The sequence below is a fragment of the Mustela nivalis genome (assembly GCF_964662115.1).
Source record: "Mustela nivalis genome assembly, chromosome: 8".
NCBI lineage: Eukaryota > Metazoa > Chordata > Mammalia > Carnivora > Mustelidae > Mustela > Mustela nivalis.
Window position 1 is genome coordinate 140,774,143 of NC_139027.1, and position 284,933 is coordinate 141,059,075.

Genomic DNA, 284,933 nt, shown 5'->3' on the forward strand with positions numbered 1-284,933 from the left:
GAAATACATATTCTATTGGGTTGAGAAAGACCAGACCATGGTTGTTTAAAACCCTGGGGATATGGCTTATGCTTGTTAGCACTTAGCTGCCTCTGGTTCTTATACACCAAGCTCACTGTCAACTTCCGATAGAAATCAGCATGAAAATATTTACATAACTGTAAAGACCATTGTCTTAACATCTATGGCTGGTGCAGGGAAATCATTCATGTAATGGATCAGAAGACCTGGGCCAATTTAAAATTCTTTATATATGCCATTCTAATGAGCATTCCAACCGCAGTGGATGATAACAAATTAATGGAAACATGGTCTTCGGTCTTTTTATTTACTACCTTAAATCCCAGTGGGAGATTTTAGAATTGGTCCCTGTTGCTATCACATCGGGTGCACAGGTTTCTTTATGTGTGGGGTGGAGATGGGGGCCTGACACATGGGCATTTAAGCCCAGCTCGACTAATGCAAATTTCTAAATGTGTTTACCAAAACTAAGACAAACTGCACTACAGAAAGAGATTTTTCAAGCAAGCGGTTTCAGTAGTAATCAGTGGTTACATCAGTACCACAGAAAACTCTTGCGATTAACGAAGTCTGGGATCTTATTCAGTTTTCGAGCCTTCTAAAGTATTGAAAATTAAGAGAACCTTGATCCAAGATGATAAAAATTGGAATATATTTTAAATATATGCATTGAACAGTGCCTTTTTTCAAAGCAAAGTGCAGTGACTATACATGACCTTTCATGATGAAGATCTAGCCATTACTGGCTGGACATTTGTGAATGTGAGGTTGATACCATGAGAAGCAGGAGCAGAGAGAGGAGAGCTGGGTGCTGGACTCCTGAACTGAGCCACTGTGTCACACCTCCCCTGAAATCTGGTCAATGCCATGCTGCTGACTCTATATAGTTGAGCCAACAGATTATCTTCTAAATCAGGGCAAGTTGGGTGTTGGCTTGCAGCTGAAATTCTCCTCACCGATACAGACCTGGGTCTGCCTACTGCCCCTACCCTTTACCACTCAGCTCACCACAATGCTAAGATTGTCTTTATTTAATTGAGAAATTAATTACAGGTGGAGGTCTGTTGTATAATATGTGGTTATTTTGTTCTCTGTAATAGTAAACACATTTGACAAGTCCTCTTACTGACTTGACTAAAGGGATGGATTGCTGACATGACATGATTTCAGCTATTATCCGTCAATCCTCTCATCCTTAAAGAAACTGTTTTCTCTCTTCTTTACATTGATTTGACAATTTATACAGCTTGAAATGTTTTCACATGCATTATCTCATCTGATCACAAAACCATGCTTAGGGCTTATAGAATAGGCATTTCCTGCTTTTTCAGAGAAGGAAGCTGAGACAACCTGCCCTAGGCCGGTGTGAAAATAAGGTCCCAGGCTTTCCAAGAAGCCTGTGTGCTCTCCAGGGCTTCTCATGGGTTGACCAATCCAATAAGGATCCATGTATTGGGCCATAAATAACAGAAAACAGCGACTCAGGCCAATCTAAAGGACATTTATAAGGCTGTGCAACAGAAATCCAGAGGCAAAATGGGATCTAGGCATGGACATCAGGAGCCTTTATCTGCATTTCTCTGGGTTTTCTTCCTTTCTGGGCATAGACTTCATCCTCAACTTGGACAGTGGCATGGGTATAGCTGCTCAGGCATCACACATAAACACAAAAATGTCTGAAAGACAAGGAACCTTCTCTTCCCCCTTTACTTGGGAGCTTGGAAAGCTTTCCTACAAATCCTCCCAGCAAACATTTCCATTTTGTCCAGCACTGGGTCCGTGCCCACCCCTCAACCAGCCATTGGAAGGGGAAGCGGTATCTATGATCTGCTTCGAATAACCAGTGGACCACAACTGAATGTTAGACAGTGAGCCACAGTAACTACCACTGAATTGATTTAAAATATGATTTAGGAGCCCCTGGGTGGCTCAGTTGGTCAAGTGGCCAGCTCTTGATTTCCACTCAGGCCATGATCTCAGGGTGGTGAGATGGAGGCCCAAGTAGGGCTCTTGAGTCTGCTTGAGATTCTTTCCCTTGCCCTCTCCCATGCTGCACATGCTCACTCTTAAAAATAATAAAATGATTTAAATATGTAGTTCAAGAGAATTGACCTGGGGTCTGGTGGGTTGTTGCTATCATGGCTCCCCATTTGCTCATGCCTTCCTGTATCCATGCGTGTGTGTAGTCCGATCCCAAACTGACTCAGAACTTGGCAACAGGACTCATTTTGATCAAGGAAAAAATAGTGAATGCTACACAAGGTGCTTGGCTTCTGGTTGCTCTTGGGACCTGTGATGGACTAAACTTTTTTCTCCCCAAATTCATAGGCTAAATCCCTAATCCCCAGAGTGACTATATTTGGGGATGGGGCCTTTAAGAAGGTACTTTATGTTAAATGAGGTCATAAGGGTGTAGTCCTGATCCAATAAGGTTGGTGTGTTTAGAAGAGGAGATAGGAGAGAGAGAGAGAACACAGTAAGAATGCAGCTGTCTGCAAGCCAGGACTTGGGGTCTCACCAGAAAGCAACATTGCCAGAACCCTGACCTTGAGCTTCTGGCCTTCAAAACATGAGAGAATGTTTTTGTTGTTGAAGTCACCGGTTTACGGTATTTTGTTATAGCAAACGGAGAGGACTAACATAGGAACCCCACCAATAGTCATGACAGGAACAAGGTAGAGCTAGTCTTCTGGACAAAGAAAGACATTGAAGCTAGTGACTTTCATTTTCTTAACCTGTAGACAGCCAACCTGCAGGCATGAGTTAGGCCACTGACCACCAGTTGGCCACAGATGTGTGAAGAAGTCCAGCAGGCGTGAGTGATACAAGAGCTGTGCAGCTGAGTCTAACCCAATTGCTGACCCACAGAACCAAGATGGATGTTTTAAGCTACTGAGTTTTGGGAAGGTTTTGTTACAGAGCAACAGATAACTAGTCCATGTGGGAAATACGGAGTTTTGAGTCACACGTTTTGTGCTCCATGGGAAGACTTGATTGCACACCTCCTGCTAGTCTGATTTGGAAACAATTTATTTACCCACCTTACAGGTCAGAGCCTACCTGCAGGGATCAGGCAAAGCACATGAGCAAGGCAGACTGGATACAAAAATAATCACAAAGCTCGAGTTTTTTTTCATTTTTGGATAAAGACATAGATACAAAAATACTCTCCTTCCATAGAAAATAGTGTGTGGGAGGGGATGCTTAATCATAACCGCATGCACAGTCTCAGTGACCGGAACCCTGCAGGGAACGGTGGGGACTGGGGACTGGAGTAGGCATACCCCACTGAAAAGGATGGTTACTACCCAGCTCAGGCCTTGTTGCCATGTGGGCATGTAGGCTTGCTGTCTCGTTACCAGAACTTCCAAGTTTTCAAAAGAAACCAGAAATCTGGAATTTTATATATAATTTCCTAATTTTAAAACATTGATTGAATTAAAAAATAAAACATTCTACAAGTGAAACAAAGCTCAAGTTTGCCTGGATGGCCTCTTTAGACTGGTCTACACACACCAGCTAACACTGAAGTTAGAAATCGAAAAAACACAAGGATGTCAAGAGGCTGGTTTGCCGAAACTTATACTTCCCCATTGACTGGGACTTGCATGTGTGCAGCAGACACATGCAAGTGAAACAGTTTGCAGAAAAGGTGGTCCTGAATCCAAAATATAACAGAAAATGAAACAATGAAAAAATTAGTCTGTGATTGCAGGTCTTTCTGCCTCTGAGCTCAGTGAAGACAAACAAAACCCAAAAACCTAACACAGGCAAACCCAGTATAGAAAAAATCTCAAATTCAGAAAACAAATAAATGAGGGTTTGATCCTCTGCATTTCAAAATAATTCTCAGCCAGATGGTAATTTTTTTAGAATAAGAAGCGCGACTTTATCTTTGTTATTCTTGGAAGCTGGAAAAACCTAATCCAGGTTAGGTTAACAAATAAACTATTCCAAATGGGTTTATAGGTGATTAACGTAGGGATAAGTACCCGGCAGCAGGTAGCCCGGCTTACGAGCCTGCGGTTGGCAGACCTCACCTTTGCCCCACCGGCTCTTCCACTCTGAAGAGGCAGTTACCTAACACGTCTGCTCCTCTGCCCCCCATTTGTAAAACGAGGACAGTAAAACATATGTACCCGACGGTGTGACGAAGACATAAGGAGAAGCTGCTCGTAAACGGCGCAGCCTGGGATGCAGCATGGGTTCCTCCGCTGCTGTTCCTGAGCTTGCCCGCCTGGTTAGTTTCACACCGCGGATCACCGGGGGGCCGAGAAGAGGAAACTTTGTAGCGCATTTAACTCCTCAGGGATACAACTTTCGAACTAACCGGCATGAATTTGGACTAGATGACGAAAAAATGCGGGTTTTTTCTTTATGCAGGCTCTGGGAGAATCAGCCCGGGTCCCATCTTGGGCACAGGCCTAAGGGGTCAGAAAGGAAACCACGTGCTGTTTCCAAAGCCTCGTCCACAGCACGGAGACCCAGGTGCGTCCCTGGCGAAGTAGCTTCGCAGCAGGGCTCGCCGCGGCCCGCAGTGCCCAAGGATGCTGCAGGGAGGCGATAGCGCACGGGTCTGCCGCGACGGTGTGCGGGGTGTGCGGGGTCCGCGGTGTACTCCCGCTGTTCTGGACGAGCAGAGAGTAGCTCCGCTCCCCACGCGGGCAGAAGCTCGTGGCTCTTCATTTCCCGCCTCTTTTTGGGTGTTGCTGCTTTTCTTTTCGCTTCGCTCAACTACGGAAAGTTCTCTCTAGGGCAGACCCGGAGCCCGCCTGCGGCACCTCTGAAGGAAGAGCTGCCGGAGCTGAAACCACCGGGTCATTGTCCGAGCGCTGTTGTGCCACGGTCACGGGGCTTTTACTACTGCATGCGCGAGGCCGGCCGGGAGCTCGCGGGCCTCGGAGACGTGAGCAAGGTCGGTGCTGGCCCCCACCGTATGCTCCGCACGCACCAGGGGACGCCCTCCCCGCCCAGCGGGCGGAGCAGGGGTGCGCCGGTGGGTCAGTGGAGCGGGCCCGGGGCTGGCCGGCGCTTTGCCTCCGGGCGAGCAGATTGAGCAGACGCGGGCCCGTCTGCGCCACGCTGACCCCGGCGGAACAAGCGAAGCTCTAACGCAGCCCGTGCGGGGACCGCACTCGCAGTCGGCGCACGTGAGCACCGGAAACCGCCTAAAACCCGCGTATTCCACGCGAGTCAGGACCAGGGCGGGGGGAGACCCTGCCCGGGAACAGGCCAGAGAACGAAACCGAACCTCCGGGAGCGGACAGACAGCCGCCCCCCGGGTCACGGGGCCCCGATGCTCTCGGGGATCTCGCGGGGCCCAGACTTGCTCTGCAGACCCGCCCCTGAGAACACGCGCCTCTCGGCGGACCCCGTCCCAGACCCTGTCCCAGACCCCGCCCTGGACCCCGCCCCCAGACCCCTGCCCCGAGACCCCGCCTCTGGCTGCCCTGGCCGGGGGCAGGCACGCGGTCCTGCCCCTCCAGGCGGCGGAGGCTCGGGCCGCCGTCCGTTTCCGGGGAGGGCAGCGCCGCTCGGTGACACGTGTTGCCGGTGGGGAGCCCCCGCGCCGTGCGGCCGGCACCCCGCGTCCTCGTCAGTCCCGCCGGCACGCGCAAGCGGAAAAGCGAACGAACCCCCGACAGGACTCCGCGCCCAGCGTCGCCCCCGCACCTGGACGCGTCACCAGCGCAGAGAACCGCGAGCAACGACTCCCCGTCAGGCGCTCCTTGACACTCCTCCACAGGGCATCGGCCGGTCCCGGGCAGCACAGGCGTGGCCCGGCGCTGGGGCGCGACGCCCGAGGCTCCCTGCGCGCCCACCGCCAGCCCCGCGTCTCCGGGCCCTCCCGCTCGCACATCAGCGTGGCCGCCGGTGGCGCGCTTCTCAGCCTGCAGCGTCGTGCGCAGGCGCAGAGCCTGCCTGGGGCGGAGCCGGGGCATGTGCCCAGAAGTGGCTGAGCTCATTGGCTCCTCCGTGCCCCATCCTGGCAGCTGGGGCGGGGCTTGTGGTCATGAAGCTCTCACCGGAAACTGCGGGCAGGTGCGCGTGCTGGGCCGGGAGACCCCGACGCCGAGGCTGCTCGCGTGACGTCAGGGAGCTCTCACCGGAAACCGCGGGCAGGTGCGCGTGCTGGGCGGGGCGACCCCGACGCCGAGGCTGCTCGCGTGGGTAGGTGCCGGGTAATGAAGCAGCGGGGCTGCCTGGTGAGGCCCGGCGTGGGTGGCCGCGAGACGAGGGGGGCCTGCCCTGCCTGTGGAGCCTCGAGTTCGCAGAGAGGCCTGGACGGAGCTCGGCCACGGCTCGGCCCACGGGGCCTCAGGGCCACACGCCGCGCTCAGGCTGGGTCCGTGGGAAGCTCCGGGGTGGGAAGGCCGGGCGGAGCCGCTGCCGGGGGCAGCCGAGGGGTGAGGGGCCTCCGTTTCCTGGGCGGGCCTGGGGGTCAGCCGGCGGACGATGCCTCTAGGGAACCCCGGGACTGCGGGTGCGGGGCTGGGCCGCAGACGGACCTCGGGGTCCCCCCGAGGAAGGGGGTGGATGTGGCAGGCCGGCGCGGGAGCAGGCGGCAGGGCTCCGGCGAGCGCTCGTACCGGCGGACTTAGTCTGGGCCTGGCTGCGGCCGCCCGCCCTCCTCCCTCGGCGGCTGCGCGCTCTGACTGCCCTTACCCAGCTGCCGTGTCCACCCTGCCGGGGCCATGTCCGAGTTTTTCTGGTAAGCGTCTGCGCTGTCGCTGTTCTTGTCCACACTCCCTTTGGTGCCTGACTCGGCCGCGTCTGCCTGTGTGAGCGCTTCCCGATGAAGCGTTTGTGTTTTCCAAAACCGCGGTTGTCTGCTGTATAAACTCGTGCGTCATTTGCAATATTTTCACGTTTCCTTCAAAACCAGTTTGTCTTATCCTTTTAGATGCTGCCAACATCTGCCTCTCAAGAAGGAAATGGCTGATAAAGACTTGGTGCAGGGGGCGAGGGCCCGGGCTGGAAGGAAGTGGGCTGGGTTGCTTGAAAGGGGCTAATATTCTCCCCGTCGCCTGTAGGCGAATGTCTTTATGTTACACTTACTTTCCCCTGCGCAACCTTGTAACTGGGGATCGGGCTAATGTATACTCAGCTAACAAGACCCTCTTGTATTCAGTTTGAAGTCTATTGCTGTAGAGAATCCCTAAATTTGCCACTGGAGGATCATCTTCCTACCCTTTAGCCCCACGCTGTGTCTTTGATTAGTGGTGTACATATGTGTGAAGGGGACAGTTGTCACTGAAATTACAGACAGCTGAATGGCGATTTGAATTGCATGAGCATTAAGGTCTTCCTTGAGAGCAATATGCAAAACCTGTGGTTAGAATGATTTTATTCAAGCATCAGGAAGTATAGATAAATCCCCTTGACATCAACACAGCAGGGGACACTCTGAGAACATAATTCTAATGAATATACATTTTGGCTTTTCGACTACAAGGGAAGTAGGGCAGAGGATTTATTTAGATCTTCTTAATTAATAGCCTAGTATATTAGTCAGTACCATTTCAGGGTTATTCTGTTTCTTCAGAGAAAACGAACCAATAGGAGATATAGATGGATATATGTATTCATATACTCACAAGCCCATATGTACATAATATACCTAACATGTATCTTTTTATATGTGTTTTTGTCTATATCTGCATATGTAGGCATATACACACTTATACACACACACACACACACACACACACACACACACACACAGATCCACTGTAGGAATTCACTCATGTGATTACCACAATCTGCCATCCGCAAGGTGGAGAACCAGGGAAGTGGTGCAGTTTGGTCTGGGTCTGAAGGCCTGAGGACCCGGAGCCTGATGTCCAAAGGCAGGAGAGGATGGACGTCTCACTTCAAGCAGACAGACTGAAATTAACTTCCTTCTGCCTTTTTGATCCATTCTGGCCCTCGGTAGACTGGATGATGCCCTCCTAAACTGGCGAAGGTATCTTCTTAACTCAGCCTACGGATTCCCATACGGATCTCTTCATGCGCACAGAGACACATGCAGTTTTATAATCACAAAGAGGGAGCTAGAAATGGTGGCATCTTCTGCGCCACGATAAAAACACATTCTCATGGTAAACCAGGTGTAAAAGCACGTCATGGTGGGGGCACTGGGCTTGTCCGTGTTCTGGGTGGCGTCACACTAGTGGTCTTCATGTTCGACCAGAGCTTGTCTGTAATGAAATGGGACATTTCTCTTTACTTAGTTCATTAGCTTTGGGGAGGCTTTGACTCTGTGGAAGGTCACTCTCCTGAGGTATTGAGATCTGCCTGTAGGGAACACAGGGAAGGGATTGGGCCGGTCTCAGTCCTGCTGGCCCTGGAGAGGGCTTTGTGCAGGGAGCTGAGGTGTTTGCAACAGGAAGTCTTTGAAGGACTGACATGGCTGAGGTGGTTGCCTGAGGGGGTCCTGCCAAGCTCTCTGCCGACCATAAGAGAATGTGCTGAGTGAGACCAAATCGAATCGTATGAAGTCACCATTTATAGGTGGGTTTTAGGTCAAAAACAGGGTTGGACCAGCACTTTCCTCAGATTCGGCTAATTCTTTGTGGGCATGTGATGTGGCCACATTTATTCCCAGTGTCCTGTGTGTCAGCTGGTGAGGTGGCGGGACCCTCGTGTGTTCGTGCTTCCCGCACTGTGGTGTAGGCAGGATTTGTGTACACGAATCCAGCATGTGAGAAAGGGCGTCTTTTAAAATTCTCTTTAAACAGAATTAAGTGGGTCTGAGGCAGTGTTCTGGTGGGCTCAAGGGAAATTCAATCACAGACAGTTTGGTACCCCGTCACTCTCCTTTTGGGGCACAGAACTTGTGGGGGTTTAGGTGAAATCAGTGGCAGCCCTTTCTCTTTGGTTCCTGTGCTCCGTGGCTGATAACTCTCGTTCATGACCACTTGTTATCCCTGGAGAACAAACCCAGAAAGGCACAGGTTTTCAGAAGCTTCTGTTGTGTCTTTCACAAACTCTAGTCACCAGGGTGTGTGCTCTTAGAGTGACTTTGTGTGACCATGTCCCACTGTGTCCCCGCAGGCCTCGCTGGTGACCAGTGAATGCTTGTTTCCAGGCTGTGATCCTTGTCTGGGTTGTGAGCTCCTCAGAAGCGGGGGCCAGGTCTGTCCCGTTCACCGTCCCCCGAGCCCAGAACAAGGCCTCCCATGTAGCAGGTGTTTATGAGTATCTGCTGGGTGAAGGAGTCCGTGGGAAAAGCCCCAGGGGTGGCTCAGTCGGGAGGTCTGGGGTTTTAGGAATAACCTGGAAACAGGTCCTTCTGGCCTGGCTGGTAGCCAGCTTCAATGGAGAAAACATGTCTGAGACCCAATTACCCTTTTCAGTGGCAAGTGGCCTGAGGGCTAACAAAATACCAGAAACAAATCCTATGAAGGATTATCAGTAAACTTGCTGCATGCAGTACATTTGTATAAGTTATTACCTAACATAGAAGAATAAGATCTTTCTAAAAACGCATTTTCAGGGCACTTGTGTAGCTCGTTCTGGTAAGTGTCTGCCTTCGGCTCAGGTCATACTCCCAGGGTTCTGAGATAGAGCCCCATGTTGTGTTGTGCTCTCTGCTCAGCAGGGAGCCTGCCTCTCCTTTTCCCTCTGCTTGCTGCTCCCCCTGCTTGCGCTCTCTCTCTCTGTCAAATAAATAAAATCGTTAAAAAAAAAAGAAAATAAAAGACAGTTACTTTAAAAAAATAAAATGGCTTTTTATTGCAATATAACATATATCTATAGATGTCTATGAAGATACTTGTAGACTTAATGAACCCTCCCAGAGCACTTGGAAGCACCTCTCCCACACCCACCCCCCCATTACTACCTCAAATGCCAACTACTCTCGGAAGTGCTTTCATTAGGGTTCCTTCTGATTGTTTTGAGCTTTATGCAAATGTAATCAAGGAGGATGCTTTCTTTTGTGCCCACTCCTTTTACTCATCATTAGGTTTGGGGGGAGGCATGCTTGTTGTGTGTGGTTGTCGTGGGTGTTGGCACTGGGAGAAGAAACTGTGACTTCTCCATCACACTGTTGATGGGCAGCTGGGATGCCTGGCCTGATGGGTGCTGCTGGGAACATGCTGGTGTGTGTCTTTGGTGCACGAGGTCACAAACCTCTGTCGAGAGGATTCCACTGCGCTGTGTGCGTGTTGACCATCTTAGGTCGCAGTGTCCAAACGCGGAACCTGGGAGGCGTTTGCTGTGCAGGTGATTTATCGAAAGATTGTACTCTGGAGGAGCCTGGGAGGAAGTGAGGGAGGAGCGGGACCTGGGGTCGAAGCCAAGCCGGCCTGCAGGCCTGGTGAGCGTCCCCCTCAGCCTGACTCCGTGGGGAGCTGTCCAGTTGCTCCTGGAGGATTTTTGTAACTTGTCATCAGCCAGGCATTGGCTGTGGACCAGCCCCAAGGGGTGGGCTTGCAGAGGAGATGGCTCCCTCCACAAAGTCGTTCTCTGGAGCAGGTGTGAGCCTGCATCCGTCAACACAGAGGCCAGGCGATGGGTGTCCTGGCCTATAACGTGATCCACAGGAGTTACCAGTCACAGTGCCCATCCCAGACTGGGACAGGGTACGATCGATCAGTGTTCATGGACATTGTCAGTATTCACATCCACTGGCATCTTATGAGCATTTCAGTTCCAAATCCTCAGCAGCCCTAGTTCTCCTCCAACTTCTCTGTCTTAGCCATTTGAAGAGACCTGCAGAAGCATCTCACTGTAATTGTAATTTGCATTTCCCTACAAACTAAGGAGGCTGAACCCTTTTCTTACCTTTAGTGCCATGTGGATATTCTCTTTCAGGAAGTGTCTCGAGTCTTTGGCCAGTTTTTCTGTTGGATTGCCTGTGTTTTCTTACTGTGTGAATTCTTTATTCTGGCTAGCAGTTCTCGTCAGATATTTATAGAAATGTCTTCCCCAGCACAGTGGCTTTTTACTCCATCACGTGCCATGTGCTGAACAGAAGTTCTTATTTTTAATAAAGGCCAGTATGTCATGTTTGCCTTCCGTGGTTTGTGCTGTCGTGTGCCCTATTCAAGAAATCTTTGTCTGGCCCGAGGCTGTGAAGATATTCTCTTTTATTGTCATCCAGAAACTTCGTTTTAATTTCCACCTTTAACAGATCTATAAGTTATTCGGAATTGAGTTTTGTGTGTAGTGTGAGGTGTTGTTGCTTTTGTCATGAATCACAGAACCATATGTATGTGATCTGTTTCTGCTTTCCATGTAGTTTTATGGGCTCTGTTTGCTTATTCCAGTAGTTCCTCCCTGGGGATAATTTTGCCCGCCTCCAGGGGACATTTTGCAATTTCTGGAGACATTTTTGTTGCTGTTGTGACTCTCTGTGTGTGTGAGTGTGTGTGTGTGTGCACACGCGCGTATGTGTATGTACTCTGGCATCTAACACGTAGATACCAGTGATGGAGCTAAACAGCCTGCAGCACAGAGGCAGTCCCATGAGAGAGTCCCCTGGCTCCAGCGCCACCTGTCAATGTGGGGAGACCTGCACTGTGCCCACACTGGGGTCACGTCGTCTAAACTTCTTGGCATCACCATGTCACTACTTTGGTTTTGTAAACCTGTAATTTCCGGCATCTTTCCAAGTCCACCATGGCCCTTCTTTTGCTTCTGTTTTGCACATGCATTTTTGAGGTAGCTTGTCAGTTTCCAAAAAAAAAAAAAATCAGGGATTTTGATGAGATTGGATAGAATCTCTAACCCATTCGTCAGTTTGAGAAAGTTGACATCTGTCCAAAAACAAGTCTTATAATCCATGAACATGATATATCCTGCTGTTTATCTAGCTCTTTTAAATGTTTCGTATTTTCCTCAGTAGGCGTCTTTTGAAGCTTTTGCTAGATTTATTCTTAGACATTTGATATTCCTACTAATATTCTAAATTCTTTCTGTTTTAATTTCTAGTTACTCATCACCGGCATAAAAAATGCAATTACTTTTGTATATTGACATGCACACGGCAGTGATGCTGGATTCTCTTGGTGCTTCTTTTAGCTTGTGGATTCTTTTTTCCTATATATTAACGTTAAACACGAGAGCTTTACTTTTCCTCAGTTGTTTTATTATATTTATTTACTTACTTACTGTTGATTGTCTTGGTTAGGACCCTCCAGTACACTTTTGAATAGTGACTGCCACTGGCTTGTTTCCAATCTTGGCAGAAAGTTTTCAGTGTTTCACCATTAAATTCTCCCTGGTAGCTTCTCTTGCTTTAAAGTCTGCAATGTCTGAATTAGTATAGCTCCTCTTGCCTTCTTTTGATTCGTATTACCATGATCTGTTTTTCTCCATCCATTTACTTTTAACTGTAGTCTGTATGTGTCTTTATGTTTAAAGTGGGGTTCTGTAGACAGGATCGTTGAGTCTTGTTTGATCCACTCAGACAGTCTACCTCTTAACTGCTGTATTCAGGCCAGTGGTGTTGGAATTTGTTGGTGAAACAGTTGGATTCAGACCCACCATATTTGTTCCTGTTTTCTGTTTATTACTATATATCCTTTGTTCCCATTTTTTTCTTTCATAATTTTTCTGCTTTTTTTGGTTTTACCTGAGCATTTTACATGACTCCATTTTCTCTCTTTTCTTAAAATATTAGTTATACTTTCTTTTTTACCTTTGTCAGTGGTTGTACAAGAATTGGCAGTACACATTTACGCCCAATTCAAGCCCACTTCCCAGTAACCATACCTACTTCATGGATGGTGCAAACACCCTGCACTCACAGAATCATCTCTCCTGCTCCCTGTCCCCGTAGCTCTGCTCCCATTCATTTTGCTCGTGCGGCACAGCACATATGCCCGTGGAGAAGGAAGTGTGCATGTGTACGATAGCATACATGATCCAAGTACAGTGTTGCTATTGCTTTGAACAAACTGTTACCTGTTAGATCAATAAAAACAAGAAAAATAAAAGTCTTTATTTTACCTTCACTTATTTCTTCTTCATTGCTCTTCATTGATCTTCCTCACTTTCTGCACATCCTAGTTTCTGACCTATATTGTTTTCCATCTCTCTAAAGGACTTCTTTTCACATTTCTTGAATGCAGGTCTACTGGCGACAAGTTCTTTCAATTTCATTTGCCTTAGAGAGTCTTTATTTCTTCTTTCCTCTTGAAGGGTAATTTCAGAGAGTGCAGAATTCTAGATCGGTGGGTTTTTTTTTTCCCTCTCAACATTTGAAATATTTCATTCCATTCTCCTCTTTTTGCAGTTTCGGAGAAATAGGATGTAATTCTTTTTTTTAAAAAATCATGTTTTTAAAGATTTATTTATTTGAGAGAGAAAGAGAAGGGAAGAGCAGAGGGAGAGGGACATGCAGACTCCCTTCTGAACAGGGAGTCCAACATGGGGCTCAGTCCGAGGACTCCAAGATCACGACCTGAGCCAAAGTCAGATGCTTACCCACTGAGTCACACAGGTGCCCCCAGATGTAATTCTGATCTTTGCTTCTCTGTATGTGAGTGTCCCCCCACCCCCCCACCCCCCGTCCTTTGGCTGCTTCTTCTTCCTTTTTTTTTTTTTTTAAGATTTTATTTATTTATTTGAAGTTGGGGGAGAGAGAGCATGCAAGCGAGAGTGCATGAGCCGGGGGAGGGGCAGACGGAGAGAGAAAAGCAGATTCCCTACTGAGCAGGGAGCCCAACTCAAGCTCGACCCCAGGTCATGACCTGAGCCGAAGGTAGATAGATGCTTAATCAACTGAGCCACCCAGGCACTGTCCTTTGGTTTCTTTTAGAACTTTTTCTGTATCTGGGGCGCCTGGGTGGCTCAGTGGGTTAGGCCGCTGCCTTCGGCTCAGGTCATGATCTCAGGGTCCTGGGATCGAGTCCCGCATCGGGCTCTCTGCTCGGCAGGGAGCCTGCTTCCTCCTCTCTCTCTGCCTGCCTCTCTGCTTACTTGTGATCTCTGTCAAATAAATAAATAAATAAAATCTTTAAAAAAAAAAAAGAACTTTTTCTATATCTTTTATTTTCCTGTAGTTTGAAAATGACATGCTTAGGTATAGTTTTTTTTTTGCATTGTATGCTGCTTAGTGGTTTCTGAGCTGCTTGGATATGTGGTTTTGTGTCTGCCACAAACTTGGGGGAAATTCTCAGTCATTGCTCTTTCAAATATTTCTTCTGTTCCTTTCTTTCTTCTTTTGAAATTCCCATTACCAAAATATTGTACCTTTTATAGTTGTCCTTCAGTCCTTGGATATTCTGTTCTGGCCTCCCCCCTTCCCGGGTCTTTGTTCTCTTTGGTTTTCAGGTATGGAGGCTTCTTTTTCAGATGTTCTCAAGCTCAGAGTTCCTTAGCTGTGTCCACTCTAGTAATAAGCTCAACAAATGTATTCTTCATTTCCGTTACAGCGTTTTTTATCTCTAGCATCTCTTTGTGGCTCTTTCTTACGATTTCCATCTCGGCTCATGTTGTCCACCTGTCCTCGGGCGCTCTCTCCTTCATGCGCTAGAGCCCGCAGCATGCTAATCTGACTTGTTTTGATTCCCAGTCCGATGATTCCGACATCCCTGCTTCGCCTGGTTCTGTGCTTGCCTTGTTCTTCACATTGTGATTTTTCTTTCACATTGTAATCTTTTTCTTGGTAGCAGGGCATAACAGGAAAAGGGGGAAGGAACTGCTGTACACAGGCCTATAGTAACGTGGGGTGAGCTGTAGGGAGAAGGGAGCATCCCGCACTTCTCCGATCGCGCCCCCGTGTCTCTGTGAACCTGTGTGTTGGCACTGGGGATTCCACAGGAGTTTCTCAGACATTTCTCTCCCTTCTTGGGCTGGAGCTGGCAGAGTTGGGTATTTTCCTTCCCCAGGTCAGTTAGGCTCTGACAAAACCCGATACATGCTCTCGGGAACTGGGCTCCTCTGAGGACAGACGTTGCTGAAGAACACAGAGCCTGGAGGTGTTTCAGAATGTCAGAATGCTGCCTTCCCCTGCCCCTGCCGGAAACAGGAATGTGCTTTCCCCTCCAGTGTTTACCGTGAGAGCCTGGCTGGGCTCCTGCAGGGCCTGCCATGACTGCGGATCCTGATCGCTGAGCCTTCCGGGGCTTTGTGTCCTCACCAAACTCCTAGCAATCCCTTCCTTACAGTTGAGGTTTTCTGAGTCTAGGGCTGGTTCTCATGGAGCTCGTGATCTCTGCTCCTGAAGCTGTGACTCCCCGTAGTCACCTGTCTGTCTCCGGGCTTCGGGGCAGCAGCTTACCCTGTGTCCTCCTCTCTCTTTCCGATTCAAGAAGAGTTGTTAATGTTTCGATCTGGTCAGCCTTTTACTACTTGTTAGAATGGAGTGTGACTTCCAAGCTCTTTAAACATGGAATCAGAATCCTAGATTCCCCAGATCTTTTCTAAGTCATGAATGTTACTGAATTTTAGCAAGTGCACATTGAGATAAGCATATAATGTTTTCCCCCTTCATTCTACTAGTGGGGTTGAGAAGTCAAGAATTAACCTGACCCAAAGAGGGGTTTGCCCTCGGTTTTGGGGAGGTGACCTTGGACAACAGGAATATCCTTGTTTGCTGTGGGCTTTGGCTGTCGGACAGTCCAGCAGTGTGGCTTATGATGGGACCTTTAGGGCATCTCATCTCGGTTCAGATCTGGCGGGACCTGCAGGGGGATATGAGGCTAGATGCCGGCCGAGGAACCGGTGTGTGTTCCAGCCCCATGTGAGGACTCTGGGCACAAAAGCTGGGGTGAGCTTCCCAGATCGGCCGTACGCTGGACTGTTGTTGCACATGCGAGCTTGACGGCCTAACCCCGCCCAGGACTCCGCGGGGAGAAGATGAGAAGCTGCTCGTCGACCTTCCCCCGCTCCTCTGCTGTGTCCCTCCTCTCGGCGGCTTCTGACTTGTCTGCTTCTGCTGTAATGAGACTGTAATTGTGGAAGCAGCACTTCCTGGAGTCCCTAAGTCATTCCAGTGAATTACTGATTTAAGGTGTTGGTGAACCTGTAGCCTGCAGGGCAGAAGGGAGGAGGGCCCAGGGTGTGTTGGACTTGGAGTCCTCATCTGAGAGCCGCATCCATCTTCTCAAGATACTAACCTTTGGTTTCGTTGGTTTCCCCTTTTTTTACGTTATCCATTTATTTTCTGTTTGATTATGTTCTGCTTTGTTCTTTATATTTCTTTCCTTCTTCTCAGGATTTTCTGGTTTTTCAAATACAATTTCTTGAGATTGATGCCCAGAACATTGATGTTTCAGTGTTTTTCTTTCTCACATGTACATCTAAGACATTTTCTTTTAAACAGAGCTTAGCTGCATGGCACATGTTTTCATTTTTACATATGTACAAATAAAATGTCTCCTATATTTTTGAAAAATATGCAGATTCTGCAGTTGCTGGCTGCCGTGTTCATGTAAATTAGGTCGTTTGTTAATCACAGTGCAAAAAGTGTCTGTATCCTTTCTGGCATTTCGTCTGCTTGTTCTGTTATTTCCTGAGAGAGGCATGTTAAAACCTATCAAAGCAATTGTAGATTTTTCATTTCCTCCTTTATTTCTATCAATTTATGCTGTACATATTTTGAGTATATGTTAATTACATGCATGCGCATTTCTCATTGTCCTGTCTTTCCATAGAGTCTTTTACCACTACAGGAGCTCCCTGCGTGTTTCTAGGAATGCTTCTTTCTTTAGAACGACTTTGCACGGTATTTGTGTAGCGAACCATCATTCTTGTAATGAGTGTGTGCATGTGTGTCTTTCTCCATGCCTTGCTTGCAGCTTGCCTGCCTCCCTGTGCAGGAAGCCGGTCTCTTACAGCACAGACTGAAACAGCCCATCAGGCCTTGTTCTCTTTCACTGCAGTGTTTGGTGCATTTATGGATTATATAAGTACTGACATATTTGAGTTTATATTTATAGCTTTCCCATTTGTTTTCTTTACTGTGTTTTACCTATGTTCTATTTCTTTTCCTCTCTTGCTTTCTTTTATATTAGTGAACATAGTTTTATTATCCTATGTTCTCCCTTTTTAGCTTATTGCGTACTCTGTTGCTATTATTCTCATGGTCTGGCCGCATATTCTAACTGTATCCTTGGGTCCTTACAATGTATCTGCCCAACTTACTAGCACTTGCACCGCTTCCCGGATGATTTACTCACCGTACAGCGCCTCGCCTGCCCGGCCCCTCTCACTCTCTGTGCCGCTTGTGGACTGTATGTCTAAATGGATTTTCAATGCCGCAAAGCAGGATGATGACGGCCATGAGATAGAGGTAATCGAAGTAACTCTAGAGACCCGCGGAGTTACAGGTCTCTTTCTGCTTCTCATCTTATCCTGCATCTGCCCTTTTATATGGGATCACTTGGATCCTGCCGGTAGACACCTCCTTCAGATTGTCACGAGTCTGCCGATTTTCACTTGTTTGGCAAAGTTTTTATGTGGTCCTCACCTTCAAACGACGGTTGCACCGGGCATAGGGTCCTTGGTTGGATCTTGGTTTTTTATTCCCTTTGATGTTGTCATTCCTTATCCTGCTGGACTCTACGGTCTCTGATGTCAGCTGTCACCCTTTCTGTTTCTGTCTTTGCTTCCAGCAGCCTTGCTCTTTGTTTTAAGAACCCCAGCTTTCTTTTTATTTCTCCTGCTTGTCAGTCTTATTGTTACTTCTACGAAATAAGGTGGTTTATTTTGTCTGGTTGCTTTTAAGTTTTTCTCTTTGTCCTAGATTCCTCCCTCCCCACTCCCTTCTTCTGTTCCTTCCTTTTCTTTCTTTCTCATAGGCTCCGCGCCCAGCGTGGAGCCCAGTGCGGGGCTCGAACTCAAGACCGTGAGATCATGACCTGAGCCAAGATCAAGAGTCAGACACTTAAACAACTGAGCCACCCAGGTGCCCCTGTCCTAGATTTTCAATGCTGTCATCAAGATGTCCCTAGCTGTGGCTTTAAAAAAAAAATTTACATTCTTAGGGTTCATAAACTTTTTGATGAATAACTCTATATTTTGTTATCAGTTCTGGGATACTCTTGCCCTTACTTCTTCAAGCCAGAGTTTGTCTCTGATTCTCTGCCTCACCCCACTGACTCTGGTTAGACGTACGCTTAATTTCCCAGTTGCGTGAGTGGTTCCCATCTGTGTCCTGTTCTCACTTGGCTCTGGCGTGCTCCCCATCCCAGCTCTCACCCGTGACGAGTCTGCAGCCAGACTCATCGTTCAAAATGCAACTTCAGGTACTGCATTTTGGAGTTCAAGGATGTCCATTTTCAAGCATTTTCTAGGTTCTAATTCTCTGATAGATTCTTTATTTTGTTATTTTCCTGAATGTATTGTAGTTGTTTTCAAATCCGTCCGTGTGACTGCAGGGTGTAGATTACTGGGGGCTCCGTTTCCCTCGTCTATGTTTTCTGCATCTTACACATAGTGTGAATGCTGCTTTTAAAAAGTTTCTGATTGAATGATGGAGTAGAGCCTCTATGTGTTATTACATTATCCCAGAAAGGAATGTTACTTTTATTTTAGCTTGCAGCGGGCAGCTGTGTCGGGAAGAGCACCTCAAGCCAGCCAGAATTTCTTGCCGTCTCAGGACGGGGCCTCCACATCCCGTTTGTCCCTCTCCGGGACTAGCCAGTGCTCATCTCAGCTGCACGGGGGACTGAAGCCGTACTGTTTCTCTGACCTCGGGAACACTTTTCTGCTTGTCTTCTTAGGCATTTGTGATCCCTACTTACCGATCAACAGATGTTAGAAGAGAACAGAACGTCAGAGCAGAAAGTCAAACTGTGCTCCCTTCTCTCCGTGTGCCAAGAGCTTGGACGTCCTGCAACACCAGCTCTTGTCCGGCCCGGCGACTCTGTCCGGTTTTTGCCCTGCTGCAGTTCCTCCTCCTGCACAGGCTCCTGGCTTTCTGCCCGTGTTCTCAGCCTCCTGGCCACACTTCTGGCAGACTAGTGAGAACCTCAAGGTGAGAACATTGTAGAATATTGGCCTTCTCTAACTGTGTTTTACTTTTCTCTGAGAACTTGGGTCTTCCATCTTTGGTAGTTCTCTGGTCTTGAAAAACAAAGCTATTTATGTAAAACTCAGCTATTCTATACATGTATTTTATATAGTTTTTCTGTAAAAGATTTTTCTCGCTCCAGATTAGTCATTTATGCCTTTAACCAGATGACAAAGCTATTATCTTAGTCACGTGATTGCCTCATAAAATAGGATGCCGTGGATCCGTCAGAAAGTGTTTTTTTGCAGTAAGAAGGGGAAACTGACCATGGTTAACTTAAGGAAATCCAATCTTCCCTCTGGGTTAGGCCCTTCCATCACCTTCATCGTGGACCTGAAGGTCTGCGGCGCCTGAAGATCAGGTGACAGATGGCACGGGTGATACATCTCAGAGCGGGCATTCAGACTGGGCCTCTGGCTCTGAGGTCAGAAACGCCGCTGTGTGCTGCCATCCTGCACAAGTTCTGTGGAGTCCCGCGTGGTTGTTGGAGCAATACAGAGAGATCTTACCCTGCTTCATCTTTCAGGTAGCATCTGGAAAGGCCGTGTCATGCAGCATCAAGCCAGGGATACTGGCATTAACATAGTCGACCGCTTTACTCCTACTTAACAGTTGTGTGTGTGCACGTGTCACCCTGTGTGTCGGTTCCTGTGACCTCCCCCGTCCCCGTACAGTCAAGATGGACAGCTCCCAGCACAAGGTCCCTCCTGCTACTCTGTTAGAAGCTGGACACCGCTCACCCCCACCAGCCCCTGGCAACCACTAACCTGTGTTCTGTCTCTATAATCTCTATAATCTTGTCATCTCCAGAAGGTTCTGTAAATGGAATCATACAGTATGTAATCTTTTGTGATTGACTTGTATGACTCTGCGTAATTCCCCTGAATCCCCTGCAAGAGTTGGCATGCACTGTTTAGTGGTGTTGCACGTGGACTTAAGTTTAAGATTAAGTAGGATGTGGGGCCCCCGGGTGGCTCCGTCGGTTCAGCATCCAAGTCTTACTTTCGACTCAGGTGGTGATGTCAGGGTCATGGGACGGGGCCCTGGGTTGGGCTCCATGCCGGGAGCTGTCTGCTCAGGATTCTCTCTCTCCCTCTCCCTCTGCCCCTCCTCTCTGTCTCTCTTTCCCTCTCTTAGAAAAAAATAACAAAAAGCCCCCAAGATTGAATAAGGCATCTTGTGTGGACTGCTCCCTGCCCTGACTGCCGTGCGGCGGAACACGCTGTGGCTGGAGCTCGCGTTTCTCTCTAGGCAAGAACATGATGTAGTGTTTGAGGACAGAGCTCAGTTCCACAGCAGCTTTGGGAGTCGAAGCGATCCAGACGCGCTTACACCTTCCACGTGTTCAGGTGCGAACAGCGTTTGGAGGTGCGATTGAGACACTGTTCTCGGTCCCCAGAATTCAGCAACACCGGCCTGCGTTCGCCTCAGACACACCACCACGGCCGGCTGAGGAGGCGGTGCTGGGGCCTGACCGACTCTGTTAGCATATCTCAGGTAAGCTTGTGCCATTCGGAGGAGGTTTGCTGTCAGAGAAGCAGAGCTAAGGGGGAATCCTACCGGTAAAACCTGCGAGTTTCCTTCACAGCCTCTGTGAGGGGTGGAGAGAGCTTAGCCTTTGGAGCCGCTTCTGCCCAGAGTGACAAAGCCTGTCGTGTGAGGCTGACGCATCTTCCGAGCCTGATGACGTTGGCTGTTCGGTCCCCCGGCTTGTCCAGGACCCGCAGCTACTGCTGATGATTTCTGATGCCCACCCACACGGGTCGGTCTGCAGGGAGATAACGCCGAAGTCGTGGGCGCCGTGTGCCTTCTCTTCTCGGTCCGAGTTACTTGCTACTGTAAAATCGAACAAGTGATATTCTGAGTATGACTTGACTTATGTCTGTGGCGAGAGAAGGCTTGGTCATGCAGAGGCAAAATTTTCCGATTACCATGATAATTGCAGGCATTTTGGTGCCCTTTGTTGAGTACTTACTAGGTGCTGGTCTCCCTGTGAACCTTTTGTGTGCATTATCTCGTGCTGTCCCTTGCCTCAGCCCCACAGGGTCTGACTCTCCGGATTTGAGACTCCAGGACCCACTTAGAGAGGTCTTGTCACCCTTTCCATCCACAGCTGGCAAGTGGCAGAGCCGGGATTTGAACCCCAGGACGGTTGACTTCAAGTCTGGGTTCTTAGCCACAGAGCCGCAGAGCTGCAGTCCCATAGCGACCATGTTGGCACGCGGGTCTTGTCCTCCAGCCGTAAAAGCTTGGCCTCTCTGAGTCTGTCTCTGTGAGAGGGGTCAGCCTCAAGGAGCTGGAGAATCGGACTTTGATCTGGAAGCCAACGGCCCCAGCCTGATCCAGAGGGAATTTGCAGGTGGAAGGGGCAGCAGGAGTATTCGTAAAAGAAGAGGGAGAACGAAGCCCCACCTGCAGAGGGAGTGAGTGTTGGGCCAGTGCTGCCCTCTGTGCTTTCTGTGTGTTGTCACGAGTCCTTAGAACAAGCCTGTGAGAGGGGCACTGGAGGGGAGGGGTGTGGGGGGTCCTTTGGTTGAGTGTCCGGCTCTTGATTTCAGCTCAGGTCCTGGTCTCAGCGTCCGGAGATGGAGCCCGCCTCAGGCTTCAGCTCAGCAGGGATCTGCTTGGGACTCTCTCTCTTGTTCTCCCTCCCCACCAGATAAATCCAAGCCTTAGAGGGGCGCCTGGGTGGCTCAGATGGTTAAGCATCTGCCTTTGGCTCTGGTCATGATCCGGTATTGAGACCCATGTCGGGCTCCCTGCTCAGCAGGAAGCCTGCTTCTCCCTCTGCCTGCTGCTCCCCCTGCTTGTGCTCTCTCTGTCTCTGTCTCTCTCTCAATGAATGAATAAAATCTGAAAAAAAAAAAAAAAAGAAACACAAGGCTTAGAGATAATGAAGATCATCACCTGCATTTCACAGAGGAGGAAACCGAGGCACACAGGGTTGAGGTAGCCGCCCGAGGTCACACAGCGGTACCAGAGCTGGGGCTAAATTGGAATGCTCTTGCCCAGAGCGTGCACGCTTCCCGCCTGTGTGGTGCCAGGACAGCACTGGGGCAACTCTGCCTGCCCTGGGGTCGGGGCCCATCTGGGCATCCTGCGAGGCAGGCGTCTGCAGCCTCCGCTGGCAGTGGGCACAGATGAGATGCCCGGCGGTGGCTGAGAGGTTCAGGTCCCGTCTGCCGGAGAGGAGCTGCGGAGCACGTTCCGTGGGCTTCCGGACTCGGTGCGCCGGCTGGGGAAGCAGGCTGGGGAAGGGGCGCCGGCCAGGGCAGAGCTGTGGTCCGGGCCCAGAATCCCCCAGCTCAGCACACCTGGTGCGAATCAGGGCAAATTTGTGCCATCTTGTGTCCTTCTGGGAAACGGAATAAAATCTGGAGAGAGAGCGAGCGAGAGAGCGAGAGAGCGAGAGAGCGAGAGCGAGAGAGCGAGAGAGCGAGAGAGGGAGAGCGAGAGAGCGAGAGAGCGAGAGAGGGAGAGCGAGAGAGCGAGAGAGGGAGAGGGAGAGTGAGAGAGCGAGAGCGAGAGAGCGAGAGCGAGAGAGCGAGAGAGCGAGAGAGGGAGAGTGAGAGAGCGAGAGCGAGAGAGCGAGAGAGGGAGAGCGAGAGAGCGAGAGCGAGAGAGCGAGAGAGCGAGAGAGGGAGAGCGAGAGAGCGAGAGAGGGAGAGCGAGAGAGGGAGAGCGAGAGAGCGAGAGCGAGAGAGCGAGAGCGAGAGCGCGCTCACTGGGACTGTCCCCGCGGGAGTTCCAGGCTCCCCTCCTACACCCCACTGAGCAGCGGTCGGGCCCTGGACTTCGTGCCCATAGAGGGAGAGAGGTAATGGGCCCAGTCCTCAGAGAAGGGGAGTCGAGGGTGGGAGCCTCCGTCTTCTGGTTATCCGCGGCCTGCAGGATCGGCCGATATCCGGGCCGCTGGGGCGGCGTTGGGACCGCGGAAACAGCCCGCACAGCCCAGCCAGGTCCTCCGAGAAAGTTCAGTCTCCTTGGTGAATCTCGTGGGCCCCAAGAGAACTCAGCTTTCCAGAAATTACATGGAAATAGTGAATACATTTTAACCAAACTTTGGATATATTAATTTGGCTTTCTTTAAAGTGAAAAAAAAAATCCAGAATCGTTTATTTCCTCTTCCGCTACCTTTGCTTCCCATGCCACCGTTTGTTCTCGGACCGAGGAAGATCTTTCCAAGAAGTCTGCGAGGTGAGAGGGTCCTTACAGGTTGTGTCACATCGGATAGCGCCCCTTAAAATTGCCTCAGAAATTACCCAAGCGTTTACCCTAAAAACTGGGATGTCTCTGAAAGTTTAAGAAGGAACAGCTTTATCAAAAGGAAAGGCAAAAGGAGATGAAACGCTTCAAAGGTACTTCAAAAGGAAAGAGCATCAGATGAGAAGTATCCAGAGGACTCCTTTGAGCCTGAAGAAAGGCTGTTTGTGGGGAGCAGCCTGTGGGAGGCGCTGTCCCCGCCGCACTGTGTTGAGGTGAAGTGTCGTACCTGAGGAGAGCTGAGGTCATTGTGCGTATTTATACCCACCAAAGGCCAGACCAGGTATTTTACTGGGAGCAGCTGCTTTTAATTTGTATAAGCCTTTGAAATCTTCAAAAATGAGATTCTTTCTCTCAACATGAAATGTTGTAGGGAAATTTATAGGGAAGGTATTCTCAAAGGAAAGTTCCGAAGAGGTTGAGCTGGGCAGGCCCTGTCCACCAGCCTCCACACCCCGCCTCTGCAGGGAGTGCCGGCGGGCCCGGCTGGGGAGGCTGCGGCCGGCCTGCCCTGGTGAGACATCAGACGTCCACACAGTCCTGTGAAAAGAACTTTCGGTACACTGGTTTCCAGAAAAACAAAAATAGTCCTGCGTAATATTTTATTAAAAAATGAATTCTTCTGTGGTCAGATATGGGAACCCGTGTCACCCCCGTGTAGGGCTGCACGCTTCAGTACCTTGAGGTCCCTGGGAAATCCTGCACAAAAGACACTCGATCCAGCTTCTGAGACCTGGTGGGTTTTGAACTTGTTGGAAACACATTGCCTTATTCCAAGGAATAACCTTGGAACTAATTTCTGTGACTGGATGTGGGACAGGGGACCTGTTCCTGGAAACAGGGTAAGGGTCAGGTCTGAGAGTAGAGGAGAGGTAGGATCTTAAAACAAAATGACGGCACAGCCAGAAGGAGGAACACTTGCTTGGCCGTGAGCAGACATCTGTCCGTTACATTCACGCTGAGAAATGGAGGGTGAATATGGGTCCAAGTGGCGAGAGAAGCAGGGATCAAGGTTAAGTTCTCCCTACGGTGTCTGGTTGGGGTGTGTCTGGGCCGGTGCTTTGTCAGTCTTTGTGAAGCATGTCAGGCGTGAGAATGACTGTAGGAACAGCTGATGGCCAGCATGGTCTCTCCATGGTCTCTCCATGGTCTCTCCAGGACGGTGCTCCGCGGTGCTGCCTACCTTCCGCCGCACTGGTCTGCAAATCAGATGTTTTGACACCTGTGGTCCTTGGACAGACAAGGTGCCAGAGTCTGGACAGAGTGGGTGCAGTTCCCACAGGATCTGCCACAGTCCAGCACCAGAACCCAGAATGATCCAACCTTTGCCTTTGGACTGCTGTGACACTGCTGGTGTCAGAAGGGCCCCTGTGTCACCGAGGCTCCCTGGGCCATGCAGAGCCCCGGCAGAGAAGGAGATGGTACCATTCACAGGAGCCTGTCGCCAAGGCTCAAAGCTGTTCTGGGCAGATGACTGCCGTTCTGACAAGCCTGCCTTGCCCTAGAGCCTCTCCACAGCCCAGGCCCTGGCTGTTGCCGTGAGCTGACTGACTGTGGACAGACAAAGCATTTTTCTTAAGTGACCTGTGGACAAGCAGGTTCCGGGTCTCCCAAACTCTGCTTTTCACCTGCAGGTTACTGATTCCATAGGTCCTTCTGCCTCACGGTACTTCCACCTACATGACTCCAAGGACCTGAGTCCCCACTGAGTCCCCACTGAGTCCCCACCGAGTCCCCAGCTGGAATAACTCAGTGTCTAGCTTCTGCTCTTTCCGGGCTGTGCTTGGCGTAAAGCATGACTAGATGTAAAGAATGAATGGAGGTTAGGCCCCCAGATCACGGACAAGTGGGTCCAAACTATAGCTTTGTTTGATGCCAACCATGTGTCTTTGGGACAGAAAGACTTAATTTTTTTTTTCTATTTGTTTTTGGTTTTGGCAAACCCTTTATTTTAGAATAATTTTGATTTATAGACTGCTAAGATGGTATAAAGAGCTCTCATCCACCCCAAACCCAGTTTCCCCCCATTATGAAGCCCCTCCATCCGTGTAGTACATTGGCTACAGTTAATGAGTCAGTGCTGATGCGTTGTTGAAGTCTGTACTTCATTCAGACTTCACTAGTGTTTTCCTCAGGTCCCTTTTCTGGCCCGGGGTCCCACCCAGGACACCACATGACATTGAATCCATCACATGTCCTTAGGCTCCTGTGGGCTGTGCCAGTTCCTCAGACCTTCCTTGTTTTCCGTGAGTGTGACTGTCGGGGAGAGCTGGCCCGGGCTTCTGCAGACGGCTCCTCAGCTCAGCTGGGATTTGTCTTGTGTCTGTCTGTCTCATGATTATACTTTCATTTCTGAAGGCTGATTTCTTTCCTACTTGGCTGATGTTTAGGGAATACTTGCTATGAGCCAGCACACCACAAACCCAGCAAACCCAGATGGCCTGGATCATCTCATGTAATCCTCTCAACACCTAGCACCAGGTAGACACCACTGGTAAACCCCTTTTACAAATGTGGAAGGTGAAGCAGAGCAAGGACCAGCAACTTAGCCCAAGGTTGACCGTTGAAGTGTCAACTTGACTTGAGCAGCTGGGTGCCAAGTTCTCCAGAACCCCTGCGACGAGGGAGGTTGACCCTAACACCTGGAAACTGTTCTCTAGACCTGCAAGGTGTATGAGCTCTAGCTTGAGTTATGCCAGCTTCTGAGGTTCATGCAAGGTGGTTTCCTCCAGGTCTGGAGCTTCACCCAGTGGCCTGAGAACCTACAGCAAGTGGAAGGCCATCCTAGGCAAGGAAGCGAAGCATCCTGTTGGCAAGATGGTGCCCATACTGTGGGCCTGGAACAGGGCCGAGCTGGTGGGTCCCAGCTCTGGGTTGAAGAGCCGGGATGACAAGATGCGCCGTTAAGGAGCTGGGGTTCAGGCTGGAGCGGATGCGTGCGGTGGGCTGGAGGTGGGGGTGCGCAAGGACAGGAGGACAGCCCGAAGCCATTTTGTTCGAAGAGCAGTCAGTGCAAGCCAACCCATCTGGCCTCCTTGCCCACTGCCAGTACTGGGCACTGCCATGTGGCGGGCCCTGGGAGCTCCCTTCTCCTGCATCAGCTTCCTTGGGGTCCCAGCTACGGGAGACTGCAATACCGGAGGAGATGGGGCCACCCTCCTTCCCACTCCTGGTCCAGCCCCCACCACCGTGGCACCGTCTTCCCCCTTCCACACTCCAGAACCCGCCTCCCGCTGCCCCTGCCGAGGCCCCAGCACCAGCTGGGCCCCGCGCCCTCCTGACCCTCCCAGCTTTTCGGTTCTGATGGCGAACACGCAACATGTACTGGTTTACTGGGCCCTGAATCTAGTCATCTCTGAACCACCCTGTGGGTTTTCTCCAAATCCTATACCACCAGTCAATTATTGAGTTCCTTCAATGTAACCATTCTCAATTTCAATATATTTATTTATTTATTTTTAAAAGATTTTTATTTGTTTATCTGACAGAGATCACAAGTGGACAGAGAGGCAGGCAGAGAGAGAGAGAGGGAAGCAGGCTCCCTGCTGAGCAGATAGCCCAATGCGGGACTCGATCCCAGGACCCTGGGATCATGACCTGAGCCAAAGGCAGCGGTCTAACCCACTGAGCCACCCAGGTGCCCCAGTTTCAATATATTTATATTAAAAGAACATTTTATATCATTATCTGCAGTGGAAAATCTTGTCCTGATTCATTTTCAAAAATGTATCATAATTAAATGAGCCTTTGTCCTCATGACACCTGGAATCTCTCTTCTTCCGTGGATGGTCGGTGGCAGGCTTGGGGACCCCCCTGAGGTGTTCAGTCAAATAGACTTATTGTGTGCCTGTGGACACAAATGCTTTTGTAATTGCTCTGAGGAGGTTTTACAAAGGTGGCCTGCTCCCAAGGCAGCAGTAAATCAGGCTTTCAAACCTCCGTCCCCAGCCTCCTCTCCACCCACGATGACCACACACAGGTTTGGTGTCCTTTGAAATGCCCCCAGTGGGGGGCTTCTGGCCCTAATGAGCGTGGCTGGTTTGAAGAACCTGGAGCCCCCAGTGAGAGGAGAGAGCTGAACTTGAATTACTCACATCACACATTAGTCGAAAACCCCCCAGAAGTTTAAAAGGACATTATTTATTGTAATTTATGGAAATATATTAGAGAATTTCCTGATGTCGCTGGAAAGGTCTGAATTATATTCAAAGGAGAATATTTAACGACATGTTAGAAGGTGCTATATTGAAAGCTATTTGTTAAAGTGCTCCCAATTTTGACAAACATTTGTAGAAGTGATTTTATTTTTTATCTTGAGGGAACAGAAGTAATATATGGATAAAAACTTGGAGTAATATTCACAAATGACACAGGGAAAAATAATTCAGCATCTGACGTGTTTTGCTTGCATAATAAATCAGGCATCTCTGGCTTATGTACATAATTAGCAGAGCTCATTTTTATAAAACCAATAACTAATGTTAAATTAGGAGGTTTTTAAAGATTTTAAGTTAAGCAGATGGAATAGACTCTCCTTGTGCTGATTCATCTAATGAGAAACTCAGGGTAAATTCATCTAATTCGTAAGATCACGGCAAATAGAATAAGTGCTCTGTGTATGTACACGTATAAACCGGTTTCCTGCGTACACACGTGCAGCGAACTTCACATCGCGTGTGCTCACGACAGCGCACCGTCCCGCCTCCATCCCCAGAATTTTTCATGATCGCAAACAGAAATTCTGTGCCATGAACAGTAACCCCCACTCCCCCTCCCCAGCCCCTGGAAACCCTCCTGCTCCTTTCTGTGTGCGTGGAGCGGATCGCTGCCCAGCCTCGGGGAGGAGGGACCGCACTTTGCCTTTCTGTGCCTCACTCCACTGAGCATGTCTTCAGGGTCCATCGCTGTTGGAGCACGCTCCTAGTTTCGTTCTTTCTAGGGCTAAGCAGTCTGCCAGTGTGCGTACAGACGCGTTTTGCCCGTCCCTTCCTCTGCGGACATTTGAGCTGTTTCTACCTTCAGGCCCTTGTCACGCAGGCAGCCATGACCGTGATGTGCAGGTCTTTGAGCCCCTGTTTTCGGCTCTTCGGGTACGCGCCTGGGAGTGGACTTCCTGGGTCATACGGTAGTTCTGTGCGTAACTTTTTGAGGAATGCATTTGCCATATTTTCATGCCAAATGAATGACCTGGGAATGGAACCTGCCTGTCTGCTGTGAGAGTCCCCCGCAGACGCTGCATTAGGTAGCGGTGTTCCTTCCCTCCCGCACTTACTCGTCTTCGCGGAGACGAACCTGACCGCCAGCAGGTTCTAGACCTACAGCAGAGAGCAAGATGCCACCCTTGTTCCCCTGGAACATGCACGGTAACGTGCGGGCACGAAGCAGGCCGAGAGGTAGAAGCGATCAGGCGCGGGAAGGCTCTGTGAGGAGCAGCAGACCAGGAGGGGAGCCGCGAGCGCGCGGGGCTCCCGTGGCGGCTGTGGGGTGGGTGGGAGGCCCCCGCGGGGTAACGTGTGAGCGGACGCCAGCGGTCGTGGTGGGCGAAGCTGCAGGAAAAGGTGAAGAAGCCGCGAGTGCGGATGCTCGGACGCAGTCCTGGGAGGGCGGGGAAGGCCGGGGTGGCCGCAGCCACGAGAAGACAAGACGGGCTGGGTCACAGGGCCTTGTCAGCCGTGGTGAGAACGTTGGATGTCATCTTCAGAATGATGGGGCGCTCTCAACAGGTTTGGGGCTGGGATTGATGAGAGCTGGGTCGTGTTTTGAGAGGGTCTTCCTGCTCTTTGGGGGCGGGCCGCGGAAGGCCACAGGAGGACCAGGAGTGGAAACAAGGCGGCCGACTCCGTGTGTGCGAGTACCTGTGCCGGGGCACTTCTTCCAGCTTCTAGCGACGTCCTGAAACATGTGTTGGAAATGGAACTTTGATTTGACGTTGAGGTTGCTTTCAAAGAAATGGCGCTCTCTCCGCGTCTGTGCTAGAAGGGCTGTTGGCACTGCTCACCTCACACTTTCAGTTGCTTGTCAGGGTCATCGCCCAGCACACTCCCCAGATTATGCACGAACGACCGGATAAAGAGCCAACGGCATCAGCGGCTTCTGTATCACCTCAACAGCTGATGCCTGCTCCCTGACGGAAGACACGGACGACGGAAGGCTCGGTCAGGACGCTCCTTCCTGAGCTGTGACCCAGGAAAACGGCCTATTAAATAAATGCTTCCTTTTTCTTTTTCTTTCTTTCCTTCCTTTTTTTTTTTTTTTTTAAATAATGCTTTCTTTCTGTGAGCTTCTCTTGTGCTATCTGGAGAGATCATTGGATGTGAATGAGGAATTCAGTGAGAAATCTGAAAGACTCACCGTGCAGAACTCTGAGGCATCGCGACCAACGCCAGCCTTTAGGTCTAACGTGTAGATTACTGCGGGGTCTAATAAGAAAGGAGGGAACGTAGGCCTCTATGCACTTTGCTCACCCAGCAAGGCTTTCCAGACTTGGGGTGCAGATGTTCACTGCAGCGGACTGCTGAAGGAGGCAGGAGGAAAAGAGAAAGAAGATTAATTGGTTGGTTTTGAGAATATGTTTCTTTTGATGAGTGAAGAGTTATGGCCAAATTTGATATAAAATAAGTTGTTATGACCGGACACTTATCATTTGGATTTATTTAGAGTAACTTCTCCAAATCCAATAATGCCAGGAAGCAGAATTGCGCCGCGGGACCCCATGCAATGCCCTTTAACCCCGCTGAGAGATGCGGACCACAGACTCCACACCTGGAGGTCAGTGAGATGACCTTGTGCATTTTCTCGCCTTCTTCACATTGAGGAGGCTGTATAACCACAGGGGTGTTATTTTTTACATGTTAAATCCCATCCTGTATCAGATGGAAAGCCCAAAAAGGTATTTTAAAAATCCAAAGAAGACAAAGAGACAGCAGAGGGCCAGAAAGTCTTGGAAGATAGGAAGCAAACAGAATCAGAGTTTCAGAGCAACAAGACCAGAGCCGGCACAGAGCGGGGAGCTAAGGTAGTAAATGAGCGGAAGGTCTGGAGATGCAGGAGGATGGCTCCTGGGACCGGCTCAGGGTCTCAGTCCGGTGGGGCGGCTCTTCCCTTCCTCACGTGTCAGGCAGGAGTGGGCATTCCCCGAGGCCGGGGCAGGTGGTGAGGGCTCAAGGCCAGGGAGCTCCAGGCCTGGGGAGGGTCAGGGAGCCCCACACCCAGGCGACAAGATCTTCCGTGTGCCCGGCAGGAGCCGGGCATCGGTGGGCGGGAGAGACGGCAATCCAGGGACTGGCGGAAAGACGGGCAGATATTCACACATCGGCAAACACTTGAGGGAAATCAACAGTAGGCACGTGTGGCTCCAAAGGCACCAGGTAGAAAAGCTGAAACTAACAAAACAGGGGTCACAGGGCAGAGGAGAAGCCAGGATGAGCCTGACTAGACTCACGGAGGGGTTCCCGGAGATGCAGCGTCTCTGATGTGACGGCCAGCCCGGCTGCAGGTCTCACCGGTGAGGCTCTGAAGTAGGGAGCTCAGCTGTGGGCAGCAGAGGTGGAGGACGGGGTGGGGGGCGCCGTGTCCGCAGGGCGGCATCCAGCCAGAGAATTCTAGCAGGACCGACGAGGGCCCCTGTTGAGGATGAGATGGAAAAGGATGAGGAATCTGTGGAAATCCCCAAGGCAAGAGCCCTGCCTGGACGGCTCCCCACCAGGAGGACCCCCCCCAGGATGGCCTCCCCTAGGACGCTGCTCCCCGCCCGCCACAGGACGGCACTCCCCCAGGACAAGTATTGGAACTTCAGAAAGCCAAGGAGGCACAGAATGCCCAAAAGCCCAGCCCTGCTGAGGAGCAAAATTCAGACGGGCCTTCAGCCACTCACCACCTGTGCTGGGCAGAGACCCGAGGAGCACCCCCCGCCCTGGGGAAGGGGGACACACGTGCAGTCTTCAGCGGTGGGGGCGGGGGGGAGGGTAGCTCGGGCGTGTGGGTGCAACAAAGGCATTTCAGATACTCAAGGAACGTTTGCCTTCCAGAGATACTCCGGGGAGTGCTCGGGCCTGTCCTCCAGCAACACACAGAGTAAGTCCGGAATTAGCCCGTGTTCGCAGCGCAGTTCCGATAATGTTGGAGACATGTCAGGTGGGAATGTAGAACGTCTCGTTGTCCCGTTCTTCTAGGACATGGTCCCTGGGAAGAGCTCAGGCACCCACAGTTCACTCGGAGGTGTCACGTTCACGAACACGCATCTCTACAAAAAGACCGCGTTCCACGTGACATTGGCCAAACTGCGTCCGAAGCTCGACATGTGCTGTGGGACTCCGCCCTGCTTCTTCCCCACGAAGTTTCCTTGTTCTTTGTAGAGACTGTGGGGCTTCTGTGCGTCGGGGGCCTGCTCTGTTTGAGCGGGCCCTGTAGTACGAGTTGCGACCTGCTTCTGTCCTTCATCATGAACCGCATACTGCCGTGGGTTCCCTCGGACTTGGATCTCGGCACATGAGCTGATATCGCTGAGGGTGAACCCTCAGAGTCAGGGTGCTGGCTGGGCCACAGGGAGTGAGCGGCCCGCTCTGCTGGACCTCAGTGCACCGTCCTCACCATTTGCCCTCCAGGTGATGGAGCCCCGGGTCTGCCCTTAGGCAGGGAGGCGAAGTGGGGGAGGTCCTGCCGCGGGAGCTGCCCCGGGCTGTGAGGTTTCTCCTGCAGGTGGCGCTGCCGTCTGGCGCTCGACCCGCTGCTGCCCGCGGGAAGCAGCATAATTATAAAACAAAAAGAAATTAAACTGCGTGCAGAGGCGGACTGCGGCGTTTCTAATGTTTATGGCGTGACAGCCCAGATCTACGTGGCCTTACCTTCCTGGCTGTACAACTCAGATAACTTTGTGATCCACTGTTCTTCAGAAGAAAAAAGAAGAGATTGTATTTGACCATCTTTTTTTGAAATCTTTAGAGTTTCATCCTTTGAAAGTAAGTCTTTGAGAATTTCCAACAGTGTGCATCCAGTCAGTGTGTTTCAGGAGAGAGGAAATAATTTACGTTTTAACTTAGTTTTTTTTTTTTTTTTAATCTCTTCCTTAAAAAAAAAGAAAAAAAAAAGGGAAAAAGAAAAAAAAATGCTCTTGATCCAGAGAGAACAAATGGAGAACTATGTGATAATCTTGCAGAATTCAGCATTCCAGATGGCATTGGACTCTAAGGTCCTATGCACACGGGTGCTTGATCTCCTCCAGGTTTGGGAGGCAGGAGGTCAGCAAAGCAGGACGGAGGGTGGGTAGCCTGGTGACAGGCCCGGAGGAATGGCAGGGTCGGGTGATGCCACACCACCCCTCCCTGCTCCCGGGCCACATGACGTGGGGCATCCCTCAGCGTTTCACATGGTTTCCTTATTTACGGCCCCAGCACTGGCCCCATCTGAGCTCAGTACTGGGGAGTCAGGCATCCTTGATAAGGGTTCCCAGCCAGGCTAGAGTTGGAACCCGGGTGCCCCGACCCTGGAGCCTGTGCCCTTGAGTGGTACTAATTGTGTCCAAGGTCGTGCTGCCAGGAACTGGTGAGACTGGACTTCTGTCCAGGCGGCCAGACTCTGGGGTGCTCTTGCTCCTGGCCTTAGCCGGGCTGCTCTGCCTCTAAGGTTCTTGTCTCCCCTGCTCTGAGTTCCTAGTCCTGATGAGGGCTTTCCTGACTTCTTAATCTCTACCTGCAGTCACACGAGAACCTTCCCCTTCTTCCTCTGAAGTGTCTGCTGCCCTCAGCCTCTGTCCCCGAGGGTCTGACGGCTCCTGGGAGGATCTCGCTCGCGATCTGCTATCTGCCTGCCCTCCCTGCCCTCCCTCTCCCCTGCCTTCCCCTCCGCGTCTTGCTCTAATCCATTCTCTCCAGTGACCAGAGTTTCCAAAGCACTGGCAGAGGCTCCTCTGCTAAGCAGCAGCCACGACGCCCCCTTTGTCCCGGCTCCACGGTGTGGCCTGGATTCCTGTCCTCCCTGTTCCAGCTCTCGTGCGGGAGCTGCCGGGCGTCCCATCGGGAGGAATCCCAGGCTGCGCCAAGCTCTGTGGAGCCCGACCACGGCTGGCTGGGAGGGCCTGCCGGGGACCCAGGTGCAGTGGGCGGGGGTAGGTCAACCTGTCCCTGTCTCTCTCGGACTCCCGTGGCCCCTTGAGTGTGCTGCGTGCTGTTGTGAATGCGTGTTCTGCCAACGTTCCTTTCACGGGGTACTCCTCCTCTGCTGGATCGCCTTGTGGACTTTTAACTGCCCTTTGAGACTCTGTCCGGCAAGTTAGTCCTCGGAGACTCAGCTGAGCCCGCTAATGCTTTCTTTCAGTTGCCGCCGGGAGCCTCTGCACGTCCGTCTCTTCGCGGTCTGTTACCTGTCCCCGACCCCTCCGCGTCGCTTCTGTGAGTCTCAGAGAGCAGAGGATGCTTCAGAAATTACATGCCCCTAGGAGCTGGCACATAATCAGTTTTGAAAAGCAAGTGTTGAATTTCAGAAATCTTCATCCTTTTCATCTCCTTTAGAATCAGCACCGAATGGCTGGGTTCCCTGTATGATTGCTTCTTTCCCGGCTCGACTCTCAGGGAAGACTAAGGGGAAAGAGAGTAAGGTGAAAGTGGAGCGGGAAGGTGACCACGGGGCAGACGCGGGACAGCGGGAAGGTGACCGCGGGGCAGACGCGGGACAGCGGGAAGGTGACCGCGGGGCAGACGCGGGACAGCGGGAAGGTGACGACGGAGCAGACGCGGGACAGCGGGAAGGTGACCACGGGGCAGACGCGGGACAGCGGGAAGGTGACGACGGAGCAGACGCGGGACAGCGGGAAGGTGACCACGGGGCAGACGCGGGACAGCGGGAAGGTGACGACGGAGCAGACGCGGGACAGCGGGAAGGTGACCACGGAGCAGACGCGGGACAGCGGGAAGGTGACGACGGAGCAGACGCGGGACAGCGGGAAGGTGACCACGGGGCAGACGCGGGACAGCGGGAAGGTGACGACGGAGCAGACGCGGGACAGCGGGAAGGTGACGACGGAGCAGACGCGGGACAGCGGGAAGGTGACCACGGAGCAGACGCGGGACAGCGGGAAGGTGACGACGGAGCAGACGCGGGACAGCGGGAAGGTGACCACGGGGCAGACGCGGGACAGCGGGAAGGTGACGACGGAGCAGACGCGGGACAGCGGGAAGGTGACCACGGGGCAGACGCGGGACAGCGGGAAGGTGACCACGGGGCAGACGCGGGACAGCGGGAAGGTGACGACGGAGCAGACGCGGGACAGCGGGAAGGTGACGACGGAGCAGACGCGGGACAGCGGGAAGGTGACCACGGAGCAGACGCGGGACAGCGGGAAGGTGACGACGGAGCAGACGCGGGACAGCAGGAAGGTGACCACGGAGCAGACGCGGGACAGCAGGAAGGTGACGACAGAGCAGACGCGGGACAGCGGGAAGGTGACCACGGAGCAGACGCGGGACAGCGGGAAGGTGACCACGGGGCAGACGCGGGACAGCGGGAAGGTGACCACGGGGCAGACGCGGGACAGCGGGAAGGTGACGACGGAGCAGACGCGGGACAGCGGGAAGGTGACGACGGAGCAGACGCGGGACAGCGGGAAGGTGACCACGGAGCAGACGCGGGACAGCGGGAAGGTGACGACGGAGCAGACGCGGGACAGCAGGAAGGTGACCACGGAGCAGACGCGGGACAGCAGGAAGGTGACGACAGAGCAGACGCGGGACAGCGGGAAGGTGACCACGGGGCAGACGCGGGACAGCGGGAAGGTGACCACGGGGCAGACGCGGGACAGCGGGAAGGTGACGACGGAGCAGACGCGGGACAGCGGGAAGGTGACGACGGAGCAGACGCGGGACAGCGGGAAGGTGACCGCGGGGCAGACGCGGGACAGCGCGAAGGTGACTACGGGGCAGACACAGGTTTGCCCGGAGAGCCTGCTCAGGCCTGGGCCTCAGCTCGCCGACCCGCAGTTAGCAAGCAGCCGCTCTCCACCCCCGCGCCGGCTTCTGCTCTGCTGTGAGACGGTGCGTCTTGGGCGACGAGTGCTGGCGCCTCACCTAGTGCTGGCCGCAGGGTTCCGGGGACACGTGGCGCCGCGGCGCTGGTGCTGTGGGGACAGGACCGGGCTGGACCCCAGGTGCCGTGGGCGTGAGTGGCGGGCACCCCACACAGGTGTGGCTGGCTGCCGCCGGAGGAAGGAGCCACATGGGCTGTGTGTGTGTGTGTGCGCGCACGTGCGCACGTGTGTGCGTGTACGCGTGTGTATGTGTGCTTGTGTGTGTCCACAGACGGAGCGCTTGCTGTCTCCACTCCTTGCCGCACCCGTCCTGTGGCTCAGCCCGTGTAGTCCTCAGGTGCCACCAGGAAAGCCCATCTTTGTCCCTGTTTCACAGACGCAGACTGAGGCTCTGGCCGACCGCGCTGCTGTCCCCTTCCTGACGCGCGGCGTGTGGGATGGTTCTGGCCAATGCGCGGAGGCCGCACTCGTCCGTGCCGTGCAGTTCCCCGTCGGCTTTCCTTGCCTGCGGGTCGGGAGCACGGGCGCTCCGGACGTGGTCTCAGCCCTGGGCAGTCACTCCCGTCCGGGCCCTCACAGCCCCGCACACGCCCTCCCTGCGTTTGCTGCAGCCTCTTTCGCGTTCTGCCCCACCACACACCTGTGCACATCTGTCCTTCTCATGCGGGGCGAGTTCTCTGGAAACCAGGACCGTCTGCTTCTCGGGCGCGGTGCCTGGCGTGGTGCGCAGCAGACCACGTGCAGCTTCAGGATCCGATGACAGATTGAAGTCTGCCACTGCAGCCATGGTTTTGGGTGTGTTTGGGGGAATAGGATCTTGTGCAGGGAGTAAATCAATAGGGCATACATTTATTGAGCACCTTCTGTGGGCTGGACCCTGGGGCGTACCGGGGGGTGAATATCCCATCGTCTGCGCCCCTCGGAAGGTCACAGCTAGAAAGGAAAGCGAGTGCTTCTTTCTAGTCTGGGTTGAGAATGGCGGTTTCTGAGGCGTAGGGTGAATTTCCACACCAGGCATCTGGACAGAAGCTTCCACTGATTCTTCATGTAGTGAGAACCCATAGCTGGGTGCTGGTCAGTGGATTCTGTAGCTGCTGAGGGGAGACTGTCCGGGGGGGTTTGGAGGGCGTGGGCAGGCGAGGCGGGAAAGAAGGAGGAAGCTCGGATTATGATGGGAGCAGACCCTGATCCTGCTTCCCGTGCTCGGGAGACGCGGCCAGGCTGCGGGGCTGCGGGCGGGGCTGCACACCGTGCTGACCAAGATGCAGGTGTGACCCCGAGTCCAGACCGCAGGGGAGTCCTGCCTGTGCCACACTGGGTGAGTGACTGAATCTCTCTGTGCCACAGCGTCCTCATCTGTAAAATGGGGTTGGCCATGCTCCTCCCTTCGGGACTTATGGGGAGGGTCGTGTGCATGACCCCGTGGCTGGTGCAGGCTCAGAGGCTGGCCTGTGTCCAGACAGCTGTCCTCGCTGCTACGCTCCGGTGTGACTAGTGCCATGGCAGCGCCTGGCAGCCCATCATTCCCACAGCCAGCCGGTTCTCCGTTCCCTGGGGAGCTTGGACAAGGTGCGGACTGTCCGCTCGGCGGCCATGGAGAAGGTGGAAGTAGGTCTCTGTACGCTAGTGTGACGCGGTTCCAGGGTGTGTAACTGGTGAGGAAGCAAAGTGCCGCTGAGTGAGCAGAGGTTTCTACTTGTGAGAATAGTGGGCAGGTGCAGGTTCACGCTTATACAGGCTCAGGCTGTTTCCAGAAGGAGCCTCATGGGACTGTCACAAGGGGACCCACAGAAAGAGGCTAGGGGTTGGGATTGGGACTAGAGGGTCAGCTGTAACAGCTTTAATTTATAACCAGAGAGCTCATCTGGTACAGGTTCCTGGGCCCTGTTTCCAGAATTCTGACCCTCAGGTTTTCAAGTGGAATCTGGGTATGTGTTTTATACAAAGTTCCTTTCCTAAGTGGAGTGTCTGACCCACTGGACTCAGACCCTGCCTCAGAAGGGCTGCCCAGCAGTGGTTTGGGACCAGCGGCTACTCTTGCAGGTGGCCATTTGCAACCTTGTGTTTGTAGAAAGGAAACTGAGGCTGCTGCTTTAACAAGCCTGACGTCCTTCCCGAGCCCTTCTCCCTTCTCTGTGTCCACTTCAGAGGCTGGAAAGTGAATGTCCACCTTCTCAGAATCCTCAGAACCCTCCATTTAGAAGTTGCCGTATATAACAAACACAAGTGTTTTGGGCAATTGCTGCAAAACTTTGACTCTTGGGAGAGAAAGGACTTATTTAAATACTTCCCTTTCCTTTTTTCTCTGGCCTTGAACATCCATGTAATGTCTGGAGTGGTAGCAGCCATTTTGCACTCAGGAGGGAAGGCCAAGGGAGATGGTGGAGACCTCAGCCCTGATATCCTTAGACCTGGAGAATTATGTCAGCAGCACCTTTGAAGACTTTTTGTTGTACAGGTAAAATTGGCCACATTTTTATTGAAGTTGAATAGTTTTGCTGCTATTTCCAGTGGAGAGCGGCCAAAGATGTGAGCACTGAACTCAGGAAGCCATAGATTTGGGCTCTTGCTCTGGTTATTTTAGATTTGCTGAGTGGCTCCAGGCAGATTTCTTTCCCTTTCAACCTATAAAGTGTGGCACTGGGGACTTGAAGGCAGCACACATCCTTCATGACTTCTGCTGTTTATAAAAAAACTCGGGGATGCTGCTGCTCTTCCTCATTTGGGAAGCACCTTCTAGGCCTATTATGTCCACCTGGTTGCACACAAGAGAAGCTGCTCTGCCAGGTTAGGCAGGAAAAGAGTTTATTTGAAGACTAGCAGCGACTACATTGAATTAAGTGGAGCTGCCATTGGAGGACTGAGCTGGGGAAGGACAGACTCAGCACAGATGTGAAGGTCCAGGTCAGGGGTACAGGCACAGTGGTCTGCCGTCTGTCGTAAATAGGGTGTTACTGGACCATTCACTCGTTTGTGGCCGGCGGCTGCTGTCACGTGGGCAGAGTCTGACAGAGGCACACACACCCTGCAAAGCTGGAAATAATTACCATTTGACTCTTAACTGACAGAGGTTTGCAGGCCCTGACCTGGGGGGTTGAGCCCACCCTTGAGTCTCAACAAGAAATGCAAAGGAAGAGGGACGATCAGGCCCATGCCAGTGCCCCCTCCTTGGGGTGTGGGGAGGCGGGGGCGGGGGGTCCTTCCTGGTGCTCCCGAATGGTGCCTCTCCGTTCCTGCCCCTTCTTATATCTGCTGCTGCTGCTTTGTTGACACAAGCTGTTCCTCAAGGAGACATGGTGCGTCATTTTGTGTGTTTCCTGCTTCCCGCGTGGAAGTGGCAAGGTCCACCCCCGGCCCCTTCCCTGTGAACCTTCAGCCCCTGGAAGGGGTCTGGCACGGAGCAGGTGTCCGTGAATATTTGTGGAATGGAAAACTAAGTTCTGGCTGGGCTTTAGCTACACCGCCCCATTTCCCATGACCAAGAGAGCGTCTGTCTGGCCTCACTCGGGTCCTGTGTCTCCCCTGTCACCTGGGGACTGACAGGCACTTTGGTTTACAGAGATAAGCACCCAGGAGAGAGACAAGTGCCCCAAGGAAGGCAAGTTATAAAGGAGGGAGTGGTCGGTGATGGGTGCGCAAAGTCTGTAAAAACATCCTGGGACCGAGATTGACGAGAGGGATGCTTGGTCTTTGGAAACTGCGCACGGCTTCCCCGTGGTAGTTCCTTGCGCACGGCTTCCCCGTGGTAGTTCCTTGCGCACGGCTTCCCCGTGGTAGTTCCTTGTTGTTTTCTTAGGTAACCTGCTGCGAAGTGTGTCTTCCTTCCTGAGGGCAGGGAGCCTGGGTACCTACCTAACACTTCCTGTCTCCCATGGTCCTCCCTCTGAACCGTCCGTGCCCAGCACACTGCCTGGCGGGGATGAGGGGCTGAGCCAATAGTTTGGGCTTGGTGCACTTTTAAAAAATTTTTAAGATTTTATTTAATTATTTGACAGAGAGAGACAGAGTGAGAGAGGGAGCACAAGCAGGGAGAGCAGGAAAGGGAGAAGCAGGTTTTCAACAGAGCAGGGAGCCCGATATGGGCTTGATCCCAGGACCCTGGGATCATGACCTGAACCGAAAGCAGAAGCTTAATGACTGAGCCCCACCAGGCAACCCTCGGCGCATTTTAATAGCGATGGGATGGTGCAGGCACTCACGGGTCAGCCTTTCCAGGTGAGGAGGCAGAGGTCTGGGGGAAAAACAGGCTGGAAGTTCATTATGGTCCACGGCGCGTCGAGCTGGTGTGTGACTCCATCTGTGATGACTGGATGGCTCCGTTCCATCCTGGAGGCTCCGTTCTGTTGCACGCACAGATTAATCGATACCACGACTGCTGTTTCCAGAAAGCTTCTCGCTGAGATTTTGTACCGATGCGCGTAGGCTTCACAGCTGCGAACTGGGATCTTCTCGGTGAGAGAAGATGAACAGCTTCAGAGCAGGGTGTTTCCCCCTCCTGCCCCTGGAAAGCATGACCAGATATGAAGAGAAATCACCTGGGGCCCGTCTCTACCTCCCGTGGAATGTGCCACTGCTTGAGCATTTTGTCCCGCCGGCCTCGGCCTGGCACAGCCCGTTCGCTCTGCAAATGTCTCGTCATGTTTCGTGGCTGATCGTTTCCCTCCCAAGTTCTCTGTAAACACAAAAGTAATAACAAGGAACACGGGGCATTTCTTTGCTCCTAGGAGTGCTCGCACTGTCTGATTTCTGGAACGGGGCGGAATCTTCTTACTTTCCATGACCTCCAGGGAAGGGGAGGGATGGGGCATCTTAAGCTCATCCTTTGGACAGCTGGACTCAGAATGTTGGGTCAAGGGTACGGGCCCAGCAACAGGCCAGAAGTCGGGCACCCTGGCGCTGCCTGGTTTTTGTTCTCATGAGCCACAAGGCCTGTGATATCGGTGTCCCTTTGGTTTTCTTGCAGCGAAGCGCGGGTAGCACGTGGTTCCTTGTGCGTTGGGGAGCGGCGGCCCTGGCCCCTACCTGCTTGCCAGTAGCAACCCCTCAGATGGGGCCCCAGACGTCTGCAGGTGTCCCTGGAGCCGGAGGGCAGGGTTGGTCCGTCCACTGACCTTGCTGCACGTGAGGTGCTGTGGAGACACGTGCAGAAGAGGGAGTTCCAAGTCCCTCACACCCATGCATTCCATTTCCTGCCGCTCTGAGTTACTCCTCTCCACTGGGAAGCCAGTGTGTGCTCCTTCAGAGCGAGGCCACAGACTGCCCTTCCCCAGCCTTGTGGAGGCTTCCATTTCCACTGATGAGCCATGCACGGACGGAAAGCGCACACATCGGAAGTTCACAGCTTGGTGAAGTTTCATGGGGTGGACAAGCCCTGGGAGTGGATGCAGCGTCCCTGTCAAGCCGCAGGTTTGGAACAGGAGCAACACCTCTCCACGCCCCAAATTCACCGCTGTCCTGACTCAGACTTCAGAGATTCATTTTGCCTGGTGTGTTGGAGGTCACAGAGTGGGGAAGATTGTGTTGTGTTTGCACCTGGCTCCTTTCCCTCTATGGAGCAGGTGTCGTGTTCACCGGCCAGCAATCCAGCCCCCGAAGACACGGCAAGTTATTTATCGAGTCCATTGGGTGGGGGCCTTTGAGTATCTCCAGCTTGGGGATCCTAAGTCATGCTGTGAGCATTTTATATGTGTCTTTTGGTGAATATGTGTCATTATTTCTGTTGGACTAGAGTGACTGGCTAAACCAATGGTCGACTCACTGAGAGTGTGGTGAGTGAGGTTGTCTGAGGCATGATGCTTTGCAGTTGGTGGTTATGGAGGATGTTGTTCCTGAGAAGGCCAAAAGGGTGAGGGGCAGACAACCATTCCAAGATGGTGGATACATTGGAGCAATGCCAAGTAGAGGGAACAAGCTGTGCAAAGGCCCTGGGGCAGGCTGGGCTTACAATTTTACAGGAAGTAAAGGAAACTGACGGAAAGTGTCTGGGAGAAGTATGGGCAAGGGCCAGGTCATGCAGGGCTGTGAAGTGGGAGGGAGGAGCTTGGGAAGGACAGTGGGGAATTGTTGCTGGGTTTGGAACAAGGGAGGGAGGAATGTGGCATGCTGTTACAGGCTCCTTCCTCCTGCTGCAATGGCAAGACTCTATTGGAGGGACTGCAGTGGGAGCGAAGGGACCATTCAGCGAATGTTGATGAGGCCGGCAGTGATGGCGGCCCAGAGGAGGCTGCGGGCAGTGGAGAGGAAGTGTCTGAGTTTACGATTTCTTCTAGAAGTATGAATACAATAATCACAACAAGCGCTAGTATTGTTATCACTATAGCAACAGTGCTTGTTGGTTATCTGCTGTGTGCTGTGGCGGGGCAGTCTGCTAACTCCCGTGTATTTACTCCTCGGTACAAGCCCATGAGGTAGGTACCCACTATCGTCTACATTTTATGGATCAGAAAACAGAGGCTCGTAGAAATTACTGCCACAGCTGTCACTGATGCAAGTGTTACTGACTCTGAGAGAGTCGGGCTTGCCTGCCTGTGCCACCGACATGCTGGGGTCTGGACCCGTGGGGTCAGGAGAGGCCCCGTCCTGTCACTTAGCAGCAGCACAGCCCACAGGCTCACGGTCTCCCAGCTGCTCTCCACTCGGTGAGGCGGGATTAAAGGTGACGCTGTTCTCGGGTCAAATCTGCATTATCGGAGAAGGTAAACCGCTAGTCCCAACACACGTGGTGCAGTTTCCTTCTGGAAAAACAGGCTCCGGAGCACACATGGCTGTTTCACCAGACACTCTTGTACCCAGAGGGTCCCAGAGGGAGCACAGCCGGGAGTTCTTTTCTCCTTAAACGAGATGGAAAACTGCAGCTTGGGTTTGGGGTCTGCTCTGGCCCCAGAAACACCTCTCTGTCTATTCTCCGTCTGTTGTCTCCTCCAGTATATTGTGAGGCTTCCTTAGTCATGGGGTACCGGTGGTGCCCTTCCCACCTTCCTAGGGGGTCTTCCCACTGGAATGGCCACTCCTCACTCCTGCCTTCTCTGCAGATCTCGCCTTGACCAAAGTCATCTCTGATGTCTCCCCCACCCCCTCCAAATTTCTCTGCCTCTCCTCGTCTCCCTTTGTGCTTTCCGTGTGGATAATCTCCAGCATTTATGAAGTGCGTACTCGGAATACAGTTTGGAGAGCGTTGAAAGCGCTGTGTCACTGGGCCATCCCTAACAAGGCAAGTTGCCAGGATGCTCCATTGCCGGATGAGGAGACTGAGGTCCAGAGAGGTTTCAGGAATTGGCCAAGGCTACTGCTCTGGTGAAAGGCGGCCCTGGGACTTGAGCCCACATCTGTCCACCCTGCTGCTGCCAGTCTGTGAATTCACCTGCCTTCCCCTTCACGTTGGGGCTCCTTCATTTCTGATACTTGCCAGTGTGGCGCTGGCGTGTTGTGGGCACCCGGTGCACACTTGCTGAGTCGAACCGAGAGCTAGAGAATGCGTGCTTGCCGTGGGGTGCTTGGGCTGGGCCAGAAACGATGCTGTGAAATCCCATGACTGTGACCCGACGGCAGCTGCACACAGAGCTTAGAAAATTCTGCTCTGACAGGGACAGCGGCACACCATGGCCGAACATTTATGTTGTGCCAAACACTGCAGGGCGCATTAGGGCGTGTCCCGGTCTTCAGCATAGCTGTCCTGCGGCACCCTGGCTCGGGGAGCTGTAGTGAAGTGCATCGCCTTGGTGGGAGGGTGGAGGCTGACCCCCTCCCCGGCCTGTCATCTCTGCCGTCGCCCTCCGCAGTGTGGGATGCCTGCAGGAGGGTCACCACGGGGGCAGCTGGATGGACGGGGCGGACGGACCATGGGTGATGCCCATACTTGACCCTTACCTCTCACCTCCCCCGTTCTGTCATCCAAAGGGCAAGTGGCACTCTGGCCATTTGGTGTCACAAGTTCTGTTACCTTTCGTTGTTCTGTGTCCGAGTCTCAGGGAAGGAGGAGGAAGAGGAGCCGGAGGAAGCAGGGAAAGGTGCTCAGTGGTCTCGGGTCTCCGGATGTCCTCCCAGTTAGGTGGCTCGCCAGGCTGGCTGGTGTGGGGGCAGGTGCAATGTTTGGGGAGGTGGGGCCTACAGGCCGGGATCTGTAGGCGTGCCCTTGCATTGCAGTAGGGGCATTTTTAGGTCAGGTCCCGCGTCTGTCAAAGGACGGGGGTTTGTAACAGTGGCTTTGTGTGGGCCGGTGTGTGGGACACACCTGTGTGGTCACGAGTGTGTTTAGAAGTCCCCACTCCATGGGCCTGGAACACGGGTCTGCACCCCGCTGAGGGTCAAGGGAGTGGCCATGAAGCTCCACTTTCTTGCTGTCAGAGGTGGCTGGGAGCTGGAGGCCAAGGTGACCAAGAGGCCCATGCAGGGAGCCCGTGAGAGCTCGCCTCGCGCCCTCTGCAGGCCGGTCAGTTCATAAACAGGAAACAGTATGTCGGTAAAGCAGCTGGGAAGGGGCCGTGGCCTCTGAGCCCTGCCTTGGAGCCGCCTCGCGTGGCCTCTGTGTGTCGCCTGTGTCTGTTCTCCGGAGCATCCTGTGCCGGCACCTGCTGGTCAGGTCCGACGTGAGTCAGCAAAGCACCGCTGTGTCCCCTGGCTGGGATGAGCCCCGGACCCGAGGCCAGCGACGCCCTGAGCTGCACGTGGGGATCTCCCTGTTCAAAGCTGGCCTGCTCTGCCCACTGGGGCTCCCCGCCTGCTTTGCCGGGAGCTAGAGGTGGCTTCCTCCGGGAACGGACCTCTGAGAGCTGCGGACTGCGAGAGGTTGGCGTCAGACCCCACATTGTTCAGTACGAGGCTTGGGTGAATCACTCCTCCTCTCGGAACGCCGAGGCTTGTCCCTGCTGATTTGGGAGGAGCCAGCATTGCTGAGCTGGGCTCGGAGAACGTGAGGATGGTGGCGACTCTAATAAGGGACGTTCAGCTGAGACTCACTGTGTGCCGGGCTCTCTGATAAGCTCCTTTTACGTGTTTGTGTATATGTGCACGTACATCGTCTAAACAGATTCTCGGAGTAACCCAGGGGTTGTCGGCCCCATTTCCTAGATAAAGTGTTAATGCTCACGGGGTTAAATGCGGGGCCTCTGTCACTAAGTACTGCGGAGAGGCTCTGGTGAGTTAATGGTGAGCCTCCTAATGGTACTTCGACCGAGAACGTGGAAGTGTGACCTTCAGTGGGTTTTTGCAGTGCCATAAAGGGTGTTGAGAAGAGATCATCCTGAAATATCCAGGTGGGCCCTGAGCCCAGTGACGCCTGTCCTGATGACAGAAGAGGAGGCAGAGAGACTCACAGGTGAGGGTCTCATGTGGGCAGAGACAGGGCGGGAGAGATGTGGCCACCAGCCCGGGGCGCCTGGAGCTACCAGAAGCTGGGGGAGTAGCAAGACATTGTCCCTTGGAGTCCTCATCTCTGGCCACACCTCAATTTCAGACTTCTGGCCTCCAGAACTGGGAGAGAATACAATTCTGTTGTTTCAAACCACTCAGCGTACGGTCTTCTGTTGCGATGGCCTCGGAAGAGTATGACAGAGGCACAGCCAGGACTGGATCTCAGACCATCTCCTTCCTGGGACATGATGTACGTGTGTCAGACACACAGCTCGTGCTCAATTACGTCTCAGTCTCAGTGCATGGTCCCACGGGTGTGGCCTCTGCTGCTAATTCTCTAGGGAGACTGCTTCCCTTGATGTGCTCTCTGCTGCTCCAGGAGACTCTGGGACTCCTCCACAAGGAGGTGAATCCTAGCCACCATCCATTGCACCTGAGGTCACAACCTTCAGCTCTGGAGGAGACCCTGTGTGCAGAGCTGCGTCATGGGGGGATTGCCTCCAGGAGACCTGTTTCTGTCTCCAGTCGACCAACCCTGAGACTTGGGTTGGGGGTTTCATCTGGGTCTTTGGGCAGCCGTGGCAGAGGAAAGGTGTTGGAATCAGCCAGACCTGACTGCTCCTCCTGGCAAGTTCCAGGATGGTCTTTGGTTTTCGGGAGCAGGCTTTCAGGCTGTGCAGGTGAACACTGAGCACAGAGTCTGGAGGAGGAAAGACAGAAGTATTTAATATAATAATGATATATGATAAATGCATATTTGCATATTTCTGAGCATATAAAATATATGGGTATTCATAGCCCATAAACATATGGTATGTATGATAAATATGTAAAGTAGTAGAATATTAGAAACATGGATTTTGAAACTTTCTAATCACAAAAGTTACACTGTTAATAAAGAATATTTAAATTTTTGAAATAAGATGTACAACTAGGAAAGAGGTACATATAAAATCAGTTAGAAATCAACACAGAGAATATATAGTGTATAGTTTTTGCATATTTTCTCTTTCTTGTACTTTTACTTAAAATTTGGATCTTATTGTACATCATGTTTTGAACCCTCCTTTAACAATGTGCTGTGAATGTTTTCCCCTGTGGTTAAACATTTGTCTTCAAAGTCATGTTTAATGGCTCATTATGTTCTGTGTGGGAGTTTCCGTGGGGCTCTGATGGACTGAGTGATGCCTACAGCTGTAGGGAGAGGGAGGCTTTGGTAGCAGATTGTGCAGAAATTGTCTGCACGGAGATGGTGAGAGGAGGCGGGGTGCGGCGAGCTCCCAGGGGCTCCTCCAAAATGCGCAGCTGCCGGGGTCCCTCTGTCCTGCCAGAGGGCTGCTCCCGCTCACATCTCCACGTTCCCCTGGCGCGCCGGTGGACTGCCCTTGGCTCACGGCTTTTCCAGCAAGGTGTTGTCAGAGTACACGTTTTGCTGACCTGACTGTGGGGAAGTTATGTCTTATTACTTCATTTGCATTTCCCGTGTTGCTCAGAAATGTGAGTGTAGCTCTCCTGCTTCCCCTTGTCACCTGCTGCTGTTCCTCCTGGCCTGGGTGCATTTTACTCATTAATTTTTGGTTCTTTATGTAGTCCAGATGCTATGTCTTTGTCCGCTGTATTGCATTCCAAAGACTTTCTCTTTTTCTCTTTTCTTTTTTTTAGACTACGAGTTCTCTGTCATGTAGCTTATTGTGTCTCATGTCAAAGATTTTGAAGTTAACCTAGTCTCACTTACCCACCTTTTCTCTTATGGCTTGTGCTCTGGGTGTCTTCTTGAGGACGTGCGCACCTGCTCCTGGCCTGGGGAGAGTGCCCGGCATCATCAGAGCACGGGGCTCGTAGGCCGTGGTACCTAGCAGCTCTGTGACTCAGAGGAGACTTCTCTCTGGACCCCACTTTCTCCTTTATAATAGTGTTGGCTTTGTTGTTTTTCAGATTTAGTGTAATCTCCTTAAAAGAGTTCCCAGTGCCTGAAAAATCACGCAGGAAACGTTAGGTGATCACTGTCCTAGATGTTCTGATTTTCCTCTTAACATTCATGTGTTAAGTCCACCTGGAATTTAGTTCTGGTGCAGGGTGGACACGCATGTGGCTGGCTTGCTGTCCCCGCACCAGTAATCAACCGATCCGTCTTTTCACTGGGAGGTTGTCACATTGCTTCTGTTGCATAGCAGCTTCCCAGATAGCCGTCTCTGGGCTATCCCGTTCCAAGGTCTGTTTTTCTGTCCCTGGGACAATGATGTGTCTTTACTGTAGCCTTAACTGATGAGGATGAAGAGTCCAGTATTACATCTACATTCTTCTCCAAAGTCACCGTGGCCAGTTCCCTTGTTTATTTATTCATGTGGATTTCAGGATCCATTTATTAAGCTTCACAAGGACCCGGAGACTAACATGTGGCCACAGGACCTTTTCTCCCAGACACACCACAGCTCCCATTAGAACATTTACCTGACATTTTGTTTGTTTGTGTAAGAAGTTCTTGATTTTGAAGATGTTCCATTTAGTAACCTTTTTATGCATCTACCGATACTGAGGCTTTTGGCCAGTTCCTGAAGGTCACCTTTGCCAAGGAATTTTAACACTTCGGCTTCTCAGAGTTGCTCTCCAGTTTTGGGGCATGTTGGGGACTTCCTGCCAGGCCAGGCCATCTGTGGCTTTGCCAACATTAACGGGCGGTCAACAGGGTTCTTTTTCCACCTGGTCTCAGTTTGTCCACTGGACCTTTGTGTGGCTCAGCCGAATTTCTGACATCCTTCTTCTTTCTAACTTTTCACACTGGTCTTTTCTAATGTTATTTCAGCAACTTTAGGCAGCATGTAGGTGGATAAATCCTATCTCAAAATTTGTCTTTTAACTGTAGTATTTTATCCATTTATATTTACTGTGATGATTGATGAATTTAGACTGAGTTTCAATAATGGCATTTTGTACATTCTATTTATTGCAGTTTTCTTTGACATTTTTTCCCCCTTCTTTTCAGTCCGCTAGCACAGACTGAATAACTGATCAAAGTTCCTTTATTCCCTTTACTTCTGGTGCTGGTATGGAAGTCCCCCATTCAAAGGTAGTTCTTTTCATGGTCAACCATAAGCTTTGACGTGCACACTTGCTTCAGTGAACTCTGGACCTCAGGACTGTGCCTCTCCCCCTACCCCAACAGTGTGAAGACATTGAAACCTTCCAATTTGACCACTTACCCTATTTTCTAACATGCTGCTTTCAGTATTTTACTTTGGCCTTATCTTTTAACCTCCCTAAATTAAATCCTGGTTATTTTTATTACCAACACCTAGTTCTTCATATGTTTGCTGGTATTTTGATCCCTGCCTCTGGATTGTCTGCTTTTGCTACTTATTTCTTATTGGTCAACAGCTTCTTTTCAGAATTATTTCATGCTCTGAGTGGTAACTTTTTTTTTTTCAATCTTTATTTGTCTGAAGATGTCTTAGTTTTGTCTTTACTTTAACACAATAGTTTATTATAATGTAGAATTTTAGATTTTTTTTTCCCCTTATAGTCCCATACAGATACCATTCCATTCCTGTGGGCTTCTCTTACAGCTGAGGAGAAGTTGTTCAAAGAATCACTTGCCCCTCAACTGCTATTACAGTTTTCTCTTTTTCTTGGGCAATCTTCATTTCGCTATGTTGCATCTGAGAAAGGGTACAGTTTGCTTGTTTTCTGTGTTGAATTTGTGTATGTCCTGGTTGGTGCAGACTTGGGTTAGAATTTCTAGCAAGGCTTGCTTTCTTCACTCAGAGATAAGCCACACAAAGCTCTCTTGCTGCTCCCCTGACCTACCACAAGTGCAGGTGCTGGGGCAAGGCATCTGAGGAAGCTCAAGACACATTGTCAAGATGCATTGTCACATTGCTCTCCAGTTAAACACTACTCCCATCAATAGTTCCTAAACACAGTTTCCCAGTTTTCTTGTTAACCTGGACCAGTGGTTTTCAACTGGGGGCAATTGTGCTGCCCAGGAGACATTTTTGGCTCTCTCAGCTGGGGATGGGGTACTACTGGAATCTCGTGTGTGCAGGCTGGGGTGCTACTGAGCATACTTTGTGTTCAGGAGCTGCTTGCCCGAAACCAAGTGTGACCCTAACCCTAACGTCAGTCATGCAGAGGTTGAGAAACTCTGCTTTTAGACAAGGACTCCGTTGGACTAATCCAGGTCTGTATGTCCTTTCTGTCTCTCCCACTGCCTGGTGCTTAACAGTGACTCAGTAAGCTTTACAAAACACCAAACAAACATTAACTTTTACAGTAACTCTGGCCAATATGACAGATGACAAATTGTGTCTTGTTTTAGTTTGAATTTATTAGTTACCTGCATTTCTTCTTTTGCAAAGCAACCATTCATTTTCTTTGCTTAGGTGAACATACTAATACCTGTCTAATTATCTACAGTTGGGACCATGAAGCTTAATTGGATTAATTGAGCAGAGTATCTGCAGATTCACTTTGAATACTATGGAATGTTAGGCAAATGAAGATATTATTACCACCGCATCCTGTCCAAGCAGCCCCCACCCTTGGAAGGGGACTGAGGCTCTGTGACTGGGTGCTCACTGCACATGGGGGAGTGGGGTACTGGAGTCCAGCCATCAATCTGCAGCCAACAGAGTCACCCCAGGCATGCACCTTGGGGGAGTCCTCCACCTCTGTTCACACTGATTACTTGATATTTTCCTAGACGCTTTCACATGACTACAGGCCCTGGCAGCACCCTGTGACTGGTCCTTGGGGTGCTGTTGTTGTCAGGTGAGGATCTAAATCTGAGAGCACCAACACCAGTGATTTAGGAGGGGGATGAGTTCTCCCACCTGGCTGCAGCCTCTGTACTCCTGCACTTGGCTCTTCCCCTGGGCCCAGCATGAGAGGAAGCAAGGTTAGGGCTTCCTGTTAGCACCCAGAACTGAGAGCTGATGTGCAACACTGGAAAGGCATTTGTGCCTCCCACAAAGGCACCAGCCCCACCAGGGCACGGGCAGATCTTGGGAAACACTGTGGCTTCCTCTTTCTCCTGTGCTTCCATGAAACACCATCCAGCGAAGCAAGAGGTAGATATGTCACCTAATGAAAGGGAGACAAAAGCACAAATAAACTTTCGGACCCATCAAAATGAAAAACTTCTGCAAAGCAAAGGAAACATCAACAAAAAGAAAAGACAGCCTAGTGAATGGGAGGAGATATTTATAAATGACATATCAGATAAGGGATTAGTATCAAAAATATATAAAGAACACATACAACTCAACACCCCAAAACCCAAATAATCCAGTTAAAAATGGGCAGAAGACATGAACAGACATTTCTCCAAAAAAGATATATAGATGGCCAACAGACCCATGAAAATGTGGCTCAGTATCATTCATCATGGAGGAGATGCAGATCAAAACCACCATGAAGTATCACCTCACACCCATCAGAATGGCTAGAATCAACAACACAAGAAACAAGTGTTGGCGAGAATGTGGAGAAAAAGGAGCCCTTGTGCACTGCTGGTGGGAATGCAGACTGGGGCAGTCACTGTGGAAGACAGTACGGACCTTCCTCAAAAAATAAAAATAGACTTATCATGTGACCCGGTAATTACCCTACTGGGGATTCACCCAAAGAAAATGAAAACACTAATTTGGAAAGATATATGTCCCCCTATGTTTATTGCAGCATTATTTCTAATAACACACGTATGGAAGCAACCCAAGTGTCCATCAAAATATGAGTGGATAAAGAAGATGTGGTATATATACACAGATGTGGTGTTTATACACACACACACAGACACACACACAGTATTATCCAGCCATCAGAAAGAATGGATTCTTGCCATTTTCAACAACAGGGATGGACCTAGGGAGTATGATGCTAAGTGAAATAAGTCAATCAGAGAAAGATAAATGGCATATGATTTCACTTATATGTGGAATTTAAGAAAGAAAACAGGCAAATAAAGAAAAACCAAAAAACCCAGGCTCTTAACTACAGAGAACACACTGATGGTCACCAGAGGGGAGATGGGTGGGGCGTGGGTTAAACAGGTGATGGGGAGTAAGAATACACTTACTGTGGTGAGCTCTGAGTATTGTATAGAATTCTCAAATCACTATATTGTACACCTGAAACTGATATAAAACAATATGTTAGTCATACTGGAATTTAAAAAAAATAAAGACGAGCTAACCATACCTCCATGGCTCCTAGAGTCTTTGGGAGTGACGGCCCCGTAATCTGATGAAATCTGAGGGTTTGGAAAATACGTGATTTTATAGCTGATTTCAGGGGCTTCAGGGTCCCCTGTTGACAAACCCTGGGCTCCAGGAATCCTTGGTTAAAGGCAGCAGCCTGTACTAAGCTGGACATGAGTGTCCCTATCAAGGGGCACCAGAAATCCTGTAAAATCACCCAGGTGGTCAGAGGACATGCAGGTCCCAAGTTCCTTGCTTCTTCCCACATCTGCGTGTTTTACATGCTGTGTGTCTCGTGGGGGGAGGGTGTCGCCGCACTTGCTGAGAGCTCGTCCTGACAGCTGAGCTGTCTCTGTCTCTGCGGCCTGTGGCCCGTTTCCTCACCTCGCTGGGGGCAGTTGGAGCGTCAGGCTAGATCCCCAGACCACCACGCCCCTATCTTTGATGGCACTCACGGTAATAGTCTTTGAAAATTGTTGTGACTGCACATCTAGTCATCATCTAGATGGTCAGTTCTGTATTCTTGGTCACTTAAATTTTTTCTCAATATTCACCATTATAACTCCCACATCTTTGGCATATACCTCGATCTTGATTTCTTTTTCTTCATCTAAGGTTATTTCTTAGGATGTTTTCCTGAAGGTTTGAGAGCATCAGATGCTTTCCATGCCGGCCGCTACTCTTTCATACTCCCCAGCCTGCACATTGTCGGTCGCAGCTGTATTTGACCGCCAACAAGCGTTGAAGCTCTTAAAATATTTCCCAAGCCTCTAGGTGAGAAACCGATGTTGTTTTTGAATTCAGTCCGTGTCGCATGAGTTTGAGCCTTTGCCTTTCCTTTTGTGATTATCTGTTTATGTCTTTGGGCCACTTTTTACTGGGTGTTTTTCATTTTCTGATTTAAGAGAACTTTTTGTGTTTTAAGAATATTATATAATACGTGTATTTTCTATGTGTTATTACTTCCCTTATAACTCTGTGGTCATTAATCCACATGGAATTTATATCAGTGCAAGTCATGAAGTTGTTTCATCCCAGATGGTCGGCGGGTTGTCCCATCTGTTGCATTGTTCACTTCTGTACTGTTGATTTTAAACATCCCTCTTTTACCACACAGTACGCCTGGGTTCATTTCTAAATTTCTATGATAGTTTTTGGAGAGTAACCGTCCATTTTAGTTCAGTGTTCATGTTTTGTTGAGACAAGCCAAGCACGGGCCATCACCCTCCTCCCGTCTTCTTCCTTCCTTCTCTGCCTGCACCCTCCATCCTCTACCTGCCTCCACCCCCAACACCCCTCCTCCCCCTCCACCCCCTACACCCCCAACACCCCTCCTCCACCCCCTCCACCCCTCCTCCACCCCTCCTCCACCCCTCCATCCCTCCCCATCCCTCCCCCCATCCCCCATCCATCCCCCTCCATCTCTCTCCCTCTCCTCCATACCCTCTCTTCCCCTCCCTCCTCATCTCTCCCCTCCATTCCCCTCCTTCCCCCCCACTCTCCTCATCTCCCTCTCTCCCCCTGCATCTCCCCCCATCCCCACCCCTCCCCGCCCTCCCCCCGCACCCCTCCATCTCTCTCCACGCCCCTCCGTCCTCTTCTCCCTCTGTGCCCTCCGTCCCCTGCCCTCCCCCTCTCACTCCTTTTGTATCTCTTCGGCTGCTGATCTTATAATTTATTCTTCTTGATAAACTTTAGAATCATGTTGTCAAGCTTCGGAAAGCCTCATGTTAGCATTTCAATTGGAATTTCATTAAATTGATAGCTTAATCTACGTCAGACCTTCTCATACAAGAATGTGATGCATCTTTCAATTCTTCTATCACCTTTTCTATTCCTCAGCATATTTTTCACGAGGTCCTGTACGTTTCCCATCGAGATTATCCCGAGGTATGTGCTATTTTCGTGGCTCTCGTACGTGGACTCCTTCCCAGAGTCTCTGGCTTGTTATTGCGGATAAAAGATCTCGCTGATTTGTTAGCAGGTCATTCAGTACCTCAGTAGCCTTTTTGTTTCCCAGCTAGACATTGTTTTTGCATGAAAATAATAATCTTGTTTTTATTTTTCTAATAGGCCATTTAAAGATTTTTTATTATTTTTGGTAGAACAATGATAGAAACAAATAGGGTGCGGATTTTCACCTTTTGGCAGGCATTGATGGCTTACGTGTATTACTTTTCTGGGTGTTATTTCGTGAGGACAGTTACTTTTTATCATGACAATGAATTTTTCTCCGAATTGGTTTTACTGAGAAGTTTTGTTAGGAATGAGTGTCGTATTTCATCAGAGGCCTACCACGCCTATATCCCTGTGCTCGGTGGTGATGCGGCTTTGTGATCTCAGCTCTTCTGAAGGACGTCACGTGCTTGTGTACGTGATGTATGTACACAAGTACGTAAGTATGTAAGTGCTCGTGGGGGTGTCCTTCCGCCCTTAACTCTTCCTCCTTGCCTCCTGCTGCCGCGTCAATACGCTTGTGCCGATGTGAGATACATTCTCATTTCATAGAAAGTTTAACCCATTTACTTTTTTGTCATAATGGATAGAATACATTTGACCTTTGTTTTATAAACCTATTTTTTGTATTTACGCTTCCTTGTGATTTTCTTTGCTATATGGATTATGTTGTCTTTGATCGTTCTTCCTAGAAGACGTGTGTCCTGCTCTGTGTTGACATTAATAGTTACCTTTAAAGATGTAAACTTGTATTTCTGTAGTTACCAGTATCAAGAAGACTAAGTAGCCGTTGCATCCCCTTCACATAACAAGGGATATACCAGTTAGGAAAACTTCTGGCTGAGGGGCACTCGGGTGGCTCAGTCAGTTAAGTGTCTGCTTTCGGCTCAGGTCATGGTCCTGGGGTCCTGGGATCAAGCCCCACACTGGGCTTCCTGTTCAGCTGGGAGTCTGCTTCTCTGTCTGCCCCTCCTTACCTCCCCTGCTTGTGTTCTTTCTCTCTCTCAAATACATAAATAAAAATGTTTAAAAAATCTTCTTGGCTAAAAGAAACAGAAGCTTGTTTACTATGACTTATAGTGTGGATTATAACACCTCGCGTAAACCATCAGTTAAAACAGAAGATGATTTAAAATTTCCCCAGAACATAGTAGGTGGTTAAAAGCCATCAGCTGAACTATCTTTTCAGCCAATTCATGAATCACCTAGCTTTTGGTGGCTCTTAGCATTGGTTCTGTCGCTCCACGATATCAGAGTGAACATCTCCGCCTTTTTGTTCCTCACAGTAGCAAAACGGCTGCCACAGCTCCAGTCACCACACTGACACTCAAAGCAGTAAGAAGAAGGGAAGGTCTATGCCAACTGTTTCTATTGTGGGAGTCCCAGTTCCTAAGAGACTTTGACTAACATCTCATTGTCCGGTCTCTGGCACATGTCCCTTCCCCTGGAGCCCCTTCCCCACAGCATCAGAGGCTGCTGAGAGCTGAGCAGCTGTCCTGCTCAGGGACTGTTGGTGGCAGGGTGCCCCAGAGCAATTACCACACTTGTCTTTTCTCCCATTATAGTGCCAACTCTGGGGACTTTCCCCCAGAATGAATATTTTCTCGTGTGGATTATAACACCTCACGTAAACCATCAGTTAAAACGGAGGATGATTTAAAATTTCCCCAGAACATAGTAGGTGGTTAAAAGCCATCAGCTGAACTATCTTTTCAGCCAATTCATGAATCACCTACCTTTTGGTGGCCATGCTTCAGTTGCCAAATTTTATACCATTTATTCTCTGATCTTATTTTTTAATCTGGATTTCATTCCAACATTACTGCCTTTTCTTATTCCAAGTATAAGCAAAATATGCTTTCAAGTAAGTTGTCTTGAGTTATCTATGAAACAAGTTCCTCCAATAAAAAACGCATAAAGCCAGTACTGCCAGGAGTAAACCGACAGATGCCCACCTCTTTCTGCTGGTTTGCGCTCTAATCTTAACAGCGCTTTTGTGTTCAGACACACTGGTGTGTCTTCTGGTTAACTTGCTTGTGGCCGCGGAGCGTTTCTCATTTAACACAGAGATCCAAGGGGCCGCAAAGTGGCAGGGGGTCACTGGCTGAGACCACCCCTCTGCGTTTCCTAGAGCCTGTGCACAAGCAGCAAGCCTTGTCTGAGGCTCTGTGTCTGTCTGCGGAGTCTGAGGCTCTGTGTGTGTCTGCGCAGTCTGAGGCTCTGTGTGTGTCTGCAGAGTCTGGTATGTTTAGATTTATTCATGTCGCGAAGTTTGTGTAATTGTTCACCTCGCCATCTCTTCCCCTGACACTCAGGTGAGTTATGAGATGCGGGAGGGGTTGCTCTTCCCTGTGGTGCTTTGGAAAGAACTCAGAAGTCAGACGAGCGGGGCTCATACCCGGGGGCTTGTGCTGCAAGCTACGTGGCGTGACTTGGGTCTCAGGATTCTTTTTGTGCCTCAGTTCGTAGTTAGCACATTTTGAGAAATTGATTTATAACATCAGGTTGGTACATTATGGGAGTACCGTGAACTCTTGGGGTTGTACGGAAGGGTTCAGAGTATCGAATGGGAGCAGCTGTCTTCCCCTTGGCAAGCCTCGAGCTCTTCGGCAATCCCATCATGCTCCGCCCCACCTGCTCGGGCCCTGCGGCTGCCCTCTGTTGCTCTGTTCATGGGTGTTTGAACCAAACAGCTGGCCCCGGTGCCCGTCATCCTCGCTGTGCCCAGGCTGACAGAGCCCTACAGTGTGTGGGAGCAGCCCTGGGTGTCTCGGGTGCACAGGTGGGGTCGCCCAGGACATCGGCGTGCACACCTGCTTGAGGACAGTCTGACTCGCTAGGTGGTGTGTGGTGGGTTTTTCCCAGGGCGATGGGAACCTCCTCGTCAGATGTGTTGACCCTGCTTCTCTAGAAAGACAAGCCATCTGATGTGCTCCCCTGTGCTTCTGCCCACTCCCTGGGGTGCCACTTGATCCCTCCGCTCCCACCCGAGACCTTGGACCACCTGCGTATCAGTGGTCCCTCCACGGACGTGTGACAGAGTGTCGCCCGGCCCACTGTGCTCTCTCCCTCGCTCAGTTTGGTTTCTGGCTCTAGCGCGGTTACCACGTGGCGCGTGTTCCGGACGGGCTCCTGGAGCTGCTTGTCGCCTGTCTCCCGGGGAAGCCGCCTTCTCTTTGTTCGCAGCCGCACACCGCTGCGGTGGGGCCTGGCTCGTGGTCGGTGCTCACGGAACGCTCGCGGAGGGTCGGTCAGTGAGGGACCGGAGGTGCGGTGGGATGGTCCCGTCGGGACGGGGCGGCCGGCTATGGGGAGCCGCTGCCTCCCGTTGCGTTTGCCCAAGGCTGGGAGGTTTTCCAGGATGTGGGACTTTCAGTGCCAAAATGGAGAGAGTCGGACAGATGGGGACAAGCTGGTCACCCTAATGACAACCTCCCTGAATGTCCTCAGTCAGCGAAGTCGAGCCGCGGAGGGAGTGAGCGCGCAGGGTCTTGCGAGGACGTCAGAGGGCGGCTGTCCCCGTCCCGCACACTCACCCCGTGGAGGGGTCTGCCGATCGCTCGGCCCGAGGAGGCGGCAAGGAGGAGCAGAGGAGCTGGAAACACCGACTGTGTCAGCAGGGAGCAGTGGGCAGGGCGGGAGGGAGCGGCTGTGGGCCACGCGGTGGCAGCGGCGGTGGGACTGTAGTTAAGGCGGGGGGTAAGGAGAGCCGGGAACGTAAGGAGATTCCCCTTTGTGATATCTGTGTCCCGGTGTGAGGGACCCGTTGGTCAGCCTGGGCTTACGTGTATTTTGAGGCGGGTCACCTAGTGGGCCCGTCCGCACTCAGCCTGGGCACTGGGGGTCCCTGTGGGCCCTTCTTCTTTCCTCAGGCTTCGATGCTCAAGCTCGTGGTCTATAAGCAGCCTCCTCACGGGGCATCTGCATCCCGGCCACGGCACCCCATTCCTTAAGGGTGGACCCTGAGCCCCAATTCACAGCCTGACGGTGAAGGAGGCGGCTGCTGTCTGGATGCAGGGGACGCGGGACGCCGTTTCCGAGTGTTGGGAACTGCGCGGAGCCCAGGCTGCGTCACCACGTGGCTCAGACCTGCTGGTGGGCGTCCGCACGTCCGCCTCTCCCTGACCTCCCTTCTCCTCCCTGCCTCGGGGGTGCCTGAGCCTCGCTTTGCCGGGCACCGCGTGGATGCGAGCGACAAGGCTCCTGTGGCAGGCGCGGAGCAGCCTGACATGAGCTGCGGGTGGCGGCCCCCTGCCGTGGCTGGGCACCCGGCGTCGTCCCTGCGTTTGAAGCTGCCGGCAGACGCGTGTGGCCAGGAGGCACGCCTCCCTGTTCTGCTTGCGCCTGATCCGGGCCGGGAGGGGCCCTCGCGAGTCCTCTTGTCTGCTGAGCCGCGACGCGGGGCACAGGCCTGAGTAGACTTGAAGGGAAAGTAGGAAGCTGTAGAGGGAAGACGGGAGCAGGCACGTGCCTTGCAGATTGTGAGCAGGTGGGCGCCTGGTGCCTCTTTGAGGATGTGGCTGACAGACAGTGGCCTTGGCACCGCTTCTCCTGGAGCCGAGCGGACCCCTGTATCGCCTGCTGGATGCGTCGTCCGGGCCTGCAGCTGGCCCTTCCACCCCGGCAGTTTTGTGGCCACGCAGCCACACAGAGCGGCTCCGTCGGTGCCAGCCCAGAGTCTGCCTGAGCCGCAGGAGCAGTGCCCCTGCTGGGCCTCCTGTGGCTGCGGCTTTCTGCTGAGTGGCACTCATCTTCTGTCACCAGCCGGCTCCGGGGTGACAGTCAGTCACACTCCAGTGACTTCCTCCCATGTTCCCCAGAACATCTTCAGACTGAAATGGAGTCTCCAATTAGGTGCCTTTTTTTTTTTTTCTTTCCAAACCCAGACAATGTTCAGTAATTAACAGCGTGTTTTCGATACGCCGTAGAGATCGTGTTCTTCCACAAGGAAGAGCCAGGTGACAGCACACGTGCGCGCATGAGCTCATCCTCGGGTCGCTTCTGGGCTGGTGACCCGGGGACTTGCTGGGAGGGAGGGAGATGAGTCTGCTCTGCGAGAAAACTGCTTCTTGTTCGAGGGGGCAAGCTTGTGAGCATGTGCTGCTGCCTTTTTTAAAATGTCTTTCTCGTCTTTTATTAATGAGATTTGGTTCAGGGAGACTATCTTGTGGGAGAATTAAAACTCTGCCTTGGAAGGCAGTTTTAAGAACTGGCTGGGGTTTAGGAACAAGGGACTCAGCAGCTGGTATTGGGTGATCTGGCCATAGGGGCTAGGGGTTCCTGGGCAGTGGGTCTGCAGAGGGAAGTTGGCAAGAGACAAACATTGCTGGGGTCCGTGCGTACCCCTCACCCCCTGCTTTGCTCCAGGACCTTGATAGTGTCCTAGCTGAGAACCTGGTGTTTGGAGCCCCAAAAGCTTGGATTTGAGTCCTTGCTTGTGACCTTGGGCAAGCCTCAGTTTCCCCATCTGTAAATGAGGAAATGGTCACAGGTTGGGGAGGGGAATAGATGAGGCCATTGGCGCAAAGAGCTCCGTGTGCAGCAGCCGAAGGACGGCCGGCCTCGGCACAGCTTCCTTGCAGGGGCCTCACTTTGCTGGCAGGGCTCCTTCTACCCTGGGGCTGGTCTTTTGAAGGCTGTGGCATGTCCATGCTGCCCTTCTGTCTTGGTACCTTTTCCTGCAGGACACGCTTCTCTCCATGACGGATGAAGCTCAACCCACGGAATGTTCAGAGCAGCATGATTTGGAAGTGGAAACCACCCCAGGGCCCATCACCTGACGAATGGGTAATTCTAAGTAATATAAGAATATATAATACATACAATACTATATAATGATAGAGATCTCGAGTGTGAGGGAGTCCTTTCAGCAGAGCGGAAGTGCTGTTCCTGTAGGCCCTGCGGAGCCGACCTTCTGCTCGCTCCTTCCGCCTTTCTCTCTCTCTGACTTTCCCTGAGGTCCCTCAGTGCACTTGGCGATGGCTTTGCGAGTAAGGCTCACACTTACTGGCTGAAAACCTCGTCTGTCGCTTCATGTAGGAAACCCACATTCAGCATTCGCTTCCAAGGGTAAGTGTCCTTGGTCATCACTCCTGAAGCCCCCTTTGCTGGAGGCGTTAGACTGACAATTCGCGCTCTCTAAGCTGTTGAGACTGATTGCCCGAGGGGCCATTAAGTGGCCCAGTAAGGCCCGTCACAGGGTGACCGTGGAACTCGCCGGCTGTGCCCGCACGCGGAGCTGGGTGCTGGTTTCGGGCTCCCTGGGAAGCATTAGATATGAAATGACTCTGACGATGTGGCCCAGACATCACAAGCGCTGAGCTCGGGACAACATGATTCAGTGAGGAAATATAAATGGAAAATCACTGGTGCTGAAGTTTTATTGCAGAGTCATTTATCTTTGTTATCACTCTCCGAACCCTTCTGTGCTTTTTGTTCACGGCAATGGATAGAGGCGCTCTTACTCACACTTTAAGCAGAGATTAGGAGGGAAAAATATTCCTCACGGCACCACAAAATACCAGATTAAGTCTCAGCCAGGCCTGTGATTTCTCTCATTACAATGAAATATCTAGAAATTGAAGTAACAATAATAAAAAAAAAAAGTTTGCTGTCCTTTTACACAGGTAGTTCACAGGGTTTCCTAGTGATGCCACTTAGCATTTCTTATTAGGATAATAATGGTAAGAACAGGGCTCCCAGAAAGCTGTGGCCTGGGACTTGGTGGCTCCGGTCTGAGCGGGTGATGCGGGGATTGTGGGCGGCTTCCGAGTGGACAGCCGCTGGCCGCTGAGGGGAGCCAGACCACGCAGAGGCTGCCTGTGTCACTAACGATAACTACACCCATCTTTTACTTTTTCATACAGCTGATTACTTTTCAGAGACATAGTCTACATTCTTTGATTAAAAAAATTACATGCAATTTTTATTAAAAGGGAAACTAATTTTGTTTATGAACTAAAAATATACACTTAAAACATATGCGTGCGCAAACATATGTTTAAGTTTTAACAAAGGCTTAGGCTTCTTATATTCATTCCTCATGCAGTGATTTCCTGCTGTATTCAGAGGAAAAAGAAACACATTTTCCTTCTTGAATTCCCTGACTTGATTTTTTACAGTAATCGGTGATGCGGCAGCGTCCCCTGTTCAGATGCTGAGTGAACGGCTGTTCTCTGAGGCCTGTGGACCAGAGCACTGAGGCAGGCACCTGGGAGCTTGTTAGAAAAGAACATTCTTTGGGTGCCGGGCTGGCTCAGTGGGTAGAACATGCCACTCTTGATCTCGGGGCTGTAAGTTGAAGCCCCGTGTTGGGTATAGAAATTACTTAAAAATAAAATCTTAAATAAATACACAAGGCAGAAATGCACATTCCTATCCCCTCCCTGTCCCCAGGCCTCAGGGCCCAGCGACCTGTGTCAACAGTGCTCCCCTTCCAGGTGACTGACGAGGGCTTTGGAGATGCGGAGGCCGCCTCGCTGTGATGCTTACGTTGGATGTGGGTCATGCCTTGTTTGGGGTCAGATGCCTGGGTGCAAAGCCCAGAGTCACCGCTCTGTCTTCTAGCTCTGTGGCCTGAGGGTGTCAGGTTTTCATTGGCTCACCCAGGAGAAGATTTTGTCGGGAGGGTCAGCTGTGGGGGATGTTTTCGCTTGCTCTTGGGTGTGCGTCCCTGTCTTCACGGGCCCCAGAGGGCGCGCTTCCCACCGGGCCACCGAGCCCAGCCGTCGGACCGATCTTCCAGGAGGAAGAAACCCAAGTTCGCACTGTGGCCAACGACGCTCAAGCGCCGCTGGTCTAAGTGTAAGTCAGAGGCATGGGTGACTGCTTGGGGAGGGCGTTTACGGCCTCAGGAACGGGATAAAGTCTCGACCTGGAATAGAGGAAGGGATGGATCTCAAAATCGGGCAAGTGAGAGACGCCAGCCTCCACGGCACTGGGTTCGGTCGCTGCCTGCGAGCCCGATGAGGACAGACGGCTTGGTCCTCAGACGGCCCGAGGAGATTCCCCATCCCACAGGTCCTTACAGACTCCCGTCAGGGCTGGCAGGGGGTGCGGCTGTCCGGGACAAGGGCAAGTCTCCTTCCTCTCGGAGAGAGGGAATGCTCTGCGGCGTGCGCGTCCAATTCACAGGGCAGGGCTTGGTGCGTGGTAAGTGCTGAAAACAAGAAGCCAAGGTTGCTTATTGGTTCCGTACAGTAGCTCTGCTCGGGGCTGCCCTGGACCCCGGAGCGGCCGTGTGCTAACCCAGTGCTCGTCTCGAGGCGCCTGGGGAGGCTCTCCTGGAGGGCGGGGGATGATGGTGCTGATGATGACTGATGCGGGCCAGGAGCAGACCGCCAGGAAAGAACTCCTGAGACATTTTTGGTGTAAAAAATGGTGTTTTTATTAAAGCACAGGGGCAGGACCCGTGGGCAGAAAGAGCTGCCCTGGGATTGTGAGGAGCGACTGATCACACACTTTCAAGCTAGGGGCAGATAGAGAGAAAGGCCATTTCCGGAAGGTTGTTCCTGTGTCAGAGATTTCCAGGATCCTGCGCGTCGGGGTGTCGTCAAGCTAAGGTTGCTTTCTGCTTCTAGCCACGCTTCAGCAGGAAGAGAGCTGGGAGTTCTGGGGGAATGTCCTACTCTACCTGTCTCAGGTAAGTCATAAGGAAATTCAGTTTTATCTACTTTTTTTTTTTTTTTTTTTGCCTTTGTTCTCCACATCAGTGATGATGACGGCAGCTCATGCCTCCTGCTGTTCGTCGCGAGCCGGGGCTTGGCAAAGGGTCTGAGCCACCCCGTTCTCCTAGAAAACCCCGTGGGGCAGGTCCTGCTCTCGGTCCCTGGCTTCAGGTCGGGGACACGAGGCAATGAGAGGCTGTGTAACTTGTCCCTGCCATGCCGTCGCCAGCTGCCCTGGGGTCTCGGTGTTAACACAGCCAGGTCCCACATATCTCAAGGTCGTATGACGTATCTAATGTCATTCCACCTTTCAAACCACTCTATGAGGGAGCGGGGATTATCCCATTCTTTTCTAGTTTGGCACTTAGGTGATGGGCCCGCAGCGACGCGGGGCTGTGGCGGGAGGCACGAGAGCGCTGTTTGGGAGAGGATTTCAGCCCGTAAAGGAGAGGTCGGGTGAGAGGCCGTCCACGTGAGGCCCCATCCCTGAGCTGGGATTTCATTTGGAAGGACCACGCTGGAGGTGTGTTAATGAGATTCGTCTCTGGTGTGGAGGCAAGTTTGGGGTGAGCGAGGAGAGCAGAGGGCATGGGAGCCCAGCAGGGGTGAGGAGCCGGCCTGGCAGGGCCCAGGGGCTGAGGAAGCCTGTGCTGTGTGGAAGAGCAGGTGCCCTGGAGCTTCTCCAAGGCGTGTAGACTTGGAGGGAAGAAGCTGCACAGCCTGAGAGGGGGAGTGCGGGGGTGGGCGGTGGGGGGTCTCTCACCTGCTGGCAGTCACGCAGATGGGCCTGCGCTGCTGGGAGTGGCCAGTGGTGACACCGAGCCTCACCGTCCTGGGTCAGAGACGGGGGGCTGTGCCGTGGCCGCGCGAACAGTGGATGCGCCTGGTGAGCGGGACGCCAGGTGCCGCACCGGCTCAGGCCTGGGGAGGAGGCGCGGCGAGGCACCCGCTGGCAGCCCTGCCGTGAGGCTGGAGGCCACCGTGGGCTACTGGGGAGCTGGAAGAGTTGATTGTCTTCTCGGAGGGGAGACGGGGTTGCACAGAGTCCCCCGGGAGCCAGCCGTGAGCAGCGGCTGTCGTGCTGGTGGGGACACGCCGACAGGTCATGGCCCAGCGCGGAGTGTCCCCTCCGGCCAGCCCTGGCACCCCCGTGTTCGTCTCCTGCGCTTGTGGACGCCGCCAAGAGCTGGTGAAGGGTTGGGGCAAGCGTGCGAGCGGGAGCTGGCACCCTCGGTGTGACTCTCTTCCTGACTGTGCTACCAGCCAAAGGCACATAGGAGGCGCGTCTACGCAGCAAGGAACTCGCGCAGTAAGTCGGTTCTCCCAGAAGCAGACTGACTCGGTTATTGCCAGAATTCCTCGTAGGAAACTGGAAGTAGTTTCAAAGGAGGAACAGCGTCAGAAAAGCTCTCGAGTGGGAGAAGAGCTCTGTGACCATCAGGAGCACCATCGTGTCAGCCGTGCGAGCTGCTGGCCACCGAGCTCCTGGGACACCAGGGCCTCTCCGGGGAGGCGACCTGTGCCGCGGCCTCCTGCAGTCCATGTGCGCCCGCAGAACGTGCAGACTCATTTCTTTTACCCCAACCGTTTGCAATAAGCTTGGGGTTGACATCTGCCTCACTGAGGAAAATAGGACACTGAACCATAAAATGTTATTTTTTGACACTAATCTCCCCAGACTATTTTTCTACAGAAGTGATCTCAGTTTAAGGTACATTGATGAATTTTAAATCTTTTTTTTTTTTTTTTTTTTCCTCCCAGAGACAGTGTATGGGGAGGAGCAGACCCTGAGGCATGGGAACCCGGATTCTTAGAATTTTGAGTGATAACATTTGGGGACAGAAGGCCTTATTTTTTGCTACAAAATAACTAATACATGTGCAAACACACATGCACACACACACTCACACACCCCAGTGTCACAGGCACGTCGCCTTCTTCCAGGAGGAGGAAAGGAAAGGAAGCTCTTGTTGGGTGGTTCAGATCCTTTGGTTGATTCTCATTTACTGATTTTCAAAATTACTAAAAATGTCGTTGGCCTTCTCACTGTGTTTTGGCGTGGGTTTAACCGAGGGCCTTGGGAGAAGTCCCCGGGCTGTGTTGTTCTCTGCATCTGTGTCCAGTCCTTTGCTTTAGGCCTGAGCTTCCATTCATCAATGCGCCTTCACAGAAGACTCTTCTCCCTCTGTCCCTCCCAGAGACATTTCCCTCTCCGGAAACTCTAGAGACTCCTGGTTACGTTTTGTGATGAGGAGAATGGCTGTGACGGTCGCAGTAAAGTGGTAGTAATGGACTCATAGCCTGAAAATCGAATAGGTGCTCAGGGTGGTATTTTGGGCCACACATCATCCCCCTGCTTCTGTTGGAGAGTCATCTGTGGGTCTGAGATGCGACACACTGCCCCCTTCTCCTCGCCCCTGTCAGCCCGGCGGGGATGGGGCCCGGCCTGTTCCGTCAGCACACTCTCTCCTGGCTGCGGTGATTTGTTTCCGGGTGGGAAAGTGACCCTGAGCTGGCCGCGATCAGACTGCAGGACCTTCTCTGAGGTCAGCGGGGTGGGTGGGGACCAGGTCGCCTCCTCTGAGATCAGAACCAGAAGTCCATGTCGGGCCCTCATCCCCCAACACGGAGGAAGACAGTCTTCCTGTAAACTTTCAACACGCAGGGGCCGCTGGAGGTCCTGAGCGACCAGAAATGCTGGCGTGGGGCGAGGCGGGACTGGTTCCAGGGAGAAAGGAGAGAGCTGGGAAAGCATGCAGGAGAGCCAAGAAACAACCATTGCTTCAAAGAGGGAAGTATTTTTCTGGGAATTTCTGTTGTAAAATTAGTAAGGGGGACAAGGCAGGGCAGCAAGTTGGGGAACGGGTCAGCCTCAGAGCAGAGTGGATTTCAGGTCATCCCAACAGCTTTGCCTCCCGCTCTAACCCTTTGGATCCGGGGGTGTGACCTCCTGTGGCACAAGGAGCACTGAGGCTAGGACCGAACGAGGACCTGGGGGTGGGAGGCTGTCCTGGACTGTCCGGGCAGGCTCAGTGTCGTCCCATGAGCCCTCACCTGCAGAAGAGGGAGACACGAGAGAGGTCGGAGGGACGAGGCTGAAGGGCCTCCCCGCACCACCGCCCCTTGAAGATGAAGGATGCTGAGTCACCGAATGACTGGTCTCTAGTCCAGAGAGGGGCTCCCTGCAAATTCCGGCTCAGTGTCTCCATGGCACAGGGCCTGACCTCTCGAGGCTCTGCTCCTGCTTTTCCTGTAAAAGAACAGTGTACTGCAGCCCTGGGGCGTCTGCTCCTTGGTGAGGGCAGCTGGGGGGGTCTAGCAGGGACTCGTGCTCGGGGCGGCTGGCCTGACGCGGGCGAGCACAGAAGAGATGGAGAGTCCGCTCCGCGCTGTGGAATCCGTCCTCTTCTTTTTTTTAATAGATAAACTAGGTCAAAAAGAAATATCGCTTGAATATATGTTGCAGGCTAATTCAGTTTTGAGGTCTTCTGAGAGCTTTTATATTTTCATCTCTATAAAATTGTAGAGTACTGAAAATACCCCAAATACATTGAAATTTCATCCGAAGGTAACGCAGAAGGCCACACTTTAGTGTTCTGGACAGAAGAGGATGTGAGGGTGGAAACAAGGAGCACATCAGGGTAACGTTCCACCGGCAAATACCTCCAGTTTGTGACATTGAAAATAGCAGTCAGATCCATGTGCCTCGGTTATGGCGTTGCAGAAAGTGGAAAACCAAGCCCGTTAATCCTGGGTTATTTCTATATTAAAAGGCTTACCTTGAAGGAAGCTCGGATGTGCACGTTCCGCACTGCACAAGGCTGGATATGTCTTTCTCTTTTGCACCATTTTCCCCTCCCACACACCCCATCCTTTACACAACTCACGTATTCTCACCCTGTCTCTTTGGGAGGACATGGAAGCTAGGAGCCTGGGGTTTGAGTTCTGCCTTCAGCACCTGCAGGGCTTGACCACAGGCTGGTCACTGACCCTCCATGTGTCTCTGACCCTGACCTTTAGCCAGAGACTGGCAATTATAGCTCTTTGACTAGTGAGGTAGCTGCAGGGTGAACAGAAGATTCTAGAAATGCACTTAGCAGAGTCAGTCCCCTGAATCTGTAGGCTGAACCTATTCTTGCCCACACTGGCCCCTCTTCAGTCCTGAGGACCCTTTGTCTGACCCACGCTGGTGTTTTTCATTTCCAGCATCTCTCAGGTTAATGGAAATTCAAGGACTCAGGTTCTTACCAGCGTGTCCTTTACTTTCTGGCTCCTGGGTGTTTGGTCCTTGGTTTCTTGCTGCTGTTCTAGAAGTGTGTACCCTGAGAATAGTCCTCTTCCTCTGCCCTACCCGAGCCTCTTCCCCATGCCCTGAACAAGCCCTTGTCCTCAGATCACTCATCCAGGTCAGGTTCATGTGCACAGTGATGGGATCAGTCCTCGCTCATTGGTTTATTAACATAAAATCATTTTCTCACTCACTGTTGGAATAACAGTGATCATTGCAACTGAACGGCAGTTCAAGGTGCCTCACAGTGTTTCCATGATTATTTTGTCTCACCATCACCAGTGCTGTCAATGACTCACAAGGGCTGTGTTCGTCACCCTCTCCAATGAGCGCGAAGCCATCTGTGTCCAAAGTGGTCCAGCAGGAGTGCCTGGGGGGCCGTGGGGCCTCCAAGGCCCCTCCTCTGAGCCTGTCTGTGGCGTGGGTGTCCTTGACTCTCCTGTCAGCTTCTGTTCCACCCTGAGCTGCCCCCTCCCTCCTGTGCTGCCGCCGTGAGGAGTTCTCAGCCCTCTCAGACATGCCTGCAAGTTTTCTCTGACTTGACAACATCCTCCCTTCTGATAGGCCAAGGTCAGTTCCAAAGGTCAGTGTGCTGGAGGTGAGCTGGGTGCCTGTGGGTCTTGTTGCAAAAAAAACCCCAGGCCCCCAAATAGTGTCACTTAGCTGATGTTCCCTCTCTGGGGCTTCCTACCTAATTCAGGGACGGTTTCAGCACCTCTGAGACGCGGTCTTCAACAGCCAGGAGATTTCCTTCAGTGTCGGTGAGTCGTCCACAGGAGCCTCTCCATCCCCCAAAAAAGATGAGGCCATCTGGATGCTAAGACCACTTGCTGTCCCCCCAGGAAAGCATCCTCTTTTTTGCTAGTAACTTTCTTACCAGCCCTCGTTCTAGAAAAACCCTTCCATTCTGTACAACTCCGGGGAGCCCCTCTACTCATGAGGTGGAATGCTGCCTGATTCCTGAATTGCTTACTAAAGCCAATTCCATGTTTAAAGTCTGCGCAGTTGAATTTTGTGAGATACCAGTGTGCCCCAGGAGGCTGGGCCCGGCTCAGCTGGTGTCTCTCCGAGGCCGAGGCCACCCCAGGCCCGGCTGCAGAAGACCTTCCAGAACTTTCTTGGGGCACAGGGGCTCTGAGTCTGGGATTTCTCCTGAGACAAGGTTTGAGTGATGGGAGGAAATGCCAGTAGGGGAGCAGGGACATGGAGCAGGGGCGGGACCGCGGGGACAGCCCAGAAGACGGCTCAGCGTTGCCTGCGGGGGGCCGAGGACAGGGACATTGTCTGCTGCTTCCATCCCTGCTCCCCTGCTGGGGCGCGGAGGAGGGGATTGTGGGGGGCGGGGGAGCACGAAGGGCACCTGCCCTGAGACCTGGGGGCAGCTCTGCCCTTACCCGGCGACCTCCCGCTTCCTGCCTCACTTCTGGGTGCCCCCGGGTGCCCCCGGCACTTGGGGCCCAAAGTCCTGACTGTAGTGTTGGTCGCGACAGGCAGAGGGCTTGGTGGAATCGCTGTGCTCCTTAAAAGGAGCCCTGTATAATGAGTCTTAGAGTGGCCTACAAAGGCTGACTCTGTGTGTTTCTCTGCAGCCTGGGAGAGCAGGGGAGTGGGGAGTGGGGAGCAGGGCTCTGTCTGCGAGGAACTCCTGTAGGAGCAGCTGGTGGCATCAGTCCGGGGGAAGCCTACCCCTGGCCCCAGCCCAAGTGTGGGGGCTTCAGGCCCAGACACTGGCAAAGGGAAGATTTTCCCCTCACGCCCTCACCCCTTCCCCCCTCACCCTCTCAGGAGCCCAGGCCTCCCCTGCACAGGGCGCTGCATCCTCCCAGGGGCCATGGAAGCCCCTGGGGGATTCTTCAAATGGCTTCCCAGGCCACCGGCACAGTCAGGTGGGAGCCGAGACAGAGTACTGGCAGGTGGCAGGGGTGCGTGGTAGCCACAGGCTGGTTGGTGGCCACAAAAGAAGTGCTTTGAGACTCAGAAATTCCTGGGTGTTTTTGGGGGTTTTCCACTTTGTCAGGCCAGAGGAGGGGTGTCTGTGCCCATCGTGTGATCATGAAGAAACCACAGGGAGACCTGAATGGATGCACAGCCTGCAAAAGAACAGGGTTCTGTTCCTCAGAAATTCTGTGGCATGAACGACCAAGGACGAGGAATGTTCTGGAATAGAAGGCGAATAAAGAGACATGATCACAGACTATGGTGAGTGATCTTGGAGTGGATCCTGGGCAGGGCAGCGGTTTGATAGGACGTCACAGGGACCGTGGACAACACTGGAATGTGACCAGCGGTGTGGATGGTTGTGTGGTGTTGGGCTTAAATGCCCCGCAGTGCTCACTGTGCTGTGTAAGAGAATAGGCCAGTTCTTGGGGTGTAGACACTGGACGGAATGGAGAAATGGGCATGGGGTGTGCAGCCCGCTCTCCCGTGATTTAGAAATTCAGGCACACACATGTCCGTATGTTCATATATAAAACCCAAGTGAAATGTTCATGAAACGGATAAATGGGGTAAAAATCTTATGGAGAGTCTCCGTACTATCCTTACCGGCTTTTATAACTTTGAAAAAAAATTGCAAAAGAAAAGAAAAAATTTTGAACTTGGAGTTACAAGTCAGTGAGGTCTAGAAACACACACACACTCAGAGTGTTCCCCTGCACCCCTCAGGAGACCAGTCCCCGACCTGGTCCGCTCTCCCGACGCCCCCCCCCCCCACGAAGTCGGTGGATTGTCCCGGAAGCTCGGCTGCCAGCACCTGCCTCCTGGAGCACCCGCGTGAGACCCAGGCCCGAGTCCGCCCTCGCGTCTCCATCCCCGTGGCACCGTGCACGGCGGCTGCTCGGAAGCCTGCCCTCGGTGCGCCCCGGGGTCCCCACATCAGTCAGGCGTGTCCCACCCAGCCCTCTTTGAAGCCACATTCTCCCAGAATCCTCCCATTCTCTCCAAAACCAGTCTGCCCAGCCCTTTTGCACGAGGCCACAGCACATACTTCATTTTCTGGCTGCTGGAGCCGGCCAGGCAGGGGAGGGCGGAATGCCCCAGACTCTTGGGAAGGTACTTTGTGGCTGGACACGGGGACCTGGGCTGCTGCTTTCCTTGGAGCAGGGAGGGTGTGGACCAGCTGTTCACCCAGGGACCGTGGTGCTGCCCAGCAGATCTGTGTCAGAAATGACACGAGGTAGAAGCGGGCCGGGGAGCCAAGCGTTGCATCCTCTGTGATCCCGTGGCGCTGCGAGGATTCCTCCGTCAGTGTCCCTTTGAGGCTGCGGTGGCAGAGGGGCTGGGCCCTGTTGGAAGCAGCGTCTGCACGGGATGGAGTGTGTGCAGCGCCCGGGGACGGGGTGCTCCTGGGGTGCCGAGTGCTGTGGCTGCCGGAGATTGCACTGCGGGTGTGAGGCAACTACAGGGACAGAAATTAAAAGCAGAATGAGGACTCCTGGGAATCCATAAATACGCAGAGAGAGTGTCCTCCCCGTGGGTCTGCCGCTGCTGGGTCTGCAGGGATGCTGTTCACGGGGGAGGTCGGGAGGACATGGCCCTCCAGTGGGTCGATGTGAAATGATCTCAGGACGACTGGCGGGGGCCCAGCAGGGGACTGGCCGCTGTAAACTAGGGGTTTACATTTCTAATAATGTGCCTTTTGTTGTGAAGTCACTGCTGTCCTTTCTCCATGCTGGGAGAGGCTGGGCCCGGGGGCCTCTCCTTGCCTCCTCGGTCCCGTCCACTGGCTTCAGGCCAGCCGGTCCTGAGCCCACCCGCCGTGTGCAGAAACACGTCAAATCTGTGGGTATGTCGGGGTGGCCCACACTCCCTTTCCAGCCCCGGTGGACCTTGGCCAATCTCAGTCCTTGAGCTACGTTCAGCAAATATTTTTGAGCAGCTTTTTATGTGTTGGGCAGTCAGGCTGGAGCTGTGATGGAGCAGCAGAGTCCCTGCCCTCGTGGGGCTCCCATTCCGCCTCAGAGATGGACAGGAGACGAAAACAGAATCACGACACGTGTCCCGCAGGAGACAGGCTGTAAAATCAGAAAGCCCAGGCTGGAGAGAGGCTGTGGATTAGGTCAGAGGTCTTTCCAGAAAGGGGGCTGGCGAGCAGAGCCAAGAAGGAAGTGGGGACCAGCCCCGTGTCCTGAGGGCTCCCAGCAGAGGGCAGAGCTGGCGCCATGGTTCTGAGGCACCGTGGGGAGGCGAGGAGGGCCAGGCGTGGCAGGAATGACGCACCCAGGCCAGGACCGGGCAAGCAGCTGGGGCAGCTCAGTGCGGCGGCCTGGGGCAGGGGCTGGTCGTGGCCAGACTGACGTGAGGAGCGGCTGCTGGGGCCAGGGCCGAGCGGAGCAGCCGGCTGATGGGTACCAAGGTCATCCCGCGGCTAGAGTCATTCCTCCGGGCTTTGGCTTCTGTGTTATCCTCCGGATGGAGCTGTGGACGGTGTCCGTGTCCTTCATTTGTGCTCACGATTGGTCACGGCATTAGGACCAGGGAAAGTGGGCCTGAAGGAGGTCTGTGCTTTTTAACCCGGGTTACTCCCCCCAGTGGATGCTCGACAGTGTGTGTGTGTGTGTGCGCGTGCGCGTGTGTGTGTGTGCGTGTGTGTGCGCGTGTGACTGTGCCTGTTTACTCCTGGCGTCCACTGGGTGGAGGCCAAGGATGCCGCTGAACACCCTCAGTGCCCAGGACAGGTCCCTGACGCAGCCTCATCTGCCCCACGCGCACACGGCTGACGGGGAAGCCTGGCTGGCCGCCAGCCGAACGTGGCAGGCTCTTTGCTTCTTCTAACCCTGACAGGGATCCTACTAAGGAAGTGGCTCCTTTTTATAACTGGGGGAGTGACACTAGGGACGGAGGGCCATTTTCCCGGGTGACACGCTGGCTGGTGTGTTGCTGGGAATAGAACCCAGCCCTGACCCCACAGTTTGTGCTCTTACCTGATGCTGGGCGCTGTGTTGGCGGCCCAGGCAGAGAACGGGCCTTTAGCGGGTGTCTGGAGAACACAGAAAGCCTTTATTTCGACATTACTCATCCAGAGCCGACTCTCAGACACAGGCAAGCCAGGAGTTGCGACATCTTGATGCTGGGATCATGGCAACTGGCCGAGCAGCCAGCAACTTGCTCCAATTACGATCCGTACGTGGGGACCAGGGGTTCCGCGCATTACAAGTACCACCCCTCCCTCGGCTTTCAGTTTGTAAACTGTACTGACGAGTGTCCCTCAGCCTCACGCCCCTTTCTTACGAGAGTCCAGCAGGTAGCCGGTGGTTCACGGAATGGAGGTGCGCGGACCCCCTGCACGGCAGGGGAGCCTGATGACCCCCACTGCGAAAGCACTTGGGGGCTTGATTTAATTGCTCTGCAAATGGATTCAGTCCGACGGATGCTCGTGGCAGACCCGCGTGCACACCCGGGCTCACTTTTGCCCAGGGGTACCTGCCAGCACAGCACCAGAGGCCATCCTAGGGGACGCCTCAGCAAGCGCATCGAAGGACCCAAATGGGAGGTCCACGGGCAGCGTTCCTAGTCAGCACACCCAGCGCCTCCCTGGCCCTCTCGCGCAGCGGCCCCAGAGGCTCCTTCTCTGTTGTCCCATCTGATGTGAGTCCCTTGGACCCAGAGCAGTGGCAGGTGGGCCCCGGTCAGCGTCGGCTCCCGGACACCGTCTTCTCGATGTCTCACCACTTCCCTGAGCTTGTGGCCATCCGCGGGTGGGCTGATGGGGACAGTGGAGGCAGGAGGGTGTTCGTTAGGCGTCTACAGATGGCTCGTGGGGACTTCGGCCAGTTTTTCACGTTCAGGTTTATCACTGAGCTGGTCAGGCCCTGTTCCAGGCATGGCGGGGGTTTAAATGGCTCACAGGGCCCTGCCCTCCCCGGCGTGTGGTCTGTTATAGAGACCCATGTATAGTGCATAAGTGCAGGGCGCGCTGGCTCTTCTCACCGTCCTCCTCACCTGCCCCTCCTCCAGGGCTCCCCCTCCCGCTCGCCCCCTCCCCCGAGGATTGCTGTCAGGCCGGCATCCAGGCTGCTGGCTTCCAGAGCCCTTTCTGCACCCACCAGCCGCCCCTCTCCCTGCGGCTCCCACACACCGCCCTCTTGGTACAGGCCTGGGGACTTGCTCCCGCCGCGGCTGTGAGCTGCCTGTGGTGTGGCCGTCCTCACAGGCTCCTGCTGTTTGCTGACCGCGCGGAGGAGGGCGTGAGGGGTGTGCCTGGCGAGCACAGGGTGCTGTGCGCAGCTGGGGGTCCGTGTCCGGCAGCCTCCCCTGCAGATGCAGCGTGCGCATCAGCCTCACTTACACCAGAGGCTCAAGGGCAGGACCTTGTGGCAGGACCCCACGGTGCTCGGGCTCGGCGGGCAGGTGGGGAAAGGTTCACCCACGAAGCAGCGAGGTCTCCGTGGATCCCAGAGCTCTGTTGTTAGGACGCTCATCCATTCCTGCCTTAGAGGAGGGACCGGTGGGTCCCTCCCCACCTCCGGTCCTTCTGGAAAGCACCACGACTTGGACAGGGAAATAATGAAGATTTTCTGCAGCCCCAGAAGTGAAGCCTGGAACAAATCTATTTTTACCACTTGGAGTGCAGCCTCCCCGACCCACGATGGCAGTGCCCTGCTTGTGCCCCTCTCGGCCCCCACCTACTGCTTTGACTTGAAGACAGGTGAGCTGGGACCTCACTGAGAGCCGGCCTGCCTCGGCGTGCGGGGCTGGGGGTGCTCTGGGCAGAGGGCAGGGCAGAGCTGCACTTTAATCCTTTTTTACCGGTGGCTGCCTGCTCATGTAGCCGGTCTCCGGAGGCTGGAGCTCCTCACATGGCCCATCAGCAGAGGCTCCACGCCGGCCTCAGGCAGCCCGAGGGCTGGGAGCCTGTTCTTGCTCTGATTCCAGAAGCTTGGTGGGGCATAGCCTGACCGTCAGAAGGACTTCCTCCTCCGGTGGCAGATGGCCCTGTGTGTGGCATCTTACCTTTGTCACCATTCTGTGGTCAGGTGGAGAGGTGACCCCGGGAGGGAGGGCGGCCTCTGAGCTTTCCGCCTCGTCTTCCCCTGCTGCAGCCCATGCCCAGCCCGGTCCGAGCAGCCTTCCCCACAGACACTTCCTCTCCCTCTGCCTAGGGGGCTCTGTAGTTGAAAACCATTTTCCTTAAAAAGGGCAACTGGATTCCGACAAATTCTGTCCCTGGTGCCGGAAGGCCAGAACCCACTAAGCCTGAGTGGCAGATGCGTGGTGTGATGTGGGCACCCTCTGGTGACCCCAGGATCGTCATTCAGCTTGCTTGCTCTCCCGGGAGACCCCCCTGCTCTCTTGCCTGTGTGCCCAAGCATGGCCCAGGGGAACAATAAAACCTCGTGCTTGCCTGGCCAAGAATTCTGGTTACCAGGAAAGTCCACGCCTACAATGTACACGGCTCTTTTTGTGGAGGACAAAAATCAGGGCTAAGCCTGGGCATCAGCCTCCTACGAAAATACACCAGGGGATATGTGAGGCTTTAGTGAAAGGAAACACAGGGCCGCAGGGAGGGTTGAGGAGCTGGACTTTTCTGGCAAAGACTTTGGCAACTGTGAGATCAGCCATGTTTCTGTTTCTCTGTCTCCCAATGGAACCCACTCCAGCTCGTAGCTCGTTGAGTGGGAAGGGAGCCTGTGAAAGTGCTTCAGTGAGCTCACAGAATCCCTGTGACTTGGGATTACAGGCCACGTGCCCAGGAGCACTCCCAGGCCCCCCGCTGCTTGCCCACAGGCCCGGCAGTGCCCACCATGCCAGCTGCCTTTTGCTACATGACTGCTGTTACCGACCCAGCTCACACGGCACGCAGCTAGGACACACGCACGGCGGGGCCCTGTGCATCCAGTGTGGGGTGAGGACCTGAGACCAAGACTGAGACAGGGCAGAGCCGTGGACCAGGACGGTGTTCAGGCTGCCTCCAGCGAATAGCCACTGGTCCATCTCACCGTCATTAGCGAGACAGAGGATGGGAACACGGGGGCGGGGCTCATGGGAAGATGGGCCAGACCAGGGGAGCAGAGACTTCCTAGGATTTTTGCTGGAGGGAAGCAAAAGGAGCCAGGGGTGAACGTGTGGTTGGATCTTCTCCAGACAGGGTCTCTGCTGCCTTCCCACACTGGTGCCCTGTAAGTTCACCTGCACCTGGCGTGGGGGTCCCTCGGCCATCGGCCAAGCCATGTGTGCCGGCTCCACCATCTCTGTGGGCACAACGAAGGCCCACATGCCTGGCTCTGGCTCATGGCGGTCCTCGGATCAAGTCGGGATGCACACGTGGTGGCTTGGGGTCGAGGGAAAGCCCTTGGGCCCTGGAATCCCAGAAGCAACACGGATTTGGGCAGATTGACCTCTTTTACTCTTGGCTTTCTTGTCAGTGGGGTAAGTAGAAGAGTCTGTCCCACTGGGTTGGAGATGATGCCTGTGGAGTGCGGAGGACAGGGTCGGGCACAGGCAGGTGCTCGGGAAATGCTGCGTGCCTATTAGCAATGGATGAATCAATCAGTGAACCCTAGGGAAGCTGCTCTGTTCCTTAGTGCCAAGTCAGTGTGTGGAGAAAGGGGAAAAGAGCACTTGGGATTTTCTTTTCAGAATCTCTGTTCTACCTGATTTTCATACCTCAGTGTTCTTCCTTAACCGCATTGTCCACTGGCTGTTGAATGCTTACCGTATTTACTGTGTCCCAGGCACCTTCCCCAGAACGTCCTATTTAATCCGTGGTTCTCTGTGACCTCCTCCCTCCCTGCCACGTGTGTGTGTGTGTGTGTGTGAGACGAATGTCACAGAGTTTGTGTGTTGCTGGATGTCGTGGCTACTGTATGGTGTAGCTGGGATTTGAACCCCCATGAGTCTGACTCCAAGTCCCTTCTGACCACCACCGGGTTGTAGGGCAGCTGGGAGCGGAGGGCGCGGAAGGCTGGGCTCTGCCTCTGTCCCAGGTCCCTGGCGCCACATTTCTACCGCCCAGCACCGGTGAGGAGCCTCACCCAGCTAGCGGGGCGGGGGGTGGGGGGAAGCTGCACCCGTTTCTGCACTTAGACAAAGGATGTGCCCGGTGCTCCCCCAGAGCCTTCTTGGAAATAGCGCCAGAAGGAGGTGATTCCGTGTAAATGCATCAGCCACCGAGAGCAGAGAGAGCTTGGTTTCCAGGATGTCAGAACCACCCACCAATCCATTTTTATTTGCTTCCTGCTCATTTTGCATTTTCTTCTATCTCCGTAATCTTTTCTTCCCCATGTGACAGGATGTCCATCTGACGCTCATTCTAGCACACCGGTGCTTCCTTCGGAAACCGTCGTCTGTTGTTACTTGGAGCGCGGAGTCGTTGCTTTGTTGGAGAGGGGCCGCGCACTGTGGCCTCTGTGCCTCCTTTGTAGGCTTTAGATTAATTCCTGCTGTGGTCATGTTCATTGGGATAATTTTATCAAGATTTCCTCTCTCTTGCTTTATTACTTGCTTTCTTGGTTACTTTATTAAATTTTAAAATATCTTATTAAAGCCACTTCTTTTCTCATGACAAAAGTATAACTTTTCCAACTTGGCTCAAAAAACTTGCAGACCAGAGGCTTCCTGGGGCCTCCTGGGGGGGACGGGATGGGGCCGGGCTGGGCGCGTGGGTTAGAGACGGCTCTTACCTCTGGCTCTAGACGTTTCTGCGTGGCTTTCATTATTTATAATCATCACAGACTATTTCATTGAATTGTCTTAAGCAGTAAAAGAAGGCTTCTGGGCCTGGAAATGCTAATTTTTTTCTTTTCTTATAACCTTCTTTAAAAGCAATCAACATAGATGTAGAAATGTAACAAGTCTTTTGTGAAATCAACTTTTAAAACTCCACATTAAAAAAAAAAAAAAAGAAAACTTGACAACTGGCGGTCCTTCCAGTGAAAATAGCGAGGCTCTCAAAGCCGTGTGGGGTTCAGGATACGCTTTACCAGAGATCTTTAAGGCCACTTGGCTTCCCTGCAATTCACGGCACAAATGGGAATTTTACCAGGTTCTGTCGGCTCACCCAAAGGTGCAGAGGCACGGCGGCCTCCTCCCATGGTCACACCACAGCTCGAGACTTGGTGCCAGCAAATGACTTCCGTGTCGGCCATCACCGGAATCCATACGGCAGGACAGTTTATGAAAACCCGGGAGACTTTCTGTGACTCACATGGCGAGTGGCCTTTTAAAAGAGGACGAGCAAAGCAAGCCTGAGTATTTGGTCTTCGATGGGTTCATTTCTCACCTGGGCAGGTGTCCGCCTCCGGCGGGTGGGCAGGTGAGTCAGCTCACTGGTCTTGGGGGGCAGGACAAAGCCGGCCTTGGAGAGCAACCCCTGGAGGAGGAGACTGCCCGCGCCCCACGGCACACCACCCCCATCTCCCAGGTCCCTGCCTCTCCAGTCGTCCCAGTACAAGTGCATTCTTGAAGCCGCAGCAGTGCACACCCCGCAGTCCCCTGCCTTCTCACCGCCCCCCTTCCCCACTCACATATCAGATGTGTTTCTTAGATACGATTCTAAAATTAATGCTCTCGAGCTCCGTTCCTCAGGGAAAAAGTGGGATAATCAGCAAATGTCAAAATGTTTTCTCCAACTTTCTAAATGAGTGGAAAATAAAACAATATAATCCCCCTCAGGAATTACCTGGCCACTGTTTTTCCATCGACATGGCAAACCTATGTGCTGTTCCCCACAGTGAATCCAGTTGGGAATGTTTTGTGCTGCAGGTCTTGGAGCTCCGAGGGAGAGAAGGGCCTCCCGAATGCAGGAATTCCAAGGTGGTGCCCTCGGATTCCAGGCAGATCTCCGAGCCACGGTCTCACGAAGGCTGGACGAGGCCCGGCCACGCACCCAGAACCGGGCCCTGTCTCTGGGCAGTGCCGCTTAACCTTCGGAATGTAGCGTAACTCGAAATCTTTATGGGAATTACCGAAGCCATTACCCGCTCACTGTATTAGCTGTGCCCTCGAGCGCTCTCGACTGCGCGTCATGGGGACGGAGTGCTTTGTCAATTGGAACTCGAGCCTCCGATCTTAATTAGAGATGTGCCAGAGTACCTGAATTTAATGGAGAAGGTTGGAAGACAGTTCTCTCTCCACCCCTCTTGCATTTAATGACTTCATTACTGATGAGTGTCCACAGCCACACAGAAATTAAGTATGCGCTGCAGAGAAGCACAGAGGCGGCCACGCAGCTGTGCCTTCATGGAGAGCTCTGCGCCTTTGGCACACTGGGGCGGGCCAGGATGTCAGCCCATAGGCCTGCCGTCCCCCTGCCCTTACTCGGCCCCGAGGCCTGGCCTCTGAGGCCCGGGAGGGGCGGATACCCGGCTGTGGAGAATGCATTATTCATGCGCCGGCTCCCGTTTGCAGATAATTCAATATTCTGCTCTCAATAATCTTTCCCAGTGTTATCTGTATTCATCCTCTCGTTTTGTAAAGAAGGCTGCTAAGTAATTGTTAAATATCTCTCCTGCTCCCTGAATAAATTGGAGATACAGAAAAATAATCGGGATATGATTGCACCATATTTATTTGGTCGTGTTTGTCCTGAGTTAGCGGTGCGGGCACGGCAGACCGAGCTGCGGCATTCTAGAACAGCACTGCAGAGAAGGGCCGGAGTCGCAGCTCTTCTCCAACAGAAAGATGTGCCCGGATGTCAGTCGCTCTTAACTCTCTCCTCATACGGCCCCTTGCTTTGGGGACCCAACTTCGTTTCCAATAAAAAGCCAAGCAGTGAGCTGTTCACGTGGAAATTCTGCCAGCCTCGTTCTCTCGTCTCAGCTCAACATTTCTGTTTGAGACAGGAACATTTTAACTATTACGTCCGTATGCTTTGCAAAGCGGATTCACAGGTTCCGATTTTCCCAGTCCAAGCAACGGCTTGTGAGCACAGTAAACACAGCTGCAGGAGGCTGTTTTTGTAACGCTCGGTTGGAAGGAATAAATAGCACTGGGTCCTGAGGAGAAGGTAACGCGCTCCCAGAGCTTCCATGGAGGAGAGCGGAGCGAGTTAAGCGGAGACTGTTTCCAAGACAGGTCAGCGGGAAGAGGAGTAGTTGCTTTAGCTTTCACACTAAAAGCAGACATTTGGGGGGAGGGGTTGAGGCCTTGGGAAGCCCAGCACTGGCTGAACTTGGGGGCCGGGAGGCAGGGCCGGTGGCAGGTCACCTGTCCCCGTTGCCCCCCTCTGGTCAAGGTGACGTGCCGAGCTCCTGCTCGCCGTCGGGCCCCAGTTGCCACAGGTTAAGTTCAGAATTTAAAACTTGTCATCCCGACAGCGTCACCCGAGGCCACCAGGCCACAGGTGTCTATAAGCACCTGTGACTCTTAGTAAATACCTGTTGAGACCAGTCAAATCTGCCTTCGTTCTGGCTTCCCGTCACATCCGGCCCCGCTCCCATAGTCCCTCTGCTTCCCCCGGCGGCAAGCGGCTCTGCTCTCCGTCTGCGGTGGGACATCCGCCTGCTCCGAGCCTTTCCTGGTCTCGGTCTCCGACAGCCTCTTCCAGACGCGCCCTTCTGGTGGCGGGCAGGCTTTACGTGCAGCCCGTGTTTGGGTTCTCACTGACCACTTTGGACATTTTTTTGTTTTAGAGCCTGTCACACAGTGTGGCCCCAGACCTCCCCCAGACCTCCAGGGCCCACCAGAGATCTCTGACAGGTGCGTCGAAGACACCTCAAACCCAGTTCTGCTCGCGCCCCGTTCATTTCTTCCCGGTGCCCGAGAGCCCTCACGGGTGTTCATGGTTCTGCGCGTCCGGTCGGCCCGGACTCTCTCTCAGGCTGACGACCTACGTGGGGCCCAGCTCTCAACAGTGGTTCTCAACCCTGAGGTCGTCTGTCCTCCCCATGGGACATCCTACCATCCTACAGGGCGCAGCCCCCGTTTCGGAATCGCCCAGGCCCCCAGGTCAGCGGTGCGGAGGTAACACAGCCTTGCCTCAGGGTATGTGACCTCCTAGCAGCGCGACTGTGAACTGAAACCAGAAAAGAGATGCCCTTGGCTCTGACCTGGCGTGGCTTCGTGCGGATGAGCTGGAACAGCGCGCGTGAAGTGCTTGGCCGACTTACTGTGGCCGCGCAGGAGCGAGTGGCCTGGACGCGGCCACTGTCTGTGCAGCCGCAGGCCTCGGCTTCGCTCAGGGCCGGCCCTCGCGTTCGTCCTGCGCTCAGTGCCCCTCGCTGGCTCCCTGCGCTGCCCTGCTTCCCACAGGACTGTTGTCCACTCCCCTCGAAGGCTGTCCGTGGCCTGGCCCGCCCCGCCCTGCCCCGCCACTGTCTGAGCCAACCCTCGGCTGCCCCCGTCCCTTGTTCCCAGGGAAGTGTCTGGGTTTCTCACCCACGCGTCTCTCCAGCGCGGTCAGGACGTGTGGAAGGTGACTTGGCGTTCAGAGCCCACCTCACCGGTCCGCTCCCAGGGCCACCTGCTCATCCCACTCCCGGGGGTCCACGAAGCCTGGCCCAGGCATTGGAAAGGGGCCCGAGGTTCTCCCCTCCGGATTTGAGAGTCTTGGGAACAGGGCGGTGGGGATGTGAGGAGTGTGGGGGCCCCTCTCCCCTGCTCCTGAGGCCTTCCCTGAAGCGGGGGCTTCTCACCTGGTGAAAATACACTTTAGAGCCCTAGTTGAGGGAGAGAAGTGTGTCAGAAGGTCTCATACTGCATCATTCTCGGAATGAGCTCAGGGCAGAGAAGCCGCCTCTGTCATCTGATACTTAGTATCAGAACTATATATTTGCATAAAGATCTTCCCTGTGCGGCTGGGATTTGATTGGCCCAGCCCAGGGGTCTGAGATGCCTCTGCCGTGTGGGTTGGCTCTGGGTCCAGCTGGGGTCTAGCCCCTGTGTCCTCAGGACCCTCTTGTTCTGGCGAACTCCAGCATCTCCCCCCGACCCCGGTCTCAGCTCGCCTGTCACCTCCTCTTCTAGGCTTACCTGAGCGTCTCAGAGAAGAGGCCTTTTCATCATCAGTCTGCCTCCTGTAACCTGGTTCCGGGTCCAACATTGTCACCCTCTGAAAATACCTCTTTGATTCGTCCACTTGTGTTCTCTGAGCTCTGCCGAGGGAGCAGCTCTGTGTCTGTTCTCTTTACTCCTCGGTGTAGCCAGTGGACTTCGCCGAGCCTTGGGCAGCTGCCGGTGCATGCATGGCAGGGACAGATGAAAGGTTCTCCTCTTGTTCATGGAGATGGGGGGAATGAGGCGACGAGATGTGGCGTCATGTCACTTTCACGGATTCCCCTTGATTCAGGCTGGGGCCGGGCATGGTGACACCTTCAAGGTCAGCGGTATTCTTCTTGGATTCCATAGGGCAAGGTCTCTGTCACCTTTAAAGTCACCCGAGACTCTGCAGGGCCACAGATAATAAGAAGGCAGCTGGGTCCTTGGAGCTGTTCTCAGCTTGGCACGCATGGAGGATGTGCCCTGGCCCTGGGCGGGCACCTGCTGTGTGTGAGGGTCCGGACCACGGTCACACACGGCAACGATGCCTGCCACCAGGGATGGCGGACTGGCGGGGGGAATGCAGTTGGGAAGGTGGCATACGTGACATTATATGACAGTCTGTGGAAGTGGTAAGGAGCCCGGGGCTCCTCCACGGGACTCTTTGTGATATGGGCTGCTAGGAAGAGCCCTGTCGCTTCCGCCACGAGGTGAGCCCCCACACCTTACCCGCGGAATCTCGGCTTTGGCAAGAATGTCTGTGTTTGCTGTTCATTCCTGGCCTCTTGACACCCCCTCCCTCGAGCGACCCCAGGTACCTGTCCCACCAGTTTCCTTGCTCTGCCCTTCCTTGCTCTGTAGCTGACCTTTAGGGCTCGTCGGATCCCCCCGCCCTGGCTTCTGTCCCAGTCACTGGCACCAACATGCCCTGTTGTGGTCACAGGAGCCACATCCTGCACATTCTGCTGTGGCTGGAGCAGGGATTTTTTAGAAGTTGTCCATGTGGGGTTGTGGACAGGCTCCTACTGTGCCTTCCCTGTGACACACCTCCGTGTCCGTTCCCTGCTCTAGAGCGTGGTGCGCTCACGGCCCCAGCAGGGCTTAGAGTCCGCGCTGAGAGCCGGTTGCAGGAAATGCTGCAGAGTCTGGGTTTGCATGGCTCCTGTTTGGATCCTGGGCCAGCATTTGCCAGCCCTGAGGCCGGGCGGGGTGTGTCATTTCCCCGTGCCCGCGTTCCCTCCTGTAGGGTGCAGAGGGTACCAGCTGCTGTGTGCAGCTCTCAGGATCGAAGCTCTAGGGTGAGGCTTGCTCCTGCCTGCCCGGTGCTGCTTCCAGCTCTGCCTGTGCGAGGCCCCCTTTCCTCTGGGGAGTGCGTTTCATCTGGATCAGTCTCCCCACCTCCCTCTAGAGATGGGCCCCTGACCCAGGCCTGGACCAGCCAAGCTCACATCCTCTGCGAGATTTCTGGGTCTATAAGTTCATTCCTGCGTTGCCCAGGCTAGTTTGAGTCTTTGTTACTGGCCGCCGGCAGAGCACGCACCGTGCCCGGCACAGAGCAGACGGGAGGGGTTTCGGGTCGGGAACTGTACTCCCGGCTCTGGGAGGAGAAGCCAGTGGCCCTCCCCTGCAGGGCCCAGCGGCAGCCGGCTGTGGAGAGGTGTGCCGTTCCTGCACATCCATCACGAAGGCCACCGGCTTCTGAAGCGTCTGGGAGAGATACAAGGTGCCTCTTTCAAGCCCTCGGTGTTCAGCCTTGTAGCGTGGAGAGAGCCCCCGTCTCGAGAATGGCAGCTGAATGAACGTGCGTTTCTTCAGTGCTGCTCCGAGACAGATTTCCTTCCTGAATTCCCTGGCTACCAATAGATGCTAATGAAAATGCACTTTCATTCCCAACTTCTCTTGTAATTCATTCCTTTTCAGCAATGCAGAAAACGGTATTTTATCCACGGATTGCAGGCAGAGAAAAGCTTTGCCTTTCTAGAAAAGAGACTTCAATACTTGTATGTGTTGAATGTAATCTTGATGTAACTTGAGTCAACGTTTTAGGGTCAGAGTGTATCGAGTTCCTACAAGCATTGGTCTTGGAGGCAGGAGCTGTCTTTCTGATGAGCTAAACGAAAGTCAAACTAGTTAAGCCCCTTGTTGAACAAGTGACAGTTGGTAATCTCTCAGAATTTCCAGAACCTGAGTAAATCGAGTGAGGCACTACGGGCTCCCATGCACTCTCACTTCATAGAGCTTGACGGCCGAGCATCACGTCACTAGGACTGACAGCACCAAGCCATGAATTATTCCTGCGTGATGACGCCCTCCCAGACTAAGACAAAATCTGTCATTACCTCATTACTCAGCTGTGTCTTATTTATTCTGGGACTGCTCTGCAGAAACCCCGGGAAAACATTTTCTTTCCCTCCCTCAGAGCACTCCCTCCATCGGGTGGAAATGGTCTGCTCCCAAGCAAAGAGCTCACCAATCAATTATCCCCAGAGCGACGAAAATCCGGAGGTCACTGTAGACGGCACTGAAGGAAGGAGATCCGATTTGTCTCTCCTTGCTTCATTAGCTCCGAGTGTCTGCGCCTTCGCCGCATCCTTGCCGGAGGGTCTCCAGCCTTTTCCAAGGAGTGACTTCTGATTTCCCTGAAGTCTTACGACTGTTGATGGGCCGTGTCAGAGAGTGGCCCGCCAAGGGCACCTCCTCTAGGTCATTTTGAGGACCTGCCAAGGGTACCCCCTCTCGGTCACTTGGGGGGGCCTTCAGAGAAGAGATGCTGGCAGGGGGAGCACCTCTGCAGATTCACCTGTGGGAACCGGGCTGGCTTGACCTCCAGGTCTCGCCTTTGCTTGAATCCATCCGGGCCGCTTCATGCTGGCTGGGTCGCTTGGCTCCTTGTTCCTTCGTTTGTGTCTGTGTGTGACGGGACGTCTCGGGCGTACACCCAGGCTGTGTGCTTTGTCATGACATGAGTTAAGCACTTCTTAGGGGCACATTTTAGGAAGAGCAGCGGAGAGTGCTTGGGGGTCCCGGTAAGTGAGACGCTGTGTTGAGGAGCACAGGGGCTCCCCTCAGACTCCCTGGGGCCCTGTCTGCCTCTGTTTCTCACCACTCAGTGCATTTTGTCTCCTGCGATGCAGAGCCACAGAATGAGTTGTGAATGACAGACAGACCTTTTTAAGAGTTTCAGAATTTGAGGAGTCCAAGGTCATGGTATCAGCAGGTTCAGTGTTCGGTGTTCTGCATTTGCTTCCTGGTTCCTAGAGGCCTGCGCGTGGTGAAGGAGACGGGGGACATCTGGAGTGTCTTTCTTGAAGGCACCAGTCCCATTCATGAGGACACAGGTCCCATTCCTGAGGGCTCCACCCTCGGGACCCAACCACCTCCCAAAGTCCTCACCTCCTGTCAGCACACATTAGGCTTTAGTGTTTCAGCACAGGAGCTTGTGCTGGGGGACAGACATTCAGACCATAGCGCTTGGAGAGTCGCTGATGTTCCCTGTCTCAGTTTCTCATCTGGGAATGAAGTGAAGATGTGATCTAGTCTGAGACTTGTCCTGAGAGCCAGTGTTAAGCGCATGGAAGAGACGCAGCGCCCGGCACAGCCAGAAATGCCAGCCTTTATTTCTCTTAGGTCATTGGACTGAAATCTGGAACTGCAGTCTTGACAGGAGGGAAAAAAAAAAAAACCACTGGTATTTTAAGAATCATACCACTGTTGATAGACACCAAAAAGGAATGCACGTTATCCTTCCGATGATGATGAGACACGTCTTTGGAAAATTACTACTGAATTCACCCAAATTTTGCCCTGTTCTCTCTCTCTTTAGGAACAATCTGTTTGCATAAAAATAGGGTCCTCTTCTTGTGTGCCTTTGTCCTAGAGAGATATCATGGCTTAGAAATTCTTAATCAATCTACCCTGGTCCAACTTCTTTCATGCAGAGTCCAAAGGATGGGGAGTAAATGAATCTTGTAGACGTTTGCAATCTTTGTGAGCTGATAAACTTGGTGGCTTATTCGAATCATTGCCATGCTAGATTCTGGAATGCTGGAATTAATAACCATCGCAGAGCAAAAGCACCAATTTCTCTTAGGTTCCAGAATGCCCCTTGAGGGCTGGCTGGAAATGACAGGTAGAACTGCTGTGTCTCCCTTAGAAGGGAAAAGCCTGATGCAAAGTAAAGCTAAAACAAAGACAAATACAAACTCCCCTTCCTCTTCCTCAAGACCGCGGATGCCAGCCACAGGCAGTGGAGCCTGTGAGGCTCGTCAGATCAGTTGGCAGAAATCCAGGCTGATCTTAGGGGAAACTCCTCCAGCTCCCAGTCCTGCTTGGAGGAAGGGAATTTCACAAAGAATCCCTGACATACTTACATACTTCCTCCAGTGTCAAAGCCACGGCTCATGGCCTGGGGCCATAGGACTGCACTGGCCTCGGTAATGATCATCGGGGTTCAGATCGCTGCAAGGCAGCCCTGAAGGGTGGAGAGTTCCAGAACGTGGGAGAATCGGCGACAGAAATGGGTGCTGAAATGTGGCTGTAGGAGCTTAGTTCTGCTGAGGAGTAGGTCCGAATGTGAGTGATGGAGGAGATTTATCAGAGAAGAGGTCCTGAAGCTCAGAGAGGTTGGCCGGGGAAGGGGCCAGAAATCAGGATGGTGGTTGCCCTCCTTCCGGGTGATTGCAGCTCTCACAGGAGAAACACAGTCCGGCCCTCACTGGGAACTTGGAAGTGAGGTTGGCCCCCTGTGTTCAGGTTTGGGAGCTTGATGGAGGGTAGGATTTGGGGAAGGAGAGTCTATGTCTTCGGACTCTGTGGCTTTCATCAAGCCAACAGGCTCCTCTGGTTTTCTGAATAGGTAAGAATGGTTCGTCATTAACATATTAATTGTCCAGTGCTTCTGGGATGCTTTAGGATGCTGGAGAAAGACTTGAGTCCATGTGGCTTTGCTTTGCTTTACCCAAACTGTGCCTGCCCTAAATTGACTTAGCGGGTCCTTTCTTTATGTGGAGGTTAGTTCCCACCGGCAGGTAGAGATTATCACAGTCCGATGTGGCACTTTCTGTATAATATTTGCCTCTGGCCACCCCTGTGAAAACAGCTAAAAATAGGGACTTTTAGAGAGGGAAATCAACTGAGAAAGCAGAGGACTGGAGGTGACCTCGAAACCCAGGGAGAGAAGTACGCCTTCCTGGGGGCTGAGGCTGCTGGAGGCTGCGAGGGATTTCTAAGACGTTAATTCCAAAGAGGCCTTAAGTCTCCTGTGCTCCTACTTGGTTAACTGCCGCCGACCACCAGGACATGTTTTCTTATGAAAAAGTAACCAGCGTGTGCGACGGTGATCTAGTTGTCCCTGCCCTCTTGCACATGTGGCCCTCACGCACCCTGGGAGGTGAAGGGAACGGGTTTCATTGCCCTGGAAAAATCGAGAAGGACTGTGTGCTGTGGCTGGTTGAGATGGGGCTCGAGTCCAGCTCTCCCGGCTGCCGAAGGCCTGGAATCTCCCGTCTCCCGGGGTCGTCGATTCCGTTCTCCGGCTGCTGGGGAAGCAGCCGGCTCTACAGCCGCGGTCCTTGTTGGCAAAGCCTCCGTGTCGGAATTTAGAAATAAAAAAAACAAGTGGAGAGAAATGTCTCACTTCACAGGAAGATTTTCTCCTCTTCTCAGAAGGTTTTATCATGTTTCTTTAAATAAAAATATGCATGTATGTTGCCAGTTGTCATTCAGTTTACAAAAACGTGGCAGAACGTCCCAGAGCAAGTCCATCTGGTGGACCGAGGCCATCGAAGAGAAGACGCTCAGGGAGAGTTCCCGCGCGTTCCCGTAGCCCGTTCCCCCCGCGGGCCGCCCTGCCGGCAGCGCCCATGTGGCCCTGCGCCTCCTGTGCTTCTGCTTCCTGCCCTGCCCTCCCCGCAGCAGGCCGGGATGGGTGCCCGCGTGCGTCCGTCCCACGCTCCATCATCGGCGAGCTTGGACGGGGCCTCGCTGCCCCCAGCCTGGCCTCCAGCTCGTCCGTGTTTGACGGCCGGACAGAGCAGGTGCTCCCCAGGGTCTGGGCACAGGTCAGCTCGTCACGGTTCAGCTTGACGGACCTCTTCCTGCCCAGTGCCCTGTACGACCTGCCGCCTCTGCTGCCAACACGCTGCGGTGCTTATGCGTGCACACGCACACACGTGGGCTTATGCACGCACACACACACGCGCGGGCTTTCCTCGGCAAGCGAACAAACATGAAGCCATCCTCCTAGTTACTGGAGCAAATCTGAGACCTCGTGGGGAGCCCTTGTCTGTAGCCTCCTTGCCGCACCGAATCCGCCCTCACGCTCCTCCCCAGATGGTTTCCTTAACCCAGCTGTGTTCAGTCTGTAGGAAGGGTTTTCAACTGGGGCTGATTTTGCCCCCTTCCCAGGGCACACTTGGCAAAGGCTGGAGACATTTTTGTTGGCACAACTTTGGGGCTGGCTCCTGGCCTCTTGTGGGGAGAGTCGAGGGTACGGCTAAGCGTCCTTGTGCACGAAATGCCCCGCGACAGGACTGCCGGCCCCAAATGTCGGTCATGCCGGGGTGCGCGGTGGGGAGCCGAGCGTGAAGGCGGAAGGACGGCTGGTTCTGGTGCGGGAGCCTGGCCCAGAGCTGGTCGATGAGGGAGCCTGGCCCAGAGCTGGTCGACAGCCCTCGGAACTTGCTTGGAAAGGCGGAAGAGGAGAAACATGCTGCACACACAGAGTGAGGCGTGTGCGTGTAAGAAAGTCACGACCGCGGCAGCCGTGGAGACTCCCCTTTAACTAAGTACAGCCAGCGGACATGGTGCCCCGAGCAGCCGGTGGCAAGGGGCCCCTCTCGTGATGCCCCGGCCCCGGCTGAGCTACAGGGATGCGGCTGCTCTTTCTGAAACACTTCCCCTCCTGTTATTAAGAGATGGCGCTGGAAAGAGGCACTTGCTGTCTTTGCTGCTATTAATAATTCTCTGTTGTGACATCACCCACGTCCCCCGAGAAGCAGAGATTCGATGGCTGTGTTCCCACAAAGCTGCCGCTGGCACCGGCGGGGAGACGGAGACAGTGAGGCGGAGAGGCTGGAGGTGGCTGCCCTGGGCAGGGAGGACGGACGGATGCGACTTCACGGCAGGACGGCATCCGAGCTGGGGGCAGACTCCGCGTCTCTGGAAGCAGAAGCCGTCTTTGGCTTTGCTTGTGGAGGAATTGCACGTACTTTGCCACAGAACACGGAAGCTATATTTAGCTGGGTTCCGGACAGGGTAGGAGGAGGAGATGTTTAAGTAAAGCTTCGGACAGCTTGTCGTATACAAAACCCATCACCCTCCGGGTACACACGTCTCTACGCGTCGAGCGAGAAAAGCCTTCATCCGATGGCTCCCTTAAATGGTGCTTTCTGCTTCTGTTTCCATCTCAGAAGTACCCAACACAGCAGTTCTCATTAACGCAGATTTTAATGGGAGATATCTGTCTGCGCCGCTCTGTCGTCTCTGCTAGCGTGAGACCGCCATTTAAAACAGCAATTGTAATAGCATCTTTGAGCTTTTTAATTAAAAATTAATTAGGAGGTTTAAGAACAAACTCATTGGGGGTTACTGTACAATAACATGTTTACAGAATTAGGTCTGGGCTTTTTGTTCCAGCTAAGTGTTTCAATCAATTCTCTGTCTATTAAATGTAATTATGTATGATGCTTCCTCAAAATTATAATGTAGCATTTAAAAAGCAGCTGGGAAAAGTCTATAATTTTAAGTTTGGAATTGGGGTAACTACGAAAATGCAAATAAAGGCAACAGTGTCTGGTGGTTTGGGGAGTGGGGGGCCAAGAGTCTCGGAAGCACAGTTTCCGCCTTGAGGCGCTCTGGAATGCCTTTCTCGCTGCTGGTGACTCCTTCCTTCCTCCTGCTGTTGGGGTGTCTCCTTGGGGAGCGCCGGCAGAAGGCGGGGCGCGTGACGCACAATGACAGGAACAGTGCGCGGAAAGAAGGGTTATTCGTGTGTGTGTCCTCGGCACGGATGTTCACTCTTGCTGCTCTTTAACGGGTGGTCCTCGTCGAGTAAACACTTGCTTTTGACTTTGGTCCTTCGAAGGCGGGTGCTTCTAGACTAATCCCCATTTTCTGTCTGGAAATGGCACCTTTAAAAAAATAGTTTTTAAAGATTTATTTATTTGCGAGAGAGAGACACAGAGACAGCAAGAGAGAGCAGACGGGGGAGGAGAGGGAGAAGCAGAGTCCTCGCTGAGCAGGGAGCTGGACACAAGGCTCGGTCCCTAAGGGGGGGGTCATGACCTGAGCCAAAGGCGGACGCTTAACCCGCTGAGCTGCCTGGGAAGCCCTGGAAATGGCACTTCCAAAACAGGTTCTGTATTCAGTTCTTCTGAGTGTACCTCGTTGACGGGTAGTGTTGGAGGAGAGGGTTTTATTCTGTCCACAGGCGGGGAGGTAGGCTTCAGGACATGGACCCCAAAGTGGGATGAGTTCTTTCTCACCCCATTCATCATCGGACCTTGGGGGTGGTGACCTGGCATGTGGGGTCCCGTCTGCTTGATGACCTTTGTTATGTGGATGCAACTATGTCATATCTTGAAATTATATGAAATAATTTAAAAACTAGTGCTTCCTGGAGAAGAATGCCAAAGTCCGGTCGTGCAGCCGACTCCCTTCTCCCAGCTGGTAATGAGCGGAGGAGCAGTTAGTGCCCGTCTAACTAGAACAGATATTTAAGACGCTTGCAGTGGTGGGGCTTCCCAGGGAGGGGCAAATCGTGCCTAGATAAGAGTGATCTCTGAACAAAGAAGGCAGACCCGTGCTCCTTGTGGATATACGAGGCACAGAACGTGATTTGCTGGACCAGCGGTGAGCCAGCCAGGTTGGCCCTCTTCTCTTCGCCTAAAGGGACCCATAGCCCAGCGATGTGTGCTGTTTGCAGATGGAGGGGGATGCCCTGCAGGGTGGCCCGGACCGCAGGGCACCGAGGCCGTGTCTGCAGATCCCAGACTGGTCCGAGTGTCCGGTTCGTGCGCACGCGTAGCACGCCGCTCCAGACCTCCAGCAGGCGTTCTGTAACCTGGAGAATGCAGCTCCTCTCCGTGCAGTTTCTTTCGCAGCTGTGTTTCGGAGCATGTTTCTTGGTGAGAGATACACAGGGATCTGGAACGGGTGGTGCGTTAAAGCTCCAGCGTCGATCTTGGTCATCTGTGTGGCCGTCCGTGGAGCAAGTCAGTGGCAGCGTGTAGGCCACGGTGCGTCCCACCTCTGTCCTGCCTTCCTGAGATGTCCGCCGTCCCAGAAGCAGGGGCGGATTCTTTCCCACACTCCCCCAGGGACTGCTGATTAGGCAGATCCCTTTGGAGGGGGTTCTAATAAGGGAAAATAGACTGTTTCTCTCACTGTATTCATGTAGTGTTTGGGGTATTTGAAGAGGAGGTCTGACTTATTTTCGAGGCTTTGTGGGACATAATGCAATTGTGTGCTGTTACCTTCTTTTTGTTTCTGCAGAAGCATAGTTAAAAATCCAGATTAAAATTTTGTGGCATTTCCCACTGCGTATCCTGATGCTCAGATTTCAACTAGGAGATTATATTTATTCCGTATGCCTGAGTATAAGAACTATTTTTCTAAAAATCATTCCTCAGAAAGTGGGAGTGACTTCGTGTCTGAGTTTTCAATGCCTTTCATTTCCTGCGGCTCTCGCTCTGTTTTGAATAACACAGTTTTGACTCAGGAAGACACTTCAGGCTAGAAGAGCCTCATTCAATCCCAGCTTGGGCTGCTTATGGAGGGCACACGGCAGGATGGGTAGTGGAGGTGGTTTCTTAACAGCAATAAAGAAAATGGAGCACAGATTCGGCAGCTGTTCCACGGGTAGGACGTCACGTTTCCAGGCCTCGTGTGTTACTGGACACGGGTCTTTTCAGAACCACTTTAAAAAGCAACACAGCAAGGAGTTACTCTGGAGCTAGCTGATGTACACCTACAGGAAAAATAAAAATGAAGAGCAGACTGTCGTTGTGTCATATAAATGAGTGCTTGGATTAGGAAGCAATTTCCAGAAACACATTCATGTGTGGAATCAAAAAGTGCTTAATTGCAAACATCTGAGATGAAAGATAAAATGAGGTGCTCTGGAAAAGTGTGCGAGATGATTCCAATGGGCGCCCTAGAGACGGCAAGGATGCTGATGGCAGAGACGCGCATGGAGTCTGAATGAAGTCGTCTCAGCAAACGCGAGGTGGAAAGACCCGTGTTTCCAAACTGATATTTTCCATGTGATAAAAACATGCATATATGTCTCCATTAGCAACCTAAATATTATTAATAGACATTGGATTCCTTCATCTTATCCCAAGAGTTCTTTGATTCAGTTTGGTCAACGTCCCCTTGGGGATGACCTCTTCCTGCAAACACAGTCCTGTATGTCTGGGCGCGTGTCTTCTTCATTTTGCCTTCTACGCTTGGAGGCAGACTCGGGGTGGGAAATCCTTGCTGGAGGCGGAGAGAGCGGGCCATCAACACCTTCGCGTGGTGGACAGGCAGGGGACGCACACCGCTGTGATTAAGTCAACAAAGCTTTGCGTGTGTTCTAGAACAGTAGTTCTCAAAGTTTCATATACATTGGAATGATCCATGGAGTTTATTATGAGTACCGATGTTTGGGTATCTTCTCCCTGAGTCCCGGAGTGGGGCCAGGAACCCACTCTGTGAACATATAGGAAGTAGCTGTCGCGCGGAAGCCTGGAGGTCCAGGGAGGGTCCAGCATCGAGAGGAGGCACGGGAGACGGAGCTCCATGCAGGTGTGCAGGTGAAGGAGCCGTGTTTATACGTGTGTAAGGAATTCTCTTTACCCTGGGGAGGTCGGGTCTTCGCCCTCAGCCTCAGGGGGCTGATCCCCAGGGCCCTGCGCTTCCTGCCGGTGGGAATGTCTTGTTTGCTGAAGGTTTTGGTCACTGGACAGTCCAGTGGTGTGATTTATGACGGGGCCTTTAGGATGGATCCTGGGACTTCTGAGGCTAAACCTCCAGGAGGGGCTGAAACAAAAGATCAGTCAAGTGGGCAGGATGTGGCCAAGCCCCAGCGAGGACTCTGGACACTGAAGGCCGTGATAAGGCCGGCCGCAGTCTGGAGTGTGGTCACACGTGGAAACTGGGAGATCGTAACGCGGCCCCAGACTCCACAGGGCAGCGCCTGGGAACTTGCACGTGGACCTACCCAGACGCTCCTTTCTCCTTTGGTGGGTTCTGATTTGTGTCCTTTTACTATAATAAAACCGTAATTATAAACACGGTGCTATCTTTCCTGAGTTCTTGGAGGTGTTCTAGTTTGGTATCAAAACTGAGGGAATCTTGGGGACCCCAGAATTTGTAGCCAGGTGGTCGGAAGGGACGGTGGCCTGGGGGACCCCGGTTGTGTGTCGGGCATCTGAAGTCTCAGGCCTACTTGGCAATCTGGAGGACTGTGTCGTCCCGTGGAGCTTGGCCAGTTCCTCTGCAATATGCTGCCGCCTGACAAGACTCAAAAACACAAGGTTGAGGGAAAGAAACACGTTCCATAAAATTATATACAGTGTGATAGCACTGATGCCAATTTTAAAAAGAATAAAACAATGCCATATGTTGTTTATTAACATATATACATATATACACACATATAATCCGTAATATATTTGCTTGCATTGAGGCACATAGGTAAATGTGTGTATATAGTTTCTATATAAATGTGCACATTTATTCATTTCTATTTATATGCAAGGGATTGCGGTTTGGAACTGGATAGATTCTCACCAGGTTCATAACAGAGGCTGCCTCTGGGGTCGGGACGAGGAAGCCAAAATGGCACGCTGCGAGCATGTGTTAATTACTGATGATACCTATTGGACGTTTGTGCTATTATTCTGTGTGTTTTCCTGTATTTGACATTACCGCAAACACATCTGGCGTGGAGGCCAGGGAGGCAGTGGTGTTCGGAGGGCACTGCGAGGAGGCATGGGGAGGGAGAAGTTGGGGCTCGGGCGGCATCAGGAGAGTGAGACGGGCCGCTGAGCAGGGATTAGCAGGTGCTTGGTGCACTCTCCTGGGATGACTGCTCCAGGCACAGCCACAGGAGGGCACGTCCTTTAACCCTCTGGTGGCGGGAGAGCTCCAGGGCTTACCCGTCTTTGGACAGCCCTGCGGGGTCGGTCATCACGGAGGGCACAGCTGCGGGCTCTCGATTCAGCGTCCGTGCGGGGCATTTCCGAGCCACCCGGATGGAGCCGTGGGTCATCCTTCCGCCTTCGCTGCCGCTGCCCCCGTGGCTGGGGGTGCACGTGGGTCTGTGGACTGGCGCAGGCCGCTGGGGGGCCCTGGGTCTGGCCTCCCGCGGAGAGCGTCTGTGAGGCCCTCTCCTGGCTCTGCCCCCAGCCTGCTCACACTCTCCTTCCGTGACTGTTGTTTCTTGCCTTTGCCTAATTATGCTCAACGGTGGCACAAGTCAATAAAAACCCCATCTGGCTCTCACATCACAAAAGACCGTATATGCCTTGAAAATTCATTTGTGCTGAGCAGAGCACACGCTCCTAAATCACAAGTGCCAGAGGAGTCAAGGTGACACGTCAGGAACAGGAAGAAACCAGCCAGCAGAACGGCCTGTGCCTCGGCCGGATTTCACCCTCAGTGGGAGGAGACCGAAGGCACCTTGTCCAGTTTGCTCGGGTGATCAGAGGACCTGGGGAGCGTGGGCAGGCTCGTGTGTGGCCTCCCTGTGCCACGCCCCTCGCGCATTTTACCCAGAGCACCGATACCCGGTGTTGATGCGCAGACGGCCCTTAGTTTCTGTTTGACCTGGTTGGGGACCCAGGAAAATGGAGCAGATTCGCTGTCTCAGAACTCCAGGCGTTTTGAGCTCCAGCCTTCGCCAAAGGTGCCTGAGCCGGTATTAGGCCACGTGTGGAGACTGCCTGCTCCCCACTCCCGAGGGTCCTGGGCACCGTCCAGGAGTCAGAGACTCCTGGGCAGGATACCGGGTGGGGAAAGCCTGGAGTTTCAGAACAGAAATGACCTTGATGTTAAAGGTGTTTTGTTTCTGGGGAAGGACGTGCTCCTTGACGACCTTCCCCTCACTCGCGAGCGTCTGTGGAACACGCCACGTGCCGCGTCTGTGCTGGGCAAGGCGTGGTCCTGCTCTCCACGCTCGTCGTGTGGTCGGAAGACGGAGGCAGCCCCGTGAACAAGCAGGCGTTTTCCGATGGTGAGAGCATGGGGGGCGGTGATGGGGTGGGCAGTGGGCTGAGGCATGGGGGCACGGTCAGGGAAGGCCGGTGAGGGCAGGGTCCGAGCAGCTGGCCACGTGAGGGGCCGGACAGACGTCGGACGGTCTGATGGGAGGGGCTTCCGGAGGGCGAAGGCACAGAGTGAGGTTGTGGGGGGAGTAGGGTTTGATTTTGAATCGGGGGGTACGGCGCCGATTCAGAGACAGGGACACTCGTGGGGAAACGGCAGCAGGAGGAGGAAGGTGGGAGAGAAGGCGAAGCGGCTCGCGGTGGCTGCGCTGCGGCTTCCTGGCGCCGCCCCGTGCCCCGCGCCGCCCTGCGAAGGTCTCCGCTCGGGGCTCCCACCTGCTCTCCCTCTGACGCGGTCCCTGCTGCCTCTGGCTGTCTGTTCCTGTGGCCTCCAGCCTGGGTCCCTGCTTTGGGGCCAAGATTCGACAGCTGCACTTTTTTATCCAGTGTTGGAACCTTGAGCATGTCAGCAGCCCGGGACCAGGGTTCCCCTGCAGGTCCCGTCCTGACCTTGCCGCTGGTGGGGCCTCCCGCTCCTGTCTGGGACGCCTGCAGCCACCGCGCTGTCCTGCAGGGGCCGGCTTCAGTGTCACAGCCCTGGTCTCTGGGTCCCTCGAAATTAGACCCTGCAGTGGAGGGGGTGGATTTCTTAGCAGCTGGAATCGTCAGGAGCCTCGTGTTCGTGCGCTACACACACTGCTCCCCCGCCTGCAGTCCCCGTAACCGCCGTGCATGGGGCTGTGAGTCCTTTCTGTGGACAGACGGGCCCCCGGCTCCACGCCCCATGCAGGATTAAAAAGGTGTTTCAAATTCTGCTTGTGAATTCTGTCAATAATTCTAATAAAAACTTGCAATAATTAAATTAGAACCAGCCTATAGGTTTTTTACATGAAAAGAAGACACAATTTGCAGAGATAAGTCAATTTGAAAAAAAAATGAAACTGCTTGTATTATGTATTTATGAAGTAGAAACTCATTTTCCCATCCAATTTGAGCTTGCGACTTTGCGTCGGGTAATAGGTCCTTCTGAGAGCAGCAACCACCTCCGACGGCCGTGCACGCGCCTTCTCGCCAGCATGGCCTCAGACCCAGGCCAGTGATGACGCCGTCTTACGGGACCCACCCTGGCCAATTCCAGGGGGAGCGGTGCGGACCAGCCAGCGCCTGCTCCCTGCCTTCCTAGCCTGCGCGTGCTCTATGTTGTTCTTCTGTAGATGCCGCCATCCTGCGCTTGGGAACTCAGAGCTCCCTCCTCTGGGAGGTGTGCGAGCGTGGCCCCTGGGTGGAGCGGGTCTGCCTCTGGCCACAGCCGCCCTTGAGGCTCCTCCCACGCCAGTCCCCAGCTCTGGCCTCAGGACGGGTGAGGAAGGAGGGAGAAGTACGTGCCCAGTCTGTCACCTGTTTTGTGCCGAGCTCCTCAAGAGAGATCTGTCTGTGGACCTGATGCAGTGTCTGCCAAGGCTCCAGGCCGTGTCCCCTGCCTGTTTGGGGCCCTCCAGGGGACCCCCTGGAGCCTTGGCAGACACTGCATCAGGTCCCTGTGGGACCATAGGTCCCTGTGGGAATCAGGGCGGTGGGCGGAAAGGCGTAGAAGAACCCAGAAGGGTCTGAGGAAGTCATGTGGTTGAAAAGCTGGGGGAGATTTGCTTCTGGAGAACTAGAGTCAGAGTGAGGTGCCAGTGGAGCAGGGGCCCAGTTTAGGGAGAACTGTGCCGTTGTTTGGGATTGGAAGTTGAGAGGGAGATGATGAGGGACTTTGAGGATGGCCACAGGGCGAGGAGCAGTTGAGAGTGAGTGGAAAGTGGAACCGGTGGATGGTAGGGTTGTCAGCGTTGTACACTGCATCATCTTTGATGTTCTCTGAGATACTTGCCTAAACACAGAGTCAGTGACCTCCATCTCTCTGGACCACTCCATGTGGTGGTGTGGGTGGAAATACTTGTGGATCCACGTGGGCGTGTTGTGGGCTGCCTGGGACCAGGACTCAGACCTGGGTTCGAATGCAGCTCCATCCCTTGGAAGGTGGATGGCCCATTTCAAGCAGGCCTCGGCCGTGGAAGGGCACACGAGTCGCTTCCTCATAGGGTTATTTCGAGATCGAAGTGGGACGAGTGCGGGTGAGGATGGGGCTCACCGTGCCGGAAGCCAGGAGTGGTGAAGAGGTCTTTGCGTCTCAGTCCAGCCCGCCCTCCGCGTCTCTGCCCCACTGTGTCTGCGTCCTCCGCTCCAGCTGTGGTGGGTGCCCTCTGTGGACGACACCCTGAGTGTTGAGTTGTTGGTGCCTCCAGAGCCTTCCAGGGTGGGGTGCGCTGTGGGAACTCACCGAGCCCCGCGCTGCCCTCCCGTTACCCTCGTAGGAGCCTTCCCGAGCTGCAGGAGGACCATGCCCGGCTCAGCCCGGAGGTGAGCCCTGCGGTCAGCTCACAGGCCCGATGGGGCTGCTCTTTGGCTGTGCTGTTCTGAGTCTGAGTTTCTGGACTCTGATCGCAAGAATCTCATGAGGGAGAAGCATGAGGCTTTGGCCTGCTGTGCTCAACTTCTAGAAACGGCCCCCCCGCACGCAGGCTCTCAGCAATGTTCCCGCACAGAATCATGAATTCTGAGTCCCGTATCACTTTCCAACAAGGCATCCACTTGTCTAAGGGCTAAATACTGAAAAATGCATCAAGAAATTTAATTTAAAGCCCCACGACTGTTTTTGGAGGGTGTTCTGCGCAATTACAACTGACCATGTCTGGAAGCAACCAGATTGTGCGGAGGCTGGGAGTGGTGGCCAGGGGTCCGTCCCAGCCGGGCCAGGGGACTGAGGTCGCATCTATGAGCAGGTGACTCTGGCATCGACAGCACGTGTCTGGACCTCGTCTCACAGGAGGGGCTGCGTGCCCAGGGACCGGCGCCGAGCCGAGGCCTCCGTGCACAGCAGCTGCCGTGGCGGCTGTTACTGGAGTCCGGAGTCCTCAGGCCATGGGCTCCTCCTGACGGATAACCACGTCTTCGTTCTTGCGTGTCCTGTGAAGTGAGATAAAGAGTTTAACTCGCTGCTATGGCATGTCTTGTCTCTGACATCCTAGTGAGCAGCAGACACACTCCCATTCAGTAGCGGCCTTAGAAGGACCGGAGACCTGGTTTTGCAGAACGCTGCATCTTTGCCGGCAACAGACCTGTCATTCACTCCTGCGGACGCTGTCTGCCTTCCAGCTGTTCGAATGTGTACCTTTGCCAGAGATACAGAGGGCGTTGCGTGATCTTGAATATTTGCATTAGAACAGCAGGCGGCTGCGGACATAACCCTTGCGCCCAAGCTAAGATAAAGAGCCCACTTAGGAACATTCCACCGAGAGTAGGGTCCCTGAGGCTTGCGCCTTCTCACGTGGAAGCAGATCCGCGAGGAAGAAGTGGGGAGAGCATGACAGTGGCTCCGACCAGGGGCCCCACAATCTGTGCAAGGACCTAAGAGTCTGATGCAGACCCAACACCGGCCCTTCCTGACTGTTTTAAGATAAACATCCCGAAAAGCAGCAGCTGAGCTTGAGTCAGTAGTTGTGGAAAGAAGAGTCCAAAAACTAGTGAGCAGAGAGAAAGCAGCCAGTGGTGACTGGCGGGTGTTTGGATTTTCCGCCTGTTTGCCCCAAAGCCCAGCCCTGGGTGTTTCCCCACTATTTCTGTTGCCTCCATAAGCCTGAATGAGCAAGGGCCCATCCTAGGTCCCCAAAGCAGCCAAGGTCCCTGCTCTGAGAGAAATGTTGGTAAGACCATGGCTGTGAGTCCTCAGTGGACAAGGTGCTTTGCAGAGCAATTCCGTGTGTGTCTGCTGTGGTCTAGATTTGTGTAGCCCCCAAGTTCATACGTTGAACCCTATTCCCAATGTGATGGTATTAGAAGGTGATCCTTTGGGAAGTGATTGGTCGTAGCAATGGTTCAGTACCCTTCCTTACAAAAGAGAGAACTCAGAGAGCTCCGTCACCCCTTCCACCATGTGAGGACACAGCAAGAAGAAGCTTTCTCTTAACCAAGAAACCTTCACTAAGCATTGGGTACACAGTGCTGTGATCAGGATATCCTGGCTTCCAAAACTGTGAGAGATAAATTTCTCTTGTTTATATGCTATCCAGTCCATGGTATTTTTTGTTATAGCAGCCTAAGTGGACTGAAACAGCGTCATTTCTAATTTTATCTTCATAATAATCTATGAACTGGAAAATACCATCACCCCATTTCACAGATGTGGAAACAAGGCTCAGTGGGGCTGATGTGCCCCTGATAGCATAGGTGATGTGTGTTAGGGTTCCAACCTCTGGAATGTGTTGTCTCTCCTTCTGGGACCACCTTCTGTCACAGTCCAGGCTCCCCACTTGGAGCCACTCATCAAATGCCTGTCCTGCCCAGAGAACAGACCGTAGGCAGCCAGAGGTGGTGCTCACGCTCCCGCAGTAACCACCTTCAGTACCTGCCGTGTCCTTCCAGCCTCCTTCCCTGGCCTGGCTTTGAGTCTCCTTAACATTTTCTGTTGTTTTAAAACCATATCCAGTGGGGGCGCCTTCATGGCTCAGTGGTTTAAGCCTCTGCCTTTGGCTCAGGTCATGATCCCAGGGTCCTGAGATCAAACCCCACATCGGGCTCTTTACTCGGTTTGGAGCCTGCTTCCTCCTCTCTTTCTGCCTGCCTCTCTGCCTACTTGTGATCTCTGTCTGTCAAATAAATAAAAATTAAAACAAACAAACAAACAAAAAAACACATCCAGGGGAGGGACACCCCTCCATGAAGTTCAGTGCCTTGGACCCAAGGTCATGCTACTACCTGGTTTTAAACACCTGGGTTATGTGTACAATGATTGCTTCTGTTAATGCCATCACTAGAACTTTCTAATGCAACCTGAGTGTGTCCTAGCTGAGTCAGTGGCCAGTAATCGTGTGACTCCGTGTAGGTCACAGGGAGAGCTTGTTTGTTCATTGATTCGTAAAGAGCAGGGGGCTGTCCTCTGTGTGCCGGACTCTTGGCTTGGAGCTGGGATGTAACGAGGAACAGCAGTATTACACACGGAGCCGTTATGGGGCAGAGACAAGTGCAGTGGTTGAGCCAGTCTAAGTGGCTAGGTCCTGTGTATGTGCGGTGGAGGGGAGGGACCCTGGGCTCGGCGGGAGCCTGACTAGGTCGTCCGGGTCTGGTCCGGATGGGGGCTAAGGGAGCATTTCCCCTAAAGAAGTGACATCTGAAGGATAAGCAAGGGGTGCAGGGGTGGGGAGTTGGTAGGAGAGAGTATTCCAGGAAGGGGGCCTGGCATGTGCAGAGGTCCTGGGGTAGCAAGGGTCTTCTTGGTGTAGGGCCCGGAGGGAGAGGGAGTGTATGCAGACACGGCTGGGGGAGTCGGGGAGAGCAGCCTTGTGAGAGCTGGTGGGTTGTGGCTGGGATTCTGGTTTTAGCTGGAGCGTAACCAGAAGTCGCTGAAGGATCGTAGGCCGACGAGGGAGACCGTGAGCTGACTTCCATCCCCTCACGGCGCCGCAGGCAGGCTCCGGAGCGGAGACTTCCAACCACCTCCTCTCTCTCGCACGGAAGGGGACCTTCCTCCAGCTCCGCACCTGCTTGCACTGACCAGGGAAGGAGAGGTTCGAGCCTGAGCTTGTGTTCTCTGAAGCTGTGAGGTTGGGAGGAAGCGCAATGGTGGATAGAGCCACCCATGTTCACCGTAAATGCTGATGCTCTAGAAACGGCCAAAGAGCTTCTCTGAGGTCGGCTGTGTCTTTGAGGTTGGAAGAGCTTACTCTCAGCTTGCTTCTTCCCAGCCGTGCACCCCTTCCCTGCTGCCACCCTGTGCGGGATTAACGCCCACAGTGCGGGGGAGCTGGCGGTGTGACTGATGTGCAGGGGTGGGGGTGCCGGCTGCCTGTTGTCCCTTGGGGACCAGCAGTTCGCAGGAGAGCATTTGGGGCTCAGAGGCCCCCATTTGGGTGACATGCATGGAGTCTCAGGCCAACCTTTCAAGGGCATAACATCCTCCATTTCCCAGGCTTATTGGTCACACTCGTAGGGATGCTGCAATTAATTATTTAATCATGTGTGTAAAACCAGCAGTTAATGAGGATACAAGTGATGAAATTGATTGCTTTGCCCCCCAAGGTGACGAACTTCCACCCTGACTGCCCACACCAGGGCTGGAAAGCAGGTTCCCATGGAACAGCTCTTGGTGGGCAGAAGCCAGGGTAGAGGGCATTCGCTACATGGTTTCTGTGCTCGTCACGAGGGGCTTGGGGCAGAGTGAGCACAGCGACCTGGCAGTAACTGTGACCCCATGCTCTGGCCTGGCCCCCGTGTCAGTCCTGTGATCGCCCGTCGTAGGCGCTGGGCCGGAGATGCTAAGGAGCTCGTCCAGCATTGCTCGGCTGCAAAGTGGTGGAGACAGGTCCCGAATCCGGGTCTGTGGGGTGACCGCATTCCTGCCTTTAAGAGGACCTTCTTGGAGAAAGCTCCGTGTCCGTGTTTGGGACTCCCATGATGGGGACATCTGGAGAACAGGCTTGGAAGATGCTGCTGCTTATCCCCATCCAGAGAAAGAGAAGATGGGGCGGTTGTGGCTTCCTGGGTGGACGGAACAGCTACCACGTCTGAAGCCTTCAGACAACAGAAGCTCACTCTCTCACAAGTTCTGGAGGCCAGACGTTTAAAACCAGGGCATCAGCAGGGCTGTGCTCCCTCCGGAGGCTCTAGGGGAGCCTCCGTCCCGCCTCTTCCAGCTTATAGTGGCCCCAGCCGCCGTCCCTGCGTCATGGTGTCACCCTGACCTCTGCCTCCTCTTCACGTCACCTCCACCGTAAGTCATCGTCTGTCTTGTATAAGGACACTGCTGTAGTAGTCTAGGACAAGTGCATCTTGAGACCCTTAACATGACTGCATCTGCAACGACCCTTTTCCAGATGAGGTAACACTCACGGGTTCTAGGATGTGCCCGGAATGAGGGGCGGGCACCGTTCAACTCGGCAGTGGTCATTCCATCAAAGCACTTGGCGCAGTGCCTGGCACCAGTGGGTGTTCAAGGAATGCTGTCTGTCCTTGTGACAGTAATAACCCTGTTTCCTGGGGGAGGGCTTGGGCAGCCCTCTGGCCCTTTGGTTAAACTGAACAGAGGAAAAGGAGAGATGGCATCACGGCGGTGGCGGGAGAATGGGCCGGGGCGCCCTGCCTGGCCTGCTGAGCGCGACAGGGCTCCCATCAGCTTCGGTTGAACTTGTCTCTTGGCATCTGCACGGTGGGTCTCTCTGGAGCTGGTGTTTTGAGGGTTGAGTGTGTTTTTCTTCCTGAGCAGCTCAGCTGTCCTGCCCTTAACCAGTTCTCCTCAGTGTCTAACCTCGGGGCTGATAGCCCCCTGCTCTCACTGGAGCGGCAGGTGGGGCCCGGGAGGATGGCACGTGGTGAGGGCACTGCTGGCCCCTGCTGTCGTCCGAGGCTTCTGAGTGGCTCTGAGCTCTCCAAGGCTGTCTGAGCCTTCTTCTTCCCCCAGCAGGGGACTTCAGGGATCCGACCAGGATGTTTGGCAGCCAGAGGTCTGGGACTGAAGGGCCGGAGGCTCCTGGCCTGTGGCTGGTGCTCTTAGATGGGTCTGTATCCTGAGCCCTGCACAAGGCCCTCTCACCCTGGCCTCTGGCCCGGCCTCCCGGATCTCATGGCGGACCCACGTGCACTCACGCCTTCCATGCTCTCCTGACTTCCGGTGACCGTGGGCCACTTTGTGCCAGGTGCTGTGCTCGCTGAACATTGTGGCTGGAGGGGAGCACGGGCTGGGCACAGGCCATCCCTCTGTGTCTGCGTCTGCGTCTGCGTCTGCGTCTGTGTCTGTGTACCGACCTGTAGGTCCCTGCCTGGCCGTCTGCCGGCTGTGGGCTCTCCTGGCTTTGGAGCCCTGGAGTCCCAAGTGCGTCTCCCACTCTGGGGTTGTGCGCTTGCAAAGACTGGTTATTTTTGTTCCCAAATCTGTTTATGCCAGTTGTACCAGCTAGTGTAATTATATCATGTAACTAAATATCACATAAAACAATGACATTTCAGTGCAAACAGGAAGAAGGCGGTTGTTTCTATAAAAACAGTTGCATTTTTGGAAAGGCTCAAAAAAGGCAAGGTACTAAAATTTTTCTTTCAAATTAAGTTTCTATGAATCTGCAATAAAGGATTGGTGAGAAAGTGACAGGCCTGATGGATGGCGGTACCCACGGTGGCTTCTGATAACTTTCGTGTCCTCACAGCAGGTTCTGTGGCCAGGACACGGCGTCATGGGCCCAGAAGCCAGAGGGCAGAGGTGGGCGGACGGATACGTGAATGCACATTCCGTGTTCCCTGCTGAAAGAGTTAAGGCACGTATCCCCGTCAGTGACAGTCAACTTCAGGACGTTCCCGATCCTGTTTAATCCCCGCTGAGCTGGGCAGTCGTCTGTGGGGGACACTGTGACCAGAGCACCAACTGCCCTGTGGCAGCCCACGGGGTCCCGGTGTCTCTGAGGGCCAGGCCTTCGCCCCCAGCCCAGAGACACAGAGCAATGGCACCCAGGGGCGCATGTGCAGGCCTCAGCGGGGCCTTGTGCCTTCCAAGGGGACCCGTGCCACGGTTGTTGTCATGGCTCCGTGGAGCGAGTGTCCAACAGTGCTCACTGATTGCACACACACAGGGCTGTGTGCGTTCCTGTGTTCCTGAGAACGCTCTCGTCCCCGCCGGCTTACACAGAGCAGTCCTGAGCACCTGGCGCCTCACTTCTGAGAGAACAAGGCACTGTAGACAGGAGCTGAGGTGTAAGCAGCAGTTAGCCCCCCGTCAGGTCTGCTTGGTGACCTGGGAGAGCTGTCCGCCGGCCCCTTGATGTGCAAACACCACGGCTCCTGGAGCAGCCGCCCAGGTGCCCATGCCCAAGTGTAGGGATGCTTGGCTTGCAAAGCTCGTTGCCCTCAGTGTCTAGGTAGACGGCAATATCTTTTACAAGGTAAAATATTGCTCATGTAGATTATTTAACTATTTTTTTTAGCTCCTTCTATAATAAAAAAGAAACATATAGCATTGCAATGAGCGATTTATGGAAACACATAAAGGAACACATTTTCCTAGCGAGTCATTGAAATTTAATTTAGAGATGTGGAACCAGATGAAGGGATGCGTTTTAAAGTTGCTTGTTTCCCCTCCTTTGGATGACTTTGCTGCGTCTTTGTGAGAGCAGCTGAGTTCGGGAAAAGGAGCTACAGGGTCTCTCAGATGGCCAGCAGCGCCCGAACATCCGATGGGGGGACTTCCTCTCCCTCCGCACTCACTCCCTCGCTCAAGATCAGACGCCCGTCCGCTTCTCCACTTGGATGGCCAGGAGCCATCTGAAGTCTGGAGTGAGCTCAGCTCCCACCTCCAGGACTTCCTGTCTCGGCGCTTCCCCTGATCAGCAGATTTAAAACCTCCCAGGTGCTTCGGGCCAAATCCCACGCCCTCGCGGCCCCTCCCCATCCCTCACACATGACCGTGACTGTGAGGCTCAGCTCCGCCTTCAATGCTTCCAGACTCCGGCCGCCCTAGCTTCCAGCTGGTACAAGCTGTCCCCCCGGGGAATGGCCCCTGGCTTCTAAACTTCTTGCTCCCACCCACCCGACCCCGCGTCCGTGTCTACACTGCGGCCAGGGGTGCCCACTCATGGCTCTCTGCTTCTCATCATCAGATGGCCCTTTTCTAACTCCGCGGGTCACGTGGCTGGATGAGAGGAGGCCCCACGTGCCGTGCTGCGCCACAGCCACTTACCACAGGAGATATCAAGAGGAGGGTGGTGAAGGGAGAGGGGCCCAGGGCCCACGGCCAGAGTGGGAGCTCGGAGTTCTGACCTTGTCCCTCTGATGCCAGAGCAAGGGCTTATCGGCCTCACATTATTGTCGCCAGGGAAGGCTTTCGAGGGCCGGGCTGCAGTGGACATGAAGGCTGGGTGCTTCGGGCGCCAGGGTGGTTTATGGGTTAAGCGTCCAACTCTTGATTTTGGCTCAGGTCATGTCTTAGGGTCATGGGATTGAGCCCTGCCCTGGGTTCTGCACCCGGTAGAGGGCCTGCGTAAGATCCCTCTCTCCCCGTCTCCCTCTGCCCCTCCCCTCGTGTTCTCGCCATCTCTTTCTCTCTCTCAAATAAGTTTTTTTTTTTTTTTTTAAAGGAAGGGTGTCTCTAGGGGAGAGAAAATAGCAGGGCAGATGGGTGAAATGTCAGTGAGTCTAGTCCCGTGTCGGAAAAATAAATGCATCAAAGTAGAGAGAATCCAAGCTAGGACCCTCACGATGGTGATTTGGGGCCACAGTCCTAGTGCTTAGTCCTTGACCATGGTGGGGATCAGGGACAGTCGTTGAAAAGACTCCCTGCTCTTAAAGAGTGTCGAGTCTGGAAGACTTGTCACAAAACTCCAAGAGGGTCTGAAACTGGTTGATGTCAGCCTTGCCACGAAGAGTGTGGCCCGAGACGAGGCTCTGTGTCTTGCCTCACAAGAGAGCTCACTGATGTCAATGATCATGTGATCATCGTTTGGTCCAGACTCAGGTGGACCATTTGAGCCCTCATCTAGAGTGACGCCAGGGCTCTGGGTGATTGTCCATTGTTTCACCCATCCACACACATTAATTGAGCACCTATTATGTGCTAGGCACTGGGCAAGCCGTGAGCGTGGTGAGCCACTGGCTCCGCGAAGTGCACCGAGACTTTCCCAGCACCAGCCTTCCAGACGATCCCTCTCGTGCGGCTGTCTTGCATAAGGGCGTCCGCACACTTGCCCTGGGCAGCTGCCCCATGCACGCCACCTCTCGGCTGTGTGTGTATGTGAGGCATCAGGGATTCGTGGTAGGAGGCGTGAAAGCATCTGGGAGATCCATTCAGAGCAACAAAAATACAAAACGGCCCTGAGGCCCTGAGGCTTGCACAGCTGTTTTCTGTGACAAATACAAACAACATTAAATCCGTTTTGGGTGGAATAATTGCTTGCCACCCGATGAAGAAGGTGGCTTAAAATGACAACCTCAGTAATGCAGATTTGCCGGCGTTATTTAAAGCCGTCACATTGTCCAGAGACAGTGGGAGGAAGGCTGGTCTTGACCGCCTCCCTTCCTACTCGTCCGGCCTCGGTATCTGTTTTCAGCCCTCGCAAGTTCACTGTTTCTCAGGAGACAAAGCGTTTGTACCTAGGTTGGTACCAGGTCCCTCCACCAGACCGCGGTCGAGATAAACCTCCCAGAGCTGGGGGCAGGGTGTGACGCACGCCGTGGCCAAGTTCACTTACACTGGAAGCTAACAGCCGTGTTTCTTTGCCCCGGCGGTTCCCAGAGTGTGGAGAGAGGAGGGATGAACAGACCAGTCCCATCCGGTCCCTTCAGCGCCACAGGCTTCACGGTGGAGAGTGGGGAGGATCCAGCCGTGCGTTCTGGTTCTGTCCGTCCCGGCGGCTCCGTGGGGAGACCTGTGAAGCAGGGTGCGGGGCTGTTCTTGCAGCCCCCACGTGCCACCCCTGGTTAGAGGCGCTGTTCCCCTCCCCCCCACGTGCCTCCACTTCCCTTGAAATACATTTGAGAAGAAATGGCCCTAAGAGATTTGGGGCTCCTGGTTTTCTTTCTTTGCAGTAACTGACTTTGTATTGAGGTCCCCATGCACGGATAGTCGGGTGCTGGTTCCAGGTAGAAACTGCAGCAAGAAACAAACGGCCGTTGGAACAGATGACATCCTGTTGCTTGACAAATGGGTTTGCAGCAGCAGCAGAGACCCCTCCCCCGCCTCGGGAGCCGTGCTGCGCTCCTGACCGGCAGAAGGCAGCTCCTCAGTCGCCACAGGAGAATGAATTGGCTGCCGAGGGCCTGGGGTGGGCAGTTTCCATATATTTGTCCTGGGAAAGTTAATCAGAGTGAAGCAGAGATGGGGAGAGCCAGGGTGAGCCAGGGTTATCCTGATAGTGCTCAAAAAATTAAATTCCTGCTGACCCTTTGCGATCCAGCTCATCTCTCTCTCCCTCCCTCTCTCTCCTGTAGAAACTGTGCCTATCCACTTCTTTTCTCGGTAAAACATCATTCCGCCCTTAAGTCTGTAGGAGGGGCCTTGAAGCTACTTGGGGGAGTGCAGAGGTGAGAACAGTGATTGCAGGGGGAGGCCCGGTGTCCCCCCATCGCCCTGTAGCCTCAGTCTCCAAGCTCAGGGCTGCTGAGAGAGCACAGACGGCCCCGTTTCCCTCAGACAAGTGTGTGGGCAGAGACAAGGCTCCTGGTGGCGTTGGTGGGCATGGGTTTGCCTGGAGGACGTCTCTGAGAAGGTTAAGAGAATCTACCCAGGGACTTCCTGAGGAGCAAAGGAAGGACAGGTCAGAAGTGCTGAATCATCGAGCACTCCTTGTCCTGAACAAGTCACATCATGTGACGATGCCATCTTTGCCTCTGTATGTCATGCACAAAGCTGAGGGGTAGGCTGCACCCCTCAGGATTCAGTGACCAGACAGAGCCGCTCTGTGGGGTAGGGTGAGAGTGAACTCAGCGTGGGGTTCTCAGATGCTCACAGGTTGTTACTGGAAGAACTGGAGGGGGCTCTGGCCGGGCTGGGGGACACTCCCCAGGCACGGCACTGCTGGCCGGCCACACTGGCACTGACCACCGTGGCCTGGAGGGCTCAGAAGGTCAGGACCGGGAAGCCACCCTGGACGTGGTGCCTGTAGGAAGTCCCTCCCTTAGCTGTAATCCAGAGGACAGTCCCTGATCTTGCTTCTGAGCACACCGCCCCCTGCCTCTCAGCACCCTGGACAGTTCCTGGAGGCTGCTGGCCACCAAGTGGCAAGCCAGGATCTCCCTGATCTGCTGCCCTCGGGAAAATGGACACACCAGGTGACAAGAAGTGACAGTGCCCACCATCCCTGCCCCGCCTCCAGCCAGGTGAGAACCTGCCAGGAGCCCGGTAGGGGCTTTGTACGTGTGCAGCTGTCGTGGCATCCAAGGCTCTGTGATGGGCTGCTGGGTGCTGGGGCGGTCCAGCACCCCTACCCAGAGTCATGTCCTGCTTTTGGCTCAGGTCCTCCTCTCCTCCTGCCCCCCTGGGCTCCACATGCACACAAGCCACGTGGTTCTGCATGCCTGGTGCTGCCCCTCATGGGCCACCCGCCGTGGTGTTCTCCCACGTGCAGCCGCAGTGTTCTCCAACCTCATGGTTCTGGCCAAGCCTGCCTGACCCGACTTTCTGCCTTCTCGGTTTTCCACCGAGAAATACTACCTTTGTTATAGTTTACTGATTGTCTCCTCTTAGGTACCCTTAAAAAAAACAAAAAGACAGTCTTTATGTTTTAGAGTAGTTTTCAGTTCACAACAAAGTTGAGAGGAAAGTACAGAGACTTTGGCCAAAACTGCCTGCCCTGCACACGCACAGCCTCCCTTGTGACCAGTGCACCCATGGGGATCTGTTACAGTCCACAAACCCACATGGGACGAGTCATCGTCACCCGATGTCCACAGTCCCCAGGGTTCACTGTTGAGGTGTGCGTTCTGTGGGTCCGGATGGATGTGCAGCGGACACACCACCACGCGCTGTGGTCCCGGCACACCGCCACACGCCGCGGTCCACCAGCACACCGCCACACGCTGTGGTCTCCACATGCCACAGTCCTGGCACACCGCCACGCGCTGTGGTCTCCACATGCCACAGCCCTGGCACACCACCACGCACTGTGGTCCCGGCACACCGCCACACGCCGCGGTCCACCAGCACACCGCCACGCGCTGTGGTCTCCACATGCCACAGCCCTGGCACACCGCCACGCGCTGTGGTCTCGCGCTCCTGCGGGCTCTCTGTGCCCCTCCTCGTCCTCCCCCTCACAAGCCCCCCCACAACCACTGATCTCTGTGTTGTCTCCCCAGTCCGGCCCGTTGCCGAAAGTCGTAGATGGGAATCAGACTGGCTTCTTTCCCTTCGTAATGTATGTTGATTCCTTGGGTGACTTTTAAACTGAACAGAGTTTGTTTTAAATGGAATCAGGGTTGTAGATGGAAAACTACTATCATTTATAGTCGTAGGGGATAGTGGAGTGAACACAGTAAAAAGTGAATACATGTCAGCTACAGATCATTAATTAACAAAGGATCAGAGCCCAAGATCTGTTTTCTTTATTGAAGAGATAAATACGTGAGGTGTCGAAGATGCAAACACGTGGCGCGGGGACTTTCTTCCTCGTCAGGAGGGTTGAAAACCAGCTGTAAAGGAAAAAACCCACAGCCACGTCCATAGACCAGGGTGAGGCGCACAGAACGGCGGCCGAGCCGTGCCCATCCTCATTTCTCATTTGGTTTTACTCTGGAATAGATGTTATCATTCCCAGTTTAGAGATGGGAACACTGAGGCTCAGATAACTGTGTCAGCCTGCGAGGCGGTGTAGCCGGGGTCTGAAGCTGGCGTGCTGGGCCTCAGGTCTCACGCTCGTGAACCTCGTGTCCGTGCGTCTGGGGGAGGAGGGGGACGTTCTGTCCGAGGGCTCCCCAGCCTCAGCCTCCGGCAAACAGGAGGTTGTCTCGGAGCGCTCTCAGTTGGGGACCACTAAAGCGCCCAGCCCTGGGGCCCAGGCGGGCCCCCTCCCCATCTTTGGGCTGGCTCTCTGGCACAGAGTGCAGGCAGGCCTCTGTGTGAGCGGATCTCCCTGGCAAGGGCTCCAGCCTTTGGAAGCATTCTCCATGTTCACATGTCCTGGGAGGAGTCAGGAAGGGACACAGGGTGACCTTTTACTCCGGGCAGAGCTCTCCAGCCTGAGGGCACCTGCCCCATTAATGCATGGCACCTGGGAAGATTAGGACCCAAACCGGGAGTCACTTTCTCAGAGAGGCTCTCCACAGGTCTGGCGTTCCTTTTAGATTTCTCAGCAGCAGTGGATGTACTGGGATGACTGGAGTGCCCGCCCCGGCGGCTGGAGGCTTTCTTCCCAGTCACCCGGGAAGTGACCCACTGCATTCTTCGGAAGGATGCGCGCTGTACGTCCGGCACCTGTGAGCATCTGGCAGGGGTTATTACGCATGCAAATTTTATACATGAAATTCAAATGCAGAAGGAGATGCCCCCCAACATTTACGACCTGGGGATAAGTTATGTGCCGAGTTATGCATCTGACTGAGATGGCGGCAGACCTGGGAGCATCTGTCCTGGTCTTCTGGGGTCTTCTGGGGTGGCTGTGCCGGAGGTTCTGAGTAGGACGAGTGACATGCCTCCCACACGTCCTGCGTCCCTCCCTTCTTTCAACACCAGTTGCTGGCCCAGCTCCTGCATGCGAGGCCCTGTGTCACTCACGAGGGTACACAGCCCTCATTTCTGGCTCTAGTGAGCCATGGGGCATAGTGGCCAAGCGTGCAGGCTCTCTGCACCCACCCTGCCTGCCTCGCTCTGCCTTGTCCCCATCTGGAAGCAGAGACAACAGTGGTGCTTACGTCCAGGCTGTGGTTGTGATGACTGCACGTGTGTGTGTGTATGTAAGGAAAAGGTGCACGATTACAGGGAGATCAGGAGGGGGCACTGGGGGTCTCCTTCCTCCCCATTACGAGGCTGTGGGGGGGGGAAGATGGGAATGGGACCTACTGTCCCGAAGCCGTGTTCAGAACCGAGTGGTGGGAAGTGTGTAAATGGACATGGCCAAGGGGGCCCGGCTCTCTTATCTGAGAAGTTTCTGGAAGCAATAGAGAGCAAAGTCAAAGGGCTGGTGTCCTGATCCCGTGTGGTCAGTCTGCGGATCTCCGGTCTGAGGTGGGGGAGTAGATCATAGGAAGGTTGGATCCATCACCCAGAGGAGGGAGTGGACAGGCCTCGGGCAGGTGGGCAGGGCCCCATGCAGTGGCTGAACTTTGGCCGTGGCTCCAGTTCCCATGGAAACGGTCAGTGCGGTGTGACACGGGAGGAGACGGTGCCGCCAGCACACCAGGTGCGACGTCTCCGAACCCAGCCAAGCACGACAAGAGCTTGTGCCCGTTGCCAGCTGTGCTGAGGCTTCCGCAGGCCTCGTCCTCTGTCGTCATCTCCTCTCTGTTCCGGTGTAAATAGTGGGAGTTTAGCCTGGACCTGACACGCGGACTCTGCCCTCACTCCCACGTGTGTGTTTATTGCTTTCTCCGATCATTCCTCCAACCCACAGGCGCGTGTCTGGCACCCGCGAGTTCCAGATGTGACATGTGAGGACGAGTCCCTACTCTTAGGTCAAACACTCTGGAGGTTACAGAGGCTGATGGGGGCACAGCATTGGCTGTGGCCGCAGGGACTTGCCAGCGGCCGTCCAGGGCCTGAGAGGAAGCCCGGGCGGAAAGAGCAGCAGACATATGAATGGTAGGACATGAGACCGTAAACGGGTGCCGTGTCTTGGAGAAGTTCGGAGGTGGGGAGGAGACACCGAGGTTCGTGAGAGTTGGCAGCTTGGGGATTGAAATAAATGTATTTCAGGTGGACGGAGAATGGCCAGTGGGGAGAAAGTGGTTGATCCCGGGAGCATGGAGCCCACTGCATGTCTTTTATCTTCTCGTGTCCCGTGGGACTGGCTGGCGAGGACGTAAGCATGCCTAGGAGGACCTAGGGGGACCCACCTTCGTCTGGACTCTCAGATACCTTAAGTCAGAGATGCCGTGAGCAAGCATGCGGTGCTGCGGGGTGGCCCCCCTCCCAGGGTGGTGAGCAGGGGTGAGGGGGGATGGCTTTCTTAGGGACCCTTCCTGGGTATCTCAGAGCAGTTGGTACCACCAACGTGCCACGTGACGGGGACAGCTTCTGCAGTTGTGTCCTGGCAAAGCCCAAGTGAAAGAAGTCATTTGACAGATGTGCCCGAGTGCCTGAAATGGGCCAGGAGAGACGTTCCCGAGGGAGCAGCGTCCGCGGAGGCACAGTCGGTGTTGATGGGCACGAGGGGGTCTCCTAGAGTGAACAGTAGTCTGACTGGGGTGCCCCCAGCCCTTCCACCCCACGCCCTGGGGGCTCTTTTCCCAGAGTCTGTACTAGCGTTGGGGGCATTGGACTCGTCCATGAAATCGTTACCAGTTGGATGAGGGCAAAGTGATGGCTCGCTGTAACTGAATTTACATTTCTGGATGAGTGAGTTGGAGACTTTTTTTCATGTTTGTGGATCACTTGGAGATACTTTCGAGAATTACCTACTCACATCCTTTTATTCATTTACAAACAACTGGGTTGCTGCTTCTTGTCATTTTTGTAAGAGCTCTGTCTGTGTTAAAGCTACTAGCCCATTCCTTATTCTCTGTGTTACAAAGGCAGGTGGCCCCCAGCTAACGATGGTTTGACTTAACCGTTTCTCGCCCCTGCTGCGGCCTGAAAGCAGTACGCGCTCGGTAGAACCCATTCTTGGCATCTTGCATCTGGACTCCCTCCTGGGTTAGCGATCTGCAGTTGGCTCCTGTCCCGTGACGCTGGGCAGCGGCGGCTCCTGCCTGCCGTGCGTACGTGGATACTCCCCCTGCCCCAGATATCCCTTCCACCTCCCACTTCGGGACAGTGTCCGGTATGTTAGGTGACACAGTCAACAGTTGGTGACCAGGCAGGCTTTGGGTTGAAAGATCCTGCGCAGCTTGCAGGCTCCGGGGAGCATTCCTGGTGTGGTCATGGCCACGGGGGCTTCACAAGCACGGTCACGGCCGCTGGGGGTGTTGCCGGCATGGTCATGGCAGGCCAGGCTGGGCTGTGGTGGGCGGTTGGCCAGGTGTATTAGTACATCGTCAACTTAAGATATTTTCTACTTAGAATGGCTTTATTGGGATGTAGCCCCATCGTGCGCCCAAAAGGATCTGTGTTTATTTTTTACAAATCCTCCATTTATCTGTTGACATGTTTGTAAAGGCTTCTGCCATGTAAAATCTCCCAATTTTTAGGCAGTCGAGCCTGACTGTTGACTTCACAGCATCTGCGTTTCCAGTCTTGGGCGTGTCCCTGCCCCCCCGAGTCTGGGTGCACGCCCCTAGATTTCTTCTGGGAAGGCACCTCCCCCCAAGAGCCTTGTCTTTTCTAAAACTTTAATTAAATTTGGAATAGGAGAAATATGAAAGATAGGAAATTGTTGCTTTGATATTATTTTATAATCCTGTGTCAAGATCCTACTGAGAATTACTAGAAAACCAGTGTTTTGACAGAACTTCAGCAAGAAGAGTTGGTTTGGCAGATTTCCACAGCAGACACTCACTTCATCACCTCCGAGCAGCGCCCATCCCTCTTCTCTGGACAGTGGCATTTCCAGGGTTTTGGGGGGAATGGATGCCTCTGGCTATCAAGGGCATTCTGAATTGGACTGTTGGGGTGCCCTCCCATCACTGGCTCCCTGTACAGCCATGCCCAGGGGAGTGAGGGCAGGGCCGGGGCAAGGGGCCAGGACCACTGTTTCCAGGCCCTCGGCCTCTCCTCTTTGCCTCCAGGGGCCATGTTTCTCCGGAGCGACTTGGCCGTCCCCGGCTGGAGCGCGCTCCGTGCAAGCCTTCCTCGTTCTGGACACACGCGTGGCTCTTCCGTCCCCAGCTCTGGGGATGCATAGATACTTACCAGTCGGTGTCCGTGTCCCGGGCCTGGGTCCAGGCCACTCAGCAGGCCCTGGCAGCACACTGGAGCTCATTTGGCTTGAACTTGGGAGAGTGCTGGTGACCCCAGGCCTACACCAGGGCTGGGCCAGGTAGTCTGGTTCCTGATGTGCGGTCGGAATCCTGGATTTTCCTTGCAGGGAACCGATGGACTCTGGCTAAGGAGCTCTTTCTTGGGGCTGCCCCTTGTGGGCTTGGGTGAGAGCGGGCAGAATAAAGACATCGGCCATGAAGGGACAGTGGTGCTTTGTGGCTGTGGCTCTAGGATCCCAGCCCTGGCACTGGGGGAAAGAAAGGTTCCCAGAATGTGGTCCTGACGTGTGCGCCCAGGGAGCCCGGGGAGCCTGTGGTCCCTGCATTTCCATGTTGGGTTTGCACACTGAAAGCTGTTTACAAGACAAGCTCAGTCCAAATATTTGCATTACCTGATGGTTTATGGATCAAATGCCAAACCACTTGACTTCATTTTTCCAAATTCAGCAGAGTGGTTGTAGTCCAAGTGGTGGGAAGAAGCACTCAGGGGAGGCCTGAATTCCTGCAAATGGGATCGCGGTGATTTTTGTGCAGTGACCGGAGGCAGATCGCCCTCTTCCAGCCGTGCCACCAGGGTCTGGAGGGAACATAGCCACTGCAGTGTGGTGACCCACTTCCTCTGCGGGCTGGGCTGTCACGGCATTCTGTTAAGAGTTTGCACTTATGCACACACTCGAAAGTGTCGTTTTCATTCCTGTAACATAGATTGCTTGTGAGCAAAGCCAAATGTGGTCACTGCCTATCTTCAAAGAGCTGAAATCTAATAGAGAAAACAGGTAACAGCTCTTGAACGTTTATATAATTTTATATAGAGTTTCAAGGCTGTAAGAGTGAATAGTAGGAGGCTTTGGGTTAGTCCTTGGGAGGAGGAGGCAAGGAAGCGTTCCCCGGAGGAGGTAATGACTGCTCAGAGAGAAGAATCATTGTTCTGGGCAGAGGGGATGGCATGAGCAAAGGCCCCGGGGCAAGCGGGAGCTTAGAATTCAGTGAATTGGAAGGCAGTCCTCATGGCTGGGAGTCACAGAGTAAGGGGAAATAGCAGGCAGTGAAGCCGAAGGGTGTCCAACATGTACCGAGGAGGCTGGTGTGGACGTCGGTCATGTGACTGGAGCATCCCAGATCTGCCCTCCGTGCCCCAGCTCTGTCCATCTGACCCGGCAGTCATGTCTCTGCGATTCCACTCCTGACTTGCCAGACTGGGAGATGCTGAGAAGCAGGTTCCAGAAGTTTCCTGGCTGCCGCTGCCTGACACCCAGAGCTATTTTCAAATGCTAGTCACAGACATTTTGAACTGCATTAGAATAAACAGAATTCTGAATTATCTTCTCAGCAGTACATGAAATAACTGTCTGTCACCCAAAAGGGGAAGAAGAGAATGAGGCATTTCTAAGGTACAGAGCCTAGAAGGGGGAGACAGATCCACAGGCGGTTCTGGAACTCTCTGATACAGCAGGCGGCCCTCTCTCTCACCCTCTCTTCCCAGCCCAGCTCCGGCAGTCTGGGGCGAGTGGAAAGAGCTCAGGCAGGATGAGCCAGAGTGGTGGGCTCCTGCCTGTGGGCAGCAGATGGGCAGAAACGGTGCCTCCACGTTCACGCAGAGCGCTGCCCAGGAGTCCAGCCAGGCTGCCGAGGAGGCCGCCTGCAGCCCGCCATGGCCAGCCAGGCTCAGGTGCACACACAGCAGGGCCTTTGCAATGTGACTTGTATGCAGTGCATGAGAAGAGCTGCACAGGTCTCCCTTTAGTCCCCAGGTCTCTGGTCACAATGCTGGGCTTGTGCCAAATGACATCTGGGTGCCACCCCTGGGGCCTTGGTCATCATGAGCCCCACGGCCTATGCTCATCCCCTTAGCTCATCCCCACCTCATGCCCTGGCCATAGTGGTCACCCCCCACAACACACGCACCACAGGGCCTTTGCTCATGCTGCCCCTGCCTCTGGAAAGTCCTGCCCTTTCTCAGTGTGGTGTGATCTCCCCAGAGAGGCCTTCCTGCCCCTGCCCCTAAGTTGGCCTGCCCTTGGGTTCTCTTGCTCCGTGCCATGTGGTGTCCTTTGTGGGACTGCTCCTGACGGGCCGTTTCCCCAGATGTTCCCCAGATGTTCTCTCCTGCTCCGGCTGCTCGCTTCCTCCGGAATGGCTTCCCTGCTCGCGGGCCCCTTTTGGCCGAGTGCAGTGCTGGGCCCAGGCTGGAAACCCAGTCATCAAGTCACTGAGTGAAGGACATCCCACTTGGCGACCTTCCGGTTTTCTTTCCGTGAAGTCTGCCGAGCGACAGACCGAGCAGTGGGCTTGCACGGGGACGTGTCCGGGCTCTGTTTCTGATCGGTTCTGACTGCAGCGGCCAAGCCGACGTTTGGCGGTGTGCTTCGTCGGGATCGGCAAATACCGATGGGTGGCACCGGACCGAGAGGTGGTGGCACTCTGGCTGTGTGTGCCCCGTGCGGGCGGCCCCACGCCACTCCCATGGGAGGGCCCCGCCACCCCCACCTGCTTCTCTCCCTTCCCTGTCCTGCGTCCTTGCCACTCGGATCATCTCGGTTTCTCCCTCCACATGTCGGTTTCTCATGGAAGTTGGCCTGGGTAAGACGGGCAGTGGGCACGGCCGTGTGACTGTCGCGTCAGTGCCTTCATGTGCGTGCTCAGAGGTAAAGGGTAGCAGCGCTCAGCCAGGATGCGTTTGTGTGCTCTCGGGGAAAGCTTGGGTGACTTAGGGTCAGCGCACGCCTGACAGACACTGTGGCTTTCTCTCTAGCCCGTAGCTCTCCGTGCACATTCCTCTGTCTGGGGCAGGTGTGGACTCGGTGCGTGCACTCAGCCGTCCTGCATTCCTGCTATGTGCTGGGCGCCTGTGAGTGTGTTGGGGCTACTTTAAACCACACAGAGTCAGACCACACATGCTCCCGCCTTCCAGGGGTTCAAGCCTGGGGGAGAGAAGGCTGTGACGACCAGGGACCCCGGTACCAGAGGCGGCCACAGAAGTGCCCCGAGGGTCCCGTGGAGGGCAGAGGTGGGCTGTTCGCTGCTGCCGGGCTTGGTGGGGGTTCCTCCCCAGGCTCTCCTTGGTGGCCGCGCTGTAACCCAGCTTGGTCATAGCCGCCTGGTAGAGAAGGACCCAGCTGCCCTCTGAAGGGCTCCTCCGCAGCTGCCGGGCGGCCTGAGCGGGGCATCTCCCTGGCATCTGGGGTGGGCTCTGCGGACGGTGCTTGTCCGGCCACTTCTTGGGTTCCTGCTGCTGGGGAAGTCGTCCCACACGCCACCTCCTTCTGTCCTCCCAGATGGCCTCCCTTCGGGTACGAACAGGCCTTTTTTGTGCAGCAAAGGGCTCTAGCCACCATTTCCAAAGAGAAATAAGAATGCAGATTCCTGCAAGTGTGCAAGTGCGCTCAAGGGGACTGATAGTGGAGAAGTCTCCAGAGGAGGACAATGGGGATTTTCATGGGTGGTGTTTGGGGAAGGATCCTGGTCTCCAGGCTGAAAGAGAATCCATCCAGCTTTGGTTTTTGGAGAGAGTGTGCACACCACGCGGTGCTTCTGCCTGGCTTCCTTTAGGCTGCACCCGCTGGCCAAGGTCAGGGGTCCCACCTCCCATTTCCCACAAAAGGCTTTTCTCCCACTTTGGTGGGGCTCGTCTCTCAGAACCAGGTTTGCACATGAATTTTGGGATGCCTGGTCAGGAAGGGCTCCTGTATGGAGTGAGAGTGGACCGTGGAAGGGTGCGTGGAGGGAACATGGATGTCTGTGTCAGCTCTAAAGGCTAGGGCCTTGTGTCCTGTTCACCATGTGTGTGATCACAGCCACGCACATGGAGTGCTAACACACGGCAGGCTGTGCAGAGCGTCTTACCCTGTCTCTCCCCACCACGCAGCCCCCTGCTGTCCTCTGTGTAACCCTGCTGACTTCTTCCTCTTCACAGAGCATCAGAACTCCCTCCCTCCCTGTGACCTCAGGGCATTTGCACGTGCTGCTCTACTGCCGGGACTGCTCTTCCCAAGCTTCGCCTGTTGGTCCCTCTGCATTTATCTTGTCTCTGCTTAAGCATCACCTCCTTAGAGGGCTCTGCCTACCACCGCCCTGGCCAGTTCTCTCCGTTCTGTGTATTATGTGTCTCCATGCTGACTCTCTGAGCCCTGCGTCAGAATGCTTACTCGGAGGGGGCGGGTCTGGCGGTCCTGGGTGCGGCCGTGCCCACTGCGCCTGCAGCATGAGCTCAGTGGTTTCTGCTGAGCAAATGCACGAGCAAATGATTTGCTCCAGATGCAGGCGGTGGGCTCTAAACTGAAACGTGAGAAGAATACAACATGACACATTCAAAGTGAGTTAGGAAAAGGCCTTATTTAAATTCTAAAAAGCTAAAATATTTTTTAAAAATCACAAATTCTATGAAATTGTAGAATTTTTAAATTAGTGACCTGATCCTGTAAGTCATCCCCCCTGCATTCTTCCACTGCCTCTTCACGTGAGACGATTGTGCACCATTGTTCCCGCACAGAGAACAGAAAGAGATTTGCACACGTCTTGTTGTGTGCTTGGCCGAAAGTGGGGGTTTTACTATTACAGACGGTGGAATGCGTCACCCTAACAGATTGGCACATGGGCACACTCACGGTCACACACACGAATTCAGACAAAGTCTATCTCGACCCACCAAAAAATACATGGTGTGTTGACACTTGTGCGTATGCGTTTTGAACGACCCCTTGCAGGGGCACGGGAACACTCGTTCGGACAAGGGCTGAGGAGAGCCAACGAGAACAGCATCCTGTTCTCGTAGTGACTTCTCTGCAGTCAGAGGTTCCCACGGTCTGGCTTCTGGCTGCACACACTCAATGCCTTGTTTATTTGCCTTCGTCCACACTTCCCTGCTGGTTCTGGGTGCCCTGGACCTGATCGGACGTTGTGGGAGACCAGCGCCGGGGCGGCCAGCATCACACCACTCTGCTGGAAGTGAACTTGTCCAGAGCTGCCGCCAGCCCCTAAATGGGTGTTGCCGGAAGTGCCAAGCGCTGTTACCACGATCCAGCACAAGGGAGACGGGATGCGGGAGTCAGAGCAGCGCGGGACGGTGGTCTGATCCGATGGAAGTGGAAGAGTGCCTTCCCGGCGGTTTTGCAAAGTGTGGGAGCCCAGGAGCCTCTTCCAGGCCCCGGAAGGAGCCCCGTGGGAGTGAGGGCTCCGGGCTGACCTTGCCTCCTGTCCTGCTCACCTGCAGTCTGTCCCAGTCCTGTCACCGGGGAACTCCAGCAGCCACAGGCTGTCGTGCCCCCGGACAAACTGCTCAGAGGCAGACCCCCTTTCCCTCGAGGCGCTCACTGCCGAGGCTGTGCCGGCATCTCTGTCTGCTTCAGACACAAACGTAAGGGACTTCCGCTCATCACATGTGCAGACAGCATGGGCCCGGCTGCACTTTCAGCTGCAACAGGCCACTGCCGCTGGTTCTGTGACATCTGGGCAGAGTGGCCACAGAGGGCCACCCAGAGCCTGTGCTTGGCAGATGGGGGTGCGCATAATTGTGCCGAGACCGCAGACCTCACAGCCGTGGGGAGACAAGCACGGATGGCGAGCTGAGTTCTCCCTGGGCAGCGGCTGGGGCCCAAGAGGCCTTCTCCAGCCAGGGCGGGGAGTCCGCTGAGGAGGCCACGGCGGCCGGGTGACCGTGTCTGTAGCCCTCAGCAGGCCCCGGGGGGAAAGAGCTTTGTGCACAGGACGGAGAAATGGCTCAGGAGCATGCATGATTGTGACCGTGTGTGTGCGATCGTGGCAGAATATGGTCAACAGTAGGTGAATCGGGAAATACACGGCCAGGCCTGGACAGGCAGGAAACCACACCTGCTGGGTGGCTTCAAGACGTGCCGAGGGTGCTCACCAAGGAACATCAAGTCACGAAAGCTACTCCCGTGGAGACCTCGCTTTCCGTCCCCATCACGGGCTTACATCCTGCTGGACAGATGGTCTGGGATGGGTGGTGACTTCTGCTCTGCCGGCTCCAGATGGGCAGGAAGGGGCGTGGTCCCGAGCAGCAGACTCAGGCTTCCTCCGGCTGACGCGGCGGCGGTCAGGGAGATGCCCCCGGGGAGGTCAGAGCCTCTGCATTTTCCAGCGAGCCTCCAGGTGACCCTGAGGTGGCTGGTTCTCAGAGCGCCGTCTGGTGACTGGGAAGGCGGAGGCTGGGCACATCGCCGGTGTCTGCCTGGCTATCCTGGGCCAAGTGGGGATGGTGTGGATGTCGTGTTTCTCAGACGCTCAGGAGGCCGAATGTGACGTGTGTGGGTTTGAGGGTCGGATTCTGTGACAGAGTGTGAGACTTGGCCCCGGAGTCCACAGTGGCCTGGGTTGGGGGCCGCCAGCTGACAGGACCCCGGCGAGGGACGGCCCTTTGCCTAGACCGCTCAGGAGGGTGGCAGGGTGCTGCCCCGCCGCGCCGGGCGGGATTCACCACCGAACGGGCCTAGCGTCCTGCTTCCTGGACCTTGCCCCTCCAGGCGTATCCAACTTTGAGGAGCAATTAATGCATCAGTTGACATCTTCCCTGAGAGTTCTCAGGTCACAAAAGCTAATTAACCTCCTCTTGCTTCCAAACAGAGTAGCCACCAGAGCCAGACCTCCTGGAATAAACAGGGAAAAAGAAAGAAAGAAAGAAAGAAGACCCATCTTGGTTGTTTGCTTTTTAAAAAAAAAAAAGAATTTGCAGAGAATTTTTTTAAAAAGATAAACTCCAAGGAGGGGAGGTGGTGGGAGGCACAACCTCCCGCTCACACCAGCACAACTTCAGGGGCGGCTGTGCTCAACTTGAAGCTCTGCTTTTGCCCAGTAGCTGAGATGCGGAACTTCTCGGTGGAAACTTGATGGGGGGGAGTCCTGAGATGACCCTGAGCTCGGAGGCGAGGCTGCTGGGCACCCCAGGGTTGGACTTGTCTGTGCCATTGGACTTGCCCCGATACCCTGGACGGAGAAACCGAAGGTCCTGTCTGGCCTTCACGTGGGCGCCCCTCTGATGTGGACGCCCCTCTGATGTGGGCGCCCCTCCGATGCTCTGGGCACCTGCAAGTCTGGCTGGACATCACAGCATCTCCCTTTGCGTTTCTCTCCGAGGAGCCGGGAAGTCAAATCGTGAAGGATGTGGGTTCTCCTGTGGGACATGGCTGAGCCCAAATGTCCATGGTGACACTGGCTGGCTGTGTTTCCCAGACTCCACTGCATCCACAAACCCCTGGGTCGCACTGTGTGAGTGTCCAGTGGCCGCTGACAGGTCAGCCTCGGACAGCAGAAGCTTCCTGTCTTGGTTCTGGAGGTCAGAAGTCAGAAGTCAGGGGTCAGCAGGGCCATCTGCTCTCTGGTGGCCCCGAGAAGATGCTTTCTTTGCCCCTGCCCACCCCAGCCGCCCTCGGAGTCCTCGGCTTGAGGACTCCTTTCGCGTGGTCTTCCTTCTGTGGGCCTCCGTGTGCGGATTTCTCCCTCTTGTAAGGACCCCGGTCTTTGGACGAGGGCCTGCCTCAAGCAGGTATGACCTTATCTTCACCTGATTACCTCTGCATAGACCCTGTTTCCAAATGAGGTCACATGGGAGGTTTCAGGCGGACACGATGGGCTGGGGACAGAGTCCACCCGGTGGAGGCACCTTCAAGGTTCTCCCGCGGCTCCGGAGAGCGGACTGTGCACGTCGCTTCCCAATTTTGTGGTGATGGCGCCTCGATGTGTCCACTGAGCGGGGCCACGGGGCCCCGACACCTGGCACGTTTTTTCCTGGGTGTGCGTGGGGGAGTATTTCCAGAAGTGATTAGCCTGTGAGTCCTTAGACTGAGTAAAGCCGATGGCTGTCCCCACGTGGATGGGCACCTGCCATCCTTTGAGGGTCTGAATAGGACAGAAAGGTGGAGGGTGCGTTTTCTCTGTCTGTCCGACGGCGCAAGCTGGGGCGCGAGTCTTCCGCCCTTTTCCCCTGAGACTTGAGGTCACCCACGTGGATCCCCTGGGTCTAGAACTTCAGGCTCAGGTTGGAATTACGCAGCGGATTTCCTGGGACACCAGCTCGCAGGTGGGAGACCATGGAACTTCTCCGTAATTCGGCCTCCATAACCACATGAGCCAATTCCTCATAAATCTCTTAAATGGGGTAAATAATAGGGTAAAATAAGCATAAATGCATAATAGGATAAATAAATTATATATGTGTGTACCTGTCTCCTGTTCGTCTGTTTCTCTGGAGAATCCTGATTGTCCGTCTGTGTTCAGTGATCTATGAGAACAGGTGGGAGCCTTTACCCCAGGGAGATGCATCGTTCCTACAAGTTGGGGCTTACGTCTCCTTCTAAAAAATTCACATGAAAGAAATGAAAAATAAGTTTATTTTGCAAAGACAGCTTTAGACCGGAGGTCAGCAAACCAGAGCCCAGAGTACAAAGCTGACCCTTCATCTGTTCTTATAAATAAAGTTTTGCATTAACTCAGCCACACTCACTTCCATATTGTCTGTGGCTATTTTCAGGCCCCAGGGGCAGCACCGAGCAGTTAGGACAGAAGCCATACAGCCCGCAAACACAGTGTTTACTCCCAGGTCCGTGGCAGGACTCGTGCAGCTCCTACTTGAGACCGGAACTTCTCTGGCATCATGAGCAGGTGGATCCCGCGTCTGGTCCCGGGCCACCAGCTTATACCACAGGCAAACGGAAAATCAGAAGTGCTTGCCCTACCGAGCAGGTGCCCTGGAGAGGAAAACAGGGCAAACTAGACCATATTGTAGAATCCTAGCCAGATTCTGTGGTCTGCCAAAGGCTCCGAGCCTGATGTCTCTTTTTGTTGTGAAGCTATTAGCAAGAGCCCCAGCCGCGTTAAAGACGTGTTGGCAGCAAAGCAAGACTTTGTCCTGCACGTAGAAGAGACACGAACGGTCACGGAGAGGGCGCTGCTCCCACGCCGTGTGGTCCGTGGTGTTGTGTGTCCTGTTCGTGCTGCCCTGAATGCTTGCTGCTGCTGGTGAGATGTGGCCCACACGTGGGGACCGTGGCACAGAGACCACGGCGCGGAGACCACGGCACGGAGACAGCAGGACTTACTAAAGCGATAAAGCTCTCGGGGCTGACGAATGGTTTTGTTTTTGTTTTTGTTTTACGTCCCCCCCCCCCCCCAAATGCCACCTTCTTTCCCGCACGGTCTGAGTCTCGCTGAGGACCTGGCATGTCTGCATCGGAAAGTGGGAAGCACTGACGAGATAGTTCACCACCTTTTACCCAAGCCCCACCACTTCCAGCTTCGGCACCTCGGCGCTCGCGTTATTTTTTAAAGCCGTCTGGCGCATCTCGAAAACTAATGGTACAAACCGCCGTGTGATAAATTAAAATACTTTCCACTCTGTCCTACTGCAAACAAACACGTAGCTACTCCCAGGTCTTTGAAAAAAGTACTTCTGAGATAAAATATGTGCTTGTAGGGTCTGCAGGTTGAGAAAAAGTCCTGAATCTTCATAGATTTACAGGGTGGGGAGGGGGGGCTTCACGTAAAATGTGTTTTTCCTTGACATTTAGAGGTCTTGCAAAGTGGTTTATTATAGATCTTGTGGACATCTTGATATTTAATTAAATTTCAGAAATATATTCTCTGTACTCACAAGGAGGGATATGAAGAATGTATTTATTCTATGTCTATTTGTTATTCTTTTTCTGTTTCTCACACAAAATTATCAGTTGGAAGTAAGTCATCAGAGGCACTTAAAATTTTTCAGGGTCGGAAATCTAATTAACCCCAGCAACTGTGCTTAAAACGTTGAATAATATAAGACGAGTCCTTACAGGAATCTTTGGTAATATTCAGTCCGGGTGATATATTTACAATTTTTTTTGAAACTGACCTTTAATGTCTATTTTCAAGACGCACGAGGGAACGGAAAGCAGATTGGGAAACACGTCCCCATGAGGTATCATCAAGTCCATTCCTGTAAATTACTGCTGAGCGTGAGCGGCTGACTTGGTAAGCGGTTTCATCCTTTTGCATTTTTATAGACTGAATTAAGATCAAGTTCGCCGTAGATGGACCATCCGTCTGCAATAGCTCCTTCTCCCCCACTTAGACTTGGTGTTGGAAGGACAGAACACACTTGTGTTCCACCTACGACTCTCAGGGTGACTGTGCCTCCCACCTGTCCTGGTGCGGGGCGAGCCTCGTGCAGTGCGGGTCCCTGACGCCCCTTGACGGCTCAGCTGCTGAGCTGAGCTCTCGGACGCTCTGCTTTATTTTCCTGTGAGTGCGTTTGAGTTCCGGCAGGACAACCTCTACGGCCACATTCAGATACCAGCGGGGTTCAGACGGTTTCTCTTCTTGAGACTGTGTTTCGCCCTTAACTGGTCCGAGGGAGAGCAGCTGGCGGCGGTCAGGACAGGCGCTCTTAGAAGCTGGGAGAAGTCCCAGAAGACTTGAATGGCTGGTGGGGAAGGTCCTGGGGGGTGGGGTGGGCAAGAAGCAGGGGCTGCAGTGGCAGGAGCCCGGCAGGTCACCTGCGAGGGCTGGTGTCAGGTGAGCTGCGCTGGCGTGACAAGCAGGTGGTTGACCCCTTGCCCTTTAGGGTGGGAACCTTGCGGGGAGGCAGAACGGAACGGGGAGTGCCGGGGCCTGATGTCCGGCAGGCAGACTGCGCCAGGAAGGTCTACAGGTGCGCGTGGAGTGCCTTCTGGGCAGTGGCGAGGAAGCGGAGGCCAGGCCTCACGGAGAGAGGGCTGGGAAGAGCTGGTCTTCTCCAGTGTCATTATAGGAAGGCATTTCACTGTTTACCAGAAATCGGAGGCAGCGCGTCATTGTTCATGTCCCACGGCTGCCGGAACAAGTCTCACAAAGGCAGTGGCTTCAAACACAAATGTAACATCTCACTGTTCTAGAGCCAAGTCTGCAGCGGGCCCCAAAGGGCTGCCGGCAAGGTGCTGGCCGGGCTGGCTCCTTCTGGAGGCTCCAGGGGACAGTGCTGGCTCTAGGGGACGTCCCGGCCTCCTCCAGCCGGTGGGACGCCCACGTTCCATCCTCAAGGCCACAGCATTGTCACAGCCCGTGACACCGTGCTGCTGCCTCTAGCTCTTAGCCTTCTGCCTTGGTCTCCTTGTCCTTGTCATTGCGTGGGGCGGCCCAGGTGGCCCAGATGATCTCCCCATCTCCGAGTCACGCCAGTGGCCTGTTATTTCAAACGCAGTCAGCAAACGCCCCGTGTTGTATTGGTTTCAGGAGCACAGCGCAGACATGCAGCCCTTGCATCTGTCACCGGCGCTCGTCACGGCAGGTGCGCTCCTCGCTCCCCGCCCCCTGGGAACCTCACTGTGTTCTCCGTGGTCAAGAGCCTGCTGTTGTGTCCATCTCTCCTTTTTCCTAGTTCCAACTATGAGTGAAGTCATACAGGATTTTCTTTTTTCTGACTTAATTTGCTCGCATTATACCCTCTGGACCCCTTCGTGGCATTGCAAATGGCAAGAATTCGTTCTTTTTGATGGTTGAACAATGTTCCGTGCTGTGTTTACACCACTTCCTCTCACCACTCAGCAGTTGACGGACACTTGGGCTGTTTCCAGGATTTGGCTGTGGTGGAGAACACAGCATAAGCATCGGGGCGCATGTGTCCCTTTGAAGTAGTGTTTTTCTGCTCTTTGGGTAAATACCTGTTAGTGTGATTGCTGGATTGCAGGGTAGCTCTACTTCTCGCTTCTGGAGGAACCTCCGTGCTGATCCCTGGAGCGGCCGTACCAGCCTGCGTTCCCGCTGACGGTGCAGGAGGGTCCCCCTTTCTCCGCGTGCTCGCCAGCACCTGCTGTTTGTCGTGCTGTGAAGTGTAGCCATTCCGACAGGTGTGAGGTGGGTCTCACTGTGGTTTGGCTTTGTATTTCCCTGATGCCGAGTGACGTGGAGCATCTTCTCATGTGTTGGCCATCTGGATGTCTTCTATTTTTAAAATCGGGGTTTTTTTTTGTTGTTGTTGGCTTAGTATGTACCTAAGTATGTATCTTAGGTACTGATCTTTTATGGTATGTCATTTGCAAATATCTTCTCCCAGTTGGTTGCCTTTTAGTTGTGTTGATTGTTTCCTTCGCTGTGCGAAAGCTGTTTATTTTGATAAAGTCCCGACAGTTATTTTTGTTTTTGTATCCCTCACCTCAGAATCCCTATCTAGTAAGAAGTGGCTACAGCCACGGTCAAGGAGGTTCTGCCTGTGTTCTCTAGGGTTTCTGTGATTTCCGGTCTCACATTTAGGTCTTTAATCTATTCTGATTTTATTTTTGCATACGGTGTAAGAAGTCCAGTTTCCCTCTTTTGCACACAGCTGTCTGGGTTCCCCAGCACCACTTGTTAAAGACTGTTTTTTCCCCATTGGATATTCTTGCTTTTCTTGTGGAAGATTAATTGACCATATATAATTGTGGGTTTATTTCCGGACTTTCTATTCTGTTCCATTGATCTGTGAATCTGATTTTGTGCCATTGCCGTACTGTCTTGATGATGACAGCTTTGTAGTGTAACTTGAAGTCTGGAATTGTGATGCCTTCAGCTTTGCTTTTCTTTGTCAAGATTGCTTTGGCTGTTCAGGGTCTTTTGTGGTTCCATACAAATTTTAGAATTGTTTGTTCTAGTTCTGTGTGTGAAAAATGTTTTTGGTATTTTGACAGGGACTGTGTTAAATGTGTAAATGGCTTTGGATAGTATGGACATTTTAACAGTATTCATTCTTCCAACCCAGGAGCATGGGATGTCTTTCCATTTCTTTGTGTCATCTTTAATTTCTTGAATCAGTGTCTTACAGCTTTCGGACTACACATCTTTCTCCTCTTGGTTATGTTTATTCCTGGGGATCTTATTTCTGGTACAATCGTAAATGGGATTATTTTCTTAATTTCTCTTTCTGTTGCTTTGTTTTTGGCGTATAGAAATGCAACAGATTTCTGTACATGGACTTGGTACCCTGCAGCTTTAATGAATTTGCTTATCAGCTCTTGGTTTAACACTCCTAAATCCCTCTGTAACCCTAATCTTCCTCCCACATCCGGTGACAGAGACAGAGCTGCTGGGTTTTGGGGTGTGGGTGTCTTTGGGGGACCATTGTTCTGCCTTCAGAAGCGAGGAGGAGGACAAAAGTGGCTGGAGCTGGGATGAGGCAGGACATGACCGAGGGCGCAGCTGACCGTGATTCTGCTGCGTAACAAACACCGCGAAGTTCCGTGGAGCGAAACAGCTGTTCTGTTCTGTGCCTGGAGTCTGTGGTTCAGAAGTCCATCCAGAACACGTCAGGGACACCTGTCTCTGCTGCATGATGTCTGATGTCTCATCTGGGAAGATGAAAAAACTGGGGTTGGCCTGCGGCAGGGGGCTCCAGCCATCTGGCCGCTTCCCCATGTGGCTGTCAGTTGAGGCCAGCAGTTGTCTGGGACTATGAAGCGGCTTCTGGCTCTCGACTGGAAGGTCTGCAGGTGGCCTGGCCCTGGGACCTGGGTTTCCTCACAGTATGGCTACCTTAGGGTATTTGAATGTCCTGTGTGGTGGCTGAGGACCCCAGAGGCCAGTGTCCAAGCCTTGACATAGGATCTGCATTACCTTGGAAGTCACAAGCTGACATTTATGCCACTGGTTAGAAGCCAGCTACAAGCGCCTCCACCCCTGACTCACAGGAGGGTGTTAGAGCCCGTCCCTTGATGAGGGAGTGAGCACGCAGGCCGGGAGAGTTGAGCACTGAGCCTTGGCCAAGCCAGCGGTCATGTCCTTCTAGGACCCAGCCCAGCTGCTCCTCAGCGGGCATGGGCTGGTTGTTTCTAGCTGACCACCATTCCAGGGTGGCCAGGCTTAGCAAATAAAAACATAGAATGTCTAGTTAAACCAGAATTTCAGATAAACAATGGCTTTTTAGGTATAATCATATCCATACAATATTTAGGAAATACTTATGCTAAAAAAAATAGTTGTTGTTTTTCTGAAATTGGGCTTTAACTGGGTGCCTTGCTTTGATCTGGCAGCGCTCACCCACCCTGAGTGTCCATGTGGACGTGCTTTGAACACAGCCTCTGGAGTCGAGGACAGGACGGGGAGGGAGACGAGGGAAGCTTCTGAGAGAAGGTCCTTGGAGAAGGGCGCTCCCTTCTGTGTGAAGACGCCTGGACCTGAGTGCTGACTGTTCCTGCCTTGCCCATTTCCGCGGAGTTAGCCCGTCCCCTCTCCACTTACCACCGGCTGCAGAGCACCTCCAGCCTCCTTGGGACCAACGGGAAGTGTGAGCCCATTCTCCTGATGAGCTTTCACTCAGCCTGTGTCCCGCCCCAAATGCTCACAGATAAATGATTCATTAAGTCAGGTCAAAAAAAAAAAAAAAAAACCAAAGATCTTGCCCCCTATAACCAGAACGATGCAAGAGCGGACCTCGTCTTTTCCACCAGCCTCTCCGTCGTCAGGAAGCAAGGACAAAGCCCCCAGCCACGGAACCTGTGCTCTGCCGGACACCACGCTGGATTCTTGATCTAGTGACAAAGCACATGGCTAGTGTCCTTTAGTACCCGAACCATGCAAACCCAGCAACTGGCGGTCACCCAGTGGTCACCCAGTGGTCATCCAGCAGGAAAGCTGTGGGGCCGGTATGGGGGGGACTCAGCGGGGCCCCCATCCTGGCCTGGTTCTTCATTTCTCTGTCCTGCTCACTGTCCCTTTTCTGAGCGCAGCAAGCAAGTTCGCTTACAAGCTTGGGGTTCCCATATCCCTTTGGCTGTAGTTGTGGGTTCATTATTGTTTCCCAAAGTGGTAGGTCCGGGTCCTAACGCCCATACCTGGAAATGGGGTTTTTGCAGATGTAAAGAGGCTTGGGATGTCAGGGTGAGAACATCCTGGGTTGAAGGTGGGCTCTGAGTCCAGTGACCGGCGTCCTTAGAAGAGCACGGAGAGAGAGCTTGGAGACACAGATGCAGAGCGGGGAGACGGCCCTGTGAAGGCCGAGGGACAGGCTGGAGTGGCGCCCCTACCCTCCTACACGCCAGAGGTGCAAAGGACTGTTGGCCTCTACAGGCCAGGGAAGCCATGGATTGCAGAAGCCACCAGCAGCTGGGAGAAGGCAAGGGAGAGATTGCCTGTCAGAGCCTCCAGAGGGACCAACCAGATGCATGCCCCGGTCTTGGACTGCTGAACCCCAGAACAGTGAGACAGTAAATGTCTGTTGTTCTCTGTAGCTTCATTGGTGGTGACTGGTGAGCAGCCAAAGAGCAGAGGTAGAGCTGCGCCCTGAGCACTGAGGGGGTCTGTTCTTAGGCCTGAAAATAGCCTGTAAGCAGTCCAGCCGGCCTGTCCCCTACCAGTGACCCCAATAGGAAGCCATCATGTTGTCTTTTGTCACACAAAGCCCAGGGCTTTCGTGTTTCCTGTTTGTCTGAGAGACACAGACACCAATTTATGATGCTGGCCTGCCTGGCCTGCCCTGTGCGGCACTGGAGGAAGACAAATCATGTCAGCAGAGCCTCTGCTGGGGTCTTCGGAGGGAAATTTAGGGTAACGTGGAGTCTGTGGGCTTTTCTCTCCACGAACCAAAATTATGGCTTTTATAAGTTGTGCTGCAGAAGCACTTCAATCAGCTCCACAAGCGAGCTGGCTGGCCACTTGCACGTGCAGACACCGGATGAGGAGGCGGACGCACGTTTGGGGGGTGAGAAATCACCTCCTAGGAGGCTCACTGCCTTTAAATCGACGTCCGCACCTCTGGTCTTAGGCAAACTTGTAGAAGTAGGACTGTTCCTGCTCTCCTTTGTGCAGACACCCCCAGGAAAGGAGGGGGGTGGGACTGAATTGCGCGGGTTGCTTGCCTCCGCGGGCACATTCCTCAGCATCACGTCTCGGCCTCGCCGGAGCTCCGACACCAGGAAATAAACATTGTCACAGATCAGCCCGCAGGTTCCAGCAGTTGTCCCCTCTGCTTGCTGGTGAGAAAGCAGGTCCCTGACAGCGGGGCTGTGCTAACTGCTTGTCAAATGGCTTTTTGCAGAAGCAGCTGAACAGTCATTTCCCCCTGAACTTCACAAATGCCGCGCTCACCCCTGAGCGGGAGCACTCGCCCTGTGAAGACATCAAGGCACTGGGAGAGGATTTAAAGGATTTGCTTAAGAGCAGCTTTGAAGACCTCAAAGAGGGTGAGAGCCAGCTCAGCATGGAAGCGGACAGGGGCCCTTTCCTGGTGGGGCTTAATTTTAATTTGCAAATGTGACCAGAGGAAGGAGCGGCTGAGGAGAACCAAGCTCGGAGGAGGAGAGAGAAGCACGTCCTCCTTAGCTTTCATCTCCACCGGAGGAAGCCAGGGGTGCTGCTTCGAGGCGGGCACTCTAGCAGCAAAATCCACAGAGTCCGGGGAGTGAGGCGAACCCCCTCTTGGGTGCCAAGCACGCTCCTGCGAGGCCCAGACCTCACGTTGTTCCCAGAGCCAGGCACGGCGGGGACATGTTGGGCTTTGATATCTTGGCTTGATGTTGGTCCCCTCTGCTTCCCTTCCCCGAGCCTGGTGCCCTGTGGGCGTGGGCAGCGGGAGACTGAGCGCAGGCCCTTTCTGTGGCGTCCCTGGTTCATAACCCGAGCAAGCCTGATCCATCTCCAGCCCCGGTTCCCAGTCCGGAAAAGGAAACAAGGGTTTCTCCTTTCCAGTCTCCCTGGGGGGTTTGGGAGAGCAAATAGGGCACGGATGTCGAGATAACAGTATTGACTGCCACCGACGGGCTGCCTTACGCCGCTCTGTGCTAGTGCTTCCCACGCAGCACAGATTTGCTCCCTGGTTTATGTAGGAGCGTCGGGGGCGGGGGTGCAGACCGAGAAGGAACCCACCCCAAGTCCTAATGGCGAGGTGACCGGCTCAGGTTCCAGCGCACGCCAGAGCTAGTGCTCTCAGTCACTCCTCGGAGTCGTCCCACTCTTGTCAAGGACCAGAGCGTGCCTGCCCTATAAACTGGCTGCTTCCCGGGGAAAGCAGGGCCCGTGAGACCACCAGTGTGGGGGCGAGCCCCAGGCTCGGGGCACCCCGTCTCTGTCTCGCACCAGCAGAGGCAGCACAGGCACGTGGCCCTGCCATCAGGCCACCCCCCTGTAAGACAGCGGTCAAGGGGATGAGCTGAGGGAATGCGCGTGCAGGGCAGGAGGCCCCTCAGTGCCCCCCATTGATTCAGTTCGGAGAGGAAGGAGCTTCCCTCCCCGTCAGCTCCTGCTTGCTAATAAGTGGGAGCTCAGCGGGCAGCTCTGATTTCTCCTTCCCTCTTCCTCACATTTGCTGAGATATAATTGACATACAAAATTGTGTAAACTCCAGGTGTGCAGCGTGATAATTTGATATACGTACATACTGTGGGATGATTACCGCAATAGGGTTAGGGAACACATCCATCACTTCAGAAGTCCCCCTTTCTCTTTGTTGCTCTGAGAACGTGTAAGCTTTATTCCCTTAGCAACTTTCAAGTGCACAGTGTCGTGTTCTTAGCGGCAGTGACCTCGCTGCCCCTGAGGTCCCCAGAACCTGTTCATCTTATACCTAGAAATGTATACCCTTTGACCAGCGTCTCCCCTTTTGACGAGCTCCTAGCTCCCGGCAGCCACCAGTCCTCTTGGTTTCTAGGAGTTTGACCTTTTTGGGTTCAACCTATAAGTGAGATCATCTAGTGATCTGCACGATCAGTGTTTTATCTGTGTGACTTCTTTTACCTAGCACGATGCCATCAAGGTCCATCCGTGTCACACATGGCAGGGCTCCCTTCCTTTTCATGGCTGAGTACTATTTCTCTCTGTGAGTGAGTGTGTGTGCATGTGCGTGTGTGCATGTGCCCATGTAGCATAGTTTCTTCATCTACTCATGTACCGACACACTTAGATTGCTCCCACATCTTGATTATGGTAATGGTGCCATGAATGTGGGGTACAGGTCTCTCTTCCAGATGGTGGTTTCATGTCCTTTGAATATATACCCAGAAATGGAGTTTCTGGATCATGTGGAAATCATATTTTTAATTTTTTGAGGAAGCTCCATGTTTTCTCTTTTCCATAGTGGCTATACGAATTCATGCTTCTACCGGTGGTGCGCAGGGGTCCACTCCCATTTTTCACGTCTCTGCTGACACTTGTTGTCTCTTGTAATTTTGATGATAGTCATTCTGACAGGTGTGGGGTGGGGTCTCATTATGGTTTTTATTTGCATTTCCCTGGGATCAGGGATGTCGAGCACCTTCATATGTATCTGTTGGTCATTTGTATGTCTTCTTTGGAAAAATATCTATTCAGGTACTTTCCCCATGTTTTAATTGGATGAGAATGTCGGTGATGATGGTGATGGTTTTGCTATTGAGTTGTATGAGTTTCTCAGCTATTTTGAATATTAACCCCTTATTCGGGATATGGTTTGCAAATATTTTCTCCCATTCTGTAGGTTGCCTTTTCATTGTTGATCATTTCTGTTGACGCATAGAACCTTTCGGTTGGGTTTGATGTGGTCCCACTTTTTTTTTTTTTTTTTTTTTTGCTTTTGTTGCATATGCCTTTGGTGTCACATCCAAGAAAATTTTTGCCTAGACCGATATCAAGGAGATTTTCCCCATTTTCTTCTAGGAGTTTATGGCTCCAGATCTTACATTTAAGTCTTTGTGATCTACTTACAGCTACTTTTTCTAAGTGGTATAACATAAGGTCTAACGTCATTCTTTTGCATGAAAACATCCAGTTTCCTTAATACCATTTATCAAAGAGACCATCCTTTCTGCAGTAAGTGCTCGTTTTCCCTTGGCAAGTGCTGTTAGTTGACAGTGGCATATACCTGGGTTTATCCCCGGGCTCCCAGTCCTATTCTCTCGGTCTGTGTGTCTGGTTTGTTTATTTTATTTTTTTTTAACTTTTGCCAGTACCAGACTATTTTGATTAATACAGCTTTGTAACATAGTTTGTTATCAGAAAGTGTGATGCTTTTCCTTTTCCCCCCTCTTTTTCAAGACTGCTTTGACTCTTAGGGTCTTTATGATTCCATATTAATTTAAGTTTTTTTTTTCTATTTCTGTGAACAATGTGATTGGAATTGTGATAGGTATCTCATTGAATCTGTGGATTTCTTTAAGCAGTACGGACACTTTGACAACATTCTTCCAATCCATGAACATGGTCCTCTTTCCATTTCTTCATGTTTTCTTTAGTTTCTTTCATTGGTATCATAGTTTTTGGTGTACAGATCTTTTACCTCTTTGGTTAAATTTATTACTAAGTATTTTATTATGTTTAATCCTATTACAAATGATACTATTTTCTGTCTTTCTCAGAGAGTTTGTTGTTAGTATATAGAAATGTAATTGATTCTTGTATGTCAATTTTGTATTCTTCAACTTTATTTTTTCAAAGATTTTATTTATTTATTTGAGAGAGAGAGAGAGAGAGAGGGAGAGAGCACGAGAGAAGAGAAGTCAGCAGAAGCAGCCCACTCCCTGCTTGGCACGGAGCCCAATTCGTGACTCGATCCTAGGACTCCAGGGTCATGTCCCGAGCCAAAGGCAGTCGCCCAACCCACTGAGCCACCCAGGTGCCCATCTTCAACTTGATTGAATTTATTAGTTCCAACAGATTTCTGGTTTCCCATAGGTAAGATAATGTCATCTGCAGAGACAAATTAACTGCTTTTCTGGTTTATATGCCTTTTATTTCTTTGTCTTGCCTAATTACTCTGGCTTGGAATTGGGGAGAGTAGGCATCTTTGCATTCTTCCTGATCTTGGGGGAAACCTTTTAGCTTTTCACCATTGTAAGATGTTAGATGTGGTATGTCATATATGGCTTTTATTTTGTTGAGGTACGTTCCTTCTATATGTAATTTGTTGAAAGTTTTTATCATGAAAGGATGTTGAACTTTGTCAAATGCTTAATCTATGTCTATTGAGACAATCATTTGGTTTTATCCTTTATTCTGTTAATCCAGTATAACATTTTTATCAACTTGTGTATATGGAGTCATCCTTCTATCCCAGGGATAATCCCCACTGGACCTTGGTGTGTGACTGAGAGGGGCTGGAACTGGGTTGTGGGCCATTTCAAGGTACACAGCAGAGACCATGGTCTATGGGCCTATCAGCTGTTGCACCCATGAGTGCGACTTCTCCCAGGTCCCTTGACACCTGGGGCTGTTGACAGCGCTGACTGCAGATGACGTTCTAGCTGAGTTGTCGGGGCATGAGGCTGTTTCTGGGTCTGCAGCTGAGACTGTCATCAGCGGGTCAGCCACCTGGTGTGGGCCTGCACTTTCAAACCAGCTCTCACTCTGCACAGCGTCTCAGAATTTCCTATCTGGATTCCAAGGCTCCCACAGAAGCACTTTTGTCCATGGACAGATGCCAAGTTACTGCTGCTGAAGGGGGATATGAACGTGTCCCACCATCTTGCTGCCGTCACTCACCCAGCCCTGGCTTTCAGGAGTCAGCCCTGCTGAGCCCTAGTAAGCGTGTTAAAGGCGGTCCAGAGGCAACTCTGGACAGGTTCAGGAGGTTTTGTGGGCAAAGGCTGGACTTGATAACTTGTGTTCATCATGAATTTAACCCACATGGCTCCTAACTTCTCCATCTTTAGGGCTCAGAGCTCCCGCTTTTGTCCAGCTGACAGTAGAAGAGCCTGTGTCTGTCTGACCACAGAAGCCCGATCTTTACCCGATCAGGGTTCAGGAAGGAAACAGATCCCAAACTGAGGAATCCCTAGGCTATGATAGTGGGAGAACTATTTCTGTCCCAGGATGGGAAGGAGCAGGGAGGGAGCAGTTACAGGACCCCGGGAGGAGAGCCGTAGGGAGCCAGACAGAAATGAGGGCTTTAGAAGGAGGAAGAAGCCGGCTCCTGACAGCGGGGCGGACAGGAACCCAGAGGCACAGGAAGCTCCACCGTCCTTCATTCTCAGCTGGGCCCCCGTGTGCCAGCCCGAAGCCAGCTGCCAGCCCTGCAGGCTCACATCGCCTCCACAGCAGCTTTCTCAGCCAATAGCTGATGGTTCGGGTGGAAGTCCGAGGGCTTCTCATTGGCCGGGATTGAGCCCAAACACTAAAACATTCTGACGGGCTGAGTCTGCATGCAGAGGGGTTCAGATGAGAAAGAGAGACTGTCACACCTGGAAAAGGAAGACAGGGCCGGGGCAGATGCAACTCACGTCCAAGGACGTCCTCTGCCCTTCTTCTCAGACTGGTGGTCTGGCCCTCCACAGTCATCTGCATTCTGCAGTTACCTTCTCCAGAAGAACACTGATCTCTCTGTGGAGCTTTATCCTAAATGTGGATTCAGGTCCTCCCCTATTTCCTTAAGGTGGGAGTAAGTCAGACTCCCCTAACACTTACCAAAATTAACGGAAAGCTTGGAGGGACAGAGAGAAGTTGAAAAAAGGCTATGGTCTCCAGCCAAGTCCAGCATAGGGGGGGTTCCTACTGGATCGCTTCTCTTCACCAAGCCACTTGACCCCGTGTCTCTGGAGCCAGGCCACCGGTCCCCAGACCCCTCTCCTGCCTGCTGTCAACAGCAGTGTTTTGGAACCAGCAGAAGGAACCCAGTCCTCCACCCCCTAGCCCCCCACACACGCCCGGGCTCCTCTCCCACATCAGGGTCACCCTGCCAGCTCGGGGGTGAGTTCCATCCACTGACAAGCATGACATTTCATGGGGGCCTGTTTCACATCTCCTTATCTGGAACCTCTGCACTCCCAAATAGGGTTTGGCTTCTTCTTTGCAAAATCAAAGGGCTCATTGAAATGCTTTGTTTTGTTTTGTTTTTCTGAAATAAAAGAGCAATCTTCCCTCCCAAAGACGGTTCAGAAAATTGCTGAGAGACTTAAAATAGCAGCGCGCTCCCACTCCCACCCATTACATATCAAAAAATATGAGGGTCTAGACTCAGAGTATCCAATTTACAGGAGGATAAATTAAAATCAGAATGCATTATTGCAAAAATCTGTTTCCTGCCATGAAAAACTGACCTGCCATGTGTCAAGGGGGAAAATTCTAGAAAACACCTCCAATTTTCCCTAACCCTGGGGACTCCTAGCTGGACTTCAGGGGCCTCCAGGTCAGGAGCTCTAACATTTTGGTGCAATGCATTCTCTTTTCCTCTCCCCATGTCTGGAGCTACACTGTAATCCGTTCCTCCTGAGTCCTGTTCTCACGTTTTCTCTCTTTCTTTTTTTTTTTTTTAATGGTTTTGAATAGATGAGTTTTCTCTCCACCTCCAGCCAAGTCCTTGCAGGTTCTGTAATCACAGAGGCAGAAGATCAAACAGCAGAAGAAATTCGGTTCTGGGGTTGGGCATGCATCCCTGGCAGGAGGGTGTGTTCTGCCCAACAGAGATTTAATTGGTACCTTTGCCTTCTGAAGATAATGCTACTCCATTATCTGCTATTGTTATACACATTTTATGATTTTAGAGAAAACCTTTTTTCCTTTCCTTTCCTTTTGTTTTCTTTTCTTTCTTTCTTTTTTTTTAAATGTGCCTCTGCTCAGATTGCCTTTTTGTCTCCTTTATTTGGGGAATGTTTACCACTTCTGCTAGAACCCGTTGAGATCAATAGGAGCGTTAGGTATTGATCGAAGAGGCAGGGAGGTCCGTAGTGGAGATCTCCCAGCAGCGCTCCCCGGGTAGTGCTCCCCAGACTCCCGATTCTTCCCCGAGATGCCGGGTGCCCTAGCCTGTATCCCATGGAGGCCGGCCCGGCGTCTGATCCTCCCCGGCTCTGCCCAGGGCTCTGGAGGCCACCGCATGATGGCGTTCAGCCAGGGCCGAGCCCGCCTCCTCCATCTCTTCTGTAGGAAGTTTCTCCTGGGCCCCTCACCGTGCGCCGTCACAGGTACTGGGCCACCGCAGCTCAAGAACTCAGTGCCGGCCGCAGAGATCGGCCGTGGCGACTGGGATGAGCACCGCTGGCTGGAGACTGCTGGCCATTTCTGGGCACATGACTACAGCTCGGGTCCCGTGGGTGGCTAAGGGCCGGGTGAGGACAGACTCAGGTGACCGCCATCCGGGGAAAGCTCTCCCCTCGACATTTTCCAGAGCAGGCTGCTGTTTTGGGAGCACGGTTGGAAAGGTTTAGAAAGAAAACAGCACAGAGGTGCAGGACTTTCCGGGACTTCCGAGGGGTACCTGCCTCCTCAGAGCCTCACCTGCGGAGCACTAGTCTCAGTTGTGCTGCGGACGCGCCCGTTTGTTCATCCGTCTGGTGAACATCGTTTTGGGTGTTGAGTGGATGATAGGCTGTAGTGGTGCCCAGATGAACACAATACACAGTTCTTGTCCTTTGAGGGCTTAAAGGCCAGGGGAGTTTCCAGACTCTAAGGAGATGAATGAGCCACTACAGAGTTCCTTCGGCTGTGGGCGCTCCGTGCCCCTGTTGGTAGAGCGCTGGCACGGGCGTGTGGGGTCGTCCGCCAGAATGCTGACCGGGGAGGACACTCATGGGGGGCGGCCTCTCGGCCCCGCAGGCAAAGTGCTGGGGAGCCTGTTTGAGGCAGACCCGGGACGTGTGCAAAGGTCCTGTGGTAAGGAGGGACTCAGCATGGTTCAGGACAGAATGGATTCAGCGTGGAGGCCACGATGGGGGTGTGGGGAGCACAGGGACCAAAGTGGGTTGGGGAGAGGCAAAAAGGACAAGGTCCCTCAGATCCTGTGGCACAGGCGGGAGTTTGGACTTTTCTTCCAATAGGAAGGTCGGCAAGGATTGGATGTGACGTCTCAATTTAGGTTTAAAACTCCTCGTTAGCTCTGGTAAAGGGAGAGTGCTGGAAGGAGCAGAAAGAGAAGGCGCCTGCCCAAGTGAGAGGTGGTAACTTGTAGTCATGGTGGGGACAGGGTCGGGTGGGAACAGGGTTGTGGTGGGGACGAGGTCATGGTAGAGATGGGGCCTTGGTGGGGATGGGGTTGTACTGGGGATGGGGTTGTGGTGGGGACAGGGTCAGATGGGGATGGGCTTGTGCTGAGGATGGGGGTTGCAGTGGAGACAGGGCCGTGGTGGGGATGGGGTCATGCTGCAGACGGGGTCATTCCGGGGATGGGGCCGTGGTGGGGATGGGGTCGGGGGGGGCAAGGTCGTGGTGGTGCTGGGGTGGTGCTGGGGACGGGGTCATGGTGGGGACAGGGTCGGGTGTGGATGGGGCCGTGGTGGGGATGGGGTCGGGGGGGGCAAGGTCGTGGTGGTGCTGGGGTGGTGCTGGGGACGGGGTCATGGTGGGGACAGGGTCGGGTGTGGATGGGGTCGTGGTGGGGATAGGGTGGTGCTGGGGACGGGTCATGGTGGGGACAGGGTAGGGAGGGGAGGAAGAGGGTGGGAATGGGGAGAAACAAACTGGGCTGTGGGCGTAGCACGTAGGTTAGCCGGCTCTCTCAGAACAGAGCACCCTGAGTCTGACCGTTTGCCAGTCCCATGGTGTCACACAGCCATCGCCGGCTGATTCCCAGCCACTCGGGATGTCACTGAACACGGAGTCTGGGAGCTGCGTGCACGGTGCAGCCACACCCCTGCACTGGCTGGGAGGAGGGACCTCAGGCCGGGAGGCCGGGTTGAAGAGGCCACGATGGGGGTGTGGGGAGCTCCGCACTCTGCTTTGAGGAGCCGAGAGGAGAGCAGAGCCCTAGATGGAGACAGAGGGGAACAGACGGGACATAGACGCAGGTGGGGCTTCCTTGAAGGTCCTCCTCCAAGACGTGTCCCTCCTCCTGCGGGCCTCTCCTCTTCCAATGCGCAAGCGCTGGTATTGGCTCAGCCGGCTCAGCTTCTGTTGTCCTGCTGCTCAGGGGTCTGCGGGGCAGTGACGGGCACAGGACGGCGGGGCCGAGATCCAGAGATGGGACAGAATGAGGCGTAAGGCTGTTAAGCTTCGGGGCTCTTGGCTAGAGAATGGCTCGAACCCACACTTCCTGACTGGAAAGGGCGAGCCCTCTTCTGCACTCCAGCTGTGGACGTCTGCCTTGTTAAAAATCTATTAAAAACGAAACAAGTTTTTTTCCCTTTGCCCTTATTCTCCCCCACCAAATTATCATGCGCCGGGAGAAGTAGCCCAGGGTGAAACAGGATAAATATTCCCTCTGCAGTTCGGGGAAGAAATCGTGATCCCCAGCACAAGCGGCAGCCTGCCACAAAGACGGATCACACGTGTGCGTTCGGGATCACGCCGGTGGTGTGCAGGGAGCTTTTGCTCTGGGTTAATCCTGCGGGCGCCGTTAAACCGAAGCATTGTGTGCCCTGGGCCCGTGATTGGGGCCCTGCTGGGCGCACAGGCTCCTGTGGGGGGCTCTCCGCTGCTTTCCTGGGCGTCTCCCTCCAGCCCCAGGCACCCCGAGAGCACTTTGGGAGCAGCTGTCAGAGCTGGCAGGTGATGTTTCTATCAGGAGGCCGTTTGCACTTTCTAGCTGACCTCCGGTGGCGGCAGCCAGCCTGCCCCTTCTCCGGCGTTAACAGGTGCCTCAGGAGGCTCTTGTTCTCACGTCTTCATCCCTGAATCTGGAAAGAGCGTGCAGTCTGCATCCGGCTGGTGTGGGGCGGAGACGGAACAAGAGCCCTGGGGTCCGTCGGGTGTGGGTTTGAATCCTTGCCCAGGCTCCATTCACTCCATGGGTTCAGCCATTAACTCTCTGACCCTCAGTATTCCTGTCTGTGAAGCGGGAGCCGCTCAGAAATCACACATCCACCTTGAGTCCCGCTAACACCGCTCACCACCATGGTCACTTCTACCTTCAAACGCTGAGCTCAGCGCAGAGGAGCAAAGACCCTGGTTCTGCCCCTTCCCTGCTGCTGCCCACTCACTGCGGTGTACGCAGGCGGCTGGCCCGGCCGAGCACGGTGCCTGGGGTGGGGGCCTGACTGGTGGCTCCAGGCCCTGTGGCTTCTGCGCACCCGGGGGCCTCGGCAGGCCCGTGACCGTCTTTCCAATCCTCTCCTTCCCTTTCTCCTGCGACCTCACCGGGCCTCCAGGCCTTCCCCTGGGACTCACACACACAAACTCATGAGGGGCGTGTGTGTGGGGGGAGCTCCGACCCCATGTGCTCCCTCCTGCACCCGCCTCGTCTATGTCTTCTCCAGAGCCAAGCCTGTTTCTACAGTGGGACTCCTGCCCCTCCAGCAGCACCAGTGGCTCCCAGCAAGAGCAGCGAGGCTCGGCTCCTGGCTCCTTCCTCCTCTCTTCCGAGGGTCTGTGACACGATACCTCCGAGAAACCACCCCGGAAATTCTCTCCGCAGGTCTCTTATCCTCGCCCCGATAGCACCCTTTGGTTCTGTGGGTAATCCGAAGTCCTTAAAGGATGAAAACCCAAGATGTTTAGAGTCCATTTGAAAGATCTGCCTTAAAAGCAGCAATTTTCTCCTTAGCTCTGCTAGGTCCCAACTGAGAAGGGCTCCTGTCCCAGATGCTGAATCCATAAAACCCCAGTAAAACCCTTTTCTGAAAGGATCTCATTGAGATGCTGGAATCAAGAACCGGTTACCACATTAAGAGTTAAAAGGAAAAGGTACTATTAATTTTCCATTTTTAGCCATGAAATTTGCAGCTGTACGCCTATGAGAAGTATTATTTTAACCTTTATATTTCTCTTTACATTACTTTCTGGAGACAAAATTAAAAGTTAAAAATTGATAGCTGACTTCAAAAGCTCAGCATGCTAAAGGGTACAAGTCATGAAAAAAATAAGAAGAAACCGTGGCTTTGAAGACTTAGGGGATAGAAATATATCGAGAAGAGCTTCAATTGTCTATAAAGATGTATGCGAGAGAAATAGTCCATAAAGATCTATGGCAGGGAACGAGAAAATGATATTTGAGGGGCTTTTGGAACGAGTCCCTATAATTAAAATAACATAAAACATCTGAAGATTTTCTTCCCAGAAACTAATCAAGACAACGTACGATGAAATATACCTGTCAGCTAACCTGTATTTCTTGTCTATTTATAGACTGTGGGGCTTGTATTGTCTTCGGGACAGCTGGGCTTCCTGCTTCAGCCGGGCCGTTCTGGGCTGCAGCCTGCCCTCGGGGGCCTGGGGCTTATCCCCCACCTGTTACTGAGGCTGGAGAGCTCCTGCTGGCTCTCGGCACCACTCTCATCCCCAGGAGCCCCAAGACACAGAGAGGCAGGTGGTCTGAGGGTCCTGGGCCTCTGTTTACTGATCCCAGGAAAGTCTCAGCGAATGAACCACGAGATAAAATATAAACCAGACGATTACCGTGTCGGGGGAAAATGCATCCATCCCGTCAGAGGACGGTAAAGATCAGATGCTGGAAGCCAGCCCTGCGGGGGCGGGTAGTGAAATCCTGGGCAATGACCGCGGGCTCTGATGGGTCAGGCACCGAGGCTTCCTTCCTGCGACAGCTGAGACACTATCATCATTCCGGTCGTACACACGAGAAAGTGAGGCCTGCTGTGAGCGGGGTCCCAAGGACGTGTGTCTGGGGTCCTGGGTTGGGCAGTTGACTCTCGGGGTGCGTTCGGTGCTTGGCGCATGGGGTGCTGCTAAAGGATGGAGCCTGCTCTCCTCCCTCGCCAGCCGCCGGCTGGATTGCGCACTATGTTTAAGAAGGTCCTTTGGTTACTTTCATCTCCCACCTTCCAGGGGGCCCTGCAGCACCCACGGGCCTGCCCAAGGCCCCCTGAGGGTTGCTTGGCGTCCACACGGCGGTCATGACCGAAGGGAAGAAGCCGGGCTCTTCCAACCTCCTCTTCATCCATCGGAGGAGTGAACACATGCACGTCTTTCCTCTGATAAATCTCCCCTCAGTGTCTCGGTGCATCCGGAGGGACGCATTCTTCGTCACCCTCAGGACTGCCTCTCCTCGCTGCAGCCCTTCCTCAGCTCGCACCTGTGTTCCGTAAGCACAGCAAGGCGGACGGCACTGGCGGCCACGAGCCCAGGCGTGGCCACATTCGCTCCCAGGGGCTCTGTCAGCCCCCCGGGGCCCTGAGTGTCCCCAGGCCCAGCCCCACCCGGGAGCCCCCCCACCTGAGGCCCGGGACCCTGCACAGCCAGCCTTGATTTCAGTGTCACTGCCCATGTGTGGACTTTTCCAGATGCCAGGCCGGCTCTTGGCTTGTGTCACCTTGCACCGTCTGGGGCAGGCAGGCCAGCGTCAGTGCCCACAAGAGCCCTTGTCACCTGGGGCCCGGGACTCTCCGGTCCAAGAGCAGGATTGGTTCAGGCAGAAAATCAGGCTCAGGATCCAGGAACTTTCTACATCGGAAGAAAAGTAAGCAAGCAAGAAGGTGCCTTTGTTTTGACTAAAAACCTGATGGAGCCTTTCAAGTGCCCATGTCTGTAAACCAGACGGTGTCTGAGCAGACATGAGACTTGACTTTCAGCAGAGAAGCTCTTTCCTGCTGCTGCTCTTAGTACGTATGTGGACACAGGGCGTCTGTGGCTGTGCACGGTCTTCTGAACGTAGGCACACACGTGCATACAAACACACACATGCATACTTGTGCACATGCATGCACACACAAGCATGCACACACACATGCAACAACACACCCGTGCACATGCCCACACACATGGATACACATGCATGCACATGCGCACACACATGCAAACACACATGTATACCGCAACATATTCCTGGGCACACGTGTGTGCACACACGTACACGTACACACATGAACACCCACACACATGCACACAGCACACACATGCACACACCCGTGCATGTGACACACACTCATGCACACACATGCACGCCGCACACATGCACAGAACACGTACACATGCACACACATGCACACACCAAACCTCTCTGTGCTCTGTTTTCTGGCTAAAAACATACTAGAAAGGAGTTGGAAGCTCTGCTGTTCTTTGGAATCATTGGAGCGGGTCTGTGGGAGGGAGTCTGTGAGGAGCCTCAGTTTGTTCTTCTTGTGGGCTGTCGGGGGCAGGGGGTGGCCTATTCCAGGAAGTGTGGGTTGACTCCCACCTGCACTGTCTTGGTGACATGGAAAACCCAAGGGAGCTTTGACCAACCCAGGTAAATACACGCACACACACACACACAGAGGTTTGCTCGCATCTTAGGGTGGCCAACGTGGGCCAGACCCTGGCGGGCTGGGACCTCACTTTGCCAACGTGCGTCGTGAATCTGTACATTAGGTTAGATTGCGTCGTGTTTCTGTACATTAGATTCGATTCGCCGGGTGGATCCCGCTGCTACTTCTGCGTCCAGCATCTCTGCAGTGAGAAAGCATTGCAGGAAGGAAGTCAGCCTAATACTGAGGCCAGGATCTCTGAGCAGCCCACAGGACTTGGAGGAAACCTTGCCGTGAGCCCTGGACAGAGAACACGGTTCACTTCCGCGGCGGCAGGGAGGAGAGAGGAAGCGGGAGGGCCGGGGGAGGCGGGCTTCAGAGGGAAGAAAGTGATCAGGATCGACGCTGATGAGGCTCCAAGTGGTCAGTGTCCCTGCGGGGATATGGAGAGGGAATGAGCAGTGTGCTCGAGGGTGGACAAGTCGTGGCTGCAGGGGCCGTGGGAATGAACACTTGATGGTGAGGCCGTATTGAGGGGTGACAGAGGGGCCAGGTGGTCCCTCCAGGCCAGTCTTTCTTTTATTCTTTCTTGAGCCCCCAGGACATGCGAGGAACGAACCTAGGTATCGAGGCTACACATGTAGATTCATCAGGTCCCCAGACTGGGACATGCACAGAACACTGAATGCTCATATATTCTGTACATCGAGGGGGCAACCATGCTGAGCCTCCGTCCTTCCCGGTGAGAGGAAAACTCAGCCACACTTGCTCTTCGGATCAGCTTCTGTCGGGGTTCTGGAGAACATCCACGCTCTGAGGCCACAGTCCGGCATTGAGGAGCCGCTCTGGTCACTGCTTATCAGGCCAGGGCGCCTATGTCCCAGTACCAAGGTCCATGCTGGCTCACGCCCATCCCAGGCTGCAAGAGTCATTGGTTGAAAGGTCTGCGGTGTACGGCAGGTGTACCGTACAGGCCCCTGTGAACCAAAGCCGGGGCTCGTTTAGAAACCCCTAATCTATTCTTCCCTATCTGTTCCCAGAAGGAGCTCCTTTTCTTTTTTTTCCTGCAAATTCAACCGCATGTCAGCTTCTCAACCTCACCTGGTGTTTTTCACACTCTCTGCCACTTTTTAAAAAAAGATTTAATTAATTTATTAGAGAGAAAGAGAGAGTAGCGGAGGGAATCTCAAGCGGACTCCCTGGTGAGCACAGAGCCTGATGTTGGGCTCGTCTCACAGCCCCAGGATCATGACTGAAGCCACAATCAAGAGGCAGATGCTCAACCCACTGAGCCACTCAGATGCCCCACTGTCTGCAGTGGGTCTTCCCTGCCCCAGGGCCTTTGGACCTGCTCTTCCCTCTGCCATCAATGCTCTCGTCTTGGGCTTAGACACGTCCTAATTGTGATCTCATCTCAATATCATTTTCAGAATGGCTTCCAAGGTCCCTTGATTTCGGTCGTTCTCAGTCGGCGTCCCTTCCTGTCATGCACGTGTTGGTTTGTCTTTGTAACGTGCACCGCCATCTTACAGTTTGACCCTTACTTCTTCATCGTGTGTAAGCATCTGAGGATAGCCTTGTCCCATCTGTTCGACTCTGACTCCCCAGTGACCTTCTCAGTTGCTGGCATGTAGTAGGTGCTCAATAAAACCCCTGTTGAGTGACAGATGGCTGAACCCAGAAAGTCTGGCTCCTTCCATGCTAGGTACAGCTCATTTAGGATTTCCTGCCTCCCTACTCCTGAGTCTCTCTGCCTTGAGACAAGGGCTGTTTTATTTCTTTTCTGGATCTCAGAATACATCTATTTCTATCTTAATTAAAAAATAAGAAGAGACAATAAAACGCATTGTTACAGATTGGATGGGTAAAACAATTGGCTTGACAGTAATCTAGGAATTTAATTATAACAAAACGAGCCCATGTAACACACAGACTCAGGAAAAAGAGGTTGAAGAGAGCCAATAAATCATTGTTTTTAAAAGCAGAAGACGCCTCTGTGATCGTCCGGTTGCTGCTGATGAGACCATAAAGACGATGTGAGCAGGCGGTGCGCCGAGCGTGGCAGGCTGTGACGTGCCGACGGCTCTGCAGAAGGGGAGGCTGCCGCGGAGGGGCTGCGCCGCGGGGCAGCTGGTCTCCAAGGGAAGGCCGCCGCGCGGGGTGGCGGGAGCCGTCGAGTGGAGGTCCTGCACAGCCAGCCGCCGGTCCCGCACATCTTCGAGCAGCCGTCTAAAGGAGGAACCGGGGGCGGAGGGTGTCCAGGGAGTGGCTGCTGCCCCCCTTGGGTGGAGCTGCCCCAGCCAGACCCGCCTGCCCCGCCCCATGCTCGGGAGGGCTGAGCGCATCCTTCTGGGCCGGCTGCCCGGGGACTGGTGAGGGTCCCCACGCGCCTCTTCCAGCCGCTCGGCTACGGCCCCTCCTTTCCATGCCGGCCCCCGGCCTGTCTGCCCGCAGAGGCTTCTGCCACCGCCTCCCCCCCCAACCCGCGCCTGCCCCTGCACCTGTTTCGTTTCCTTCAGGGCATTTATCCCCATTGGAGAGTCATATGTGGTGGTTCATCCACACGGTGTCCGTCTCCCCAGTGGACCGTCAGCTGGGAGGGGGGGGGGCAGCTCACGCTGCCGGCGGGGACCTGGAACGGCGCCAGACCCTGCGACAGGTGTGCAGCTGGTGAGCAGGTGCGGCGGTGGCGGTGCCCGTCTCCACCTGACCTGGGGCTGGGGCGGTCCTCCGCGCACCCCTCCTCGAGGAAGCGGTGTGGCTGAGGCGGGTGAGAGTGTCCTGGGGACACTGGGACGGCCGGAGGGTCTGGAGTTGGGGTCATCATCTGTTTTTGGTCTTTGCAAGTGTTTACTGTGGGCCAAGTGTGAGGGCTCGTTCTCTGCACGGACATGTGCGTCGAGGGGAGTGTGTGCGTGTACAGATACGTGCGTGTGACATGGTCTGTGTGTGTGTGACATGATCTGAGTGTGCGGGTGACATGATCTGAGTGTGCGTGTGACATGATCTGAGTGTGTCCCGTTGCTCGTTTCCAGTGTGCTAGTCATCCGGGCAAAGCGAGGCGCATCTCTAGCTGCCCCTCTCCGTGTGTCAGGCACGATGCCATTTCCTGGCTGGCCCCGGGGCCGGGTGGGGTCACAGGATGGCTCCAGCCCGCGCGTGGGGTCACAGGATGGCTCCGGCCCGCGCGTGGTGAGGGGTGTTGGCCGGTCCTTGCCAGCACATCACTGCCCGTGTGAGCACCCCGAGAGCCTCTCTTCCGCGGCGACCCCGAGCAGCCGGGGGACAGTGCGGAGCCCCCGCTCAGCCTGGGTCCCGGGTGGGCGCCCCCAGCAGGATGCCAGGCTGCTCCAGCCCCCGGGGGTCGGGAAACCGTTTGTTCCTCTGATGTGTAGTTAACAGCCAGGTCCATCCTGATTTCTAGCTTCCTTGTGTTTTTTTCTTTATGTAAAAATCAAGTTCGACATGGAGATTCTCACATCATGGAAATCGGGGAAACTGCTCCGGGTGCTTGTGTGTGTGTCTGTGCCCGTGTCTGTCGGCCTCGGCGGAGGCGGGGAGACGTGCCAGGCTGTCTGTGTGCCTGACCCGTGTTCCGTCGTCATGGCCTGTCCTTACACCTTCAAACCTTCTAACCCGAACGAGGAAGCAGATTCCAGCCCAAGGCCGGGCCTGGAGGTGCCCGCGGTCTCTGAGCTGAAGGACGGAGCCGCCAGGGAACGGAACCAGGTCTTCCCGCTCCCCAAAGAGCGCTGCCCTACCTGGCTAACCATTTCCCTTTTTTCTCGATTTCCTCTGATGACAGGGTACTCTTCTCTCGTTTGTCTTGTTCTATCTTGGAGCGCGGCCTGGGAGGCGACTCGGGCAGCTTCATTTCTTCTCGGGAGCCGAGTCTTCCTTCATGCCCCTCACACCGCCTTTCCCTCTGACGCCGCCGGTTACGTGGAGATCCTCGGGCTGTTCTGTTCTTCTAAAGATGCGCAGCAATTTCCCAGGCCCCACTCACGTCTCCGTGGATCGAAGGCGGCGTTTTCAAAATGCCGTTCCCGGACCAGGTGCGTGAGCTCTGTGTGGGGTGTTTGCGGCGCACTCAGGTTCCAGAGTGGGGCCCAGGGCTGGGGGAGTCGAAGCCCGCCCCAGGGTCTGCACGCAGCCCCACCCTGAGCACCACGGAACACGTGTCGTCCCGGGCTCCCCTGTGCGCGCTGTCAGGGGATCGTTTGGCGACTGGCGAAACGAGGTCTTAGCACTGTGGAGAGGTCAGGGTCTTGGGGTCCTCCCCGCTTTCCTGGAGCCGGCCCGGAGCGCGGCTGTGTCCCTCCCCTCCGGCGGACGGCTGCTCCGTGCTCCCACAGCCCCTGTGTCTGGGTAAGGACCCTCACCTCTTCTTTTGGGGGGGCCACTCTGCACCCACTCTTAGTCTGTGCGGTGTGGGTGGGGGCTGACTCCCCCCAGTCACAGAGACCCCCCGGCCCTGGCCTGGCCAGTCATCAGCCAGCCGAGGGGGTCCTGGGGCTTGTGCCGGGCCGTCGGGAAGGGCTTCCCTCTTCCCCTTCAGCGGGACGGGAGCCGGTGGGAGGTGAGCCCGGACGGCGGGTGGGGCTCCTCGCCCCCGCCTGGGGAGTGTCCCTGGACTGGCATCCATGGAGGTGAGCCAAGGCCGGCAGAAGGGCCTGGTCCCAGGGGGCCTGGTGGATAACCGTGACGAGCCACCACCAGCCGTCACGCAGCTGTGAAGACGCAGCCGGGGCACCCCCGTGGGGGGACTGTGGCGCACGCGGCAGGAAGTACAGTCTGAAAGCAGGGCTGGAAGCAAGGCGCCGCCGTTCGAACCCACGGACGCATCCCCGTCTCTGGCCACCCTCCCTGTGACACCAGGCCCCAAGCCCCGTGCAGCGGAGCACGCGCCGCGGCTACTGTCGGAGTGGTGACCTCACGTGGCCTCTTCTGAGGAGGTTTAAAGTCACACTGGGAAGCAGAACTCATTGAGGCATCATGGCTTTGGCAACTAAGTAACTCCAGTAAATCCCATTTTTGCCCTTTCCTGTTTGGGGACAGAACCATCCTGTCCTAGAAGAAATAATATGAGTAGCCGTTTGTAATCATAGGAGCCTTCCGTGTTTCAGTCGCCCACGGACTCTGGACAGCAACCCCAGGACGAGAGTGCTGGGATCATCGCCATGTATAGACGGGAACAGAGAGGTGAAAGAACTCGTGCAAATTCACGCCGCTCGTGAACGTGTGCAGACGTGATCTGAGTTCAGAGCTGTTCTCCAAAATAAAAGGGGGTGGCCAGCGTCTTAGAGTCTGATTACGTGATAAGTATCTTTAATCCTGGAATCAGAGCCCCGGAGAGCTGTTTCCCCGCAAGCAGCACGTGGGGGCGGGACTGTTGAGGGAATCCCAGACCCGCCGCTGGCCATCAGGCTCTTTCTGGGCCCTTGTTCTCAGAGCAAAGTGGAGAGTGGCTTCTGCATAACCTGCTGCATTCCTCTGTGACTGTCCTGCCCTGGGTCCTGCCATGTCTGTCGTGTGGGGCAGAACCGCCTTGGTCACCCCTGGGTCCACACCCCCTGGAACAGGGCGGCCCAGAGGGGGAGTCCCAGGCTCCTTCAGAAACGCGGTGATGGGCGCAGGGTCCCTCCCTCCTCGTCTCCTGTCCTCCCTGGCTCTGGTTCTCTGGAGCGTGCTGGTGGCGCGGTTTGCTCACACTTTGTTTCCGATGGGCCTGAGGCCACACGCAGGGGACAGCGTCACTGTGATTACTGCCGTTCGCTGCGGCAGCCTTGCTGTGGTCATGGTGTTGACTTTGTAACTGCATGAGCCCCGATTTTATTGCATTTGATTTTTTGAATTATGCAGTGATTTTCCTCTGTGCGCACGTGTGAGAGATAGAGAGGTGATGTCTTCCGTCCCATCTTGTCTTTTGACTACCATGGGATAGTCAGCAAGGGTCTCCTCATTTTCTGTGTCCTGGCCCTGGCTGGCGCGTAAGTCCAGGTGCTTCCCCGAAGGAGGCTGGCCTGGCAGAGGCAGAGGCCCGGGAGCTCCCCGCGCCTAGGAGCTGAAGAGATCCGAGAGCCTCCGGTTGCAGCCCCGAAGCCAAAGCCGGCGTCACTGGGGAGCTGATGGCTGGAGTCCAGTCTGCAGGGGGAGGTGTGGGGAGGGAGCGGGGCTGCCCCCTGCTCCCCGCGGGGCCGCCCCTGCTCCCTTGCGGAGCCTTGCTGCCAGGCTGTGAACACGGGCACCGGGCCCACACCGAACACCATGGCGGAGGCTCACTGTGTCCGGGGGGATAAAGGGTTTGAAGGGCTGGAAGGAAGATTCGATTTTCTATTTCCTTTGAACATCTGGACCTCTTCGGAGTGTTCATTTTTAAGCTACCACCAGGAACGGGAAAGACGCTGGCTGTCCATTTCGAGGAAGATGATCAAGTGGCAGCCTGCGCGAAGTGCGTTTTTCTAGCTGGTGTCTGACCCCCTGAAGGCAGAGTTCATGCTGACCGTTCGCGGGACGCTCAGAGTTCAGTGGTGTAGCAACGAAGAAATCGGAGTGGAAAGTGCTGTCCTTCCCGGCCAAGTCCTTCTCTCAGCAAGATTTCACTTCAGGTGTCTTTTTCTAATAAAATAATTCTGTGTCCCTGCTGAGAGCGCCACGCACCCCGCACTCGCTCTGTGCTGATAGCCAGGGCAGGGTTTGCTAATGGACACTTACTGCTAAGCGTGCTGTCCCTTTGGGAGAAAAGGGACTGTCCCAGCGCATGCCTGTCTGCAAGCCTACAGAGCCGTGGCGTTATTATAATACCGGCAAGAGTCATTTGTAAGCTTTTCAAAAGATAACGCCAGTGTTTTCTTATGTTTTGTTTTTTCCAGGTAAAGGGTAAAAGTAAAAAGCCTTATCTCAGGTGGGGGTGGGGGCTGTCATTTCAAGCAAGTCGATGTTTATCTTGTAAGCCCTGCTGGCTCCTTCCTTGGGCGTGTTCTAGAAGCCGTCCTCACTATGAAATAAGACTGGGAAGTGGCACCAGAGAAGAACTCCGGTGCCCACTGCACACCGTATTAGCCGTCAGACCAAGGGACAATTGCGGGAAGATTTCAGACCTTTGTTTTCTGTCTCTGAAAAGGGGGCAGCCTTGCTCTCAGCTCCTGAGATGACCCTGAAGGCTCAGGGGGGTGCCGCCGCGTGCTCGCTGCTGGGACCGAGCATTCCTGAGTCCCTGCCCCCGCCGTCTGCACGCCCTGTGGGTTGTGCAAATCCATCCAGACTCCCGGGGTAGCTGGTGTTCGAGGCCCTTCCTTGTCACCATCACGGTGGATCATTCGCCGATTTGCCGCAGAGATGGCCTCACATCTTTTTTTTTCTCCTCCAAAGCTTGTAGTTTGTTAAAAGAAGCAGTTGTGTAGAATTCATGCCTTACACGCTCAGAGCTGACACTGTTGTAGTCTCCCAGAGAAATGTGTGTGTTTGAGTGTGTGAGTGAGTGAGTGTGCACACGTGTGCACTGGGGTGTTTTCACGAACATTCTGTCGGTGAAGGCCCTCATGCGATCGAGAAGCCTGCCTTGGTTTGGGTCCCAGAAGCCCCTCAACATGGGGCCTCTGAAGGCGGCGGGGTCCAGCCGTCGTCCCTGCGGTTTGTTGGCTCTGGGTTCTGGAAGGGGATGGGGTGGTTTCCGAACCCAGAGGCCGGAGGTAGGGTGTCTGGAAGGCAGCTGGTGGAGTGTTTGTGGAGGCCCAAAGACACAGTGTGACCCACACATGGAATGTGGCTCCATTCAGCCAGTGTGGGCTGCCAGGTCCACCTGTCCTGTCCCCACAACAGGAGCTGGAGCCTTGGAGGTGGTGGCGGGGACAGAGCGCGGATGGCAGTGGGCTGTACACGCCCAGTCCCCTAGAACCACGCCGGGGATCCTCATCCCACACGCGGGGTCACGCGGCCTGGCTGGACGCGTTCAGTCTGCCTGTCACTAGACCAGCAGGCGCAGGGGAACTAAGAGAAACAGGTTTTCTACCGACCAAACGTAATATACACGCGTATCTTTGTTATAAAACCTTCTATCCAATACTTTTCACGGACTGAATTCTTTTTTTTTTTTTTTAGATTTTATTTATTTATTGGACAGACAGAGAGATGACAAGCAGGCAGAGAGGCAGGCAGAGAGAGAGGAGGAAGCAGGCTCCCCGCTGAGCAGAGAGCCCGATGCAGGGCTCGATCCCAGGACCCTGAGATCATGACCTGAGCTGAAGGCAGTGGCTTAACCCACTGAGCCACTCAGGCGTCCCTTAATGAACTGAATTTTCAAGAGATATAAGACTCTGGTACAGCGACAGTGCTCCGTGGTTTCTGGTTACCTTACAAATCACTAGTGTGCATCCCAGTGCGGAGGGAGTTTCATGGAGGAAGTGTGCATGGCTCAGGCTCATTCCCAATCAAATGCCTGTGGACCTGGCAGGGGCGTCTCTGGACCCATGGGGAGACTCACTGTCCCTTTCCTGTTTCTGATGTGGTGCCTCCAAGCTTCCAGATCTGTGATGCTCAACAGGGCTGATCCCTCCCCTTCAAACACGAGACATTTGGCCACATCTGGAGACATTTTCAGTTGTCACCACTGGGAGAAGGCGGTTCTCCTGGCATCGAGGGGGTGGAGCCCAGGGGTATTTCTGAACACTCCACAAGGCACAGGGGGCCCCCACAACCGAGAGCTACCCAGCCCCAAAGGTCAATAGTTCAGGGTTGAGAAATTGTGTCCGAAGTTAAAAAACAAACAGTTGAACATCAATACATACAGTGGTACACATACACACACACACACACACGCGCACACACGCATGCACACGTATACACACATAGTCAATCTTACTACATACTGAGTCATTGTCATGCAAGCCTCTAGGTTTAATTGCCGTTTACAAGGAGGAAACTCAGGGGCAATGGACAGGCTATGTGGCACTGGGAGACTGCCCTCTCCAAAATTTAGGCTTTGAGGAAGACAGGAGGCTGTGTGAGCTACCCAAACACCGAAGAAGGTAGGAGACTCCAGAGAGCTACCCACTAATAACGTGGGGACCTTCTGCAAACGGTAAGACAGAACGTGTAAGAAGATCAGGAAACGACCCCAGCTGGATGTCCTGTGGTGTCGAGGGAGGCCTTCTCCAGGGTAGTGTAACACCGAGCCTCGATGTAAAGGAGCCTCGCTTAGAAACACGGTTTGACGGACCCGAGGATGAAATGGTGTTTGAGTTCGGCTCCACAGTAATTTGAGGGGGAGCATTTGTGGGTGTGGATGCAGTAACATTAGCACGAGTTAGTAATGGTCGATCCCAGTTGGTGGGTGGGTGTGGCCCATTATTCTGTTCGCTCTACTTTTGTCTATGTTTTTTCATTAGAGAAAGAGGTTTTTGAAAACAAGCAGTGCCCCAAACGATGGAGTTCGATGGGCCCAATGCTAATCCCCTCCGTGAAGGTACGGAATCGCGCTGGAGTTCTGTATTCCTTCCCCGGCAGCGTCCCCGGGCTGGTGCTGGCCTCCCAGTGGCTTCCCCCGAGAGGCTGAGACTCGGCGTTTAAGCAGTTACCTGGGGCATGAGGAGGTCAGCGGCGGAGCAGGAACGGAGGCTCACGTCCGTCTGACTGTAGACTGCGGGTCTCTCCTGCTCCGCGCTGCCGGTGTCCAGCCCCGTGCCCGTGTAGGCGCAGTGCCGGGCTGGGGGGAGCGGGCGTGTGTGGCGGCAGCCTTGCCCGTCAGCCCCTTCCAGACCGCCCACGGCTCTCTCCCCGTCCGCTGGATCTCCAAGAAACCACAGGTAATGCCCGACTCCAACCCTGGGAGGGAGAAGCTAATCCCAGGTTGGAAATGTAAACATTTTCTCCATGGGGAAGAACTGTTTTTAGCTGATTATAAAAGGGGAGGGCTGGCAGCTGCTAATACTGATGGTTATTCCTTGAAAAATGACTTCGAGCTACTACTAATCCATTGTCTCCCAGAATGAAGGATGGAGCCTGCTCTCCGGGAACCTCACCATGTATTTATAAACACGCTTTACTGAAGAGACAGGAAAATGGACCAGACCTTTGGCATTATGATGAGTTATTCGGAGTAAATAAAGCAATTATTAGCATCTGTATTGGACTTCAGATTTACAAAATTCCTGTGAAAAATGGCTGTTGCCGGCTGTTCGTGTTTTGTTATTGGACCGGAGTGCGCTACTTGGCAGCGGACTGGAAACTAACAGGGGCTGGGACTGTCTTTTCTCACTTGGTAACTAAGCAGCTTTGCACTCGGCTGAAAACATCTGGATGATTCAGGCTCTGGCTTGCAGCAGCGTGTGCTCTCCTGCCTCTTCCCGGGAGGGGTGTGTGCATGGCCCTGAGCTCTTCTGCTGTGGGGAATTTGGGTTCATCTTCATCAGACCCCTCTGGGGGACGGGGGTCTAGAGGTGTCGCAGACAGAATCTCCGGTGGCCTCTCGGAAGTCATGCCCATATAATCCCGTCCTCGAGTGCGGATGTGATCAGCCGCTTGCTCTTAACCACTGCATATGGCAGAGGATGGAATGTCTTCTCCGTGATCGCTCTTCGAAACACGGTGACAGCTGTCGGGCTAGGAGGCTGTCCCTTGCTGGCTCTGGTGCAGTGAGCAGCTGCACTAGGGAGCTCATGGGACAGGTCAGCGAGTGCGGCCCCTGGGGGACAGTCAGGGAGAAGCAGACTCCGTCTGCCGACTGGGAGGGACTCCCCAGCTTAAATGCAGTCATCGCTTTTGGAGATTTCTGATCGACCCCTCTGTCATAATCAGTGCTGGGACAATGATCCCAGCGCTTCCTGTCCCTGCCGGGGTTGGACGCCCAGCATCAGACACTCTCTCGACGGACAGACCTAGGCAGCACGTGCTTGTCCTTCCTGCGTCTCCCAGACAAGGCCGTCACCCATTCACCCTGGGGTCGGCAGCATTCCTCCTGAACTGCGGAGGGTGAGCACTGGGAGAATCACAAGTCCTCTCCAAGGACTCTCCCGCCAGCTCCAGATCTCATCTCTTCCGATTTATAACCCAGGTATATATTTTTTTAAAGAAGAGTAAACAAAGTATTGTTTCAATGTTGCACAAAGAGACCTGGGACAAAATCTGTGCAGCGTCCCACCTCCCGCCCCAGAAGCCGACTCACCGAGAGTCCTCCAGCGTATGGTGAGATTGCGGCGAAGGCCGTGGCATGGTACCCCGCAGGATGGCGTCGCAAGACCTGCAGACACGCGCTCAGCTGAGAGGCAGTTCACCGGCAGCAGCAAACGTGGCGTTCTGAATTGATCCACAACATGCAGGCCGATGTGAGAAGCTTAGAACGCTCTCTGTGGTGGGTTGTCCTGGCCCATGGTATGTGGGGAGGCGGGGGCCCCTCCAGGCCGCTGTTGTCCTCTCTGGGATGGTTCTATTCACACCTCGCATTTATTCATTCATTCGGCGCATTTATTGAGCACCAACTGCACACCGTATGTGATTTAGGTGGTGAGCATAAACCAGTGAACAAACAGATCATCTCCGACCTTCGTGGACTTAAACCCTGATGGTGGGGATGCCATGGGGGCCTCTTCTGCCCCGGGACCCCAAGAGCTTCCCTGCGAGTTTACTCGGCGCGCTCTAGTACTCGGTCCGGCTGACGCCTTCTCCACAGTTCACGATGCCGGCCGTTCCTCCTTTTCTAAACACCCGTCCTCTGGAGCCTGGAGAATGACGCGGTCGGGTCACCAGAGACTTCAGTGGCCGCAATAGACATGTTGTTAAAGGTCAGTGGGATTTCGAATCAGGAGCGTGTTACAATTCGTGTTCACTAAGACACCCTGGCTCCGTGTGGGGCGTTAAGGGGAAGGGAGGATGTCCTGTCTTCTGGGGTACAGGCTGGGCAGGCGTGGTCGCGGCGGGACCACAGGGGGGAGGGACCGTGGACCCCACGGAGCTCTGGGGGTGGCAGCACCCTCGTAAGCGCCAGCAGCCACCTCTTGAGTGGAAAGCAGCGGCCTGTGGCATCTGCTGACTTCAGGCTACAGCTGACATCACCGAATCAGATTTAGAGGAGACACGGCCAGCCGGCTCCCAGGAAGTGAGAGCCAGCACCCTGCCGGCCGTGGTGGGGGATGGCCGGTGGGGAAGGCAGGGAGCGGGTGCCGGGAAGGAGTGCCGGGTCCCGTTTTCCAGCCAGGAAGAATGACGGAACCGCGCACAGACAGAAACCGTGAGGAGGGACGGGTGGAGGGACGGGGTCTGGAGCAGTGAGCGGGAGATTCAGAAGACATTATCGGGACCAGCAGTCCTAGAGGGTCCCGGGGCCGAGCGGCCGGTCTGTAGCCTCCGTCTTGAGTCCGTCCATCCTGGTGCCCCCTCGTCTTCTCCGCAGAGGATGGGCTCGTGAGCTACACGAGCTGGAGATCGGAGCAAGGGGCTGGGCCGGAGAGAAACATCTGAGAACCACAGGCCCTGTGTGACTGACTCGGGCCAGGGCCAGGGCGAGGGTGCCCAGCCGGGGAGCGGAGACGTCCCGGGAGGAAGTGAGAGCTGCCGGCCTCGCGCGCCCTCCTCTGTCTCTCTGTGGCTGTCTCTGGTGACGGCCACACTCATGGCCTGGGGGGAAGGACGCTGCCTTCGGAGGAGGTGGGGGAGCGGCTGCTCAGAGCGGCTGACACCGCGGGGGTCCCGCAGACGGTGGCCAAGCGCAGGGCTTCCGGAGGGAGTTGGCATTGGGAGGCCTAGTACGGGTCTGGAGGACGGTCCCTGGGTGCCGGCGGGAAGGGGCCTCTGGAGACCTTGGGAGGAGGGTCACAGGCAAGCAAGGGGCCAGAGGCAGATGGGAGTGGAGGCGGGAGTGGGCGGGTGTGTCCGAGATGCCGGCTAGGTGGGGCCTTCCAGGGGGGGCAGGTGTGTCCGAGATGCCGGCTAGGTGGGGCCTTCCAGGGGGGGCGGGTGTGTCCGAGATGCCGGCTAGGTGGGGCCTTCGAGACAGAGGGGGCGATTTTTACAGGGAGACACTGAGGCTGCGTCGCGGTGACGGGCTGAGCCAGCCAAGAGGGGAGGTTTACGTGCGGCAGCAAGGAGGGAGATGAAGCGGCAGAGTGTGCGCCCAGAATCCGCTCTTGCATTTAGACAGAAGAGGGCATTCCTTCCAGAAATGCAGCTTTTCCTGTTTTCTAGTTTTGTTTTAGAAAAGCAGCTCAGTATTGGTAAGAACAATGAGCTTTGTGGGCTTTTAGCTCTCCCTGTGTCATTCCCACTCTGCACCTCCGGGCGGCCGCGAGCGCCGGCCTGTCCCTGAGCACCCAGAGAGCTCCCAGAGGGGCCAGCAGAGCCGGCACTCACGCGAGCCTCTGTCCCCGAGAACCGTCCCGTCAGACGTGTCCTGCGGTCGCCTGGACCCCTCTGTCTGCCGGGCTGTCTGTGGCGAGCTTGCCGTGGGGCCGACCCAGTGAGAAGGAAGGCGGGGCAGGCGACTCGGAGAGCCAGCCGCACAGCGACAAACTAAAGACTGTTTCAGGCGGAGGGACCGCCAGTGCGGCCCCTGACGCTGGAACGAAGCTGGTCCTGGAGCCCAGAAGGCTGATCCGAGAGGAGGCCGGGAGGCCGGGGAGGGCGGCTGGGCCCGTGGGTTCCAGCCACGTGCTCTGAGCCGCTCTGGGGCTGTTGTGAGCTGGGAATGGAAGGATGTTTTCAAAACCACTCTGGTTGGTGTGTTAACTGTTTCTGACTCATGACCCCCTGGACTGTGAGTGGCGTAGGAGCGAGGGCTGCCTCCCAGCTCCTCAGGACAGGATCCCGCGGTCCGTGACAGGTCCTGGCCCGGGAGCACTTGGGGAAGGGAAGCGAGAAGGAAGGCAAGAGCTGCCAGAGCTCGTGCGGCTCCGGCCCCGCTGCTGGCTCCGGCCCCGCTGCTGGCGTGCGGGAGGCTGCGCGGTGACACGGGGTTGGAGGCCTTTCCTGACTGTTCAGCTCACTGTTCTCACGTAGAGGGTCTGACGTGCTCCTAAGCTCGGTACTCATTCCCCCTCACATTTTATGCCACGTTCCCTTACCTTGGAAATTGTGGGTCCTTTGTTCTGGGAGAAAAAAAAAATGACATGTTTCTTTATTCTGTGCCATAAAATTTACTAGGGGTTAGAGATGTCTTTTTTGTTTGTTCATTATTTATTTGTTCAATTTTGCATGTTTTTATTGATTTATGTCGGCACCTGAATTGGAATCAGCTTGCATTCCAGGCATCCCCAGGGCCGGCGTGCCGTGGTAAGTCGTTGGCCGAGACAAGCAGGACTTGCCAGGCTGTACCTGCCCAGTGTTTAGCTGTGCACATGCGGATTCTCCAAAAAGCCCACTCCGTCCTCGTATTGGCCAGCACGGCCGCCCATGGCAGCGCCGTTTCGTGGGCTCAAGTGACTGCGCTCACCTTGTGAAGATGTCAGTGCTGCACCTGGTAAATCATGCAGTCACTTCTGTTCATTCTCAACCCATCCGTGCAGCAGGAAGCACCATCCGAACAGCCGTGTGGTTGACTTTTCAAGGAGAGCCAAAGACCTCACTGTCGCACGCACGATCTGGGCGGGCACACGCTGAGCAGGATTTTCCCTGAACTTACAGACCTAGAAAACAGCGCCCTCCTAGGAACCCCTTACCACATGGCTGTATATTTAATAAAAAAAAAAAAAAAATAGAAAGAAAGAAAGTAAGTAAGTTTGCAGAGAAGGCGCAAAGCAACGAAGCATACGTAATGACTTGTTCCGAGGAGTAAATTAAGCCAGGAACTGTCGAGGCGTTTAACTTAGCAAAGCGGGTCCCGAGTACTACGGAGAGAAATTCTGAGAGAGAGTTAATTCTTTCACATTGACTCAGTAGTAAAATAAAGTGAACTCTAACAATATGATTTAGCAAGGACTCTAAAACGCAGCATGTTGGAATGGCTGTGTATCAAAAGTCATTTTTCTGTTCTATTACCTTCAATGAATAGCTTAGATCACCAAGTATATTCACTGAGCTTCGGCTTCTGCACTTTTGATAAGGAGAGAAAACGGCGCTACAGGTTTTGGTGATTTTGTTTACGGCTTTGCGGGCCCCGCGCACGTGTACAGAGAACCGCCTGCACCCAGGCTCACAGTGTATGTGTCTGCTGGCCCACGGGCCCGTGGGGACATTGTACCCGCAGGGCTGCTATCGAATCATGACCGGTTTGATGATAAAGAGCTGTGTTGTCTTCTTCATCTTAAATAAATAGAAGTGCACGAAATCCTTCACTGGAAATTCACCGAAGGGAGATACGTTATCAAATCAGTCCGCACACGGCCCGCTGGTGACACGCAGTGATGAATCTGTCTCACATTACTCACTGCTCTGTGGAAAAGGCTCCGGTGACCTAGCCCGGCGCCCCGAAAGGACCACGTGTCTCCCCGTGCGCACTTCCCTGCACGGTTCAAACCCACCGCTTCCTCACCTTCAGAGTTAGAGGGGGAAGTGAACCTGCCATGGCGGCTAAGCCTCCTCCCTCCTTCCGGCAGCATCTTTGGTGGCTGCGTCTCCAGAGGCTGGGTCATCCGGTGACTTCCCTGCTATAACCCTTCATCCTGCATGGGGAGCCCAGGGCCTGTGTGTCCAGTGGCAGATGGGACCCTCCCAGCGTCTGTGTGTCCAGTGGCGGACCGGAGTTTTGTCCACAAGGCTTGTGTGGGACCCTCCCCACAGGCTTCTGCCCCTCAGCTAGAAGAACCACAGCGTTGCCGACCCCGCTGCCACTCCGGTGTCCCCGCTGCCCACCCCTCTGGGCTTTCCTCAAACTACTCACAACTCTGTGCTTCTGTTCCTGCCGCACCTTCTAGCTGGAATCCCCACCTGCCCCGAGCGAACCCAACGCTGGTGACTTGTAGGGGTCTTGCTAAGGCTTTTCTGTCTTCTGAGTCCACACGCATTCATCCATTCAACAAATCTTGTTTTATAAGACTTTATTTATGTATTTGAGAGCAGGAGCGGGAGCGCACCCAGGAGAGCGTGCGGAGCTGGGCAGAGCTCATCGCAAGCAGATTCCCTGCTGAATCCGCGCTGGGTGCCGGGCTCCATCCCACGACCCAGAGGTCGACCTGGGCTCAGCTCATGAGTTGGACGCATCACCGATGGAACCACCAGGTGCCCCGATTCGACACACGTTTAATGACTCCTGTAGACTGAGGTGCTGTCCCATTACTGGGGGTCAGTGTGGCTCTGGTGAGCCCGACGAGGGCCCCATACCAGCAGAGACCGTGTGTAATTAACGGTTGACAGTGTGTGTCCCATGTGGTCTGCCTGGTGTCAGCCTGGTTCAAGGGCACACGGGTGGGCTGCCACGGGCGCCTCTCGCGGCCCGCCACGCTGCAGGGAAAAGACCTTTCCCCCTCCAGCGCAGTTCTCCAGGGCAAGCCCTGCTGTGCACATCTTCTTATCCATAGCCTGATGCCTGCTTGGCAGCCTTGAGAAAGTAAACTCCGTAATCCATCCCACAAATATTTACTGAGCTCCTGCTCCGTGGCTTGCCTTGTTCTAGGGAGCAGAGATCAAGATGGATGAAGCCGCCACCCCCCTGGGGAGCATGGGGGGGGGACAAGGCTCCGTAAATAGTGTACCTGGGAAGTGGGCGTGCCTGGGGCTTGCCCCAGCGTCTCTGCTCTGGCAGGTCTGCTCTGGGGCCTGAGAATGTCATTTCCAGCAATCCCAGGAGCTGCACAGAACACTCGGAGAAGGTGACGTGGAAGTTGAGGCCTGGAGGAGGACAAGGGGCGGAGTAGCTCAGAGAGGGGCAGCGAGGGCCACAGCCCAGTGGCCAGGGCCGCCGTGATCGCCGTGCAGGGGGCCTGAGCCTGGAGTACGGTGAACAGGGAGAGGGGACGTGATGCGCAGGGAGGTTCGGTTCCGGTAGACAGCCCCCCTCCCTGGGGCCGCTAGCCACAGCAAGGAGCTGAGATCATCCAGAAAGCACTGAGAACGTGCTGGGCACTGTAGGCTATGAGCGATTCCACTGGGTGAATTCCTTCTTACTACCTTTCTTACGCATTCCTGCAAACACAGTGGCTTAAAACAACACACATCAACCCTCCCACAGTCCTGGAGGCCACCTAGGGCCTCCCGGGGCTCAGGTCCTGATGCGAGCAGAGGCTATGCTCCAGGAGCGACCCCCGTCTCCTTGCCTTTTCCTGCTCTTAGTGGCTGTCGTGGCCCGTGGCCCTGTCTTCCATCGTTCAGGCCGGCCACGGGGCCACGGGGTCCCAAGTTTTTCTCACTGTGCCGTCTCTCTGCACCCTCCTCCACATGCAGGGATGACTCAGGTGTACCTGGGGCGTTCTCCCCATCTGGAGTCTGCGGGTGCGCCCTCTTTGTGGGGAGCACATTCTACCTGCATATCTGGCTTATGTTCGAAATGAGCCAATGAGCACTGTGGCTCCTGGACGGAGAATGAGGGTAGGGATGGGCCCAGGGAGCTGTGATGGGGGCACGCACAGGTCCAGCCATGCCATGGCACGTGGTGTGGCTGGAGCAGGAGCAGGGGCTGCGGACAGGAGGGCGCGGGATGACAGGAAGACGTGAAGGATGACCGCTCACGGCTTGAACAGCGGAACGGACGGAGATGCCTGGTGCCAAGGGAGGGGGACGATGAGGGTCAGCGTTGAGAGCGAGGTTCGTGCTGTTGAACCGCACTGGGCTCTGGAAGCTCGTAAACTCAATTTTGCAAACAAGAGGAAGCAGCTTGGGCTCCACGTGACTCTGTCATTCTGTGGGTTGGCACTTCTGACCCATGGGGCAAAGGAATCTGCTCCAAATCTGGAGTGTTCCATGAAGGAAAACACGGTGTCGGAAGACCGTGCTTGGACAGCGGTGCGGACGTCCGGGAATGGCGCAGGCTGACCTGCGTCTGAATCCCAGCGTGGCACATGTGGGTTGAGGGGCCCCGGGGCTCGGCTGACGTCCCTGGCCCTCCTTCTTCTGTGAGTTGTCCCTGAGACACCGACTTGTGCAGTCAGCAAGACCGGACATGCCTGGGTAAATGGCTCGCAGCTGCTCAGGGTTCACCCCTGCCCCCGCGGCTCTGTTGGGTCATCTGTCGGAAATCATTCGCTCTTTCACTGGTACTTGGAGGCGATGACTTCTTCAGGCTGCTCTGCGATGAGTGACCCGGTTCACATGCCCACATGAAGGTCCCTCAGAGCAGCCAATAATAGGAAAATAAACTTTTTTTTTTTTAATTTCAGCATCCTTAAAATATTCTTATTGTTCATTCTTCTGGACAGGCCAGTGGGTGTTAAGAAAAATTTTTCTAATTAAGAATTTGGGAATCTGTGAAGGGTCAGCAGTTCTCTTTGAGAGGGAGGAAACTAAATACGAAAACAAGACGTTCTCTGATGTCTTCCCGCCCGGCTCCCCTCTGTCCTCCAGTGTTCTTCGTCTCCGTGTAATTCCCATCGGGGTCCGCAAACAAACACCTTGTAAAAAGTCAAAGCCATATTGATATGTTTGTTTTCTCGACAGTCGGCAGCGAGTGAGCAGTGAGCAGGTCTGATGTTGGCTTTAAATCCGGGCCTGATCCTGGCCGCCAGGCGTCTCCACCTGTGGACACGGGGAATTGAGTTTTCACGTGTTTTCACGACGCTCACGACTGGAAACGGCCGTTCTCACACATGCCCCTCCTCCTTGCGACACACGAGTGGAGTCAATTGCTTCTGGCCTGAAGTCTCACGTGTTGTGCCAGATGTGACCCGAGAGCCAAGTCCCAGCCCAACATCGGCCTTTGTAAGCCTCGGAACATGAGGAGACCCTGACCGCCTGGGCCTCCAGCCTGGGGAGAGGGGCTGCAGTGCAGCCTCACAGAGCGTCTGTCTGCCTCCGTGTCCAGAGACATTATGTCCGGGGACGGGGTGGTGACTGCAGGCTGTGCCACCACACGGGGGCGGGGGGCAGTGACGGCCGACAGTCCTCGGGCTCTCCTCGGACGCACGGGCATGGGCAGGGAGGTTCTTGGCTTTGGCGGGCGTTGGGTCCATGATTTTCAAATCCTTCTCCTTCCACTGTGATCACTGATGCAGAATTGACGGCGCTCTTGGATTTTGTTACTATTTGATAATATTATGAAGGTACCGTATACCCCATGCCGCTTCCACAGTGTCAAGCGCACAGAGGATGGAGACCTTAGAGCTACACATACGTGTGTGTGTGTGTGTGTCTGTGTGTGTGTGTGTGTGTGTCTGTGTGTGTGTGTGTCTGTGTGTGTGTGTGTCTGTGTGTGTGTGTGTCTGTGTGTGTGTCTGTGTGTGTGTCTGTGTGTGTGTGTCTGTCTGTGTGTGTGTGTGTCTGTCTGTGTGTGTGTGTGTCTGTGTGTGTGTGTGGTCTTGACCGTTCTCCGTAAGGAGGACCTAGATGTGGCGGACAGAAAGCATGAAGGAAGGGTCCCTTCACTCCTCCACTCTGCGCTGATTTTCTAGAAGTAATGTTTTTAGCTTTCAGCTATTTCATTTCTTCCATATCCTTGTAGAAAGACGGACGTGTTTGCCACCATGTCACATACCATTTATAGAGCACTTCTGTCCCCTTACGTATACGTGTGTACATTTGAGAAGCCTGATTTGGATGAACGTTTCCTATCCCAAATGCACCTTTTCCCTCGTTTGATTATGGACATTTCACATGCACAGAAGAGTGCGTGTGCTGCGTGCGCCCCTTGCAGAAGGACCACGACTGGGCTCTCTGCCCGGCGCAGCAACGGCCCAGGAGCCCCCGTCCTCAACTGTCACCCTTCCCTTCCCTGCTGTCCCAAATTCTGTAATTTCCCTGTCTTTGGTTTTCTTTATAATTCATCACACGGGCATATATCCCCAAAGAATCGATGCTTCCTTTTATAAAAATGGAATCCTATGTTGTTCTGCCATTTTTTTTTATTTTGGAGCCGAATATTTTTGTGATGTAAATCTAGATTGATGGATAAAGGCAGATTAGGATAACCCCGAAGAATGTGAATCAAACACTTGGACAGAGAAGACGTTTTCTGAGAAGGGAAAGCGAGCGGATCCGAGGCGGTCAGGAAGGCCGACGGGCCCGGACAGCACCCCTGGGGTCCCTGGGCTGATTCTGCACCACGTCTTGTTGGACCAGATCCCAGTTGACGCAGAGCCTGGTCCCCTCCCCCCACAGTGCTGACCGTCCGGCCTGGACGGCCGCCGTCACTCCTGTCCGGGTTGCCCTGTGTTCACCCCACCCCCGCCCCCGCCCCCACCTCCCTCTCCCTGCGGCTGGCCTGCAGAGCAGCGGGCTGAGACCGCATGGCATTTCAGCCCAGAGCCCTTCTGGACGCCCGTGTCACCCAGAGCAGAAGTCCGGACCCCTGCCAGCCTCTCCAAGTCCTCACCACAACCCCTGGGACCTCTGCACCATACCCCTACCTCTGCCCCTGCCCCCTGCCCTGCAGCCTCCACTGGGCCAGAGGAACCCCCAGCACCTCCTCAGATGGTTTCGTGCCAGCCCCCAGGCTCTTCTAGCCTCTGCCGACGGCGTCTGGAACCGCTCTCGATGGCCTTGCCCCGTCCTACCCTCGCCCCATTCCCCACCACGGAGTCCTGCGAAAGTGTCAGTCCTGCTTGTTTTCTGCTAGCCTGTTGTATAATCTAGTCGCTTATGCTGTTAATTCTCTTTCAAGGGAGGACAGAAGCTCCGACCAGAACAGTGGTGGAGCTGGGTTTGTTTTGTTCTCTGCTGTAGCGCTGGCGTGCAGGTGGGAGCCACGGACTCAGTCTGTGCGGCGTCACTGAACGGACAAGTACTGATGGGACCGCCAGGCACGGCCCTGGATGTGTGTCTCGGTGTGTCTGGACATGGGACGGGCTAGGGCTGCGGGATGCAGTTGGGACATGGGCTGCTTCGGGACCAGGGGCCCGGTGAGCCCGCTTCGGAGTGAACAGGGGTGTAAGAGGCCGAGACAGTGACTGAGAAGGTGTGACCGTCGGGGCAGGAGGCCATGCGGTGAGCGTGGTCCTGGCGGCTGCGGGAAGAGAGTGTGAGCGCGGCCCCCGTGCTGGGGGTTAGGATGGGCCGCGAGATTTCACCCTGTGGGGACCACCGAGGTCTTGCTGGAGCCCGTGGTGGGGAGTCGAGGGTGTGAATGCCCATCCCCCCCACTGTGGGCAGGATTCAGGGAAAATGAGAGAACAGAGGTGACGTGACTGTGCAGGGTCCCCGCCTCTGGGAGCTCACGTGACGCTGCTTTCAAGGTGGGGGGCGTCTTGGCATTCTTGTCGTTGGAAGGGGCTCCGTGGAGAGGAAGAGGCTGCGGACGGCAGGGAGCGATGACCATTGCTGAAGGGTGTCCTGGAGGTCACGAGAGGGCCGGGCTCCTGTGCCAGCAGAGCCCCCAGCATCAGCAAGGACCGTGGGCACGAGTGACACCCTTCCCTGCTGACGGGGGGGGGAGAGAGCCGTGGCGGCGCGTGGCTGAGGGGGGAAGGCGAGCTCACTGAACCGAGGGGCCGTCGACACAAATCTCGGGGTGTGGGTGTGTTGTGGGGAGAGGCAGGCTGCTGACGGAGGCAGGCGTCCATGGTCAGAGGCCCAAGTCCATGCGAATCAGGTTTTTGGCCAAAGGAAATGGGGGGACCTTGCGTGCCCTTGTGTTGGGGGTGAATGTGGCGGACAGGAGAGTTACAGAGAGAGTGGCAAGGGCGACGCGGGTACTCGCTGCAGTTAGTTCCTCACACGCACTGGCTCGGTGTGTTCTTGTGACAACCCTGGGCGGACGGCGCGGGGCCGGCTGAGCCCGCGGCACAGAGCGGCTCCGCAGCCCGCCCGAGTCGAGCGGCTGATCGGAATCGGAGCGAGTCCCCCACCGGAGATCAGGTTGTGGAGCCCGATCCCGGCGGCGTGGCATCGCCGCGGAATCCCGCCCGCCGGCCGGGGCTCTGCAGCTGCGTGCGGGAGCCTGTGCGGGGGCGCCCGGTGCGTGTCCGCCGGCCTGAGGGCCCGGGCCCGCCGTCCGCAGAGCCCGCCGTGCTGTGGCAGAGCGGGGCCCCGGCGCCTTGAGCTGGGCGTGCGCTCCGGAGCCTTCCCGCGGTCTCCCGAACCGGTGACCCCCCGGGGGAGCGGCCGGGGTGTCACAGTGCCGCCCGTGCCCCCAGCTGGGTTCCTCCGCTTTGCTCTTGCTGCTCCCGCTTTGCCACACACTCAGCCGACTCCCCGACCCCGCTCTCCAGGCATCGGCGCGTCATACGCTTTTCATGTATTTCCAAGTCTCTTAGAGACGTTAGTGCTCATTTCCCTAAATTCCCCAACACAGGTGTCCCAAGCCAGAGTCCGTATTTATTTAGATTTCTTCCTTTGAGGTAAAATCTGCATAAAATTAAACGCACAAACTTGAAGCGAATCCTCCCGTGAGCTCTGACAAACGCACGTGCGGAGGCCACACAAGCCCCGTCCAGAGGCAGCGCATTCCCGCCGCCTCGAGTCTCCTTCTGCCGGTCCCGGTCCTGCCCGGCCCCCGCTCGGCCCCGGAAGCAGCTGCTCCTGGTTATTTTCCACCGAGGATTGTTCTCGCCCGCTCCAAAACTTCATAAAGGGTGCCCTCCTGGGCGCTGCGTGCTGTAGACTCCCCTCCCTCAGCACCGTGAAGTTCAGGGTCCGTTCGTGTTGCGAACCATGCTTTGTTCTAGAAGACTCCCGAACGCCGGCCGTCGGACACATAGACCCTCGCTTCGCTGACCCGCCCTTCTCTTCACTGACTTCAGGGTCGTGAATCAAGCTGCTATGATGTGTGTCTTCTGCGGGCACGTTTTTATTTTTTCCTGGGAAAATACCTAGGCTGGGCGACTGTTAGGTCACAGTGCACATCCCTGCGGGGCCTCATTAGAAACGCCGACCGACAATGTGCGAGAGCCCGGTTCTGCGGATCTGCCACCGTTAAATGGGGCGATGCCTCTCGAGGGCGGTCATCTGGAGAGGCTCTGGTCCTGTCTCATTGGAGTTTGAGGTGTGTACCCCGGAGGATGCGGCAGCTCGCCAACTGACCCCACGCCCCTCGTCTGTGTACCCTCAATCTCCTTCACCTGTGGCCACGCCCCCGTCTCCCCTCCGGGGACCATCCGTCTGTCCTCTACAGAGGAGGGTCTGTTTTTCTGTTTGTATGTTTTTTTCTTTGTTCGCTTGTTTTGTTTCTTAAATTCCACATACGAGTGAAATTATATGGTATTTGGCTCTTCATTTAGGGTGACACTCCAGATCCCTCCACGTCCTGGCAAATGGCAAGATTTCATATTTTCCTGACCGAGTAACGACCCCTTGTGTACACAGACCCCACCGCCTCCATCCGTCATCTACTGATGCCTGCATACTTGGCGGTTGAAAATATTGTTCTAATAAACTTAGGGGTGTGAATATCTTCTCAAATCAGTGTTTTCATTTCTTCTGGGTAAATACACAATAGCAGAATTCCTGGGTCATAAGGGAGCTCTGTTTTAATTGTTTGAGGAACCTCCGTCCTGTCTTGCCGAGCAGCTGCCCCGGTCTGCGTCCCCACCAACAGCGCACGAGGGCTCCCCTTTCTCCGCGTCCTCACCAGCACCCGTTGTTTCTTGTGTTTTTGGTCTTCGCAAGTCTTGAAGTAAGGTGTAAGTCCTCCAATTTTGTTCTGATTTTTTGAGATTGATTTGGAGATTCTAAATTCTTCAAATCTGCACATTGAAAAGTAAGCTGGTCAGTTTCTCAAAAAAAAAAAAAAAACAAAACACCTCTTACAAGATTGAGATTATGTTGAATTTTAAATCAATTTGGAAAGAATTGATATCTTAACATTATTAGGTCTTCCAATATACATACACTTGCTGTATATTTTCTTTTATTCAGGAGGTATTTAGTTTCTCTCCGTTATTGATAGCCGTCAGTGTCTATGTCTTACGCCTTTTGTTAGATTTATTTCTAAATATTTTTCTATTGCAAATGGAACTTTGTAGATTTGTTATTTTAAATGTAAATTTAATATTCTAGTTGTTTGTTAAGAGCAATTTATTTTTTTTGTATTGACCTGCCGTCCTCTGATGCTGCTCAATTATTCATTCTAATAGTGTTTTGTTTTGTAAATTCCTAGGATTTTCTCTGAAGCGGTCTTTCTTCTCTGCTCACCAGCCAGAAGCCGTGGTCCATGTACAGTGGAGGTGGCAAGTGTGGGCGTCCGGCCCTGCTCCTGAGATGCGCCAGCATGCCATAGCTCAGGTAGGTAGGACGCTGGCAGTGGGGTTTCTAAGATGCCCTTTAGTACAAGGGGGAGGCCCCTCTCTATTTTCAGTCGGCTGATGGTTTTAAACCACAAACGAACATTGAGTTTTGGCAAGTGTGTTCTTTGTTACTGTACTGACAGGATAAAGTACGTTGACTTTGGAATGTCAGAGACGTTCCTGCGCTCCAGGGACAAACCACATGTGGTTATGACGTGTCTCCCTGTTAACGTATTTCTGCATTCAGGGTGCTCATACTTGTTAAGGAGTGCTGCCCCTGCGTCCGTGAGGGTTATGGGTCTATAATTTTCCCTTTTTAAATTATCTTCATCGGGTTTTGATATCAGGACTGTGCTATCCTCATAACTTTATTTGAAAACCATTCTTGCTTTCTCTATTTCCTATAAATATTATGTACAAATCATGCTATTTCTTCTTTAAATATTTGATAGAATTCCCCAGTGAAGCCGTCGGGTCCTAAGGTTTACTTTGTACAAATGGTTTTGCTAACACGTTCAGGTCCTTTCAGCGACAGAGGTTTATTCAGAGTTTCTGTTCCGTCGTGTCTCAGTTGGTCTAAATTTGCATTTTCAGGGGCCAAAGTGTTCATTCGTACGCGGTGACGTCCAGCGTTCCGTCTTTTCCCTGCACCCCATGTGGCGTGGGTGTGGGGCTGTTCCCTTTGTCTGCAGTGTCAGAAACGTGTAGGTCTGTCTTTCTGGATCAGTTTAGGGTAAGGCCAAGGCAGCTTCCCCATCCTCTCAAAGCAACAAGGCTTGGCACTGGTAATGTCACCGTTGCTTATCTGTCTCTGAGTTTCTGGATTTTTGTGGCTATCCTAGTTACGTTCATTCCTCTACTGAGTGTTTCATCTCCTGGTTTCCCCAGCTGGAAAGTTAGGTCGTCAACCTCAGACCGTTCTTCTGTTCTGCAGAAACATTTAAGGCTATTCATTTTCCTCAAGTACTGCCTTAGCGGATGGGTCGCGTTTTCATTTCCATTTGATTTCGCATACTTTCTCATGTGTTCCCTGGCCCGTGGATTAGCTAGAGGTTGTTCATTTCCAAATAATGTCTTTTCTAGATATCTTATTGTTACTGATTGTCAGTTTAATTGCAGTAGTCAGAGAACGTGCTCAGTGGCCTCTCAGTGCTTCTGGGTTAACTGATACTTGCTCTGTGGCCTGGCATAGGGTCCATCTCATGAAGCTCGCCACACGCCCTCGCGGAGAACGTCCGTCCTGCGGCTGTGGGTGCTCCAGAAGACCCGTGAAGTCAGGGTGCTTGGGGATGCCTCTCGTGTCTTCTCGTGTTTATTTATTTGGATGGTTTTGTACCTCCCGCGCTGTGCACTGAGACCCGCAGGGTGTTGTCATGAACCCTCAGGGGTGTCCTGGACTGCAGGGCCTTCTGCCGGGCTCTGTGCATTCCCGCTGGGAAGTCGTGGGATCTTCCGCACGTTGACACAGACCATGATACACGAGCAAAAGCTCATCTCCATTCTTACTGCTGCTGACCTATTTGGAAAAATCATTTCGTATTGGGAAGCTGTAAAACTCATGGCAAAAATATAAGTTTTCTAAATTTTAATTCTGATACCAGTTCCATGTACCTAAGTCTGAAACACCGATTTGTCTGTCAGTCATTTCTTTCAGGTAAGAGTAAGTGTTCCACAGAAAGACACTGGTTTAATGAGCAGCTCACAGTCACACAGATGTATTTGCTTGCGACAGCCACTGCTTGCTGCGTGGCAGACGTGTTCTGTAAGGACTTCCCATCACACAGGACAGTGGAGGGTGTGTCACCCACTTTGAGATATCACAAAATTAATATGCCCAATAATTAATAATCTCTACTGCTTTATTAAGAACATTCTCTTTTTTAAAAGATTCATTTATTTGATAGAGAAAGTGCACACGCTTGGGTTCACACACAAATTGGGGGGCAGAGGGGGAGAATCTCGAGCAGACTGAGCTGAGCATGGAGCCCGAGGAGGGCCTCGATTTCATGACCCCGAGCTCAAGACCTGAGCTGAAAGTGTTGGACGCTGACCCAACCAAGCCACCCAGGCTCCTCCAAGAACATTTTCAAGTGAAAGCATCCCATGTGTGTCACTGAACCGTGAGTGTGGGGCCATGCGGGGTGATTGCTGGTAGTGCCCAGATCAGGTGAGGCTCTCTCCACCCCAGCGCCGATGTCCATGCAGAGCGAGACACAGCGGAAGCAGGTTCGCCCTTTCAGATCACCCTGTGGCCTCCCCTGGGGGTTGGGGTCTGTGGGCTCTCATTTCAGAAGTGTTGAATTAAGGGATTATTTCAATAATTCGCTTTCCAGAAATCTAGCATTTCTCCCGTCTGGAACCCTGACTCAGCTGTTTACTCTCGGCTGATCCTCAGAGTCTCAGAGAGAATTTTTTTACAGCACAAGCTAGAGGGATCAGCTTATCGGGAGACAGCCCATCCAAACACAAGAACCCCCATGCTCTTTCTAGGCATGCGATCCTCCCTAAACACTGGGCAGTAGGCAGCATGCTGGCCACCCTCAGCAGCTAACAGGCAGCCCAAGGGGACAGTCCGCTGCACACCCCGGTCCTGGACACCCACAACACGCAGTGACTGGGAACCCGCCGTGTGGGGTCTCTGCTAGGCCTGGATCCCAGGGGGTGAACTTAGCCTGTCTTGGCTATCCGATGTCGGGTCCCATGAGCAGAGTAAGTGCAGGTGTGAAGAGGCTGGCTCTGGGGGTGGCCGCAAGCTGTGTGGAGTGGCCAAGGGCAGGAGTCCCCGAGATGTGGGCTCCAGACTCGGCCTCGCTCACCGACAGGGGGACCTCAGGCACATCTTAACCCTCTCGAGACCTCCGCTTCCTGCCCTGCAATTCTGGGATGTAAATACTCACCCTGCACAACATTTGTGACCACTAAGCATGCAAAGTAGATCGGATATCCAGCATAAAACCTGCTTCCCTTTAAACAGTCGAGAACTGGGGGTTCTTGCTTGTTCGACGTCAGCAACCTGAGCAGGAGCCCGGATGTTGGGCCCAGTGGGTCAAACTTTCCACCAAAGCCGCCTTTTTCAATTTTATAGAAGTTACTTAATTTACCCAAACCCCACTGATCTCACTGGTAGAAAGAGGAATGGCCAAACCTGTTGTGTGAGATGATTGTGAGGGGTGGACATGTAGGCGTTCTGAAAGGCTTAGAAGGGGCTTGGCCCGTAGCCAGGGCCACGCAAATATCCAAGATTGCTGTGACTAGTAGTAGTGAGACCATCCCCGTGCTGTGATGACCACAGTCCCCGTGGGGCCCAGACTCTCCCTTGGTCTTAGCACTGGACGTCTGGGCTCCTGGCGCTCCACGGAACCAGAGTGGAACCCCGGGGCTGTGGCCAGGAGTCCCCTCGTCCTATCTCCAAGCCAGACAGAGCCACCGTGGGGTTCACGCAGCTGGGCCCGCAGGCACCCCACATGCACCCCGCACACACCGAGACACGGCTCTCCACGCCTCCCTGGGCGATTTCCAGGACGCTCGTCATCAGGACAACTGGAAGCAAACATTTCTTCACGTTAGCGAGATAAACCCTGCCAGGGGGTCCCAGTTTCTGCTCTACTCTGGAAGCACCATCATCCGGAGGAGGCCAAACAGCTGTTCGTCTCGCTCTTGAAAACCAGTCATTTCTAAATAGAGCAATACCACAATCTTAATTTTCCACTCAATGGTGAAAGCAGTCACATTATTCAAAATTATTCATCAGCACTTAGTAATTCACACTCCAGAGCAATCTCGGGGTGCTTTAATGTATATATCACGGGCGAGATTTATGGTGGGAATTACAGTATGGCAAATCATTCTTTAAAATGGTGCTTTAATCACACAAGTTTAAAATACTAATTATGTAAAATACATTCTGAATGTTTAATTTCTACCTTTGTTGAGCAGTGTTCTCATTACCAGCCTTGGGAATGGGATGGCTGTACCTCCAGAAGCCCTCGCTTCGAGTCCACCCGTGACGTGTGCAGACAGCCTGGTGTCTGCACAGGGCCGCTTGTGCCCTGTCGCTTGCGTTCTGAAAAGAAAAAACATGAATAACAATCCTCTAAAAGTCACAATCATTGCAAGATAATGAAGCATGAAATTCCGCTCTGGGACAAAATCATCTCTAAAAAGTACTTGAGAAGCCTTTGATGGCCATGAAATAACTATTTCAGTTAAAAGATAAAATTTAGGAAGTCTTCCTGCTAACGACGCAGCTCTGGGAAAAAAACCCACATGATCTTCATCGGGTTTCTCGTGCGCCCCACGGAGAAGCTCTGGGAGCACCTGCCAACTCTCGGGTTTTCTATCTAGAACAGGCTGAAGCACTTCACGGAGCCCTGGGGATGGTGTGGGGTTTTGGGGGTGGGGGCTTATGGTTTCCCCACTGCAGTCTGGCCAGCGACCTCATTTATACTGGCACACATCACAGACCGGGAGCTCTGAGTAACCCCCAGCACAGGTCCACCCCAAGCCGCCCTCCAACCCCTCGGACACGTGGGGTTGTGCACTGGTGGCCCCCACCCCTGCCCCCGCTCAAAATCCTGCATGTCCAGGCATCGGCGTCTAGAACACGGTTGTGCTGCCGGTGGGGACGCAGTGGGAGGAACACAGACCTCCCTGCATTGCTCTCCGGTGGTCGCTGGCCCATCACACAAGGGGGCTCCTCTGGAAAGGTCACTTCTCCCAGGATCGCAGCCACAATCAGGGCCCGCGGGGAGAGGAAACATAGAAACCCCTCTCCTGGGGAAGCGGTAGTTTAATGCAAGGCATTCAGGCCCCCTGAGGACTTCCTGCTGAGTGAGATGGGGGCGTCTAGAGGCTGCCTCACCCGTCTGAGTCCCCACTGCCCAGAGGCGGGGCTGAAGGCTGGGCACCTGCGGGTGAGCTCTCGCGGGCCGGTGTGACTAATGTAGCCTCCCAGGCCCGGAAGAGCGGCTGCTCTGGGGTTTCTCATCTCTGACCGGTACCCTTGGGGCTCTCCTCACCAGGACCGGCTCTAGAACCTTCTTCGGCTCTGGAACTCTCACTGTGGAGGTGCCTTTCCTAGCATTCTGGGTTCTGTGCCACGTGCTGAAAAAGGAGCCAAAGCCCCACATCCTGGTTTCCTTTTAGCCCCGGACGAAGGCTGGTTACGACCAGCTCTCAGGAGGCCGGCCTGGTGTTTCTGGGATTTGATTAAGTCCTTCTATTTCCTCCTCTTTGGCAAAATACGTTTTTCCTCCTGCCCCCAGCCCGATCTTGGCACTCGCTGCTCTGTGCTCACCGTCGGCCGTTTCTGGTCCACGCTTCTTTGGGGCCGGGGTCGTCTCCAGCCCTGGAAGGGAGGGGTGCGGCGGAGGGTCTCCCTGCGCTGGGCCAGGGGTGCTGACCTGCCTTCTCTCGCTCTGCAGTCGTGGCTGACTCGGTTCCTCAGGCAGCGGCGGGCCCAGGGTGCTAACCCCACACGGAGCTTCCTGGCCTCGGCTTTGCCCTAGAGACGCAGAGAAGAAAGAGAGAGGAGAGGTAAGTGACAGAGGAAAACGCAAGGAACAAACGGCTCTCCTGTCACCGCTGCTGCTTCCGGACCGAAGAGGTTGGTCGTTTCTTAAATTCCTGGGAACATGGAGCACACCCGCTCCCGTTAACATACCCACCACCCGAAACAGCGGTTTTTGGTTTGTTGGGTTTTGTGAAGGCGCGTAGGGCAGGTGTCGGGTGTGGAACGCAGCCCTGTGAACCGCGGCCGCCCCGCTGGGCAGTCGCCCCCGGGCTTACCGTGAGCTTGTGCCTTGGTCCAGCCCCTCCCCGTCCCCCGCACCCCATCCCTCCTTCACGGCCGTCCGCTCCGCGTCTGTGGACACGTGTCCGTGACAGCACGTTTGTGCAGTGGGCGCGGTAGGTGGGGAAAGCCCGAGTCTGCTGCCGAACGGCCGGAGGTCTGTGTGTGCACCGTGTCGCCTCCCGGGCCACGTCACAGTGTTCGCCGCACAGTGGAATCGCGCTCCGGCCTAATAAGGCGGGAGGTCCCGGCACCTGTGACCCCGTGGGGCACCTGGAGGCCTCGTGCTCAGGGAACTTAGCTGGAGACGGAGGGATGGGTGCCGCGGGGTGCTACTGGCGTGCGGAAGGTGGTTCTCGAGCGTCAGGGCCTCAGATCCCTGCTGCTGGGGAGCAGACATCCTCGCGTCCGCCGTGCTTTGTTGGCCGGCATGTACTCCGAGGGCGAGCGGGGGAGCCCCGCGGGGTGGGCGGCAGGGGCCCAGGCCGGCGCCCTGAGGCTCGCAGAGTGAGGGGACCCAGCTGGAGGCACCGTCCCCATGACTCGGGCCCACCCGTGGCCCCAAGAGCCATCTTGAGGATGCGGACACCCCATGTTAGCCCCGGCTCAAGCTGGAAAGAGCACCTAGACGTGGTACTGCCATTTCTACAAAGCTGTGAGAGGGCCTGGTGTGTTCCTTCTGCGGCATAGTCACCCGGTGGACAGGGGGACAAGGGTTCTTTGTGCGCACCATGAAGCCCAGACTCGGGCCATCGACTCTGAAGAGGGGCAGAAACGCGAGTCCCAGCATGGGCGCAAACGTCGTTCTGTTGGAGCCCGGGCTGTGGGAGCGTCCCAGGCCGTGTCCGCAGCGTGGCTCTGTGCTGTCCCCGTGTGGCGCCCGCCGGACGAGAGCGGGACCCCGTGGTCACACCCGAGGTCAGCGTGGCTCTGCGCTTCGACGCTCCCTTGTCTGCAACCTTCCTGTGGCGATGAAGAACATACGCTTCCCTTCGAAAGTGTAGGAAGCGGAGAAAGAAGTGGCATTCCCACAGAAACTGAATGTGCCTTAACTAGGATGAGTTTCTGTGCACCCGCCGCCCCTTGGACGGCCAGAACCGAGCTCCCTTTGACCTTAAGAGGCTCGAGCTCCTTGGGTGGAAGGGAAAGCTCAGTTCAGAGCCTCCTGGTTCCTCATGGTGCTTCTTCCTTAACGTCGATGAAACCCCCGCACTTGTGGCTTGGGGGGGTTTCGGTTGAAGAGCGCCCCTGAGAGACGAGCGCCTGGTTTTCCTTCCAGCTTGTTAATTCTAGCGTGGCCAGAATAGACCAAAGTAAAGGTAGTGTGTACGTGTGAGTGTGAGTGTGTGTGTGTGTGTGTGTGTAGTGACCCGCAGGTGCTCCCCACATGCACGGTGGGGCTGTGCTGCTGACTTGCCGACAGCCCCGGGCCTCAGGCAGCCTCCTGGGAGAGGGGCTCAGTGGTCATCTGTGACCGTGGCGGCCACTCTCTGTGGGGGGCTCCCCAGAAGGCCCCTTCACCAGCGGTCAGTCCTCCTGGGGATGGTCTCGCTTCCCTCATGAGGCCGTCACTCAACACCCTTCTTTTGTTTGTATGTGGAGTCTCTTTGTAACCTTAACTTCTAGTTTGGGGGCATTTCTTAAGAAGCTGGAAGGAAAATTCATCTTCTCTGTCATATCCAAGCATGATCCCTGGGCTTTTGTGTCTTTCGTCTGCTGTCCTGATGCATTTGGGGAATTTGGGGAATTTTTAAATCAATGTCTACCTGATCATCTTCTGCAAGCTGCCAAGAGTTTTGCAGGTTTTCTCCAGAGCAGTTTAACTGTCCGCTTTTGTGTAAATACACACACACACACACACACAAGCACATACACAATCTCTCCTAATACTACTCCTGTTTCGAGTTTAGCGTCTATTCCCTTCTTAGAATACTCTGCAAATTATTCACACCAAAAACCCTGCAGCTTTTAAAAAGATGTATTTCTTTTTTTTTCTGTGTGTCAGACAGAATTAATCAAGGTTCTAATGATTGTTCTGCAGGTGTTATTTGAAAAACAACCAGTACCCCCCCAAATCATTAAGTTTACAGGGAGACTTTTGATTACAGGAGCTGATGACTATTATTTCTAAAATAGAAGACACGAAGAGCAACAAAAATCAATGACATGGCCATTAGGTTGGAGCTAAATTTACCCGGGGTGCACTGGTGAGGTCCCCACCCCAACCCCCTTCTCTGCAAACAGCCACTATATTGTGCACTTTGGTATTTATAACTGTTGCCCTGATGACTCGGGGAAGAATCTGAAGGAATCAATGCACAAGATCTACTCAACCGTGTTACTGAGTTTGCTAATCGGTGCAAGGCTCCGGGCTTGACCCTGGGCCACAAAGGATCGGGCACCGGGCTCTTCCCGGTGGACTTTATTTGACAGAAGAGACGACGGTAAGCCCACAAGTTCCCACACGCACACATAACCACGGGTGGCGAAGAGACGCGTGTGGGCACGGAAATGTGAGTCGGATCAGGGGATGTGGCCCCAAGGGACAGACGGAGGGCGCAGGTGCCTTGTTGCCCTGAATTATTTAGAGCACGGAGCCTTCCCTCGGAATTTGTACCCGGAGAGGGAAGAGTAATCTGCTTTTTAAAAACTCTTTTTACTCTAATGCATGTTACCTCATTTTAATTTCCAGCACGTCATGGAGAGCTTAGGTTTGGGGACTTTGACAATCTGCTCTTACAAGTTGTCACAAGGAGAATGAGACAGGCCTTTCTTTGTGGAACGCTCCAGAAGCTGGTCTCTGTCTCACAAAACTCAGAGGTCGCCAGTGTCAGGGGCTGTCATCTGGGTGTGACCTTGTCCCCACCCCGGCCCAGGGGATGTTTGATAATGTCCAGAGACATTTTTGGTAGTCATAACCGGAGGGGCGGTGGTCCTGGCATCTAGAAGGCATAGACCAGAGATGCTTCTAGAACACGCTGCTGCAGCCAGGACTGCGCCAGTGCCCCCCCACCCTGCGGGACAGAGGATTGACTGGTGCGAAGCGTCCACAGCCCAGCTTCTCTGTATCCCTCACTGGACGGCAAGTCCTTACAGGGGGTGGCGTGTCGGCTAACCCAGGGCGGCAGCAGACTACAGCGTCCGGGTCCTGTCCTGGGGCCACTGGGCAGGGCTGGGGGTTCCGACCTCCCACTTAGACGCGGGGCACTGTCGAAGCCTCAGCGTCCCCCTGGGGAGAGAGCAGTGCCTGCCCCACCACGCTGGTCTAAACTGAGCCCCCGGCCCCTCGTAGGAGCTCAGTGCACACTCTCAGCCATCACTGACCCCGGAGGAAGTCCGCAGCTTCCAAAACTCTGTCCGAAGTCCTGCTGTTTCCCACCGAAAGGCCAGAGGAAAGGCGCACATTCCTCCCAGCTGGAGCTGAGGTGAGACCATCGTCCAGAGCCTGTTGGCCTTTGATGTTGGCCCAGGGTCTGAGCAGAGGCCTAGGTTGGAGGCACGGATTATCACCGCCTCCCGCTGAGATGCGTGAGGAGCCCCACGAGTCGCCGCGGTGGTCACCCCTGCAGCCTGTGCCCCTCTTTCCAGTGCACGGCAGGGGACAGGCGATAGCGGCTCCCTCACGAGCTCGGCCCTGAGATCACATCAGTCCGTCCCTGAGATCACATCAGTCCGTCCCTGACAGCAGTCGGCTGTCGCACGCCATCCTCGGAGCCCAGGCCGCTGCCTGTTGCCCCCACACATGCAGCCTCCTTCTCAAGGTCTGAACAGGCCGCCTGCCACGGGACAGAGAGAGAAGGGGCCTCGTGACAGAAGCGCCTGCTCCAGCGGCCTCACCTCCAGGCTCCAGCAAGCATGGCCTTCCGCAGCTGTGACGGTGCCTCCGGACTCCCAAGCTCCACTCTGACCCTCCGTGACCTTCCAGATCCGCCTCCAGTCCACTCCTGGCCCAGGGTCCAGCTGCGCACCAGACAGACCCAGTTCCTGCCCTTGTGATGTTGGCCGCCCGGCGGGGAGAAAGGCATTCACTTTGAGGAAATCACACACATAAATGGGTCACGTGCTGTGGTTCAGGTGACCAGGGCCACCAGCCAGCTCAGGGGAGGCTGGCCTGGGCGCAGGGCCTGGAGGGGGTCAGGGGCTGGGCAGGATGACTGGAGGGCGGGGAGGCTGGGGAGAGCAGAGAGTGCGCGTGTCCCCCTGGGCATCTAAGTGGGCAGGATGGAGGGCCACAGGCCAGCATTGCCCACCCAGGCTGGGAGCGACCGGGGTTTTCTCCGTCAGAGGAGAGCCCTGGGCAGAACTCGCTGTCCTGCCCCAGTAGGTCCCACGACCGGCACGCCTCTGATCCCCCCGGCGAGGGACACAGTAGAACTTCTGAGGCAGAGGAGGGCCACGTCTATATCCATGGGCTGACACCCCCGGCTCCTCTACAAGGGCTGTGTTGGAGCTGGGGACCAGCTGGGTGCCGTGGCGGCAGACGTGATGGCGGTCTGGGTTGGTGGCGGGGAGATGAGACGTGGGAGCCGCATCCATGGACTCGACGTTGGACGCGTGTGCAGGCAGGCAGGACCTCGGGGCTCTGGGCTTCAGCACATGTGGGTGCACAGTGGCTTCCCGGACTAGTGTGTGAGGGGCTCACTGAGAGGCCCCCTGGAGCGGTGCCATGGGAGGCGACGTGTGGGGCCTGTGGAGGCCAGCCGTGGACTCGTGGCTTCGTCCCGATGCTTTCTTTCCTACGTGGAGCCCGTGCTTCCCCAGACAGCCCTCCTCGCCCTCCCAGTGTGCCCCGGACCCCGCCTCCCCCACGCATGGACCCTGTTCCTCCCCAGGGAAGGCCCCCTCCACGCCTCCAGCCAGCTCCACAGCCCCTGGATAGCATGTTGGGGCTTGGAAGAACCCCAGGTCCCTGTTGCCGTGAGCTCTCCCAGTGCTCCGGGACTCGAGGGCAGCAGCCATGGAAGCCGCAGCATCTGTTAGTCTTGTAGGCTCTGTCCTCTCGGGAACGTCCTCAAGTCTTCCCGGCCGGGTGGCCAGCTCACCTCTGCTCCTGAGCCCCCAGAGGCTGCAGACGCGCGCCCCTGGGCTGGTCTGCCGTCTGCCGGGGGGCCTGCCCCACACAGTCAGGTGGGGGTCGCTATGCCCACCAAGTGCCAAGTCTTTTCCAGCTGGGACTTTAGGACCTGGCCTGACTGTGCCACGGGACTTTAGGAGCTGGCCTGACTGTGCCGCAGGACTGGCCTTTCCCAAGCCCTCACCAGGGCACTTGTGACCTGATAACTAGTCCTCAACCCAGAGCTGTCCGACAGCTCGTGAGGGGACAATGCCCATCATGTCCAGCATTTGCTTCTGAGCTTTCCTTGTCCCTTGACCCTGGGAAGGGGGAATAAACAGGTGCTGTTTCCCGGTTACCCCCACGGCCGCATCTGTCCCATGTCTCAGCATCTGTCTCGCTGGCCTCCCTTGTTTTTGTGTCCAGGCATCCAGAACAGCCCCTGGCACACAGTCAGTTCTCAGTAAATGTTGGCTAAGCCTATGTCTCGTGAGGGGGCAGATTCCGAGGGACGGGAGGGGGCTAAGCTCGCTGGTGCTGGACAGCCGACCCTTGGACACTCCGCATCCTCTCTCCTTTCTAGTCTGTTCTGTTTGTTCAAGCAAGTCACTGGACAGACCCATGGCTTACGAAGAGAGGAATCGCCTGTCACCTTTTCCCCTGGGGTTATCGAGGAGGAGCTTGTGGACATCCCAACGAGAACAGAGGGTCTAAGCAAGAAGGGGCTCCCATGTAGGTGTCTGTCTCGGTTGCTCTCAGACTCTGTTCTCCTGGGAGTCAGAAATAAATCCTCGCCTCTTGCCAGGTGTGCCAGCCTTGAAAGTCGGCCCCCGTGGATCGGAGCTGCGAACTTTCCCTTTCCTGGCCATTTACACGGCGGACCTTTCCGTCTGGCCGTCGGAGTGTGCACACAGTGCTCACCTGCCCAGGGCTTAGCTGCTGACGTGTAGACGGCCGTGCCCCGGGACCTCCGCCCGGCTGGGGAGGGGTCTGCTGTAGCCCATCCAGAGGGGGCAGGAGGATTTCTCCCCCAGACACGGAGGTCGGCCCTCCGAAGCAGCTGTAAAGCCACAGCCAAGCCTGATACTTTGCTGATCTGTTAGCGAGGGAGGTATGCCCCCAGCTCCCCTTGGAAAACACTGCGTTTTGGGATCTCAAACCACAGATTCTGTGGACCATCGTGGGTTTGCACCTAGGCTGCTGCTGTCCTGAGGGCATGGGTTCTTCTCCAGGGAACCACACAACGGCTTCAGGCGCTTTCTGAAACTTCCTGCAACCCCTGTGTTCATTTTTTTTTTTTTTTTAATGGAGAGTCAAAACCCTTGTCAGACTCTGAGAATTCCTGGTGCGCTCCCCTGCGTGTCCGCCTGCCTCCACGCAGACACCCACATATCAAAACCCCAGAGCAAGTGGCAGCCCACAGCACGGACTCCAGAGCAGAGGACCTGCTCTCTCTCCTGAAGTCTGTAGCCCTGGTGCGTGTGGCCAGTGGATGTGGGTTGGAGCTGGGACAGTGTTGTAACCCCTGCATCTCCCCGGCCCCACACAACTGAACAGTGAGCGTTGGCAGAAAGGGCCTGTCTGGAAGGAGGGACATCGCTAATCACCCAAGAACACCACGGGGGCAGGAAGCGGGTGCGCCCTTCACCTGCCCCTGCAGGCTGGTCTCAACACAGCAGCCTGAGTGGCCTCTAAAACAGGTCGGACCGTGTCACTCGTGTGCCCAGAAACCCCCCACCGGCTGATGGACATGCTCAGAGCAAAACCGGCGTCCTATAGGGGCCTGCAGGACCCGTACTGTTCTGCTCCCCTCGGCGCTTCCTCCGCCACCCTCTGCCTCCCTGTCTCCCTCCTCCCCGCCACCCCACACCTCTGCTCAGCCCCTCCAGCGCGTTTTCCGCCGGCTCCTCCTGCCCCCGGGCCTTTGCACTTGCTCTTCTCTCTAACAAACATGTTTCTCTCAGTTGTTATTTTCTTTCTAGTGGTTCCACTCTCACCTCAAAAGCCACTTTTCACAGAAGCCGTCCCTAAGTAGTCTTCCCGCAGGGCCCCAGCTCACCCCGCCCCTCTCTGGGTCTGGTAACCTCTCTCTGGGTCTGACTTGGCAGGTGCCAGCCATTACTGGTTTTGTGTGTTTCAGCTGCTAGAACGTCATGTGGGCCGGGGTGGGGGCTCACCCTGGGGTCCTCCGTGCCCAGCCAGTGGCTCTGGACAGTGTCTGAGGAACGGATAAGGGAAGCACAGGCCTTTCTGATTGCAGACCCCTGCTTGCTGTCACGGCCCCACCAGCATCTCACCCCTGCTGCTCTCCCTCCTCCACGAGATGCCGCCCAGGGAAGAGCCCCTCCCGTTTATACAGACCTGTCTGCCGTTTGGGACGGCCACCACACCTACGACGTCAACACCCAGAAAACCGCAGGTGCTCAAGTGAGGGAATGAATGAATCAAGTTCAGCCAGAGCTGTGGACTCCAGCCAAGGGAGTCAGGGGGGAAGTTCGAGCCTGTTCTTGAGGGAAACCTGCCATCAGCCTAGGAGCCCAGGCTGGGCCTGGACGTTCGGGGGTCTGTGCCCTGCACCGCCTGTCGGAGCCGCACCCCCCACCTCCTCCCTCTGTGTTGCATGGCGCCAGCTTCCCCTGTGCCGGGGGCCCGGGCCTGCCCCGGCTGTGCCTGTCAGCTCGTCCCTTTCTGCCCCTGCCTGCTCCGACCGGAGGCTCCACGGGGCTTCCCCCTTCCCCTCCCCCGCTCCTTCCTGAAACATTTGTAGCATTTCTCCTGTGGAGATACTGTTCTCCTCGGAGACTGGACTCCGTTGAGCAAGGGTGGGCGAGGAGGCTGACGACCAGGAGGGCCTGTGAGAAGCAGGGCGCCGTGGGGACAGTGAGACGCTGGAGGCTGGGGTGGCGGAAGGATGCCGCGGCCGTTGAGGAAGGAGGAAATGGGTCCCGTGAGCCCAGGACGGAAGCTGCTGTCCCTCTTCCTGGGACGTGTGATGGGATTGGGGTGCCTGTGTCTGGCTCCGTGATGAGGAGGAGAAAGGCTGTGTACTGTGCATGTACACACGGGGGTGGGGGACGCCCAGGTGGCTTCGTCGGTTGAGCATCAGACTTGATTTCGGCTCAGGTGCGGATCTCAGGGTCGTGAGGTCAAGCCCCTCGGTTCCGTGCCGAATGTGGAGCCTGCTTGAGCTTCTCCCTCCTCTGCTGGCACGCACTCTCTGTGTCTGCAGACATATGAACACGTGGGTGGGCGTGCGTGTGCACAGACACACACGGCACAATTGTGTGCACCAGGCTTGTGGGTATCACGGCAAGGTGCCTGCACAGTGAGGTCCAGAAATTCCACGTCTGGTTCCCTGTCCTTCCACGTGTGTGCAGAGGTGGGTGGCTGACAACGTGTGTGGTCGCCCGGTTTGTGATCGCCACCTGCGTGCCCCTCCGCAGATGGGAGACTGGGCAGAATCAGGTCGATGAAAGAAGAAATACAAATCGATAAGCTCAGTGAAATGAAGCAAATGCATTTATGCCAATACCGGGATAGCACCAAGACCTATTGTTTGGGCAAAAGCAAGGGGCATTGTATCTTTGAAAAGCTGCTGGAGGTAGGCATATATGTGAGGGTTTGCAGGCTTTTGTTTACGTTGTCACTACCTTTTTGTTGTTTTTTTTTAAGATGTTATTTATTGCATCATCCATGTGGCTCAGTCAGTGAAACATCTGCTTTTAGCTCAGGTCACGATCCCAGGGTCCTGGGATCACTCCCCACGTCGGGCTCCTGCTCAGCAGAAGCCTGCGCCTGCTTCTCTCTCTCCCTGCCCCTCCCCCTGCTTGTGCTCTCTCTGGGTGGCAGGTAAGTGAATAAAATCTTTTGAGAGAGAGAGCGGAGCTAGAGAGAGAGCACACGGGCAGGGGGAGGGGCAGAGGGAGAAGCAGGCTCTCTGCTGAGCAGGGAGCTTGATGCGGGGCTCCATCCCAGGACCCCGGGATCACGACCTGAGCCGAAGGCAGGTGCTTCACCAACTGAGCCCCCCATGTGTCCTCATTTTCACTAGTTTTAATAATAATATAAGAATGTCCAGTTTTCTTAATGATGATGGCAGAGATGGTGATGATGGCTGGGTCTGATGTGAAGCCACAGTGCGCGCTCCGTGAGGAGCTTCCCCGAAGCTCCTTCTGTTGGTGGGATTTTTTGCGGGTAGGAGCCGTGCAGGGAATGATTCCTGCCTGTCTGTGATTCACCCAATTTGGGGTCCAAAAGTCATTCCGTCTCCCCAACTTAGAGGTTCATTCAGACAAGACCACATCATGCCCCACGCTCTGCAGTTCCTGTCCGAGGGGTATTTGTCCAATGTATATTTCTGAGCCCTTACTATAGATCAAAAACTAGTCTAGAACTATAATGTGAGCAAAATTAAACATGTCTTAGCATTCTTTGAGCCCACGGTCCATTTTCTCAAAGGACCTCATAAATAAAACGTCAGTTGGTAAGTGTGGTGAGCACTGCGAAGAGATGTTCATAGCATGTGCAAAAAGCGTGCTGTGAGAAGAAATCACAGAAACTCTGAAGGGGGCAGGCTGCACAGTTGTGCAGTCTGTGCACAGACCAAAATCTCCCTCAGGAGGGAACAATGAGTGGAGGCTGAAATCTAGTCCACACTTTGTAGACCAAACCCTGTTCCAATGTAGGGCTGTGTCTGCCTGCTGGGGACATACCGTCCCTCCCCACTCCACAAGCCCTTATAGCTCTGTTTGGCCAGAGGCAGTAACTTTTCTGTCAGCTGAGAACAAGAGTCACATATTAATGCAACCACTTCTGCCTGTAGACTCAATGTGTCCTTGGATATGGCTTCATCCGGGATATCAGGGAGGGCCTCCTGGAGGAAGTGACACATGTGCTCTGAGTAGGGAGTGAGAGCCTCTTAGGTGTAGAGGGAGAGAAAGAGTTTTCCAGCCAAGAACCAGTGATCCGAGGATGGGAAAGATGCGGGTGCTGATGGTAGGGGGTCCCGGCTGGTGCTGCCTTGAGCACCGTACCTCTCTGTCCTCGCACACCTCTGGGGACGTTCTGCATGACAGGTGGTAAGACACGGAGCTTCTGACTCAGATCTCGAACTTCCTCCGAAGGCGGTAGAAGCAGACAGGGCTTACGAGAAGCCTCACTGGGCCCCGGTGGTAGAAGACCTCTCGACCTAACCTCTGCTGCCAGAGCCAAGCTAGCTTTCCCTGCTGGCCTAAAAGCCCAGCTTCTCTCTCTTCTAAGACTTTTTGGTCAACAACTGTTTTTGTTTTTGTTTTTTTTAAAGCCCCTCTGAGCGTGGCTGGTGGGCACCTCTGGACGAAAAAGACAGGAGTCCTTTTTACCCTCAGTTAAGTAGCTGGGGGTGGGGCCACACCGGGGTGCAGGAGGCATCAGAGCATCTCCCTGTGGGAAGGGGTGCAGAGGGCCGTGTGGGGGGGCAGGGGCATGTCTGTACAAAGCAGACCCCACTGGTGGAAGGAAACTCTTACTGTCAGTGCACAAGGCACTTTGGAGCCCCAAAGCCAGTGCCCTTCCCAGAGTCCCAGAGCTCAGCAGACGTGCCTCCAGGGAGCACTGCAGGAGGACGGGCAAGGGCTGACTGCTTCTGCGCCATCACAGGGGCTCCTGATTCACTTTCATCTGTGATGGGGTCCCCTGGGCCTGATTTTTTCAAGTCTCACTGCACAAAAACTTTGTAAACTACCGAGGGAACCCACCTCCCTCGTATATGGGAGCGGGGGGACCCGGGATGTGGCGGTTGTGAGTGTCACAGGGGGTTCGTGGCAGAGCCGGGCCTGTGACCCAGAGCTGAGGACAGGATGGACACTCTTATGGAGGTGAATTCGGAACCCCAGCTGCACATTACAATTGCTTTGGAAATGTTTTAAAACTTGCCAGGCCTGGACCCAGCCTAGCTCAATTACACCAGAATCTTTAAGGCTAAGACACATCAGTATTTTCAAAAGCTTCCCAGGAGATTGAAATGTGCAGCTCTGGGAACACTGCTGGGTAGAAACTTCCACTGGGAGGGGTCGCAGTTCTCTGGATGGAAGAGTAAAACCGCCATCTTTCTGCTGGACAGCTTCCAGCTGCCAGCTTCTCCACGTCACCCCTCATGCTGCTGTAGCAGCAGAAACAGCCACACCTGTGCATTTGGTGCACCATGGCCCAAAGCCACGGTCTACAGGACTTCAAAGGGACTCATGACCTCAGGCTGACCTTCTTCACACATAAGGACCTACATAGCCTCACACATGTAAGATCTTTGTGTGAATTTGCTTTGAAGAGAACATGAAGACACGTTTCCCTGACGTCCTTCTCTGGGCTACCAGCCACCTGGAGACATCTGTAAAGGGGATCCTGCGTGAAGGACATATGGGTTTGTCAGCTCCAGAAGAGCCATTGTCCAGAGGGGAGGCTGACTGGGTTCAGATCCTGTGATATTAGAGAGGGGTGTTCCGCAGAATTCATGCCGCGTGTAGGTCTGGTCACACTGGATGAGCTCAGATATGCCTGGCTCAGTTGCTACGTGTCATCTGTGCATCACAGGCCGCAGGGATACAGAATGTGGAACCTCAGGCAGGTAGACGGCCCCTTAGGGCATGTCCTCCTGGCTGCAACTGCTACATAAAGGGCCCTCTGTGTCTTAATACCTGTGGATGTGGCTGGGCACCCGTCCTTCACAGGAGGCAAGGGCCTGCGTGAACTTGCTCCTTTGCAAGGACTCTATCTTCAGAAAGGGGCAGTGCTTTTCTGTCCCCACACTTCTGGGGAAGTCTCCTTATCTATACAATGGAATTCACTTGTCTGATCTGTGCCATAGAAAACTGTATTTATTTTTTTCATCAAAAAACATGAAGCTCTCACAGTTCCAAACTCCATTTGTCCATGTGCCAGGCTCTAAGTCTTTTGCCTCTTTTGCCTCTATTCCTTTATTTATTCATTCATTTATTTATTTATTTATTTATTTACAAATTGAAGTAACATTTACATACAGTGAAGTGACACAGATCTTAGGAGTTTTGACATAGGTGCAAAAATGCAGTCAATATAGGGAAACGGTTCACCATTCCAAATAGGCATTACAGGACTAGTCACAGTTTCTCTTTCTTCTTGTGTCAGTTTTGGTAGGTTACGTGTTCTTTTCCATCTAAGTTGTCAAATTTATTGGCATAGAACTGTTTAAATATTTTCTTACTCTTTTAACATCTGTAGGATCTGTAAAGATGCACATGTTTTCATTCCTTATGTCAACAATTTATGTTCTTTTTCTTTCTTTTTAAAATGTATACACTATTATTAGGAGGTCTAGCAATTTTATTACTCTTTCCAAAGAAAAATACTTTTGGATTGTTAATTTTTTTCTAGTCTAATTCCTATTTTACTAGTGATTGCTCACCTATTTATAATTTTCTAAGGTAAGAAAATTAATTTCCTTAATTACTCCCCATTGGCTCCCTCACACCAGCCGTTGGCAACCACTAATCAATCCACTTTCAATTTCTATGGATTTTCTTTTTTTGGACATTTCATATGGTAGTCATACAAACTCTGGCCTTCCTTTCACATAATTTTCTAAAGTACGTCCACATAATAGCCCTTCATTCCTTAATTAGCATGTCATTCCTTTTTATGTTCCCCTGTTTGGAATTGCACTTTATCCTCTGACCAGATGATGGACAGCTTAGGTGGTTTCCACTTTTTGGCCGTAATGAATAATGCTTCTAGGAAAATTTGTGTACCGGTTTTTGTGTGAACATATGTTTTCAGTTTTCTTGGGTACATACATACCTACAAGTGGAATCCCTTGAGTCATTACTAAACTCTTATGTTTAACATTTAGGAAAATGTCAAAGGTTTTTCAAAGTGGCAACTGTACCATATTATAATCACATAGTGAAATTAATGGCTCCAATTTCTCTGTATCCTTGTAAGCAGTTGCTATATTGTCTTTTTTATTTTAGCTCTCCTCATGGGTGTGAACTGGTCTATCATTAAAAATAATTCTGTTTCACTTGTGATTTCTTCCCAGATCTCTGGCATATTTCAAAGTGTGTTCTTTATGAGTTTTTAAAGTATTTATTGACATTTATTGGCATTACTTTCTAATTTAATTCCATTGTGGTCAGAGAACATACACCATAAGATTTAATTCTTTGAAATTTAAATATTTAAAAAAATTTGTATTAATGAAATAATTCAGTTTGTAGCATTTTAAAACTATTTTCTTTTACTTAGTATAACATCTTTGAAATTCTTCCTGTTGAGTACTTTTCCAATGTATAGATAAACCACAATTTGTTTATTTATAGTTTTGATTTTATTTATTTATTTAGCTTATAGTTTTGGCTCTTAGGATTAAAGCATTTATGTACAAGTCTGTATTGGACATATAGTTTCACTTTTCTTAAATATCTAGAAATGGAATTGCTGTGTCATTGGTTGAGTGTATGTTTATAAGAAATTGACATGGAGTTATCTAACATAGCTGAAACATTTTTTGTTCCACAGGTAACATATAAGAATTTTGTTCTAATACTCCATAAAATTTAATATCATCAATCTTTATTTTTTTATATTATCTTAGTTGTGCATTAGTATCTCATTGTGGTTTTAATTTTCATTTCCCTAATGATAATTATATTGACTATATTATTGAATATTAATATATATTGAATATATAAAATATATATATTATATATATATTAATTATATTGCTTCCTTAGTAATATATATCTTCTTTGGTGAAGTACCTGGTTGTGTCTTTCATTGATTTTTAAATCTTGTTATTACTTAATTGTAAGTATTCTTTACATATCCCAGAAACAAATTATTTGTCAGATAAATGTTTTGAAAATACTTCCTCCTAGTCTATGCTTTGGCTTGCATTTTTTTTATAATAGTGTCTTTAAAGAGTACATTTTCTTAATTTTGAGGAGTCCCACATTATCTTTCTTTTTATAAATTAAACTTTATATTTTGAGATACATGTATATTCATATTGTAAGAAATAACCCAGCTGTGAGAAATACTACAGAGAAATCCCATGTACCCTTTATTGAGTTTCCACCAATGATAACATTTTGCAAGAATATATAGTTCAATATAACCACCAAGATATTGTCATTGGTATAACCCAGAAACAGAGCATTTCCATACACAAGGATCCCTCATGTCGCCCTGAGAAAGATATGTGCACTTTTCTCCTGCTTCTGCTCTTTAACTTAACCCTGGAAACCACCAATTTATTCTCTATTTCTGTTAATTTTTTAATTTCAAGAATGTCATATAAATGGACTCCTACAGTATGTCTCCATTGTGAGACAATGTGCACTTTGTGAGACATTTGTGCACTTTGCACAAATCCCTTGAGATGATCCCCAAGATATTGCAAACATTCCTTTTTATTTTTTAAATTTCTGAGTAGTGTTTCATGGAGCAGATACACCACAATGAGTCTAACAGTTAACCCTTTGAAGGACATGATGGTAGTTTCTGGTTTTTGGCTATTGTAAATAAAGCTATGAGTTTCATCTTCAAGTTTCTACATGAACCTAAGTTTGGGATATTACCCAAGAGTGTTATTGCTAGATCTTTGATAATTTCACTATGAACTTTAAAAGAAACTTTCCAATGATTTTCCAGGTTAATTCCACCATTTTAAATTCCCACCAGCAATGTAGGAACAGTTCTGTTTCTCCAAATCCTTACCAGCATTTGGTATAATCACTATTTTTTAAAAACTTCTGCTGTGTTGTTGGAACGTAGTTTTGTTTCAGCATGTTTTTAATTTCCATTTCCCTGATGAAAAAGGGGTTGAACATTTTGTCATGTGCTGATTTGACATTTTGGATCCTATTTAGTGAAATGTCTATTCCTATCTTTTGCTCAATTTTTAATTGGATTTTTAAAAATGTTGAGCTTTACAGATTCCATAAACAGTTTAAAATAAAGCTTTTGCTGGAAATATAATTTGCAAATATGTATCCCAGTCTCTAATTTGTCTTCTTATTTTCTTGACAGAGCCTTTGCATAACAAAGTGGTTAATTTAGATGAAGTCCACCAAATTATTTTGGTGTCAACTCAAGATCTTAACTCTAGATCCCCAAGTGTTTCTCCCTATTATATTTTTTAAAGTTTTAGTTTTGTGCTTTATCTTTCCCTCCACAATTCATTTTGATTCATCTCTGTACAAGTTATGTGACTCAGGTCGAGGTTCAGATTTTGTGCTGTTGTTGTCTTGTAGTTTTCTTCTGAGCCTGTTGGAAACACCATGCCGCATTGATGTTATGCTTCTCTAAGAAGCAAATTATCTTTTAAAGAGACTGAAATAATAAATAAATATTATGTATTTTCTCACTTATTTCCCATTTCTGGTGCTCTTCATTTTTTTTATATAAATCCGTGTTCCCATCTGTTCTTATTTCCTTCATCCCCAAAGAACTCTCTTTAATGTCTCTTGTACCAGGTCTGCTTGTGATGAATTCTTTCAGTTTTTTTCTGTTTCACATGTAACATGTTTCAGCCTCACTTTGAATATATTTTTGTTCAGAATAGTATTCTAAGTTGGCGGGTTTCTGTTTGTTTTTCCCTCAGTGGAGACGCTGCTCCGCCATCTTCCCACTTGGTGTCTTTCTGAGAAGATTGCTATTATATGCCTTTGTTTCTGTTTATGGAATATCTCTTTGATCTCTGGCTGCCTTCTTAAAATTAATATCATGCATCTTTTCCTCAATGTAATATGTTTTTAAACATTCTGCCACAATTTTATATTTATCAGCAGTTTGCTCTTCTTTGTTCCTAGGTAATAATCCCATCTCTGAATCTAATGTCGTTTGTTTACCTACTACTTCGATGATGAACATGTGGGCTATTTTCAGTCTGGAACCTGGCTGCTTCTAAGATTTTCTCTCCATTGCTGATTTTGAGGAAATTCGTTATGATGTACCTTTGTGAAGTTCTCATGTTTCTTGTGCTTGAGGGTTATTGAGATTCTTAACATCTGTGAGTTTATAGTTTTCATCCAATTTAGAAATTATTCAGCCATCATTTCTTCAAATAGTTTTCTCTTCACACCTCTTCTCATTCTAGGGCTCTTAAAGTTGTTGTGAAACTAAATACTCCATTTTCTTTTTTGAATCTTTTTATTCCCCATGTTTCATTTTGTATAGCTTCTATCTATTATTATGTCTTCTAGGTCACTGATTTTTTCTTCTGTGACATCTAATCTGCCACCCACATTTTCATGAAATCCATGGTCTGGTGCAAGAAACCCTGTTCTATGCCCAGTTTTGATGGGAGCATCCTTTCTTTCTTCCCCTGTAATCTTCTAAATAGACCTTTAACTTTGAAAGTGTATCTTCCCCCTTAATAAGCCAGTCAACTGCTTCCTCTGAGAATGAGACAGGGTTTCTTTGTAATACTCTATTAATTAGTGTGGTGGGGGAAAAAAAAAGGTATCACAGTTTCTAGAGGGAAGTGCCCTCCTCCCTCTCATTGTCTGAGGTGCAGAGGAATTAGACTTTTCTTTTCATGGCCAAGGCACTAATTTACAAGGAGGAAGCAACGAAGAGAGTTTCATGAATCCACATAGTCAGAACTAAGAAGGGATTCTTGCTGGGCTCAGTAATAAGGGGCATAGTTGTCAAACTACTTTTCTTCCTTATGTTGTTCCACGCAAGGATCAGAGAGTTCCAGAAACCTAGTGTGGCTCACGGGTTCAACCCTGAAGTCGGGGTAATGCATACACATTGACAGCTCTATAAAGACTGCCCACAGCTGTGTTCAGGGCTCACTGCTGGGGGACAGACACCCTCTGGTCCAAGACGGAGGGGCAGACCCTGTAGGCCAAAGTGAAGAGCCCGCTCCACTTCCACGCTATGACCAGAGGATGTTACAGCTTGAAGACAACTTCTACCCTGTCCCTACACAGCACTGGACAAAATATAGATAAAGCACATACCCCAGTTTAAGCATCTTGATGTTGATTTTCACATCTGATCTTCAGTAAGTGTGCTTGCAAAAAGTTGTTTAGAAGTAAAATGAATGCTAATGTTAATAATATTTCTATTTTTTGTGACTCTACATGGTAAATTTCTTCATATGAATAAATACACCCTGAAGACTTGATTAATTAAAAATGTGAGATGCAAGGCACACAATATTACCTGTGTTCAGAAAAGATCAGCTTGAATATCAAAAGTTGTGTAGTGAGGTGTCACTATGCATTATAAGATGTATGCTAATGTGTTTACAGCTAAATATTAAACCCTATTTCTATTATGTTGCTCTGCTTTGAAGTGCCTGAGACCTTTAACTTGTGAATGTTTTGTGTGGTACTTAATTTGAACTGTAGCAGGACAGTTATTTTTGTGGAATTCACAAATATTTTTGCTTAAAATTATCTTTGTGACATTCTAACATCACCACATGTGAAGGTCACTAAAGCAATTTTCCTAAAAAATGCATTTTAGTATTAATAAAGACTCCCAGGTTGTATACAATATGCCATGTTAGTCTCTTGGCTCCTGTAATAACATTTGGCCTTTGTTTTATTTAGGTTAGGATTTCAATTACTCTAACATTACTGAACAGAAACCATAAATAATGGTAAAAATCTCTGTCATGGAAACCTAACTTTTTTTTTTTTTAGATTTTATTTCTTTGACAGAGATCACAAGTAGGCAGAGAGGCAGGCAGAGGGGGAGGGGAAAGCAGGCTCCCTATGGAGCAGAGAGCCTGATGCGGGGACCCTGGGATCATGACCTGAGCCGAAGGCAGAGGCTTTAACCCACTGAGCCACCCAGGCGCCCCCTAACATTTTAAGCTGAAGGCATTTTAACGGGGATTCTGCCCAGAGTCTCCTGTCCCCAGGCTAGTCCCTCCTCTACCCCAGACTATGAGAGGACACATAAAGCTTCTTTCTTGTTACCCTTTATTATAAAGTTGGAGGAAATGAAAAATATGTTTTTTCCTTTGTGCATGTCCATGAAAATGTGCATTGCTACAGGGCAACAGCTTGGGGGTGCCCCGGAAAGTTAAAGATAGGATTTCCATATGATCCGGCAGTCCCACTTCTGGCATAGACCCAAAGGAAATAAAATCAGAATCTTTTTTAAAGATCTATTTATTTGAGAGGGAGAGCATGGTGGGAAGAGGCTTAGGGAGAGGGAGACTTAAGCAGGCTCTGTGCTGAGCAGAGACAGGGGGCTCCATCTCAAAGCCTTCAGAGCACGATCTAAGCCGAAGGTAGGTGCTTCACCGACAGTGCCACCAGGCGCCCTTCGACAGGGTCTTGAAGAGATCCCGGCTCTCCCGCATTCACTGCTGCATTATTGACAACAGCCGAGACAGTGAAACAGCCTAAATGTGCAGTAATGGATGAAGGGGTGAAGAAAATGTGGCGCGTGTGTACGTACAGTGTATACACATAAAATACGTATGCGTGTGCACACACGTCCGGGGGCATGCGTGGGCGCGTATGTTGTATATATTGTGGAATAGTATTCAGTCGTGAAGAAGAAAATCCTGCTACTTGTGACAATGTGGGTGAACCTGGAGGACATTCCTCTAAGTGAAGTAAGCCAGGAACACGAAGCTGTATGAATGACTTCACGTGCAGCCTGAGATCGTCCCGCACAGGAACCAGGGAGAACAGGGGCTTCCCGGGGCTGGGGGCTGGCTCCGGGGGAGAAAGCTGGCCAGAAGCTACAGGCTTGAAGTTGCGAAGTTCCTAGAAAACTAAGGGACGACTGAGCCGAGACCGTAAACGGTACCGCACGGTCCACTTGAAACCTGCTAAGAGAGCAGATCTGCCGTGTCTTTGCCGCTCACCCACGGTGGTAACCGGGACGTGACAGCCTTCTCCGCCAGCTCGTGGGGGCCACGCCGCAGTGTGTGCACGCGGGAGACCGTCCCGGTGCACACCTCACGTGGGACATTGTCCGTGTTTCAGTGAACGGAAGCGACGTGGTGAGAGGGAACCGGGGGGCCTCGGGGAGGCTGTCGGGGGCCGTGAAGGGGCCACAGCTGCAGGAAGACCCTGCCTGACTCATCACAGAACACGGGGCGGCCCCGTCGCTAACGGGAAATAGAAAATGAATTCTTTACCAAGCAAGTTTGTGGGCGCCGTGCTCATGGGACCTCCCGCGTTTCTCCGTTACCTGTAAAAAAGGACGAGAAGGAAACGATGAACTTTGAACGTGATTTATCCGCTGGAGAGGAGCCAGGCCACGACAAGGGCCGGACTGAACCATGTCTCACTCCTAGCTTTTGCAGACACCCCGCGGTTCTCAGACCATGACACAACTTCCAGAAAAGCCCAAACCCAGGAGTAAACACACAAGCAAACATGGTTTTAAAGAAACGACCATGGATTCGACTTGAACATTTCCTTGGAGACACAGAAGGATTGAAGGCAGCGCACAGTGACCCTGACCCTGGCCTCCCAGGCTGAGGAGGACGCACGCCCAGGGCCCTCCTGTGGGGCTGCGTGTCCCGGCCGCCCCCAGGGTAAGCTAACTCCACTGTCTCAGCTCAGATTTGCAGGGCGGGGGTGGGGCTATCTGTCTAATGGCAGGACGTCCAGTAAGCTTCACAGCAGACGACCACTCGTGCACAGGGACGCTGCCCACTGGGACTAATGGGAAAAGACACAGTGAAGAAAGAAAAGAACCTTTGATTCCCCGATGTCTCTGCTCGGGAAGCAAACAGAGAGCAGCTGGTGCAGACGTGAGCTGTAGACTCACGGCCAGGAAGGACAGTTCGGAGGGCTGAACCGGCTGCCGGCGGGCAGGGCTGGGGACAGCCACGGCAGGCGGGAGGACCAGCAGCCTGCCTCCACAGGGACATCCGTGGAGGTGGTGGCGGCCCCGTGCCACGTGTGGGGACAGAGGCCTTGCTGTCGCAGGTCAGGGGTCTTCACGAGGACAGTGAAGGCATGCGGAGAGCTGGACCTGAGGAGCGACGTAAGGGCAGCCTTGTCCAAAGCTGGCCCTGATGTAGAGGTCAGGGTCCCGACCTCTGGCTTGAGCCTAATGCGTAGTAACTGAGCCACTGCCCAGTCGGGCAGGAATATAAAAAAATTGGGGAGAGGCCAGACCACAGGGGTTTCGAGACAAGGCCCCGAATCGTTCGTTTCCCGAGTCGTCTGCAGAGGGCTCTAATCCCCTCCCCTTTTCGTGTGGGCTGGCCGCAGCCTTGCTGCTCGTGGGCAAAATGTAGCCAAAGTGATGCTGAGGCTTGGTTGGAAAAGGTCATGTGGCTTCCCCGCCGTCACAGGGTGTCTCCCTCTGAGAACCGACTTGCTGTCGCCCCAGCTGGGGCTGTGCAGAGCCCGAGCAGAGACGTCCCGCCACGAGCCTCTGCCAGGTTCTGGACAAGGACAGCTGTCCCTTGTGACGTGTGAGTGAGGAAGCTTCTGTCTCTCTACCCCCAGCCACTGTGGGATCGTAGGTGCCTGAGGAACGCCCAGTGAGAACCACCAGCGGGTTCCAGCCAAGCCCCAGAAGCGCGAGAACCGGTAACAGCAGAAGATGGTTAGAGCTGGTTGTTGTGCAGACCACCGGCAACTGTGCACAGAGGACCAGGTGTGGGAAACGGGTTTTCAGACACCGGAGGCGACCAGGCATGAGCTCCTTTGATCCCGGCACTGTTCCACGAGTGCCTGGAAATCCAAATTTCTATGCAACATCTCCTGATTTCGAAAATACTGGGGTGGCCAGACACCATTCCCTCGGGCTGCGCGCACCTCCCAGGATGAGAGTCCGTGAGCCGCCTTGATTCTCCTTCCCTGCAGACAGCAGAAGGCGGGCCGTCCTGCGCCAGCCGGCTCTGCCCTCGGCCCCCGCGGCTCCTCCCCTGTGGTGAGTTCCGAAAGCGTCCACGCGCGGCTGTGTGCAGAGCTCCGGACTGCGGTGTCCCGACCGCTCAGCCTGTCGAGGATGGAGTGTGTCCCGCTCTTGGGACTTACTCAATGCTGACCAGAAAGCCTCAGCGAAGACGGGAGATGCTAACTACTGATCGTGCCGGAAGGCTTGCCGGGCCTGGCTCGCAGCCCCAGAGGCAATGCTCATTTCCTCGTTCTGCTGGATGCGGTCCGCTGGCCTGTAGAAATGCTGTGGAGTCTGGACGCTGCCGTGCCTCCTCTCATGTCCCTTTCTGTGATGCAGCCGGGCCTGCAGCATTAAGTCTCGAGGAAGGAAGTGCTTTTATGTCCGCTCGGGTTTTTTTTGGGGGGGGGGGGTGTCAGAAGGGTCAAGGTTTTGGTAAGTGGTTTTGGAAGCAGCGTTTTGGACCGTGCCCTAAAGTCAAGGCAAGCACGTTTTGGAAAGGGTCATGGCCGTCAGGAAAAGGGTTTCAAGCCGCCTGATCAGCCCGGCCCCAAGCGCCCCAGACGGGACCGGAGAGCACGTTCTTCAGGACTCCAGGTACCGGGACTCTCTTTTCTTAGGGCGATTCCTTTAGCCAAATTATTGTAAATTGTTCCTCTACCCCGTGGAGGTGTGTATCTTTGCAGCGCAGGAGTATCAGGGCTTGAGGACTAGAAGCCGCCCCTGCAGTGGGCCCCTCATCGGAGGCGGCAGCCGTCTCCCCGTTCTGGAGAGAGCGGGGATCCACTTGCACGGGCTCCTCTTAGCGAACCCAGACGGCCCCGATCACAGAGAAAAGCTGCGTGAGGTGCGGAGTGACTCAGAGTGCTGGGCCCGTCCCGTCCATCCGCAGCCCCCGCCTGTCCCCCAGGACCATGCCGCAGGCCACCACAGAACACCCCTGCGCTTGGCTTCCGCGCTCGGATGCATTCCGGCCTCTCTCTCCCACACAGTGGGCTTGACTCGAGCCTTCCTTCCTGCTCCACTTGGCACGTCTCGTGTCTCCAAATACACTGCTCCTTGTTTTCCCTGTTTCTCGTTCTGGTCCTCGTGTGTCGGAGCTCTGTGGTGGGAGGAGCCCCCGGCCCCGCTGCTTGCAGGGTTCTGTGGGTGGGTGGTTCTCGCCGCCGGGGCCGCCCTGCAGCTGACCCTGTAACGGGAGAACAACAGGGCACTCGTCCCCCAGCCGCTCCACCTGCCCCTGAGGGGGTTTTGCAGAGGTGGGTGGGGACAGAAGGTGTCCTGTAAAGCCGAGGTTTGGAACCCAAGGGCTCCTGGAAGACCACCTCTAACTGACCCTCTGTCTCTGCTCTAGATCCCTCGTGACTGAGAAATAACGAAGTTTGACAGGGTTGCATTGGTTTTTGTTTCTTGAGAGAGCAGGGGTGGACTGCGCAGGAGACCCCCGTGGCGTGGGCTCCCCGTGGGGCACGGCTCAGCCTGCAGACACCGCGTCCGAGTGTCTCAGGTGCTCCCAGGATTTCTGATCTGAGCCGCGTGAACCCTTCTTCTCTCGCTGCCTATTTATTAACGCTGCTTCCCCGAAGAGACGCGAGGGGTGCGGCGAGCAGCCGCCTCTCCGCTGGCCACTGCCGGCGCACCTTCCTACTGGCTGGACCGCGGAGACACTCCCGCCCGTAACTTGACCACAAGGGCCCAGGTGCTGCTGCTGTTTGCATGTGTGGAGAGCCAGGGGTTAGGAGGCTGCGCCGCAGAGACATCGCGTGTAAGACCTCACCCTTCCTCACCTTGTCTTGCCCTTCGGCCCCGCCAAGTCTTCGCACAGGACGCTCCTGTGCCGAGAACCGGGCCAGGCTCTGCAGTGAGGACGTGGGAGAAGGTGGCTCACTCCCGCTCGGAGCTCTTTAATCCAGACCTCTTGCTCTGTGGACATCCGATGTGACGACGTGCTTCCTTCAGTTTGCACGAGGCCCTCCGGCACGCGTCTGCCGTGTGCTGTGAGCTCCGGCGTGTGCACATAGGAGGGCGGCGGTTCTCCCGCGAGCAAGAGGAGGGGAGATACGGGCGATCCCGTGTGTCCTGATCGTGCGTTTGGAGTTCGACGGCCGCGGCCTGTGTGTTTCCGTCTTCTGCTGTCCAATGGCAGGAGGTCGGGTCCCTGAGGCACATGTGGTGGTTGGGGATACTGGTGCATCCGGTGATGAAATGTGCCCAGGAAGGCCCCGAGCAGGGAGCTGAGTGCGCAGCCATGTCTGTCCGTCCGCTGCTGCATGGGAACCGGCGTCGCACGGGGAGAACCAGAGCTTCGCCGAGCCTTGGGTCAGTTGTCTGTTACTTGGTTTTAAGAGGGATGATCTGGTGGGATATGATTCAGCCATACAACAAGAAGTATCGACACACGTGACACCGTGGAGGGACCTCGAGAGCCTCACGCTGCGTGAGAGGAGCCGACACAAGGCCGTGTGGTGTCGGATTCCGCTGAGAGGAGACCCACAGGGAAGGGAAACTGCGTGTCCGGCGGGGGCAGCGCGAAGGGGGGAGGGGTGGCTGCGTCATGGGTCAGCGCTCCGTTTGGGGCGAGAGCGTTCTGGAACTGGCAGGAGGTGGGGGCTGCAGCTGCGTCATGGGTCAGCGCTCCGTTTGGGGCGAGAACGTTCTGGAACTGGCAGGAGGAGGGGGCTGCAGCTGCGTCATGGGACAGCGTTCCGTTTGGGGCGAGAACGTTCTGGAACTGGAAGGAGGAGGGGGCTGCAGCTGCGTCATGGGTCAGCGCTCCGTTTGGGGCGAGAACGTTCTGGAACTGGCAGGAGGAGGGGGCTGCACAGCCATGGGACTCTACTGAGTGCCACCAAATGAGACACCGCAACAGGGCTGAGTTTATGGGATGCGGATCACCTCAATGGGACAGAGAGGCAGGTCCCGACCACCCCGGCCGCGGGGGGTGGAGGATACCCTGGAGGTGCTTCCCACCCTGCCGAGAGCCGGGCCGTCTTCTCCGCACCCCCGGGTCTAGGCTCTGGGGTTTCGGTATCGCCAAATGGCAATGCTGCCCAGGGTGATCGGGGACCAGTTAGCCCCTGGGCCATGATCGGGGACCAGTTAGCCCCTGGGCCATGAGAGTGGGTCCTTGCGCGAGGGCCATGGATCCGAGTCCGCGTTTCCACCCCGAGAGCAGTACAGCCGGTGAGAGCTCGGGCTCAGGAGGCAGGCGGGTCTCGTGCCGTCTGGCTGAGACCCTCCCCCCAGCTGTGCGACCCCTCTGTCACCCCACCTGTGATGGGCCAGTGGTGTCTTCCTGGTAGGGACATTGTGGGGTTTAGGAGACAATGTCCCTGGCCTGCCACGTTCACGGTGACTGCTGGGCTGTCACCGGAACCCGAGTCAGTGCTGGCATGGCATTGTTGGTAAGGGGAGGGCTGTGGCGTGCTCCGTGTCCCCAGAGCCAGCAGGCTGCTTCAGCAGGGCTGATGAGTAAGACTCCCCACATGGCTTCGCCCATGACCTCCCCGACAAGGGTCCTCTGCCTGCCGCCCGGGATGTGGGTGACTCGAGGTCGGATAACAGGCTCCTGTCACAGGTCTGGTTTTGTGCGGCTGTTTCCCTCCACGGGCTGCAGAAGCGCAGGAGCTGGTGTTCACACGCACAGCGTCCCTGGGGAAACACGTGTCGCCCACGCACGGTGAGAACCGCAGGTGCCCTCGAGCTAACCACACACAGGGGTGTGCGAGGACCACGGCAGTGACGGTCCCTTCCCTGAAGGACCAAGTGCCTGGTGCGAGCTGCCCTGACCTGGGGAACAAAGCGCCTTCGCCAAGTGCGATTGATTTCTGTCTGTTGTTTGCTTGCCGAGTTTCTGAAGCATCCCTTGGACCGAACGCTGCTGCCGAGTGGAGGCCCGCGGCTTTACCGGGCTCCTTGACATTTGGAAGGCAGCGCAGCTGTTGTTCTCCGCCTTCAAGATATTAAGCACAAGCCCTTGAGGGTGCTTCCTGTGTCCTTCTGCTTGGGCGGGGGAGCATTTTCCTTCTCTTGAATGTGAACACCAAGGGGCTAATTCACCAGGAAGCAGCCTTCCCGCGTCACGTGCCGGAGGACTGGGGAGTTAGTTTGCTGGCTCAGGAACAGCTGCCGTAAGCTTTGTCGTGGGCAATTTGAAGCCCTAAGAAGAAGTCCCTCTCCAGCTCCCTGGCTTTATCCCCCGACCGCAACCAGGTTCCCAGCTGTCCTTCGGTCCGCGGGAGCCGCTCAGGTGTGCAGAGCTGTCACACAGTGCTGTCACACAGCGGGGAGGCCACTCGGGGCCTGAGTCCGGGTCCCCTGGGTCCTGGCTGCTCTGGCACCTCGGCCCTCGAGCCCTCGGCTGCACGGCTGCGGCGCTGGGAGTGGGGGCTGGGCGTGGGTCTGCAGGCGCCTCTCACCCATTCCCGGCCTGGGACAGGAGCTGCCCTTGTGACGTGAAGGGGGCATGAGGAGAGCTTTTGGGGTGTTGCTGGAAGTGCCCTCCTCCTTGTCTGGGTGCTTGTTGCGTGACTGTGTTCAGTTTGAGAAAATTCCTCAAGTACTACCCTGTGTGTTTTTAATTTCAAAAATTAGAAGTTTGAAGACAGATTTGGGAACAGATCTGGGAGTAACGCCGTTGCTCTGTTGCCTCTGATTTGACACGAGAGAGTGGGTTCCACGCCTGCTTGACCCGTCCCTGGGTTCACGAGGTCGGGAAGAGCGTTGTACCTGGGTATCCAAGGGCTTTGGGATGGTGCACATCAAGCAGGGGAGGATGGGTGAGCCCATGGAAGGGTGTTGTGGATGAGGGAATGGACAGATCACAGGTTAGAGCCAAGAGACCTAGAACCTCAGAAAAACTGGAAAAGCTTCAGGAAACCTTGCATTTTACGGATGGGCGTGGGGCGCTCCAGGAGGCCCCGAAAGATAATCTGCAGCGTATTTGGACCTGAGCTGTCTGATTTTGAAGCTCACGCCCTTTCCACATTCCCACTGGGTCTCCCACCTGCTCCTACTCCTCCCTGGTCAGAATCTTTACGCTTTTGTGTGTCCTTTCTGTGATGGAGGCTTTTGCCCGATTCCTCACTTGTATTCCCTGTCTCATGTCCTGACCCTGCCTTACCCACCTCCTGCACATCTCCTTGACCCTGAGCTCCCCCGGGCATCTCTGCTCTTGCCTAGTTTCTGGTCCGGGCCCGCTGGTAGACCTTCGTGATCCCAGCCCCTCCCAGCCCCTCCCTGTCTCCAGCAGCACCCCTGCCTTCTCTTACCCAACTGGCCATGCAGAACTTTAGAGAACTTTCCCTTTTTAGAAGAAAACCAGGCTGTAGCAATGAAGCCCTTCTTTTCTTGCTCAGAAAGAAACCAGAGGACAGTGAAACCAGAGGACAGATGGTCATCATCCTCCACGTTGAGGGAAAAAAAAAAATCTCACCAACAATCAAAATTGAAATGACCAGTATATAAAAATACCATCTCACCAGAATTCCAAAATATAAAATAAATAGCGACATTTCGTCGTTGCAGCAAGGCTCAGTGTTAGGGTTCTCTTTTTTTAGAACAGGCGGACTAGGATCATAAAACTTCCAGTTACAAGAAGAGAAATGATTTCTTTTTTTTTTTTTTTAACGAAGGCTGTTAAAGGCTCTAATTTTTATGACCTTCCGTGTTTCTCCCTGGTGGGGCCTTTTGTCCCGTTGTCTTCGGGAGAGAGTCTCATGAGAGCCCTGCGCTGTCTGAGCCTCGCGGCTATTTTCCCGTCAGCAGACAGAGGTGGGAACAAAGCGGAGCTCATTACAGGTGTGCCGGGGAGCACCCCGCTGTATAGAAACTTCAGGAAACACTCTGAGACGGAACAATGGCTCCGGGAGAACACGAACAGATGCGCCTCAATTTCAGAAACATATGCACATGAAAGATCACCTTTTATTGGAGAACATGTATTAACTTATACTCTCTAAAAAAAAAACACAACCGGGAAGCGGTGACCTTTCCGACGGCTTCCTGAGCTGCAGTTTTAGGAGAACATGATAAATGCCTCTAGATACTGTGGAACAGGAAAACACGAGGACTCCACAAATTAAACTTTGTAACGCACGCCAAAGACACCCAGTGTGGACCTCTGTGTACAGTCACCGCTGTGTATTATTTTTTCCCATCAAAAAGGTGACATTCAGAATATTTAAGAAGTACAAGTGCCCTTTCAGACGTCAAATTTGAATTTATTTCCCAGGGATGCTGTGTTTATGGACCCATCTATTAATGTCGTGCAACAGACATGGGCTTCCGTGAAAATAAAATCTCGTACTTGACCAAATCTTGCCATCGAAATGCGGCACGAGTTCCGGGGAAGGAATGACACGTTCGGGTCGGTCTGATGAGCTCGCGGCGCGTTCTGTGCAGAACGTTCGCCGCCACGATGGCTCGGACGCGCCTTCCTCCTGCTGTGTGTGGAGGGGCACGTAGAGTTAACAAGCTCTCATGAGCTGAGAGTTGAGAGAGAGAGAGAGAGTTAGAGAGGGAGAGAGAACGGTCAGATTGTGACGGTTTGGAGAGAAGCCAGTTTTCTGGGCTAGGATTTTTCCTTACTCCTGCTCATACGCCGCGTATGCAGGTCTCTGCTGGTTTTCCCGAGTGTTTATTTCTGCGCGAGAGTCCTGCCACTGGACTATTTTCAAGCCAAGTGTGAGTAGCTTTAAATGCTCCGTCGTCCTCATGTTCCTACATCCACTCCCTCACTTTCCAGACTCCGTGGAGGTCTGGAGCCCACCTCAGCGCAAAGACGCCTCACGGAGCGACCGGCCGGCCAAGGGGACAGGCTGGTCTGTCTGGTGACAGGGCAGTGCGTCCCCTGGCACCCGGTCCTCAGATCCGTAGGCTCCGAATGTCAAGTGAAGCAAACCCTGTACTCGTCCTGGGGAACAAACCGCCGTGTTGGCCGATAACGAACCAGCAGATCGTGCTCCGAGAGCGGAGAATGCTAATCTTGCAAATCTATTTTCTTACCCTTAATGAGCGTGAAGTGATTTTTTTTTTTTTAGTCCGTGATCCTGAAAAACTGAAAGATGATGGCATACAATTATCTTACTGTCAAAAATTATTCTTCTGTTGAAAATAAATTCAGCTTCCTTGAACATTTAGCCCTTCTTTTAATTGATCCCTTTTTAGATCCCCTGAAGCTCGCGCCCCATCTCAGGGCGCTCGGAAGATGAGGGTTAGAGACGGCTCTTTGTCGGTCTGTCCTGAAGGCGCCCGGCGGCGTGAACGGCGCTCATCAGGGACCCGCTCCGGGTGGGGGAGGGTGAGGAGCCACGTGGGCAAGTGTCCCTCCCTCGGGAAAAGCCTGGAAGGATGGGCGTGCTCTGAACAAAGCTGGCAAACAAACAAGCATGGGATGAAATCTAGCATCCTTTTAAAGTAAAAACAAACACGAAACTAAACAAGGAATAAAGGGAACTTCCTCCACATGATAAATACCATCCATGAAAAACCCACAGCCAGTGTCACATTAAAGACTAAAGGCTGAAAGCTTTCATCCTAACAGTGATGAAGCAAGAGTGCGCACGTGGACTGTTTTTTTCAGCGTTGCACTTGACGTTCTAGCCAGAGCCATTAGGCAAGAAAAAGAAATAAAAAACACCAACATTGGAAAGGAGAAAGCAAAGTTGTCTCTACTTGTGGATGATGTAATCAGTTGTATTTCTATACATTAGTAATGAACTCTCTGAAAAAGAAATTAAGAAAACATTTCTTCACGTGTGAAAGCGTGAAGCTGGATCCTTCCTCACGTCATGCACAAAATTAACTCTAAATGGTAATTGAGCCCTCAGCGTCGGAGAGCACATTACTGAAGGGAAGCATTGCAAGCAGGTCCACGCAAAGAGAGAGACATCCTGTGTTCGTGGTGGGAAGGCTTCCTGTTGTCACGACAGGTTGTTCAACATTTAGAGGAAAACGGGTGCGCTGGGTGTTCTATGCAATGGATGAATTACCGAACACTGCATCTGAAACTAATGACGTACTATAAGTTGGCTAATTGAATTTACATTTTCAAAAAAAGGAACTACATTTCCATGTCCTTGGATTTGGCAGTGATCTCCTGGATGAACTCCAAAAGCACGGGTGACAAACGCACGAGCTAGATCAGGTGGCCTTTATCATCATTGAGGTCTTTCGTGCATCAAAGGGCACTCTTCAGGGTGAAAAGATAATTCAAAGAATGAGGGAGGAATTTACAGATCCTCTATCTGAAAAGGGTCCGGTGTCCAGAAAATACAAAGAACACTTGCAATTCAAGAAGGAAACTAGGGGCGCCTGGGTGGCTCAGTGGGTTAAGCTGCTGCCTTCGGCTCGGGTCATGATCCCATGGTCCTGGGATCGAGCCCCACATCGGGCTCTCTGCTCGGTGGGGAGCCTGCTTCCCCCTCTCTCTCTCTGCCTGCCTCTCTGCCTACTTGTGATCTCTCTCTATCAGATAAATAAATAAAATCTTTAAAAAAAAAAAAAGAAGGAAACTAAAAGCCCAGTTAACACATGGGCCATCAGCACGAACAGTCATTTTGAGGAATGCGGCTCAAACCACAGCGGGATGAGGCCGTTTCACACTAAGACTGGTACTAGTACTAACACTAACACTGACACCAACACTAATACTAATACTAACACTAGTACTAACACTGACATTAGCACTGATACTCACACTAACACCACGACTGCTGATAATAACATGGGCAGGAAGTAAGTGTTTGTGAGAACGTGGAGACATTAGAAACTGCCGGTGAGGAGGTGAAGTGACGCAGCCACTCCGCCAGAACAGTGTGGGTGACCCTCAGCAGGTTAAACGCAGAATGACCGTGTGACCCGCCCTTCGACTGCTGAGTGGGTTCCTGAAAGCACTGAAAACAGGCGTTCAACCGGAACCTCTCATACGTCCGTGTGCAGCAGTACAGTTCACAGTAGCGAGAAAGGTAGGAAAAGGCCTGTTTCTACCTTTCTACCATCCGCCGTCAGCGGGTGCGTGGACAGCGCGGTTGACGGTCCAGTGGAACGCTACCGAACTGTACAACGGGGGCCACACAGATCCCGGCTCTGACACAGAGGGGTCTCGGAAGCTCACCACGAAGTGAACCAAGCTACACAGAGGCCACACACCACGTTATCCCACTGATATTTAATATCCAGAATGGGCAAATCCCTGGAGGCAGAGAGCGGGTTTGTGGATTTGGGGACGAGGTGTGCAGTGGGGTAGGGAATGAGTACCCCCATACATAGGGATTTCCTTCTGGGGTCCTGAGGAAGTTCTGGAGCTGCTTGGTGGTGAGGGCTGCTCCACGGTGCGGAAGCACCTCGTGCCACTGTGTCTTACCCCGTAACACGGTTAAAATGAAGAACTTTATGTTTTGTGTATTTTTCCCCCATAAAAAGCTTAGCTGCTACTACCAGTTTCTCCTAGCAAGAAAATCATTTTTTTTATTATGCTGCTTGGCAACTTTATAATATTTTAAATACCTCCTTTTTGTCTGGTTAGAAAAGCAGTATTGTTTACTGGTAAGGTCTCAGGCACACAAAAGCACTTTGGGGAAGATAAAGGCTGTCTGTGTTCCACGACTCAACAACAGCCACGCGAATGTGTTCATCTCGATTCTTCCCGGCGTCCTTTATCACGGGCGTTTGGGTGTGTGCGCACAGTCCCGGCTACTTCCATTTTTAACAAAACCGTGAGGATGCCGTCCATAATGGCTTGTAATCTGCTTTCCCTCTTCCTAGATCATGAGCGCCTTCCTATTGTCATTCCACGCTCTCCCACCGCCCGTTATCCGGCTAGATAGCATCCCGTCTGACGGCTGTAGCATAATTTATTTAGCCAATTTCTGTTGTTGGATGGATCCTAACATTTTAGAGCTGGAATGCACTATAGACATTATTGTGTCCAAGTTATTTCTTTCCCAAGCTTTCTAACTGCAAGGCTTAAGCACATGGCACACAAAAACCATTCAACATTTTGAAAACAGAGTTAATTTTTCACTCTCCAGCTGGATCTGGGTGTTGGAGGGGCTTTGGATCTGCCATTCAGGAACCCAAAAGATGGAAACAGGGGATGGGTGGTAGGAACAGGGAAGAAACCGGGGCGTAGTAGCGCCCGAAGGACCAACACGCGCTCTGAATGGCTTTGCTGAAACACAGAGATGGCCGACCACAAAGGACGTGCCCCGGAATCTGGTGGTGACCGTTCCGTCACGCACCATGGAGGACGCCTGGACAGAGAGGGCGCACGTGGATCCGGGCTGCGTGAGTGTGTCTCTCGCATGCAGGCAGCACTGGGTCTTGGCCACAGTTCCCAGACTGAGCCCACCCAGGGCTCGGCCGCGCTGTGCTGAGTCTCCCTGCCGGGGTCTGGAGGACGGGGTGGGGGTGGGGCAGGCAGGGAGACGTCCTGCTTCAGGCTCTCCTTTCCACCGCCGGACGACGCCAAGGACCCCAGGGTATGTTCCCACGATGTCTTTGAGCCCAAATGAGTCCTATCAGGGCAGAAACAAACGTGTTCGTTCTTTGAGGTCGGCCTGAAGTAGGACGCTTACATTGGACGTTGGATGATGAGTGAAGACATTGCGCATGTTTCTAGGACATCCACTCACGGGAGTGAGGCTGCCCACGTAGAGGCATGAGCTCTTCCTGTCCCCGAGTCGCTTTCCACACAGGGTGGCTTCTCAGGGACACCCCCTCTGCCCCACTGGCCTGGCGAGCTATGGACGAGCGCACCGGAGCCCACGTTCCGTTGTGAGGTGAACAGGCTTTCAGCTTTAGGTCCATTATGGGAAGGACCGTTCCTAGACTGTTCGTTTCTATTGTTTCGAATGAGTTTTTCTTCCTGAGTTCCAGGAATGTGTTCTCTCTCAGTCACTGCGTTTCGGGTTATCTCTGTGTCTTTCCTCATCAAGCCGGGTGCAAAGGGTGTAGAAATTTTAAAATTTCATGGAACTAAATATGTCTTTCTTTCCTGGTTTCTGCATTTTTTGTCTTAATTAGCAAGGTCTGCCCTCCCCAGTAATTAATATTTCTTTGTCTCTTATTCCTAAGCTTAGAGGACGCCCCCCTCCTAGTCAGCTCCCTGTTCTGCCCGGACTCCGTCTGTGTGTGTCGCTGGAGGCGGGGGATGAGAGAGATTTCAGGACCACCAGCGTTCTCCTCTAACAGACGTGCCCTCTGAAGGCATTTCTTCTCTTTGGAATTAAACACAGAAACAAGTCTTTCTTGCAGACAGCATAGAAGCTTCATTTTGTTTGAAGTCCCAGGGGTCTTGACTTCAGGTCAAGGGCAACGCAAAGCCTGGACACTTGTTCTACTGGCCCTTTTGGCTTCTTTCCAAGCGAAGGCATCGTAAAGTCATTCACAGATTTATAAAATGCCTTCTCATGGCTTGTGTGGGCTACAGAAGAATTCCTAGTATGGCCCACTATGCCTTAAAAAATGGGATGAATTTTCCAGAATGAGCAGATAAGTCTGTGCTCTAAGGTCAAAACCCCTAAGTCCAGGTGATTCTCTTAAAAGACCTTCTGAGTACCTGGCCGGGGCATTTGCTTTCATGCAGTTGTCCATAGGCAACAATAAGAGGGCTCCCAGCTGGTGAGGCCTCCCCAGGACGGCTGAGAAAGAAGTTATGGGGTCCCTCCTCTGCAGGGAGAGGTGTGATTTAGAATCTCAGGGATCCTGGGTCCGCCTTTGTTCTTTCACAATCTCCTTGTTCGGGGAGAGATTTTCCTTTGCCAGCAAACGTTTTACTGTTCAAACACGCATCTGTCAGTGGGTACCATCTCCCCTGCTTCTTCACCAGACCACAGACAATCAGCACGGACGTCTCATAAACACGTCAGGGCCGGGTTAAGTGAACCAGAAGGAAGGACGAGGCCCTGAGTAATCAGGGCGTCATGACACTGGGTCATTCCAAGTCACCGCGGCTTGAACTGTCTTTCCTTGGCCCCCGGATTCCTTCCACTGACGCATCTTGACTCCTGGTGAAAGCATCACCGCCCACAGAAATTTTCAGCCCCTGTTTCAAGAGCCTTTTGGTCCCAACATCCCAGCGCAGGGAGTGTTAGCGGGGGACTAGCGGTGAATGGAAAGGTTGGGCTGGACCCTTCGGCCCCTCGGCCGTGTCTAATAGAGCAAACAGTGGCGTCTCGGGACGCTGTTGGGTGTGTTTTACCACCGACGCGGTTGGCCCTTTCTGCGTGTGTCTTTGATGCAGTTCACGGATTCCTAATAAACGTGTTCCACACAGCTTCGTGCCCCAGAGCTCTGGGGAGATACCTCTACCTACAAGAGTTTTCCAGGAATCCGGTGAAAGACAGAGAAGTCAACTCTGACCAAACCCAATCCATTCCTTCCGGGAGGTGACACGGGCTGTGGTGCGTCCCCGGGGAAGCGTGCGCCTGTTCAGCTGCGCGGGGAGCGTGAGGCACTTGCCTGTCGCACCTGAACGTGACGGGACATGAGGGAGACAGAGAAACACACGGGTGTGCACACGCAGAGCATCTGAAATGTCTGCTCCGGCATTCCCCACCCCCGCCGCCCCTTTATTCTTTTCTTTATCACTGCGCAGCCGGATGGAGAATCGAAAGCGCCCGTGCACCGGGAAGCTCCGTGGCGACCCAGGGTCCTGAAAGACGCCTTTTGCCAAGTCAGAGTCTGGACTATGCTCAGGGCGGAGGCTCCTCGTGGGGTGAGTTCCAAGCTTCCCCCGGGCTCTCTTCTTACAAAAGGAGGAGATTGTGCGGGCACAGGCCCTTTCGCATCCGCGTGTGTCCTGGCAAAGTTACAGACCACTTCTCCGAATCGAGCTCAGTATCTTGCAGCTGTGAGCACTTGAATGCCTTCCTTCCTGCTTATCACCAGACCCAGCGCTCGGTCTTTCTTCCCTCCAAGGGCAGGGTCTCCCAGGAGTCCAGCTGTGTGGACAGGAGAACCACACCTGTTTGCTGCCGCCTCGAAGTCCCCACGGAGAAAGCAGGAGGGCGGAAGACCTTGGGGTGGCTAAGGACACACGCTGGCTCGGGCTCGGCTCGCCCAGCCTTGCAGTCGGGAACCTCGCCATGGAGTAGCAGATGGGCCTCGGGCTGGAGCGGCCAAGAGACTGCTTCTGCCTCCAGAGCGCTGGTGGACGAGCGAGCCTCTGAGTCACAGGATGAGTGTGCCTCCCTGGCCGCCACCCCCTGGTGAGGGGGGACAGCGCTGTCCTCTCCTTGCAGAGTTTACGGAGTGGAGCCGCTGGCCCAGCAGCCCACTCAGGAGACCTTGGTGAGGGCTGAGGGGCTGTTTGTTCTACATGGTGTGTCGACAGCTGTCCTCGTGGGAGGCTGCTGTGCCGGGGACCCCGGGGAAGCCGCGGCTGAGCTGGCAGGACGTGGCTCTGGGCGACAGTGACATGTCCTCTCCGCTAGCCCAGGTGACAGAGAGCTGAGTGGTGCCCGGGTTTCAGACCAAACGCTTCCCCAGAGCCGAGCGACGCTGTTGTGCAAACCTGAAGCTAAAACCAACCAAAGGGGCAAGGAAAACCTGCGCGAAGGGCGTCAGTTCGGGGCTGCCTCGCTGGGCCCGCCCTCTCCGCAGGGCCGTGTGCTGGCGTGCTCGTCACGGGCACCGTCCCTTTCCTCTTCAGAGCAGCCCTCGGGGGCTAGTGCCGTGTCCCTGTCGTGCCTGTTTGCCGGACGAGACCGAGGCTTGGAGAGGCCGAGACGCTCGCCCTGAGTCAGACAGGAGCAGAGGAGACAGGACCCCACTGGAGCCGCCTCATGCGGCAGTGACAGGCGAGTCCTCAGACCTACGTTGGGAGTAAAGCGGCCTGACACGTTCTCTACGCGTTACCTAAAGCTAGTGAGGAAGCAGGAAGCCCCCCGCCCCGACTCCTTCAGGAGCAGCCCCCCGCCCGTCTCTCCCCACCCCCGCCGCCCCCAGCAGCCTGGCCATGTTCCGCCAAGCCGGAGTCGCTGTAGCACACCGCTGCTTCGGGTCCTGCCACCGAACCCCAGGAAGCTCCTTGCTGTTATTCCCTGTAACTGCTCTTGGCGCAAAGCTCTCGACGATGAGGCTTATCCTGACCCGCGGATTCCCCAGACGTCCGGTTTGCTGCTCCCTCGGGGTCCGACCCCGGCTGCTCCTCCCCGGCTACCCGCGTTGGCCCTCGCAGATTGCAATTGGAAGGTGTTATGCCGTCTGCCTGCCGGCGGGCGCCTCAGTAAGCGGGGCGCACAGGCACAGCGCGGGCACCGAGAAACCACACGCCAGCGACCGTGGCAGCGGCTTCTTACCCTCCTCCTCCCACTGCAGCCTCACCGCGGTGCCTTGTGTGTGCACACGTGTGTGCGCTCAGCACCCACAGGCACACTCGGCTGCCTGGTTGCTCAGATACAAAGATGCAAATGTTCTGCTTGTGGTTTCAAAAGCCTTTTTTAAAAAGTGTCTAGCTCTCATGCCTTGACTCCCCAGCTTACAGCCTGCACCCGCAGGAGAACCCCAGCCTCGTCCCCCTGAGCCCCACGGTTCTCCCCGGGAAGGATGCAGACATCTCCTCCGGAAAGGTCAGGTGCTGATCTGCATGTCACGCACATGTACTTAACATACTGATTGCTCGTTTCCAGTCAAAATGCCGAGCACCCAACCTCCTGGGCTGCCGCACGGTCCTCCCGTTCTGCCCCCACCCACCCCTCTGGTCTTTCTGCTGCAAAACCGTCATATATATTTGGGGGCTGCACCTTGGGGTGGGACGCTCCATTAGGGTGATGGTGTGCACCAAGGCCCCGAAGGAACCTTCTGTCTTGTTCTAGGAACTCGTGTCGCTAAGTTTCGGGAAAGCGCCTTGTCTCAGTTCCGACCCCCCCCCGAACCAAGTCCCAGAGACGGGAGCTTCAGACAACAGAAATCTGTTTCTCCCAGTTCTGGAGGCTGGACGTCCAAGGTCCCGGGGCCAGCAGGGTGCGTTTCGGTGAGAAGTCCCTTCCTGGTGTGTGGATGGCCGCCACCTCCCTACGTCTTCCCACGGCCTTTGCTCTGTGTGCACCCCCGGTCTTCTACAGACACCCGTCCTGTTGGATTAGAACCCCGCCCTCCTGACCGCCTCTAACCTCGATTACCTCCCTGAAGGCCCCACCTTCAACACAGTGACATTGGGGATCGGGGGCCCACCTAGGAACTTTGGGGGGACACTATTCAGTCCACAACACCCATGTTACTATAATCTCCCTGGAACCCGAAAGTCAGGATGAACTGGGGAGAGCGGGGCTGCTCGGAGGAAGCTCAGGTCCCCGTAGGCAGAGCCGTGAAGGGACCTACAACCCTTCTCACCTCCTCACGTGTCCACTGCTCCCAGGACAGGAGGGTACCCGGGCCTCCGGGGGGGCCACCCACCTCCCCGTGCCTGGCCCTGGTCGGTGTCTCAACCTCGGGTCCCAGACTGCCTCACCTTCCCTGGGATGCGCACCGACCAGCGGGTTGTTTCGCCCGTTGTCGTGTTGTGTTTCCGTACGCAGCCATGCCTCTCTTCCTCGGGGTCCCCGCAGAGCAAGCCGAAGCTGCCGCCTGGCCCACGGGCACCGTCCAAAGATGCGGCTTCAGCATTTAGCTTAGGGTTGGCGGTGGTCAGGCTCTTCATGTAGCGACTCAGACTTCGATCGCCGTCTCTGTCTCTTTCCACAGTAGAGGCACAGCCGGGGGCCTGCTGCTGGCAGAGGGCAGAGGGAGACCCGTCTGGGTGCGCTGTGGTGACCCCTGCCCCACCGCAGACTCGGACGACTCCCTACCTTACCAGGGAGGTGCCTGCTCGAGGGGCTTCGGCCTGTGTTCTCTGTCGGCCAGGGCTCCCCTCTACGAAGCCAGTTTCCTTCCCAGAGCCTGTGTCGGAGCCCCAGGGGTGGGCTCATTAGGAATCACAGAGGCGTGGGTGGTGCCCTAGGGACAGGGACCGTCCCCAGTCCTCCCACTCCCCGTTCCTCCTCCGTGGCTGTGGGGGGCCTTGGTTGGTGGCGTGGGGAGAGGGGGCTAATGAGGCCTGCTGGAGGACCCGAAACACTCAATTCAAAGTCTGGAATGTGGCAGAGCGTCCCCTGACACCCAGATCTCCTTTGCACTCACCGCCTTTTGAGGTAGCTCAGCTGACTTGAACTGGAGAGATTAAAAGCTGAATTTCAACCGCGGCTCATTCCTTAGTTGAGATTAGGGGAGGCGGATCCGCAGCCTGTCAGTGCAAGGCTTCTGCTCCTGGGCCGGGCCGGGACTGGGACCTCTGGGCCGGGCACAGCCGGCGACAGCCAGCTGGGAGCTCCGTCTCCCTGCTCTGCTCATTCCGGCGCGGGCCGTGCGTCTGCAGCCTCTCGCTGCAAATTTCGCAGGAAGGCAGTGATCACACAGAGATCAAAAAAAAAAAAAAAGATTAGAAAGCTAGAGAGAGAGAAGCTCAGCTCCTGAACAAAAGCTAGACAGGAATCTGCCCCCGGAGTGATTAGGGGTGCGTTGGGGCGATTTAGCACTTGCCTGCACCCCTCCCTGCAGCTGCAGGCCCCCAGCCTCGCCTTACTCCCCCCCGTAACGCAGGCAGCCTGAGTCTGCTCGCATCTTCTGGGCTTGTGAGCAAACACGTTTAATTTGGATCTAGGCCAGCCAGGAGGGCAGTGTCTTCAGACGGCAGTTTAAGCAGCCGGTCGAGAGACGGAGTTAAGACCCGGTTCCCTCGATCCCGGGACGGGCAGCAGGAGTCCGGCCTCCGGTCCGGGTCCGGGGGCGTCCAGCCTGGACGGACGGAGCGCCTCACCGGCTCTGCCTGGACCGCAGCCTCCCGCATTTGCACGCTGGTTATCCAATTACTTAATGTTCTCCTCCACAGCTGAGTGGGCTCCTGGGGAAAAAATCGTGGGTAGATTTTCAAGGCTGTAATAATGGCATTCTGCACCTTGAGAAGCATTTGATGGGTGCTTTTCCACAGACCTTAATTCAGTTTTGAATATGAGTCATGAGGAAAACAAGACAATCTAATAGCAATCAATAGAACTTTGCCATGGCAGCTGTCGGGGTGATTCACGGTGGAGGAACACCACGCAAGGTACATCAAACCGACAGGTGCTCCGTGCCGCTACCTGGAAGGCCTCACAAGAGGTCCAGCTCCTTCTTAGCTGGAGGCCCACGGTTAATCCTGGAAGTGGGCTTCCCAGGCCCGCTGGAGTGTGCCCTTCGGGAGGAAGAGGGTCCGTACGTTTTTCTTCAGATTCTTTATGGTAGGGTCCATGGTCCCCACCGTCTTCGGCAATACAGAAAGTTCGAAAGATGATTCAGGGACTGGTTAAAGACCATGGGAGGAGAGATGACACCAGACCTGGGTCTTAGAGAAGCAAACTGCTCCCGTGTGTGTGTCCATGTGTGGGTCTGTGTATGTCTGTATCGGTGTGTGTGGGTCTGTGTGTGTGGGTCTGTGTGTGTGTCTATGTGTCTGTGTGTGTTGGAGGTGCACTCATAGACTTGTGCCAGTTCTGCTGGGCACACAAGGGGAGTGAGCAGAGCACCAGCCTTATATCTGGACCCTAATTCTGACTCCTGCTGTGTGACTTTAGGCAAGTTTCTCACCCTCTCTGTGTCTCGGCTTCCTTACCTGCAAAATGCGGATAGTCACAGTGTGCATCTCATAGAGGCTTAGAAGCTTGAGGAAAGCAGTGCCCGCCGAGTTTTGCAGACTCCGCACACAGTAGAGACAAAGAAACGGGCTTCCAGCTGCTTTCCGTCTCTGTTGACGGTCGTGTGGCCGTTTTCATGCTGGATCCCGTGTGCTTCCTGTTTCTGATCGTTTCCGCATTGGGCGATGGGCGACGACACGTGTGGTTAGGTGCTCAGTGCACGGTGAGCACAGTAGGTCTTCAGGGAGTGCTGGTTTAGCGGCGCACATGCTCCTGTCCGTGGAGGGCAGCCTCGCCGTGGGAGGGCCTGGGCGATCCCAGACTTCACACCCGCTGAAGCTGCCCTGGAGCGAATCCCTCCCCCTTTTCGTGCTGACGGGCAACAACTGGCATCTGTATTTTCATTGTCTTTCTCTTGAGAGATAAATTTTGTGGGCTGCCATTGAGTCTGCGTCTCAAAATGTAGCTTGGAGATTCTATTTGAAATGCACCATCATGTGAATAAAGATAGATACTATATTTTAATCTAGGACGATTCCATTCGGAAGTTTTTTGTTTGTTTGTTTGTTGTTCCTTCTGAGTCAACAGTAGTGCCGCCATCATTCAGAGGATTTGGATGTTTGGGGGAAATGTACGTCCCGCCGTGCCTGCGAAGCTTTGCCAGCCCAGAGCAATATTCTCTTTCTCCCTGAAAACAGCACTGGTCGAGGTTGTAGGACAGGGTCCTGGATTGCAATCCCTACTCCACGAAGGCCCGCGTCTGCACAGGTCCAAGCCCACTGGGCGACTGTGGTGTTGGCACCCTTACCTGGGGGTACCCCTGCCCTACAGGTGTCGTGGACCTATTGGAGCAGAACGAGGGAGGTGTGCTGGCAGCTGTACGCCCAGGAAGGACCCAGAGGCTGGTGCCCAGACACCGGGGAGCCCTCTGTTTAATCTTGTCCCAGTTTGGAAACAACGGGGAGGAAGATGAGTGTGGCAGCTGACGGCACCTGAAATTGTGGTCATCTGCAGGTGTTTCCCAAATCGAAATGAACCTGCCTTTTCTCATAACAACAAAGATGAAAGAGAGAGAGAGAGAGAGAGAGGAAAGAAAATTAAGGTGTATTATTTTGGATTCAAATAGATCTTGGTGCTTCCATTTGAAAACCAGGATCCATAGCGTAAGATGTCCCCTTTGGGTCGGCTGCCCCTCAGAACACCCTGAGAATCTGGGCTAGGGGCACCGGGAAAGAGTGGGTCTCCTTTCTTTCATCCGAGCACACTCTGTCCACGAATCTCTAGCAGGTGCCTTCGAATCCCCTGTGAGGACATGGGCCTGAGGGACGTCAGGAGAAAGTGTCCCCAACCGTCGTCTCCCGGCACGTTTGCGGCACGTGCTGTGCGCTCAGCCACCCGCACGCTGACGTGGGACCACGGCTACAGGCTTGGAGAGTAGCCCACGGGCCTCCGACAGGACGCTTGTCCAGCAAAGCAACAAAAACGCATACCGTCAACGCTCACCGTTGCAGAGGACATTCAGTTCTCCGTGGGGTCCGGGCGTGAACCAAACAGGGGCAAGACAACGCCGGAGACGTTTTTATTTATGGAAACTGTGCGACAGTCTTTCCGCCCCCACCCCCTCCCAGCGGACACCCAGGCTGGGATTTGCTCAAACCTACGTTGTTTTTATGGGGGTGTGTCCCCCGCCCAATGGTGGAAACTGACCCAGGAGTCCGATTTGCTGAAACTCAGGCTGTGAAAAGGACTCATCTGCACCTTGCTAGAACATAAAAGCCAATTCAAGTTCACGAGGTAGGGCTGGGAAGAGACGTACGAGCAGAAAGAAACACTTGAGCTGAAAATGTATTTTGAAAGCGTGGAGTCAAGCTTACAGATGCAGCAACAAGAAGACAGGCTTCGAGGAACGTGTACGGTTTGACCAAACGCATCGGGCCGACGTGGGGCCTGTTACGGAACATACGTGAGGCAGCTTTGACCTCAGGTCCTTGCCGGCGTGCAGACGACTGGAGGTCTTGGGAACAGGGGTCGTGTGAGGGGGGACACAGTCCTGGAAATGAGCGCTGGGGCATGGAGGGCCTCTCTGGCCAGGCGGGCAGGCCGGGGTCTGTGACCATGGGCCCCCGGAGGGAGTGGGAGGCCACCACGGTGACGAGGGGTGACTCCCCTGCTTTGCAGACACCAGCTTTGGAAGCCGTGGGCCTGTGGTGTGTCCTGTAGCGTACGGGCTGGGATGTCCCGCAGGAGTGGTATTTCCTTTCTTCAAGGTTGTGGCCAGGCTCCTGACTTGGTTTCTAACAGGTGAGGGCCCGCAGCCGGGACTGGTCTTTGCCGGACACGGAATTAGGCTGCAGGGGTGGTGCTGACGTCGGCAGCGTGGCCTAGAGGGAAGGCTCACCCCCCTCCCCCGGGCACCCCCTCCCTGGGCTTCCTGTTTTGCCTCTCGCTGGGTGTGTGTGTCTGAATTTTCCCTGGAAGTTCCCTACTTCTCTCAAAGAAGGCAGAGAACTCCTAAGGGATGAGTTCTAGAAAATTCCTCAACTCAGCCCATCTGTCTGTCTCTCGTCCCCAAACCACGGCTCTTCCAGGCTCTGATTTGAGTTCCGGAAGTAAGAGGAGGCTCTGATGGGTGGGAGGGAGACCGGCTTTGTTTCCTGGGCGACAGGTTCTGGGCGGCACTCCCTCGTTGCCCTGTCCTGTGGCCGCCGGCTCAGGCAGGCTCCGGCCGATGCGCTGGGAGGACGCTGGGGCGGTTTTTGCAGGACTCGAAGTCCTGGGTACCTAACAGGTTCTGCGTCTCTTGGAAAAAGGCTCTTCTGGGGCCAGGACAAAGAGAATTCTTGATGCTTCTGTGAGGGGACTCCAACAAGTACACAAGAACAGCAACAACACAAAACGCACCGTCGCGTTTACTCCTTAGGTGAAGTAAAACATCGGTGTGCGTTTCGTGGACTTAATTTCAAGTGACTTAGTGGAAGAAAGCGGACTCGCGCTTTGCACCACCTGGAGCCTGAACACAGACCTGAGAGGAACGCGCGCGAGCGTCTGGCCCTGCTGCCTGCCTGTCCCGCACCCACGGCCCCTTCCCCCTTTCCCAGCAGGGCTTCCGCCCACGTCTGTCCCCGGCCTGGAGGTCCGTGCGGCTGTAGGGACACTGGCCACACCTGTTTCCCCAGTGGTGGGCTGGGGGTGCAGGTGCACACGGGGGGCTCTGGAGACAAAAGCCTCCCGCGTTCCGGCGTGAGCGGCCCCGCTCCCCCTCTTCTCTGGGATTGTGTTGGGTGTCGGGGGCTTTGCCATCCTACAGCCCCGTGCCGGGGGAGGCGAGGCCAGCCCAGGGGACGGTGGGGTGGAACCGGCGTCGGCAGAGGACGCAAGCTCTGAAGCTCGCTCTCCTGCTGGACGTGCGGGAAGATGAGCTGGGAGCTCCCTCCGCGTCTGCACCCCCTGGAGAGGGGTCCCGCTCCCAGCTGGGAGAGTCCCTGAGCGCCGAGGGCTGCAGACAGTGTTCTAGTCCACACCCGAGCTGGGGTCTGGGCCCTCCGGGGGAGGCCAGGTCAGCCTTTGCTGCCTTCGAAGGGCTTTAGGTTGACTCTCCCAGCAGGGAGCATCTCGTGCTCCCGGAGCCAGCCCCGACCACCCGGGCATTGCCTCCACCCCACCAGAGAAGGGCCTGTGCACCCCTCTGCCCAGCGAGCCGGCGGGGTGGGAGCGCAGGGGCAGAGGACCTGCTGTGACCTTTGCTGCCGGTCCCCGGTGACGTGATGGCTCTGTGACGATCGTGGAACCACAGCCACCCTGGTGCTGCTGGCCGAGGGCTGGGGGTTCCTGTGCGCAGGGCGTCCCACACAGCCCACTGTGGCTGCCGGCACCACACCCTGCCCAGATGGCCCCGGCACGAGCCCGGCCTCTGCGGCTGTGGGCCAGGGTCCAAGGCCCCCACGGCCAGGCCCACCCCCCACCCCACCCTGGACATAGCCCTGAACAGCCCTTCTGCCACTCCCCCCACACACGGTCCTGCGCCCGGCCCTGAGCCTGGGCCGACGTGCTGGGGAGCGGGGCGCTCCCTTCTGCGAGGCTGCTCCGGCACAGGCGCGGCCGTGTTTGGGAGGCTGTGCGATGAGGACTGTGTGTGCCCAGCGGCTTCTGCAGTGGTGTGGGCTGTTCAGGATTGTCTTGACTTGTGTTGCCTGTGGTCAGAGAGAGCAGGGCCCCCAGGAAGCTCCCGGAGCTTTGGGAGAAGCCGGCCGGATGTCGATAGAAATCGCAACGAGAACTTCCTCTCTGTAAGGCTTTTCTTCGTGTGCCATCGGTCCCCAGCTTCTCACCCACCCCCTGACGGCATCAACACGAGGCATTATGATTTCCATTTTACAAGTGAAGGTGGAGATCAGAGAGTTTAAGTAACTGGCGGAGATCACACAGCTTGAAGAGTGTAGGCTCAACGCAGGAGCTGTCTGGGCTCCTCACCGTGACGGACGTGGCCCTGGACTCCAGGTCTTCTTACGGTTTGCTCCTGGAGGGCAGGCTGAAAGGTCGGACGCCCCTGACAGGTGAAGACCCCCCCACGGTCCCAAAGTGCTCCCCTCCCCCCGACTCCAGCTTCCCCCCACCTGGTCCCTACTCCTCCTGCTGATGACACGGGACGCTAGCAGGTCTCTGTCATTCGCCCCAGAAGATAGGCCACCTTAGGAGACGGGCAGCCCCAGAGCCCCTGAGCGCGGGGCAGGGTGGAGAGGAAACCCTCCCCCGTCAGGGAACCTGCACAGGAGGATCATGGCTCGCGTCTGCCGTCCTGCGCGGATGCGACCTCATCACAACACAGCCACGAGCGCGTTCCGATTCCAGTCGCTTCAGAGGACGAGCCCTTGCACGGTAAATGAAGAGTCACTCCTGCCCCGTGAAAGGAGACCCAGTGATTTCTCCACAAAATCACCTTAAACTTGACCCTGACCTCACCCGCTTTAACTATGTGCGGCACGCAGGCCAGGTCCCCTGCAACAAGCAGGCATTCATTACCCGTAATTCCTATTTTATAACTTTTTTGTTTGATCTGTCCCAGAATTCATTCTGAAGGAATTCGACAGAATAAATGATCCTTCTCCCCGACCCCTTGACTGCTGCTTTGAATGGGTAACGAGGCAACACACGTGTATTATTTATGAGGCATCGATTGCCGCGGCGCCTCTGTATCCCTTCCGTGCCCTGTGATCGCGGCTTCATCCGCTTCCTCTGGAACCCTCGGCCGCCCGAGAACGTGACACGGGTTCAAGAAGCCAGAGGAGTGATGGTTTAGGCGGCAGGCACGTCCTCGGTGAGGAAGTCAGGGAAGTTCTGGGCAGAATCTGCTCTTGTTGTCTCGGTGTCTCGGTGCCCGGCAGCTTGGGGCGTGACGACTGCATCAGCCCGTGATGGGACAGCGCCCCAGGCCCGGGAACGTGGATTCTGCGTCCCGACCAGGAAGGACACCGAGTTCTGCAACAGGGTGACCCAGCCCGTTTTCCCTCTTGCGTGGTGAGGCCCGTGAGCCGCCCATCAGCACCAGGGGGGCGGGGCATGCGGGACCTGCGCCCAGTGAAGTAGTCACCGAGAAAAATTCGATGGTACCAACTTCTAGTAACTGAGAATCTACTTCATGTTTGGGGCAGGAAGATGAACCTTCTCTGGTGCGGTGCCCAGGCTTGGCAGAAGCAGGGCACTCTCGTCCCCGTAGAACAGGACCCACCAGCAGGGAGGGCCGGTGACGTGCCACAGACGGTTCAGATCTGGCCGCTTGCGTGATGGGGTCCTGGGGTGGGAGACCCTCTCCCTTCCGGCCGCTACGGAGCAGGAGGACCGGCCTGTGTTTCATTCCCATCTCAGGGGGAGCTCATGTGCGGCACTAGGCCTAGAGGCTCCTCGGCGATGAGGAGGGCTGGAATGAAAGCCCAGACCCCAGAGGGGGTCTCCCCAGCACAGGGAGAGATCTCGGGACGGATCTTGTTTTGTGCAAACCTCACCGTATCCCATTTCATTCACCCTCTCGGGATCTGCTTGGATGTAAGAGGCAGGACCCACCCGTGTAGGTCAGGCATCTCACACATTCCCAGCGGCCTCGGAAGAACCACTCCGGAAGGCAGGACATTGACCTGGGCGTGGGGCCGAGGGACAGCCACGCCTCCATCCGGCTTCCTATCGCCCCACCCTGTGCCTCTCGCCCTCGACTAAAGGGGGCCGGCTTCCATCCATACAGTCAGCAACGAGGGAGAAAACAGGGCATTTCTCTAAACGGGAGGGGGAGGGGCGCGGACAATTCTGATTGGCGGATTTGGGCCACGCGCTCGGGAGCAGGTGATTCCCATGGACCGTCTCACCCGCACGGGGGATGGCGAAACATTTGACCCGAAGGAGGGGGTTCTGTCGTCAGAGGAGGGAGCCACGCTTGGGGGGAGCTGCTGACTGAGGACCACCGGTCACCCCCAAGACAAGAGCGCCCTTTGGACAGGCCGTCACCCGCTCTGCATCAGGGAGGCCTGGACCCCGCTCTGTTCTGCTCCCCACCCTCGGATCATGGCCGTCCTCACCCCTTTGAGGGCTCCCGTCATTTGAGGGGACCCATGAGCCATGGTGATGCTCAGCCCCTTGTTTTCTGGGTTCATTTCTTATCATTGTTGAATCCGTGCTTTGTGGCCCTAATGGAATTCTGTTATGGAGATCACTTTCGGTAAGACTGACTGCGTGAGTTGTTCCGTTTTGTGAGAAGTGACTCTGTATTTTGTGTTTCTGGGTTCTCTAAGCTCAGGGGTGTTTTCTGGACCCGGTGGGAGGGCCCGGCCCTTCACCTCTGGGTCACACACATTTGCGGACATGACTCCCCGCACAAATGACATGCACAGACAAGCCCTTCCCGCTCCCTCTGGGTCTGGGGGCTCAGGGAGATGCTGCAGCCCCGTCCGTATCAGTACTGCGTTCACTCGGCTTCTTTGGAAATAAGACGGGCTCCGTTCTTCCCGTCCAGCAGCAGCCGGTGCTGGGGGCTCATCCTGGGTTGGAGAGGTCAGCTCCCCTTGGAAATCACAGGCTGTGATGACTGGTTAACATATCGACTGCCTAAGGGGGCCCCCAAGTCATCCCCTGAAAAGGTCAGCCTGAAGCCAGTGGATAATGGCTGCTCCTCTGAGATAATTAGTTACTTTCCTTCAATTAAAATTGGAAAATGCACAGAGCCGAACATTTGTCTCAGTTAACATCCGCTGAAATGCATCTTCAGACCGATAATCACTCCCCGAAAGTGGGAGGGAAGGCTGCGGGGACCACCGACGAGTTGGGGCCTCTGGGCTCCGTGCTGGAGAATCGGGAGGGCGCGAGCGTTCTCACCGTGGGTGAGCTGTGTTTGGCACCGAGATGGCACAGGACCTTGGAGGGCCTTGGGGAGATGTGCCCAGCCCCCCACACCCCTTAGCACCCCACATCCCACACCGCCTGCCTTGCCCGAGCCAGCGTCTGGGACGGCGGTGTCCGATCAGCAGCTGACTCCTGCCTCTGAACGTGCCCGACAACGCAGCTCGTTGTTCAAACAGATGTTTCTGTGCGTTTCAGATTGTTATTCCAGAGGGAATCGGGCTCTCTCATTTACAAAATGAAGACGACGCTGGTGCAAGATGTTAGGGCCCTCAAATACGCAGATGGTTGATAGAGAGCCCGGTGGCTCAGGGGGAGAGGTGGTGTGGGAAACGGTCCTTCCACAGTCACTGAACGTTCTGTGTCTCCGTCACGGACCTGTTGTCCTGTATCTTTGTCTCTCAACTATTCAGAATCCTGGACAGCCTCATGCTGGAACATCCCCCCAGGCCCCGCTCCCCCAGCAGGCTGGTTCTGCGACCCACCTGCCACTCTAGGGGCCCAGCCCGGGGGGGCGAGACCCTCCATCCACAGGCTCCTCTCTGCCCTGTTGTTAGGTACACATTTTGTTTACTCCCACGTACTCAGTAGGTGTCCTCTGATTGTAGGAATAATTCATGTTCATTATGTTAAAAAATAACAACACGTAAAATTAACCCGAAGAAATAGAAGTCTCCGGAGTCCCCGTCCGCAGGACTGTCACCACATCCCTCCAGGGTGGCCAGGCTCCGTTTGCCTCTGGGAGTCGACCTCTCCCCGCTCCGGTTCAGCTACACAACCTCAAGCAGATGGGCCTCCATGGAAGCAGATTCCAGGCCAGGAGGAGGTGGGGTCTGCACGTCCAGACATGGACACGGCCAGCAGGTGGGGGGGTAGGAGTTCTGTGGGGCCGCCTCGTAGGGGAGCACAAGGGTTAGGATGGGGATCGGAGAAAGTCGGCTTCAAGCCACTAAAGGATGCACATTGCCCGTCGCCATTCTTCCAAAGAATTGTAAGGTACAGGATTCTGGTTTCAGAGCCTAGGCAGGAGGGCTGAGTTCTTTGGGGTTTTTTGAGGGAAAGTGAGCTTTAGGTATAGTCTTAACGAGGCCAGAATAGGTCTTAGGTTCTGGCAGAGTGGGATCCCTACATATGGCCCGCCTGTCCGAAGTCAGGAAGGTGGCAACTAGACTCTGACCTGGGCTCAGGGCAGACGCTGGACGGCTTGGGAGGCAGGAGGTCAGGGGCTGAGCTAGGGGTTGCAGGAAACGCCAAGGACACGTGATGTTGGAGAAAATGCGGACAGTCCGTGACTCCCGGCTGCTCCCTCTTCCCAGCAGATCTTTCCCCGCTGCTCCCACACTACGTCATTCGGAGAGAGAGCGTGGCTTGCAGGCGTCTGACCAGGCCCCGAGAAGCTCATCCGCTCACAGAAGGGCAAGGCCCAACTTCGAGTTTGGGCAGGAAATGCCGCCCGTGACCGAGTTTGGGCAGGAGCGCCGTGTTCCACTTTAAGATGCCTGAAAGGCGTTTTAACACCGAACTCCCATGTAGCTTTCTTGCGGATGATCTATAGCTCCATTTACTGCTGTAATCCGGGCAGCAAAGTGAGCACTCCGTCATTGTACTATGAATAGTAAATTAACCCAGATGAAAGCGTTCTACATCCAATCAAAACCATTAAGTAACTAGGAGACTAAGATTAGTGAGCACGTTTTGGAGGCAATTATAACTAATGAATACATTAACTTCAAGAGGGCGGGCGGCTTCAGGAGGCTTTCTGGTCTCTCCAAATAAAATCAGGCTAGGTGGCAAGAAAGCTGAAATCATTTTGTAAGAAGGACAGATTTATTGATCTACTCAGGGCCATTAAGAAGGGGAAGAAGGGGGTTTCTAAGGGGACTTGGGCGTGTTTGCTGTCAGCCTGATCATTGAAAGGGATGAAGAAGTCCTCCCCACGCACCACCTTCTACGGCCCGGCCAGGTCCGACCCAGAGCCCGTGTGACGGAGCCCACGTCCCTGTCCCTGGACCTCAGTGTGGCAAATTTCCACACTCTGAAGAAACACCATGCTCCTCTCTCTCTCTCTCTTTTTTTTTTTTTAATTTTTAAAATTTATTTATTTGGCAGAGATCACAAGTAGGCAGAGAGGCAGGCAGAGAGAGAAGAAGGGAAGCAGGCTCCCTGTTGAGCAGAGAGCCCGATGCGGGGCTCCATCCCAGGACCCTGGGATCATGACCTGAGCCGAAAGCAGAGGCTTTAACCCACTGAGCCACCCAGGCGCCCCCACCATACTCATCTTTTAAAGGTAAAACTATGTGTACTGATTGAGGACAGTATGGAAAACTCACCAAAAAATGAGACATTATTATTAGCATTTTGGGGTAACTAGGTTTTTAAGTTTCACATACGTATACACACATATGCATATATTATACGTTTGGGTTGTAAATTATTCTGTTTACTTAAGAATAATGGCTTTAGGACCACCTGGGTGGCTCAGTCCTTAAGCGTCTGCCTTCGGCTCAGGTCATGATCCCAGGGTCATGTGATCGAGCCCCCCATCAGGGTCCCTGCTCAGAGGGGAACCTGCCTCTCTCCCCCACTCCTCCTGCTTGTGTTCCCTCTCTTGCTGTCTTTCTCTCTGTCAAATAAATAAATAGAATATTAAAACAAAAAGGATAATGACTTTAAATATTTTGGTAAAAATGATATAACTTACCGTATAAAATTCAGGCTGTACACACAAACTCAAAGTTATTAAAAACTTTCACCTAAACTCTCAGCCACAGAAGTGACCCATTCCGGTTCCCGGGTGGACCCTCAGCTTATGTGCCGATTAGAGTGAGAACAATTACCTTCTGCAAAAAAGGGATGGTTGGAGACATGCTAGTTTCATGCAAAAAAGGTATTTTGTTTCGTGATTTAATGTAAGGAAATAACACTAAGACAGAAGGACCAGGGGCTCCCGGACCCGGTCTCCAGAGGCCACGCTGCTTCTTCGAAGAGTTCCTCCCCATTCTCCCGCTTGTCTTTCTCTTCCTTGCTCTGGGACATCTTAGCTTGGACGTTGGTTTCCAGGGTAGCCACGGGGCTCCCTGTCAGGCCCTCGGCGGCCTCTTGCTTTTTCCGACTTCTGGCAGATTCTCTTAGCCTCTCGGGTGCAGCCCAGACCAGGGCCCAGCACGGAGAAGGGTTTATCCCATGGCCAAGTCACTCACGGGGCATCCTGAGCTTCTGCCAACAACCGCCATCCTCAGATGCGAGGAAAGGTCGGCGAACCCAAACACCACACAGAGCAAAGCCCCAGGAGCCAGGCTCTGCCACGAGTGAATGAGGTGGGTTACGTGTAATAAAAGCGAGGAAATGCACGTGGGCGTTCAAAGCGGACGGCGAAGACCCCAGCCTCGGCCTGCCGCAGGGGAACCAGGTCCGGGGCGGACACATCTCCAGATTTCCCGGGAGGAGCCAAAGACGTGAATATTTTTTTAAAGATTTTATTTTTAAAAGTCATCTCCACACCCGGCATGGGCCCGAACCCACAACCCTGAGATCGAGAGTCACAGGCTCCGTCGACTGAGCCAGCCAGGCGCCCCCCAAAACTTAAGTTTTTAAGGGAAATCTCTTTATTTACGTATGTTGGCAGTAAGTTAGAAAAATAAAACTGCTGCGTAAAGCAAAGGAAACGCATCGATAGTCGGCCAGATTCCTTCTGCTGTTCTGGCGCATTCGGCGTCATTCAGGACACCAGTGCGATCTGAAGACAGAGTCGGCAATGGACGATTTTAGTGAAAATGTATCCCATGCGGTGTCTGGGACATACTGACACCAAAAGCCGTCCGTTGTTTGTTATCTGACACTGAACGTTAACTGCAAGTATCAGGTCTCCCCCGGCAGCCCTTGTGGACGGGCCCTGCCGTCCGGACCCCGCTCCCAGGGAGTCTGTGGGGTCCAGCGAAACAAGTGTGGGCTTTCTCTGTCTTCCCTGGTTCGGTCCAGATTTCAAAATATTCAGCAGCGAAGTGTCCTGTTTGTGTTTGGTTCTGTTTCCTTTTACATCGATAATGTCGGGGCTTTCCTCTTACTCATGCTTTTTTCTTTTCTTCTGGTTTTCAGTGAGGTTTTAGGAAGTGGTGGGGTAAAACGCGTTTTCTTGTATCATGGATGGGCAGTCCCTGTAGTCTGCTTTTTCACTTAAAATCATTATCATATAAATGTCCTCATTACTAAATATTTTGAAATTACATTTTTCCTCGGCTGCCTGTAGACCCTCATATGATTTTTTCCAAACCAGTATTTGGCAACGTTCCATTATATTTAATGCTCAAAAGTCCTGTGTATAAATATTTGAGCTAGAAACAGAATGTACTGGAAGAAACGATCTATTGTTCTGTTTGGTCGGTAGATGGGCCAGGAGAAGGGGGGGGAGCCATCAACAGGGGGTCGTCTCTGTTCTAGGAAGCCCTGCAGGGGTAGCTCATCCCAGAGCCCTGGTCCCAGCCTCTCCATGGGCTCCCTTACCTTTGCCTTCAATATATTGGCAAACGAGTGATTTTCTCCCCCAGATCACCAGGGGACCCCTTACTATTAACTGGTTCTCAGTCGGCTTCTGATGAGCAAGGCAGCCTGGCTGGGGTGGACAGGATTAAGGGCAGTGCTTCTCCACACTGTTATTTTCTGTGGCGGGGACGATTCTCAGGTAATTAGGCCACACTGTGAAAAAAAGCAACCTGATCCATTGGCTTATTTGGGTTTTGACAATATGATTAAAAGTCCCAGGCTTTCCTGACCCGTTTGCTGCAGAAGGTTGACGTTCTGCGTGGCGTCCGCTGGAACCTAGACGTGCGTCAGGGAGACGAAGGTGAGTTTGCAGGCCCTGGAGGAGGCCCGCAGCGTCCGTGGGCGTCCGATGCATTTGGGAGCAGCTCGCAGTGGCGCTGGCTCTCGGGGTTAGTGAGGGCGCCACGCACGCTTCCCCGGAGAGCCCCAGAGAGCGGGTAGGTTGGAGGGCATCCACTTACTGGCATGAGACACTGTGATAATCCATTCTGCTTTCTGTGATTCCTGCGGATTCTCTCAAACAAGGGTAGCAAGCACAGTCTGTCATGTTGGCTCGCGGGTCCAGAGCTGGTGTTTTTAATTCGGTTGGTGGCTTTGATCACCACTTTCCTGGCCTTCAGGAAACAGGAGGCCATGCGTTGGGCATGCTGGGTCTCTGCAAACCAGCTCTCTTCTTCCTCAGACGGAGGAACTTCATCCAGTGTCTGAGGCGTCCCCTGGCCCACCGCTGATGCTCCTGTGCCGTGCCGCCCAGACCACGGGCCCACTGGCGTGTGGACAGTCAGTCCCTTCGTCCAGCCACTCGTGCCTAGGGGAGGAGGTGAGAGAGAGCGGGGGCCTGTAAGGAAAGGTCGCTGCTTTGGGCTAGTTCCCCGAGCAGAAGGACACAGGTCTTACCTAGGAGGAGCTGCAGGGCAGACACTCAGAATGTCATTTAAGCTCTACAACTGCATTCCCCAAAAGGGAAACCAAACACTTCATGGCTCTAACATGCTAATCTGTCCAATTAGGGTTTGCACCTCAGAAACCTCTCCAGATCTGGCGGCATCAGGACAGAAGACAGGTGCATCCCTAAAGCATGTCTGGGAGAGACCGGGATGAAAAGGAGACAGGAAAGACCCCCGTCTCCTCCTGTCACACGTCACCACCCAAAAGCCGAGAGCACGCTGACCTTGGCCCCTTCCCTGCCGGCTTCTCCGATGCGCCCGAGTTAGTAGAGCTCTTGCCAGAGCTTGTGTGTTCGTGGAAACGATGCAAGTTTGGGGCAGAAGTCGGGGACCGAGGAGGAAGGGGGGACGCTGAGTTGTCCTTCCTACAGCCACAGCTCAGGAGCAGAGAGGCTTGCTGTCATTCTTGCCGACCTCTGGTTTCCGAAACACCTGCCAGGGCGTGGTCTCCTTCCCAGTGGTGGTCTCTTCGCCGCTGGACGCGGAGGACTCTGCCGGCTCGCACCGACACCGGTCCCGCGGCGCTTGAGGCCTCCCCTCCTTTCCTTCAACTCTGGTTTTCTGTGGAGCCAGACGGTGCTCTGTGCTCAAGGATCGCCCGTGACGGGACACACGGTGACGATATGCGCACTTTTGGAGACAATATGTAAATTACATTTTATGCAAAATGGTATTTCTCTCTCTTGTTCCGCTGAGAGGAATCCCTTTCCGTGCTGTGGCCGTCTCTCTCCTCAGTGACCGCACAGCCCTCACTCGACCCTCCGTCCTTCTGTCTCACCCCTGCAGAGACGGCACCTGCTCTGCGTCCCCGGAAGGCTCCCTCAGGCCTCCAGTCGGGATCCGAGTGTGAACTGGTTGACCTTGAGGAAACTTACCAAACCTCATTACGTTGAAGGGGGCACTGGGACAGTCACTCAGATTGTCCCGAGGCTACTCACGGGCCCTGCCGTCTGGGCGGGCGCCTCTCCGCCCGTTCTTCCACGCCCCTGACCTCTACTGCAGGCCAGCAGGTGCCCGTTGAGAAGTGTGCTGTCCAAGGAAGGCGCCCGATTCCTGGGTGGGACCATGGTACTTCAACGGGGTGAGGCTGGTGCCCGCGGGGTGCGTGGGGTGAGGCCAGTGCCCACGCGGTGCATGGCGCGGTCGCCTTCCTCACCCAGAGTCACTGCATCAAGCACGTCCTCAGTGGGGTTAGGGGGCTCCACGCTCCGTCTCCCTTCTGGGCTCCGCTCTGCACTCATCCTTCTGCGGCCAGCTCCCCGAGAGTCCACGCACGCCCAGGAAACGGGAGTCAGGCAGGATGACGCACGCCAGGACATCGCTCAGTGCCTCCCGCCCAAGCTCGTAATTCCCGCTTCATGAGAGGCTTAAACCACACTTAGACAGAGGTCAGAATGTTCCCGGGGCTCTGGTGACTCCGTCTGCATTCGGGACCGCTGACGGGTGCACCCCTCCGGCAGGAAGTAGCTGAAGAACCCCGCTGAGAACGTAGTGGGCCGCCAGGAAATGTGCGCTGCGTTCGTGACAGGAGAGAAACGGCATTTTTAAAAAGATTTTATTTATTTACTTGACAGAGAGCACAAGTCGGCTGAGAGGCAGGCAGCGTCAGGCGGTGGGGGGTGGGGGGACCAGGCGCCCCACTGAGCAGAGAGCCCAACGCAGGGCTCGATCCCAGGACCATGACCTGAGCCGAAAGCAGAGGCTTAACCCGCTGAGCCACCCAGGCGCCCCAGAAATGGTGTTTTCAAATGTGCCTAATGAAATCCAGAGGCCCAGAAACAGGAATGGGTTGAGCCGTAGTTTTAAAATCCAGGGGAGGGAGGGGGCAGACTGCAGGGAGCGAGCAGCCACCTGAGACCGAGTCACAAGAGCGAGCTCGCACAGCGTCTTCCCGGACCTCTGGGCGTCTCCGTGCGCGTGGCCGGACTAGGCCTCAGACTCCGGGAGTCTTCTCTTGCCCCACGCGGTGTTCCAGCCCGCGAGCACTTACCGACCTCCGACCACGGGCCGCTGACCCGGAGCTCGGCCGCCGCGGGGAGGGGCAGACGCCTGAGCGTGTGGACCACGTGTGAGCTCGAGAGTCCACGCGCTGTGGCCACGGGCCGACCCGCCTCCCTCTGCGTGACCTACAAGCTAAGCGGGGTCTTCTTGTTTCCTACTGGTTGAAAAACTCAAATCAAGAATCCTGTTTGGTGACGTGGGAACACGATGGGCATTTCCCGGGTCAGTGTCCGTCGGTAAAGGTTTTCGGGGCAAGAGCCACGCCGCTCACGTACGGACGGTCCGTGGCCGCTCTCTGTGGCTGAGCTGACTCGTGATGACGGGGACCGCTCGGCCCACAGAGCCTGAGCTGTTTCCCATCCGACCCCGTCCCGGAAAACTCGCCCGCCGCCCGACTAGTGCATGAGGAGAGCCAGACAAGATTCCTCGGTTGGAGTCTAAGCCCAAGTGTTTCTCCTTACGTCTCGTCCCGACGTGGTCTCCGTGGAGTCCGTGGGGACCTGGGGGTTCTTCACGAGGCTTTGATTCCAGCCAGCCGAGCGGCAGCTGTCACTGGCCCCCGGGGTCTTTCACATTCCACGGGCGGCCCTTTGGCATGGAAACTACGGAGATAATGTTGGAATTGCAGAGGGCGGCACACAGGGTGGCGAAAGGTGTAGGGGGCAGGGGGTGGCAGATGCCAAGGCGTGGCTGTCCCACATGGAGAAGAGGAGCCCTGCGCAGGGGTGCGGGTCACACGGACAGGAGTCCGCCCCCCCCCACCACCACCAAGAGGCTCTTGCCTGTTTTAGGGCTCAGCAGCGACTCTTGCCAGGTAGGACAGGTCACCACGACCGGCATGTTCGGGTGTTTTTTTGTTTTTGTTTTTGTTTTTCCCACATTTATTTGCTGCCTGTTCCTTAAAGAATTTAATTCAGATTTCAACGGGAAGATATGCAGGTCCTCAAGTTGATAAAATAGACGTAGAGTGTTTAAATCAAGTCCCCAAATTCCTACTGTTTCATTTGTTTTTTAACCATAATTGAACCGTTTCTGAAACCGTTTTGGCTAGTTTGAAGCAATCTTTCTGTAGTTCATAACAGCAAGAGTCTTCGCTGCTATCCTGTCCCCGGACAGATGCGGGAGGTTGTCTTCAGAGGGAACCTGGTCCTCACGGTCCTTCCCTGTCCTGGCCTTGCCTGCACGTTGCTGAGCCCCGCTGAGAGCCTGCAGTCCTGGTTCCCCATCTTTCGGGGACTAGTATCCCTGATAAGGACTTTGCCTGGCTTGTAGAGAATTCCTATCTTGCTCCCCTAGAATTACAACACCCTTTATTTGAACTCAAAGTAAATTCTGTCTTGGTAGAAACTAATTAATTTTTTTGGAAAAAATAATAAATCTATTTATTAAAAATTAAAAAAAATCTTCTCTGCTTTAACGTCTATCCTGCTCTGGTTCTCTTGAACTGCATGTGACCATATACAACGCGTGTCACATTCTGTAAATCCGACATTATATGCATTGTGTGCCCACATGACGCACAGCACTTGTGCGTTATATGCGCACTGTGTGTACATCTACACTCACAGACACTCTGCATCAGTGACTCCATCTCCGTTTTGATGGAGTCAAACGCTGTGGTCAACGCTTCCGTGCTGTTCACGTGGACTCCGAGTCAGCGAACCTTTACTGAGCACCGACCACGCGTGGCATTATTCCCTGGTGCCCTTTACCTGGTGACCCTGTGTGAAATAGACCTCGGGGGTGCGGGGGCGTCTCTGTCGGTGAGGAGTCTGCCTTCGGCTCAGGTCGTGATCCCAGGGTCCTGGGCTCGAGCCCAGCATCGGGCTCCCTGCTCACTGGAGAACCTGCTTCTTCTCCCTCTGCTGCTCCCCCGGCTTGCGCTCTCTCGCTCTCTGTCAAATACATAAATAAAATCTGTTTAAAAATTAAGATAAGATAAGATAAGATAAGATAAAATAAAATAGAATAGACCTCCGATCATACCAGCCCCTACCTGGGGGAGCCCCTCGGTGGGCAGGAGAAGCCGCGTTTCCGGTTCTGTCCGTGGTTCCCTTGCCCGCTCCGCAGCTGCCCTCCACACATGCTCCCCCTCCCATCTTCCGTCCCGGCATTATGCTTCCATTGACTCGCGGTTCCCTTCCAACTTAGTTTCGTTTCTGTGAAATAGGTTAAAAACATGATCGTGTACATATGTATTGTGTGTGTTCAAGTCTGTCAACCTAATTATCCAACTGGCTTAAGGCAGGGGCTCTTCTTTGCCAATGACTCTCCTCCCGGCTCAAGCAATCGAATTCATTTTCCTCTGAAGAGCGGGATCGGATTGCCGAAGGACCCTGAGATTGAACACACGCAGACGCGCGAGTGCCTCCAAGCACGGCGCACACCTTCCCCGCGAGCACCTTCGTCGATCCCTGCGGTGCTTTCAGGGGCGGCCTGGATCCCGGTCCGTAAGGGACTCGTTACCCTGAGCCCCCCACCGACCCCCCGCTTTTAGAGACGCCCGCGACTCTGCGGTCGTAATGTCACCAGGTTTAAAGCCCATGAATTAACTTAAAACATGAGAAATGCCCTGAATTCATCAGTTCCGATGGCAAAAAAAGGATGGTCCTGTCGGGAATTAGTGACAGCGTGCGCTACCTTTGCATGGGGCTTCACGCGTGTCCCTCGGGGTGGGTCAGGAAAGCCATGCTCGCCTGTGATTTTTTTCAAAGTCACAAAGAACAAAAAGATAAAGAGATTCATCTCTGTTAGTTCAGACCAGAACGCTTTGTCTCTCCATCCGGAATGTTCCATTCTTACGAGCTCACTGTAGTCTCCAGGTATACGTAGAGCTCTCGCCCGGCGCTCGCCGTCAGCAGTTAGGGGAGAGGGCGCTGCTCACTGTTTTGCAACCGGTTCTTTGCGGTTCATCTGTATTTGGGGATTGTTCGGTACTGGCCCACCTACAACTATGTTTTTTCCACATATGCGGGATTGCATTGTGTAGACGCCACACCTTAATTTATTTAAATGAAATATTTAAATGTTCAAATTTAAATAAATTTAAATTTATTGAAACGAAAACATTTAAATGTTTCCTATTGTCGGCTATAGTAAACAATGCTGTAAAAAAACAAAAAGCAAACAAACAAACAAACAGAACAAAATGAACCAGAAACAAAAACCCAGATGACCCCTTGTATGTGCATCTTACTCCACGTTAGTATCTCTCCAGGATGAGATCTAAGAATTTTGGGCCACAGGCTCTGTATGTTTTCTATGGTGAGATTTTTATGAGAGTATACGAAGCACACAGAAAATGTGGAAGTCAGAAGACAGCGCACAAATCAGCGGCTTCACAGGAAGAGACCACAGTCGTGCGACTCTGACCCTGTGCAAGGAGACACAGGACTATGAGGACACGGGTCTCCAGCTGCGGCACCGGCGTGATTCCCCCAAGGACCGCCACCCTGTCCTCTGTCCCCAAGGCCCCGTGTCTTTGTTTGGGAAGGAAGCACGTGTCTGTGTTGTGACAGTATGTCATACACCCCTGCCGTGCGATACCTTACCACCTCAATAGTACTACGGTCTCTTCAGCCCACGGTTGATGGATAATTGGGTTCCTTGCCTATTTTGTCTCTTGCAAATAACGCCACCATAAGCATTCCTGACGTAGTGTTCGTGCGTGGAGATGTGCATTTCTGGGGAGCGTGTCCCTGGGGCGTGAGTGCGTGGGTCAGAGATTATCTGCGTGTTCCCCTTCACCAGACGTGCCCGTACGAGACTTCCGGAGCGGTTGTGACATTTCCTCTCACGAGCGGTACGTGAGATTTCAAGTTGCCCCACATCCTCACCAATATTTGGTATTTTCTGTCTTTTTAACTTACCTGTTCTGGCTAAGTACATAGTGACAGCATGTTTTGGGTTGAATTTGCATTTTTATAATGATTACTGTGACCGATTACCTTTCATGAGTGTTTGGCCATTTGGTGACAAAAAGGACTGTTCAAAGGCTTTTCTTTCTTTTCTTCTCCTGCTGGGACATCTGTCTTTTTCTTATTGATTTGCGAGAATTCTTCATTATACAATGGATCAAAGGCCTTTGTTGGGTGATTGCAAATGCCGTTCCCACTGTTGTGTCTTGCCAGTGCACTGCCTTCAGATGTCTTTCCTCACTTTTAAGGGTAACTAATTAATCATTCTTTCCTCTGTGTGCTGCTATTACCGTTAGTGCTACTCGGGTCCTGCTTAAAGCCATCAGCCTGCTCCAGGGTAGTGAAGCCACTCCAGGCTTTCGTCTAGAACGCTTCCTGCCTGGCCATCCTGTTCAGATCTGCAGTCTCTGGTCTGGGTCGGGGATTGGTACGTGTTGGAAGCCGAGTCCCACCCTTCTGCCCATGGGGGTATTTGAACGGCCTCGGGACAAGGCCATCCCCCTTCGCCCAATCAGTCCTCCATCCTGCGGCCACATGCGCGTGTCGGCTTCTGGGCCCTGGTCTCGTTGTTTGCCTGTGCTCCCTGTGCCCGGCCCTGCTGAGCTCCCAGAGGAGAGCCCGTGTGTCCAGCAGATCTCCTCCTCCTTGAAAGAAGCTGAATTCACGTCCCTTTTTCTCTTCTTAGCCCCGTCATCACTGGAAGCCGCGCCCTGCTCTTCCTGCTCACCTTGTGGCTTTTTGTCCCTGGTCCTGCACGCTGCAGGGACGGAACCTCAGACCCGGGATCACCTCCCAGTATCCCCCCTTATCCAGAGGAGCTTGGCCCCCCCTCGCCAGGCAGCCCCACACTTCAAATGGCACGTCCTCAGTTGGCCGGTCGGGGGAGAGGGCGGCCCCGTGCCTACTCGTCGACCCATCCACCTGCTGGGGGCCTGGCAGTGCGGAGTCCTGCTCCCAGAACCGTGGGGTTGGGCCCGCTCGAGGCAGCGGCGAAACGTCATGCTTCCAAAGATGGTTCCCAGCTTCTCATCCCTGCTTTTCTTTCGTGTGTTCATGGGTGCTGCTGTCTGCTTCAAGCTACTCCACGATAGCCTGACGCGGAAACTCAGGGATGGGTCTTATAAATGTTGATAAATACACAAATATTACTGATCTCCCTTCAGTGTAGACAGTATACACGCCTTAGCTAAAACGGTAAGAAGCTGATATTTAAATGGAAATACAGCTTAATCCCAAGATGGGGAACCGGTACGTTTCCAGCCATGCCTTTTGGGTACATTCATGACATCGAATCTACAGTCATTTATAGGAAGGAGCTCGCGAGCCACATCAAAGAAACACAAACAAGGCTTGGATGGTTTATGAGGAGGTGGAGGGAAAGGCAGGTGGCCTGGCTCTGTGATTTCAGCTACGCCGCACAGTTGCTAATGACAACCCCCTTCAGGTTTCCTTCGAAGCTCGGTGCTTGGCCTTAGCTGGGAAATGCGACCTAAAGGAAATGTGACCTAAATGTCCCCAGGGCCGCTGGGCAAGGCCGGCCAGGAAGTAAGGCTGTGGCTTCTTGAGCAAGTTCAGGCAAAAGGGTGCCGGCTCCATTCTGTGTGTGTGGCAGCGGTTCAGCTGGACGTTGGTTCACGCACAAGCAAGCAGCCATCCGTGGTGTCCAGCGAGGGGACAGAAGCTTGTTTCACAGGACGTCACTTGATGGGGATAGATCCCAACCCTCCCCTGGTGCATGCTGATGAGGCTGGCCGTGCCGTGGTCGGCGCACGGCACTCTGTGCGGCAGACCAGACCAGGGTGGTCCCGTGTTTCCGCACCTGCTCTTGGCACAGGGGCTCCCAGGGGGGTGAATGAGACCACAGAGGGCGTCCGGAGTTGGAAAAAGATGATCCGTCGTGAGACAAAAGTGACGAGTTCTCCAAGGCAACACGTTTCACCCAAGTGGACCCTTTCCTCCGCGCCCTTCTCGAAGGGCCTCTGCTCCTGGCTTTCGCTTCTATGCTGCATTCCTTCCAGCACCGGGGAGTCGTCCGGCCTTGATGCAGAGCCACAGCTGGAAGTGTGTTTCAGCACTTCACGCGGGTGCAGCGCGGAGAAGGTGGCTCAGGGCACGAGCCGGCTCAGGTATTTCTGTCCACGGAGCGTGATGCCGTCGAGGACACACCGTTGCCACCGCTGCCGGTTCTCCACCCTGGTTGCTACCTGGAAGCCATTGAAAAGGACTTTTTTAACCTTGGGTTTTTGTTTTTTTTCCTCTCTTCTTCAATAAGGAAATTTTGGTTCCATTAGTTAAAATAGGGCCCAGGCTTGGGACGCCTGGGTGGCTCAGTGGGTTAAAGCCTCTGCCTTCGGCTCAGGTCATGATCTCAGAGACCTGGGATCGAGTCCCGTATCGGGTTCCCTGCTCAGCGGGGAGCCTGCTTCCTCCTCTCTCTCTGCCTGCCTCTCTGCCTACTTGTGATCTCTGTCTGTCAAATACATAAATAAAATCTTTAAAAAAAATATGGCTCAGTCTTAAATACTGTCCTAAAAGCTACTCATTTGATTGTCACATACAGTGAAAGCTGAGAACTACAGATCTACCCTCACTTCTCACCATCTTCCCATTGCTTTCTCTACTCTAGGCGCCCTGGACTCGGGATTTTGAGGACCTTGTGGCCATTCCTGTCTTAGGGCCTTTGCACAAACCATTCCCTTGGTTTTGGATAATTTTCCTCCCAACTTCACCCTATTCTTCAGGCTCTGCAGAAGCCACCCGTACCCCAGAATCCCTCACAATCCGGTTCCCTCCTCCGTGACACTTGACTTGATTGGAATTCTGAACATCATTTGGACGATTACCCGGGAAGAGTTGGTTTCCTGCTCTAGACTCGTCTTCAGAGTGTGTGTCTCATTCTCTGCCATAGCCTGGAAGCCTGGCGGAGGGCAGCTCCGCACGAACCCTGCAGTCCTGAGCGCCGCCCGCGCCCGCGTGGGCTCCTCCCTTCCGTCACCCAGCATTTCCCGAGCAGGCAGCGTGCTGTCGGGACGCGGCCGCTCAGCTCCTCCAGGATCATTAAAGCGATTTCCAACTGTTCTTCCGCTCGCAGAGAGCGTGGATTAATGGGCTGACATCGCCCAAGTGCTGGAGATGTAATGAAGCTTCTGGGCTCCTCAGCAGTTTGCCTCTCTTACAACCCAGAGAGCCATGACTTTGCTTTCCTTCGGCTATTATCTTCACTTTATCGCCCGCCCCCCTCTCGGGACCGCAGTCAGCTCCACAGCTCCTGTTGACAGACAGCGAGATGCACCCCGTCTCCGCTCCGATCGGATGAGTCTCCCAACGGAGGACAGCTAGAGTGACCACTGGGTCGTGCCCCAGAAGGTTTCTGTCACCCCCAGAACCGAGCTTCCCCTGCACCCTGTGCCGTCGGCCCCTTCCCCGGCCCCTGGTCCCCGGCAACCACAGATCCGTTTCATCACTGTAGCTTTGCCTGTTCCAAGATTTTCATATAAAAAGAACAAACAGCATATCGCCGTCTATGCCCGGCCACTTTCACTCAACAGGATGCTTTTCCGACTCATTCCTGAAGCTCTGATCTCCGCTCGGTTTCTGTCTAATCGCGAAGCGGTAGCCAGCGGCCCGGGTGGCCCTCCGCAGGCCCATCCACCCACTGCTTGTGAGTGTTTAGGTTAGTTCCAATGTTTGTCTATTCTAGAACGTTCCCGAGAACATCCGCACGCAGCCCTTGCTCCATATCTGAATAAATAACCGAAGTCCATGGGCTGGGTCGGAGGCGGGGCTGTTGGCAACCGTGGACCCCGCTCCCCGGCTCTTGTACGGGTGACGTCCCGCCAGCGGCCGGCGGGAGCGCCGGCGCCTCCGTGTCTGTGCGGCTCCTTCTCGTCTCCGCCGGGCTGGGCGCTGCTTCTAGTCCGACGTTCCCAGATGACCAGCGACGCCACATTTTCCGGAGGCACATTCGCCACCTGTGTACCAGCTTTGTGGAACTGTGTGGTCAAGTGTTTTGCTCATTTAAACAAAAAAATGAGCTGTCATCGTAATACTCCATTTTAAGTGTTCTCTCTATATTCCAGATGCAAGTTATTTCCATGTCTTTCCGGGCTCTGCGGGCGTTGTGACTTTCTCCATAACAGCTTTCAAAGAGCAAAAGCTCACATTCTGTGGACGTCCGGGTCACCCACTCCTGTCTTACGTGTCGGGTCCTTCTCTGTCCGGATGAAGGGACGCTCACGTCAGGCAGGCTTCCTACGGCTTCCTTCAGTCTGTTCTTTTTATCGAAAAGTCGTGTCTTTTTTAGCTCATGCATGTCAGCCTATACCTTATTTTGAGCTTATGTTTACGTGGGGCGTGAGGCCACGTTTGGGGTCCTTTCTCTTTTTTTCTTTTTTAGCCTTTTTTAGTGCTGTGTGTTGAAAAAAACCCACCAACGCTACATCCCTTTCCCTTCTTTTCTCACATCCTTTTGTGCTAATTGATGGTGTTTATGATTCGGTTTTATCTTCTTAATTCGCGGGTGCGAATTTTTAACCGTGATTTCTCTGGGGCTCGAAGTCCACAGACTCTCACGAACTCTCCGCCGTCTGTGTCGGAGCGACAGGAGACCGTCTCAGATACAGAACAGTGACATTGCCGTGTTGAGACGGTGCTGTCCGCCCAGTGCCTCCCCGTTACGTGGGTTTTAAATCCGAGACGACATTGTTACCGTCCGTCGTTGAACACTTCTCTTTCCAGGAGAGTAAAGGGTTACACGAAGCATTTTACGTCTGCTCAGGCTTTTCCCAGCGGAGACGCTTTTCATTCCTTTGTCCCCATCAGTGTTCCCGTCCGCTCTCATTTTACCCGTGTCTGAGGATTTCCGTAACACTTCTCCGGACTCCAGGGTCTCTGCGTTGGGGCCTGGTGGCCGGCTTCTGTGCCATCCGTATCTACCAACCTGTCACCTCTGTCCTTCCTGTCTGTTGCTGCTGATTTCTTTGTCTCTTGTTTTTCTTCTTTCTCTCTCTCTCTCTCTCTCTCTCTCTGTCTCACTCTTTCTTTCTGATGGGGCATATTTTCCTGTTTCTTTATAGGATTGGTAATTTTCGACCGAATGCCAGGCTTGGCAAACTGGACAGTTTTTGGCTGGGAGGGAGTTTTTGTATTTCTTTAGATATTACCGGGCTTTGCTGTGCCGCCAAGGTCAAGGTCACTTCCTGGGCATCCCCAGGACCCCTGGGAGGCCCGTTTGAGGTGTGGTCCTGGCGAGCGCAGAGCGGCCCCAAGGGCAGGGGTGGTTTTGGTCCTTGCTTGGCACCATCCGCTAAAGCCACAAGCCAGTGCCTCCTGCTCTGGGAGCCCCCCCGACACTGGGTGAGAGCAGCACCGAGGGCTTCTGGGTGTGCATGAGCCCCAGTGGCCGCTGTGCCTTTCTGGGGTCCTCGTCCCAGCACTGGGGGCTTGCTCCCCGTCCGCACCAGGGCTGAGCCTCGCGAGCGTCCTCCCAGCACCCCAGGCTGTGTATGCTGCTCAGGCACGGGCAGCTGTCTTCTCTCTCTTTCCAGAATTCGCCTCAAAAATGGCAACCCCCTTGGCCTCTGTGAACGCTGAGCTCAGACTCCTCAGTGACTAGCGAGACTGCTGTCCTCCCTTCGCTGTGGTGGACGGCCTTCCCCGGCAGAGAGATGGGCACCTGCCCACTTCTGGGCTCACTCTTCTGCTTCCCAGGAGCCGACGCACCAACCTGGTCTCAGGAACCTCCCCGCCTCGCCAGCTGTCTACAAGGGAAAGGTAAACTCAGTGCCTGTGATTCTGTCGGGACCACAGAGGAAGTCCTTGACCCTTTTTGGTTGTTCTTATCAGGGCACGTTTTCTTGTGTCTCTAAATTCAGCGGGTCGTGCACTTCTGCCTGGATTTTCCAGGAACGCAGGGTAGTTTTGGCGACTCGCAAAGGGAGACCGTGCCACTGGGAAAGCAGTGAGGGACGAGTACTGAAGCAGGTTCTAGCTACATCTTGTGGGTTCAGCAATAATCTTTTCATCTTTTATTTGCCCCTTTTAAAACAGCATTAATTCAAGAAGGATTTTATGTCCAAAACTATCAGTTGTCTTTCCATGACGATGTTGCCTGAGCATGAATCTTTGCCCTGGAATGTGAGTTAATTTGAATGAACTGATGCAGCCTTCCCACCAGTGTGCGCACGTGCACACACACACACACAGACACACACACATTTCTAATTTACAGGTCACACTTGCAAAATAACTTATTGACGTGTGTCAAGGAAATCAACCTTAGAACACACAATAATATAACATTAAAATGAAATTGCCAAAAGAAAAAAAAAGTACTTTTAAAGTTCTAAATGAAAAGAAACTTTTTTAAAAAAGCATTCTAGGGATGGCTGGGTGGCTCTGTCTGTGAAGCGTCCGACCCTTGGCTTCGGCTCAGGCCATGATCTCAAAGGTTGCAGGGTCGAGCCCCGGGCTGGGCTCCTCGCTCCGCGGGGAGTCGGCTGGAGACGTTCCCTCTGCTCCTCCCCCGGGCTCACTCTAAATAAGTAAATAAATCTTTAACAACAACAACAACCACACTCTATTTTCTGAGACTCCCAAACACGATTATCTATATGGGTTATACACACTGTCTTTCACTTCAGTTTTTTGGGGGGAGGGGGGCTAAAGCCATGGGGGTGGAGGAGAGATTCCCCGCCACGATCTATGACTCGCGATGCCTCGCCGCACCCCTCTGATGTCGCTGACTTCCCGCGCCCTCGCATTTTCTCCCCCGACCAGCCCCCCGCATTGACCAGAACCGTAAGCGACCGACGGTACTAAAGCAGACGGCTTCGTCCTCGTTTCTGTTAGACGAGCCGAACCATTTAAAAGCCTGGTGCGCAGCCACAGAAGTAAAGTGGAATTTTGGCTGTGAAGCTGATCGAGCATGGTAATCTCCAAGTTTCCTGTTCCTCTCAGTTATCCAGAAGTAAGGTGGTGGTGGGGGAAACCTGTCTTTAATTTGGAAATACAATTCTTGGGGCAAAAGCAATTCCCCAGAAGAGCGAGGAAACCTTCAAAATCTGCTTCCGGTCAGCAGGGCAGGAGCAAGCACGAGGCGGTTGTAGTAACGTTTGCCGGTTTGAAGCAGGTAGCCCTTACCTCGCGTTTTAAATCCACTAATGGAGCTGGGGCCGCCAGCTTATTTTCTGTCCTGCAGGGAACAATCACCTCCCAGCGGCTCCTGGTTCTCACTGGCCCTGCCTGTTAAAATTAGTGATTAACGTATTTTTCCAATCACTGTGCACTCGCTCTTTGCTTACAGGATTTATCTACAAAGCCTGACTTGGCATTGAAGACTGCAGAATGTTTCCTTGGAATCACCAAGACCACTCCTAGCCACAAATGTTCTCTTCAGGTTTGAGTAATACCGAGGGTTCTGACCTGCCCGGACGCGTGTCAGGTCTGTGCGTCCATAGGAACCCAGTGCCCCTCCCTGACCCCCAACTCCCCGTCCCCACGTCTGGCTCAGTAGGGATCTGTCCGGACTGGAGAGTCCGCAGGTAACATGGATCCCAAGACCGCCTGCGCGTATTTCAAGGATCATTGCTGGAGGGACTCACTCTTGACTGGGCAGGAGCTGCACGAAGATTCCACTTGCAGCCCGAAATGTGCCAACGAGGAATCCAGAGGAAGTCTCTGCCATTCAGGGAGTAGTCAGATAACCCCCACCCTTGGCTCAAGAATCTTCTGGACTAGAAGATGCTTCTTGCTTGACCAAAGACTCCCCTTATCAGGCAAAACAAGTTTGATTTCTCCCTCTTGTTCTGCATGAACTCGCTGGTCAGAGATGCTCAGCTTGAAGACGCTTTGATTTCCTGGAAGTAACTCATTCTCCCTGCTTGACCCAGTGCTGGGAGGAGTCCACTGCTCTCTAGCGGTCAGACCCGTCCGCTCGGGGGTGCTCAAATCTAGAAAGGGGGCCCCTAAAAGTCTGCAGGCAGTCCCTGGATGTTGCCTTTCCTCAGTGAGGGGAAAGAGACAGAGACAGAGGCAAGGGAGATTGCTGGGTTGTTACTGTGGTGATGACGCACTTTCTCTCCCACACGTGACCTCGTGCAGTGGAATATCTTGACCTCTTTGGCGCTAGTGAGCTTCTTTAGAGACACCGTGCGGAACAGATGAGGAAACATGTCCATCCTTCACTGCCGGTATCGTAAGAAGTAGACGATCAAAATCCAACCCGCATCCAGAAAGAGGAGTAAAACCTTGCAAAGAGTAATTGGTGCAGACAAGATACGCCGTTAATGAAAGTCTGTAAATGAAAATGATCAGAGTGTCGGTTTCCTGCTCCGTCTTGGAACCCAGCCCAAGGACACGAGCCGACTCTTGGAAATGAGTTTTAATAACTTTCTTTTCTGCTTGTGTTCGTCTGTAGGCAGAATTTTGTAGTTTTAATAATCATCTCTGACAGGAACACGTTCTGCCGTGTTCGTGCGTCCCTGACAATACGGGCTGTGATTACTGTGCGGGGATTTAATGAGTTGCAGAGAGTGGAATAAACAAGACATTGTGTTTTCTGAAAAATATTAACCCTCTTTCCTTGTGTTTCTGTAACTTGGGGGTTTCCTCTGGCGCCTCCGGCAGCCGGGGATGGCGGCACGTGGGCAGAGGGCCCCGGCCGGACGCTTCCGCTGCACCTTCCTCCTCTTCCAGTGCAGACTTGTTCACGGGCCTCCCGGCCCAGACTCCCCGACGAGACCCCCAGGCTCATCGCACGGTGCCCGGCATCCCTGTATATTGGGTGAAATAAATGCATTATTCAAGTGAATTTTGCCTGTTTCATAGTCACATCTAGAGGCTGAAGCCCCCTCCCCAAGGGGTCCGTCACGGACAGCCCCTTCCCTGCACCAGCCCCCGCCCATCCGTCCTGCCCCACTGGCGTCTCCCCCTCAGCCTCTGTTACTGGATTTTTCTCCTCTGTCCAGCCTGTAAGTCACCCAGCTGGGGGCAGTTTCCCCTGGGGGCTGCTCCGCAAGATCAGGGCCATTTTTGGTTTGGTTGCCGCAGCTCGGAGTGGACATGGTGGGGAGACCACTAGCCTCGCGTGGGCGAGGGCTGGAAAGGTCCAGAACGTCCTGCAATGCCCAGATCCCCCGTCCCCCCAAATAGCATCAGTGTCAAGGAAGGGGGAGCCCTGCGCTAAAGGTTGACTGTGCCCTGGAGCTCAGTCCGGGGTTTTCTCCTCCTGGTACATTCTCGTACCTTCTCTCCAGTCCCACGGCTTCACGGGTCCCCGCGTCTCCCCGGGGTCGCTGGGTGGGCACAGCCCGCTCTCCTTGGTGTCTCCCTGTGCGTGCCTAAGGGCTCCACAGCCCACTCCCCGCTGTCCTCATCAGCCCGGTAACTGGCACCAGCCTTCGCTCCCTGGCCCAAGCTTGAGCCGTCGGAGAGAGCCTCCACCAGCCACGTTTCTTCAAAAAGAAAAGGATGGAGAATATTTTATTAATCATTTCTGTATTGGCTACGTGTTGGAATGATCATCTTTTGGATATGATTCGCTAAAGAAAATGTATTATCGCACTGTACAGCCGTTTACATCTGCAGATCTGCGTATACAGTTCACACCATAGTTCTGCCAACACTCCTACCCTACCTGCCCTAACCAGCAGCGCTGGCGTCCCCCCCAAAGCTCACCTCCACCACCCGTCTGTCTTCACCCCCTCCACTGGGGGCCCAGGCCACCGTCATCTTTTGCTCTGTTCTCATCAACCATCTCCTTGCTTTCAGGTTTGTCCGCGGGCCGGCTAGCGCGATCTTTTAAAGCCTACATCAAATCGTGCCACTCTGATGCCTGAAGCCCTCCCCTGGTTGCTCAGAGCCGTGGGGACGGTCCGTGGGGCGGTCCAGCCCCCGGCGTGGTCCGGTCTCACTCACTGCTCTCATCCCGTGCCCGGGCGCCTGTCTGCTGTGCTCCCAGACGCCCTGAGAGACTCGCTGGAGCCTCTGGGTCAGCTCTTCCCTCTTTCTAGAATCCCGCTTCCTGTGGTCCCTGAGTGCTGGGTCCTTCCTGTCTGCAGAAAGCAGTTTCAATAGCCTATCAAACAACTTCAAAATGAAGCCAAACTCGGCTTTGTGTAACAGGCGATCTCTGTCCCCCACGCGCCTTCTCTAGTGGCCTTTGCCATCTGTCATTGTATCTGCTGGTCTCCTGCACTCATCTGTGCTCTGACGCCCACCAGGAGGATGCAAGCTCCTTTTTCACGGCTGTATCCCCGAAACAACTGACACACAGTAGGCACTTTAAAATAACACCTCCTTGTCTGATGGTGGCTGAATCCCAGGGATCTCAGTAAATCTAGGATATTCTAGAACATTCTGTGTATTTCTTCACGTAGAAATTCTCCTTAAAGTATTTTTCTCCATCGACCCCTTGATGACCACGTGTTTGTGTTTCTCGGTCAACTCCTCCTCTGGCTCCGCCCTGATCTCTCCCCCTGCCCGCTAGCGCCTCGGTGCCGACCCCACTGGGCTGCATTAACTCGCCTCCCTTACACGCTGGTGCGTGAAGCCCGTGGGGATGAGTGGGTCAGAGAGTGGACGTCAGCCCTCCAGTTCCCGTCAGTCCGGGCCGCAGCAGTGTCTGTCGTGATCAAAGACAAAACCTGTTGGGCGTTCTCCTGCATCGCTACCTCCGACTTCTCCGGGGACGTGCCCCCCACCATTTGCCAGCCTCAGAATTACGGGTGGAAAAGCTTCCCTGGCGGTGCTCCCGCATCTCCCGAGGTTTCCCCGTGACTCGTCCACATCTCCGTGAATCGTCCCCTCGTCCGCTCTCCCCAGCTGGGCCAGAGGAGCGCGCCGTCTTGCTTTGGCGCTGCGCTCCGCTTGGCTGACCCCGTTTTCTCCAGGAGACCCCGCGAGGCTGATCTTCTCCAGCCGTGCACCTCCCGTCTTTCACACGGCACAGGGTATGGTTGGGGACTCTTTTTTTTTCTCCTCAAGTTAGAATTATCTTGGGTGAGCTGATGACTTTCAAATGTTTATCCTCATTTCAGAACGCTGTCATTCATTCTCTTATGTATAATTGCCAGTTGGAGAGGCGTGCTTCTCCGTGCATCCTTAAGGGTGGAAATTATAGAAGAACAGATTTTTCTCAAAGTGAGAAGGGAATTTCTAATAGGGATATCTAACCATCAGTGGTCTGTCTCAGGAGACGATGGGTTCCCTAGTAAAGAAATTATTCAGGACCACGTGAAAGAGATAAGATGACCCAAAAGATTCTCTCCAGATCATACCTGGAAATATTTCACTGGAGCATCACATCTCTGGTAGAAGAGCTATCACTGACAGAAGAGTTGGTTGGGATGGAGAATGTGTGTGTGTGTGTGTGTGTGTGTGTGCACGCACATTTGTGGGTCTGTATTCAGATGTATCTGGGAGTGTGCATGTGTATAAATAGAGACACATATAATGTATACATATCTGACATCTTTTTTAATGCCTGCAACCCAAATAAAAACAGGCCCCATGAAGAATGAATGAGCTGACAGCACGCCGTCCAATTCTGCTTCTGGAACATGCACAGGAATTTATTACGAACTGTAGCCAGGTTTTTCCTGGACATGCGATAATCTTTTATTCTGTTTTATGTGAAAGTTAAAAGCTAAAGAATGCCATTTGCAGACCTTCGGCAACTTCTAGCTTGGCTTCAGAAGTTCATTGCAGAAGAAGGAGAACTTTGATATGGGGCTGGCACACTGACACCCAGCACCCAGATCTTAATTTCCGAATTGATTCTTCAGCTCAGCACCGGCTCTGTTTGCCGGAATGACAGACGAAACATCCGCAGGTAGATTTCAGTGCACGGAAGTAGCAAAGAGATTGCAGCTGAGAAGAAAAATTAAGTGAGCCCCACACCTACGCACATCACTTCTTTCAAGCCTCATCCACGAGTTTTTATCAGGGATCTTCTGCTCTGACAAAAGATTAGCATCAAAGAAGAGCAGGGCCTGCATTTCAAATTAGCGTGACTACTGAGAAGTCCTCTGGAGGCTGGGGTGGACCCTGGCAAGGTGAATTCACCAAGATCCCAGGGGAGGCGTCTGACCTTGGCCCACTTGTCAGGCAGGAAGTGCCAGGCGACGGAAGTCTTCCTGAACAAGGTCGGTCCTTCCTAAGCAAGGACATCTGTTCGTCCGGAGCTGCAGACAGGGAAGAGGGCCCCAAAGGGAGTCAGGCCTTCTGCGGAAGAGACGGGACTTCTGCTCCCACCGCAGACTCTCCGTGGGGCCCTGTGGGACGGCCACAGTGACACTGGGATGGACGGTTGGCAAGGCTCCTCTGGTGGGTTCTAGGACGGGCACTGCCAATCTCCCGAGCCCTCCGGGGGCAGCAGGCCCGTCTCTGGGTGCCTGGAGCTTTGGCAAAGGGGCCGAAACAGCCCCAAGGGGTTTGCTACTCAGTCAGGGGAGAGAGAAGGAGACTAGTGGGTTTTATTTCAGATTTCCACCCTAAGCGGGTCACTCCTGTGTTCAAATGCCTTCCGTTACCTTCAGGATCAAGCCCATCTGTTCCGTGTGGCCCGCAGGACCCCAAACAGTGCAGATCCTACTGACTTCCACGAGCGCTCTCTGGCCGCGCCTCCCCCTTCTCCAGAGTCCCTCCCACCTGGGTATCCCCACCCACCGCTGGGCCTTTGCACACGCCCGCCCGTCTGCTGTGGCACGCGCCCTCCCCTTCCCTTCCCTGAGTCTGCCGATGCCCAGACCTGGGTTTATGTGTCACCCTGTCCCGTCTTTCCCCGCCCACCCCTCACCCACCTAACGGGGCCAGGCGTCCTTTTCTGATTTGCCATCGAACACCTGAGTTTTTCCAGTCGTGTGTTCTGCCGAACTGCATCCGTACTGCCCGCCTGCCTCCTGCACCGGGCGTCGGGGCCGGGCTCCCCCTGGGCGGGCACCGGGCGCCCTTCCCCTCCGAAGGTCCCCATCTCTGAGCACCTCCCCAGCGCTCACTCCCCAGCGCTCACAGATGGGGACAGTCGTCCTCCTCAGGCCCAGGAGTGTGTGTGCAGCTTTTCAGGTGTCTGTTTTTGAATTGGGCTCAGTAGGAGGAGGAGTTTTGAGAGCATATGGCAGCGAACTCGTCAGGGAGCCTAGAAAACGCTCCCGCCGAGGGAAGTAGATCGTGAGCTGACACCCCGGGGCAGCAGGTGCTCCTGGGGGTTCGGGAGGGAATGAGGGGCGTGTGTCACTAGAAGCTAGAGGAGGAGCCTGTCAGAAGGGAAGACAGGCGGGTTTGGGTCACAAGGATTCGCCATGCCCTCCGCAGCCTGGCGGTGCAGGGCCTCGTGGAAAGTGTGACAGAGACTGGGCTCTGGCCGCTGTCTCGCTGTTCCTGGGCCTCCAGGTGAAAGCCCAGCCCGCACTTTGCTTTCCCCCAGGCAAGACCCCGAGGAGGGACAAGCTAAGCCTTGCTAGGCCCAGACCCCGGACCCACGGAAGCTGTCTGGTGGTCAGTGGGCTCTGTCCTAAGCTCGTCAGTCTCTGCCGATTGGCCAGCATGGCCGGAGGACACAGGTGGGCGCTGGAGTCTCCCCGAAGTGGCTCAGCTCCTGCTTCTGTCCCCCGAGCCTGCTGCACCTCCCAGGCCTCTTCCCTCCTCCATGAAACAAGACATTACATGCCGCACAGTGCTGCGAGGACCCCAGAAGTCACACACCAGCCACCAGAACAGGACACGGCATGCCGATAAGCCTGCGGGAAACGCTGGTGGTCCTGCAACTCAGCAAACGCAGATCAGGAAGGTTCCTTTCCCTGTGGCCGATGAACCGTACAAGAGTCTAACCTGGATGCTAGCGAAGGAGGCAGAAGCCGGTGTCCGCACTTGCACCGGAGGAGCCGGTCCCCGTCCCTGGTAGTCACTCAGTGAGCATCATCATTGTCATGGTGACCCAGGGTCACAGGAGGGATTTCCACAGGAGGCCTGGTCTGTATAACTTCATTGTCTTTTTTACTGGACTCAATCCTGTGAAGTTCCTGTAACTTTCAACCACAATCCCTCTAAGGCGCTACAGAAATACAGATGCAGTAAACTCAGATGAACTGTTCTAGACCTGATAAATTGGGGACGTCCCGATAACCATCCCTTAACGTTGGCGTCACTGGGACTGACAAGCCATAATGCATCCTCGTGGCTCCAGCCCCGCCCAGGAAGAGAGACGGACTTGCTGGTTCATCCCCGTGCCTCCCGCTTTCATCCACAGGACGGCTTCTAGGGAAAGTCATTTCCAACCCGATTGTCCAGGCTCTCAGCCAATTTGCATCAGAATCCTCTTCTCCAGCCACCTGGCAGGTGCTTAATGCAAGTCATCCTGTCTGCGGGAAGACACCCGTCCCGACAGGAGACGTGTGTTCTCCATTTAACTCCGCAGGTGACCCTCCGTGGTGATCCCCACCCCCCCGGAGGTCTAATTACTCCATATGTCTTTTCATATTTTGTCTGATCTACAATTGTAATTCTCATTATCATTTTGTGGGTTGTGGTGCTATTTCCTCCAGTTTCATTCTCTCTCTTTTATGTTTCTCTTGTACAAAATTAATTACATTGTACCTTCAAGCATAATTTCAACACTGTCTCCCTTGCAATGTGTCTGCCTTTAATTAATGCTCTTCTAATGTAGATTTTAGAGCCAAATGGTGCAATATTCCGAGCATCAAAGAAACAAAGGGTCTAACAAAAGTACAATGAATGAGCAAGACAAGACAGCTGACAGTATATACTCACCGAAATTGTCACTTGAGCTCTACGTTACGCGGCAGGCTGGATTACTCGGGGCTTCCTCTTTTTGAAGAAAAGACAAGAGATGTTGACTCCAGAGGTCTGAGGCTGTTGGCCCGCCGGGGCTTCGTTTCGGCTTACACTGATCAAACATCTCGAGGGGAATTAACCGATCGCGACGTTCCCACGGCTCAGGCTCGCAGAGAGGAGCGGAGCCCAGAAGGGCATCTCTCGGACCTTTTCTGAGGAACGGGTAGGGCAGATCCCCCCTCCTGAACTTCAGTCTAGGCGTTTCATGTCTCAAAGGCTCCTCTGATGCTCGCTCCCTTTGGTGTTCCCACTCCAAAGGAGACGCTATCTCTCTGGGTTGCTGTGAAGAAGTTTCACGAGAAGAAAATCAAACGGTTGTCGTGAACTTCCACCCACTGGGAGAGAGTGCGCGCGCACTTGGGTGTGTGTGTGTATTTGCAGGAATAAATATGTGCCTTCTCTAAAACAGGCAACTTATATTGAGCTGGACATATTTTGTGCATTTCTGTTTATAAACTTCAGTGACTCAACACACCATCTCTTCATGAATGATCCAAAGACACGTCAGGCTGAATGGGTAATAATTTGAGGTGCTAGAGGCGGAGACCCTCATCCCAGGCCATGTGGGGAGTTTGATTCAGCTGGGACAGTGGGGTATGAAGCTGAACGTGAAGGTTCGCGTGTGCGGGGGCCCCGGCTCTGGTCCTGTGTTAACACACGCCATCTTGCACCTGCCAGGTCCTCCCAGTTTTCTGAGAAGTGTCACTTTCTCCTTCCACTGACTCCTCCGTGATGATGGAGCTGGACCGTCCGAGGGATGAAGATTCTTCCCCTCCCAAAGCAGGCGAGGTCATTGTCGAGAGCTGAACAGAGACTCCCTGAAAAGGACGTCCATGTTCCAACCTCTAGAAATGTTGAATGCGAGCTTTTTTAGAGAAAGGGTTTTTGCAAATGTGATTGAGTTAAGGATCTTAAGATGAGGGCAACCTCGATGGTCCAGGCGGGCTCCGAAGCCACTGACAAGTGTCCTTACAAGAGAGGCGGAGGGAAATGTGACACATATGGGGAGAAGACCACGTGGCCCCGGAGACAGAGGCTATAGGGACACGGCCACAGGCCCAGGGACCCCTAGAGCCGCCAGACTCTGGAAGAGCTTCTGCAGGGACACTCAGGGGGGAAAGGAGAGGTGCCCAGGGAAGCAGTGGGATGTTTAAGGCAGTGGAACTATTCGGCACGAGAGTGTCCTGGGGGATACATGGCGGCACATATTCGTCAAAACCCATAAAAATTCATAGCAACTAGTAAAAGTTAACTCACACAATTTTTAAAACAGAATTTAGAAGTCTGGGGGCACCTGAAGAGGGAAGACAGGCTGCAAAAGGAGACGCTAACTGTGTCCACATGCACGGGGCAACCCCGGTTGGGTGCGTGGGAAAGAGACGCCTCCTGAAGTCACTTCGGAAGTCAGACACCAGAGACACCACACGTGTGTCCCACGCGTGGGCTGGTCAGGCGTTTTCCTGGGGGAGGAGGGCCTGCCCGTGTGAGTTGGGGGTCTGCTATTGCTGTGCACGTGTTGCTGGACCTCAACTCCTGGGCAAGGGACACCGCGGGATGGGAGGGGGCTTCCCACTCTTGCGTGGGAGGAGGCCAGAATGATCCGTGAGTTCGAGGAGGGGCGTCTAGGAGAACTGCCGGATTCACGGTCCGATGCAGGTGGTATTGTACAGAAGTACTCACAGACATGCACGCCTGCATGGGCTAGCACGCACACACTCCTGTCTGTGCTCTGTCCGCCCACAGCGGGAAGAAATGATGCCCAGGGCCCCAGGGCACTGCACTTGCCCCGTGCATAGAGCTTGGTGCTTTACAACAGCCAACATTCGTTCTCCCAAGTTCTGGAGCCTGGGAATCTGCACGTGGGGTGTTTCAGGCTGATTCCCTCTGGAAGCTCTGCGGGAGTCCCCGTCTGTGTCTGTCCTGCCTTGGGGTGTCTCCCCACAGCCTGTCATCGCGTCCTTTGTTTTTGAAATGAAGACTCAGGTCTCGGCCTCGATTTTCACAGCACTTTCTTCTCTATGTCTCTGCGCGCCTTCTGCCTTCTGTCTCCTACATGGACGCTTGTCTTTGGATTTAAGGCCCACTCTAGCCCAGAATGATCTCATCAAAGGACCAGAGATTCTGGGAAGACATATATTTTGGGGAGGCACAATTCAATCCATTTTAAGTATCTTATGGAAAGGGAGAGTGAAGAGTCCCTCTACTGTGGAGAGGTCTGATAAGCACGATGTGACGTGGGCGACGGAGGCCGGTATCAACAGCGGTGGATTTTGTTGTTTGCACTTACCTGTGATTAGATGCAATGAAATGGCATTTTACGTCTGCGATCTTCGTCCAGAAGTCCCTAATCCCAGACGAGACATGAGAAGAGCATCCGATGAATTTCAACAGAGGCTTCCTGAAATGCACCTGGCCAGTCCCCCTCAAAAGTGTCAACATCATCAAAAGTACGGAAAATCCAAGAAACTGTCACAGCCACGAAGAGCCGAAGAGGACGTCACAGCTACAGGCGATGTGACGCTCTGGGCAGGACCTCGCACCTAAAAGGACATCAGGTATAAAGTGAGGAGATTAAAATAAACTATGGCTCTTATTGTGCATTAACGTATCAGTGTTCGTCCATCAGTTGTAACAAATGCCCCATTCTGATGTAAGAGGTTAATAATAGGGCGTGAGGTCTCTAAGGGCTCTGACCCTCATTTCAATTCATCCGTAATTATGCTGTGAATCTAAAACTGTTCTAAAAATCAAGCTGGGTGTTTAGGAGGGCACGGGCTGCATGGAGCACTGGGTGTGGTGCGTAAACAATGAATCTTGGAACACTGAAAAAATGAAATTAAATTAAAAACATAAAGACAAAGAGCTGAACAGAACTTTGTACAAAGAAGACATTAAAGATAAAATCTCTTCTCCGTCACTCCCGGAGAAATGCAAGCCAAACTCGCAATAAGATACCAGTTTACACCGGCCAGCAAGACTAAAGCACGCGAGACACACCAGCCGTCCGCGAGGGGCTGGCGAAGTCTGGACCCCGCTGCTGGGCAGTCCCTTTACGGAACAGCCTGGCAGGTTTCAGATGTAAAGCATAAAGTTATCATTTGATCCCGCAGTTCCGGCCCAGGCGGATCCGGAGAGGAAGGCGTATGTGTGCACGAGACCTGAATAGCAGCGTTAGTTGGAGTGACCGGACAGTAGACACAGCCCCAACGCCCGTCAGCCGAGCACCTGCTGAACAGATGCCCTGTGTCCCCACCGTGAGAGGTTCCTCCGCTGTTAAGAGGGGTGAAGCTGTGACATGTGCTGCCGTGTGGCTGAGCCTTGAAAATCCCGCGGATCGGGAGAAACTAGTCAAAATAGCCACATGGTTGATGCCGTCTGTACCGAAACACGGAGTGTCCAGATCCGGGAAGTTCATGTAGACGGAAAGTGGCGTCCTGCTGACCAGAGGCTGGTTATGCGCAAGGAGGGAAGGGGAGAGACTTCTGCTGGGCACGGTGTGGGAGGGGGTGGCTCCGGTGATTTGAAGTTTTATAGAATTGGGTAATGGGGATGCATCTGTAGCTGCGCCTTGTGCTTCAGACAATCTGTTACAAATAGCCACGGTCGGTGGGGTGGGCCTCCCGTTTCGTGATGGCAACGGCGGGCCGCGGTCTGGTGGAAACAGTCTTCGCTCCGTCAGCCCCGAGCGGGTCTCGGAGACAGGCAGCAAAACGGAGGGTCGTGGGAAGACGCGTCCGCAAACAGTCTCATTGACAGACCTGCACCTTCCTACTGGCGAAGGACGTCTCCAGGGTGCAGAAGAAACGCAGAATAAAGGTTAAGGATAAAATAAAATCTAAGGATAGTGATTCTCTTGGGTAGAAGTGGAGCGAGGCCCAGCGGACCGGGACCCATTTCGCGCCTGGTGGGTACACGCCGGGGTCAGCTTTAGTGACGTTCTTTAATCCGACCCCAAACGGTTTCATAAACTGCATCATCCACTTGAAAGAGAAGCTCCCTGTTTCCTTCCGAGACCGCCTCAGCCCGTGCGGTCAGACTCCAGGCCCCCGGTGGGTCCCTTTCAGCGCTGAGGCCCCACACCACGCCCCTGCTGGGAGCGCGTCTGTGTCCCAGGCCGAGCCTCTGGCCCCCAACCCCGCCCCGGACGCAGCTCTGTGCAGCTCTGGACGAAGAGCGGGGCTCTGCAGGTGCGGAGACTGGGTGTCCCCCGCGCCCCGAAGCACCCGCTGGAGCAGCACTTGGTGAAGAGCCCCCAGGGGGAGAGCGGCCGCCCCGGCCCTGCGCCCTTCTTGTTGGGAAAGGAGGGTCGACGAGCTCGTGGGCGTCGGTCCGCAGCGGGAGTCCCGGGAGAGTCTGGGGCCGGAGGGCAGCGCTGTGTGCGGGCCGGGAGGTCGGGGAAGCCGGGTTTCACGCGCGGGGGGCTCCGCAGGCCGTCGGAGGACGCAGCTGACTTTGATCCCGGCCGGAGTAAGACGCAGCCGTGAAGTGAGCGAGCTGCCCGCAGCCGTGTTCTTATTTCGTATTTCACAATGGAAAGGTGACCTGTTTGCGGTATTCCTCGTGGAGGAAACCGTCATGCGCCCACGTGGTCCTGCGCTGGCAGCGTAGACACGTGGGGTCGGTCTGTGGGGCCCACGGGACCCGGTACGTCCTTCTGGAAACAGATTAATAGGGTCTGCGGAGCAGAACAGTGCGCAGGGACCCAACACGACGTTTCCTGTTTGCTTCCATCGTTGGGAAGTGACCTGACCCAGAGAAAATCCCTCCCGGCTGACACACTGAACACAGAGTCTCCACTTTACATTCGAATTGGGCTTTATTTTCTGCTAATATTTGTTCTTTTGACAAGGAATATTCCCTTATAATACGCACTGTTGTATCACTCAAATTCCAGCATGCGTTTCCTTTATTTTAATGTCTCCATAATGAGCACGTTCACGGAAATGAATTTCATGGGTGAATAGGTTTTATTGTTTATAGAACAGCCGTTAATAGAGTCTACAGTCCACATGAAGAAGAATGTTATTTGAATAATATCGTATCTTATTCTACTCCCCGGGTTTGTTTCCAGTTAGATCTCAGGTGGAACGTTTTCAACCTTGCCTCTTCCTCCTGAATCACTGGGGAAGTGAGCTGCATTCTCGCTGATGCCAGGAAAATGCCTGTTTTTAAATCTGGAGAAGTAAGAGAATTAAGCAAGCGAGGCAGAGAAGAAACCAATGCTCTCCGTGCTGGTTATATTACATAGTTTCCTTTCCCTTTATTTGTTTTTTGTCCTGAGCTTTAAGAGCTCCTGTTTGAGATCATGGCTAAAATCTGCGGCAGAACATCTGTATTACATAAAGTGTTTATACAGAAGAAGATAAAGAAAAACTCAGAGGAGAGGAACACACACGCATAAGATGTGGTGTGTTGCCGGTGATTCTCTTTCATTTCCAAGAAGGGCGGGTGCAGCTGATCGATGGGAGAGGTCGTCTACTGGTCTCATTAATGGCCATGATCTGTTCCAGGAAAAAAAAAATACGATGCTAAGAGTATATATTTTGCATAAAAATTCAGATTTCTAGGTTCTCACAAAGAATTTACACAGTTGGGAAAACTGTGTTTGAATTTCCACGACGCATCAGTTAGCTGGAGGTGAGTCGTGGTGGCCTCTTGGGAGAGCCACCCATCTGGATTTGCCGCAGTCCCCACCATGCCCTATTACTCCCTGAGGGAGTCCTCATGCTAGTCACCGTTTCTCGATCCTCTTGCACTGACTTTTCCTTCCCCTGAGGGTAGAGAATAGTCTTCTTTTTCCCTCTCTTGGTTCAGATGAACTGGATGGGGCCAGTTTTCCTCCACCTGTTGGACAAAAACTAGGGCAGAGCCTCGGATTTTTCTCACACTGTCGGATAATGAGGATTCTCTGTTCTTTTCAAGTCAGAGAAGAGCCCACCTCTGTCACTAAAACATGTCATGCCGACAGTACTCCCAAGCCCAAACTCCCCTGAGAGGAGAAGCTTCTCTTCTCCACGCCCAGCCCCGCACTGGGCAGGTGGTGGGAAAGTGGGGGGGAGGGGCTTCCCTCCGATCGGCTCTGCCGGCACTACCTGCCTCCTGTCCCCGTGTGCCTTTCAAGTGTGGCCTCTGAGCCCTGGGCTCATGGCAGGGAGGAGGACGGTGAAGAGAGGGAAATCTTATCCCAGGGACCCTTCTAAGCTGCCCTCGCCTGCTGCGAGGCTGGTGCGGCTCAAGCCTGTCACTGCACGCACTTCCTTCTTGAACCTTCGTGAAGCGAAGGTGTTTCTCTGGCGGGTGGCTTGGCCTCTCCTGCGGCCTCCGGCTTCTCCAGGGTGTGCCCACGCCGCGCTCAGCTGAAGCACCGTCATCCCCAACACGGCATCGTGAGGACAGCCTGCTCGCACCCCCTCCCTCCGCCCGAGTCCGGTCCACGGAGCACAGGCCAGTAGGAGCCAGTGGGAGTGAGTAGCTAAGGTACGATATTATTCCCCTCTCTAGCGTAGTAGAGTCCTCTGTGACCCCCGTGTCCCTTAAGCTTTTTCGGGCTCGAGGACACGGGCTGTTTGAGCTCCAGGGGACACAGCTCTGCAGCCTGTTTTACCCAACTCAGTCCTCAGTCCGCCGGGCCTTCTGCCAGGTGTTAGGCCTCCAAGCCCATCCAGTCCCGTGGCTCGTCTATGCGTCTGACGCTCCGCTGCAGGGGCCCGTCGGGTCTTGACTACGTCCATGGCAAGTCCTGGTTTGCTGCTCTAGACGGGGCTCCTGTAAAGACTCTCTGGAAAGCTCGCAGAGTAAATATTTTAGGCTTCGTTTGCCAGATGGTCTCTGTTGCAGCAGCCCAACCCTCTCGCAGTAGTGGGAAAGCAGCCAAAGGCAGTATGTGCACGAAGGGACGGGACTCCGTTCCAATAAAACTTTATTTGCAAAAGCGTGTGCCAACTCTTTCACAGACTGTCCTTAACCCACCCCTGGTCTGGATTCTAGAACGTCTCTGTGGCGTGTGCGTAGCGTTGGCACCTGCTGTTCCTGGGCCTCAGTCCATGAGAGTGCCCGGCCCCGTGTGCAAGCAGATCCCGGTAACAGAGAGAGAACGGAAGACGTTATCCGAGTCTCTCCAAGCGGGTGCTTGCAGGGCCGTCATTCCTGCAGGAAGGCGCAGGAATAAAAGCACGTGGCTGTTGATGTGCCTGGAGTTAATTTCCAAATAACTCAAGCTCTTTTCTGGTGTGTTTTAAACCCTTCAAAAACACTTCTTAATTTCCTCCTCCCTCATTCTGCAGCCACGTAAACCGTAGGTGCCAGCAAGCCTGCCCCGAAGAAAGAATGCACACTCCTCCGGCGCCTGCCCAGCCCCAGTGAGCCAGTGGGCGTGTCCCGTTTGCCTGTAGGCACCGCTTTCCCCGCACAGGCTGCAGAGCCCAGGGTTGGTTTCTCCACCGAGTCTGCGGCGGATGGAGGGACGTGAACAGACCTACTCTGGTCAGCTTCAGATGTCAAGGTTGGAGGTAGTGTTCAGTTTGAAATCTGTTGCTGAAGATGTGAACCCTGCACCGTAGACAACGGGAGATCCCTGGAGTGCTGTGGGCGCCGGCAGCCTACGTGGTCCTGAGGCCGCACGCCCTGGTTCAGCGGGAGCCCTCGGTGCACCATGGGTGTCCACGGGGAAGAGCATCAGAGGTGTCCTCGAGGGGTGAAGCAGGAGTACCCGGTGGCCAAGGAGGAGAGGGGAGCTTCCCCCGCATGCAGCAGGGGCCGTGACAGACCCACTTTGGGAGTTGTTGGCATCAAAGAAAGGCAAGTGATGCCCCTGGCTGTGTGGACTGGAGGTGGTCCAGGCTTTGTCACCGCCGACGGCTCTAAGGTACACAGGAGCTCTAGGCAGGGCGTGGCGGGGAAGGTCAGTGTGCCCCTTCCATAGCTGTGGTACCCGGCGGGAACATCGCGCCCAGGCTGTTGGGTGACGCTCCGTGTGTTCATGTACACGTATGCGTGTTGTGTGCAATTTCCCAAACATTACATGTCCACTGGGAAAGATGCGAACCCCCCAGAAGCACAAATACGAGTCCCCCACACTGTTCACACGGGTGTGATCAGTGTTTTGCTGGTTTCCGTTCTTGGTTTACTTCTGTGTCTTTTCTTTTTGTACTTTTCAGGAGAATAAGTAGTTCTTTGTTTTGTTTTGATTTTGCTTGAAAATACATAATTCAGAAGTTCAAGAAACGTAAGTCTGCTGTGACCTAGTGTGTATCTCAGGTTTTCAGCTCACCTCCAAGTTCTCCTCTCTTCTGTTCCGTTAGAAATAACCAGCCAGGGCCATGTCTGCACACCTGTGACGGGCCTGCCGGGAGGACGGTGAGAAGCCGGGCCCCTCTCATGCGCTTGGGCCTCCAGAAGGTCTGAGGCCTGGAAGCAGCTCCCCCACGACGGGCCTCACCCACTCTGGTCCCACTTTCCACGTTTGTAGGGTGGAAACATACAACTACTTTCCAGGGTTTTGTGAGGGTGAAGTGAAATAATCCTCGTAAAGAATGTAAAATAGGGCGAATGCAAAAATGTTTGCCTAAGCAAACAAATGAAGAAGCAGACAAATGAGCCTGTATTTGATTGCTGGATCGAAGTAGGCAGCATCTTCAGGCCGAGTAGACCTATTGTCAGGTTGTCTCCTGGAACATTTTGCCAATTCCAAAATTTATCTGTAAGGTTTTCACTTCATTGGTAATGTTTTTTCTTGCTAGGCTTGAAAATGCTTTTGAAATGCACATATTTCAACATGGCAACTTAAATGATGTCTATGGCTGTTTCAACTTTGATTCCTTTGATCATTATTGGGTTTGAACGTTGCCTTATGTATTTATTCACTATTTGTGATTCTTGTCCTTGCTTATTTTTGTGAATTGCTCATTATCTTGTATTTGTGGAGATGGGTAAATTAGCTGTATACAAGGAGATTAACATTTTCTGTCTTGTAAGGCATTTTTTGACCAATTATGCAGTACACCTTTCCATTTTAACAGTGTGTTTTATATGGAAAGTATTTTATTTTTTGTGTAGCTAAATATGAAGTTAATGATATCATGATTGTTGTTCCTTGCTTTAATATTTAGGATTTCCTCGAAATGCAGAATGTACGTGGACATATGTAATTCTTTTCTGTTTAATTGTTTAACGTTACCTGCAGTCAAGTGTGATGTTGATATTTTCTCTTAGCGTTGGTGTTTGCTTAGCTCTCTTTGTGTCTGTGAGCTGAGAGGTGAGAACATCTCAGGACCCCACGTGGGGGTCAAAGGCCTTGTTCAAATGTACTAGACGGCCTCCACCTCCCCTTCTGTGCTGACCCACCACCCGTGTTTCTTGTAACTCGCATCATGGCTTAACGTCTTTAATTTTATGTTTTCACAAACAGTATTTTCTCAAGTTTGAATTTAAACAATTTTAATAGCCATTAGCACCTACTCATTCTCCAACACACAGTATGAAATGCTTTGTCTAGTCGCAGAGGAGGGAAGATCTCATTTACCTTTTATTACAATTAATAAATCATCGGGGTAAAATGGCACCTTTGGAGTATTTTGAATTCCTTCCCAGCAGTAGAGGATGAAACATTGTTTATTTAGCCTACAAAATTAGTTTCTTGATTACTTTAACTTGTTCCTACAAATTTCTGCTTCAGTTGGTTTTACAGTCCCGTGTCTGCTGTGACTGTGACCCTTCCACCAGGCCCATTTCCTGGCTTGTTTGGCTAATGGAACGTTTATCTTTTTGTCACTCAGCACATTTGTGGACACTCATTACATCCATACGTCCAGTTGATCTTAGCGGCCTTTCAAACGGACAGTGTCACCAGCAAAAAAATTCAATCTTCTATTTTCTAATAATTTTGCCACACTGGTTTTGTTTTTCTTGCTCTATTGGGTGGGCCGGATTCTCTGAACGATGCTGCGCCATGTGGCGGTAACGGGCATTCATCTGGTCCTTCTGTCTCTGAGGTTCTGACTCTTACTCCTCCGGCTCCAGGGCCAATCAGCCACGGCCTGGAGCTTAGAATCAAAGAAGGGCAGTGTCTGGCTACGCAGCCGGACTTCGGTGTGGACATATCACTCCCACTTTATTTACCGTAACTACAGATAGAAAGTCATTCAATAGAGAAGAATCAGTCTTGTTAAATGAAATTTTTGTGTAATCTTGAGACCAGACCTTTTGTGGTCACTGAAAGTACTGCATTCAGGGAATGTCTAGCCCCAGACCCCCTGGGTTCTCACCCCAATCCGTGCTGTACTCACCAGCTTTGGGAGCAGAGCCATCAGCTTCAAGCTCTGTGACTGAGTTTCTCATGGGTCAGAGCCACAGTCTGCAAGCTGGAGCCCCCAGGAAAGCTGGTGGTGTAACTGGGTCCAAGTTGGAAGGCCTGAGAATGGGGCTGGGGGCAATGGTTTAAATCCCAAACAGAGAGCCAGACCAGGTGAAATGAGACGTCCCAACTCAAGCAGGCAGGCAGGCAGGAAGTAAAAGGGGCCAGTGTCTTCTTCCTCACCGTTTCTTCGTGGTGCCTTCTGCCCACCCACACTGGGGAGGGCCCGGACTTCGGAGTCCTTCGGTTCAAATGCAGATCTGTCCCATTGACACCCACCCCTCGGGGCTGCAGGCAGACGGGTCCATCGGGCACGCCATGGCCAGTCACACTGAGTCGCAAAATGAACCACCGTGGGGTGTGGGCGCCTAGACCGGCTTGTCTTACAGATGTGGGGGTCGCCCTGAAGTGGGGCTCCGCAGTCAGGGGGACCTCAGGACGTGGGTGGGGCTGCATCCCGTGCGATCAAAGCCCCGACCCTGAATGCGGTGCAGAGAGGCAGCGTCCGGCTCTCCTTAACCCCTGATGCGCGTTACCGGACGCCGCCGCACGTTGATCACACGGTTAATGTTTTCTTGGTGACGTTTGTACTTTTGCTTTTCTTTGCATCCTCTGGCTTTTTCCTTCCATTTTTCTTCCTGTAGAGAATTTCAAGAAGTTCTGTCCCTTCTAAGAGCCATTATACCTTATATTCGTATTTCCAATAACCACTTATCGGTGCTACAGACGCTGGTGTACGGTTTCCTCTGGGGGATCCCGCGTCGACATTGCGCGCACCTCTCAGGGCGCAGAACCCCCTGTATCACGTAGATACAGCAAGTAAATTAGCACAGATCACCCTTCGCTGCCATTTCTTCGGTCCCGACAGTCCTGGAACTGAAAGAGGAGACAGTATGACGGATGTTTCAGGAATGAGGCTGCCGTCATAGTGCCTTACACTTCCTGTGTTGTAGACAGTGAGTTGTTCCCAATCCCAAGGCTCACCAGTACTTCAGGGCTGTATTGCTAAAATGCTTAGACTTTTCATGGTGAAGATAAGCATTTCTACTGAAGAAAATGTATAGCGCAAAAATAAATGGGAATAAAAGTCACTTAGCGTCTCAGCATTCAAAGAGAACTGCTTTTAATATTTTGTAAATTTGGTTTTCTAAATTTGTTATTTCCCATTCAAAGTATTCTATTTGTGTGTATGTCTGTTTGTGATTTTCACAGAGTCAAAAACCATCCCAGGGGGCACGCAGGGGGCTCCGTCGGTTAAGCCTGTGCTTTGGGCTCAGGTCATGATCTCAAGGTCCTGGGGTTGAGTTCTGTGTTGGGCTCCCTGCTTGGTGGGGAGCCTGTTTCCCCTTCTCCCTCTCCCCCTGCTTGTGCATGTTCTCGCTCTCTCTTTCTCTCTGTCTTTCTCAAATGAGTAAATTAAAAAAAAAAAATCTTAAAAAAAATTCCCAGTCCTAATCAGTGCGTGTGTATATCATACTGAGTTGAAGGTTTCCTCTAGAGTTCATGTCTTTGAGGTTTTGGCAGTTGAGACGCTGGTTCGGGGATCGCTGTCCCGTGCCCCATGCCTGCTGAGAGCAGCGTCTGGCTAACAGTGGGTGTTTGGCAAATATCTGATGAAGGAATGAATGGATGGACCATGAGACATTCGTCAGTAGAAGTAGCACATGCCAGAGAGAACCCGGAGTCTGTCCGCGCTGCCGTAGAACAGAGACAGTCCCGCAGAAGAGGCTGGCCCTCGTCTTCGGTGAGGGTGTCGGCGTTTAGAAGAATGCTCGGGTGTTCAGAAGAGCAGAATAGCGAGGGTACCGCTGCTGCGGGCCTGAAAGGGGACTCCCATACGGCGGCTGAGAACCACGGTCCGGCTACCTCTCGGAACGAGGAGTGGGGTGAAGACCAAAGCACAGATTCATATCTCTGGGAACGACCCTGCACCAGCAGCTCTCTGAGCCGGTTAGGAATCTGTCAGTTTGAGGCTGCGGGGAAGTCGCAGCGTCTGAAGAGGGAGGCAGTGTGGCTTCTACAGTGGGCAGAATCCCCCGTCTGGCTGGGATTTGAAAGGGTAGTTTCCGATGCCTGGTCTGTCCCTGTGGGAAGAGCTCATTCCTATGCAGAGGGGCTGGGGCTGCTGGGGAGTCTGTGGGGCCCATAGATCCCGGTCACAGTCAGGGCAAGGACACCGTGGACAGGTCCCTCAGCACGGTCAAACTGGGTGCCCTGGGCTGCGTGACGAAACGCTGGTGTACTCACCCCGCAGGGGAGCCTCGGGGGGGACATGTGGCTCGTGCATGTTCTAAAGCTTCACCAAGACCAGTTCTCTGCTTTCCCTGGAACTCAATTGCGTCACTTCCCAGGCAGTGGCCTGACAAGGGACAGTCCTGGAGAGCCCGTTTTGTGACCGAAGTGGTAGATTCCTGCAGACCTCCCACGCGATGTCGCTTTGCGGGTATGATATAGGGGTCACTTTGGGCAGCATCTTGGAATTGGGCTTAGTTTTATTTAAAACACACGATCTGGCATTTCTTACACTTCCAAGTATGTCAGACACCAGACGCACGCGAGGCGGCCTGCAGGTGGGGGGTTCCGGCTTAAAGAGACGTGGCAAGGAAAGGCTTCGCACAGCTCTCTGGAGGGTGACAGATGCGCAAACACCCCCGGGTGCCCTGTGCAGTCCGGTGAGTTGGGACACACGTGGGCGTGCGTGATGCTGTCACCACGGCCAAGGGCGTAGACATCCATAACCTCCAGAAGGCTTGTCCGTGTCTATTTGTTCTGTCGCGTCATGAGTTCACTTTCTCACAAATGTCCAAGCGCACCACCGGTGTCGTGGAGACGCCGTGCTGTGCACCACGTGCCTCGAACTCGCCGGTCTTGCATCCCTGGACCTCCATAGCATTGGACGACTGGCCATTCCCCGAAGGGAGACCAGCCATGGACCCTCCACCAAGCATGGGTCTGGCATTCAGCAGCCAGGGTCAGTCTCACAACTGGGGCTCCCGCCTCCCGACACCCCGTGTCCCCACAGCGCGCAGACACCGGTCTCCATCCAAAGCTGGCGTGCACGGCTTCCTCCGGCAAACACCCTCATCGCCCACTATTGCAGCTGTCTCCAACTTCTGAGTTCCTCCCGGTGCGGGCGAGAGTGTCCACAGCCCGGCTGTCCCCCGGAGAGACCCCTCTGACCTGGGGAAATGTGTGACCCCCCCCTCCTTCCTGCGGTCCAAGCAGCCTAGAGTCTGGGAGATTCCTGTGCCCCATGCAGAACAGGACGCTAGTTCTCCCCTAGGAGCAGGCCCGGCTGCTTGTCTCTGCTGACATGAGAGCTGAAGCCACAGAGGGGTATACATGGGCTGCAGGCGAGGGCCGAACCACTTGTCACCACTAGTCATCTTCAATGCCTCCTTGATCACTGTCCTTGGGGCTGCCACTCCTGTGATGGCCTCCGGGACTCCAGTGGGGCGCAAAACTGTCGGGCTCAGAGGTCCAAAGCCCTGGTTCAGGTCCTGCCTTCCTTATCTTGCTGGCTGTGTGACCTCAGGCAAGCGACTCACCCTCTCTGTGCATCAGTGCCCTCATCCATAAAATGGGCATCATGACATTGGGCTACTTGATGGAGTGAATGGTGCAGAGCCCATGAAGCCCAAGAAGGAGCCGGGGCACCAAACGGTGGCCATTTCTGTGATCTGAGACAATCCTGCAATGACCCTGTGGAGAAGGAGACATTTCAGCCCCCACTTCAAAAGCATACATTTAACAGACTGGGTTCCAGGGCGCAGGGTCTGTTTATGAACCAGACCAAAAGAATCTTTGCTTTTGTGGGGTTTTCACTCCACGTGACGAGGACACTAATAAACGAGAAGGCAAATGGATCAATCATTCGACTTCAGCCCTCAGAGAGGCCGAGAAGGAAAGCAGACAGGGCACTCTGCTGTGGCATGGCCAGGAGCGAGGCCGATCAGACAGCCCTGTCGGGGAAGGAGCATTTGAGCTGAGACCTGAATACAGAAAAGGAAGGTCGACCATTCAGGTAGGAGGAACGGACCCTAGGCCAAGGGAATATGTGTGCAAAGGCTCCGGGGCCGGAACTGGCCATCACCTTCCAAGTCAGACAAGGCTGCTGTGGCCAGAGCTCAGTGAGCTGGGGACAGTCCCGGGAAGTCGGGTTGGGAGGCAGGGAAGGACCTGAGCAGGACGGCCTCAGGGTAAGACCTGCAGAGCCTGTTCTACCACTGATGGAGCCTCACTCCAAGGTTTTAACCAGCGTGGGGGGGTGGGGTAACAGCTCCCTGTGTGTTGTTGGGAATTGAGGGGCTGGTTGATGGCCTGGCCCGGGATCCATGAAGGGGGGGCGACACCCTAAACTCAAGACCCTTTCAGGGCACGTGGCTGGAAGGTTTTGGGCTTTCCTAGGTGCAGGTGGAGAGGAAGGTGTCCCAGACCCGCTGGCTTTCATCTTCAGGAAGTCCCGTGACTCCCCTTCCCCTCTGATCGGCCGTGCTCTTGCCCGGGTTTGGAACCACAGTCCTTGATTGTGTGAGTCTTTTCGTAAGGCCCCTTCTCTAGCCTGAAGGGAGACCCATCGGGGCCTCCTCTGAGGCTGGGCCTGGGCTCCCGAACAGCGGGAAGGGCCGCCTTCCTTTAGGGCCCTGAGGATGGGGCGAAGGCGGTCGCGTGCCCCGTGAGCAAAGCGCCGGGCCAGGCGGCCGCGGGAGAGCCAGCGAGCGGGACTCGGGAGGGCCGTGTCCGCAGGGGCTTGCACTCGCCCCGTCCCCGTCCAGGAAGGTGCGTTTTAATGAGCTTCCCAGAGGACTCCTGCACCGGACCAAAGGCCCTTCCCGTGTGTGCGTTCTCAGTCTTTCCGCGAACACCGAGCGGCGCCGTCCCCCTCTCCTGCTCCTCCCATCACGCCTTCCTCCCTGGGCGGATTTCGGCCGTCAGCGCTCCGGGCGCACAGCCCCGTGGGGAATCCGCCATCGGACGAAACCCGTACCCCACCCCGCATCCGTCTCCCGCGCTGGCTTCAGGGACCGGCCCTAACCGGCCATAAAGAGAGTGGGTCGGCGCTTACTTTGAGGGTCCCCGGGCGGAGCTAGCTGCTCCCTGGTCACATGGAAGGAGGGACCCCCTGCTCCCGGCGTCACAGCACAGTTAACTCTGCTCCGTTTCCTCCCGGACCTAAAAGAATGACATATTTATTAAAGAGTTTTGCTCCTTCGGAGACAGATTAATAAGAAGATTGTGTCAGTTTTGTGTGATAAAATGAGGCAATAAAGAGAAATGCAGGCCAATGCGAGGCCTCGTGAGCCTCACGCGGCAGGAGGGACACCGCGCTGTCACAGGAGGAGGTCAGGGACGGAGAGTCGCGGGCAGGACTGCATTTTCGTCATGAAGCAGGTGCAGAATCTCAGTCTGGGGCGCACGCGCGTGTGTGTGCGTGTGCACGCGCACATGGGGCAGCTCTGTTATTTTTAAGACAGAAGTAACTAAAGAATTGAGCGACAGCTTGAGAGCCCGGTGGCCTGCTGTCCTGAGTCTCTGTTGGCGCTGCTGTGGCCTTGCGGGGCCTGCGGCCTCGGTTAAAACCGCTCATCTGGGGGCGCCTGGGTGGCTCTGTGGGTTAAGCCTCTGCCTTGGGCTCACGTCATGATCCCAGGGTCCTGGGATTGAGTCCCGCATCGGGCTCTCTGCTCAGCAGGGAGCCTGCTTCTTCCCTCTCTCTCTGCCTGCCTCTCTGCCTACTTGTGATCTTTCTCTGTCAAATAAATAAGTAAAATCTTCTAAAAAAAAAAACCGCTCATCTGTGGCAGGGCGAGCGCAGGCCACCCATGAACAAGAGCTGTGTCTGCTTTCCAGTAAAACTTTATTTATAGTATCAGGAGGCCACGCCCTGGAGCCCGGGAAGCCCCATCCCCGGCCCATCCCCGAGGAGGACACCTGTCTTCCTCGCTCATCACACAGGGTTGTTTACTCAACAGGCCCATTCTCAAGCTTCTGACCATGCCCTTGGAGGAGGTCCGGCCCCACGAGCAGAGGCGCCCGCGGAAGGCTGCGCTTCCCGGAGGGAGAGACTCCCCTGCATGGCGGCTTTGTTCTCCCTTAAATGAGCTCTTCTGTGGGGACGACAGGTTAGCACAGAAACACTGTAGATGGCATTTTACAGCCAACACCGTCCCCTCGAGAACAGTCACTTGTTTTACAGACAATTCAGTCCCTGATGGTTTTTTTTTTCACTTAAAAAATTCTAAACAATTTGAGCAAAATTGAATTGGGTTGAAACGGAGATTAGCCTCATGGCTTAATAATAACGAGGGGAGGGTCTTTCATTTTGAGTAGGGAACTCCGGAACTCAGTCAAGGACAATGTTAATGAAGTGCCGAGGACAGAGCCGTCTTGTGGTGTGAATTCTGTAGCCAGAAAGAGACCTGCGGCCAACACAGGCAAACCAAACCGGAGTCTCTGAGCTACCTACCCAAAAGCACTCCGCTGTGCTCCTAACCTGGGCAAAAAGGGAACTCGGACCAGCTATCCCCAGGGAAGACCTCGCCTCTCCTCTGTTGTGCTGATAATGATCGTTACTTGCACCTGAAAGCCACGGTTATTAACCTCTTTGGTTACACACACCGAAAGGCAGGACTCTCTCTAAAACCGGAGCAACTTGAGAGTGGGGTGCCGGGATCTGTGGCAGCCACGTGGCGACCTGTCCCCTTCCTAAGGGATGAGCTCGCTCCGGACCGGGGATCGCCAGGCGGGAGCACCGTGTGGGGGGCCGGAGACAAGGAGGTGCAGGTCGGTCAGGGGTTCCTCCTGGGGGCGCAGGACGTCCTGTGCAGTGTTTGCTTTTACAGAGGGCGAGAGCAGGGGAAGGAGGAGGAGAGAGGGAGAGGGGTGGGTTCAGGGAGCCCCTCCCCTTCCTTTTTGGAAAAACCACATTCAGGTTGACTCTGTGGGAGGTGAGGAGGGAGGGGTCACAAAGCTGTCACAGAGGTCATCCCCCCCCCTCCGCCGCCACCGCAGCCATGACCCGCTTCCCCAAGCAGGTACTGAAACACCTGTGGTGCCGGAAACGACCCTGAGGCCTAGGGGCTTCTGAGGTTCTCCTGGGTCACAAGGGAAATCCTGAAAAAAATCTAGCTTTTCAGAGTCCAAAGTCGCAGGCTGCATTCTAGTGGTCTGTGGTGCCGGCCGCAGGCTCCCTGGATTCAAGGGCCAGTAACAGAGATGATCTTCGTGGTGTGAATCCCGGTGTCCGTCTGCCTGGCTGTTGTCCCAGCAGTGGCTTGCACCGTGTCCGCAGCTCAGCCCCATCAGGGGCCGCACACCAGGACTTGCTTTTTCCCTTGGTCCCGGGGGCTGGCTGGTTTCCTGCACGCTGCCCGAGACCAAACCGGAGCTTCCTGGGGAGCAGGACGGCGGGGGCTCCTTGCGGGGGGGCAGCCATGGACGCTCGCCCGCGGGACGCTGGGACTGTGACCTGGAGGTCGTCGCCTGTCCAAGGCCTGGACTGAAGCTGTTTGGGGTCACCGTCCGCCCCTGGTAGCAGAGCATCAGTGCGACGAGGTCGTTATTCCTGCGGGCTCACCAGCCATGCGCCCAAAACCGCGTGGGTCTTCAAAACGATGTGCACAATTTTGTAAGGTTATAGATTTTGCACAAAAATAAAGCAACAGCCCCAGGAAAGGCTTATTTAGAAATCAGCTCATCAAGGAACGATTTCCTGAAGGAAACCTCAGAGTTTAGGGTCAAGCAAACATGCAGAATTTGTCTTTTTTTTTTTTTTTTTTTTTTTTTTTTAAGAAACTCAGCATCTCGGCTGAGCTGGCATGGGGCGACAGGGCTGCTGTGTGTCCTGGTTGTTCATGGTGGGGTTGGCTGGTAAACCGAAAAGAAGGAAGGAGTGATTGGCACCTGCCTCCCATGGGCTCCCCCAGCACAAGAGATTTCGGGCCTGACGTTGGTCAGAACCCAGCCCAGGGAAGCAGGCTGCCTGCCCTGTAGCCCCCACGGGGATGCCACCAAGGATAGAAACGTTCGTCTCACGAAGACAGGGCGTCCCATGGACTGGACTTCAGGATGCGTGTCTGTGTATCCAGGTGAAGTCGGCCGGCGGGGGCCTTCAGCCATCGACAGCTGGGGAATTCGTGTGGGAGTCCACACAGGTCTGTCTCCGTGGGACGGTGGTTTACCTAATGACTGTGACCAGCCTGACACTTAGAGGACCCAGTGCTGTTGCAGAAGCGCTCTCAGGCTGGGCCCGCCTGTCGCGAAGGGCCCTGAGCCAGGACACAGATGATAACAGGTTCCCTGGCTGTGGGCTTCCTGGTCCTATCTCTGAGTCCACAGGTTTGAGCTCTTAACTGGCCTCTTAACAGCACAGGGCTCCCTGCTCTTCACCTGAATGATCTCATTCAAGACTCAGCCTGAGGACCGGCCAGGCCTCCTGCTTCCTGGCTAGAGGGGAGGTGCCCTATGGGACGGTGCCCACAGGCGGGGTTTGCCAGGCTCGATAGCTTCCAAGTTATGAGACTCTCAACTAAATTCTGACTAGGAGATTTTGCCAACTTTTTAAAATTCTGTGCCTAAATCAAGACTTTACTCATTGTTGAACATTGTGTTATTTTCAGCACATAACTCAAATGCCACTCCACGGTGGCCAGCGTGAGAACGCCTACTTGGGGAGATGTTACACATTTTTAAAGGTGTTCTTATCTAGCCATGTCGACAAAGGACGGCACCGATTTTCTTTGGAAGATTAGTTTGTTACCACGACTATTGCTAGGGACAAAGTCAACAGGAGGAAAAGGGCCGATGAACACCCTTCTTCTCAAAGAAATGTTGGCAAGTCAGAAGGACACTGGATGAATTCCTTGGGTAATTGGAATAATCCTTATGCATCCCTGAGAAACTTCCAGGAGACTCCGAGTATTCTAGAGAGAGTTTGGATAAGTCTGCCAAAGATATGTCTCTGGAATGTCCAGTACTGGGGGCGAGTCCACATGGGAGCGATCCACACGGTGTCTCTGATGTGGCTACTTCTGTTGAGAAATTGTAGAGAACAGACTGCCTGTCTCTCTAATTTGAGCTTCTGATCCAGAAATGTAAGGACATGTTAGTTTGGAAATGTGTGACATATGTGTCAATGTGGCTGTGTCCACATGGATCAGTGCCCAATATTTGGGTAAGCGTTATTCTGAATATTTCTATAAGGGTGTTTTTGAATGAGATTCATTTAAATTAGTGGATTTGGAGTAAAGCAGATTACACTCCATAATGTGGGTGGGCCTCATCCAATCAGTTGAAGGCCTGGGTAGAGCAAAGTATAGGAATGCTGCCAGCAGCCTGCCTTTGGATGTGGATTTGGGTTTCCAGCCTGCTGGTTTACCTGCAGCTTTTGGTCTCCCCAATGCTCCGTAATCACATGAGCCAGTTCCTTAAAATTTATCTCTCTCTGTTTCTCTTTCTCCCCTGTACCCTCTGTCTACACACATTGGTTCTGTTCCCCGGGGAATCCTGACACAGACCATGATGCTGACCTTGTGGGCCCGTTACCAGAGCTGCAAGTGGGGGTCAGTTTGAGCACAGTGCAAAGCCAGAGCCCCCATGTCTTCTAAGAGCCTTTGCATCCCTCCCCTGCCATCTGTCTCCTGTTCATTCAGTGGTCACTTCCCGAGCCCATCTGGGCCACCAGGCCTGCAGGAACCTTGGTGGAGATGTCAGGCGACAGACAGGACCTTCCTCATGCTCCCCCAGAGCATGCAGTCTGAAGGGGAGACCAGGTTGTAGATGTGTGTTCTGTGCCTGCCGCCGGGACACGCTGGGGCTGGGACATGGGCAGAGTGAAGTGGTGGGGGGAGCGGGTCACACTGTGGTTACCGACTTCACATGGGCAGTCAGCTCCGTCCTATGAGAGAGGGGCATTGGCTGTGAGTGTTGAAGGATCCATAGCAATTTTTCTGTTCGAGAGGGATGCATCCCAAGCCAGGGTGCAGGCAGGGTAGGAGCTGTCTGAGGTCCAGTGGTGGATGTAACGGGGAAGGGAGAGGAAATGGTGGACTATCGGGGTGGACGTGAGCAGAAGCTGGATCGTGGAGACTCTTGTATGTGGGATGGCAAAAGCCCAGCGCTTTCCTGCTTCCACCTACTTCAGCACCTGCCGTGAGCCGGGAACTGTGCATCCAGGGGTGTTCGTAACTCTGCCTGGCGTCTCAGCAGTGAATAGGCACCCACAGACTTAGGGAGGAATTTAATTATTCACAAAGGTGAGGTATGTCTGAGAAACTGAAAGAAATCCAGGGAGGGGGTGGGTCGTGTGAAGTGAGCAAAGGACAAAACAGGCCTTTACTGCGGTCATGGCAAGGATCTGGGCTTTTGTACCCATGGACGTGGGTGGCCATAGAGAAGAATGACACATTGATTGGTGCTGTGACGTGCATGGGTCTCAGCGACAGCGTGCAGAGAGACATAAGCCCGATGCTGGAGGCCACCAACGTAGGAGCCCTCTTGCAGGAAATGTCCGGACTGAGCAGGTCCTCAGAGGCTGAGTGTCGACGGGGCGTTGCCTGGGGCCAATGTGCTGGGCGTTAAGGGATGCAGGGCTTCTTCCTGGGATAATGGAAAATTCTGGAACTGGCTAGAGGGATGGTTGCACATCCAAGGGCAAGTACTGAGTGTCACTAATGGTAACTCTGATGTGTATTTTACCACCATGGGGGGAGGGAGAGTATTGGCCTAAGGTCCGGGCACCCCTGAATAGATCCGCACGAGGCTATCTTGTATGCCCCTCTAAATGGAGTAGCTTGCTTCACTTAATTTTTATGTTACTTGTTTACATGAAAACCCATCTGTGAACCCCGGGCTTTACTTTTCTTTGGAAATGACTGATTTCAGAGTTGGTAAGTGGACCATAGGCCATGCGAGCTGATGAGTGTCCATTCGTCGCCAGGCTCCTGTGGCCGCAACAATCGTTCTCTGAACGTTTCTCGCCGAAGGGCCCGTGGGATCGCCGGCGACGGCTGAGATAAAGGAGGCTTTCTCATGCCGTGTCCATCTGCTTCGTGACCTCCCGCAGACCACAGGTGGGTCGGCATGATTCACACTCACGCGTCCTGCGGTCCTTTGCCAATCTAATCGCCTGGCCATTAAGAGGAGGAGGCAATTATGTGGACATCCGTGCCCATCCATTTCAGGATATATGGTCTACCAGCTGCTGCTGCCTACACAGATGCCTGATACCATTTTGAATATTAATATCCACCCCCAACTTTGAACAACATTATAATTTGGCACTGCTCAGTGGTGCCTCTGCCTTTCCAGCCAAATGACATTTGTCACACTCAAGTAGGAACAATTATTAATAATTTTCATTTCATTAGAAGCACTACAATAAAATGTCAACAGCCTTAAAAGTGCATCAGAAGTGTACAAATTAATTTTGATTTTCTGAAGTGTAATTACTTCTGTAAGTACTAGACTGTGTAATCACTTTGGGCGTTATTACTTGTGCAATCAATTATACTTAAATGCACTTATCTGTTTTCAAACATGATTTTTAGAGGTCACCTGTTGGCGTTTTTTGCTATTATAATAGGAAGACGCCATCATTCATATTGGACATTTGGGAACAAAGGCACGGATAAGGGAGCGATAGGAGCTGAATTGAAACATAAAGGCAAAGTTGTTTTAGCAAGAGACCACCCCTTCCCACTTATGAATTTGGGGTTGAGTTAGTTTTAATTCTGACTGGGGAACTACATAGTGACTAAAAATAGTTTTCACAGTGGAAAAGCCAACACCGTTGTTTGTATTTGTTTTAGAGGATGGAGTTACAAACTCTATCCGTCCTGGTATCCGACTGCCCAACTGGCTGGACGTGTACCATTGAGTGCATTTCTCCACACCTGTAGGCTACAGCTTGTCCATCTCTAGCAGGAAGGTGGGGGCATCCACTCCCGTGAGGCCTTGGGTCTGTTTCGTCGTTGACCATGTCATCTTCATGACATGGCGCGGTGCATAGTAGGTGCTGAAGAAACACTTACTGAATGAGTACATGAAAAAGCGTGGTCATGAAAATTCAATGATGAAACGTGCAAGCACTCAGTAACTGTTAGCGAGTATCGTGTTGTTAATTATCATAATCAATATAGTATTAATAATGATAATTTGAATCTTAGAAAAGTCTGCGGATCCACGTATTTGGGCCAGGAATCGGAGCCAAACTCCATAAATCCTTGGGAAGATTCTACGCATCACCCGTAATTAAATGCAAAATAGCACTTCAGTTGAATACCTTGATTGCTTCTAGAACAGCAGAACAAAAGATCGATAATGTTCAGAGAGGCTGGCGTGGTAGAGGCGGGGCTGCCTTTCATGTTGGCACGAATGGCCCCTCGGAAACGTGATCTGGCCAAACGTATCAAAATTTACAATGTGCACGACTCTTGGATGAAAGAATCCTACTTTTGATGTCTAAGTTACGGAGACTACAATGTAGCAGACAACGTATATACTCAAAGAGTCTTTCGCAGCAATACGTTCCTAGAACCCGTGGATCATAAACACCCTTCATTTCTTATTGATTTATTTTTTTGTTTTTCTTAAAGATTTTATTTATTTACTTATTTGACAGACAGAGAACACAAGTAGGCAGAGAGGCAGGCAGAGAGAAGGAGGGGGAAGCAGGCTCCCTGCTGAGCAGAGAGCCCAATGCGGGTCTCGATCCCAGGACCCTGAGACCATGACCTGAGCTGAAGGCAGAGGCTTAACACACTGAGCCCCCCAGGTGCCCCTTATGCCCTTCAGTGGGGTACACGTAAATAAGTGAGGGTATGACCATAGAAGAAAACCCTAGGATCCATTACACGGAAGACTCTTCACAGATTGATGTGTGAATCTGCCAAGTTATGGTGTGAAGTCATACACACAAGCTGTGGCCCAACAATGGAGGACACTTATTTTTTTTAAGGAATAGACCAGACTTCATACAACCTAAGAAAAAATCCTGTGGATCGAACACAAAGAGTTGCCAGCTGTGAAAGAGGAATAAATAGGTACGGCTGGGACTTTTACTCATTATTCCATGTAGTCTAAGTGATGCCTTTACGTGTGGCTTAACATTACTTTGCATTTGTAAGAAACTTAGAACAAATGGGAGACACACCATAAGACACTCTTAACTCTAGGAAACAAACTGAGGGAGGTGGGTGGGGACGGGGTAACCAGGGGATGGGCATGGGGGAGGGCGCGCGACGGAGTGAGCACAGGGTGTGGTCGGCAGCTCATGAGTCACTAAATTCTACCTCTGAAACTAGTAATACAGTATAGGTTAATAAAAAATAATAAATATATATATATTTTTAAAATGCACCAAGTTAACTTAACAATAGTTTTACATGTGGGCGAACTCCATCAACGAAGTGCGGCCCCTCTGACTCACACCCCATCCGTCTGGGCTGTGCTCCCAGGCTTGCTATTTAATTGGCTCCCAGCTGCTGCTGATTAGCAAGTGCCCCAGTGTAAATGGAAGCTTCCTGAAAGAGGACTCGTGGACCCACATAATTTATATGAAGAATTGTTTCACTTCCACATTCCCAGGACCTCCCAGTAATATAACCCAGAAAGTAGGACCCCTTGCAGTACTTTCCAAATATACGGATGGACTCGCAAAATGATGCCCTTGGCCTCGGACGGATTTCTGTAGCCGTTAGCTAAATGCCCGCCAAAAATGTATTCTACGGAAATGTCGAAGTCCTGCCTCTGTGAGGCTGGGAATAATGAGTCTGGCTCTTTGGGGATAGGAACCGAAGTGTGCTGGTTTCTGGGATTTGTTAGAATCCGCTCATGTGATGAAGGGTCCGTCTTCCTCTTACCCCATTGACTTTTAAGAAAGACTCACATTTTAAAACATTATATTAGTAAATAAAATTGTAATTATAAGAAAAATGGTGAAACCATAAAGTAAGATGTAATCCCTATTTTAAAAAAATTAATCTCCTGCTTGAAACAAAATAAAACCTTGTATTGACCTGAGAACTTGGTTAATGAGGTATTTGCCAAATTGTTTAGTTTTTATGGCTTGCCAAGTGTGTAATTACTTTGCTTGGCACTTTTAGAAAATGTTATTATAAACTCTTCTTCCAAAGAAAATTATGCAACATAATTATTAACTCTAAAATTACACACACATTTATCTGCTAGTACTCGCTTTCATGCTTCAGCTGTCACTTAAACACGGGCTGCTTGAATCACGCACCTGTTCACAATGATGTTTTCAATGTGTTTCTACTAATTTCCCATTATATGGTAGAAAGCCAAACACCAGGAAAGAAAGTAACAAAAACTGGGCTTTAATAGAAACTCATTTCTCGTAACACCAGAGGCCCCGGCCGCATTGGCGCAGAAGGGACTGTCGGATCCTCGTCCCTCTTGGTCGTGTCATCCATGGTCTCCGTTCCACATTCCATCTGTTTTGAACATTCCAACCAGAAACAACAGCACTTCAAACTCTAACACACAAAGACGAGGGGGTTCGTGTCAGCGCAGGATTTTGTCCTTGCTTTCTCTCGCGTGCTGTCCTTGAAAGGAGAGAAGACACTTCCTTTTTCTAATAGGACAGAAGAGAAAATGTGCCAGGGGAGGCTCCCGTGAACATTAGAACCTTGATTTCAAGGTGGTCTTCACCCAGACTTCATCTCTGAGATGCCTGCTGTCCGGCAGCCAGGAGGCTCTCGGAGGGCGGGGCTGGTCCCGCGACCCGCACCCCCCCGCACCCCCACACCCGCTCAAGCTCACTTCTTCCCAGATGCTCAGCGATTATTTGTTACAAATGTCCATATTCAACTTTTTGCTTCAATTCATCAGCGAATCAGAATGCAGAAACTGTTAGGGGCTGAATTGTGCCCCCCCACAACTGATAGGCTGAAGCCCCAGACACCGTGTGTCAGAATGTCACTGTTACTTGGCTGTTAAGTTTCAGTGAGGTCTTTGGTGGGGTCTTCATCCCATAGGCCTGCTGTCCTTCTAGGAAGAGGAGATCAGGACACAGGCCCACACAGAGGGACGGCGTGGGGTGAAGGCAGGCATCTCCCAGCCCAGGAGAGGGGCCTACAAGCCTGCCGACACCTGGGCTCTGGGCTTTCAGCCTCCAGAGCATTGAGAATATAAATTCCGGTGTCTAAAGCCACTCAGTCTATGGTCTTTTGTTATGTGGCCCCAGCAATCTAACACCTGACCATGCTTAGTAGAGAACTCTTGAACAGCAGCCATGAAGTCACTCAATGTAACGGCACTGGTGCTTCATGCAGAATTCCAAGACGGGAGAGAAATGCGTTCAACGGTGGCAGCAGGGGGGCGAGATGCCATCCCCAGGAGTCCCGGAGACGCAGGGGTCCTGTGTTCCAGGCCGGAAAACGAAGAGCCGACCCGTCTGGGTGATCACGCCTTCCGTGCGAGAGAACGTGCCAGCATTTGCCGGGACAGCAGTGGAGGGCTTTACTAGAACTATTACTATTACTGTTACTGTTACTGTTACTGTTTCTATTACTATTTCTATTTCTAATACTATTACTATTTCTACTACTATTTCTATTTCTATTTCTATTACTATTTCTATTTCTATTACTATTTCTATTTCTATTGCTATTACTATTACTATTTCTATTTCTATTACTATTTCTATTTCTGTTACTATTTCTATTTCTATTACTATTACTATTGCTATCACTATGACTATGACTATTACTATAACTATTACTATTATTATTACTTTGGGTCTGTTCTCATCATTTTGGGTCTGTTCTCATCATTCAAACCTCCCCAAAGTTCATGTGAACGATCCACTGGCGATTGCTTGAAGTTCCTAGTGACCATGTGAGGGGGGATTCTAAAGATACGCGACCTACACACATGGGCACTGGCCTCCCAAGACCCGAGGGGCAGCTGTCATCTGCTCCATGTCAAGTGTCATGTCCTCTTCCTTTGAAGTGTAGTGGCAGACCACATTCCAGCTCATTCCCGTGAGAGTTCTGTGTCAAAGGAGGCGGAACACATCACCATCTGCGGAGAACTAGGTTTTACGGGATCCTTGCATGCTGAACTAGGACGTATAGCACTAAAAAAAAGATAAGTGTTTAGAATTCTCAAGGCAGTGCTGGGCTATTTCCACATTCGCTGACCCCACAATTCCTAAATTGATTGCTTCTTTTGCCTCTGATTTGGCAATAGAGATTCATACTTATTTCTCTAGGGGAAAAGGACATAAATAAAGAAGTTCTGAAAACATAACCTTTTTTTCCCCCTGTGGCCACTGAGAGTTTATTAATAGAAACCCACTGTGACCATGTTCTCCAGGATTTTTTTTTCAGATATTATTTTGCTCTTTGCTCCATGCCTTCTGAGATAATCCAAAGAAATCACACGCAAATCTGCAAGATGCATTCTTAGAAAACATTTTTAGGTCCCATTTTAAGGAAAGAGTGAGACATATTTTCACTTTTACACCTTCTGTTCCCACATGAAAACATTGACTTGAAAGCCAGGCTTGCAAACAGCTCTCCACTTAAACAATAAAAATGCACTGAAATCCTTCCAGTGACACCAGAAGTCATGCAGAAGATATAGGTGTTTACACGCCCACGGGATATATGGAAATATACCCCATAAAGCCGATGACACACACGACTTTTCACTTCAAAAGGATGAAGAAGAATGTCCCAATTTCTACTAGAATGTTCACTTGCTCTTAACACAGATATCAAATTCAGCAACAGAGAAGAAGGTGGTCCCGCTGGCTCTCCGTTGGATAGTGAAGGCAGGTTGGCAACAGAAATGAGTCTTACTCACAAGGGGAACCCGCACCTTTTTCCAGGAAGTCACCCCCACGCCAATGCAGGCAAATTCCAAGCCAGTGGTGTTAGTTCACTCACACAGGGCAGCATTCCACGAGGGGGTCCTACAGCCTTATCACTGCAGACCCCACGGCAGCTGTAAGCCATAAGTGTGCGGTTCACTTTGCCAGACACATCCTTTTATCTGCCTAGTGATTAACTGGAGGAAAAAGGGAAAGTTGGGCATGTATTAATTTCCAGATTCAAATAAAGTGGTACGAAACCCTAGCCGGCCAGCCTCATTTTAATCTCCTCTTGGTAAGAGGGTGTTCCCTTAGACTTGTTCCTGACGGTTCTTTGTCATTAGGTCTCCAAGGCTCACCATGTGGGGAAAAGATCGCGCCATGTTATCAGGGAGAGCTGCTCGAACACAGTCCTGACCCCGGGGACGTCTTGCACTAATGCTTCCCCACACTCATCAGCTCTTACCATCTGACTCAACTGGGAACAAACGCACCATTTCCTGTGGTTCTTATTTAGCAAATTTACCTTAAAACTCACTGTCCACAGTAAACAGGACGCACATGATGGGATGTGCTTGTAATGCGGGGAAACTCTTCTTTAAAATCAGCATAATATGCTTCGGGGTGTATCTGAAAAGTAAATGAGGTTTCGGCGACGCGAAAACCATTAGCAGCTGCTCTCTCCGAGCAGCCCCATTTCCGGAAGATTTCCTGATTTCCCGACTCGTGTTGAGACTGCGCGATTTTCAGGCAAGACAGCAACATTTGCTTTGTCCTATGAGCGTCCAAAGTCGGATGGTCCATCGAAGCGGAGCTGTCACCATGGTGACTTTCCAGGGCACCCCAGGCTGGGAGGAGCAAGCGCCACTCTCACTCTCAAGGTGTCTCCGTGCCTGGCCTCGGACAGCGCGTCTTCGTCCAAAGACGGAGAGAAAGGGTGCGGGCGTGGGAAGGCGGCCGGCGTGGAGATGACCGGCGAGCTGGGGTCTGAAACGGCCTCAGCAGAGTCCTCACGTCCATAACCGCATTCATCGTCCCGGAGCACTTGCTGTCCCTTTAGCTCGTCACTCCTCACTGCTTCCGTCACGTCTGCTGGGAACACCAAGGCAGGAGCCTCGAGCAGCAGGGTCAACGGTGCACTCGCACTAAACCAAGACGTGTGAAAAACTGTCGGGTCTTTACGTTTGGGTATGAATTATTTAATCTTGCGCGTGAATATCCGCCGCTGGCCCAGCAGGAAACAGTCTGCCGTCGACACCCTCGGCTTTCCCCACTCTAACTCCTTTCACTTAGACCATTCCCTTCCACGCAGACCCTCGGTTTCTGAGAGCTCAGCGTCTTTCCACCCCCCTCCCCAAGACGGCGTCGGGGTGGCCGGGGGAAATTGTGGTGGTGGTTAGAGGAGTGGCCTGTGGACCCTGAGTCGCCTCCTGGGTCTTGGCTGAACTTCGTGGGGTGCTGCCTCTTGTGCTAACCCAGGCCACTGTCCAGTTCCTACTGGCTTCTGCGGCCGCTGAAGGCACAGCCAAGTAACTCTTATGGTCTGTCCTCTCTCAGCTCCTGAGTCCAGAAACTTCCCTCAGTCCACCTGGGTTCCCTCCCTGGACCGTTTGGGCCTGGATGCTGCTTGTGTTCACTCCTTGGCTGGGAAGTTCACCTTGCATCTCTCAAGCGATGCGGAGTCCCTTCGAACATCTCCTGAGACCGAGAGAGACCCTAAGGGAAACTCCTTCCTCTCTCAGCCTCTCCAATGACTTATCTCGGATGCGGTCTCTTCTGTTGGGGTGAGGGACATCACAATGTGCTTTTCTCCTGGGATACCAAGGGGGAACTATATTCCCTACACCATTCCCTTCCAGGGGAAGCTGATTTTGTAGAAAAGATCTTGGGTTCAGATTCCTAATTGCCTGTATGGGAATTCGGGCTGCTTGTGACCTCTGAGAACCTGGCCCAGTTATCTAGATTCGCAAGGCTTCAGTTTCCTCTCCTGCAAGTTTCACATGATGGATACAGTAGGCCCTACATCTTGTGCTAATGGTCCCATACCACTTCCAACCTCAGACGCTGTGTGGCTAAACCTCGCACGTTACTGGTCCTGATCGTCTCTGTAGCTCTGAGTCTGTGGGGGTAGATGAGGTAGAGGGAGAAAGTAGGTACTGACTGCTGAGCTGACACTTCCAACGCACGGCTACATGCTGCACACGGCTAGCTGCTGTGTGCCAGGAATAGAGATCAGCAGGTTATTGTGCCTTGAGACTGGCTCTAATGGAGCCCAATTTTACAGCTCGGGGCAATGTATGAGAGAAATCATTACCTGGCCTATGTAAAGAAGTCTAAACTTGAAGGTGTAGTTTGACTTACTATCTTCAGATTAGGTTGTGACTAATTTGTGTTCATGTTTATCTATTGAACATGCACATATCTAGATAGAGATCCAAATTGGCTTTCTGCATCGATCATGCTGGTGCATTACCTATGCATGGAATTAAAAAAAAAAAACAAACAGTCATCATTGCAGGGTGCCTGGGTGGCTTCGTTGTTTAAGCACCTGACTCTCGACTTCAGCTCAGGTCATGATCTCAGGGATTTGGGATGGAGCCCCACATCAAGCTCTGCACTCAGAAGGGAGTCTATTTCTCTCTCTCTTCCTTTGGCTTTTCTCCCATGCTGGCTCTCTCTCTCTCTCTCTCCCTCCAATGAATAGATAAGTCTTTTAAAAAAATAGTCATCAGTTCAAGAAATAATAAAGTTCAACCAGGTGTCTAGAAGGGACAGTGTTATGTTGGCATTGGTGTCAGCCCTATCTCACTGTGTGACAGGTTACCCCAAAATTTAGAAGTTAAAAGTGGCAAACATTTATTATTTTACATCCCCTGAAGATCAGGAATCCAGAAGCAGTTTATCTAGCTATTCTGGCGGAGGGTCTCTCGAAAGCTTGTCCCTCACCCCCAGGTCTCAGTGGGTCTGCTCATCCGAAGGCTTGACTGGGGCTGGAGAACCCACTTCCAAGATGGAGGCCTCTCCTGGATGTGGTTGGGAGATCTCACATCCTCACCACCCAGGCCTTTTCTGGGGGATGCCTGAGTGCTTTGTGGGATGGCAGCTGCCATCACCTAGTGACTAAACAGAGAGGGACCAAGCTGGCAAGAGACAACAGTTTATACTCTGGTCCCTGAAGTCACTCACCGTCATGTCCACCTCGTTCTACTTTAGAGCAAGTCAGTAATCCCGCCTTCACCCAGGGGAGGAGAGTCAGCCTCCCTGTTCCAAGAAAGGGGCATCAAAGAATTTGTAGATGTTTTCAAATCGCCCCGGCCTCCATCTCACACTTCTTTAAGCCCCAGGATCCCCCTGTGCACCCAGAGTGCCCTGCGGTTTGCAGATCACTCCATTTGGGTGCTGCCCCAAGGCTTCACAGTGTGTATCACACACGAGCATGACCGGCCACAGCCAGCCTGGGAAGGGCACCTGCCAGCAGAGTTCCTGGGATATAAGCCCCTGGTTTTCCACCCTCTCCAAGGACCCAGAGTGTTCTTATTTCAGTATGGCTGAGAATATTAATGCACATATTTTATCATGGAGCCAGTCCTTTAGGAAAGACAATGACCCTTCAGCAGTAGACACCCATGGATATGGCCCTCTGCAAGTCCAAATAGACAAAGTTCGTATTTCTAGAATGCCTCTTTGAAGGTTTTTCCTTTTTTTTTAAAGATCTTTTTATTGACTTGAGAGAGAAAGAGAGTGAGACAGCACAGATGAAAAGAGGCAAGCAGGCTCCCCACTGAGTAGGGAGCCCAATGCGGGCTCGATCCCAAGACCCAAACGTCATGACCTGAGCCAGAGGCATGAGCCTAATGGACTAAGCCACCCAGATGCCCCATTTTTTAATGTTTTTAGAGAGAGGGAGAGAGCAAGAGAGTATGAGCTGTGTTGGGGAGCAGAGGGAGGAGGAAAGAGAGAATCTTAAGCAGAACCCATGTGAAGCAAGGAGCTTGACGCGGGGCTCAATCCAATGACCTTGAGGTCGTGACCTGAGCCGGAATCAAGAGTCAGGCACTTGACTGAGCCACCCAGATGCTCCTGAAGGGTTTTTTCCCTAAATATGTAAGACGTCTTAGGCCTTCAAGACTTTCCAGCATCATGGCTGACCCCTAGAATGTGATTGTGATTCTGTCTATATGGGACCTGCCCTGTCCCTTCGTGGAAATGACTCCTACTTATCCCAATCTTGGCTTAAATGCTACCTCCTCAGAGACCCCCTCCCAGACCAACCTGTCCAACAAAAGCCTAGAGTCTGTTACATTACAAGTTATACTTGGGCTTCATTTTCCTTGATGGAACTTAGCAGCCTTAATAATTCTATGATTACACCCTTGCTTGTGTATTGTCTCTCACCTCTGGACTGTAAGCTCTAGGAAGGTGGCGTTTTCCCCAGATGTGTACTCTGCACCTAATGCCGTTTGTAGCACATAGTGCTACAACACATAGTGATGGCTCAATCAAGAATAGTCTGTTGAGTAAGTGAATGAGTCCATGGCCGTTCCTATGGGTGTCTGTAGAAATGCAAAGAACAGCATCGTGGTCTGGAAGAAGGCGGAGAGTCTGTCCGAAGGACATTTTAAGCATCAGTGGGAACTAAACACATCCCTACAAACTGGGTGTATGTGTTCATGTGTCTGTATATCCAAGCGTTTATACAGATTATAGACAAGAAGATGGGGAGGAGGGAGGATCCGTGTGGGCCCCACCAGCTTCAGTGACATTTCCACACTTGTAGCTAGAAGATCATAAAGTTGGGCATCTCTTTTAGTACTCAGAACTGTTCATTCACAGGCAAGAAGTTGAGACGGAAAGCCGAGTTTTCAGCAGCACCGGCAGGAAAGCCCTCACTCCCTGTGGCTGAGAGTAGCCATCCGTGATGAGGGCTCCAGTGTTTGGTAGGAAATGTTTGTTCCCTGCAGGATGGAGTGGCACAGCCGGCTCTCTGCACGAGACCCGTGACGCTGCAAAATGCCTGTGCGTGGAACCAAGACTAGGAGGGCACTGGGACCCAAGGTGCTCGCTCTTTCTTTCTCTCTCTCTCTTTCTTTCTTTCTTTCTTTCTTTTTTTTAAAGATATTAATTTGATAGAGGGAGAGAGAGCTCACGTAGGAAGAACAGAGGTAGAGGCAGGGGGAGAAGCAGGATCCCTGGTGGGCCAAGTGCCCAGTGTGGGACTCGATCCCAGGACCCTGGGACCATGACCCAAGCCAGAGGCAGACACTTAAAGAACTGAGCCACCCAGGTGCCCCTCCCAAGATGCCCCAGGAGCATGCTGCTGGCCAGGGCTGGGCACCAGGCAGCAGTGCTCCATTTAGGAAATTAGACGGTCGTGGGAAGATGACCATGGCCACAGCACATTTTATACACAGGCTCAGCCACACATCTGTGAACAGACGGTCATTTAGATCATTTTTCCTACTCTGATATTCCCTGCATGGAGCCAAGATACACTGTTCAAGAGTGAGGATTTTAGCCTAAAATCATGGAACTACGTATCCACGCATTGGCACCAGGCACAGCGGGCAAATTTTGCTGAAGAATGGGCCAGTGGACTGGGGCTCTCCGTTTGTCCCCGCAAGTACACCTGTGAGCCTGCTTCGCACCCGGGGTGCTGAAACTGCACGGGTAAGCGGTGCTGTCTGTAAGCAGCTGTTTCTCTCCAAATACATTGTGGCCGGTGTGGCTCTTCCATCTAGAGATTAAGCACCAAGAGTTTCCCCCTGCACATGTGTACCCTGTGTGTTCTGGGGAGTGTGCGATGGGCACGTGAGCCTCCACAGAGAAGGTAGGTAGAATGTCGGCCATCAGAGCATCCGTGAACCTGTCTGTAAGGTTTGAGGACTTTCCACAATGTGCTGACTCTGCTCAGCGCACGACTGTGGTGATTGATTCCACGGAGAAGAAGCGACGGGGTCCTTGGTCCAGACTGTTAGAAGGGAACGCAGGCATCCACGACTCACCGGCAGCCGGGTGTGCGAACTCCCGCTGAGTTTCACGCCGGCTGAGGCACTTGGATCATCTACCAGGAGAGCAAACCCGTGAGGCCTCTTAGAATGTTTCATGATCATCCATAAATGCTTTTAAAATTGTTCAGTTTTATACGTACCGTGCACTCGATTGCTTCTAAAAATGCATACGCCGCAGGAATTTCTTTGGACAACTGACAGTTTCTCTCAAGCTTCTTCCGTGCTCATATTTACTGTGATATAGGACCAGGTTATAAATAATTATATTTCTTAAAAGTTTGTTTGCCTCGGTGAAATACAAAATTTGGTTTAAATATTTCAAATCTATGATTGCTTTTAGATCGTGAATACTCTCTGTGCCGTGACCGAGGTGTGAATCATCGGGTCTTAGTGGAGAGTATCACATCGTCAGCTCGGCCTCCGCAGGTGACTGATGACTCTTTTTCCCCCTTCCCACTGAGAGGTATGAGGCGCTCCGTGATTCATCCCCCGTGTGTCAGGAATCGGCTTGACTAACGGAGGTAGATGCACTTAAACCTTACAGTAAAGGCTTCACATCAGAGCTAACTCACACGCTTATTCTACCTTAAACCAAACTTGGAAACCAGATGTGGGCCGGAATGCAGGCGCTCAGGCCGTTATCCGTGCGCACAGTCACGCACCCGCCGCGGCCGGTCAGGACCCGCTCCTCTCTCTCCTGCGTGCACTTAAGTCTGCCGTCCTGCCCGCCTCCCTTGTCTCCCACGCTCACACAGGAGCAAATAGCAAAATGCTCAATGACTCGTCCATTTCCATATTGGAAAGATTTATTAACCCCTCGTGGTCCGTGTGTGGTGTTTCTTCACTCTCTTACAAATATTTCACAAATTTTGAGAGCTCCACGTTTGAACTACCAATTTAGCTAGATTAACAACCCAAATAATTGAAGAACAGCGTACTTAAAGTTCTGGCTGTTTGGTTTTTATTTTTGAGAGTCGCTGCCTCCGACCGTTCTAGGGCGAAACGTTTGGACAGATGTCGGTGTCTGCAGAGAACGTGTCCTCTTAAGAGGGGCCTCACCGTGATTGCTCTACAAGTATCTGCCAAAAAGTAATGACTGAGTGAACACTCGCCTGTCTCCCTTTCTTCTCTCGCTGCATTTCTGTGGTCCCTGGTTGTTCCCTCTGCTGGGGACAATTTTCTGGCACAAATCGCCTAACTCACTTCCTCATCTTCACCAGCGACTTGACAGATTTTCACCTTTTCCATGTGCTCTTCGGACGCCGTGTCATGTAAAATGGCAGCACCCGCCCCGAGCCTGTTCCCTGACCTCCTGGCCCTGCTATGTGTTTGCTAACGGTCGTGTGTGATGCACTCCTCTCCCGCATCTTATCACCGATGGGACGTCTTCTTCTCCAGGCAGGGAAGCTCCCTGTGCATGTTGGTTGCTCCCCACGGCGCACCGACTGCCAAGACAGCCCTGCCCCGCCGCTGGGCACCGCGTCGACACCAGCAATCGCGAGTGGTCTCTCCCTCACCCTTCATCCACACACAAGACCGGTTCACCCAAACACCCAGCGTTATCGATGCTTCTTTCTCTGAACTCCTGGAACATCTGACCAAGGTGTCTAAATGGAGGGCAAACATTTGGAAGCTCAGCACAGGGCTAGGGGAAACGCGCTTCACCGCGCTCCACGCCCTGGAGAGCCTGCGGCCCTCAGAGGAACACCGTTCCTACCAAGTCTGCAAATAGGTTCCTTCCCCGCACCAACAGCTACTAGGGTACACTTACATGTTAGATGCGAATCAAATCAATTTTATATTTTAGATTACAAAGTGGAACTCGGGCATACACCCAGACCTTTCACAGAAGGGGTGGCTTCCCCCCTGTGATTGCGGACAGATCAGGGACTAGAGCGAACCATTTTCAGATTATTCTGGACGTGTGAGTGTCCTTCCCATGACCGCTCCTGCTGTGCGTCCTGGGAGAAACCTTCCGTCGGCTCCTTGCTTCCTTCTGCATTGTGATCTGTAGCCCAGCCTCTTAAAATGCAAGGACTAACCTTGGGGTATATATGCTTAACAGAAAGTCAAGATAAACTCTGTATAAAATGGCTACCTTTAGAAACATTTTAAATATGTTATTATAGAATATTCCACTTTAAGGGATTTTTCCATTTATAGATAAATTGGTCTATTTGAGGAACCTAAAATTATGATTTTGCTTTCCCACAAAACCCTCTTTAATCCTGTGGCTACCAGGCCAGCCACTAAAGATAATATCCTAAATCTACCTTAAACTTCTTCCATTTCTGTTCAATTCTGATTCCTTTTCCTGCAACACAGGATTTGCCGTCGGTAGGGGGAAAAAGTCATTCGGGCTTAGAACTGCTGAGACAGGCCAGGAGGACGCATCTGTCTCCCCCACCACCTCGCCTTTCCAGGGGCATTTCAGACATCGGTCAGGGTCAGGGTTGGTGGCTCCCGGCATGCCTCATCTCACCACCACGTGGGAGCCTCTGTGAGCTTCCTGATCTCGTTGGCTTGCTTGTGGCCACGTTCTCTCTCTTATTATCTCTGAGACATCCGTGGCTATCATTGCCAACAAACAGAAGTGCTAGCTCTGTGCCAGGCACAGCTCTAAGCCCTCCATAGAGATAATCTGTCGAAGGCCTCCTAACTCAATCTGATGGGGTGGACAGGGGCCGGCTTGTTGTTCTGGACGACTTCCTCAGCTGGCCATAGAGCCAGAGCTGGAAGAGTTGTCTGGAGGAGAAGAGGGGCATGTTGGGATCAGATTCGCCCCTCCTGGAGATAGCTCGAGGAGCACAGTGCAAAGATCCTGAGCCTCGTTTTCTCGACAGTTGCCTTCGTCCTGTGGAGCCTGAGAAGGTCGTCACCCTGGTGGCTAACAGTCCAGTCAAAGCTACAAGTGCTTGGCGCGATGTCGATGAGTGAGGCTGTTTGGGGAACGGCAAAAGGAAAGGGAGAGTCATCAAGCATTTCCGGGCCCTTCCATTGTCCTCTCTGTCCTGCTGACCTCTGGGTGGTGAGGGATATCATTGTCATCCCCTTTCACAGACAAGGAAGTAGAGGCCCAAAGAAATTGGTGACTCTGCTAGGTCAGATGGCTAACTGAAGCAGAATCTATCCTTCTGGGCTTCCGTAACAATTACGGTGGGCTGTGTAGCTCAAACCACAGAAATCCCTCCCTGTTCTGGAGACCACTATGTCCAGGAGAAGTTTCTGGCCAGCTTGACTTCTGGTGAGGGCCCCCTTCCTGGTTTGTAGACGGTGGCCTTCTTGCTGTGTCCTCATATCGGGGAGAGAGAGACCAAAGTCTCTGGTGCCTCTTCTTGTAGGGACACGGATCCCTCACCTAACCCTAACCACCTCCCAGAGGCCCCACTGCCAAATACCACCACCCTGGGAGGTAGGCATTGGGCACATGGATTTGGGAGGGATGCACACATCTGGTCCTGACACCAGGCCTTCCAATCTTGGCACACCTGACACCAGGGCCAGACAATTGTCCGTTGTGTGAGCTGCTGTGTACAGCGTGGGATGGGCAGCCCCTGCAGCCTCCACCCTCAGAGGACGGCAGCAGCTCATCCCACTTATGACACCCCAAGGTCTCCAGACACTGACACGTTTCCTCCAGGACACAGGGTTGTCCCCCGAGAGTCACTGGCCTAATGCAAGATTAGCTAAAAGCACCTTTGTGCTTTGATTGTTTCCATCTGGGACACACGTCACTTAGAAAGCTGAAGGCAGAGCTTCCATGGAGCTCCTATGTCCTGGAGACGTAAGTTCACATTTTCAAGGAGTCACTTGCTACTGGCTTTCACGAATGCACACCACAAAGGCAGAAGTGGCCAGCTTCACTCCAGAACACATGAGGGAGCCTTCTTGGGGTCCCCTGGTCCTGGACAGGACTTGGCGGCCAGCCAGCAGCCATAGGCCATGAAGGCCTATGGACGTTGGGTCTGCTCTGGCCGTCCCGCCTGGGAGACACCCATGCGTCCGCAGCATGGGGGCCTCCTGCGGGCTTTCTGACTGATGGGAGGTGTTCTGAAACCAGCTACATATTCAAAAGATGAATCCAAATGCATGAGGATTAAGTACTTCAGCGAAACAGAAATTACAATATATTTTTTAACAGAAGTGAACAGGTGGTGTTTTAAATCTATCCAAGATTAACCCATATTCAACACTCTAAGCACCCAGGCTGCCGCAATAAACATCGTCTAATTATGTATTCTTGGGAGTGCATTTTACGCTAGGTTTTCAAATTGGAATTTGGATCCAACTGAAGTTATCTACATGGTGCAGTTTTTGTGTATAATAAAGTAGGGATTCAAAATATTAGGTATTCTTGGAGCAACTCTGCTGCAGGGGTCTCCTTGTGACCGTCCCTCAGGAGGGGATGCCATTGAGACTTGTGCAAACCTGCAAGAGTTCAGAGCCCTCTCTGCCTTGGACAGTCTGGCCATGTCCAAGTACACTTGTCAGTTCGGGAAAGCGGTGGGCTTTGCCATCCTGGAGTTTCCTAGAATGTTCTGCATTCGGTGACATCATTAGAGCTCCATCATGAGGCGGCCAGTTATGCATGCTGTGGTTCTCCGTATGGCTGGAGCGAAGGGCCCAGACAACCCTCTCTTGCTTTGCTTTGATGCCATGGACAGGACTTGGGCCCCAACTGATGACAACAGAAGCAATGTCCATCTCCGTGGGGCCAGTGGGGTAGTACGGCATTTGGTCGGATCCCTCTCTTGGGGGATTTCTCAGCTCCAGCTCAGGCAATGTTTTGAGTCCAGCTCCAAACAGAATCCTTTGGTAAAGTTTTCTTGTAAAGTCTTCCCATTCCAGCGTTCTCACCAACCGCCTCCCGTTTTTGGAACAGAACAGCGCTTCTCCCGCCATGGCGTCAGGAAGGGGCAGGGAGGGAGGCTGTGACTGAGATGTCCTCCAAGACGGACTCAGCGACTATCACCCTTGCCCCACCCCCGGCTTGAACTACACATGCAAGTCTGTCACTTGTGCCCTGTGCTCACGGGGCAGGGGCTGAATCTTCTCCGCACCCCTGGGGCTTACAGGCCCTCCCTTCTCAGACAGTAACCGGTTCACCGACCCTCACGGGGAGCTGTTGCTTTAAACTGTGTTCTGACCAGGGGCCCAAACCAGCCCCTCTTCCCACCCCTGCAAAACCAAGTTCCCCAAGGCACTCCGTGTACACAGTATGCAGTCATTGGTGTTTGGGGAAACCGAGAAATCAAGCGGCAGGAATGTGCCTGGTGTTTCTGGAGCAGAAACCCACCTTCCTCTCCAGATTCCACTCTAGGTGTCCAGGGTGCGGCCAAGCCTGGCCCAGAGCCTGGAGCAAAAGGGCCAGGCTTCTGCAGGAGAAGGCACGCTATTTGGGAGCTGGAGAGGCAGCCCTCCTTCCTTGGGCAGCAATCTTGTAACGTTTTGCTGATCGATCCCTGGGGGTTCTCAGCTCATGAGACCCACCGTCCCCTTGCGGGAGCATCCACAGCATTTCAGATGTCACAGGAACTATTCAGACAATGGCCTTCCCTGACTCTCAGAAGCACGGGCAGTTCTGGAACCCTTGACACCACAGAGGCCCTGGCGGTCTTCCCAGGGGTTTGGCGTCAGAAACAGGATGTGTTTCCACATTATGTACAATTTGCACATTAAACAGGGAAATATCAAAGGCAAATACGCTCTGAGCCCAAAGGCAATGCTGTTTGCTTCCACATCAACGGGTGCAGGACATCAGGGGACGGGTGGTCTGAAATCCCATGTATGAGACCAGAGAAGTCCCGGCCAGGTTGAGTCTTGGGCCGGGTGCCAGAATCTTCCCTGCTGCTTGACCGGGACATCTCCATGCCCATGACCCACGGGCTCAGAGTGCCCAACACGGCCAACCTGCCCCTCCGTGGCAAAGCCTTCCCAGCGTGGCCCCCAAGAGTGGTGCCTATGGTTCAAAAGGAAAAAAAAAAAAAATCAGGAGCCTCTCTGAGCCTCCGCGCCTCTGGGAGATCAGCGTCGAGTCTAAGCATTCAGAATGTCTCATGAGCTGGTGCACGTAAGGTTCTCAGTCTCCGCGTCTGGCACTCGGCGCGTGAGGAATGCATATTGTTAGCGTCGTCATCGCCCTGGCCTCCAGCGCCGTGCACGACCCAGACAACCGTGCAGAGGCTGGGAGCCTCCACCCGCAGGACCTCCTTTCTGGGCTCGGGAGTCGGGAATGTGCACTTTCCCTTGCCCTCCGAGCCTGCCTTCTCCCCCGGTGGCCCTTGCAGAGAGCCGGCTCTCCAGATGAAACGCTGCTGTCGGCATCGAAGCGCGCAGATTTATTTGGTCATCGTATTTGTCCGGGTGCTGCGGAAAAATGATCCCTCCCGATCAGCACAGCAGCACATGAATCGTTTCCGGAGCTCTTGCCGCATCAGCTGTCCAGCTCCTGGTCACGTCACCCAGAAGACAACGAGGGAAAAGATCACAAGCCTGTCTGTCTCCACCCGGCGACATCTCCCCGACCCCTGCCCCGTCAGCCCTGCTGTTCTCCGAGCAGGAGGGGCGGGTGTTGGGAAGGTGTCACGGAGAACGGGCCGGGCTGGAGGCAGTGGCTTGGTCTCTTTGATGACAAACGTTCTCGGCTGGGATGTGGGGCTCAGGCTGGAGTAGGAGTGGACTTACGGGACCTTTCTGTCTTGAGGACAGAACAGAAGCTTTGACTGCCCAGGAACATGGTCAGGGTGTCCAGCTCAGAGAGCGGCCCCCGTTTCCCCGTTCCTGTGCACAGAAGCCAAGTGCTCCCCGTGGCCCACGAGGGGCACCTGACAGGCATCAGACACAAGCCTCCTGGGGGGACTTTGCCCTGCACATGCCGCCCGTCGGGGCTGGAGCGGCTCCCGGGCTGAGCAGGCAGGTCCCTGGGGCAGCCGTGTTTCCACGTGTGCCTCACAGTGTGGCCCTGCTTGCCACGGCCTTGGGCGGGGATCCTTAACCTGCAGGGCCCCCGCCCCGGTCCCTCAGCCCCAGCTCACGGCCCTGCCACACATGCCCCCTGCAGTCTTCAGTCGAGTCTGAAGAAAATCTCAGGCCACGCAGCACCACCGTCTGCCCCGCCCCCACCTGCCCTGAGCGTCGCCCTTTGTTAACCTGTCGCCGGGCTGGTTCCCATCCCCAGACGCAGCCACGGCTGTGTCTTCAGCAGCAGTTCCCGAGGCTGCAGCCCCGTTAGCCTCTCTCGGCGCTGCTCACGGGCGTCAGTCACCGTGCAGTGTCCCTGGGGCGACCAGCAAAGCACCCGGGGAATTTGGCACCTATACCCGACGAATCAGAAAACCCCGGTGGCAGCTTCCAAGTGATAGTGGCCTGCCTCTTCCGGTTCCCTGTGTGCGTGGCCTGTTCCCCGTCAGAAGACAAACGATACGCGGTTTCGTGATTCCTCGCAGACTCCAGGAGGCCGGGTGCCCGCTCCTTTTCTGCTGCTGCTTCAACCTCCAGTGCCCACCGCAGTGGCTGGTACACAGCGGCCGACCGGTGATCGGTCACATAGCATTGGAGTGGATGAGCAGATACAGGAACAGAGGCACTTTGGAATGGACCCTGTGTTTTACGATTCGCGTATGATCGTTTGTCGGTCCTTGCCACTGATGGACGGCTTTGGAACCATCCCAATCCGGTTCAGATCCGGATCCGTCGGCCCTGCCCCCAGACCACCATGCTTGCTGTGTGCGGTTTAAGTGTGTCTCTGTGGACGATGTTTTCCTGCAGGTCTCAGCTCTGGCCACGCACTGGTGTTGGCTGGGAAGCTCCTTGGGAGCGTTGTGTATGTCAGTTGTGTTGCAGATGGTGAATCCCATACCCAAAGACTCAAATGTCACAGATCAAAGTCAGCTCAGCGGAGTGTGGCTGCGGCACCCCCTGCCCCCTGCGCCGGGGCGACTCTGGCCTCGAGCCAAGCTGGGCCCCAGTGGCATTCAGCCCAGGACGCTGGGACAGATGAACATCTGAGGACCCCCGGGGGTCCCGGGCCTGCGATGAGGAACGTTGATTATTCTGTTTGTGGGGCGTGGGCTGCCCAGGCACCCACATCAGGTGCCACACGTCATCCTCCGTGTCTTAACCCCGTGGTTCCCAAACCTGACCAATCACCTAACAAAATGCAGAGGCTGTATGAGAGTCAGCGTCCCTCGGCCCTAGCTGTCCGCCTCCTGAATCGCTAGGCCCGAGTCTGGGCATTAGAGAGCCAGATCTTTAAGAGCCTCAGTCAGAGGACCCAACCGACGTCCTCAGGGCCACTATCTGAATGTTTCCTATTAAAAACCGGTTGGGAGCCCAAGACGCGAGCGAACCAGCAGGTCCTGCCAGAGGGTCCCGTGCATCACGTTGCGAGACTTGCTTGAGCTCAAAGTCGCAAAGCTGTTAAAAGCTAAGGGCAGCGTGACACGGCCCACGAGACACCAGCTGGGGCGTGAAGCCAGCCGACCAGGAAGGTGTCTCCTCGCGTCCAGTGACGGCGCCGACCCTCCTCGGACGGCGGTCCGCTCGCCCGTCTAGGTGCTGCGTCCCACGCTTGTGTGAGGCGCTTGGGTTCCCAGTTACACGTGCTCCCTGCATCACCTCAGTCCGCGGCGGCTGCCCCCCCGTCCAGCTCGTAAACATGCCTCCCTGCATCTGTATGAACAGACCCCGGCCCCGTCCCCGACCCCGTCCCGCCACACCCCTCCCCGCACCAGCCACGTTCTCCCTCCGCCCCCCTCGTGCCTCCACGCCTGAGCGGCCTTCACTCGCTGCCGACCAGGACGTGACCGGCCCGCCACGGTCCGCCTGCGTCCCGCGCCCCCTCCCCGCCCAGCGCCGTCTGGGACGTGCCTTCCTCCTCCTCGCCCACCTGGCTTATTCCGGCGGGGACGTCCTCAAGGCTCTGTCCGTTCTCTCCTTCATTTGTCTTTCTTTTCTCCGTCTCACCCCTGCTCTTTCTTCTTCCCTAGAGAGTCTCCACCCCTTCAGTGTTTCAAATCGCCGTCGACAGACCAAAGACTCCCAGATGGTCCCAGCCCGGCGCTCCGTTCAGACCCTCCGTAACCCGGGCTGAGCCCCGGTCTGCGCCGCCAGACCTCCG